The following is a 255,501-nucleotide window of genomic DNA, read 5'->3' on the forward strand; positions in this document are numbered from 1 at the left end:
GGGTTGTGCATGTTGCGGGGCTGCATACATTCATTTGTGTGTTGTGACCGTGTGTGTGGGGGGTGTGTGTCCACTTGCACCTCTAAGACCTCTCTGTCCCTGCCCCAGAGCCTTGTGCCCCCCAGAGCGCGGACAGTCAGGCACAGCCCTCCCTGGCAGTGCAGGGCAGCAGCGTGGGCAGGGGCAGCCAAGAAGGCTGTGACGTCTAGGTCTCAGTTTCCAGTGCCAGCCTGCCACTGGCTCGCTCTGCGGCCTCGGTGGGTGTAGTGCCTTCCTCCCCACACCCAGAGGGAGTGGGGGCTGGAAGCACAGTGCCCCCTGTGTGTCCAAGGAAGGGGATTCGTGGGCAAGAGTCTTCTGTCTGTGCTAGATTTGGACGGTGTGGTGGCTGAGTCCTCTCTTGAGGGGCAGCCTGCTTCTGGACTGCAGGCACCCTGGGTTGGCTCTGGTCTAGAGAACCTGGACTAGAGACATCCGTAGCCAGGCTTTCTCACTCTCTCTTCCTGGCAGGCACTTCTCTGGTCCAGCACCTGATGACCGTCCTGATCCGTAAACACTGCCAACTCTTCACTGCGAGGGCCGAGGAAGGGCTAGCCTCCCCGCGTGGGGGCCCACCGTGCACAGTGGGATGGGGCTCCGAGGAGGTCCCGAGGGATGGCCAGCCAGAACCCAGCAGCCCCAGCAGCCCTGGCCTGCCATCACACAGGACCTCGTCTCTGGATGGGGCCACTGTGGCAGCGCTGTCTAGAACCTCCCCCACGGGCCTGGGTAGCCGAGGCAGCCCTGCCACCACCAGCCCTGGGAAGAAAGTGCAGACTCTGCCCAGCTGGAAGTCTTCTTTCTGGCAGTCAGGGTCCCGTTCGGGGAGCCCGAAGGTGGGCAGCTCATCCCTGGAGGTGCCCATCATCTCCTCCGGAGGGAACTGGCTCATGAACGGGCTGTCCTCCCTGCGCGGCCACCGCCGGGCCTCCTCGGGAGAAAGGCTCAAGGACTCAGGCTCTTCGCAGAGACTCTCCACTTACGACAATGTGCCCCCGCCCAGCGGCCTCTTTGCCAGCACCCCCAGTGTGGCCAGCACAGCGTGGTCAGGGGCCTCCTCTTGCGAGGCGTCGGCCAGGGGCTCGGTCAGCAGCTGCACGGCCTGCCGGGCCAGCGACTCGTCCGCCTGCAGCTCCCTGCATACCGAGGGGGCCCTCGAGCCTTCCCCCTTCCCCAGTAGCAGTGAGGGCCGTAGATCCCCGGACCTGGGCCCTGGCCTGGACGAGGTGGGCACCTGCATCAGCAGCAGCGAGCCCAGCGACCCAGGCAGCCCCCCGCAGGACTATGCTCGCTGCTCTGAGGCTCTCCAGGGCCTGGTCACGGAGCTCAGGGCGGAGCTGTGCCGGCAGAGGACTGAGTACGAGACCAGTATAAAAAGGTAAAGGGCTGCAGCCATGGGGTGAGTGCGAGGCTGGCACCCCCAGGGCCGGGCAGAGCCCTTGTGGCCAGTGGCTCACGGGGCACCAGCTCTGGGTAGTCGGCCTCTGGCTCTGAAAGCAAGCCTCTCTGAGGCAAGGCTCAGAGCAGCCAGCTCCAGGAAGCCACTTTTCTGGGAGAATGCCCCCAGAACAGGGCTGGGAATGGAGGGCTGGGGTCCTATGTCTGGAAAAGCTCAGGAGCTACAGGGCCTCGTGTGCAGTCCGAGCTCCATAAATGCCTGCTGAATGAGTGAGTCGAGAGTCTCAGCCTGAGCTGCTCAGAGCACCTTTAAGGGAAGGGCTCAGCATAGGGGTCCCTGTGTGGCCCTCAGGGAGGAGACAGGCCCCCTGAGATGTGCATGGACCCGAGGAAGTGTCCATGTGCAATGCAGGCCCCAGGCCAACCCGGCTGGCTGACCATGGTTGGGCCTGATATGGAACGAGGACTGCTTCCAGGATTGTAATCCAGTTTCCTATGAGGCGGGAGCTGGCTGTGCTGAGCCCTGCCCTCCTTAGGAACCTTACCTGGTCACAGGAGGATGCCTTGTGCCATATTCTGAGCCTTGCAAGTTTGCTCACAGATGATCCTGGTTTGATCCTTCCAGCCTCCCTGGGAGGAGAGTGTATTCCAGCTCTGAGGCACCAGGTTCTCCAACCAAGGTCACCAGCAGAGCCTGCACTGGCCAGTGCGCCGTGCTTCTGCCAGCATCTCAGGCTTCTTAGCCCTTGGCCCCAGCTGTCTGACTTATAAATCAGGCCCTACCCACTAGCAGAAGTTGTTTGTGGGCTCTGACATCCTCCTTTCCCCATCAGAGACAGTGGAGGTGAAGGGGTTCCTGCTTCTCACTCTGGGCCTGGGATTTCTACAGGGAGCTAGAGGGGCAGCGTTTGGCCCTTTTGTTCTGCAGGAGGTCAGGGAGGGTCACAGCAGGTGATGTTTGAGCCAGGAGTTGAAGGACCAATAGAATTGGGCTGAGCAAGGAGGAGAAAGGACACAACATGAGTAAAACTGTGAGGTATACAACTGGGGGGAAACCCCCACAAAGGTGAGCACTGGGTTGGAATTTATCAGGCAGCAGGAGGGTGGAACACCATGCAGATACGGAGAAAGATGGTTACAGCTGAAGATGAGCTCACAGACAAAAACTACAGGATACGTGGCAAGTATTACCAGGCGGAGGCTGTCTTCATACAGCCTCAGAAGAGGTCAGAACCAGCTTCTCACTTCTTTAGCTCTTTGTGGAGCCAACTTCAGCTTCTCGCTCTTTCACCTCAGAAGCTTGGTTTCTCGGGAAATTGCAATGTTGTTCCGTGGAGGGCTCTAGATGAGACTGCCTAGGGTCGATTCTCTGGCCTCGGGTGACCTCACCTATTTGTCGTGAGGATTAAGTGCCACAGTGGATGGGAGTGCTCGGCACAGGGCCTGGTGCATCCAGAGTGCTCAGGGAGTTTTCACTGCTCACACTTCCTTCTGCTTGGTGGCTTGGAGGTGAGCTAAAGCTCGCAGAAGCAAAGGGATGGCGGCAGCAGCCCTTGTAGGACCCTCGCTAGCAGAGTGGTCTGTGCTGTCATCCTGGTTGGAAGGGTGGTCTAGGGAGAGAGGGGTCTGCCCGAGCACGTGAAAGAATGGAGCCCCATCCAGCGGGTCTTTGGGGAATACATCTGCACACAGGAGTCAGTCAGCACTGGGTCTGGTCTGGGGGGTTAGGGGAGGCCAGCTTTCTGCCCTGCCTCGCAGGACTCAGAACCCCTCCCCTGTGCCAATTCCTGTATTCCCAAAAGAGAATTCACTGAGTGTCTATGATGTGCAGACACTGTATGAGATGCTGGGGACACAGCCAAGACCAAAACTGATCAAAACCTCTGCCCTCATTCTTATTTGGTGGTGGTTGAGGGTTGGAGGCGGAGAGAGACCATAAACAAGATAGATTTTTAAAAATCTATGGTATGTTAGAAGGTTAGATAAAGGAGGAGTACAAAGCAGGGTGAAGGGAAGGGAGCGTGGCGGGGAGAGGGTTGGAAGGCCATGCTGGGGCAAGAGGGAAGGCCAGGTGCGGAAGCCCAGGGGCTGTGGTGGGAGAGGCAGGTGGAAGAAAGAGTGGGGATCGGGGGAATGTGAGAAAGGGGGGTGGAGGGCAGCGTGCGGGGCTCTGGCTAGATACGTGGGTAGCATGGACCTAAGGGGCAGCAGTCAGGATAGAAGAGCCAGATTCTGAACATATTTGGAGGGTTTCGCTAATTGGTCAGATGTGGGGATGAAAGAAAACTGACTTAAGGGACAACCTTTTTGTTTTGGTGGAGTAGCTGAAAGAAGGTGGTTACCGAGTGGGACACCAGGACTGCAGAAGTGGTTTGGAGAGAAGAGTCAGGAGCCGCCTGTGGGCCTGTTAAGGTGCAATGCTTAGGCAGTTTGAGTGGGGTCCAGTGAAGCTGAGGGGTGGTCAGCACGGAGATGATACTTTGGGTCTGGAGATGGGATGAGGTCACACAAAGAACCACACAGAGAGGAATACAGGAGGCTCCGGCCCGAGCTTGAGAGCACCAGGGCGGAGAGGAAGAGCGAGCGAAGAGGGGGCTGGATCCAGAGGAGAAGCAATGAGGGGTGTGTGGTCTGCCACTGACCTTGGGGGTTCCTCGGTCTCACAGCACGGCCCGTGCTCTGCAGATGGCGGGCTGGGGCGCGGGCCGCTTTCCTGCCCTCTTCATGCTTTGTGTTAGGGGACTGAGGGTGGAGGCCTGGGCCTCATCCCGGGCGGGGCGGGGGTGGATACTTACTCCAAAACACCCCGCTGCAGGTGCCGCGCTGTGCGGTCTTTGTCCACTGTAGCTGTAGCTCTTGGGGGAAGGGCTGGCCCTGCATTTTTTCAGAAGGGACCCCAGGACTCAGAGCCGTTTGTGTTGCTTCAGAAACAGCCGGCTGGGGCTCACACTCCAGTGTGTGGGTCCCCAGGGCCTGGGCTCAGCATGCCCCAAAGGCCTTACAGGAGGTAGTCATCTGGTCGAAAAGATGGGTGTGCCAGCCTTTGTAGAGTGTGGGGTCAACATCCAGAGGAGCATGTCTGTGGGGAGGATCCAAAGAAGTGTCACTGAGGGTGGGACATTTGAGCTGGGGCGTGAAGGGCAAGGAGTAGTGGAGGTGACAACCTGACCGGGGTTTCCCCTGAGTCGCGGTGTCTGGCTGGGTTCTGGGGGGCCGTGGTGGGGGGCAGCTAGACTGAGGCTGGAATATAAGGGGCCTCGCAGATGAGCAAAGGCGAGGGGACAGTTTCCTACTTCCCTCTCCATTTGGGGACCAGGTCTGCTTTCTGCCAGCCAGCAGCCCATTCCTCAGTGGACAGTTGGCTGGGCTGGAGGGTAAGTGGACTTTATATTTTAGTGAGGACTCAGGGAGGCCCCCGCCCCGGCCTTGAGCGCCGAAGGGCCAAATGCTCATGCTGGCATTTCTGGATCACGGGCTGAGGGGAGGTCCCCTGGGGGTGAGTGCCCAGGTCTTCTGAGGAGCTGACGAGGCCTGTGAGGCCTGTCCCAGAGCCAGGTCTGAGCCTGCATGTGTCCTTCCCTTCCGCGGGCCGCCTGACCAGCTCCTTTGGAAGGAGTACACGCAGGCACATGTTTGCTGAAACCCAGCCAGCCAGAGGCTAAAACAGTGTCTTTCTTCTTGATTTTAAAGACTCGAAGAAGGTAGTGCCAACCTGAGGAAACGAATGTCACGGCTAGAAGAACAACTGGACCAGGAAAAGAAAAAGTACACAATGCTGGAAATAAAGCTGAGGAACTCAGAGCGGGCGCGGGAAGACGCGGAGAAGAGGAACCAGCTGCTGCAGAAGGAAATGGAGGAGTTTTTTTCAACCCTGGGAAGCCTGACTGTAGGGGCAAGAAGTGACAAAGCCCCAAAGTGAAGGAGTAGAAAGAGCTCCCGTCCATAGGGTGCTCGCCCGCCTCTGAGCAGAGATGGCTGCCAGCCTCACAAGGAGCCACAAGGCTCTGCAGCTTGGACATGGGCTTCAGTGGTGCCAGGAGCTCTGGAGCCAGCTGGAGGGAGGAGTCCTGATGCCCCCAGGGGGGACTGTTGGGAGCCCAAACCCCACATGGGATCTGGATGCTGTTCCAACCATGCAGGGCCTGGCAGGTGTCTCGTGACCACCAAAACAGATGGCACCTGGGATCTGAGTAGCCCACTGGGCTACTTTTTTGCATTCGTTATTAAATTTGCTACCATAGCGTGATGTCTGGATGCCTGACTCCTTTATGGTCATGTAGAATGGGGGTTACCAAGTTGCTCACAGGGTTGGAAGTCCCCAAGGTGTGCCATGGGTGGAATGGCCTAGGCTTCAGAAGTGGGTTGTGAAGCTCCTCGAGGAACACCCAGTGTTGTCACAGTCACTGAAGCTGGATTTATGCAAATCTATGTTTTGCTCCATGTTCCCTGTGCCCAAGGCAAGACGATTTTCCTCAGTCAGGCCTGCCTTCCCCCTCTGAGCCACCTGGGCCTCTGCAGCTGGTATCTGGCCTGGAATTCCTCTCAAGCCTTCCACCATAACCTGCTTGCCTTTGCTTGGCCCCACATCTGCTCCAGGGCCAGAGCCCCTGAGTCAGAGCTCAGCATGGGCACTCTATACCTCACTTCTGCACCCGGGTGTGCGTGGGGGCACAGTGGGTGTTTGAAGGAAAAGAGAGCCACAGGGACGGGAAGTGCCCATTCTCTGTCCTCCAGGCGCCCCTCAGGCTGGGTGCCGTTTCCCTGCAGAGTCCCCTTCGAGCTAGTGCTAGTCCCTCTCCCTTCCATGCCCATTTTACCTTCTTTAGCTCATCCTCAGACTTCAAGCCTCCATCAGGGCAGAGCTTTCAACCAAGTGTTTACCTGGCCACCACCACACATGTGCAGGCCTGGGCCAGAGCTCCTAGGGATGGGACTTAGGGAGCAACAAAGGAGTGGCCTCTGAGCGGAGAGGACCGGCATTGCTTCACTTACTCCTGCTGACAGTGTCCTTACATATCACCTCTTGCTAACCTGAGCACCAAAGTGCCCCAATTTCTGATCACTATCTCTGGAAAAGTCCCTCAGGCCCAACCACCCATCCACCTAGAGTCGGGTATAAACTACAACACTGATGCTTTAAATGCCAGGGTCTTGGTTCTCCTGAGAAGAGCTGGCTTCATACCATGATGTACAAGCCCACAGGACCAAGACGGCTGGTAACTCCCATAGTGGTGAGGCAGGCTGACCACAGGCCTTCTGCTGAGCCACCCATGGTCTTACCAACCAGGAAGCCAGATGCCTGCCAAGGGCACCCAGCAGCACCAGCAGGCAAGAGTTCTCTTGAGGAACTTTGAGGAGGGGGGTCAGTGGAGAGCAACACCCAGATCTACTCTCAGGCAATCTGCAGCAGATGATCTGGGTGACCAGTTTCCCCAGAAGGTAAAATATTGCTCTCCCCTCTATTCAAGGAGAAAGAGAAAAGAAATTGAAGTGACTGATTTCCTCAACAAGATAGGAACTGGTCCCCATGCTCAGAGGAGAAACAGGCTGGGAGAAAATAGGTGGGAACACCAGTGTATTTTTATGGTCCTGGGTTCCCTACCATAGTCCTGGAATTCTACCAACTTTGATTTGGAGGGAAGATACCACCAGGCTATCAAAGGAGCAGGAAAGACAAAAGGGGGTTCACACGATGAAAAGGAAGTTTGTCTGCTCTTAGCCATTCATAGCGCTCAGCTTCCAGCCAAGGCCTGGCCAAAAGCAGCTCGTGGACCACATCTGCCACCTGCTGGCAAAACTGGGATCTGCAAAGGCAATTTTTCTCTGAAAATCAGTTGGCAATATTCAGTAGAAGTTCTATCCTCCGGTCTCCATTGAACCAGCATTTTCCATTCTGTCTGTAGAACAGACGGACCTCTACCTGTGAAGCACGTTCGGCACCAGGGCCAGGGGACTTTGGCCTCGTACCCTGTCCCTACCCACTTAGGTTCCCCCAACTGAGTTACATTTCAACCACCTATTCCCGAACTGTGGATTCAAGTTGTACCTATTAGTGTAATGACATTTCAAATTAAGTAAACCAATGAATTATGTGTGAAAATATAGGAAATTAATGTTTTGAAGACCTTTGCGTTTTTGGAATGCTTTAGAAAGAGCAAAGGCAAGTTGTTTAAAAAAATTGCTAAATTGTGGATAAATCAAACATGCAATAGCATAAAATTGGCAAAAATCTAGCATTCTGTTCTTAGATTACTTCAAAAGTATTTTAAAGTTTGTGTCTGGCTTTAAAGCAAAAACTGGAAGTTTTAAGTCTCATACTAAACAAAAAAGGAATTGGCTTAATAACAAATGTCCATTTTTTTAAGAGTAGTTTTTTAGGGTATGTGTGTGTGAGAGAGAGAGAATTCCTTGTTTTACCTGGCTGTTGAATAATGGGACCAGGCATGACTGCTGTATACTTCACACTGTAAAAGGGCTTTGGAATGGAGTCCATGTATAAATGTTCCCAGGCCTGTGGGCAGTAAATGGAGTCAGTAACAAGAACAACATGTTTCATGGACTCCCCCTCCTTTTAATGCAGGGCCCCAGCCCCCTGGAGAGTTCTCCTAATATCCTATGTGGTCCTATCACAAAGGGACAGTTTCTCATTTATATGAGCCCACAGCTAAGTAGATATGATAGTGCTGCTGTCTCTTACATCCTTGTCTCCACCAAGAGCCCCCACCTTTGCCAGAAACCGCTGCCCTTCCTACCAAGCCCATTGCTGCTACTTCCATGCTCCACCAAGCCCTGTGACAGGTGGACCTATGAGGTGCCAAAACTGTGTGGTGGTTGGTGAGAAAGGAGAGCTACAGCCTCAGAAAGCGTTTCAGCACAGAGCAAAGAACTTGGGCCGGGTCTGTGCAGCTGGAAGACCTTGGAGAAGTTAAGCTTTGGGGGTCTCTGCTCCCTCCTATCTAAAATGAGGATAATCTCAGAGAGTGGTTGCTGCCCCAGCAGGTCTACGTGTCTCACACGTAATTAGGTGACGTTATTTTCTGCACTTTAGAGCTGAGTACACAGAGAAGTTAAGGACCTGGACCACAACCATACACAAGTCAGTGAAGGAGTCAGGCTTCCATCCCAGGGAGTCTTAATTAAGAGCCTGTATTCTTACTTACTCGTCCAAACTGAAAAGATGCTGGCTTGATAGTTTTAAAACGTTACCCCTATCATATTTTAATGAGGTCTGTGCACAGGATGCAAAGTAAGTGCTATAAGAGACCTCTAAATCAGACAAGGGCAGAGGTCAGAGAAAGGTCCCTGACAGATGTGACACCTCAACTGTTTTGTATGCTGATGCGCATAACCAGAGCAAAAGTGGTGTGTGTAAGGGAGAGAGAGACAGGGAAAGGAGAGGGGCGGGGGGGGAGGGAGGGCTAGAGAAGGTGGCAAGGATCTGGTCACGGAGGGTGGGATATGTTCTTAACCCTTATGCTTTAGGAGAGCATTTTCCCGGGGCATATTATATCCACTATAGAAATCCACAAGGCCTTTCAATTTTTTTTTTAAAGATTTTTTATTTATTTGACAGAGAGAGACAGTGAGAGAGGGAACACAAGCAGAGGGAGAGGGAGAGGGAGAAGCAGGCTTCCCGCCGAGCAGGGAGCCCGATGCGGGGCTCGATCCCAGGACCCTGGGACCATGACCTGAGCCGAAGGCAGACGCTTAATGACTGAGCCACCCAGGCGCCCCCAAGGCCTTTCAATTTTGTGGGGCTAGAAGGAACAAGACCTAGGTTATGGCTTTCATAGAGCTTACATTCCAGTGGGGTAAGACGGAACATAAAGAAGTATTAAAAAGAAGACAACAGGTCCCAAATGGAGTCACTTATACTCAGCCACATACCACGAAACCAAGACTTAGAGTTTGGGCTCTCCCAGACTAGTTAGGTCATCTGCCGGATAGATCCCAACCATCCCCTGCAAGAAAGCAACCTTACAATAACCAACCTGCTTTTTTGTCTAGTATAATTTCCTGCTCCCTTCTGCCTGTAGAGTTTTTCATTTTTTACAACTCCTCAGAGTTCATTTCTATCTGTTAGGTTGTATACTGCCCAATATTTATGAATCATTGAATAAAGCCAGTAAGATCTAAATTTACTTAGTTGAATTGTTTTTTAACAGAAGTACACATAAACAAGATACATTCAGATTTTAATAAGTGCTCTGAAAAAGGTGATCCCAGGACCTATTTTAGACAATTTGGTCCGGAAGTCCTCTCTGAGGTGAATTTGAATGGAGACTAAAGGACAGACAGGGCAGCCATGCAACCAGACAGCTGCAGGCAGAAGAAAAAGAGCTGTAGAAGTCTGCATGGGTGCTGGCACCAGGCACTGTGGACAGGCAGGGCAGGAGCCAGGCAAGGCCAGACACTGTAGGCAGGGCCTTGTCACCCAAGGTGGAGTTATTTTAAGCGATATAGAAAAGGCATTTGAAGGCTTTAAATCAATGGACGTGAATTGGCTTGTATTCCAACAAGGCTCTTTTGGCCACTGGCAGAGAGTGGATAAATTTGGTGGGGGTGATGGGGAGTGGCTGCAGGGAAGCTAGTCCAGGAAGTGTGGTCCAGGCCAAGTGTAGGAGAGCGAGAGGTCAGCAACCGGACAGGACGACTGGGTGAGGGGCAGACAGGACGACTGGGTGAGGGGAGCGGGGAAGACGCCGTGCCCAGATCAATCTTAGAGGTCCTGATGTCGATAGGAGCAGAAAAATAGGTAGCAGAGTGAAAGGCGGTGATAGCCTTTTAAAGATGGGAATTACTAGAGCATGTTTGCTGCTAAGAATGACTCAGTAGAGAGGGAAAGATGATGAAGAAATGAGGATGGTAATGAGGAGAGCAATCCGAAAAAAAAAAAAATGCAAGGAAGTGGAAGGGTTGGCTTCTGAGATAAGAACTGGGAAGACAGAGGACACGGACATGGTTGCAGACAGGTGTGTGAAAATGCACACTCAAGTTTCTAAGAAGTCCTGAAAAATGATGAACATGCTCACCTGTACCTAGGAGCCCCATAACTTACTTGAACACAAAAGCCTTTATTCACATAGAACTTCTCAGTCCTCACTTTGTAACCCCTGTAGAGCATTGTGGTTACAAACTGAAGACTGTAGCCAGACTGCCCAGATTCAGATCCTGGCCTCACCACAGGTTGGTCAAGTAGCCTTGAGCAAGTTACTCTGCTTCTCTGTGCCTCAGTTTGATCACAAGAGAGGAGAAGAACGGTTCTTACCACATAAAGTTGGAAAACCTCTGTGAGCTCATAAGAAGCACTTAGTGCCTGGCAGAGAGTAAGCACTCCACGAATCTTGTTACTAATTCAAAACAGAGCCACCTAGAACTGGTGCTAGGTATTGAGTCATTGAAGGGTTTTAGGAAGGATAAAGGCATGATCATTACTTTGGTTGCACCATCTGCCCATCCTCCACTCCCACATCTCTGTCTTCCGTTAGTGATCTACTGGTGTCTTCCCGGTTCCCTTCTTCCACAGTAACCACTTGAGGCTTGGCATGCATCATTCTTGATGAACCCTGCACCCCATCTGTCATTGCTCTTGGTGGAGAGTTGTGTTTTTAGGTTTCTAAGGCAGCTGGTAACAGATGGGGGCGCATATCACAGTCGTTCTAATTTTGTAGGAGTCACCTTCTTTTCCCTCTAACCTCTTCTGAGAAAACAAGAGCCTCAGAGAGTTTAGGCAACTTGCTGTAGGTGAGGCAACTAGTGTGAAGCCAGGATCCTACTTTAGGTATCTGGCATTAGAGCCCATGCTCACATTACTACAGTCATTTCAGAGGAGAGAAACAGCATCGATGATAGGTCCTAGTCATTGGCTTACCCAGCCCAACATTTATTGAACGCCTACCTCTCAGGCATTATTTAGGAGTCAAGACAGGTTCTTCCATCCAAGGGCTTCCAGAGTGAAGCTCTAGCAGAGAAGCACACAGGGTGCCCTCACAGAACGTTACAAGGCCCACAGTATGTTGCTGTCTTATATCCTGTGGAAAAAGAAGTGGGGAGTGAACAAATGAATAAATGAGTTAGCAAGCATGCACCGGGTATATGAAAGAAAAAGTCATGGCAGGGAAGGTTCGTCAGAGAATTATCTGAGCTACGTCTTAAGCAATGAGGATTTAAAATAGGCAAATGCAGGAGTAAGCAACCAAACCGTGTGCACAGAGATGTAAAGTACATGTCACAGAGGAGGTTCAGCTGGAATGGGGAGAACGGCAGGAATGTTACATGAAACAGAACCAAAACAAAATGTTTAACTGTTCTAATTATAAAAAAAAAAATCAGTATTGATTTTGAGGCATTTCTCTCAATTACTCTTACCAACCACACAAAGATTGGAACTACTTGGGATGGAAAAAAAATGACTTGGAAGTTCAGAGTGTACAAAAGTTCTCAGGTGGGAGACCCTATAAAATTCCTCCTTTGCTCTTCGACATTTCTCTACATTAAACCATTTCTGTTCCTTTCCAAGGTTAAAGCAATTGCATTTGCTTAAACTGATTGTTTTTTATAAAAGTACATGAAGTCATCATTATGGTAGCCCTGTGAGACCATCGCCCATCCTCATGTGACAGATGAAGGAAGCAGCACCAGGCTCAGCAAAATTGAGACTTGTCCAAGATTGCCCAAACTCTCCATCTTGAGCTCAGGCTAACCTGGATTCACAGGATTCAGTAGGTCCCATCCTCTTTGGGACCTTGTCTTGTCAAGACACATTTGTGCTTTTAGTTCTTCCTTTTCATTCTGATCCTTCAGTCTATTTTTCTCAAGACATGTCATGATTCTATTTCCTGACTTTTCAAAAGTCCTCTTTACTGCTGCTTTACCACTCAATCATAACTATGTCCCCACCTATCCAGGTAACCTTAAGTCTTACATATGTTATACCCAACAGGAATCCCCTTTTTCCTTCTGTCCACAAAATGACACTAACGGAAATGGTTTATGAGCCATACAGCGCAGATGACACAGACCTCACAATGGAAGAGACTGGAGAGGTGTATAGGCAATAAGGGAGAAATCATTCCTTTCTTTCCACCCTGAAACATTAAGTGGCAAGCTGATGCCATACCTGACGTGTGTACCATCACGGTTTCTTCAAACTATGATGTACAAACTGGAAAATACATTACTGGATGTTACTTTCCCTGCACATCATCTTGTGTGCTACCAAATCCTTCGGGCTCAGCCCCAAATGCTAATCTTGGCCGTTTTACCTAGCTAATGGCAACCTGAGTCCTCTCTCTTCCATTCTCATTGTGCAAAAAGCTCCCTCAGCTGAGTATCTTTGGCTTTCCAGTCACCAGACCTCCAGTCTAAACAGCTTGCTCCCATAATCCGTGTCCCTCCTAAAACAAAGGTCACATTACTTCCTCACAAACCACAAGTTCCTACTGCCTTTAAAATGAAAATTTCTCCAAATGTTTCAATTCTGATCTCCAATTTCTCAGACTTCTCTCTCATTATATTCTCTTCATATACCCACATTCACGCCAGGCCATTCCACCTTCCTTGCCCATGCACACACTTTTAAAACTCCTTGCTTTCCCGACAGATGTTGGTGGGGATGTGGAGAAAGGGGAACCCTCCTACACTGTTGGTGGGAATGCAAGCTGGTGCAACCACTCTGGAAAACAGTATGGAGGTTCCTCAAACAGTTGAAAATAGAGCCACCATATGATCCAGCAATTGCAATCCTGGGTATTTACCCCAAAGATACAAATGTAGGGATCCGAAGGGGTACATGCACCCCAATGTTTATAGCAGCAATGTCCACAATAGCCAAACTGTGGAAAGAGGCAAGATGTCCACTGACAGATGAATGGATAAAGAAGATGTGGTATATATACACAATGGAATATTAGGCAGCCATAAAAAGGAATGAGATCTTGCCATTTGCAACGACATGGATGGAACTGGAGGGTGTTATGCTGAGTGAAATAAGTCAATCAGAGAAAGACATGTATCATATGACCTCGCTGATATGAGGAATTTTTAACCTCAGGAAACAAACTGAGGGTTGCTGGAGTGGTGGGGTGTGGGAGGGATGGGGTGGCTGGGTGATAGACATTGGGGAGGGTATGTGCTATGGTGAGTGCTGTAAATTGTGCAAGACTGTTGAACCACAGATCTGTACTTCTGAAACAAATAATGCAATATATATGTTAAGAAAAAAAAAAGAAAAAGATAGCAGGAGGGGAAGAATGAAGGGGAGTAAGTCGGAGGGGGAGACGAACCATGAGAGACGATGGACTCTGAAAAAACAAACTGGGGTTTCTAGAGGGGAGGGGGAGGAGGATGGGTTGGCCTGGTGATGGGTATTAAAGAGGGCACGTTCTGCGTGGAGCACTGGGTGTTATGCCCAAACAATGAATCATGGAACACTACATCAAAAACTAATGATGTAACGTATGGTGATTAACATAACAATAAAAGAATTAAAAAAAAAAAAAAAAACCAACCTCCTTGCTTTCCCCTTAACCTGGGAATACCCTTCCTTACACCAAGGCTCAAAAAATGCCTCCCCTGCAAAACCCTCATTTCCTCTGATCGGTCCCTCCCTGTGTTCCTTCAGCATGGTTCCTGTTCCTCTACACATTATTTCAATCAGGCTGACCAGACTGTCATCCATTTTTGTATCTTTCCTTACCCGCACCTTCCAACAAAGGATCTTAGGCATATATGCATTCATCAATTGACGAAATTAAATGTTAGAACTCTAACATTAACAAAGCGTATTTGAAGTATTTTAGTTTCAAAGTCCAAAGGCATTTGGTGCGTTAGCTGTAAAGCTAAAAAAAATTTTAAACCACAGAATCAGTACAAATCAATTTTTATTTACATGAAGTCAATGGACCTTTGAAGGAACAATATTAAAATAAATGGAGTACCTAGACTAACAAGGACGAACTACTGCCGTCTTTTTTAGCATCACTGCAGTATTACAACTGGATGAATACTGACTCAACACTTTGATGTCTGCTTTTGTCACCCAGTCTCTCCTTGGAGGCCTCTCCAATGACTGTGATAAGACAGACTGCGTGCATGCACCAGGTTGGCAACCACATCGGCTGATGGAGCAGCAGTGATCACGTAAAGACAAACCCCCTGTCCTGGACTTTCCTCAAAGCAGGGAAGTTTGAGTGCAGGTGAGGGTGGGGACAGCACGGATAAGCTGGTTTTCTGGAGCAAGAGTTGAGCAAGATAGAGGAGGGTCGTCCTACAGAGACATCCTGGCCAGCACAGGCAAAGAGAATATACACATATGGCAAAGGGGAAAATACACTCACAGCTGAAATCCTGAGTTTATTTTTAATTAGATCCTCTTTAAACTTATTTTTACCAAGTGGCCATGATGGCTGCTCTCCCACATGGTTACCAAGAACTAGGTTAAAGGCACTGAAGAAAATTCCTTTTAGATAAAGTTTCTCCAGAGATTTTAAACACAAGAAAACGAAGACTAGACAAACCAGGAACCCAGGGTGATATTTTAGGCTCTTCACAATCTGTATAAATCCAAATCTAAGAAACCTGCCCTAACACTACTACCCCTTTAATCCCAATCCACAGGAATCTTAAGATTGCCCAGAAAAACTTTTTACCACAAATTTAATTTTGTTTGCAATGAAAAAACTCTTAATTTCATATTTTTCATACCACTTTTTTCTTTTTTATTTAAAATATTATAACCAATTAACATACTAGGTAACAATGTTTACATTCCAGTGGTGCATGTTTAATGACTAGGGCATGAATGATTAAAAACCACAATAATTATCTCAGCATTCCCTACAAAGTGCCCCATTTTGTTTTGTCTAGAGGAGAGGAAAGGAGAGGAGAGGGAATGGAACACAGGGAAGGAACAGGAATGAAGAAGGAATGGCATCATAGAGGGAGAAAAACAAATGTCAATTATCATATGCGGTTTCCAGGTTTTAAAACCCGTTTAACAGGATAAACTGTAATGAGAAAATAGATGTCACAGTCCAGGTAGACAGCTAGTTCAGTTTAACTTCATCATTCAGCTAAAAGATTAAGAGCTTCTCAAAAATATACCAAATATCGGGCCTACAAAAGTAATTTATTTCTTCGTAAAATTTACTAAGATTTATTCCTTTTGTAAAATGTAAAGAATGGACTGGTATCACGAGCAGGTTTCTACTTATAAAAACAGACAGTAATAATGTCCAACGAACACATCTAACACAATTTTCCAAGATATACAGTGAAAGATTTTCCACGTGAGTCTCTCTTACTGATGCAAGGTATGTATTTTACACACTTACTGGTTTTGTGTCAACATTGGCTATAAAGTATTTAACACACATGTATAATTCACACTCAGTAAAGAGCTTACAATAAGGGCAATAGCTTACTTGGGAAAGCATAGAAAATTAGTGTGAGGTAGTTCAATAAAAACCTAGTTTAATTTGTAAATTATTGTGAGAATAGAACATTGTGCAAAACTAATCCACAGGTAATATTTCTCAGAAGTTTCAGGAACGAAGAGAATCTAAACTAGAAATGGCCAGAAACTGTTACTCTTACGAGACTCTCCTTAAGAGCACTTAACTAAGAGCAGTTAGTTTGAAATTAATTAGGACTTTTGTTTTCCTTGAGTTTTCTAATCGTACCCCAAACTATACATTTCTGCTTCAATGCCCTTTACCTCTTCATCTTTCTTGCTATTAAGGAAAAATTAGTTTCCTCTGATTCAGGAAAAACCTAAGAGAGATCATAGAAACACAATGTACACTAACATGTAAAGGATATGGAGGCAACATTTAAGAGGGCTGCTAATGACAGAACAGTGGTGTTTGCTTTTTCTACTGAGAAGAGTTTACTGGGGTCATGGGGCTTCATGCATTCACTCTACAGCTAATGTGTGACTAATGAACAACACTCACAAACTACAACAGTATTTTTGAAAATAGACTATGTCTTTACCTCAAAATGTTGTGCAGGCTTGTGCCTAGGCAACACTGAGTAGTTATGTCTTCATATGTATAGCACATACTGGCCGACAGTGTAAACCAAGTCTTATCTGTAACCCCAAAAGTTTCACTTGCCCGCTTCTGATCTATCAGACACTAATGTCCTCTTCACCTTCATCTTTTTAGACAAAACAGCAGGATTAACATGGAAGAGAATAATGAAAGGGCTTACAGTAAAGTTTGCTGCTTTGCATACCATCAAGATTCTCTGTACTATGAAGGGGGCTGTGTGGTAGCCTCCTCATTTAAGAGGCTGGCATTTCTCTTAGGAAGTCTGGTGTGAAGCACTGTGCCTTGAACCAACCTGGAAGAGTGCATACCAGGAACGATCAGCAGCCAAGGGTGTGTGACAAAACGAGAGAGAACTGTTCAGCAAACAGTATGAAAGAGTTGAGATGCTCTATTTATGTATATTATAATTAAGCAATCCCAACAACAATTATTTTACAAATGGTCAGTATACATTAGAGAGTAACAGAGTAGTAACCAGGAAGAACTATGTAGAAAGAATTAGTGTCTTTCCTATAAAGCTGAATAATAAAATGATAGAAAGTTGAATAAAATAATTTTCTGACAGTAAGACAATGGGTATATTAAATATATAATGTTGAAAAACCAAAGTTATAAGAGAAGCAAGGTGGCTTTACATAAGTACTGCTTGACAGAAATCTTATTTGTAATTTCTTTAAAAAAAAAACACACACAAATGTTTAAGATGTTTTAAAGGTTCAAAAAGCTTGTAAAATAAAAAGAACCAGTATATCTTTAGCTTAACAGATTTAAGAGACGAGGGAAAGCTGTATTTAGATACTGCATTTTAAAAACCCAGGGCACGCAACAATTAACAGCCTTTGTTTTCAGGATAGAATTTGTTCAGTATTTTAGTCTATGCTAACTAATAAGAGTCGCTTTTCTCTGCATCAGCTGAAGCACGCTGGTTGGCAAGGGGGAGCTGGCATTGAAGAAATGATACAGTAAGAACACCTGGTTTTCCGTGCTTAAGCAAGACCTCTAATCAACAGAGATGGCTTACTAGAATCAAACAGAAAATATGGGAAACTTCGGAAAGCATGTCAGTTGTTAAAGTGCAACAGTGAAATAATCTATCCCAGGGAAAATAAAGCTGATTAACTGCCAAATATAAACTAAGTACACACTCATGCTCAAATTTCTGCTAAAATCGTAAATCCAATTCTGTTTCTATAATTCAAGAGGTGTTATAGTTTCAAAAGTCTAATTTGCTTAATAAAATTAATGCACCATGTTGTATGAGTAGAAAAGGGATTGATAAAAAGGCTGACAACTTCAAGAGGCTAGAAATCACGACTTGAAACTGTCAAAAACAAACTTGCTATTTCAAAGCATAGAAAAAGGCTAATGTATTTTAATCCTAAATATTGCACATTAACAATAACCTAAAATACCTAACTCAAAAGGAATTTTGCACTAAATACACGAATAACATGCCAGGCGAACTTTCAGACACTGCATATTGAGATGCACCAGTTCTTGCTCCTGTTGGTCATGAATTCCCATGGACTTTCTGCCTAGAACCTTGTCACTTACTTAAGTATGCATTTCCTAGTTCATTACATGAAATCCTTCTTGTTCCAAAAATAACAAAAGGTGCCTGGGGGCAATACAGAGAATGTATTTCAGAGATAATGAGACTTCAATGACATTTACTTAAGAATAATTCAGTTGTGGAGAAAGAATCCTGCAGGTATAAAATGTAAACAGTTAACATACACTTGTCAGGAGCAGCACCATTCTTACACTACTCAACATCCACATTGCATGTTTTATTGAAAATCAGGTATAAAAAAACAAAGACTCAGACTAAATAACCACCACTTATGCCTGCTCTGCTCAATGTGAAGAAACAGTCCTTAGAAAATGATATCCTACATATGGCTGTGTGCTACTATTTTCAGATGAACGGTATATTGCTCATTTGATACATCACCTACAGAAACTGAAGTAGGCTTTGGAACCTCCCAACAGCTAGTATAAATATGATTATGCTACAGGTAGAATCAAATGGCCAGAAACACCTTGAGAACTGGTGCTCAACTGACTGACACTGTGACAGGAAACCAGAAAGGTCCAAGGGCCTGAGGCTGCAGGAAAGGGAAAGACCAGGCTCTAGACCACTGCTGGGACCTACAGCCTGAGTAGATTAACTCAGTGTATAGAAAAACAGGCTCATAGCTAGTAGAAGTGAACCATCTGTTTATTTGCATTGAAATGTATTATTCATGAAGTATCCTCTTGACTTTATGTGATCATAAGCTTTGAGCATGCCACAAATTTGCAGAAAATACCATATTCTTTTTACTTTACTTTTGTTGTGTGGGGTGGGGGAATAGGAGGGCGGTAGTAGATGCCCAGCATCTTCAAAGACATGCTCTGAGTTATTCTGCCATTTAGATGATGGGGCTTTTGCCAAAAAACAATGTAAGATACCTACCAATTGTAATTAAATTAGGATTGGCAAGTAGCAAATATTGGAGGTTTTTTAACACGTTCATCATTTACAGTAGTTATTCCTGAATACAACTGGCTACAGGTTATTTTCCCTCACTCCTCTGGGGTTATTTCATTGATAAGCACATAACCCTGAAGGATAACATCATGAACAAAACATTTGAAATAAAGTTCTAATAAAAAAAACTATAAAAATCTTAAATAATTCATGATATAGGCAAGTCACCACATAATAGTTGCTTTGATAAACAAAATCTTACAAATTCAGTAAAAAAAAAAAATCAGCAGCATAAGATAAAGCAAATATGCAAATTTTAAACCATGATAAAATAATTAGGTTTACATTATACAGTTAATTACAGCAAAAATACAATACAGTTTTGTTGCTGTTTTAAAACACAACTTAAGTTTTAAATTACATCACTTGAAATTAAAAAAAATAAACTACTTTACTACAAAATGAATTCTACATTTTTGAAAATCACTCAAAAATAAGACCACTGAAGTTTTCAAAGTAGTTCTATCAATGACTCAATGACTCCCCACCCCCCCCCACCCTACCCCCCCACCCCGAGGCCCAAGTAGTCATCTACAGCAGCCCAGAGGTCCGGCTGATGCTTCTAGACTGCTGTCTGTGTCTGAGGCCAAAGTCGGATCTGTTGACATTGAAGACACATCATTGACAGACGATGACGACGATGGATGCTGAGAGCCATTGATCACTGCTGCACCTGTGCTATGAGAAACAAAACAGCAAATCAGTTGCAGACAGAGTTGCACACCAAGCTACCTATACTGTACTGGCTACCTCTAGTGGTCAATAAGTTTTTTCCTCTTGGCTTTGAAAAGGCTCATTAGGTTGTGCGTGAATAATACTGATAATACACGGAAGACTGTCTGTACTGCATTTTGTTGGGAGAGAGGATCTCAAAGAGATATATGACCCACAAAGTTAAAAACTACTGCCCGCCCTACTAAAAATGACTTACGTTGTCTTCTCACCATAAACTCCAAACAGTATTCTGGTACATCTATTTTTTTTTTTTTTTTAAGATTTTATTCATTTATTTGAGAGAGAGAGGAAGAGAGTGCATGAGTGTGAGAAGGAGCAGAGGGAGAGGGACAAGCAGACTCCCTGCTGAGCGGGGAACCCAACTTGGGGCTCCATCCCAGTACCCTGAGGTCAAAACCTGAGCTGAAGTCAAAGTCAAGACACATATCCTACTGAGCCACCCGGTGCCCCCTGGTCATCTTGTTTTAAAGCAAAAGCCAAGACAAAGGCTAAAATCATTTTACAAGAAAGGGCCCTTAGAGGTTCAACTGTCACAGTTTGCATGAGGTTACATACATGACTTGCCAGGGTCACTAAAATGCCCTAGAGTCTTGTTATTTTTACTCTAATAAATACTTGATAAAAGCAAATATGGATTTATTAAACAGATCAAGTAGGGCAAGACTGGGGCACCTGGGTGGCTCAATTGGTTAAGCGTCTGCCTTCGGCTCGGGTCATGATCCCGGGGTCCTGGGATCGAGTCCCACGTCGGGCTCCCTGCTCAGCGGGGAGGCTGCTTCTCCCTCTCCTCTGTGCTCTCACTCTTTCTCTCCCTCAAATAAATAAGTATTTTTTTTAAAAAAGTAGGGGGAGACTGTTTCCTTTAGTGAAAGTATAGCTAACAAGCATTTCCTGGATTAAAAAAAAAAAAAAAACAGGAATATATAACCAGTAGAGAAATTCTTTCAAGGGAGTTGGGTTAGGAAATGGGAGGGAATGTCATGGGGGGTGGGAAGTATGTTAAAGGTGATTCATGTTCCAGGTTAAGTACTTTTTTATGGTATTTCTGAACTATGTGATCACTAAATAAGGGTCATTCGAAATATGAGTTTATTAAATAATGCAAGTTATACAATAGTTCTTAAGAACACATTTATGGAATAAAAGCAATGGTTTCCAAATTTTTAGCGCTGAATTTTAGGCATTCAAGGATGCTAAAAACAAAGCCAGTTGATGGACTCTGAGAAACAAACTGAGGGTTTTAGAGGGGAAGGGGTGGGGGGAGGGGGTTAGCCTGGTGATGGGTATTAAGAAGGGCATGTATTGCATGGAGCACTGGGTGTTATATGCAAACAATGAAAAATGGACCACTATGTCAAAAACTAATGATGTACTGTATGGTGACTAACAATAAAAAAACAAACAAAGCCGGTTGAAAACCACTGCTCCAGGACCCAGCATCTCAGTGTTTGAAATTATCCTACTATTCTGTCTAATGATGAACAATAAACACTTTGGAATACAAAAGGTCCTCTGGAGCTTGTCTTCAAATGCAACAAGGAAATAGCCAGGGGCATGGGAATAGGCAAATCTTGAGGGGGCTGGGAGATAAAAAAGAATGGAACCATTAGGGACAGAGCAGTTGACACAAGGTAAACTGAATAAAAAAAGCAGACTGAGTACACTTCAGGCCTGACCCTCTACTTCAAATTCCATCCCTAGGACACTAGAGAATGTGCCTGTTCTGACTGAAGAGTACACAATACCACGGCTAGCTTTGAAGACTGGTACTGAAATATTCAAATTGTAAAAGGGTTCCACCAAATATACATTTTCATGCCTCTATTTTTAATCCAAATATCATTTTATCCAAACTTCTTAATCTGATAAAAATTAACTTTTATTTATTTTATTTTTTAAATTATTTTTAGGGTAATCTCTATCCCCAACATGGGGCTTAAACTTACAACCCTCAGATCAAAAGTTGCATGCTCTACCGGACTGAGCCAGCTAGGTGCCCCAAAAACTAACTTTTAAATGCATTAAACATTAAACAGTTAACTTTTTAATCTGAAAATCAAATACCTACGAAAAGAAAAGTACTTGTTTTTTTTTCCGAACTTTAAAGCAATCTAGGAAATTCTCAAATATCTGAATGGCAATAATAGGGAAAATGGTTAATTTTGGGTAGCTGGGTCATTTCCCTCTTAAGTGAGTCTCTATACCCTCAAAGGCATGCAAACTCACTGTAATATTAGCCAAACCAAAATAAAGATAGGAAAGTGGGAAAAATATATTTCATTTTTATTTTTTATTATCTTTTAAAGATTATCTATTTGACAGTGAGAGAGAGACAGCGAGAGAGGAACACAAGCAGGGGGCGTGGGAGAGGGAGAAGCAGGCTTCCTGCTGAGCAGGGAGCCCGATGTGGGCTGGAACCTGGGATCCTGACCTGAGCCAAAGGCAGAGGCTTAATGACTGAGCCACCCAGGCGCCCCTCATTTTTAAAAATCAAGTTGAAAGGGTATTGTGATTATCTGATATTCTAATTTGTCAAAGACTTCCTTCTGTTTTTGCATATAATCAAGAACTGAATACTTTTATAACAGGTTGATTCACTAACACTTTTCTCTATAAGCTATAACTGAGAATCCAGAAAATGTCTAGAAACCTAAAAACTTACAGTCCTGTCCTTTCCACTTATTTTATAACCACAGTCAAGTGTTCTTTAAGACCCAATTTCTTTAAGAATAGATACAACTGCTCTATCTCATGAAATTAAATTTACTGAAACATTCAACACTTAAGATGTACCACTCATTAGGATAGCATTCTGAAGTATAAAAGTCTCCCAAATAACGGACGTTTCAAATCCCACTCGAATTTCCAACATGAATAATTTACTTATGCTACTACTGTACATCAATACAAAGCCAATTAAGTCCGCTATTAAATCATTTACAATATAGCTTTTGTTACAACTAAACTGTAGGTAAAAGCTGTCAAAATCAATTTATATTTTCAATAGAATCTATATTATAATTTGGAAAACTCACTCCTGATCAAGGATTTAAAAAAATAAAAAAATACAAAAACTAACAAATATAACCAAAAATGTTATAGAAAGCCACAGAAATTATTTAAACAAATGTTTATATTACAACAAAATGGGCATTTGAAACTATAGTTAAAAGTCTTACCCATAGGATATCCTTTTTTCTTTTTTCTTAAGATGTAGAAGAGTTTTAGAGGGATGATTAAAATGACACTGTTTTACTCAAATTCAAGACCTATCTGTACTTGGCCTTCAATGTTCAATTCAAATTTCATCTCTTTCCTGAAGCTGCCCTAACATCTGTAGCCAAAAGTCTCTGCTGCCAGCCAAAGGCCATATGGGATGCTGGAAAAACCATGCCATCTGAAGTTACTGGTAAACATGGCTTCTTCAAGTAGCAGCTTTTCTATGTATTTGTAATTTTATGTTCATTTACTTTTTCTGAACTTTGGTTTCCTCATCTGTAAAATGTGAATAATCCCTTCCATGAGGTCTTAGGTAAGGCTTGAATGAAATAAAGTACATAAAACCACCAGTGCCTGTCATGTAGTATGTACTTAATATATACAAGTTACCTGCCATTTAACTTTTCCCCCAATGCTTTATGCTTTTATAAGGGCTAAAATTAAATATAAGCTAGCTTATGATAAAAGAAAATGTTTAACTCCTGCAAACCAGTTTTCTTCCTAGATATGGAATGATTTCTAATGGCACTTTTAATGTTACTGCCTTAGCTTTTAGCAAATTAAAAAATACTAAAATGAGAAAGATGGTAACTTGGTATCACATGTACCAAATTTTTCAATGAAGCCTTAGTTCATCCAAAGTAAAGACTGTTAAAATCTTGGTAAGTATACTGAACTGTGAAAAAATTCTTCTTTAAAGAGAACAATGCCAACAGAAAAAGGTTTTAAATTTCTCTTCTTCAGTGGAATGTCAGTTTTATAGAAAAAGATGTAGATTTTATGAAGTCAGTTACCAATATATTAGTATGATGTATTGATACAAGAGCGTACCAGTGCTTTCAAATTTAACTACCCAAGTTGTATTCCCTATACTTCTTAAACTTTGAACAAGAACTGTGGTAAATAGGGGGAAAACTGCAGGATTCATGAAACTGAAGATTACCACAGAAGAAGTAAACTGTAACCTTAACCAAGCTTATATTGTAACCAACCTAAAGGAGAGGGCTGCCCCCTTATAACTCCATTCTTGGTTCTCTCCTCCAAGTCCATAACTTCTTTGTATATCAACTCTGAAAAAGAAGTGAACAAAAACAAACTTTTCAAAAGTCTGAGAGCCAATCTCACAGATATCTGTGTTTTAAGTAAAACATTTTTATACATGTTAACTATTTCTAATAGTGTCCTTTCAATGGCACAGAGTCCCTTAAGTGTCAGTCTGAGATTCAAAGGTGTTAGTAACAATTCCCTGATCCTGAACTATGAACTAAACTAAAAGAAAAAAAATCTCTGCTATAACTAATGTTTCTAAAGTTGGATTAAGGATAGTGCTCAGGTTAGAAGCCTTATCTTTTTTACTCCACCAGCATTTTGTACTATACCATATCATCTTACACATCATACTACAAATGCTCAGTTCTATCTCAGTGAGGGCTTGAATCACATTTGTCTTATTCACATCTATTTCCTGAGCTGTGGTATAGTACATCAGGTGCTTATCCAGATATCTGTTAAAAGATTTAAATGCAAGCATGTATGGAAGCTTCTTTAATCAGAATGGAATATAAATACATTTTTATTTTTTAAAAAAGCAGGTAGCTACCCTTCAAATCCTTATGACTTGAAGCATGACATGCTATCACAGTCAATATTTCTCCATGGAAATCTTTTTTTTTTTTTTTTTTTTTACTAGAGTTCTGTATAGGTGGACTGTTGTGAGAACTGCTCCAACTGAAGAGAGAGCAGATGCTGTCCTGAGGCCATATGTGCCTCCTGCCCTATGTCAAGTGTGATGCAGTTTGTGGGTCTGAATGTCTACTTCAGAAGAACCTTCTAGTGGATGTTACATCACCATTATTCATCTTCTTTGGGTCATGGAATCCTATGAGAAGTGCATAAGAGCAATGAACCCTCTTCTAAGAAAAATGTACAAGCAGAAAATGTTCCAAGAATTTCAAGGTATCTAATTCCTTAATTTAAGCTGATAAAGAATCTGATTATAAGGTAAAGTAAGTGGATATGTCAGGATGAAAAGGAGCTAAAGACAGCTAAGTGTGCTTGCTATGGTAATCTTTTTCATCTTAGAAGGAGGAAAAATAGGAAGTCTGGATAGAGGAAAGAATGGAAGATGCTTTTCTTGAAAGCAACACAAAGGAATGGTAAGTATTTCAAATAGGATTTTTTTAAAAAAGAGAAAACAACACCCATTTGTGAAAAGGTATTAGGGCATAGGAACCAAAGCTAATTAGGAGTACTAACTAGGGAAAGCAACCTGTAAGCTAATGGTTCTGGCAATGGATTTTTCTTTCTATTATAATGCTAAAACTCTTAAGCAGATCTTAAAAAAGGCAGTTTGTGGGTAAATGAGCTGCACTTGGACTAGGAGAAAAAGATACAGAATAAAGGTAAACATGTTTAGAGTAATCCAAAATCACAGATACATCTTTATACACAAACAAAAATACAGCTGACTCTTCAACAACACAGGTTTGAAATGGATGGGTCCACTTATACATGGATTTTTTTCAACAAATATACGTACAGTACTGTAAATGTATTTTTGTCTTATGATTTTCTTAATAACATTTTTTTCTCTAGCTTACTTTATTATAAGAATACAGTATATAATACATATAACATACAAAATATGTGTTCATCAACTATGTTATTAGTAAAGGTTCCAGAAAGCAGCAGGTTATTAGCGGTTGTTTTGGGGGAGTCCAAAGGTCTATGTGAATTTTTGACTGTGTGTGAGGGAGCAACCCAACCCCTGCACTGATGGAAGGGTCAACTGTATTATGTTTCACTAATTTTAAGATGCACTTTTTCCAGTTAATATCTATGAAATGGAGTTGCATCTTATAATCCATGATGTAGTGCAACTGGTAGTGTTTTAGTGGTATAATTATGTGTTTTACAATTAGTGGCTGATTAAGATTACAAGAAACACATAAATGTCTATTGTAAATGTAATGATATATAAAAATATCAGGTAAGATATTTTAATACATACTTTGGTCCACAATTACATTCTTGTACATTACTTATTACATATACAGATGTACTAGGTTCTACCCAATTCTATCATTCCGGTGGGCTCTAGAGAGTCTATATGTTTCCCAAAAGTTAACTCAGAGAAAACTAATCTTGGTTATTCCTAAGAAAAAAGAATCAAATTCATTCTTCCCAAATAGATTCATAGATGGATCACTTGTTCAGGTTTATACCTCCCCACTACCTTTAGCCTTTCCAACTATTTAGGTACTTAAGCTCTTAATAACATGTCTTTTGTCTCCATTTTAAGATCAGGTAAAGAAGGGACCAAGTGACTTGCCCAAAGTCACGTAGCTAAAAGTGGTCAAACTACTAAATGACAACAAATCAAATGGAAGTAAACAGGATCTAAAAATTGTCTGGCCCCAGTGATCCAGGGAATCTTTTAAAGAAAGAAATATTTTAACATTTCTATGATAGTCAGTGCATTATTAATGTTTACCCACATTCACAAAGTAGAACTACTATATCAGATTCATAAAGATTAAAAATTAACTCACTCTGTTGGTGAGGGCGGGGGTAAAAGAGACATTCCTACACAATGCTGACAGAAGTATAAACTGCTATAATTTCTTTGGAGAGTAATTTGGAAATACTTGAAAAATATCCTTTGGCCCAGCAAATCTCCTTGTAGGATTTTTCTTACAGGCATGTTATCACGTGCACAAGAAGACTGCAGAGTTGTCTGTAACAACAGACTGGACACAACTTAAAGCTCTTCAAGAGGGAATTGGAAACAGAAATTGTGACACAGCCATCAACAGAACACTAATCACCTATTAAACCAAATAAGCCAGATACGTGGAGCAAGACAGAACAATCTCAACGATAAATGACTATATCAACAAATCAAGTGTGCACAGTATACCACCATTTGTGATTAACACAGAGTGGGAGAGGAAAAGAGGGAGACACCAAACACAAGTTTGTACATCTGTACACTATGGAAGAACATAAAAATTCCGGAAATCATCGTGTCAGGGTGGGAAACCTGAGAGACTGAGATTAAGTCAGGGACAGAAGGAGACTTACTTTCTACTTCTGTAAAAATGTTAATAATGTTTTTACCAAATATCAGTTATGAATAATAGAAAATATTTTTAATTTCCTTCACATGAATAAATCAACATAAAGATCCATAAGCTCTTCCAGTTTCATCTCTAAGAATTTGGTGAATGTTACCTTTCCATTCTTCTATTGTATGTTCCCTTTCATCTAACTGCTTGTCAGGTATCTTTGGTGGTGGCTGAAAAACACAAGGCAACAATAACAGAGTCAGTTTATTGGGAGTATATAAATTCTTTATAATTATTTGAATTATTAGCCAGGCAGAGACTTTCAAACATACATCATTATTAGACCAACACTGACCAATCACCAACAGCCTTCTTCTGTAGAGACTAGTTTTGGATGACGTTTTCACGATAGGAAAAAAGATGTTTACTCTTTTTCTTTTCTTCTAGTTTTTGAAATTGTCACATTTACATCACAGAATTGTGCTATGCTTTGGACACAACAGTTTGTTTTGTAACTAGTCAGAATGTTTTCCCAAAGTGCTCAACATTCTAGTGCATCATGTACCAAGGCAAAAAGGCAAGAAATAGTGGGATGTAACTTTATTTTGTGTGGAGGGTGCTTGGATATGCTCATTAACTTAAGATACTATTCATGCAAAAACAGAAAAACACCATAATCATTTATGTATATTTTTATTTAAAATTAAAAAGTTTCCTCCAAACCTAACTTTAATTCAATATATTCTTCAAACATTAAGAAAAGAACTTACAGCTTCTGCCTCAGAAGGATCATACCAAACATTGATATACGGGTGCTGGAGAGCTTCATCTACAGAGATCCTTTTAGATGCATCAATTACCAGCATTTTGGATAACAAATCCCTTGCCTGACTGGCTGTAAAAAAAAAAAAAAAGATGTTAATTTACATGTATTTCATAAAAGTTTTTAAATTATCATAAATTTTAGAAACTTGAAACTATCATTTATCAATAAGTATATGTTTTAAAAAGAATAGATTTTACTATAAAATCAGGTCATACATATGATTAAAAAAATAGAACTACAAAAAAATATAAAATAACAAAAATTTAACTAAAACCTTTCTCTTTTTTCCCCCACCCCGAGAGAACACTGGGTTATATCCCTTAAGAACATAAACACACACACACACACACACACACACACACACACACACACACACACACATCCCAAATGGGACTAAATATACATATTTATAAAAAGTACCTTTAAGTTTGTTGTGTTCCGAGTCAGCTGGGAAAAGTACATCGGGGAAGAGTTTCTCAAAGCTATATCCAGCATATTTAGGTCTGTTTTCAACATAAGTCCTTACTGTTGGCTGTAGTTTCTTCATGAATTCAGGGCATGGTGTTCCAAGCTGTTCAATAACTTTATTCCACTGATCAATATCTAATATCAAGTAGCTAAGAAAAATACTCTGTATCTAATGTTCAACACATTAGCCATATCTATATTAAAATAACAAGAAAACGGCAATTTAAAAAATGCTAAGAAAGAATGTGGCAGTTATAAATCTTCTGTCTTATAGCCACCTTGTAAAAGGCAATGACTGTAGATAGAAAGTATCAATAAATAAGCTTTGTTAACCTTATTGTGTGTGTGTGTGTGTGTGTGTGTGTCTACTAATACTGATTTTACCATTAAAACAGAAGCTTAAACCCACAAATTCTAAATACAAATGGTAAGTGACTCAAGAAATAATGATAATTACTACCTACAGGGACTCTAAATTTAAATTATACACAATTCTATAATACAAAATCTGTCTTTTGTTCCAGCTTATCAGAAAATGTGAATACATTTCCTGGAGGATAAGAAATATTTCTTACAATCTGTCCTATATTTTTTTGTTTTCTGCACTAACAGAAAATAACCAGTAGCAATAAAAATGATGGCTTTAACAAAAGTGGCATTTTCTTTTGCCATTCTTTGTTTAGCTTATGTTAATTAAAATGTTTTTAAAGCTCTGAAACTTAAGACAATGAGTCTGTGTTTTGGTAAGTTGTGAAGTTAAGATTCCCGGTCATTTTCATCCTAGTTTTTATACTCCAAGTCCTCCCTGCAGACTAACTCAAACTTTCTTACTATAACCCAGTGAGTATGGTTTTTCCCATTCCTCCTCCCTATACCAATTCTAAGTGTTACTAACTGATAAACACATAACAGATCACTGTTAATATAAATACTGAAACTAGTCAGGTAAACAAAAAGAATGAATCCAAATCTACTCACCACAATATTAAACTACTACTGCTAAAATTCTCAGATGAAAAAATCAGTATGTTATGTTGAACAATGAGACAACAACCAAAAGACACAAAACACACAGAACATTAACAAAAGAGGAGGTGGTTGGGGGAATAAAACAAAAGGATGAACAGAAGCAACAGACAATTCTAAAATTCATATTAAGTCCTAAGTACTTCTAGACTTACTCAAGTGTATAGTTATTAGAAATTTTAATACAAGCCATGATTTTTGATTTAGGTTAAATAAATCAACTCAAAGCTGGCAAGTAATTGTGGATAATTAACTTGAGAAGTTGTCAGAATTAACATATAAAACAATAAATGAGGGAAAGGAAAGTCTATGTCAAATAGCAGGTGGTATTTTGAAAGAGTAATTTAACAATACTTCATTATTAGGGAGAGACAAAAATACATTATACCTGACCAAACTGAAGTGCTACCATACATTTTGACCTTTAGAAACTACATTTTAGGCCAAAGATAAGGATACGATCTGTACCTGGGAACAAAACACCACCTTTGATCATTTCTCCCATGATGCACCCAACTGACCAAATGTCAACTGAAAACAAAATGCAATGACATTAACATAAAGATTTTGGTTAAAATAAAAAAAAAATATTTAAACATTAAAAAAAATCACATACACCATGTATACTTTAAAATTATAGAAAGCAGTATAAAATAAAAATGAATGACAGTGAATGTGCTCTAACTACCAGCAGAGACTGTATGTCCTACTGCCAGATGCAGCCTACAAATATTTCAGCTTCTTGTCTCAACAATTTTTGAACTATAACAGCCACAAACTTTACATTTGTTTAAAGAAACCCATATATATGAATGTACCATATTTATTTTCATTAGAGAACATAAGGAAGTTCATCACCTAACTAATTTAACTGCTGCAGCAGCACAAGGATACAGTCCCTTCCTGGAAAGAGGATTTTGTGGCAAACCATTTCTCCCATAATGCACCCCACAGACCATAAATCCACTATATGTTTGCAGCACAAAAGAAGGAAAAGCAAAGCAAAAGGTCGTTAAAATCAAAGAAGCATAATATGACTGCATTATATAAAAACTGCAAAACATCACAAAAAGAAAAAAAGTGATTTTAATTTTAGCTAATGGAATAATTTAAAACACAAAATATTTTTCAAAATGCTTTGATTCACAAAAGCAAATGTGAAGTGTAGCCTTTTAACTACATATCTAATTTTAAAGTGAGAGCTATGCACAGAAATCACGTAATTGAAAAACCTATACATTCTGTCTCTAAAAACTGTTTATAAAATATGAAACAGAACCGAACACATCTTTTCAAATAAGGCTGAAAACGAACAGGAGGCAGCAAAATTTAAATAATAAAATCTTGACACTATTTTGAGGTTCAACTGTGCATTATACTCTCTCTTTAAGTCAAAAAAAAGAAAAAAGCATGAGCAGAAATAACCTAGTATATTAAAATATTTAACAGAAAGAACGTGTTTCTATGAGTCATTACAATTAAAAAGTTAATCAAAAGCTCTTCAGAAATTTTCAAACTGGATTTCAAACTGGGTAAATTTATTTGAGAAGTCCTGTTTATTCTGAACTGAGTTACTGTTTTCTTGGCAATGTCATGACACATTTACCCTATTATCCCAAAAGGAACAAGTGCATAGAAAATGAACAAATAATCAATGAAGAAAACTTCACAAAAGAAGTATATTTTATATGTTTTCCACCTATGGTTTTTTAAACCCATAAAACCAAACTGCTTTGGTTTAAGAAGTTAGTTTTAGTTGGATATGATATGAAAGCTCCCACAGATTTATTATGTACATGGAGTCTCCTTGTTGACTTATTGATCATCAACTTTTAATGGGAGCTCTCAATGCTGGAAAAGAATCTGCTAGACAAAGAAAATGGCAATTTGGAAATCTCCACCTGGTTCACTAATATACCCTGACATTTTATATCTTTGGTTTGAAAATTTGGTTAAAAAAAAAAAAAAAAAGGAGAGGAGGTAGCTAGATCCATTGTGGTGATCACTTCATAATGTATATATAAAGACTGAATCACTATGATGTACACTTGAAACTAACATAATATTGTATGCCTACTATATACTTCAATTTTAAAAAAAGGGGAGTAGGTGGTTACAGTTTAATAGAAGAGGGGAAGAATAAGCAATTTAAAAAGAAAGCCTTAGAAACTTGCATTTGCTTTTGAAGTTTCAAGGTCCTTTTTAAGAGCAAAAAAAGAAAGGGGAAGAAATAAGTGTTAGGGAGAAGTGCCCATGCTGGTGGACTTATGAAATTAGAAGTCTGTACTTTTTAATATACTCATAAAGGGACTGCAGCTCATTACAGAATCTTTGTAACAAAGGTGGGAATAAATTTTGGAAATCCTGTAGAACTGAAGTTTCTCTAATATTTCATATTAAAATTCATATGACTCTGTAGGAGCCAACTTTCAAGAATAAAATTTTAGAGGAAAAGGTAATACTCGTAAACCAGTTCAGAGAACAACTTTTTTCCAGGGTTTTCATTTTTGGAATAAATCTACCACAATAAATTTCCCTATAGATTTTAGAGAACAGCAAACTTTAAATATCCAGGACGTTATTTATGTAGGTGACCTTAAGAAAAACATATTTTTAAACAAATCTCAAAAGTTGCAAGCATGAGAAGATATTGCCTGGGTTAGTGAAGACTTCCTCAAAATATGGTGTGCCTGATTCAAACACAAAACTAGCTTTAAATGGTCTCACTGCTTAGTCTATTAGGCAGTTTAAATATATTCCATTATGTTACAGTTTGTAATAAAGCTTTACGGTAGCTTGCAATAAAAGACAAAACAAAGTTGTTAAAACAAGTGGGAGTGGGATGTTACTGAAAGAAGGAAGTTCTAATGTTTAACCTTATTGTTATCATGATTAAGCATTACATTTAACTTTGTTTCCTGAGGCAAAAATGGGCAATAAAGTGATCTATACAATTCCTATCTAAGACAGGAAAGCATGTCAATTCTTTATGATAGTTTCTCTTGGTGCTAATTTCTGGTAGGAAGCTATCACCAAGATCACATTTATAGGACACTGAGTGACACAGTATCTGTGACAATTGACAGCTTTATAGCAAATGTAAAAGTAATCTTCATGATGGTCACTGGAAGTCTCATTTCTCAAGAGTCTAATACTAAATCCAACTCACTGAATTCTAAGGTATAAAACAATTTTAGAGAGTAAGAAAAAACAGCACGTTAAAGAATAATCATAAATATTTAAATACTTGTTTTTAATTCAGAAAAGCAAAGGAAATTAAGCTAAAATCCTCAGTTCAATGTTGTCTTTTATAAAAAAATCTTGAAGATTGAAGTAAGAGAGTTTCTTGATTCAAAGTGAACTACTGTTCCAGATTCCTTACTAAAAAAAAAAAAATCTAGGTCCTATTCTAGGGAGTATTTTCGATGAAATGACCACATTTCAAAAGTTAACAGTTTAAGTCCATTATCATCCTGTGTAGATTTATTTATATCCTAAATATCAGAGATTCAACAAAACTTCTTAAATTACATGTATGTACATATATATATAACATTTTAAAAAATACGTGAACTACATGCCTGATCACTTTCTTCAACCTTGATTCTAATGCTGAAATATTTAACTGAATATACCCACATATAATAATGCCATTTCTTTAAGGTGGGACACAAGGCTATGATGAAACACTGTTTCTTCCAAAAGATCACCTTAATTATCCATCAGCTTTGCAGAATGGCCTCACTGTAGCTCTTAAAGTTTACATTAAGTGCTATAACTTTAGTTTCATAAGTTTAGAAATAGGTTCAAATATCACTAATGCAAAGTAGGATTATTACTAAAGATAAACTGTCAGTCCACCATATACTTCCTTGATCCCGTTAGAAATACTCATTTTTCAAGTTATAGGCAAGCAAATGGCATATGTTCTGTTTTAGGAGCCATTGCAACAAATCCTTTATCCAGCTGTAGTGTTGATAGTTATGTACTTATATTTAAATAAACAGGGGCCCCAAGTTTTTCCAAACATTTATGACAAAATTTATAGTTACTTTCAAACTTGTGATAAACATTTCAGTGATACATTTAACTTCTATGCACTTCAGCTTAAATATTTACATAAGAAATCTGATAAACAAAAGCAAATAACAGTATTTCAAGTAAATAGTGTTTGCTGACCGTTTTCTTTGTAGCCCATCCCTAGGATGACCTCAGGTGCTCTGTAGTAGCGAGTCACTACGTAAGGTGTCATCATAAAACTAGTTCCTGCAGTCCTGGCCAGTCCAAAGTCAAGAATCTTCAAAGTGCAGTCTGATTTTACCACTATATTACTGGGCTTTAGGTCCTTCAAAATATTAAAAACAAAAAATGACTGCTATGATATATATAAACACTTTACAGTTTACAAGTTATTAGATCACTTTTTTAAAAAAAGATTTTATTTATTTATTTGAGAGAGAGAGAGAGGAAGTTTGTGACTGAGCAGGGGGTGTGTCAGAGGAAGAGAGAGAATCCCAAGCAGACTCCCTGCTGAGCGGGGAGCCTGAAATGGGGCTCCACCCCACGACCCTGAGATCATGACCGGAGCTGAAATCAAGTCGGATGCTTAACCCACTGAGCCACCCAGGTGTGCCATTATTAGATCACTTATAAAACAATTCATGATAACTGTTGTAGTTTCTCTCATTATAATCAACATCACACTGCTCAGATTCAACGTAACAGGCAATGTTGAGAAATTAGCTTAATGGCATTTTTCACTTATGAATACCTACATACATATTAGAGAAATTTGTAATGTTTTATTTTCTAGAAATTATGATTAGCTAGAAATTTTCAATCAAGTGCAATAAAAGCAATTTGTAAGGCATTTCAAAGTTTTTATAGTAAAAGAAAGAGAATCATAAGTTAGCATTTATGCTCACTTGTATACTGAATTAGCAGAGTTTTTTAAAATCTCATTTTAGGGCTGCCCAGGTGGCTCAGCTGGTTGAGTGTCCAACTCTTGATTTTGGCTCAGGTCGTGATCTCAGAGTCATGGGTTCCAGCCCTGCACTGGGGTCCACACTCAGCGGGGAGTCTGCTTGAGATTCCCCCTCTCCCTCTGCTCCTCCCCTCCCCACTCGTTCTCTCTAAGAGGGAGAGAACACGCTAGCAGGGGGAGGGGCAGAGGGAGAGGGATAAGCAGACTCCCTGGAACCTGATGCAGGGCTTGATTCTAGGACCCTGAGATCACGACCTGAGCTGAAGGCAGATGCTTAACCGACTGAGCCATCCAGGTGCCCCCAAAAATCTCATTTTAAAGTCACAGTAAGCTTTATATAGATATTACAAGTCAACAATGGGTCACTCCATGTCAATCCAAGCAAATGTCATTTGACCTTTCAAACTGGCAGACTTTCAATTCTAAAGGACTGAAATGGTCATTATCAGTCTTTCCATCACTGGATTCCTACTTGAAATTACACAAATTTGTTCATAAAATTGTCATCTGCCCATGGAAGTCGGACATCACTGTCTTGGTGCCACTAATCCATAAAATTACTTGCTGTTGATGCTGCTAAATAATGTCCTTGTGAAGAATTTTCCACTTAACCCAACCTTAAGGAATTCTGTGCTATGATCATTAAAAGGCATTCATTACTTCAAGTCCAACACACTGCCTGTTAGCTCCGATGAATCTTATTATGAACCAAGAAACCAAAGAAAGCAAGCACAGTATATCCACACCACAAAACCATTCCATTACTGGTACTGACAAGTAGTATATAACATTCAATGCCAGTAATTAATACAAAAGAAAAAAAGCTGGAAAGACAGTTTACACTTTTGTAACGTTTACATCCAGAAAATCACATATGTTGTCTTTAGCATATTTTGACAGGAGATCATGAATGGGTTTAGAAGATATGTAATCTAAGGGATTTTTCAAATTAAAAATAGATATCAACAGGCTTAGTGAAATAGAAGGTGAAAATTTTCATTATTGCTATTCTGTAAATATAAACTGAACATTATTTACAAAATACATTATCTCAGCAAAGTAACACAGCCTGTTCAAGAATTACATATTGCAAGCTTTGATACTACTTCAGTATCTACTGTGATGGGTAAAGATTAATGGCTCTTTATACTACTGCATTCTAGCCTAGAGATAAGATTTCAACCTTAAACACTTTATTTTGGAAAGATTAAGAGCACAATACAATTTTTTTAGAAGTATTTATCAAGAAAAGTCAAAAAAATGCTTCAAAGAATATTACCTGAAATTCATCTTTGTATATCAATCTATACCTTGCTACAGATGGTAGTAACATTGCTAACTATATATGAGAAGAATAAGTGAATTTGTATAAATTTGTGGCAGAGGAAGTAGAACTAACCGAATATTCTGACTTCTCCCCCCAAATTTTTCAGCTTCCTTACATGCAAGGACTAACTGATTAGTTCTAGTCAATAGGACAGGAGCGGGAGCAAAGAATAGAAGCGCCATGCACAACATCCTGTCTTCTCTTCCTCTGCTTTGTTGATTAGTACCATTCCAGGTAGTGGATCTTCTGTCAGCCCAGGTTGTTGAGCACCTAAGTAAGGCAGAATCCTTACCCCACCGTGATCTACCCTGGACATGTAGTATGGAAAATAAACCTTAGTTGTGTTAAGCTACTACGAATTTAGGGTTTATTTGTTACCTTGGCATAGTCTAGTGGTAACGCTGTGATTTATAATAAGAAATACATATTTGGTCTTTGTCCCAATTACAGGCACACAGCTCCTAAAACCCTTAGAATTACCTAAAAGGTAAGAGCCATAAAAGTGAAAGGAGTGCCTTTTGTTATTCACAAGAAGTCCCTTTCCGGGCACCTGGGTGGCTCAGTCAGTTGAGTATGGGCCTCTTGATTTTGGCTCAGGTGTCAGAGTTGTGAAACTGAGCCCCATATGTCTGGCTCCGTGCTGGGCATGGAGCCTGCCGAAGATTCTCTCTCTCTCTCTCCCTCTACCTCTGTACCACCCTCCTCCTGCACACCTGTACTCCTGCTCCTGCTGGAGTTTATGTTAATGAGGTGACTTCTGGAAAGTTCCAAAGGATGGGGGTTGATTGCCAGGAGAAACAACAAAGTAATTAAAGGGTTGGAACTTTTCAGCATTTCCTACCTCAAACCTCCAGGGAGGGGGGAGGGCTAAAGACTGAGTTCCATCATAAAAGGCCAATGATTTAATCAATCATGCCAGGTAGTGAAGTCTCCATAAAAAACCAAAAGGACTGGTAAGGAGAACTTGCAGGTTGGTGAACATACAAAAGTGCTGGGAGACTGGTGCACCCAGAGAGGGCACCGAAGCTCTGGCCCTTTCCCATTTACCTTGCCCAATACATCTCTCCATTTGGCTGTTTCTGGTTATGTCCTTTGTAATAAACTGGTAATCTAGTAAGGAAAATGTTCTCCTGATTTCTGTGAGCCACTCTAGCAAATTAATTGAGCCTGAGGAGGGGGGTTTTGTAAACCTCTGAATTACAACCAGTAGGTCAGAATCACAGATAACAACCTGGGTTTGAGATGGCATCTGAACAGCAGGCACTTGTAGAACTGATCCCTTAACCTGTTGGATGTGATGCTATCCAGGTAGGTAACATCAGGATTAATTTAAAATACAAGATCCCCAGCTGGTGTCCAGAGAACCTGAGACTTGTTTGGTGTGGGAAAAACTACCACACATTTAGTTTTAGAAGTAATAATGTAAGAGTAAAGGAGACACCTAGAAATGTTTTTCCTTTATACCAGTCTATTCTAACATTGAACTTAGTGCCAGAAGTGGGATATTACTATTATAAACACAGGATCATAGCTTAGCAGTTTGATCAGCAGGCAGCAGGGAAACTAATACCAGAGGTTGGATAGGTGATCCAGGTTATATAATAGCAATACACTTCATGATACCACCCCTTGCAATCACTTGGAAAGCACAACTTGCATAATGAACCTGAAACTCTAGAACAAGGGTTGACAAATTAAAGCCTGCTTTTGTGAAGAAAGTTTTATTAGAACACAGTCCTGCCCATTTAATCACCTACTGTCCATTTAATCACCTACAGCTGCTTCTGTGTTACAATGGCAGAGCTGAATAGCTGTGAGACGCTGTCATCTGCAAAGCCTAAAATATTTACTATCAAGCCTTTATAGAAAAAGTTAGCTGACCCCTGCTCTAGAAGAGATTGGAAAGCAAAACTTTAGTAGTGTATTGGTGGCTACTAGCTGCATTTGAAAGAACTGGCCACTTTAAAAGCAGAAATGCACGGGAACCAGAATCTAGAATTGCAGGACCTTGCCATTCTAGAAAAGTTAAATGGTACTAAACCCTTAAAAAAAACTGGCAGATTGTCCAGTAAATCTCTCTCCCACCCAACCCAGGATATAGATGTTCCTTGACTTCATGATGGGGTTACGTCCCAATAAACCCTCATAAGTTGAAAACATCGTAAGCTGAAAATGCATTTAATACACCTAACCTACCGAACATGATAGTTTAGGCTAGCCTACCTTAAACATGCTCAGAACACTTACCTTAGCCTATGGTTGGGTAAAATCATCTGATGCAAACCCTATTTTATAATAAAGTGTTGGAGTATCTCACATAATTTATTGAGTAGTGTCCTGAAAGTGAAAATCAGGATGACTGGGCACAGAACACTTGTAAGTGTAGCGGTTCTTCACCCTGTGACTGCCTGGCTGGCTAGGAGCTGCGGCTCACTGCTGCTGCTCAGCCTCGTAAGACAGTAGTGTCCTACATACTGCTAACCCCAGCAAAGGTCAAAATTCAAAGTGTGAAATGTGTATCACTTTTTACACCACTGTAAAGTAAAAAAATTAGGTTGAACCACCGTAAGTAGGGGTCCATCTGTACTCCTCCATTTTATTAATGAGCCTTGACAGATGACTTGTTTAGGCAATGGAATGTGAGGGAATATGATGTTCACCAAATCTGAAAAAGTTTTCAATATGCTTGATTTAGCTTGGCTCTTGCTCTGGTATCTTTCACCATGAGAAAACGATGTGCCCCAGAGAGGCATTCCTTTGGCCTGAATAAGGGCAAACCCTGAATCTGACCCCATGGTCTGGAGCAGTGCCACACAACCAACCTACAGACCCCTGAGCAAGCAATAAACGTTGTGTTAGGCCACCGATACCTTGGATTTGTTTTCCGTGCATCACTTCCACTTAATAATCCTGAAAACCTCTGAGGGAAAAAGAGCTGTACATTCTTTCAGTTGATGAAAATGCCTTAGGCTTGCCAACAGAAGCCTGAAAGCTTAAAGGCAGACATTAAGTCGAAGAATATAGAGCCAGTGACTAACAAATGTGCTCTGAAAATAACTGTAATGAAAAAGCAGCAGCCTCCTAAGTTTCTGAGAGCTGTACTGTCAAAGAACTCCATTAGTCTGTGACTTTTCTAGCCTGAAAACAAGTTTTCAATTCAGGGCAATTCTGGCCTCAGAGGATAGTTGGCAGTGTTTGGAGACATTTTTGGTTGTCACAATTGGGGAGTATTGGTGGCATCTAGTGGGTAGGTGGCCAGGAATGTGCTAAACATTCTACAATACACAGGACAGCTCCTCAGAAGAAAGAATTCCTCATCTAAAACATCAACAGTGTCCAGATTGAGAAGGACTGCCTTAAAATGACACTTAGGCCCCCAATCTTTTACAGACAGTAAGCTAAGAAAGCTGAGCAGCCTCCAAGGAGAACACATTTTCCAATAACCACTTTAGATATATTCAAAAGGATAGTAGAAAAAAAAGACTCTTCACAGAACAGAGCCACAGAGAACAGTGGACACAGTAATCCTTGCAGAAATGAGATTCAGGGACTAATCAAGGAATATCTGCCCCCCCCATCCCCAAGGGAAGTGACACTGACAATGTCTGCCCAACAGAATGTCCTTCTTTTTTAAAATAATTTTAAAGATGTATTTATTTATTTGAGAGAGAGTAAGAGAGCCTTAGGCAGAGTGTGGAGCCCAACACAGGGCTTGATCCCACGATGCTGAGATCATGACCTGACCCAAAACCAAGAGTCAGATGCTTACCTGACTGTACCACCCAGGCACCTCTGCCCAACAGAATTTCAAATTACAAATTACAAATAACCAATGACTAAACTTTTCAATTTCCCAAATGGGACGGTTTACTGGATATGAAGTAGGGATTACCATGTATCACTTGGAAATAAATGCCTTGACAGACTAGGACTTTGAGTTATCTCCCCTAAGCAGGGGGTGAGTGTACTACATGTAGAATAAAGGGAGCAAAGAAATGTTTGATGACCAGAAGGGTAGACTGTGACAGAGACTAATGCTCACGCATGCTGAAGTCTGCCTCTCCATATCTCCCTGTCCCTTATAATTAGGCAGGTCCTCATGGTCTGCCAGTGGGCTCAGAGCAGAAGTGATGTGTGTCACTTCCAGGCCAAAGCATAGAAGAGACAGTACACACCACCTGGCTTTCTCTTCCTCTGACACAATGACCAGGAACTATGCAGCTGGTGGAGCCTCATTCAGCTTGGGTCTCTGAGTGACTATGTGGAACCCCATTCCCAGCCCTGACTTGTACTAAAACCCTAAGGGATGATAGTTCAGGTTATTTTACCAAGTAAATGATCTTAGACCACCAGAGGTATTAGGCTGGGGTGAAGGGTATTTAGACTTAGTAGGAGAGCAGAGAGATGAGTATCAGTTGTGGCCTCAAGACCAGTTTCAGGAGTGGGTGCTGTAGTTTATCCCATTAAACTTCTTGTAAGTGACTCAAGGAATATCAAATAAAATCCTGGAGGAAGAGTTTCCAGTACTTACTGTATGAAGGAAATAGGAATAAGTGGCACCAGAGGTGTCCTATAGTGAGTCCTGTGGTGCCTTGTTCTGATCCCTGGTTCAGGATCTCTTCCAGCTGCTAGCAGTATTGGTTGCTGAGTTTTCAGCAAACCTCTCTCCTGGAATTGCTTTCAACCACAGAGAGCCACTTTTCCAAGGTCATGCTGCTCCTCAAAGTCCAACTGAGTCACCAGCTGAGGACTCTGGAGTGATTGCATCCAATTCAATTTTTCCCTCTGTCCAGTATTCCTTTACTCCCTTAAAGATGTTGATGCTGAGAGGACTCCCAAACTTCTTACATGTATATCTCCATCCTAGAGACTGTTTCCCAGAGAGCCTGACCTAAAATAAAGGCACATTCTTCTTCATAGGTAACAGATCCTAGTATGTCTCTTCTTAGCTCAAATTTATTATGTAAGTCTTCTATAGTTATACTGTATTTTTACCACTTTATCCATCCACACTAAGGGAGTATGTTAAAAGATCCCAATACTATCGTGTTCAGATAATTCTTCTATTTTCCACAGTTTAAGCTTTGTGTATTACAACTCCACTGCATGTATAAAGTTCTTGACAGTTACTTATCCAAATAGGTGGATTACACGCTTTTTCCTCACAAGGTCACTGAAAAATGCTTTGTTCCTGGCCCCACGATATTCAGTGCATTTGATTAAATACAGTCATCCTTGTTCTCATGTTTTATTTTCCCAGTACATCTTTGCCAATACCTTTGCTTTCAGCCTTTGGAAGCTAGCTACAATTGTTTGCATTACAGAAACACATAGCTGGTGGTGGTGGTTTTGTATGTCAAAATTTGAACTTTGTTCATTAAGGGGTTAGTTAATCCCCTTTACCCATTATTTTATATATTGGTCTTCTGTAATTTAATGTTTCCTTTTTATGTTTCCTGCTATTTCGTTTGTTTCCTCTTTTATCATGTAGTCTGTGATTTGTTTTACCCACCTGCTAGCTCCATTAATCTGAAAATTTTCTATTTGGAAAATTTTACTTTACTAAAATCAAATTAACTTCCATGGTGGCAGATTACTGTCCTGGTTCACAGGGCAAAAGAAACAAAAACAAAACCCAGAAGTTTAACTCATTTGCCTCACACAATATATAACGGGATGAGGAAGATAATATACTCTCCCATGTGAAGAGATTTCTCTTATGTTGACTAAAGATGGCATTAGACATAACATGATAGCAGTTGCATATGCAACATACAAAGCAATTCAGTTAGAATGATAACTAAGAATAAGCCTAAATAACTCACATACATAATTGTCTTAAAATAGATAACTTGAGCACAAATCTCTGTATTCATTTTGAGTTAGGTTATTTGACACAAGGTAGCTCAGAGATATAATTCCACTGAATTAAATACTTTTCAAGATATTCCTCTCAAATTAGATGCTATTCTTTTCAAATAAGCTAGAATTAAAACTAAAATACAAAAACACAAGTCCACACAAAAATTTGCACATGTACACGTTCATGTCAGCATTGCTCATGATAGCCAAAAAATGGTTAACAACCCATATGTCCCTCAAGTGATGAATGGATAAACAAAATGTGGTATATATCCATAAAGTGAACTATTATTCGGCAATAAAAAGAAACGAAGTCCTGATAACATGATAAATAGAAGGATGAACCTTGAGAACACTATGCTAGGGAAAAGAAGCCAGACATAAAAGACCACATTATATATATAATTCCACTTATATGAAATATCCAGAATAGGCAACTATATGGAGATAGAAAGTAGGTTAGTAGTTGTGTAGGGCTGGGGGTGAAGGGAAGAGGGATTAACAGGATTTGAAGGCTAATAAGTACAGGATTTCTTTAAGGCTGGTGAAAACGTTCTAAAATTATATTGTGCTGATGGCTGTACAACCTTTGAATATAATATAATTACACACTTTATAAACTGTATGGTATGTGAATTACATGTCAATAAAGCAGTTAAAAACAGATTATAAAAATATAAACTATTTCTGAATATATGAGAAACAACTCCGATAAATACTCAGTTTTATATAATTGATAATGATAGGATATTTTATATACCGCTTCGTTTCAGAGCAAAACTAAGCTTATACTACTCCATATAAATCAGTGAAATTCAACTTTCCCAAAATACAATTAAAGGCAGTGATGTCAGCAAAAATGGAAGACTAGATTGCTCCACAGAAACACTAAAAATAAAAAGCAAAGCAAAATGGATCAGAATAACCTTTTTCAGCAATCTGGAAAACAGTCAAATGTTCACAACAACCAAGTAAACACAGAATCAAGAAAAAGGCAACTTAAAAACAATAGCAAAGATGTATGGTGTTTTTACGAGCCCTTGTCCCACCCATCTTCCTGGCTGGGTGGGAGGGTCTTGAAGAAAGCAGCCTGCCTTCTCACTGTGGGACTCTGGTCTTGGGCTAGATAGGGGGCATTTCTCAAAAACACTGTAAGGCAAATGAATAACCCATTCTGCCTGTGACAAAACATTAAAGTTGAAGAAAACAAGACATGACATACCATCAAGTGTACAACATATGCATAATGGAAGTCCCAAATAAGAGGAAAAAGGAAAAGGAGCAGAAAAAATATTTCAAAAAATAATGACTGAAAAATTCCAAATTTAGCGAAAGACTAAATCTATACACCCAAGTTGTTCAGTGAACTCCAAGGATAAAAGCAAAGAGATCTACACCGAGACATATTATAATCAAACTGCTGAAAACCAAAGACAAAAAGAGAATCTTAAGAATCAAGAGAAGCAACTTGTCATTTAGAAGAGATCCTCAATGATATTAACAACTGATTTCTCAAAAGAAACCATACAGGCCAAAAGGCAATGAAAAGACACATTTAAACTGCTAAAAGAGGGGCGTCTGGGTGGCTCAGTTGGTTAAGCGACTGCCTTCGGCTCAGGTCATGATCCTGGAGTCCCAGGATGGAGTCCCACATGGGGCTTCCTGCTCAGCAGGGAGTCTGCTTCTCCCTCTGACCCTCTTTCCTCTCGTGTTCTCTAGCTCTCATTCTCTCTCTCTCTCTCAAATAAATAAATAAAATCTTTAAATAAATAAATAAACTGCCAAAAGAAAAAAAAATTCCAAACAAAAATTCTGTATCTAACAAACTATCCTTCAAAAGCGAAGGAGATTAAGTAAGATACTTTGAGATAAATAAAAGCTATGGGAATTTGTTGCTAGTTACACCTGCCCTATAAAGAAGGCTACAGTAGTCCCTCAGGTAGAAATAAAAGGACATTAAACAGTAACTTGAAGCTGTAAGAAGAAATAAAAGAATAGTGGTAAAGGTAATTACACAGGTAAATACAAAGGTCAGTATTATTGTGTTTTGGGTTTCTAACTTCTATTTTTTTCCAATATGATTTAAAAGACAAATGCATTAAACAATAATTGCATTTCTATCTTACTGAGCACACAGTGTATAAATACGTAATACTTGACAACTACAACATAATGGGGGAAGAACAGACTCTATATAGGAGTAGAGTTTTTGTGAAGGTAAGGTGGTTAATAATTCAAAATAAATTCTGTTATAAGTTGAAGACATTAACTGCAATCCTAATGGTAACCTTTAAGAAATACTCCCTCCAAAAACAGGAGAATACATATTTTTCTAAGTGCACAATGAATATTCTTCAGAACAGACCACATGTTGGGTAAGTCTCAATAAATTTTAAAAGAAATCATACAATGTATCTTCTCTGACCACAGTGGAATGAAGCTAGAAATCAAGAAAAAAGGAAAACTGGAAAATTCACAAATTTGTGGAAATTAAACAGCATACTCTTAAACAACCAATGGGGCAAAGAACAATTCACAAGGAAAATGAGAAAATACTTTGAGATGAATGAAAATGAATATACAACACACAAAAATTTAGGGAATACAGAAAAAGCAAGCTCAGAGGGCAATTTCATAGCTGTGTTTAAGCTGCTGAGTCTATGTTATTTTGTTATGGCAGCCCAAGCAGACTAATGCAACGTAAGTAAACAGAAAGACATTCGTCGGGTGTCTGTGAACTGGAATACTAAGTATAGTTGAGAAGGTAAAACAACCCAAGCAATCTACAGTCAATAAATGAAATCTTTATTAAAATTCCAATGGCCTTTCTGCAGAAATGGAAAAGCTGATATTCAAATCCACATGGAGTCACAAGGGGCCTTGAACAGTCAAAACAATATTTAAAAAGAATAAAGTTGGAGGGCTCACACTTTCCCATTTTCCCAAAACTTACTAGAAGACTACAGTATCAATTTATCTTTTTTTTTCCTCTGGTTGATTGTGCTTTTTGGTACCATTTGTCAGAATTCGTTGTCAAATCATTAAGGTTTACCCTTACGTTTTCTTTCAAGAGTTTTATAGCTTTAGTCTTATGTTTAGGTCACTGACCCATTTTGAGTTAACTTTTGTGTACAATGTGAGGTCAGGATCCAAATTCATTCTTTTGCTTGTGGAAATCCAGTTGTCCCAGCCCCACTTCTTAAAGAGACTTATTTTTTCCCAGTTGAATGGTCTCTGACACCCTTGTTGAAAATCAGTTAGTTATAGATATGTGATTTTATTTCTGCACTTAGTTCTATTCCATTGGTCTATGTCTTTGACCTTACAGCAGTTCCACATAATTCTGATACTTGAATTTCATGAAAATTAAAACTTTTGTGCATCAAAGGGTATCAAGAAAGTGAAAAGACAATATACAAAATGAGAGAAAATATTTACAAATCACATACCTGATAAGGGTCTAGTATCTTTTATATATATTTATATATAATACATAAAGAACTTCTATAACTCAACTTATATATATATAATATATAAAGAACTTACATATATATAATATAGAAAGAATTTCCATAAATCAACAATGAAAAGACAAACAACCCAATTTTAAAAAATGGGCAAAGGGCTTGAACAGACACTTCTCCCAAGAAGATATACAAATGACCAACAAGCATATGAAAACATTCAACATCTTTAGTTATTAGGGAAATGCAAATCACGAGATACCACTCTGTACTCACTAGGATGGTTAGAATACAAGTCAGTAAGTACTAGCAAAGATTTGGAGAAATCAGAACCTTCACACGTTGCTACAGGGAATGTAAAATGGTATAGCCACTGTTGAGAACAGTTTGGTAGTTGTTCTAAAAGTTAAATATACAATTACCAAGGGACCCAATCCTAGGAAGATACCCAAAAGAACTGAAAATAGGAACTCAGACAAATATTTGTACATGAGTGTTCATAGCAGCACTATCCGCAAAAGCTAAAAGGCAGAAATAATGCAAATGTCTATCAGTGGATGAATGGATAAACAAAACATGGTACATACATATAGTATTATTCAGTCATAAAAAGGAATGAACTACTGGTACATGCTACAACATGAATGAGACTGACAACATTATGCTAAGTTAAAGAAACTAAACACAAAAGGTCACATATGATTCCATTTCTATGAAATATCCAGAAGAGAAAAATCCATAGACACAGAAAACAGACTGGTATGAGGCCAGGGGCTAGCGAGAGAGGGAGATGGGAACTGACTGCTTCATGGGTATAGGATTTTTGGGGCAATGAAAATACTTCAAAATTTTCTATTGGTGGTGGATGAACAATGTTGTGGATAAACAATGTTGTGAATGTACTAAATGTCAATGAATTGAACCCTTTAAAAGATGGTTAATTTTATGTTAGTTGAATTTCACCTCAGTAATTAAAAAAAGGATTATGATGATAGTTTTTTCTACTAACCCGATGAATAATTCCAGCAGAGTGAAGGTGCTTGATTCCACACAGCATCTGATAGAGAAGGTAGGACATTCTTTCATGATCTAGTTCCATCTGAATCACTTGGCAAAGATTCGCATCCATGAGCTCCATGACTATGTAACTTCATGGGTGAAAAAAGATGAAAGCTATAGTGTACAGCAACAGTCTGAGAATAATGTATGAACATAAAGTTTTAATTGTCAAACTTACACATCTTGAAATTCTTCTAGGGATTTCTGTGGTGTGAAAACATTCAAAAGGCCAATTATCTGTGGCAAAAGCAAAAAGACAGAAAAATTAGACACCACTGCTACTAATAATACTTTCATTTAGGAACTGCAAATACATGAGTTAAAAAAAAATCCACTGTCAGTATAAGAATTTTAAAATCTTATGTTCTAAGCCCAAGTAATCTCTTACTTTACATATTAAAACTTTATGGCCAGGGATTGGGGGTAGGGAGGGAACCAAAGCACGCAGGATCTTTAGGGAGGTGAAAAAACTCTGTATGATACTATAATAGTAGATATTATGTCATTACACATTTGTCCAAACCCAAAGAATGTACAACACCAAGAGTGAACCCTAATGTAAACTATGGACTTTGAGTAAAAAGGATGCATCAAGTGATTATAATGAATGTACCAGTCTGGTGGGGAATACAGATAATGAGGGAGGCTATGCATGTGTGGGGGCAGGGGTATATGAGAGATCTCTGTACCTTCCTCTCATTTTTGCTGTGAACCTAAAAATGCTCTTAAAAAAAAAAAAGCCTTAAAAAAAAACTGTTATCAACAGAAGAGCTCCACATATCCATTCCATTTATGAATACTCAATAATCAAGGACCTATATTATAATCCTCTATGTACTTTGTAGGCAAATTTTAAATACCTTCTACTAGCTCTTACCTAACTTAATATCTGTATATAATCTCAGCCCTCCCTGCAACGCCCTCAGTTTTTCATAATAATGAACTTGCCCCGTTTTCTGCATTCCCAGTCTATTCACTGGTTCATCCACAGGCATGCCCTCTTTCCCACCATTCTGTCTTTAATCCTTTTCTCTTACCTGTACCCTTTCCCTGGGCAACATATGGTTTTTTGGTTTTTGTTTTTTTGTCTAAACATTTCTATGTGGATAATTTCCAAATATACATTAAAAGTCCTTACTTAGTTTGTAAGTCTCAAATATATATTGCCTATATACTGCCACTTCAAATGAAAATCTCACAAATATAAAATTGAACTCATTATCATTCCTACCCAAACTCTTTACTTTCCCAGAGTGCCTTCTTTTTTACAAGAGAAGGCTCACAGTGATTTTTTACTTTTTCAGTATTTGCACCAAAATAAATACTGCAAATATGTGCACCATAAAAAATAAAAAATACTATCCCATTCTACTGTCAGCTGACCTTCAACCTCTTCTTCCCATTCCCTGTGCTACTATATAGATAGAGGATTCTAACATCTCATCTAGACTGTTGATGCTATAATTACTTCCAACATTAAGGTTCCCTAAACAGTGATTTCCATTTTATTGCCTATAATATGATAAAAGAAAGACCTGATCATATTACTGACCTCTTCAAAAACTTAATGCCAGAAAAAAAAATTCTAAAACTCCCTTGTAATACATTCAAAGCCTTCCTTCCATGACAGAACATCATCAACCCAGTTCATCACCTGCTAAGCTCTCTATTAAACTTGATACTTTAGCCATCTTAAATAAGTTTAAACAATGTTATCTTTAAAAAAATTTCAATGCCTTTAAACATACTCTTCCCTGTACTTGTCATATTTACCTACTGAATTCAGTTACCTTCAAAACTGATGTCTTTTGTAGAGTCTGACAACCTCTAGTCCTTGACAGGTTGCTGAATATTTTCTTAGTCCCCACAATATCTTACATATTATTATGGCACTTAACACAGTGTCGTATAGTTTCATTTTCACAACAGCCTCATCCCAATCACACCAGAATCCTTGTAAGAAAGAATTATTCACTTTTTCAGCCCTGTACCATAGGGAGATACATGACACACATTTTAAAAACATTTGTTGACAATTAGGGATGGGAAAGTTTGTCTAGACCAACTTCATGAGGGCAGAATCTATGTCATTCATCTAAGCATAAAGTTTTGCTTATAGAAGGCATCAAAATATTTGTTCAGTGAATAAACTCAGAAAAATAATTTCCAGATCAGAAAAGGTCAAACAAATTTGTTTAAGATAGGGAAGGTGATAATAAGAATGCATCTAGCTACTCTAAATGAATTAATTCCTGACTTCTAAACAGATGAACTGCACATCTAGAGACTCGGAGAAATAGTAAACTGTTCATATCTGAGAAATCCTAGAGCAGAAGAAAAGTGTTATGAAAAGCATATAAAGACAAAAGATTAGTGGTTGCTTAGAGCCAAGGGTTGTGGGAGATAGGAAAATGAGAGCTAAATAATATGGAGATTCTTTCTGAGGTGACGAAAATGTTCTAGAACTATGGAAAGTCAAATACATCTGTGAATATACTAAAAACCACTGAATTACACACATTAAATGAATAAACTGTATGGTATGTGAACTGTATCTCAATAAAGCAGTTATAAAATAAAAAATTAAGACAGCTGTCTTACTTTTCAAAAAGGAAAATAAAGGAAATTATACTAATCATAGATTGGACAGTCAAACAAAAGTCAAGAACTGATTATGTGGGTGATATATAACTACTTTGAAAGAATTAACACTTACTAGGAGCAGGTAAAAATTCACTGAGAAACTGTACTTCCTTCTGTGAATAAAACAACGACAACAAAGAATAGCAGCAGTAAATCAGAAACGTGACCAGATAAGTATATGAAGATTTCAAAAAGGCATTCTTGAAAATGTCTCCAGTCATAATATCCATGTGAATAAGATGAAGAATTCAGGGAAGATGGGTAATTTTTATAGTTACACATGTCATTTTGTGGTATGCCCAAGGGTCACTAAAGAACTAATCCAGTTATTATGAAGGCATCCTGAGCAATACTGGAATACGAAACTAGCATGTGAAAAGTCAGAACAAAGAAAAAGCAATCCCCAAGAGTCTGGGAAGAGGAACCAGATTTCATATGTGAAATTCTAGGGAGAAATAGGAAGTACTATACTTAACCTCCAAAACCAAAAGATAATAAGTAAAAGATGGGGGGGCACCTGGCTTGCTCAGTCTGTACAGCATGTGACTCTTGATTTTGGGGTTATAAATAAAATCTTTAAAAAACAAACAAAAAAAGAAAGTAAAAGATGGGAAAGATGTGATCTACTAGCAGGCCTGTGACAAAGAATAACTTGCTAAGACAATGTGAATCAAATGGTGACCTGATTTCTAAACAGGATTATAATGTCCATGGTTAAGAGGAGATGACATGCCTCATCAATTCTCTTGGAGAATTCAGTCAGACATGAAGTACTGTGTGCTAGGTGACATACCAAAGTACGTTCAGAGATAAGTGACCAAGTTGAAAAACAAATTCAAAAGCATCTATGAAAACAGTCGGAAATGCAAAACAATATGAATGTACCTAGTACCACTGAAGTGTATGCTTAAAATGGCTAAGACAGTGAGTTTTATGTTATGTGTATTTTACCACACACACACAAAAAAAGAGGTGAGAAAAAATAGAGATTTTTAGACCAATGAAGAGATGATCTGTGTGGAACATGAAACTGCTGAAAAGGCAAGACATTACAAAAACATCCATCCATTAGGAGTATAAAAATTACATTATCATTCCTGGTTTCCCTCTACAGTTGACCCTTTGAACAACATGGGTTCAAACTGTGTGGGTTCACGTATACATGGACTTTTTTTGATACAGTACAGTACTGTGTAAGAATTTTCCTTATGATTTTAGTAACATTTTTTTCTCTAGCTTACTTTAAGAATACAACACATATAGTATACAAAATATGTCTTAATCAACTATTTATGTTATCAGTAAGGCTTCCAGTCAACTGTAGGCTATCAGTCGTTAAGTTTGGGGTTGTCAAAGTTATATGCAGATTTCAACTGCACAGGGGGTTGATATCCCCCCCACATTATTGAAGGGTCAACTGTATTGAGTTTTACATTCAGTCTCTGAACAAATATGTTTTGAGCATCTACTCTATGTCAGCACTCTTGTGCCAAGGGTACTGCCTGCATAGACCTTGCCATCCCCATCAGAGGGTTAACTATGTGAAACAGGCTTTCCATGCCCTCCATCTAGTCGACGGAACCATCGTTTTTTGCAGTCACCCAGGGACAGGAAGTAGGAGTCATTGGCCATGTCCCCAATGCAAAACAAAGGCAGTATCACCACCATCATCGCCATGAAACAGACTACAAGGGGGCATGAGCAGCTAAATCTGAGGGTAGGAGGCTACCAACAAAACCCTGACAAGCAACATGGCTGGCTCCCATCTAGAACAAGAATGGCTGACACAACTTGTTCCCTGTCCTGACTTTAATCTATACCTCTTTTTATATGCTGTTCTTTCTGGGAGGCCCTTTTCCTTCAACAATCCAATTTTTACCCCATTTTTAAGAATTAGTCTAGGGCCACCTTTCCCCAAAGCTTTCCCATTTCATGAAAGCTCACGCAACCTTCTCTCCTGAAAGCTCAACACTTATTTTCCATCTACCACAATTTGACAATCAAACTTCCACTGCTTTATATCATATTTGATATTTCACTATGTATTTGTCTTCAAAATAACACTATACATTACCCCAAATAAGTAGCCTCATCCTTAACTTACATGAATTTTTCCCCCCAGTGACTAATTTACTAACTCCAGTACACAGAAGGCTTACAGTTAGCTCTCAAAATATGGTAAACTGTGTTATCTGCAATCAGAAAGCACTGAGCTTATTTTATTTTATAAACTCCTTTGTACAAATAACACAAGACATCTCCAGTCAGATGCTTTTGGTTTAGTACTTCATAAAACTGTCCCTTACACAATTCACTCCTAGTTTATTTCCTCTCGGCTGAGAGAAATTATTCCATTAAAATAATCATAAAAGTATGCTTAAGTAAGTTTAAAAAAGTGTAACTATTTCTTCTCAAAATGAGTGAAAGTTATATGTTTTAGTCATTATAACCATTAGGAAAAAGAATTAGGGATATTTTCCTAATTTCATTTAAATATTTTTTGAAGTTTCTGCTAAACTGCTTTATAAAATCACAGACTCTTCAACCTAAAGTGACCAGTGAGTATCAGTATCACTTTAAAAAGTGGGAGTAGGGTAGGGAGAAATGATTTGAATTTTATATCTAATATTAGTAAATAAAATTCCAGTGTCAAAGTAAAATGGGAACAATTTCATCTCTGTGCTAAGGCTACAGTCTTCTGAAATGTCAGCCTGAGAGAAAACAAAAAAGAAGATGAGATCAAGCCTAAAGTTCTTCTAAAACACCTACTTCTTTTAAAACTCCTTTTGCAAATTAAATGTCAGAAAATTACACAATCTAAATTTCAGAAGCTGTTTTCTTTTGATATAATTTAATAAAGTTGAGAAAAAACTTATACTGTAGATATATACCCCTTTTAAATAATGTTTCAATCCAGAAGAATTTAAAGCACGTAATATATTTTTAAAGTTTTGTTATGTATTCATGAACAAATCTTGATTTCATCTATACTTAAGACATTTTCTAAAATGTTCACTTACATTTTTGTGATTAACACATTTCATAAGAACTAGCTCTCTGTAAGCCCGTTTAGCATGAGTCTGATTCTGAAATGGCCGGCTTAGCTTCTTGATTGCAACATTTCTTTCAAGAATGGCATCATAAGCTGCACTGTAACAAGAAATTCAAAAACAACAAAAAAACTTAAAAATCTGCAAAACTGAATTTATGAAACATTCATGCAGACTCCTTTCTTTCTCCAAAGATAAAATGCAACTGTATCAATTTCCAATCTTTGATATTCAACCTGTTTATTCTATACCTATTATAGCATATTCCAACAGTGTATAGCCTTGTTCTGTTTCTTAAAATGTTAATATATTCAATGGACTGTGAAGACAGACACAGTGATTGTTCATTGGGTGTCCTCCAAGATCCACCTAGCATACAATGGGTACTCAATGCACAAATGTTTAATGAGTATTCAGATCCAATAGATAACTTTAAGAGTAATGAATCCTTCACCCTGCACCTACACCAAGGAAAGACACGATTAAAGAATACATGTGGTCGGTCGCCTGGGTGGCTTGGTTGTTGGGCATCTGCCTTCGGCTCAGGTCACGGTCCCAGGGTCCTGGGATCGAGACCCACATCGGGCTCCCTGCTCATTGGGAAGCCTGCTTCTCCCTCTCCTGCTCCCCCTGCTTGTGTTCCTGCTCTCACTGTTTCTCTCTCTCTTTCTGTGAAATAAATGAATGAAATCTTCAAAAAAAAAAAGAAGAATACATGTGGTCATAAATTCTACCCAAATACTTCCTGAAGAATTCTACATAAGTAGATCACTTACATTTCCTTGGACACAACAAAATCAATGCAGAAAGAGAAAAGAACACATATATAAAGGTATATAAAAGGTTATTTTATAATGTAGGAAGTACTTAAAATTTGGGAGGAAGAATTAAAAACTCAAGTTTACAGATATAAATGCTAGATCTCAGGACATTAGAAGCTGCTTTGTAACTGTTAAAGAAACGCCTATAATTCTGCAACATATAACATCATCCTCATTACTCTTCATATTTTCTACCATATGACACGGACTAAACAGCATGTTTTGCAAATGACAGATCAGAGAAAGTAAAGCACAAATAAGGAAAAGCATCTTAAAATTATAGAAGATTATGATTGAAAAAGACTTTAAAAATCATTTGAATTCACCACTGCCAGGAGGTTAATTCGCCCAAGTTGGTCAGACAGTTAAAAGCAAAGCTGAGACCAAAAGACTGAGACATGAGGTTATCACTTTCCATACTGGACTACCTAACATACTGTAAGACTTCAATTTATGTGATATTTGGAAAGTTAGCACACTGCTGATTGAAATTATTCTCTCATCTAACTGAAAACTCGAGTTTGTTCTCTAGCTATCTCACTATCTCAAATGTAGTGAAGAAAGATGTATTAAGATATTGGTACTCTGGCATAAATGGACACATCTACACATTATATGCCAGAACCATTTTGTATATACGTATATATACATACACATAGCAAAACAGACATAAATATTATAACCTTGAGTTAGAAAATGCCATATTTACAGATATGTTCTTCCCAATTTAAAAACAAACATTAGGGGTCATAAATAGAAGTTTTGACTGTTTCAGATCAAGTATGTTTTATTTTTAAGCATTAAATTCATTCCCAGTTTTTATCTGTGAAATCAAACTAATATTTCAAACCTCTGAAGTATCTGAGTAGGTTCCACTACTCTGTATCCAAGGAAGTTAGATATCTAATGTTGATACTTAAATGTGCACAAATCAGAGACCCCAAACCAGACCGGTATGAATCTTACTATCACTGGGCCCAAAATGATGTCTTTAAAAAAAATTTAAGTTCTTCTATTGATTCTGATGATAATATAGAGTGAGTTTAAAAAAAAAATTATTTTTTGAAGATTTACTTATTTTAGAGAGAGAGTGAGAAAGAGAGAGAGAGAGAGAGAGAGAGAGAGAAAGCACACGGGGGAGGGGCAGAGGGAGAGAGAAACTTAAGACAACTCCACATTGAGTGCAGAGCCCCATGTGGGTCTCCATCTCATGACCTGGAGATCATGACCTGATTTGAAACAAAGAGTCAGATGCTTAACCAACTGTGCCACCCAAATGCCCCCAGAAAACACATTTCTATTTTTTTTTTAATTTATTTATTTGAGAGAAAGAGAGCACATGTGTGTGCATGAGCATGGCGGGGGGAGGGTAGAAGGAGAGGGAGAAGCAGACTCCCCGCTGAGCAGGGAGCCTGACACAGGACTTGATCCTAGGACCCTGAGATCACGATCTGAGCTGAAGGCAGATGCTTAACCAACTCAGCCACCTAGGCACCCCACAAAAAACATTTTTAAACACTATTAAGAAGTTTATAAATACTATATTCCTTACAACCACCATGTAAAATTAGGTGAGAACACTGGCTTAGAAGTGTTAACTTGCCATGAATCACAAATACATCATAAAGCTAGAATCTGAACCACGAGCTGGCTTTCAGAATCCTTCCTATATTGACTGTAGCACATTATTTTCTTTAAACTTAATTTGTGGTTTATTAAATATGGTTGGTTAAAATGACAACCAGTCAGCCAATGCTTTATAAAATTACCCAAATTCTATAATTTTTGGTATTATAAATTCTTCAAGAGTACAGAAAGAGAATAAATGCTACTGTTCCCATTAGAGAAATCTGTTATTTTAGTATTTTACCATAATTGCTATTTTACTTTTTCTTTTTTAGGATTTTATTTATTCATTTGAGACACAGAGATACAGAGAGAGAGAAGAGAAAGCATGAGCAGGGAGAGAGGCAGAGGGAGAGGGAGAAGCAGGCTCCTTGTTGAGCCAGGAGCCCCATGTGGAGCTCAATCCCACGACCCTGGGATCATGACCTGAGCTGAAGGCAGACGCTTAACCATCTGAGCCACCCAGGCGCCCCTATTTTTCTTTTTTTTAAAGTAAGCTCCACACCCAGCACGGAGCCCAACACGGGACTCAAACTCAGGACCCTGAGATCAAGACCTGGGCTGAGATCAAGAGTCGGATGCTTAACTGACTGAGCCACCCAGGTGCCCCAAGGGCTGAATTTTTTTAAAAAGTAATATATTATCACAGGTAAAGTCCCCTCCCTTGTCTCTATTTTCAGAGGTAAGCATTATTCTGAGTTTGGTGTTTATTAATGGCTTTTATACTTTCCTACATATGGATGCATCCATAAATATATGGTCCTATTTTGTATATTTTAAACTGTATATAAATGGTACAATAATGCATATATATTCTGCATCTTCCTTTTAAACTCAACATTACATTTCTGAGATTGTCTTTGTTGAAACATACCTCCAGTTCATTTTAAATGTTGTATAGTATTTCACTATATGAATATATCACAATTTTTTATTCTCATGGACAGACTTGCTGCTGTTACCAATTTTTGCTATTATAAATGGTGTTGCAAAGAACAGCCCTATGCATGTCTCTTTATGTACATGTGCAAGAGTTTTTTTAGAACCTGGGAGACCCGCAGGGTCACAAACACTTATGATTTTTTTTAATATATTCTGAAATAAATCTAGTTTAAGAAGAGGTAATATATAATTATGCCCAGTGAGGCTTGGAATTAACCGAAACATTAGCTTATTATGCTAACTCAGTTATCTAAAATCATTAGCAGAACTGTCCTAAAAAGTGTTCTACCCTTCATTTTATAAAGAATTATGTTGGGGCACCTGGGTGGCTCAGTCAGTTGAATGTCCAACTCTTGGTTTCACCTCAGGTCACGATCTCAGGGTCATGAAATCAGGCTGCATTGGGCTCTGTGCTCAGTGGGAAGTCTGCTTGAGTCTATCCCTCTGCCCCTCCCCCTGTGCATGCACTCTCTAAAACAAATACATAAATCTAAAAAAAAAAAATTACGTTGATCCATAAAGCCTAGGCCTTTCATAGAAATTAGCCAGTAAATCAATTTTAAAGATACACAGGAGTTTTGAAACACATTCAATGAGATGATATTAACTCACTGCATTCCCCAATGCAAAGTAAGATTTCTGAAATTTCAGTTTCATTATAGTGTGAAAGTGATGATTAAGTCTAGCTTCTTATTAAACAACTAGCTATGGGAATAGATGTATACATGGAATTAATAAGCATGCCACTTATTCTTTCCTGATAATATTTGTCTTTACATGGCTTGTGACAAAGTATTTAATCATACTTTATACTTAAAGATGGCAGTGCTGGTCCCTGTCTCTATGTCAAATAAATAAAATTAAAAAAAAATAAATAAAAAAAAGGGGGGGGCGCCTGGGTGGCTCAGACGGTTAAGCGTCTGCCTTCAGCTCAGGTCATGATCCCAGCATCCTGGGATCAAGCCCCGCATTGGGCTCCCTGTTCAGCAGGAAGCCTGCTTCTCCCTCTCCTACTCCCCCTGCTTGTGTTCCGTCTCTCTATGTCAAATAAACTAAAAAAAAAAAAAACTTTTAAAAAGTTGACAGTGCTGATTTATAAAGTTGTGTTTAATGAATAATAAAGGCAATCAACCTGCGAACAAAACAGTCTGCTATGTTATAGCTTTAATTTAAACTTTATAGTTTTAATTTTTTGAGGCAAGTTAAATATTTACCAAGGTACATATAAGAAAAGATGGCAGTTAATGATTCTTTGCCTACTTTTTGGAAGTAAAAACTTACCATACTATTCCTTGAGCTCCTGAGCCTATAGGTTTCAAATTCTGATACCGTTTCAAGACTGTAAACGTAGAGTCTCCAATCTCTACACTATAAAAATTGCTGTCACGCTTGCTTCTGCTCATGATGGCAAACAATTAATTTAATGGCTTCATCCAAATATTCACCGAGAAGCTGCAAAATGGAACAAAATGTGATGTTAACAAAATGAATTTATTTAATCTTAAAATTCAAGTCCTCACTCTGTTCACTGATAGTAATACAGATTGCTATACCATGTTAAAAGAGCTGCTTCATTAAAACACAATTAGAAAGAAAAAAATACCAGAGTTTGGTTAGCATCTGCTATACTGAAGGAGATGATTGATCGTTAAAAACAAAACAAAACTTTTACAAGGGTTAAGAGTTTCTCCACTACAAGTCACTAGTATTAATATGCATACATGTCTTAACTTACTGGAAAACTATAAAAACGAACAAAAAAAGCAAATAATTAAATGAAACATGCTTTTAAGGTCACTTCCATAGCTTAAAATTTAAAACCAGTCCTTTTTATGTATTTCTTATAAAATATGGAAACCTTAATTTTTGTGAGAAATTGATAAACTTTCATTCAAAAATAATTCACAATCTCATTTAGTGTGACATGGAAGAAATGACCAACTGCGAGGCTAGTGAGCTGGTTAGCATGTATGATCCCTACCTAATAAACACAGAGCAGCACAGTGCTGCCACCATAACAGAGCCCCTGATCCCCAACAGCAACAACTAGGTGTAATGCGGATGTTGAGGTTATAATGGTTGAAAGGATGAGAAGCAAGGTGCTAAACACAAGATAAAAGAAGAAGATATAAAATAAAGTTAAAAATAAGAAAATATAAGAGCAAATATATAGAGAAAAGCATTTAGTATATTAGGATGTGAAATAAAACAATACTGTTCTGAATTGTGTGGGGCCTCAAAAGCATGACCTAAGTGCTGACCACAGCCCTTTACCACATGCCTGATTACAAACCAAGGAAGTCTTTTTCCACCTATTTGAATTGTATTTACTTACAAACCCATTACCCATTCTTACTAGATGAAAGTGCTCTATTCCTAAAATGCACATAAGACAGCTCCAAACTATTCTCCACATCCCACAATAAACCAAGAAACCAGTTAGGTCTAAAGAATTAGTGTGTTGTGTGTGTACGGTTTTAAGACAGTGCTAACAAAAACAAAAATAAAAACAAAATCCTGAAAGACTTACAATGCAAAGAATCAATTTAACAAATACCAAGTGACTAACCTGTGCCAGGCACTATGTTGGGCCTTAGGGCCAGACTATGTAGAAACTCATGAACTGGATTCTAACACAGTTAGAACACAAGCAATTCTTAGAGTAGGATGGAAGGCACTGGAAAGTGGAGAGCAAGAGTACCCTGACCAGCATCCTGGCTGCTACTTGGGAGATTACACTGCAAGAGGAGGGGAACAAAAGTTGGAAGAGGAAAACTAGTAAGCTATTGCACTAATCCAGATAAGAGATAAAATTAAAATTAATGAGGATTCTTAGATGTGATGAAACTAAACGAAAAGTCCAAACAGTGTAAGCTTTAAAAAAGAAGGTAAGTAAATTGAAAGCAATTGAGAAGTCAGATAAATGATCTGGATACATTAAAGAGGGGGCAGAGAAATATTTCCAAAATCAATAACTAAACTAGTTATGTAATACTCCAGAGAGAAGTGTCTGAAATGACAAAAGTCATTAATTCTGCCTAAGAAGACAGACCAGAAGTTAAAGAATAAGGTTTGGTAATGATTTAAACATTTAGATATGCTCATAGGATGATCAAATACAGGTACTGGGTACCCAGACCAATTTCCTAAAGTAACCCAAATTCCCTCTTGTCTACCAGAGTAGGGAAATAGGAAGAAAGAAAGAGAAGTGAAAAGAGGAAGAGAGGGAAGTGTTGGGTGTCAGGTCCCTCATCAAATACTCTACACACTGATCCTGGAAACCTGGTCTGCCCAGGGCCCGGAGACAATAGTAACGGTCTCTGGTAATGTGCACATATGGTCAGAGGCAGAGCACAGAGCCGCCATAATAGCAAGGAAAGGCTTCTCTCTATTCCCAGAACAGAATGGCCCGGGAGCAGGAGTGCCTATGGTACATACACAGAAGTCTAGACTAAGCTGTGGCAGCAGCTGAGCGATGATAGTTAACACAACTCCCCAGGAACAGGCACAGCAAAGTACCCAAGGTTAAGTAGGTAGGCCCAGTCAGTGGTACCCTCCACAAAAGCCACAGCTGCCACTCCCACAAACAAGAAATAAAAAACTCTACTCATTTATGCTCTCAGTTGCAAAATATTTACTGGCATACCTGAGTCAAACTCTATGCTGGATACAAGAAACACAATAGTAATCAGCATCTATCTGCCCCTTAATGGAACTTGCAGTTAAGACAAATGAAGAGACCATAATTATTATGTTGCTTAGTATCTGCCTGTGTATCAATATGGCTGTGATAAGAGTGTGAAGGGAAAGGGCAGGATGATAATAGAAGCAAGATTATGCTAGTCTGGGCTCAGGAAAAAATTCCCTTGATGCTGTGATGTTTGAGCAAGATCTGAACACTGAATATGAGTTAACCAGGCATAGAGAGAAGGGAGCTTTCTAGGCAGAACAAACAGCACATGCAAGCCAAATTCACCAACTTTAACTATCCAATTTCATGAGTTTGATGAATGTATACAATCCTATAACCACAACCCAAACCATGATACAGATTATTTCTATCATCACAAAAATGTTCCCTGTGGGCCAATCCCTGCCCTCTATTTCCCACCCACCCCTGGCAATCAATGAACTGCTTACTTGTGTCTTTCCTAGCTCTTCATATAAATGAAATCACATAGCATTACGTAATTTGTGTGTCTGGCTCTTTCACTTGCCCTAATGCTTTTTTTTTTTTTAAGATTTTATTTTATTTTTTTAAAGATTTTTATTTATTTATTCATGAGAGACAGAGAGAGAGAGAGAGGCAGAGGGAGAAGCAGGCTCCCAAGGAGCAGGGAGCCCGATGCGGGACTCGATCTCAGGACTCTGGGATCATGACCAGAGGTGAAGGCAGATGCTTAACCATCTGAGCCACCCAGGCACCCAAGATTTTATTTTTTTAAAGTTATCTCTACACCCAATGTGGAGCTCAAACTCACAACCGCAAGATCAGGAGTCTCATGCTCCACCGAATGAGCCAGCCAGGCGCCCCTGCCCTAATGCATTTACTATATATCTGTGCTGCATCCCTTTTTAGTATTGTGTGGATATACCATTTGGACATTTAGATTGTTGCCCGTCTGGAGGTTATTATAAACAATGCTAGTATAAACATTCACACTTGTTTCCGCCATTCATCTTGGGTAAATATTTAGGAGTGGGATTCTAAGTCCTAGGTTTAACTTTTATAAGAAATTGCCAAACTGTTTTCCAAAGTGGCCATACCATTTTTCATTCCCAACAGCAAAGTAAGAGTTCTAAGTGCTCCACATTCTTGTTGATTGCCATTTAACTTTATGTACACTAGTGGGTTTCACTGTAGTTTACATTTATGTTTCCTAAGAATTAATGATGTTGAGCATTTTTTTCACAGGCTTATATGCTACATCTTTTTTTGATGAAGTAGCTAATTAACACTTTTGCCCATTTAAAAATATGATTGCTTTAGTACTAATTTATATCTTCTGGATATACATCGTTTATCAGACGTTGTGGAAGTATTTTTTCTCAGTCTGTGGCTTGCCTTTCCATTTCCGTTTTAAATGTCTTTTTTTTTTTTTAACGTTTTAACTTTGAAATAATTTTAGAACCACACAGAAGTTACAAAAATAGTACAAAGATCCTGGCTATCCTTCACCCAGCTTTACTCAAATGGGAGCATCTGACATGACCATAGCACAATTATCAAAATGAGAAAATTGACACTGGTACATACTATTAAGGAAAAGAAAACTTGACACTGGTATGATACTATTAAACAAACTACAGACTTTATTTCAGATTTTACCAGTTTTTACATGTACTTTGTGTGTAAATTTATCACATATATCTATTAGTGTAATCACAATCAGAATACAGAAGTGTTTCATCTCACCAAAGAAAATCCTTCGTGCTATCCCTTTATACAATTACACCCTCTTGTGAACCCTACCCGTGGCAACTATGATCTGTTTCCACCACTATAATTTTTTTCATTTAAATACTGTTATGTAAATGAAATAACATAATATGTAATCCTTTATAGTTTCCAATATGCAGGTCTTGCAAAATTTTGTTCAACTTTTCCTTGGGTATTAATATTCTAGGTGCTACTATAAATGTTTTAATGTTAATTTATTTTTAAATTTTCAATTGTTCATTGCTAGTACATGGAAATACAATTAAGTTTTTTGTATAATAACTTTGTACTAAGCTCATTTATTAGTCTTAGTAGCCTTTTTTGTGGATTCTTTGATATTTTCCACATATACAATCAGTTTCATGTCTTCATTTCCAATTTGGATGCCTCTGAATTTCTTTTCTTTCCCCACTGTACTAACTACAATTTCCATACAATCCTGAATAGAAATGTTAAGACCAAACATCATTCCCTTGGTTCCTGATCTGAGGGGAAGGCATTCAGTCTTTCACCACTGAGTATATGATGTAAATGACAGGATTTTACTAGCTGGCCTTTAACAAGATGAGAAAGTTCCCTTTAAGTCCTATTTCACTGAGAGTTTTTAGTATTTATAAGTATTGAATTTTGTCAAATTATTTTTCTGAATCTTTTGAGACAATCGTGTAATTTTATTTTCTTAGTTGGTTCATATGAAGTACACTGATTGGATTTTCAAATGTTGAACCAACCTTGTATTCCTGTAACGAATCCCACTTGGTCAAAAGTATCCTTTTTATATTACTGATTCATTTGGCTAAAATTTTGTTGAAAGCTTTTCCATTTATTTCTATGGGGAATACTGGGTCTGTGGTTTTCTTTCATGGTAACATACTGCTGACCTCATAAAATGAGTTGGGAAGTGCTCCCTCTTCTTTTATTTTCTGAAAGACTTTGTGTAGAAGTGGTATTATTTCATCCTGAATGTTTGATAAAATGTCTCAGTGAAGCCTTCTAGGACAAGAGTCTTTTTTGAGGTAAGGTTTTCATTGCAAATTAAAATTTTATATAGATATACATAGGACTATTCAGGTTATCTATTTCATCTTAAATGAGGTTTGGTAGTTTTGTGTTTTTCAAGGAATTTGCTAATTCCATCTAAGTTGTCCAATATAATGTCTATAGGATCTGTAACTATGTATCCTCTTTCAACCCTATACTATAATCTCTGCCTTTTCTTTTCCTGATCAGCCTGGCTAGAATTTTATCACTATTTTTGATCATTTTAAAAAGTTAGAGTTTATTTCTGACTTTCTCTATTGTTTTGCATTTTTCTATTTCACTGGTTCCCGCTCTTGTCTTTATTTCCTTCTTTCTGCTTGTTTTGGGATTGCTATTCTCTAAAAGTTTCTTAAAATGGAAGCTTAGAAATACTGGTTGTAAAACTCTTTTTAATAATTCTACTCACCACTTTAGCTTCTTCCTACAATTTGTCATCATCATATCCTTATTTAACAATAAAATAAATACCAACACGTGTATAGGTTTTACTTTATGCCAGGTCTTATTTCAAGTGCTTTATAAATCTCCTTTAATCCTCCCAATAGGCCTATGAAGGTTTTCTAGTTGTTTATGGCTAACGGGTAAATTCAGTTCTTCTTACTACTACTTGGCTGGGAGCATATATCCCATGTACTTATTTTGTGTGATGTTTCCTTATATTAAGATAGGAATTACTGTTTTTCTATCTTTCAGATGATGAAATTAAGTCTTAGAAAGGTTAATTGCTTATGGTTACAAAGTTAATAAGGGGCAGAGTGAAGATTTGAGTCCTTCACCCATACACTGTATTAAGTCCAAAATTAAAAAAATCTTGGTGATGAAAAAGGGTATGAAGGGAGAGGTACAGTTATAAATATGTTGAGTCTGAGATTATCTCTAAGACACCCAAATCTAAGTATCAAGTTGGTAGCCAGATACAGAACTGGACCTCGGAGGAGAGTGTGGGTAAAAGATACAAGTTTAAGAGTTGTTACTGAACCAATGAGAATGTTACTCAAGAAGAGTGCAGTAGGAAGGAAAAGAGACCTAAGATGCAGCTTTGTGAACACCCACATTTAATGACCAATCAGAAAAAGATAAGCCAACAAAGAAGTCAGAGAAGAGACAGCCAGACACAGAAAATGAGAGAACACATTGGAGAAGCCAAAGGAAGTGTTCTAAATAACAGTGGTCAATAGCAGTGAATGCTATAAAAATATCAAAGAAACCACTCGAATAGAATAATGGGGTTTGTAGAAGCTAGATTGGAATGAGCTGAGGTATAAGTAGGATATGATTTTAGAAACAGGTTAAGTAGTATCAGTACTTCTTAAGAGAAATTTAACAAAGAAGAGAGGAAATTGATAGAGAAAAGTAAGTGGTCAAGGGAGAATAATTAGATTATATATAATACATAACATAGTATAGCACAGCTTATATAACACAAAGACACCATGAACACATTTACCTACTAATAGAAAGGATCCAATATAGAAAGGAAGGGTGAGAACAGGGGAATGAAAAAGAAAAATGAAGCTTCAGATAGCACCATATCTCTGAAAAGGCAGAATGGAATGTGATCCAGAACACATGTATGGCTATACAGATGGAGATACTGGTGTAGCTCTGCCATCAGAAAATATCATCAAGACTGAGATGGAAGGATCGATTTCTAAGACAAGGGCATGAAGGATACTGGTGACATTATGGAGGATGCATTTGTTCTCCTGTTCTCTCCACAATGATACTAGAACAGCAAGAGTGTGAGGAGGAAATGCTATTGGTCGCTGATGACTCATGCCCCTACTCAGGAAGGCCTCTTCTTGGATTTAAAACAAAGGAACTATAGTTGTAGAATTTAGATGTGACTGGTTATAGAGCTCACAACAATAAGAGGAAAGACAGGCATTATTATCCCATTCAATAGATGGCTAAACTGAGGCTCAAAAAGGCTAACATATAATCAAATGCTGTGAAAATGTTGAGGTTCAGCTCTAGCCTTCCAACTTCACCTCTTATTATTCCTCTAGCAAGAACACTAAACTCAACGTCAACATGGCTAAACTGTCATCCCCCAAAACTCTCATGCACCTGAAATCTGCTCATTTTCCTTTCCTTTTTGTGAAATATTTTCACCATTTTTTCTAACCCTATTCTATCTACCAAAGACTAGCTTAAGTATGATGCTCATGAAGTCTTTTCTACTCAAACCAACTTGAACCTAATATCTCATCTAAACTACTTTGTATATTTAAATGTACATATTTTACTACCAGACTGTGATTAAAAAAAAAAAAGATTTTATTTATTTAAGAGAGAGAACATGCAAGGAGAGGGAGGGAGAGGGAGAGAATCCCAAGCAGACTCCACACTGCGTGCAGAGACCACATGGGATTCAAGGCAGGGCTCAATCCAACAACCCTGACATCATGACCTGAGCTGCAACCAAGAGTCAGATGCTTAACCGACTGAGCCACCCAGGCGCCCCCAGCCTGTGATCTTTTTGTGGTTAAGGACTGTTTCCTTCACCTTCAGATTTCTAACATATCAACTCTCTGTAACAGTTATGATTTAATATTGCTTAAAGAAGTTAACCAAGAATATGAATTTTTTAAAGTCACAAATTACATAATAAATTGTTTCTCTTCATCTGTGTTTTCCTTCACTACCAGGGGAAAAAAAAAGACTGAATTAGGTTTTAATGACTCAAGGTTTATTTCTGTGACATCTACACAAGGAACAAAACTCTACTGCTTTTATAGGTTGGCCCACCTATAAAATGGCTGGTCTGGCAAGCCTGAATGTGGAGACAAACAAGTTAAATAGTTATATTAAAAGTATTTAGGGAAAAAAGAATGAGTTCAATGCAGTCACACCAAAAGGCCTTACAGACAACAGAAAATAATGCAGGTTGCATCACAAATATATTTAATGGCTTAGAATTTAACCAACTAACTTCAGAAGTTATCCTACAGAAAAGTGAAACTCAACAAGTTCCTATAATCCTCACAACAAATAAGCTATTAGTAAATATTAAGACTTAAGAAGCTTATTATTAAAACAGAATGAAGTAAAACCAACAGACAAGAAGAAACAGAATTCTCTACCTATCCACCATCTCTAAAACTGAATAGTGTGAACATACAGACACTTGTATACCTTTTTTTTTTTTAAAGATTTTATTTATTTATTTGAGAGACAGAGAATGAGAGACAGAGAGCACGAGAGGGAAGAGGGTCAGAGGGAGAAGCAGATTCCCTGCTGAGCAGGGAGCCCGAAGTAGGACTTGATCCCGGGACTCCAGGATCATGACCTGAGCTGAAGGCAGTCGCGTAACCAACTGAGCCACCTAGGCACCCCACTTGTATACCTTTCTTTTTCCTGGATTATCCTTTACACTCTAGTTTAGTGTTTCTCCAATTTAAATGTTCATAAAAATTAATTTTCAGGAGTGTGTGTGTACACAAAAGATTTTATATTGTCTTTTATGAATTAGGAAACTTTCAAGAGTGGTTCTGACTTTGGCTTTATATACTGACTTTAGACTCTAACTCCAGTGTACAAAAGTCCAATCTAAATAATCCCTAAAACTTGCACAGTCAAAATCACCCCTAAAAATTATTTAAATCATCATATACAATAACATTTAGTACAATAACTTTTAAGGCCACACTAAATGAGATGTTCACCCTATGGGAAACATAGGAACTAATTAAAATCGAACAGCAGATTCCTGTCTCAAGGACACAAGCAGATTCCTGTCATTTCTTTCATTTTATCCATCTGTAAGACATGCACAGCTGGATAGCTAAAAGTTAAACTCATGTAAGATGAAATGTCACTACCATAATTATTAAAATAATGAAGCTTCCAGGAAGAGGTCAGAATCATATAAGAATTAATTCACCTGATTTGGACTTTATGAAAGTAAGAAGCTAAATGAACCTAGATGAGGGCTGAAATAATGCTCCTCTAAATTTGAGACTCTTCCTTATTCTCCTTTTCTGTACTACTCACTTATAAAGAGGAGGTTAGAATCAATTCCCACAGATCCTCTGTAAAAAAGTAGAGGGCAAATCCTTTAAGCATTAGGATAATTAGTATGTTTCTTTAGTTATCCATTGAGTGCAGAAACAAAGTATTCCCGCCAAAAGATAACCTGATGCTTGCTCACTACCGATTCTTCCTACTATGTACCAATCATACCTAGTATGCCCTCTTTGCTAGGAGAATCCGACCCCCCACCACAAAGGGAGTGGAGGAAGTAAGGCCCAGTTTGTACTCCAGCAACTGGTTTTTGTAAGATCTATTTATAAAATAGATTTTTCTCTTAATTGAGCTTGAGTAGGTTTATTACATTCCAACCACAAAATAATGCTAACACACCAGTGTCCCTTCACAATTTCTGTATTTTGAGGTGGATGCCTTTAAAATAGCAGCAGCCACATGAAGTCACTAAGCTTCAGAACTAGTTTCCAAGACTTCAGACATTCAAGTTATTTATTACAGATCTCAGGACTTTACAGCAGTGTCCTAAGCAATAAGTAGCATGCTTCTGACTACTTTTTAAATAACACTAACAGCCCAATATGTGTATTCTATTACCATTCATGTTTTTCTTAGCTGGTATCCAAGATTCTAAAATTACTTTGTACTCAAAATGGCAAAAATCTCAAAATATTAGAAAGCTGGTTCTGGGCTGCTCAACCGTATCTAGATTGTTAATGTTAGTGGTTAAAATGCAATGAGAATTTTTTCAGTGACATTCAATTTAATAAAAATAAGTAGCCTAGGGACGCCTGGGTGGCTCAGCTGGTTAAGCATCTGCCTTCGGCTCAGGTCATGATCCCAGGGTCCTGGGATCAAGTCCTGCATGGGGCTCCTTGCTCAGCAGGGAGCCTGCTTCTCCCTCTGCCTCCCGCTCCCCTGCTTGTGCGCTCGCTCTCTCTCTCTCTCTGGCAAATAAATAAAATCTTTTTTTAAAAAAATAAGTAACCTAATTTGTAAGAATACACTATTTCTCAAGGTACTCAAAAGATACTTTCATTTTAAAGCTAAGAAAAATGTATACTTGTAAATTCCTATAATACCTTTTTGAGTTCTTAGGCAAGAAAGAATACCTATAGCTTTAAGGGCATCTTTGTACTCTGTGGAACCCTGGGTTAACTCTTCTGCAATTGAAAAAACTGATCATACAAAAGAACTCATTCCTTGAGAAATATTCAAATGCCTGATGTTTTCTAATTATAACTTTTGCCAAGTCTTTTAGTAATAAGATTCTCAGGCTCACAAGAGAAGAAAATGTTGATCACATTCAACTACCACCAGAGACACTTCCTAAAACCACAAATTAGGAATAGCAAATGAGAAGTGTCCCAGATGCATTTTACAGGGAATTTTATTCATAATAGTTAATTCTACATATAATTACCACTAGTTTATCTTGCCAGCAGTATAATTATGATCAGAATTTTGAAAAAAGGGCTAGGTAGGTGTCAGAAGAAAGTGATTCCATTACAAACCGCTTTCTGTAATTAAATATGCCATTCCCAGGAGAAAAAAATAATCACTGAATTTCAGAGTAAATTACACCATGTTTCAAAATCTGAAAGCTCAGCAAGATGGGAGAGAAAGGGCGCCTGGGTGGCTCAGATGGTTAAGCGTCTGCCTTCAGCTCAGGTCATGATCCCAGGGTCCTGGGATCGAGTCCCGCATCGGGCTCCCTGCTCCTTGGGAGCCTGCTTCTCCCTCTGCCTCTCTCTCTCTCTCGCTCTGTCTCTCATGAATAAATAAAATCTTTAAAAAAAAAAAAAAGATGGGAGAGAAAAACAGCATTTCCATCTGATTGTGATAACCAGATGTAACAAATCTAAGTTGAAGATTTTTGCAAGATTAATAAAAAGGTTTAATTGTCCAGTTATAAACCTATAATCAATCACTCAAAAATACCTTCAATTTTAACCTCTAACTCCTCTTCAGGTTGCTCTTCACTGAATAAGACCTGTATTTTGTATCATAAAAATCTCTTTTTTCACTACCAACACATTAACAGCCACAAAGGCTAAAGACTAAATACACAGATTTTTTTCCCTGCATAAATTTATAGCAGATACTAAGTATTTCTCCTCTAATCCTCCTCCCCTCCCACTGTGCAAGAAGATTTATGACTTGCTGTTGTAATTCAATAACCTATATATGAAAAAACCTCATGAAATCACCGAGAAGGCAATTTAAATATAACATGGGTGTCCCACATGCTAAATGGCAGAAGTGATAAAATGGCTTTTTTTCTGGTTTGGATGTTTTGATTCATGAAAGAAAACAGTGTTAACCAACTTATGTGTATTTATTTGTTCCTAAAGGGGCCCCTAACAATTTTAATCTATAAAACAATGAAGTACTTTGAAGGAAAAAGATCCTTGAATATTAATGTCAAATGATTTGATGCAATAAATGGCACACAGGAAGAAAGCCTAGAAAAACAAAGTATGCTAGACCCACTCGGTACAAGAACAAACGATCCCAAGAGGGCTGAAAAGGCCCCAGCAGGACTGCAACCCTGAATAATCATGAATAACTATGATACTCCTGAGGCATTAAGAAATTAAATGACCAGTGTACTCCATTTCAGAAAGCCAGAACCTGGTTAATAAATTTTTATAAAGAAGCCAATCAAAGTTATATTTTTTAAATGTTAGTATATTAGGGAGACAAAAATCACATATAATACACATCATAAATTGGCAGTAAACATGTTACAAAAAGTCACGGCTACTCCTCAAATCCTTACAATCACCCTTCATGCCCCACTATCTCTTGAACCCTCTGAAGAGCCACTTACAAGTTCCCAAACTCAGGGCCTGCTCAATCAACTCCTCTTGAACCACTCTGCAAACTGCTCAAACCTTGCAAACAACTTTTCTCTACCTCTACTTCTCACTCCTTAAATACCATACCTAAGAAGACCTTACCTTTCCATGTATTTCCCTTCCTTGGTAAATTCATGGCTTCACTTATGATCTCCGAGTTTTGTTTCCAGCCCAGACCTCTCTGGTATATTCAACTGTCTTTTGGTCATGTGAGTATGTTCCATAGATATTCAAACTCTAAATAGTTAAAGTCAAACCTTTTTTCCAAAACTTGTTCTTGCTTCCATATCTATTTCCTTTGTCAGCAGTACGATTCTTCTAGTAACAGAGGCTGGAAATCTCCAAAGAAACTACTGGTTCATTTTCCTTTAGTGTCACCTTTACCTTCGGATCAATCTCTTACAGTTACTCTCACTTATTCTTTGCACAAAATGAGCCCCAGGCTTTTAACAACTCTACTTTCCCATTAGTCCTCTCATGCTTTTACTTTTTTCCTTCCTCATTTTACATTCCACAGTCTATTAGTTAGACCACCACTAAGCCAACATCCCTGCTCTTTCCTTGATACACCAACCTGAAACAGCACAGTGGGGACCAAACTGGCTCCTCCTCCTCTTGAGCATATACAGAAGCTGCTGAACAAAAAACACAATGGTGCATACTGGTACTGCTTTTCAATTCAAGGCCCACAGTCTAAGCCAGACAGAAAATCCTAGATTTCCCTAGTCAGCTATCTTCTCTAATTTCTACAATACAGTTGACCAAGAAATGACACAGGTATGAACTGTGCAGGTCCATTCATAGGTGATTTTTTTTCAATAAATACAATATAGTACTGTAAATATATTTTCTCTTCCTTATGATTTTCTAAACATTTTTCTTAGTAACATTTTTTCTCTAGCTTACCTTACTGTAAGAATACAGTATATAATACATTAACATAATGTGTTAACTATATTATCAGTAAGGGTTACAATGAACAGTAAGCTATAAGTAGTTAAGTTTTGGGGGGATCAAAAGTCAGATGCAGATTTTCTACTGTGCAAGGGCTGGTGTCCCAACTCCGCATTGTTCAAGGGTCAACTGAATCTATCTGAAATAGTCACCCTGCTCCTTAAATCTTCAACCCTACCTTACTTACAGATAATAGCAATCCCTTCCTAGAGAAAACCAAAGTCAGGAAATACCTTAACTTTCTCTTGCCAAACCAATATCCATATATTTATTTTTGCTTCATTCTTCACTATTATACTGTAACAGTGCTCTGAATAACTCTCCTGTTTGCTCCTCTTTCTCCTAGCACTCAAAAATGACTAAGCCTCTGCTATTAAAAAAAAAAAAATACATACACACACTTAAAAACCCTATTTCACTGTCAACAGCAATCTCTAGCCATAGGCCCCTCACTTTCCTTCCTCTCAAATTTCTCATATGCTATCCCAAACTCTTTACGCCCCACAGAGTCCTCAATCCTCTGCTTCCATTTTTACCACCATTAAACTCATTTGCCAAGGTGATCAACAAACGCCTTGCTCTGAAAGTCAACAGAACTGTACTCCTTATGCTGATCAGCAGAATCTGGCACTGTTCACCACATTCTCCTCTTTCCTTGAATTCCTAAAAACTTTGCATGTTTTGATTTTTCTCACCTTCTGTTCTTTCTCAGTCTTCCTTTGCAGGCTCCTTTTCCTTGCCAGCCCTCAAACAGGACTGTCTCCAGGGCTGTCCTGGCTCTCTTCTCTTGTTATCTCTCCCAGGGCCATCTTATCCACTCTCATGACTTCAGTTAACATTTAAAACTAACTTTCAAACATTTATCTACTATTGAGCTTTTCCCTCTGCCCTAGATGCATACATTCAATGGTCTATTAGGCATCTCCATTTAAATGTCTCAAAGCTACCTCAAACTCTGCATGTGTAAAAATGAATTCATTCCATCTCTTCTAATCCCCACTGAATCTTCTTCTCCTATGTTCTTTCCAGCTCTGGGTACTATCATCATGAACTCAGTTATTCAAGCCAGAAACACAGACATTATCCTTGATTCTTCATCTTCCCATATACAATTCACCATACAATTCTGGAGATCCAATTTTTAATCTACCACAAATTCATTCTCTAACTCACCACTCTAACTCTGGCCAACATTATCTATTGCCTGAATTACTGTATTGTCCTAAAGAAGGCCTCTAGTCCCCCTGCCCTCAATTCTTCACTCTGATGTCAGACTGATCTTTTGAAGCTGATTAATTCTGAGAAGTCTACCCAACCCACAACTCACTGCTCCCCCTTACTCATGAAAGGGGTGGGCTACGAAGCCCTGGTTTTTGCTATATGCTCTCCTGGCCATAGCTGATTAGATTTAGGGGAGACAACTGACTTAATGAACCAATTAGATTTTCTCCAAGGGATGTGGAATTGGGAGAAAAACTAAGAGGCTGTGGGTTAGCTTTGTAGTTAAAAGAAACAGAGAAGCCAGGAGAGAAAGAACAATGAAGTAGAAGCTAGAGACAAGATACCTTGTGATGAAGGTGAAGAAGAGGGCAGACCAAGAGAGCCTGATACTAATGCAGGACCCATTTTTGGTCCCAGACCTTTGTGAAGTCTAGCTGCACTTCCTACCCTTGCATATGCTGAACTTCTCTGGATCATTTTCTTTGTGTTTTCCTTAAGTTTCTTACTTAAAACTAAAACATCCTTAACAAAAATAATCCTTCTAACATGGAAATTTGATCCTGAATCTCCCTTGCTTAAAATCATACCATGGTTCCCTCTGGCTCATTGGACAAAGCCCAGATCTTTCATTAGGGCTTCCAGGGCTATGGATAATTTGGCCCTGGCCTCCTCTCCAATCCAGGATACTACAATAACGAATTTCTTTTAGTTCCATAATGTACCACAATCTCTCTCACCTCCAAGGTGACACATAGTTTCTTTTTACCTACAATATACTTCTCCCTACTCACTTTCCCTAGTCAAGATCCACTCATCAATGAGGCTTTGAATTTAGTGGCCAGCGCAGTCACTCCCAGGGCACACTAGCTTTCTTCTATGGCAGCATATGCATTATCCTAATTGTAAATGCCTGAGTTTTCCATTAGACTAGTAAAAACTCTGTAAGGGCAAACAGCATTTGTTTTGTTCACAGTTGTGCTCATAGAAATGCACAGCAAATACCCAAATATTTATGAATGAACTAATAGAATCAGTTGCCAAACTGTGTTGATTTTACACACAAAATATCTTGATAAAATTTATTTCTATAGATACCATCCTATTCAATCTCATTTCTTCTTCCCTAAGTTATTTCAATGAATTTTTAACTAATCTCTCTGCCTAATTTCACCCCATTCAAATCCATCCTATCTCCTGTAACAGGTAGATACCAAGAGATGTTAGTTCTCTCCTCTGCTTAAAAACTGACTCTAGAACGCCCATCCAGGTGAACTACTTTTATTTCTTGAACACATCAAACTTTTCTGCCTTTATGTCTCTGTTCTCTTCTGTGAAATGCCCTTCTCCATCATTTCCAAGTGTTCGGATATAAGCCATCATCATATAAGGCCAGAAAATGGTACTTTTCATCTGAATTTTATCTATACTGTTATGACAACTTAGTATTTTTTACTGTACTAAAAGTTACCTACATACCTAACTGTAAAATATTATCTCAACCAAAAAATGTCAAGTTTCTTCATTACGCAAAAATAAAACATGTAACACAATTCAATGTAAACGATGTGACTGAGTTATTAATGTTCCTAAATGTGGTAATAATCAGGGTTACTATAAGTAATAACACTGCACTTGTCTACAACATAGACTTTTCTTATTTAAAATGTTTTCATTACCAAGGGTTGCTGCTTTGTGCTGGTTAACGACATTCCTTTAAGCAATTAACTCGGAACTTACTTGGTATTAACCAAAATGTTTTAATTATAAAGGTGAAAAAATAACCAACGTATCTCAATCAATATAAAAATTTCATTTGTGGGTTTGGTATCTCAAATGGTTCTTGGTTTAACACCTTCTAATTATTCAGTTAAATACTCAAGTCCAAAAGACAAAGTGAAATAATGTTTGTGTGTGGAAAGAGCCGAGATGTCCTTCAACAGATGAATGGATAAAGAAGACATGGTCCCTGTATACAATAGAATATTACTCAGCCATCAGAAAGGACGAATACCCAACTTTCACATCAACATGGATGGAACTGGAGGAGATTATGCTAAGTGAAATGTCAAGCAGAGAAAGTCAATTATCATGTGGTTTCACTTATTTGTGGAACATAAGGAACAGCATGGAGGACATTAGGAGAAGGAAGGGAAAAATGAAGGGGAGGGTAATCGGAGGGAGAGATGAACCATGAGAGACTACGGACTCCAAGAAACAAACTGAGGGTTCTAGAGGGGAGGGGGTGGGGGGATGGGTTAGCCTGGTGATGGGTATTAAGGAGGACACATACTTTATGGAGCACTGGGTGTTACACGAAAACAATGGATCATGGAACACTACATCAAAAACTAATGATGTACTGTATGGTGACTAACATAACATAATAAAATAAAATAAATATAAAAAACAGAAGTCTTAAGCTTCCCCCCAAAAAAATTAAAAAAAAGAAATAATGTTTGTGATTATGCAGCAGAGAGCACTCAAGAAAGCAAGATTTTTTAATTTGAACCCAGCTATTAAAGTGCAATAATAAAGCTTTCCAAATATCCAACTGCTTCAGAATAGCTGGTTGCCAATACTTAGGGTGAACAATTATCAATCCTATTCAAATTTTCAAATTATGATCCCAACCCACTGATGGATCATGAAATCAATTTAGTGTATTAGAATTTTTTTTAATAAAACAGAAGAGAATAAAGAAGATCAGAGAAAGCAGCTCATGTGTTAGTATTTGTGAAACTTTTACATTCACACACACACACACAGTGTGCACTGCAGAACAGTATTTTTGAGATATTTTTATGGACCAGATATTTCTTATGGACCGTAATCAGAAAGTCAAAATGGGGGGAGGAGCAACAGGAGTAGGAGACCCAAATTACATCTGGTCCCAGGAATCAGCCAGATGGGGATCAAACCACTCTGAACACCTAAAAACTCACAGGAGATCAAAGAAAAGAACAGCAGCAACGCTCTGAACAGAAAAGCAACCACTTTCTGGAAGGAGGACATGCGGAGAGGTGAATCCGAGGCAGTATTTGGGAAGATAGACGGGTGGAGGGGGAGTCGGCTACCGGCAAGTGATGGAGCAGCGAGAACAAAATCAGAACTTTCAGAATTCTGCTCCGCTGAGGGACGTCACTGCAGTGCCTAAGCAGGGGGTGGAACCCCCGCTGGGACAGTGTGGTCTCAGGACCCTCGGGGTCACAGAAAGACTGGGGTGCCTGAGTGTGGCAGAGCTCCCAGAGATTGGAGCAGGGAAGCCGGCTGCACATAGGGAGCCGAGGAGCGGGCTCTCAGCTCGGGGTTGCCATAAAACGTGATCCATGGCACAAGTCGGGCCACTGCTCCTCTAGCAGGGACCCAACAAGTGGCAGATCCAGAGAGATGGCCCTTACTCCCCCAGGAGGAGCGGGGCAGGAGCTCACCAAAGGAATCTGCTGGGTTTGGAGACTCCAAACGAGGTCAGGTGCCAGAGACAGACACTCGGTCATAGGCCGGGTGAGCAAAGAGTGCGGCCGGAGACCAGGGAGACGGGAGTGACTGACTGCTTTTCTCGGGGGGCGCACTGAGGAGTGGGGCCCCAAGTTCTCGGCTCCTCCAGGGTAGAGATTGGAAGGCTGCCATTTTCACTCTCGTCCTCCAAAGCTGTAGGGAAAGCTTTCAGGGAACAAAAGCTACCAAGAGCAAACCTGAGCAGATTACTTAGCCTGCCCCAACAAGGACCTGGCAATTCCGCCTCCGGCAAAGACATTTGAGAATCACGGCGACAGGCCCCTCCCCCAGAAGATAGCAAGAACAGCCAGCCCAGACCAAGTTTACCGATCAATGAGACCGGCAGAACTCCAGCACTAGGGGAATACAGTACACAAAATTCATGGCTTTTTTCCCCATGATTCTTTAGTCTTTCAAAGTTAATTTTTTAAATTTTCTTTATTTTTTCTTTTTCTAGTTTTCTTGAAATTTTTTCCCTTTTTCAACCATCTTATCAATCCCTTTTTTAAAAAATCATTTTTACTTCTCATTTTTAGAGTGATATTCTAACCCTTCATTGTAGTTAACTTTATTTTTTGTATATATATATATATATACACATAAAAGTTGTTCTCTAAAATTTTGGGATATAGTTTCTTCTAACAGACCGAAACATACCCTAAATCTCTAGTGTATGGCTTTGTTCTAGTCTCCTGCCTGATCACATTCTCTCCCCCTTTTTTTTTGGTTTTTTTGTTTTGTTGTTTTTTTTAATTTCTCTTTCTTTTTTCAACCAACTTCTTGTCTTATCAATTCCTTATAAAACCTCCTATAATTTTCATCTTTACAGTCATATTCCATCCCTTCATTGTATTTACCCTTAGTTTGGTACATATATAAGTTTTTCTTTCTTTAAAATTTAGGGAGGCAGTTTCTTCTAACAGACCAAAATACGCCCAAAATCTAGTGTGTGGCACTGATCTATTCACCAGCCTGATCATATTTTATCATATTTTTTCCCCTTTCTTTCCCTTTCTTTTCCCCCCAGTTTTGGGTCTCTTCTGATATGTTTATATATTTTTCTGGAGTTGCTGTTACGCTATTAGCATTTTGTTCACTCATTCATCTATTCTCCTCTGGACAAAATGACAAGATGGAAAAACTCATCTTGTGAGAAAGAACCAGAGGCAGTACCGACTATGAAGGACCTAATCAATACAGACATTAGTAAGATGTCGGAACTAGAGTTCAGAATGATGATTATAAAGATACTAGCTGGGCTTGAAAAAAGCATGAAAGATACTAGAGAATCCCTTCCTGGAGAAATAAAAGAACGAAAATCTAACCAAGTCGAAATCAAAAAGGCTATTAACGAGGTGCAACAAAAAAAATGGAGGCTCTAACTGCTAGGGAAAATGAAGCAGAAGAGAGAATTAGTGATATAGAACAAATAACGGAGAATAAAGAAGCTGAGAAAAAAAGAGATAAACAACTACTGGATCACCAGGGCATAATTCAAGAGATAAGTGATACTATAAGACGAAACAACATTAGAATAATTGGGATCCCAGAAGAAGAAGAAGGGGGGGGAGAAGGTATACTGGAGCAAATTATAGCAGAGAACTTCCCTAATTTGGGGAAGGAAATGAGTATCAAAATCCAGGATGCACACAGAAACCCCCCTCAAAATCAATAAAAATAGGTCAACACCCTGACATCTAATAGTAAAACTTACGAGTCTCAGAGACAAAGAGAAAATTCTGAAAGCAGCTCAGGACAAGAGGTCGGTAACCTACAGAGTAGAAACATTAGACTGGCAGCAGACGTATCCACAGAGACCTGGCTGGCCAGAAAGGACTGGCATGATATATTCAGAGCACTAAATGAGAAAAATATGCAGCCAAGAATACTATATCCACCTAGGCTGTCATTGAAAATAGAAGGAGAGATAAAAAGCTTCCAGGACAAAGAAAAACTAAAAGAATTTGCAAACACCAAACCAGCCCTACAAGAAATATTGAAAGGGGTCCTCTAAGCAAAGAGAAAGCCTAAAAGTAACAAGAGACCAGAAAGGAATAGAGACAATATACAGTAACAGTCACCTTACAGGCAATACAACAGCACTAAATTCATATCTTTCAACAGTTATCCTGAATGTAAATGGGCTAAATGCCCCAATCAAAAGACATAGGGTATCAGATTGGATAAAAAAACAAGACCCATCGATATGTTACCTGCAAGAGACTCATTTTAGATCCAAAGACACCTCCACTGAAAGTGAGGGGATGGAAAACCATTTACCATGCTAATGGACACCAAAAGAAAGCTGGGGTGGCAATCCTTGTATCAGACAAATTAGATTTTAAACCAAAGACTATAATGAGATGAGAAAGGACACTATATCCTACTTCAAGGGTCTATCGAACAAGAAGATCTAACAAATATAAACATCTATGCCCCTAACATGGGAGCAGCCAATTATATAAGCCAATTAATAACAAAAGCAAAGAGACATATTGACAACAATACAATAATAGTGGGGGACTTTAACACCCCCCTGACTGAAATGGACAGATCATCTAAGCAAAACATCAACAAGGAAATAAAGGCTTTAAATGACACACTGGACCAAGTGGACTTCACAGATATATTCTGAACTTTCCATCCCAAAGCAAAAGAATACACATTCTTCTTTAGTGCACACGGAACATTATCCAGTATAGAACACATTCTAGGTCGCAAATCAGGTCTCAAGTGGTACCAAAAGACTGGGATCATTCCCTGCATATTTTCGGACCACAATGCTTTGAAACTAGAACTCAATCACAAGAAGAAAGTCAGAAAGAACTCAAATACATGGAAGTTAAAGAGCATCCTACTAAAGAATGAATGGATCAACCAGGAAATTAAAGAAGAATTTAAAAAAATCATAGAAACAAATGAAAATGAAAACACAACTGTCCAAAATCTTTGGGATGCAGCAAAGCCGGTCCTAAGAGGAATGTATATAGAAATACAAGCCTTTCTTAAGAAACAAGAAAGGTCTCAAATACACAACCTAACCCTACACCTAAAGGAGCTGGAGAAAGAACAGCAAATAAAGCCTAACCCAGCAGAAGAGAAATAATAAAGATCAGAGCAGAAATCAATGAAATAGAAACCAAAAGAACAGCAGAACAGATTAAGGAAACTAGGAGCTGGTTCTTTGAAAGAATTAATAAGATTGATAAACCAACAAAAACTGTTGGCCAGACTTATCAAAAAGAAAAAAGACCCAAACAAATAAAATCATGAATGAAAGAGGAGAGATCACAACCGACAACAAAAAAAATACAATTATAAGAACATATTATGAGCAACTATACGCCAGCAAATTAGATAATCTGGAAGAAATGCATGCATTCCTAGAGATGTATAAATTACCAAAACTGAATCAGGAAGAAATAGAAAATCTGAACAGACCCATAACCACTAAGGAAATGGAAGCAATAATCAAAAATCTCCCAACAAACAAGAGCTCAGGGTCAGATGGCTTCCCAGGGGAATTCTACCAAATGTTTAAAGAAGAATTAATACCTATTCTTCAGAAGCTGTTTCAAAGAATAGAAATGGAAGAAAAACTTCCAAACTCATTTTATGAAGCCAGCATTACCTTGATCCCAAAAACAGACGACCCCATCAAAAAGGAGAACTACAGACCGATATCCCCGATGAACATGGATGAAAAAACACTCACAAAATACTAGCCAATAGGATCCAACAGTATATTAAAAGGATATTCACCACAACAAAGTGGGATTTATTCCTGGGCTGCAAGGTTGGTTCAACATCCACAAATCAATCAATGTGATACACTACATTAATAAAAGAAAGAACAAGAACCATATGATCCCCCAATAGATGCAGAAAAAGCATTTGACAAAGTACAGCATCCTTTCTTGATTAAAACTCTTCACAGTATAGGGATAGAGGGCACATACCTCAATATAATAAAAGCCATCTACGAAAAACCCACAGTGAATATCACCCTCAGTGAGGAAAAACTGAGAGCTTTTCCCCTAAGGTCAGGAACACGGCAGAGATGTCCACTATCACCACTGCTATTCAACGTAGTAGTAGTAGTAGTCCTAGCCTCAGCAATCAGACAACCGAAAGAAGTAAAAGGCATCCTAATCAGCAAAGAAGAAGTCAAACTCTCACTTTTTGCAGATGATGTGATACTTTATGTGGAAAACCCAAAAGACCCCACCCCGAAACTGCTAGAACTCATACAGGACTTCAGTAAAGTGGCAGGATATAAAATCAATACACAGAAATCAGTGGCATTCCTACACACCAACAACACGACAGAAGAAAGACAAATTAAGGAGTCGATCCCATTTACAATTGCACCCAAAACCATAAGATACCTAGGAATAAATCGAACCAAAGAGGAAAAGAATCTGTACTCAGAAAACTATAAAATACTCATGAAAGAAACTGAGGAAAACACAAAGAAATGGAAAAATGTTCCATGCTCATGGATTGGAAGAACAAATATTGTGAAGATGTCAATGCTACCTAGAGCAATCTATATATTTAATGCAATCCCTATCAAAATACCATAGGCTTTTTCCAAAGAAATGGAATAATCCTAAAATTTGTATGGAACCAGAAAAGACCCCAAATAGCCAGAGGAATGTTGAAAATGAAAAGCAAAGATGGTGGCATCACAATTCCGGACTTCCAGCTCTATTACAAAGCTGTCATCATCAAGACAGTATGGTACTGGCACAGAAACAGACACATAGATCAATGGAACAGAATAGAGAGCCCAGAAATGGACCCTCAATTCTATGGCCAACTAATCTTCGACAAAGCATGAAAGAACGTCCAGTGGAAAAAAGACAGTCTCTTCAATAAATGGTGTGGGGAAAATGGGACAGCCACATGCAGAAGAATGAAACTGGACCATTTCCTTACACCACACACAAAAATATACTCAAAATGGATGAAAGACCTAAATGTGAGACAGGAGTCCATCAAAATCCTAGAGGAGAACACAAGCAGCAACCTCTTCGACCCTGGCCGCAGCAACTTCTTCCTAGAAACATTGCCAAAGGCAAGGGAAGCAAGGGCAAAAATGAACTACCCCTGGGACTTCATCAAGATAAAAAGCTTTGCAGAGCAAAGGAAACATTCAACAAAACCAAAAGACAACCGACAGAATGGGAGAAGATATTTGCAAATGACATAACAGATAAAGGGCTAGTATCCAAAATCTATAAAGAACTTATCAAACTCAACACCCAAAGAACAAATGATCCAATCAAGAAATGGGCAGAAGACATGAACAGACATTTCTGCAAAGAAGACATCCCAAAACTCAACAGACACATGAAAAAGTGCTCAACATCGCTCGGCATCAGGGAAATCCAAATCAAAACCTCAATGATATACCACCTCACACCAGTCAGAATGGCTAAAATTAAGTCAGGAAACAACAGATGTTGGTGAGGATGCGCAGAAAGGGGAATCCTCCTACACTGTTGGTGGGAATGCAAGCTGGTGCAGCCACTCTGGAAAACAGTATGGAGGTTCCTCAAAAAGTTGAAAATAGAGCTACCATACGACCCAGGAATTGCACTACCAGGTATTTACCCCAAAGATACAAATGTAGTGATCCGAAGGGGTACGTGCACCCCAATGTTTATAGAAGCAATGTCCACAATAACCAAACTATGGAAAGAGCCAAGATGTCCATCGACAGATAAATGGATAAAGATGTGGTGTGTGTGTGTGTGTACACACACACAATGGAATATTATGCAGCCATCAAAAGGAATGAAATCTTGCCATTTGCAAGGACGTGGATAGAACTGGAAGGTGTTATGCTGAGCAAAATAAGTCAATCAGAGAAAGACATGTATCACATGACCTCACTGATATGAGGAATTCTTAATCTCAGGAAACAAACTGAGGGTTGCTGGAGTGGTGGGAGGTGGGAGGGATGGGGTGTCTGGGTGATAGACACCGGGGAGGGTATGTGCTATGGTGAGTGCTGTGAAGTGTCTAAGACTGTTGAATCACAGACCTATACCTCTGAAACAAATAATATATTATATGTTAAAAAGAAGAAGAAGAAGAAGATAGCAAGAGGGGAAGAATGAAGGGGGGTAAATCGGAGGGGAAGATGAACCATGAGAGACTATGGACTCTGAGAAACAAACTAAGGGTTCTGCAGGGAAGGGGGGTGGGGGGATGAGTTAGCCTGGTGATGGGTATTAAAGAGGGCACATACTGCACGGAGCATTGGGTGTTATGCGCAAACAATGAATCATGGAACACTACATCAAAAACTAATGATGTAATGTATGGTGATTAACATAACAATAATAAAAATATGGGAAAAAATTACTACCTATTGTGAGTTCTTGAATCAGGAAGTGACTAAACAATAAAATATGCAATTAAGATTTAGATTAAGCTGATTCAGCAAGACCATTGTAACTCACTGAACATGCTCATTTCTTGACAACTTAAGAGTTCTTTCCCTATGTCTAAAAAATCATTCAGATACATAGTTATCAATAACAAATGGCTAGGAACTCCACAAACTTTTTTTTTTTTAAGCAGGTTCCACACCCAGTGTGGAGCCCAACGTGGGGTCTGAGATCAAGACCTGAGCTGAGACCAAGAGTCAAATGCTCAACAAACTGAGCCACCCAGGCACACACCGCAACATACTTTTTAAAACACCTTTGCCAAAGTTTCTTTATAGACAGATAATTTTACATTTCCCTCAAAAGATGGAATAAGATTTCCCTAGTTTATCATTATCTTGGTTATCAAGAGTTGGCAAAGCTTTGGAATTTCCATAGAATGCAACATTTTATGAATCTGGTAATAATACTGTCAATGCCTAATAATACATAAAGAGGAATAAAAATCTCAGTATATCTAGGCAGTATGTAGGATAATTTACAATGACAGGAGAGGTATAAACTACTCAAGCATGGTCATGGGAAGATGACACTGTTTAACCGCAATTTGATGACACAAAATGACATCCATGTGTTCAAGTCAGCAGTTCTGATTATTTTTGTTTTCACAGTTGTGAAGGTACAATATCAGCTTTGAGATCTTTGAAGGCTATGTACCTAACGACTCTTTACTAATACAATGGAAAAGGACAAAGACTAGAGAGCCAAGAAAAATGATACCACAACCATATATATGTTATATATTTATTTTTTATTGCTTGTTTTACTTTGTATCAGTCTTATTTATTTAAGAACCTTGGATAACAACCACATTTCCGGCTTTACACAGTTTAGCTACATGATCCTTAAACAACAGTGAATACAAGGGAGTTTTATGAAAAGAAATCAATTGTTATCTAGTTACAATACTGTTAATATTTTGTATATTTTTACATCAATACTTGCCATTTTACTTTAAACCATATAATATATTGTCAAACTGATGGAAGTATTTCATGGTTATCACTATGGGTACTAAACACATATACACAATACCTAAAAAAATAAGGTTAGGTACAATTTCTCTGGGTAAATCAAGTTTTACACAAAGATTACTATCATTCTAAGGTTATGTTAAAGACAGTATGACTGACTGCTCTAGTTTCCTGAAAAAACTTCTTTATACTATCAAAGGTGTTTAAAAGGTCAATTGTCAGATGCAATCAATTCAGTTTGGAATATCTGCCTTTTCTGCCAAAATATGGACGTATTCAACCAGTTAAAATAAACATTTAAAATGGTTCTGACACTTCAGGAAATAATCATTTTATCTTGATCAAAACAATAAAAGCAACCCTTGATATCCCAGACGGCCAGTTTCCCTTTTTGGAGGCACAAGGACCATCTTCCCAGAAGACAACACTGATGTGTAGAAAGAATAAAAGCCTTGAAGCAGGTCTGACATGGATGCAAATTTTGCTTCTCCACTTACTAGCTGTTTGATCCTGGGCAATATACTTAACCCGACTGATTCCTCAGTTTCTACATCTGTAAAATGGAGATACCTTTATTTATCTTCCAGGCTATTGGAAGAATCAATTAAATACTATACAGCACTTAAGAAACTGGAAAATGATTAAGCATTCAACCAACCTTAGTTCCCTTTCCTTTCCAGTTATAAATTCAAAATTTTAACTAACCATAAACATAAAATAAAAAATACACTTTTAAAAAATCTTATTTTCATACAATACCAACAGGGATGATGTCAAAACAAGGTAAGATTCTCCTCATGATACACACATGACTGATTACAAACCTAACCTCCATCAGTCATTCCACTCTACCTATTACTTAGCTTCAAAAACTCAAGGAAAAAAATTAATGCAGTGGGCTCCTTACTGATAAACATGTCCTGCTTATTCTTCTGGTATTTCTCCCCACTGCCTAGGACAATGCCAAATACATGAACACTCAATAAATATTACTACCAAACTGAAGCAAATAGTCCTGATGTGCCTCAAAAACTCGTAAAGTACCACATTCTGCAAAATGACTCAAAGAGACTATGAGTCAGGAAGAAAAGGATGAGTTATTAACTCTGTGCCCAGTTTGAGGGAATCTATATATAGATTATTGACAACTGAACTCAGGCCCAAAATAGCTCTTAAAAGCAAAATACAAAATCTTCTAAGCATTGTAATACACTTTACCCTCTTTACTTTTACATGAAGAACACTTCAGTTACTTTTCAGATGTTTGTAAATAATCAGAAAATGTGGGGAATTTGCATTCACATACACTTAAAGCACTGGAATAACTGGTCCAGATAAGAGCTCATACAGATACCTTAAAAGCAAGCAGTACTTGGAAAACAAAAATCACATGCAGAGCTGGCCAATATCAGTATGTGCTGCCAAAGTGGTACACCTGAGCCATCTAGTGGATATGAGAAAAAAGTTAAGTTTAATTCTGTAAGAAAAAAGCCTACTGTCCAAAATCAAGATATTCTCTTCTGTGAAAAAAATAATGTGTATGTTTTGGGGAATAGTAAATTACAATCTATAAAAGATACTAGAGAATTACGAATAGGGATTGGGGAAAGATGAATAAAGTGGTGACAAATTTATCTGGATGAAATTCAGATTTTATGGATAATAAAGATAAATAATAGAGACAAACACTCGTTCTCACATTTTTCTTAAAGCCATATATAATCAGAGGGGCGCCTGGATGGCTCAGTTGGTTAGGCGTCTGCTTTTGGCTCAGGTCATGGTCTCAGGGTCCTGGATCAAGCCCCACATCGGGCTCCCTCCTCGGCGGGGAGTCTGCTTCTCCCTCTGCCTCTCCCCCCCACTTGTTCTCTCAATCTCTCACTCTCTCTCTCAAATAAATAAATAAAATCTTTTAAAAAATATATAATCAGAACACATGTAACTATATAAAACATTATAGAAAACAAGGAAGATTTCCTCTGGCTGCAAAGGTCTGAGGAAGGGCTACAGGCAGTAGAAACTATGTGGCTGCCTCTGGATAAAAAGAAGAAAAGGGAACTGGGAATAGAGTGATAGATGATGCCACTTTTCTGCCTGAGGACTCCCATGCTATTAGGGTTATGAGGACCCCAGCTCACTTAGGATCTCCTCCTACTCCCCAAAACCCCCACAACTCCCAACAGAGCAGGAGGCCTTAGGAAAATGGAGAAGACTTAAACTTCAGGCCCCAGGAAGGATGAGTACTCTTCCAAGTACTCAAATCAACAGCACTGCTTCTAAAAGTCAGAATGTGAAATTTAAAAGTTTCAGAAGCCACAAATTAATTGAACAGTGTGATATGGGCAATTTGCTTCAATTTGGGAGGCACTTTTTTCTTATCCACAGAATTATGGTCTTGGAATAAATAAGAGGCAAGATCACTTTTAACTCTAAAATTTAATGGTTTTTTTAGGTGCCCTCCCCCCAATAAAGAGGTTAACTAAAAGAAAATGTGGTTTTCTCGGTTTGAATTTTTTTTCCCATTAACTCACATTAACAATAGAAACTGTGTCTCATGCTCCATAGAGGAAATAAAGATGACTGCCTGACCCTAAGATGTAGAAACACTAGTGACTAGAAATAAGACACTAATGCAAGACAGAAAAAAAAAAGTCTAAAGACTCAAATACAGTGCCATAGAAATCTTTGAAGCTAAGAATTTAGCCTGAAAAAAGGCCAACTTTTGCTTATGTATCAGTATGTATCATTCTTATTTTTTAATTTTTTTAAAATATTTTATCTTATTTATTTATTTATTTGAGAGAGAGAATGAGAGAGAGAGAGAGAGAGCATGAGAGGGGGGAGGGTCAGAGGGAGAAGCAGACTCCCCGCTGAGCAGGGAGCCCAATGTGGGACTCGATCCCAGGACTCCGGCATCATGACCTGAGCCGAAGGCAGTCGCTCAACCAACTGAGCCACCCAGGCGCCCAGTATGTATCATTCTTTCTGAGATTCACTTAGGGAGGGAGAGGAGGCAGAAGGGATGGGTATATGTGTGAAAAGAATAAATGGTAGAAAGACACAAAAGCGCCCCCCCCCGCCAAAGGAGGCAAAACTAGCAACTGTCAAGAAAGAGTAAAAAATAGTCCATTTTGCTGGGCATATAAGCCTCATGAAGGATCTACTGCTGGAAATAAGACTAGGAAGGTGGGATGAATTTATTTTTGCACTGTAGACCATGGGGAACCACCTGAGGCCTTTAAGAAAGGCAAATGAACCTGGCCAGGTCAATGGAAATGAGGAAAGACTTGAAAGTACTAGGAAGAGAATGGGAAAGAGGAAAGGAGTAAAGGAAAAAATGACAACAGCAATCAGGGTAAGAAGGAAAACGTGGAGAAGTATAAGAGACAGCAATGTCAGTAGTGTGGAGTGGCCTGAAAACTGAAAAGGCGATAAAAAGGAAAGTTGTGATACCTATAAGACATTTCCTCTTTGAAAAGGGTAAGCATTATTCCATAAGCAACATGGAAACATTTAAGCCTAGGAAAGCTAAGCTGAAAGGATTCATGTTCAGTGGCTTCTGTTTTGGCACTGAAAACAACATAAGGTCCTGGGGAGCAATAAGGGACTGGAAGTAGACGGGGAGAGCCTGGGAACATGAAGAAAATGAAACCATTATAAAGTGCGGTGGTGATAGAAGTCACATAGGGGCGTCAACCAGAATAAATTAATGAGACTGGCAACACTAGAAAAGCAGATGAAAAAACTGGTTTTGGAAATGACAATTTTGATCTCAGTCATGTGATCAGATGGTGGTGTCTGAGAGAGTTACAGAAATACAAAAGCAGAGCTCTAAAAAGTGGGTCAGGTTCCCACTTCACACATAAAAGCAACTAGCCTGATATCATTTTCATAATATTGATCAATTCAAGTCTTTCACTTCTTTTGATTCTATTTTGGTTATTTATATGTTCTTGAAAAAAATTAACCATTTCATCAATATTATAGATTTACTGGTACATAAATGTAGAAAGAATTCATCTTGTGAAACTTTTCATATATCTAAAGTGTATTACATATATATATACATATATATATAATGTGTGTGCCATATATATATATGTATATATATATACTTAAAGAATGAAATGAACGTCAGTGAATCATCACCTATTGCCAGTCCCTTGAAATTCCTTTCCAATGCTATCTTCCTCTTTCATCCGCAACAAGTAACCATTTATCCTCAAGTTTGTGGAATCATTCCCTTGCTTTTCTTTATAGCTTCACAATCTAGGTATTTATCCCATTCATATTTTTCAGTTTTGCCCCTTACTGAATTTCATATAAAAGAAATCATAGTCGCATATATTGTGGGTTTTTTCCTTCGTCTGATCTTACATCTGTGATGTGTAAGAGAAAGTGTGTGTGTAGACTGTAGTTCATTAACTGGTCCTGTGGAATGGCATTCCACTACATAAATACACCACAATTTATCCAATTTACTACTGATGGAGATTTAGGTTGCTTTTGATTTTGAACTGTGATGAAAAGCACTGCAATGAACATTCTTGCAGATATCTCCCATACACATGTGCTTATGCTTTTCAAGGGTTTTTACCTGGGAGCTGAACCACTGGGTCACAGAATAAACACATGTTCAGCTTTATTAGCTTTATTAGCTTAAATGATAGCAAATTATCTTCCCAAGTGGTAATACCGATCCTTGGAATTGACAGAATTTTTAATGTAAACTAACAGCATCTCACATAATTTGGTTTACATTTCTTTAAATATTAATGAGATTAGGAATCTTTTCATGTTTACCTACTGACTTTCAGTTTTCCACTTTTTGAAGTCTATTTCTAATTGATTTGTTAAAGCCTGGGTAACAGTTTGCCTTTTTTTAAATGATAAAACTAAAAATATCTCCAGGAAACAGTAAAGTATAAACAGAAAACTACTAAAAGTGACAGCTGGAATTGAATTAATGAAAAAAAAAACCTTAAAACTTACGAGATAAAGTTACGCAGTATAATGATGAAAATTCATTCTTAAAAAAAGTAAAAATTAATAAGCCAAATAAATGTCAACCCAATAAAATCAGAAAAAGAATACCAAAATAAATCCAAGAAATACAGTAAAAGGAGGGAAATAATGAAAATGAGATGAGAGCACAAATTAATGAAACATAACAAACAGTACTGGGATCAGCAAAACCAAAAGTTGAATTTTTTTTAAATGATGAAGTAGGAAGATTCACACTTTCTGATTTCAAAGTTTACTACAAAATTTCAGTAATCAAAACAGTGGGTATTGGAGTAAGGACAGATAAAAAGATCACAGTCCAGAAATAAAACCACACACCAATGGTCAACTGATTTTCAACAAAATGCCAAGATAATTCAATGGATGAGTAACAGTCTCTTCAAAACTGATGCTAGACAGCTAGATAACAACATGAAAAATAATGAAACCCTTACCTATACCATATTTAAAAATTAGTTCAAAATGTATTGAAGACCTAAACATAAAAGCCAAAATTCTTAAGAGACAGGAATAAATCTTAACCCTGGATTTAGCAATGATTTTTTAGATATGACCCCAAAACCACACCAAACAAAAGAAAAAAACAGATGAATCAGACTTCACCAAATTAAAAACTTCATCAAAGGACATTATCAAGAAAGTGACGGGGGCACCTGGGTGGCTCAGTCGTTAAGCGACTGCCTTCGACTCAGGTCAGGATCCCGGGGTCCTGGGATCGAGCCCCGCAAACGGGCTCCCTGATCGGCAGAAAGCCTGCTTCTCCCTCTCCCACTCCCCCTGCTTGTGTTCCCTCTTTTACTTTGTCTCTCTGTCAAATAAATAAAACCTTAAAAAAAAAAATGTGACACATGACCCACAGAATAGGAGAAAATATTTGCAACTCAATATATTTGACAAAGGTCCAGATTTCATAATATACAAAGAACTCTTACAATTAACAAAAAGAAAACCTAATTTAAAAAAATTGGGCAAAAACATTTCTCCAAAGATTATATACAAATGGTAAGTACATGAAAAGATATTCAACATAATTAGCCATCAGGCAAATGCAAAACAAAACCATGAGATACCACTTCATATTCACTAGGATGGCTGTATCGAAAAGACAAACAATAACAAGCATTGGCAAGATGTGGAGAAATTAACCCTTGCATATGGCTAGCAGGAATATAAAATGGTGCAAATGCTGTGGAAAACAGCTTGGTGGGTGCCTCAATAAGTTAAACACAGAATTAGTTAACATATGACCCAGCAATTCCAGGCCTGGGCATAAATGCAAAAGAAATAAAAATAGGTATTTGTACCCAAATGTTCACAGCGGCACTAGTCACAATAGCCAAAGGTGGAAACAACTCAATTGTCTATCAACTGATGAATGAACAAACCAGATGTGGTACACATATATAATGGAATATTATTCTGACATAAAAAGGAAGGAAGTAGTGATACATGTTACAACATGAATGACCTGAACTGAAACCACACTCGTAAGTAAAAGAAGTCAGACACAAAAGGCCACATGTTATATGATTCTATTTATGAGAAATTCTGAGAAAAGGCAATCCATAGAGACAAAAAGTAAATATGTGGTTGCCAGGGGCTGGAGGGGGGGAAGGAGAAGTGACTACTTAATGTGTACAGGGTCTCCTTTTGGAGTGAGGAAATGTTTGGGTACTGTATAGTAGTGATGGCTGTGCAACACTGTAAATACCAATTTACTATTAGTAAATTTTCTATGTATTTTAAAAATTGAAAAATTAAAATTAAAAAAAGGCATAAAATTGATGAACTTCTGGGAAGATTAAGCAGAAGCGAAAGAAAGAAGGCACAAACCCCCGAGCCCCAGTAAGAGGACTGAAAAAAGGATATGACTACAAATGCTACAGACATGAAATAGGTAAAAGGATACTATAAACAAGTTTTATGTCAACATTTTGTCTGCTTATTTTATCAGTCAATGAGAGAATGCCGAAAACTCTCAAATTATGTTTATGTCTTTTTTCCTCATTTTTTTTCATATTTTCTTTTGGCTTTACATATTTTGGGTCACAGTATTAGGTATGTAACATTTAATATTAATTTTCCTATTAAATTGTATCTATTTTTTTTTTTTAAGATTTTATTTGACAGAGAGAGAGAGCGAGAGCAGGAACACAAGCAGGGGGAGTGGGAGAGGGAGAAGCAGGCTTCCCGCGGAGCAGGGAGCCCAACGCGGGGCTCGATCCCAGCACCCTGGGATCATGACCTGAGCCGAAGGCAGACATTTAACGACTGAGCCACCCAGGCGCCCCAAACTGTATCTTTATTAGTGTGAAACAACCAAATTTATCTCTAGTAAAGCTTTTTGACTTAAAAATCTGTACTAGTATTTACATGGTATGTCTTCTCCACCATTTTACTTTTAACTTTATTTTGTAAACTGAATAGTAAAATTTTAAAAATCCAGTCTTAACTGGGACTTAGTCCATTTTACATTTAATGTGGTTTGGTGATATAGGTGAATTTATGTCCATCATTTTATGTTTTCTTATTCTGTGAATTATGTTTTTGCCTGTTTTCGAATTTCATACTTTTCCTTATTCCTTCCCTACACTATTATTTCAAAGTTATTCCTTCTATTTTGTTTAGTTGCTATTCTTTATAACATACATGCTAATTAATTTAGACTCTGAAAAGTTATGTATCTTTACTCTCCTCACCAATAAGTACCCTGTTACTAACTCCATTCCCCCTCTTTGACTTATATGCTATTATTGACATATATATTAATTCCATTTTTAAAAGCCCATGAGACATGATTACTGTTGTATGCAAACCACTGTTTGTTTAAATTTACTAAGCTATTCACTACTTTTTGAGTCTTTCATTCCTTCTATTTCAGGCTTTTCATCCGAGAATCACTTTCCTCCTGTCTAGAATACCTCCTTCAAAATTTCCTTTAGTGAAGACTTCCTAAATGCAAACACTCACTTTTTGTCTATATGAAGTATCTGAATTTCCCCTTACTTTTTTCCGTGATGTAGAATTTTGTATTGTTTTTTCTTTTTACTTAAGATTATGTTCCAGTATCTTCTGGGTGTGACACCACTGAAAGTATCCCTCTTCCCTCTTGAGGTAATTTTAAGACCTTTTCTTTGTCTTTGGTGTTCTGCTGTTTAACTATAACAAAGCTAAGTGAGGATTTCCTTTTATTTAACCAGCTTAGGTTCCTATGATTGTTGAATGCATAGGTTAGAATTGTTCATAAGCTGTGGAGAATTCTTAACCATTATCTTTTCAACTGTAGTCTATTCCCCAGACTCTCTTCTGGAAGGCCATTTAAGTCAATGTTTAGACATCCTCAGATAGGTCTCCTAATTGCTCTTTCATAGTTTTCATCTGTTTCTCGGACGCCTGGGTGGCTCAGTTGGTTGAGCATCCCAGTATTCATTTTGGCTCGGGTCATAATCTCTGGCCCAACCATGCTGAGCATGGAGCCTGCTTGGGATTCTCTCTCTCCCTTTCCCTCTGCCCCCCCCACACCCCCACAAACATAGTTTTCATCTGTTTCTTTTGAATATACACTGGATGATTTCCTCAGATATATCTTTCAGTTCATTAGTCCTTTCTTCAAGTTTACATAACCTGTGGCAAAATCCATTAGTTGAGGATGTTTTTTACAAACTAAATTAGCATAATTTTTCCATTCTATAAATTCTAGCTGGTTCTGGAAAAAAAATCTTTTCGGATATTCTTTAAAGTATCTTAACCTTGGGATGCCTGGGTGGCTGTCGGTTAAGCACTGCCTTCGGCTCAGGTCATGATCCCAGGGTCCTGGGATTAAGTCCCACATCAGGCTCCTTGCTCAGTGGGGAGGAGCCTGCTTCTCCCTCCACCTGCTCTGCTTGCTCTGCCTGCTGCTCCCCTTGCTTGTGCTCTCTCTCTGACAAATAAAATCTTAAAAAAGAAAAAGTATCTTAACCTTGGAATATATTTTCAACATCTTTTAAACTTATTAAACAGTTATTTTATATTCTGTGTCCAACTATTCCTGTTTTCCAGCAGGTCTGCTCTTGACTCCTGTTCATGGCTTTTAGCTCCTTTATGTTTTTATTTTTGACTTTCAGTTGCTCTACTTATTTGGAATTTTATTTCTGGGAAAACTTTCACCCTGGGATAGAAATGAGTTTCTCCAATGAGAATTTGTATTTGCTTCTACCAAGAGCCTAGAAATACAGCCAGTGTATGAACACCACAATTATGGTAATAAATCCAAATCAAATTATCTTAGGGAAACTTTTTTAGACTACTTAGGTGGTGTTAAATTCAAATCATGAATCACATGAACATCAGCTGGGTTGCTCAAAATTCTCAGCAATGATCTTACCCGCCCCCACATACCTAGATTAATGGTTCTCAAAGTGTGATTTCCAACCAGCAAAGTCAGCATCACCTGGAAACATGTTAGAAATGTAAATTCTCAGGCTTTATCCCATATCTACTGAATCATAAACTCTTGGGATTTCATCTAGCAATCTGTTTGAATAAGCCCTCCAGGTGATTCTGATACATATTAAAAACTGAGAAGCACAGAGAAAATCTATTTTCCTTGCAGTCTTGAAGGATGATGGGGTTGGTGGAGGTTTCCAGTTTAGCCCACTGAGACTCAGCTTTAAGGAGAAAAGGATGAGTCACTAGACTCAACACCTCAAAAAGACCTTATTACTTCTTCAAATTCCTCAATGCTTCCTGGGGCTGAGGAAATTCAACTTTACCAAGTTTTACAAATGCCCTCTGAATGAAAGCCAGTTTTAGTGCCACATACTTAACTTCTCATAGATTCTATGCCTTCACCTAGTTTTTTTCTGAGAATTTTTTGATGCTTTAGCTAGAATTCTTCTTAACTTTTTAATCTGAAATAACTATAGATTCACAGAAAGTTGCAAAGGTAGTACAAAGAGGTCCATGTACCCTGCATCCAGTTTTCCCAAAGGTTACATCTTATTGGACTACCATATAAAATCAAAACTAGGAACAGGCATTGGTATAACGTGTGTATAGTTCTTTACCATTTTATCACCTGTGTAGATCTGTGTAACTACCGCCATCACAATCAGAATACAGAACTATTCTATCATTACAAAGCCTTTACAGTCACACACACACCAGGGTCCCTCTCTTTTCTCACCTCCCTCTCCCTAATGTCTGGCAACAACTAACCTCTTACCTCCTCTCCATTTCTATAGTTTTGTCATTTCAAGAGTGATACATAAATGGAATCATATAGCTGTTTTTTGAGATTGACGTTTTTCACTTGCATAAATGTCTTTAAGATCTACCCAAGTTGTTGCATATAGCACATTCCTTTTTTATTGCTAAACAGCATTCTACGGTATGGATGCACGACAGATAAATCATTCACATACTGTAGGACATTTTAGTTAACTGTTTCTGGCTGTTAAAACTGCTATGAAAAATCACAAACAGGTTTTTGTATAGACAATTTTCCTTTCTCTGGGATAAATGCCCAGGAGTGTGACTGTTGGGCCATATGATAAGAATATGTATAGCCGTGAAGAAACTGCCAAATTATTTTCCAGAGTAGCTGTACCATTTTACATTCTTACCAGCAGTGTATGAGGGACCCAGTTTCTCTGCCATCCTTGCTAGCGTTTGGTATTGCCACTTTTTTACTTTAATGGCTCTGATACTTGGGTAGATATATCTCATAATCTTAATTTACATTTCCCTGAAGGCTGATGATACTGAACATCTTTTTATATGTTTATTTGCCATCTATATATCTTCTTCAGTAAAATGTTTCTTCACATCTTTTTGCCCATTTTCTAACTGGATTGCTTTACTACAATTGGGTTTTAAAAATTCTTTACATATTTCAGTTATGAGTGCTCTGTCAGTTATGTGGTTTGCTAATAATTCCTCCCAGTATGTAGCTTGTCTTTTCATCCTTTTAACAGGTCTTTCATGGAACAAATATTTTCAATTTTGGTGAAGGACAATTTCTTGATTCTTTTTTTTCTTACATGAATTGTGCTTTTGGATCATGTCTAGGAACACTTCACCAAGTTCTAAATCTCAGATTTTCCCCTGTGTTTCCTTTTAAAAGTTTTATAGTTGTAGGATTTACATTCAAATCTATGATCTGTTCTGAGTTAATTTTTGTGTAATACATGAGGTTTATTTAGGTTGAAGTTCATTTGGTTGCCTATCTATATCCCATTATGCCAGCACCATCTGTTGTAAAGACTATATCCTTCCTCCATTCTCTTTTGCACCTCTACCAAAAATAAGCTGGCCTTACTTGTGTGCAGTTGTTTCTGGGTTTCTAGTCTGTCCCAGTGACCTATAGGTCTGTCTACCAGTATCACACAATCATAATTATTCTAGCTACATAATAAGTCTTGAAATCATGTAGAGTAATTCTTCCCACTTTTTCTTTCTTTTTCAAAATTGTTTCAGCGATTCTACTACTTCCTTTGCTTTTCCACATTAATTTTAGGATGATTTTTGTCTATACCTACAAAAAATACCTTGCTGAGATTCTGGGATTTTGTTAAACTTGTATATCCATTTTGGGAAAAAAGACTTCTGCACTTTGTTGAGTCTTTCAAAGTACGAACAAAGTATGTCTCTCCATTTATTTAGATCTTAGATTTCTTTCCTCAGCATCTTATTCTTTTCACTATACAAGTCCTATACATGTTTTCTAGTTTCATATCTAAGTATTTCATTTTTTTAAGCAATTACAAACAGTATTGGTATTTTTAACTACAATTTCCACATTACAAGAATATAGAAACCTGCTTTTTGTATGTTGATCTTGTATCCTGTGATCTTGCTGAACTCACTTGTTAGTTCTACAGATTTTTTTTGTAGATTATTTGTAATTTTCTATGCATACAATCACATCTTAAGAAAAAAGGAACAGTCTCATTTCTCCCTTTCCAGTCTGTATGTATGCCTTTTTTTTTCTCTTGTCTTATTATGCTGGCTGGAACTTCCAATACTATTGTGTATATGTGTAATGAAAATGGACATCCTTGACACCTTGTTCCCAATCATAAAAGTAAAGTATTCATTCTTTCATCAAGTATAACATAAACTGTATGTTTTCTGTACATGTTCTTTATCAAGCTGAAGAAGTTCCCCTCTATTCTTAGTTTTCTTAAAGTTTTAGTCATGAATGGTGTTCAACTTTGTAAAATGCTTTTTCTACAATAATTTATATGATCAGGTGATTTTTCTTCATTATCCTGTTAATATGGGTGATTACACTGGCTGATTTTCAAATATTGAGCCAACCTTGCATCCCTGGAATAATGTTCACCTGGTCACAGTATATAATTTATTATATAGTCCTGATTTATTTATATTTTGTTAAAAAAATTTTACATCTATACGATAAAACTGGTCTGTAAGCTTTCTTTTTTCATAATATCTTTGATTTTGTGGCAAGGTTAATACTAGTTTCATGAAATGAATTAGGAAGGGTTCCTTCATATTTCCTGGCAGAGATTATGTAGAAAAAGCATGAATTCTGCAAGCATTTGGTAGGATACTCCAGTGAAACCATCTGGGTTTAGTTTTCATTTTAAAACTACAAATTTTATTTTCTTAATAGAGCTATTCAAATTACGTCACATTGTGTGAGTTGTGGCAGCTTGTGCTTTCTGTGCAATCGGTTCAGTTCATCAAAGGAGCTGAGACTTATTCTTTGTTGAGAATTTCTATTTTTTCATTTATTTTAAGTATGTTTGCAATTGCCTGTTGAAACATTTTCTTGATACTGCTTTAAAATCCTGTCAATTAACTATGACATCTGTGTTATCTTGATGCTAGCTTGTATTAATTGTCTTTTCTACTTTTAGTTGAGACACTTCTGGTTCTTGATATATTTTCAAATACCCATTTGAGGTATTATGAGACTCTGGATCTTACTGAAATATTCTGTTATAGCAGGCTTCCTCTAACAAAGCTCTGGTGAGGAAAGGACACAGCCTCATTACTGCCTGGCATTGGTGGCAGTACAGATTCTTCACCAGGTTTTTGTTGACCACAAATGGGCAGGGAGGAAAGCTGGAACTCTTTGCTGTTCTTGGTGAAGGTGGGAATTCAGGATCCTCATTAATACGGCCCTGGCTGGGAAAAGTGCATAGAGACTGTTCCCCACGTCACCTCCACTGACACCATGTGGGGAAGGGTTGCCTTGTTATGCCTGAGGAGAGTGGAAGTCTAGGTCCCTACATGGCTTTTGCTAATCAAAGTGATTTTTCCTGTGTATCTGACTGGAGCAGAATGGTTATCGTGTAAAAGTTTTCTCTCCCACTAGGCTATTCCTTTCCTCTTCTTTGGCTAAAAAGAGGACAGACTTTTCTCAGAATTTTTGTCTGCGCCCAACATATCAGGGCTGTCAACTTCTCCACACCCATTCTCAAATATAGGAGGAAACAAGAAAACCCAGGATTTTTACATCATGTTATTTGAATCCTGAGGTCCCAAGCCAATCTACATTTTCTCCACTTTTCAGACTCTTATATTTGTTTTATCTGTAATGTCCAGGGTTTTTAGCTGTAGTGGAGGAATAGGGGAAAGTATATCTATTCCATCTCTCTGGAAGCCTCACTTTTAAATTTACTTTTATATTTTCTTCAGGGTTAAACTTGGTAAAGATGGGTAGGCTGTGTGTGTGTGTGTGTGTGTATGTTGGAGTGTGAGGTGTACATGTGTGTTAAAAAAAATCAGATCTTACAGGGAATATCATTCTCAATGGGGAAAACCTGAAAGCTTCACCCTAAGGTCAGGAACACGGCAGGGATGTCCACTATCACCACTGCTATTCAACATGGTACTACAACTCCTAGCCACAGCAATCAGACAACAAAAAGAAGTAAAAGGCATCCGAATTGGCAAAGAAGTCAAACTCTCACTCTTTGCAGATGATGTGATACTTTATGTGGAAAACCCAAAAGACCCCACCCCGAAACTGCTAGAACTCATACAGGACTTCAGTAAAGTGGCAGGATATAAAATCAATACACAGAAATCAGTGGCATTCCTACACACCAACAACACGACAGAAGAAAGACAAATTAAGGAGTCGATCCCATTTACAACTGCACCCAAAACCATAAGATACCTAGGAATAAATCGAACCAAAGAGGAAAAGAATCTGTACTCAGAAAACTATAAAATACTCATGAAAGAAACTGAGGAAAACACAAAGAAATGGAAAAACGTTCCATGCTCATGGATTAGAAGAACAAATATTGTGAAGATGTCAATGCTACCTACCTAGAGCAATCTACACGTTTAATGCAATCCCTATCAAAACACCATCCACTTTTTTCAAAGAAATGGAACAAATAATTCTAAAATTTGTATGGAACCAGAAAAGACCCCAAATAGCCAGAGGAATGTTGAAAATGAAAAGCAAAGATGGTGGCATCACAATTCCGGACTTCCAGCTCTATTACAAAGCTGTCATCATCAAGACAGTACGGTACTGGCACAGAAACAGACACATAGATCAATGGAACAGAATAGAGAGCCCAGAAATGGACCCTCAACTCTATGGCCAACTAATCTTCGACAAAGCATGAAAGAACGTCCAGTGGAAAAAAGACAGTCTCTTCAACAAATGGTGTGGGGAAAATGGGACAGCCACATGCAGAAGAATGAAACTGGACCATTTCCATACACCACACACAAAAATAGACTCAAAATGGATGAAAGACCTAAATGTGAGACAGGAGTCCATCCAAATTCCTAGAGGAGAACACAGGCAGCAACCTCTTCGACCTCAGCCGCAGCAACTTCTTCCTAGAAACATTGCCAAAGGCAAGGGAAGCAAGGGCAAAAATGAACTACTGGGACTTCATCAAGATAAAAAGCTTTTGCACAGCAAAGGAAACAGTCAACGAAACCAAAAGACAACCGACAGAATGGAGAAAATATTTGCAAATGACATATCAGATAAAGGGGCTAGTATCCAAAATATATAAAGAACTTATCAAACTCAACACCCAAAGAACAAATGATCCAATCAAGAAATGGGCAGAAGACATGAACAGACATTTCTGCAAAGAAGACATCCAAATGGCCAACAGACACATGATAAAGTGCTCAACATCACTTGGCGTCAGGGAAATCCAATTCAAAACCTCAATGAGATACCACCTCACACCAGTCAGATTGGCTAAAATTAACAAGTCAGGAAACAACAGATGTTGGCAAGGATGCGGAGAAAGGGGAACCCTCCCACACTGTTGGTGGGAATGCAAGCTGATGCAGCCACTCTGGAAAACAGTATGGGGGTTCCTCAAAAAGCTGAAGATAGAGCTACCATATGACCCAGGAATTGCACTACTAGGTATTTACCCCAAAGATACAAATGTAGTGATCCAAAGGGGTATGTGCACCTCAATGTTTATAGCAGCAATGTCCACAATAGCCAAACTATGGAAAGAGCCAAGATGTCCATCGACAGATGAATGGATAAAGATGTGGTGTGTACACACACACACACACACACACACACACACACACACACACACTGGAATATTATGCAGCCACCAAAAAAAAAACCAAAAACAAAATCTTGCCATTTGCAACAACATGGATGGAACTAGAGGGTATTATGCTAAGCGAAATAAGTCAATCAGAGAAAGACATGTATCATATGACCTCACTGATATGAAGAATTCTTGATATCTCAGGAAACAAACTGAGGGTTACTGGAGTGGTGGGGGTGGGAGAGATGGGGTGGCTGGGTGATAGACATTGGGGAGGGTATGTGCCATGGTGAGCACTGTGAATTGTTTAAGACTGATGAATCACAAACCTGTACCTCTGAAACAAATAATACATTATATGTTAAAAAAAATAAAGACAGTAGGAAGAGAAAAATGAAGGGGAGGGAATCAGACGGGGAGACGAACCATGAGAGACGATGGACTCTCAGAAAGAAACTGAAGGTTCTAGAAGGGAGGGGAATGGGGGGATGGGTTAGCCTGGTGATGGGTATTAAAGAGGGCACATACTGAATGGAGCACTGGGTGTTATACGCAAAAAGTGAATCATGGAACGCTACATCAAAAACTAATGATGTAATGTATGGTGATTAACATAATAAAATTTTAAAAAATGAGATTTTTGACTCAAAGACATGGTCCTATTTCATTCATACACCTCCCTGTGACACTATAAATACCTGGTAATTTTACTTATTACAAAATATTTAGGATTGGCTTTCTAGCAGGAAATAACAAATAACCCAAGGTTTGTATACTTGATGACTCAGAAGCCAAATTGGGAAGGTATCCAGCAGTGAAGAGAGTAGGTCAACCATAAGGAAATAAAGTGGGGAATTCACAGAAATATTGGATCAAGTCATGAAACTGGGAATTCCTGACAAGTTTACCTAAATCTCTAATATTTCCTATGGTCTTATTTATTCTCTGCATACTTTACTCTCAGAGATAAGTATGTTAAAATCTCCCACTATGATTTATCAATAAAAAAAGGCCCTTTCTGTTCTGTTAATGTTTTATCCCTTGAATCCCAACACATCTGATATTAATATTCTTCTTAGGTTTCCTTTATAATTTCATAATCTTTTTTAAAAAGTTCATCAATTTATTTTTAACCTTTAACCTTCCTGCATCACTTGGTTTTAAATGATTTTCTTTTAGAAAGCATCTAGCTACCTTTTGTTTTCTGATTCTACCTGGATTTCAGTAGGCAGAGAGGAAAAAAAGAATGAGAAAGATGCACAATCATATTACAATTACCTAAAATTCCTGAACTTCTACAGCATTTTAACTTTGTCTCAAAGCAATTATAACTATATGACTTGGGCATATTTACATACATGCTATCTCCCCATGGACTGTAGGCATTTGGAGGATAGAAAATTTTTTATTACTTTTTAAAAAGTTTCCCAAAGTATTTAACACATTGTCTTGTTTACAGAAGATATTTAACAGATATATTTTGAATTTATATTAAACAGGAAGATTAGTCTTACAGCATTATGACGTTAGAAAATCTATCAACAGTGGGATCCTAATAAGCAGTCTGCCGGTTTAGAAATGTATGCTGAAGATGGCCACCAACAAGATACTCAGTCACCTTCTATACAGTGGCCTGATGTGAAACTCCCCAAAGGAGGAATGAACAGAAGAACTGCTTTGGTTAAGTACATGATGAAAAACTAATGACTAGTGGGAAACAACAGCAGATGGCCAACCTGGCAACAATCTTAAATGGGGGTAGCTCTTTAAGAATGAAGATGAAGACAAGAGGAAGTTATAAATAGTACCAGAATCTGTAAACTCAAAAGTAGCTCACAAAAATCTGTGCAGTTTAAAAAATGAATATAAAGAAGCAAATCTGTTACCCTAAACTTTCATATAATTCATCTGGACCGTATTTCTTTATAATAATTTTCAAAGGTGACCATAGTTGCCTTTAAATTATCTGTGGTCACTGCGGAAACCCATAATTAGAGTCAAAATATCATCTGATTTTTGTTAACTCTGATATTGTTCTATTTTACCAACTATTTAACTGGCATTCCTTAAATGTATCCTGGCTAAACGAGACTGGAGGTATGCCAGAACATACATATGTGCTATGTTCAATGGGTAATCTGTCTAGAATTAAAATACTACAAACCCACATATCAAATAATCCAGGTTTGAACTGATAAATTTATAGCACATATTTCCATATATTTTTTTATGTATGTCACCACCTTCTTTTCTTTGTCTCCATCACTTCTGGCTCCCTGACCTCTACTGCCTTCTCTTGAAAACAGTAGAAATAGGGCACCTGGGTGGCTCAGTCTGGAAAGGGTCTGCCTTCGGCTCAGGTCATGATCTCAGGGTCCTAGGATTGAGCCCCACGTCAGGCTCCCTGCTCCGAGGGGAGTCTGCTTCTCCCTTTCCCTCTGCCCCTCCCCCAGCTTGTGTGTGAGCTCTCTCTCCCTCTCTCTTGACTAAATAAATAAAATCTTTAAAAAAAAGAAAGAAAACAAATAAAAACCTACAAAAGCTGCAGCACTTGCTTTGTGAAGCAAGTTAAGACTGTAGTCAACTGAAGCCCTCACTTCAGGTCAAGTGAAGTCAATTATTTTGAGAACTGGGCCTAGTACCCACCATCTCAAAGAAAGGGACAATAAAATTCATAATGGCTATTATTTCATTAAAAAAATTACTTTTAATGCCCAACCAAATGCCCACCATCATCCCCATGGAATTCTATACCTCTCTGACCTGTGACCAAGGCCTCCATCCACTCTTCCTCAACCTTCCCAAATCTTGCCGTAGAGCCACTAAATCTGCAGCTCCCAATTCCCCTATATTCTCAATCTTTTTTTCCAAACATTTGCTTTGCTTCTTTGCTTTGAATGCAACTTGTTGTCCCAAAACACCACTTATGCTGCCTTCTCAAATGGTGGTATAGGTATCTTGCTTACTCCCCACTACTACTATTATTCCCATACTCTCTAGTGAAACATATATACAAAAACTTGCTCCTTTAAAGCTCATGTTACTCAGCTATAACACTCATCCCCCTCTTTACTGCTATGATCTACCTGCCTCCCTGTAACCTCCCTCATTCACTAAGGACTTTCCTGCCTAAAGTCTTCTCCTTTACCCTAAGCCCTGCTATCATCCGCAGACATTATCAACATCCCTGAGATCAAACTGTCCAAAACTATAATCTTTTAGTCTTTTGACATCCTCATCTACAATAATCTACCTCTCCACCTAACCCTAGCTACCTCTTCCCATGGCCACTATCTGGGATTGAGTCATCATTTGAAACTGACCCACTTATAGAAAACATAGTTCAGGTATGCCCTTCTAACCACAATCTCTTCTTCTGGTAGCCTACTTATAAATCACCCTTACAATAAACATTCTTTGAACTCAGATGGTCTTCTAGTACCTTAACTTTCTACCTTCTCCCCATCTATCTTCCTCTTACTACATTCATTTTTTTTTTTTTTTTTGCAAATTTAAATTCCATGTTCCATCCTGTTAAAAATACTCTTAGGAATATCTTCAACTCCTTAAATTCCTGTTTTGCAAAATCCCAAGTCCAAATGAACCCAGGTATCTGCTTTCTCCCTACTCATGCCCAAGGCCAAGTAGAAAAAGTAACACAAAAGGACAGATACAACTATCACTTCATGATCAACCTCAATGAGTGCACAATAATAATAATGTCTTTTCTCTGTTAAAATTACTTTCCATTCTCTACAAAATTTATTTCAAATTTTCTCCCATCTCTTCAAACTCCCAATTCCCATCATTTCCTTCTCTTCACAGAAGAGAAGCTATAAAACAAGAAGTCTTGCAACTTCTGGCTACTAAGCAGTCTATATACACTCTTAACACCCTTTAAACTGGCTTCTACTCCCTTCAGAGGTCTCCAAGATTACCAACGAAATACTGTGTCAATCCACATTTAACTTGATCTTTCAGAAGTACCTGACATAGCTGATCAACTGAACTCTGAAGCATTCTCTTCCCTTGTGTGGTAGGTTGAAAACTACTTCCCCAAAGATAGCAGGTCCTAAGAAATGTGTATTTGATTTAGTCCCTGGGTCCTGGCACACAGCTCCTAGGATAAAATCTCTGCAATTTCTGCAGTGGTGAGAGTGTCTTTTGTATGCTAATTAGATGGCTGGTGGCTGGGGGCCATAGGTAACTTCAGGATGTGTACTGGTCCAAAGCATGATTAGAGGGTGGGCACCTTCAGGCCTAACCCCCAAACTCCAGAGAGGGGAGAATGGCTGGAAATTGATTAAATCACTAGACATTGGTGATTTACTCAATCTTTTTTTTTTTTAATTTTATTTGTTTATTTGAGAGAGAGCATGCGCGCGCACAAGCAGGGGGAGCGGGAGGCTGAGGGAGAGGGAGGAGCAGGCTCCCCCGCTGAGCAGAGAGCCAGACATGGGGCTCAATCCCAGGACTCTGGGATCATGACCTGAGCTGAAGGCAGATGCTTAACAGACTGAGCCTAACCAACGGAGCCTGACTGAGCCACCCAGGCACCCCTGAGCTTGCCTACATAGTAAAACTCCATAAAAACTCCTCAACAGTGGGGTTTGGAGAACTTCCAGGTTGGTATACACATCAAGGTGCTAGAAGAGTGGCATGCTTAGAAAGGGCATGAAACTCTTCAAACTCGTCCCCCATGCCTTGTCCTATGGATTTCTTCCATCTTGCGATTCCTGAGTTGCATCCTTTACCAGCAATAGTAGGTAAAGTGCTTCTCTGACCTCTGTGAGTCATCTCTTGCAAATTATCAAACCTGAGGTGAGGAGTTGTAGGAACCCCCACACTTTGACTTTACAGATACTCAGTCAGAATTATGAGTGACCCAGACTTACAACTGACATCTGAAGTGGGGGCAATCTTGTGGTACTAGGCCTTTAACCTGTGGGGTCTCTAATAGTGTTGACATTGAATTGTAGAACTGTAGAACACCCATTTAGTGTCCAGAAAATCGGAGAGTTGGTTACTATGAGAAAAAAACCCACACATTTGGTGTGAGAAGTGTTGTATAGCTAAATACAGCTCAGGGTAAAGCTTTGGCAGATGTGATTACATTAACAATCTTGAGATAAGATTATCCAGATGGACCCTACATGCCATCATAAATATCCTTACATGGCAGAGAATGATTAAACTGACAGAAAAGGGGGAAGCCATATAACCACAGAGGTAGTGACTGGAGTGGTGGGGCCACAATTCAAGGAATACTGGCAGCCACGAGAAGCTGGAAGAGTCTCTAGAATCTCTAGAGGGAGCTGACCATGCCAACACCTTGATTTTGACCCAATAATACTGATTTCAGACTTGTTACCTCCAGAACTCTGAAAGAATATAAATTTCTGTTGGTTCAAGCCACTAAATTTATGGTAATTTGTTAAAGAAGCCAGAGAAAATACACTGGAGCTTCTTTAATAACTCACTGTCCCTGTATGCTAAAATCAGTTGTTCTTGGGCTTTTAATAATTAATCATTCTCCACCTAGACATTTAAAAAAAGGAATTCCTCAAAGGCTATGACTTATATTCCTTTGCTCTGATTAATTTCATCCACATTCACAGCAATTACGACCAATAAAACAAACCCAAATGTGTATTTTCAACTCTGATTTCTCCTCTGATTTCAAACCCAACTATCTACATGATATTTCCATTTAGATGTTCCAAAAGCACCTCTAAATCAACAACTCTAAAAACCAAACCTGGTCCTTCTCCCGTGTTCCTTGTCTCAGCAAATGGTATTCTGTCCTCCAATCAAGGTATTAACCTTCCCTCATTCCTTGGAATATGTAAGACTCTCTCCTAATAGCTTCTGCATATGCAATCTCTCAGCCTAGAATACTCTCTCCAAGTTCTACTCAACCTACTTCCTCTCCTTACTACTGAGGAGCTCCTGCTCATCAAATCTCCGATTTCAGCTCAGCTGCCAACTTCTCAGGAGAGCTTTCCCTCACCCTGCAATCTAAATTAGGTGTCCTTACACACTTTCATGATACCAAGGTCTCCTTCGTATCATTTATCAGAGTTCTAACTGCTCACTTATTTTTGTGACTAATTCTCTTCACCACTAGACTATAAACTCCAAGATGACAGGGAATGCTTGCTTTCTTCACTCTGTATCCTGAAAGCCTAAGCATAGTGCCCGGCATATAAAAATACCAAATAATATTTGATAAACAAATGAAAACTGAAATCTATTTCTTCAGACATGAGAGTCCTGAAAGTCACCTATACTCTTTATATTTAATTACAGTTTTCTACTGCTTTTTTAAAAGTATACATTATGCCAATTCACTTTTAGGGAAGACCTATATTAGGGAAGACCTATATCAGTACTTGTTTCCTATAATCAAAAGAAATTCAAAGAAAATTTCCATTTTAAAAAAAAGGTAAAAAACAAAAATAGCAATCAGCATTTGTTTTGCAGTGAGCCATTATAAAAGCAGCACATACCCCAAGCAACAACAATGTACTGCAAAGCTCCTTCCCAGGAACTACACTCAGCATCTTAGCATCATATGGCCATAGCTTTGAACTGTGTCTGTGAGCAACTGTGCGTTATCTCAATTTATTTTGCGCATTTGTTAGCAAGCTGTGTTCTGAGGTATCAGAAAAGCCTAAGGTTATTTTGGGGTCTGGGAATGTTCAAAAACTTTTTCAAATACGTTAATGGTGATAGCTTCTTTGTTTTATGCCATTTTAGCATACAAAGGTGTCACTTTCAAATGGGGGAAGGTGGACCTGTAATATGTTTTAACCCTGATCCAGATATTTAAATTTTCCTAAAGTAAGAAAAAAAATTTCATTGTTCCTATTATCCATTATATATTAAATATGGTTCAATTCATTTAAAAGAATAGTTCTTGAAGCATCTCTAAAAACAAAAATTAATAAAGCTGATTCTGTGTCTGGCATGTTGGAAGACAAGTATCAGATTTACCCTCTTTCAGTAACTAGAAAGCAGAGAAAATACAACACTGTTATCAGACACTGGACAACAGAGAGATTAGGTCTGCAACCCCTGAAAAAAGGAAAACAAGGTAGGTAAACTCTGTAACTGCCCTGCAGTTCTGCCTGGGGGCCCTTTCCAGACCACTGTGCAGAACAGGCCACACTTAACAGCATGGCAGCTTCAATGAGTTGAGAAGTCACATCAGGAAGGCAAAGGTGTCTAGAATCTTGAGGGCAGAGTAAAGAGAAGAGAGGTACTCAGAGAAGAAAGAGCTCCAGAAATCAGGTTGGGGTCCTCTTGTATCTTTGGCTGAATACTAATCTACACATGAGTAAGGCAAAACTCGCCAAGACTGAGGGACAGGACCACTGCCAGGGAGCTATTAAGATAAACAATTTCCAGAACTCATTCAGAAACAAGGATAAAAGTTACCAGACTTCTCTGAAACTGTACAAGTCAGAGACAAGGAAACTACAACTTTAAAGAGTACTGAAAAACAAAAATGTCAATCCAGAAATACATTATCGTTTGCCTTTTTCATTCTCATTCACAAACGCACAAGAATTTTCCAGAGGCTAAGAGACCTGTTATTTCACAGCAGATATTTTTTCTTTTGGAAAAGTTATTTTTCACAAATAAAGTTGTTCATGTTAAAAAAAAAAAAAGCCACATTAACTTGTAACTGGTTTATTATTTTGTAAATAAACTGATAAACATTTCTTAAAGTTCTTAATTTTAGTTTCTAATAAGGTAAACTTCAATAGCTATAGCTCAAATAAAGAAAAACCCTATGAAATCCTCAATTATTTTTAAGAACATGAAGATATTTCAAGACCAAAAAATTTGGGAATCATAGCTTTAGAAGTAGTGTACCAATCAAATTAGTCTTCATTCCCTTGTGGTGCCAAAGAGCCTATGTGAAACTTTTTCATTACAAAATCAATTTTTCTAATACAAAGCTTTCTTCTAGTGTCAATCTGGGTAATGCATGTCTGTAAAAAGAATTTTTCCATTCCATCTAAGTTGTCTAATTATTAGTATATACTTGTTTATAATATTCCTTTCGTCTGCAGACTATGTTGTCATGTCCCTTTTTTACTCTAGATATTGGTAATTTGGGGACTCTCTTTTCTTATACTAACCAGTCTGGCTTCAAATAACAATTTTGGTAATTTTTTTCCCAGAAATTATTAACTGTATAAATCTTGGCCCTCAAGTACTTGAGACAGATGCAGTTTTTGGTGATGCCCCTGTGAGACCTCGTAAGACACTATGACAATAATGACATAATGAAATATTTCAACATTTAGAAGATCTGCAGACCTCACTGAACCACTATTTTCCAAATGATCAATGCACTGGTAAAAGATTCATTTACATGCAAGACAGACCAAGGGGTTTTAATATAATAGAATATGAAAAAATTATTTATATGGTTTCAGATGTCACATTGTTGTTAAACTGTCAAATTTTGTTGTAATTTAAGAGGAATATTCAAATAATCTGTATAATGAGATAGGAAGCTCACATTAGCACTGTTACTATATACTGAAAAATAACGGTTGTCTCAAAGGTAAGGCACCTATGCAACTATTTGAGTACTTGAAAGAATGACTGACAAACTATTAATTTGCAGTAGAGTATTTGGAAGACATTTTCTTGAAAATGAACAAAGTAAGCCTATTAGTTCAAGGAAAACAAATGACAATATTTACTGCCAAGGATAAAATTCAAACTTTCAAGTGAAAATTAAAATTCTGGAAAATTTAAACCTGTCCTTGTGAATCTTGACAGCTTCCCAAGGTATCTCTAGTAAAATAAGCAGTGATATGAACAAAGGATTTATTGATATCCTATAATGCAGCTGCTCTTAAATTTTTGGGTCTCAGGATCCCATATATTCTTTAAAATTATTGAGGATCCCAAAGAACTTTTATTTATAATTTATACTGATTATATCTATCAATATGTACTACATTACACATTAAAAACTGAACATTCAAAACTTATTTAAATATAATAACAAACCTATTACATGTTACTATAACTAGCATTTTGGTGGAAAATACTTCTTTTTAAACACTTTTGAGAAGGGTGCTACTGTTTTACATTTTTACAAATTCCTTTCCCTACTGGCTAATTTCAGACAACTGGATTCTCTCATGTGCTTCTGCACTCACTCTGTTGCCACATCACATATGGGTCAGGTCACGTGGCCTCTGGAAAACTTGAGAACAGCATGAAAAAGGCAAATAACAACTAAGTATTGTTATAAAAACAGTTTGACTTCATGGAACCCTTGAAACCCCTTCCTATATTTTCTACTGCTAAAGTTCAGCAGACTAAGGTACGGAGACCAACACTGCAAATCTCGTATTTTACAAAACTTCTTACTCCATTAAGGACACATTCCTTTTAGAGCAAAATCTATTTTTCCAGGCTTTCCCTACTCTCTTCCTCTAATAGCACTAGATAACATTCTTTTCAAAGGAAGTGTGCCGTAGCCTTAAGGAATCAGCAGCAGGTCTTAATTACAGGGAGGCAGAGAAGGAAGAGAAAATTACACCAGAAAACAGGATGCAGTGGACCCCATGTTAACAAACCAAAGAACTGAAACTCAGAATTCTAAACACTTGGATTTCCAGCAAAATGTTCTCTTAAAATAATGATCCTTCCTATACAGTACCAGCAGAACTATGTACACCAATAAACTTGTTACAAATATTCAGCTCTCTGTACCTTATAGGAAGTCTTTTCACTTACTCTCCTTTTATATCATCACAGAGTATTATACTTCAAAATTCATACTCTAAATGGATTTACTGGACTTTTTTTTTTTTAAGAAGAATGCAATCTTTTTGGAGATCATGTTTCAAGAAAATGTTTGTCTCTTGACCAAAAAGAATTGCAGCAAAGGGCCAACAGAGCAAAGTAATGAAATACAAGCCTCTGAATTCTTCCAATTAGGGATCTCAAATCTATTGCTTAAATAACTAATGCCCGCAATGCCACACCAAGGCATTACAGTAATAAAAGGGTCACCTACTGCACCATAATTAAGATGAAAAGAAGGGGAGAACTTGATGCAAAATCACAAACAACTCCTTCACTTAACCATCTCAAGAGAGACCACACATAGCACTGATCAAAGCTCAGACTCTGGAGCAGATTATCTGGATTCATATTCTGGCCCCACCACCCTGAGCAATTTACTTAACTTCACCTGCCTGAGTTTTCCCATCTATAAAATGGAGGAGAGAGTAGAATAATAAAGGTTGTTAAAAACATTAAATGTGTTAACTGTTAAGTGCTAGCAAATAGTAAATGTTTGTTCAAAAAAAACAAACAAAAAGACCTTGAAGTTAAAGTTCAAATACTTTAAATATAAATGATGAAATAATTCAGAACACTGCATACTCAATTTTCTAACTTCTTAAAAAGGTATGCAGTGTGGTATGCAATTATCTCTTAACATAGCAGGAGCCCAAACTGCTAAAGTTCAAGTCACTTTCAGGGACCTAATAGAAGTTTGACTATATGTGAAGTATCTTTATGTTTACACATACTGAACAAGAAAACATTCTGTTTCTGAAATAAGGAAGGGTGCAAAAAATACAAGCAGGACAGGATACCTCAGTTGCTCTGTAGATTACCAAAAAAAAAGCAAAAAGCCTAATCTTTTGTGGCAAATCTGTTCAAAGTTTAAATGAAAGAAATTAATAATCATGTAAAACTACGACTAAAACTAATTTCCTAAAAAAATGGAGAGTTCCAGGCTGAGGCAGGGTAAGTACAAGTTGAAACACAGACATCTTGTTCTGCCAGGAAGCACTCAATGACCAACCAGGTCAGATCAAAATGATACAGCCATCACCTCAAGCAATTCCCACTGGCCAAATGTGGGAAAATGTGAGCATCAAAGAATAAAGACACCTAAAGCAAGCAAAAGAAGAAGAAGAAAAAAGAAAAAAACCCAGCAGAAATCAACAGAACTGAGAAGAGAAAAATAAAGAAAACAAATCAACAAAAACAAAAGCTATTTTTTGAAAATATAAGTAAATCAAATTTATAAACCCCTAGCCAGACTAAGCAAGAAGAAGAAAAAGAAAGAAGACACAAATTACTAATATAAAACATGAAAAAGGGGTCATCACTACTGATCGCAAGTACATTAGGATAGTAAAAGAATATCATGAAAAATTCTATACTCACAAACGTGTTAACTGAGATGAAATAGACCAATTCTGTGAAAGATACAACCTACCAAAATTCACACAAATAGAAACAGATAATCTGAATAGGACTATATCAATTAAGTAAACTGAATCAATATTAACCTTCCCAAACTGTCAGCACCAAGTCCAACTGGTTTCACTGATGAATTCTACCAAATACTTAGGGGGAAAAAATGATATGAATTCTCTACAATCTCTTCCAGAAAACAGAAGCAAAAGAAACATTCTCTAACTCACTCTACGAGGGCAGCACTATCCTAATACCAAAATCAGATAAAGACAATACAGAAAAAGAAAATTACAGAACAATATATCTTATGAACACAGACACAAAAATCCTCAACTAAATATCAGCAACAAAATCCAAGAACATATAAAAAAATTCTACACTACAACCAAAAGGTATTTATTCCTGGTATGCAAAGCTGGTTCTAAAATCTAATGTAACCCACCACATTCACAGGCTAAAGAAAAAAAGTCATATGATCACCACTGGAGAAGGAAAAGCCATTTGACAAAATCTAACACCCATTCATACTAAAAACTCTCAGAAAACTAGGACTAGAGAGTATTTGCCTCAATTTGATAAAGAAATCTACCAAAACAAAACAAAACCCTAAAATTAACATTAAATTTAATGGTGAGAAACTGGATACTTTCCCTCTAAGTTCAGGAACAAGACAAGGATGTCCCCTCTCATCACTCCTATTCACTATCATACAAAAATTTCTGACTATTGCAGTAAAACAACAAAAGAAAATAAGAGATATGTAGATTGTAAAAGAAAAAATAAAGCTCTTCTTGTTTGTCAATGTGATTACATATGTAGTAATTCCTAAAGAATTCACACACAAAAAACTCCTAGTTGATAAACTTGTTTCCTTTTGGGTATAAATTAATAATTATGATATGCCTCTAAATGTACACATACTAGAATTAAACAAGTAAATGGATCCTGTATGGTAGGAGAGAGGTTTCTCACTGTTGGAGGAAATTTACTATCACTAAGGGGAGAATGCCAGAAAGATCCATGTGGTAATGGATTAGAGCTAAAGACAGTAAGAACTCATGTTTAGCTTAATATAGACACAGATGGTTATATAAAATATTTATAAATATCTGCAGAGACACAAATTTATGTGTTATTAATATATATACACATTGATTTCTTTGCTGTCTGCTGAGAGTGAAAGAAGCCACATCCTAGTAGCAAAAGCACACCTAGCACCTAGATTTTGGTTTCTAATTCTCTAATAACCATTCTCCAATAAAAGGAAATAGAGCTCCTTGGAGAAGTGGTTGATTCTAAAAATGGGGCAGGAAATATGTAAGATAGGCTGGAAGCACCTTGTAGTGGCAGAAAGTAAGGAAAACCTCAAGAAAAAAAAAACCCACTTTGACACAGGTATGTCAAAGGAGCACAGGGGCCAACTGGAAGACCTCTCAATGGCCAAAGCTGGAACAATTTGAGCAAGAAAATAAAGTAGGACTGGGTTATAACCTAAAGTATAAAATAATCATGCATCTATACTGATACAAATTACTAAATTAATAAATGGGAGAAGAGTCAAATCTCTCATGCAGAAGGATTCCGACTAATTTATGTACTGTACTCTCAAGGAGGCAGAGCATAATTCCTCACTCTTTAAGTGTGGCTGTACATAGTGACTTCTTCCAAACAGTACAATGTGGAGTAAAAGGGGAGTCACTTTACAGTGGAGAAATCGGACAAACACTATTTCAGCCAGGTGATCAAGGTCAACATCAGTAGCTGTAAATTATGTTAATAGTATACCCTTGATATGATGTGATGAAAATGGCACTTTAGGGGCACCTGGGTGGCTCAGTTGGTTAAGCAGCTGCCTTCAGCTCAGGTCATGATCCCAGGGTTCTGGGATCAAGCCCTGCATCGGGCTCCCTGCTTGGCAGGAAGCCTGCTTCTCGCTCTCCCACTCCTCCTGCTTGTGTTCTTTCTCTAGCTGTCTGCCTCTCTGTCAGTTAAATAAATAATAAAATCTTTATTAAAAAAGAAAAAAAATGGCACTTTACCCCTATGATCTGTCTCCCCTAAACTCATAATCCCAGTCTAAAAATCAGAAAACATCAAATTCCAACAAAGGGGAATTCTATAAAATACCTGACCAGTGCTCCTCAAAACTCTCAAAGTCATCAAAACCAATGAAAGAATGTCTGAGAACTCAATGGCAAGAAGATTCTAAGGAGACAGGCCAACTAAATGTAATGTAAGCGGGATGGAATTCGTGGAACAAAAAAAGGACACTAAGTAAAAACTATGGAAAACTGAATAAACTATGTACTTTAGTTAATAATAACATATTGGGGCACCTGGTGGATCACTCAGTTAAACCTTCAGCTCAGGTCATGATCCCGGGGTCCTGGGACCAAGCCCAGTTGTCGGGCTTCCTGCTCAGTGGGGAGACTGTTTCTCCCTTTCCCTCTGCCTCTCCCCTCCGCTCATGCACACGCTCTCTCAAATAAATAAATAAAATCTTTTAAAAAATTATGTATTGCTATTAGTCCATAATTGTCATAAATGTACCATACTGATACAGGGAGCTGTTGATAATAGGAGAATCTGGGTGAGGGTATAAAGGAAATCTCTATAATATGTTCTCATTTTTTCCGTAAATCCAAAATTTCTAAAAGATAAAGTCTACTAAAAAAAGGAATAGTAAGGGGAGGGAGGCAAGATGGTGGAAAAGTAGGGGACTTTATTTCATCTGGTTCCTTGCATTTAGCTAGGTAACTATCAAATCATTCTTAACACCTATGAATTCGGGCGCCTGGGTGGCTCAGTCGTTAAGCGTCTGCCTTCGGCTCAGGTCATGATCCCAGGGTCCTGGGATCAAGTCCCACATCGGGCTCCCTGCTCCGCGGGAAGACTGCTTCTCCCTCTCCAACTCCCCCTGCTTGTGTTCCTGCTCTCGCTCTAATAAATAAAATCTTTAAAAAAAAAAAAAACCTATGAATTCAACCTGAGATGTAAAAAAGGAACTGCTAGAATTCTACAAATAGAAAAGCGACCACTTTGTGCAAGGTAGGGGTTGCAGAGAAGTGAATCTGAGGGGATATATCGGAATATAAATGGCGGGGGGGAGAAGGGAACCTCTATAAGCTGACTACTGGAAACTGATATAGCAGCGGAAAGCCTTCAGGGAGCAAAAGCCACACAGAACAACCCCAAGCAGCTTACACTGAGCCCAGCCCCAGATAAGGGGCAGTGCAACTCTCCCCAGGCAAAGACACCAGAGAATCAGCACAGCAGGCCCCTCCCCAAGAAGACCAGGTGGAAAATTAGGAAAATATCAAGTTTACCGAGCACACAGAACTGCCAAACGCCAGCGCCAGGAGAAAACAGTATATAGAATTTGAAATTTTTTTCTCATAATTCCTTTATCTTTTGATTTCAAATTTTCCTTTTCTTTTTTCCTTTTCAACTAGTTTATTTTATCAACCTTGTTTTTGTCTTTTTTTAACTTTCACTTTTACATTTACATTTTATAGATATATTCTTCATGTTTTGCTTTTCACTATATTCACCTTTATTTTTGCATACATGTAAGTTTTGCTTTTTTTACAATTTTGGGATTTAGTGTCTTCTAATAAACAGACCAAAACAGACAGGACCAAGCGGATCACCCTGTTTTGTCCACTTGTGGAGATTATATTTGCTCCACCCCCCCCCCCACACACACTTTTTTTGGTTTCTGATCTCTTCCGATTTGTCTAGTGTATATTTTGCCTGGGGCATGGTCGGTATTTTTTATTTTGTTCTTTCATTCATCCATTCTTTTCTGGGCAAAATAACTAGAAGGAGGAATTCACAACAAAGGAAAGAACCAGAGATGATACTGTCTGCCACAGACCTAATCCATATGGATATAAGTAAAATGTCAGAGCTGAAATTCAGGATAGCGATGATAAAGTTACTAGCTGGACTTGAAAAAAAGCATAAAAGACACTAGAGAATCTCTTAGTACAGAAGTAAAATCTAATTAGGCCGAAATAAAAAATGTTTTAGCTGAGATGCAGTCTAAAACGGATGCTCTAACATCTAGGATAAATGAGGCAGAAGAGTACAAGATGATAGAAAGGAAGGAAGCTAAGGAAAAGAAAGAAAAACAACTAATGGACCATGAGAGAGGCTTCGAGATAAAAGTGATACCATAAAGCAAAACAATATTAGAATTATTAGGGTCCCAGAAGAAGAAGAAAGACAGAGACGAGCAGAAGGTATATTTGACAAATCATAACCAAGAACGTCCCTAATCTGGGGAAGGAAACAAGCATTCAAGTCCAGGAGGCAGAAAGAACCCCCCCAAAATCAATAAAAATAGATCAACACACTGACATATAATAGTGAAGCTTGCAAACTTCAGAGATAAAGAGAAAATCCTGAAAGCAGCTCAAGATAAGAGGTCCTTAACCTACAGAGGTAGGAACATTACACTGGCAAGCAGACTTATCCAGAGACCTGGCAGGCCAGAGAGGGCTAGCATAATATATTCAGAGTACTAAATGAGAAAAACATGCAGCCAGACTAATCCAGCAAGGCTGTCATTCGGAATGGATGGAGAGATAAAGGGTGTCCAGGACAAAGAGAAACTAAAAGAATTTGTGATCACTAAACCAGCCCTGCAAGAAATATTAAAGGGAATCCTGTAAGCGAAGAGAGAGCCCAAAGGTTACACAGACCAGAAAGAAACAGACAATCTACAAAAACAGGAACTTTACAGGTAATACAATTGCACTAAATTCACATCTTTCAATAGTTACTCTGAATATAAACGGGCTAAATGCTCCAATCAAAAGACACAGGGTATCAGATTGGATAAAAAAGCAAGACATATCCACATGCTGTCTACAAGTGACTCATTTTAGACCTAAAGTCACCTCTAGATTGGAAGTTCTAGAGGAGAACACAGGCAGCAACCTCTTCGACCTCAGCTGCAGCAACTTCTTGTTAGACATGTCTCCAAAGGCAAGGAAAACAAAAGCAAAAAAGGACTACTGGGACTTCATCAAGATAAAAAGCTTCTGCACAGCAAAGGCAACAGTCAACAAAACTAAAAGGCAACCTACAGAATGGGAGAAGATACCTGCAAATGGCACATCAGATAAAGGGCTAGTATCCAAGACCTATAAAGAACTTATCAAACTCAACACCCAAAAAAACAAATAATCCAGTCAAGAAATGAGCAAAAGACATGAACAGATATTTTTCCAAAGAAAACATCCAAATGACCAACAAACACATGAAAAAAATGCTTCACATCACTCGGCATCAGGGAAATACAAATCAAAACCACAGAGATACCATCTCACACCAGTAAGAATGGCTAAAATTAGTAAGACAGAAAACAAATGTTGGTGAGGATGTGGAGAAAGGGGAACCCTCTTACACTGTTGATGGGAATGCAAGCTGGTACAGCCACTCTGGAAAACAGTATGGAGGTTCCTCAAGAAGTTAAAAATAGAGCTACCCTATGATCTGGCAATTGCACTATGAGATATTTACCCCAAAGATACAAATGTAGTGATCCGATGGGGCACGTGCACCCCAATGTTCAAAGCAGCAATGTCCACAATAGACAAACGATGGAAAGAGCCCAGATGTCCACTGACAGATGAATGGATAAAAAAGATGTGGCATACACACACACACACACACACACACACACACACACACACACACACACACACAATGGAATATTACTCAGCCATCAGAAAGGATGAAATCTTACTATTTACACTGACATGGATGGAACTAGAGAGTATTATGATGAGCGAAATAAGTCAATCAGAGAAAGACAATTATCATATGGTTTCACTCATATATGGAATAGAAGAAACAGCATAGAGGATCATAGGAGAAGGAGGGAAAACTGAATGGGAAGTCATCAGAGAGGGAGAAAAACCATGAGACTCTTAATTATAGAAAACAAACAGGGTTGCGGGAGGGGAGGTGGTGGGGGGATGGGGTAATTGGGTAATGGGCATTAAGGAGGGCACGTGATGTGATGAGCACTGGTTGTTATACGCAACTGATGAATTATTGAACACTACATCTGAAACTAGTGAGGTACTAGATGTTGGCTAATTTTTTAAAAAAAGGAATAGTGCCTGAAATGATAATAAAAACGCTAAAAAAAAACCCCACAAATTTCTGTCATACTGAAAGAGAGAGAAAGAGAGAAAGTTGTTTGCCACCATTGGAGATGACTGGTAACTGATTTTCAGAGTAGACATCAAGTTTAGAGTTTGAGAGTCCGAAGAGTTTCCAGAGTTAAAAACTTGATATATCAAAGGAAAATAAGCATTTACCTCATCTTTTTAGGAAAAACTGTAGTTCAATCCTAGTTGACAAGGGAAAGGTCTTTTTAATGTGGATAGCTGGCTAATAGATCCAGAAGGATGACAGGATTAGAAAAGGCAACATTTCATGAGCCCAAGTGAAATAACTGGTTTAGACAAGGCTCGTCAATAAAGGCTAAGAAACATCAGGCAAAGGCTGCTAGGTAACAGAATATTCTCAGGAAACCAAACTATTTCCTCACTGATCAGTTGCTAATTACAAAGGAGAAGGGGAAAAAATCCATCTTTATAATGGATGGATCTAACGAATACCACCTTAACCAAATGACTACAATTTGGGGAGACAACCTGGTGTTATATGTCTTGAGTTATGAATGAATATTATGTACACAGGAGCATCTAAGCCAAAAAAACTAAATATAATCCAGCCTCTAGAGCCAACTTTCTATTTTTAGGAAACACAGTGGCTGTAGATACAAGTTAAATACCCCAAGGAAACAATCATACAAATCCAGAATGTGGAACATTCTGCAAGACAACTGGCCTTATATTTTTAAGAAGGCAATATCATGGGGGGGGAAAAGTGGAGGTAGGGACACCTGTAGCACAGTAGTCTACCCTACCTGAGGGTTTGATTTTCACGAAGCAGATGAAGCTCCTTCTTATCTACCATCAGCATGTCAATACTAGCCTAACACTATTCACAATACCTGTGTCATTCACCTCACTTCATTTCATCATATAAGCATTTTATCACCTCACATGATCACAAGAAGGGTAAGTACAGTACAATAAGATATTTAGAGAGAGACTACATTCACAAAGCTTTTATATAATCATAATTGTTTTACTTTATTATTGTTATTAATCTCTTACTGTGCCTAATTTAGAAATTAAACTTTATTATAACTATGCATATATTGAAAAAAACAGGGTTTGGTACCTGCAGTTTCAGGCATCCACTGGAGGTCTTTGGAACATATACTCCACAGATGGAGAGGCACATTAAGTGTCTAAAGCAACAAATATTACATATGAACTCTGACTGAACCCTGGTTTGAGAAAACCATCTACAAATGGACAACTGAAGAAACCTGAATACAGACTAAAACTTAAGGTTTCTTTTTAAAAGAATGGCATCTGTAGGAGAATGTGTTTAATTTTAGGAGATACACTGCAGCATTTAGGGGTCAAGTACATACACAAAAAGTCTCTATTAAGAGAAATATAAATAAATATTACAAAATTTAACAACTGTATCCAAATGGTAATCTGGGGTGCTCACTGTACTATTCTTTCAACTTGTATGTTTGAACATTTTTTTTTTAAAGATTTTATTTATTTATTTGACAGAGAGAGACACAGCGAGAGAGGGAACACAAGCAGGGGGAGTGGGAGAAGGAGAAGCTGGCTTCCCGCTGAGCAGGGAGCCCGATGCAGGGCTCAATCCCAGGACCCTGGGACCATGACCTGAGCCAAAGGCAGACGCTTAACGACTGAGCCACCCAGGCGCCCCTGAACATTCTTAAAGTAGTTTGGGGATGGTGTGGGGAAAAGAAATTTAAAAAAAAGAAAAAAAGCCTGGCCAAATGAGGAACTGTAAAGCTCCAAAATACAGTAATAGATTTTATAGACAAATGTAACAAACTTTCAGATTTTAAACCAATGTCCTGTAACACACACACTGCATAAACATTAGGAAGGTGGAGCACAAAGGAGAGAATCAGTTTAAGAAACACTTCCCATCTTCCAAAAGTTTAAAATATCAACCAAGGGCGCCTAGGTGGCTCAGTTGGTTAAGTGACTGCCTTCAGCTCAGGTCATGATCCCGGAGTCCCAGGATCTAAGCCCACATCGGGCTCCCTGCTCAGCAGGGAGTCTGCTTCTCCCTCTGACCCTCCCCCCTTCTCATGCTCTCTCTCAAATAAATAAATAAAATCTTTAAAAAAAATAAAATAAAAAATAAAATAACCAAAACCCTGCTGATAAAATCACCTGAGACAGGACTCCTCCAGTATCTCTCATTTTCTCAGAAGAAAGGGGACTACAAAAAAAATATCATTGTCACTCTTCAATTACAATAACTGAAGAGTAACAGAAATTTTTATAACTCAAAATTTCAGAAATACAGAAAATGAATTGGAGGATCAAGAACATAAATGAACTCATGAAACGTGTAAGTTAATTAATATGCATATATTAAGTAGCATATTAAATCAAAATCCATACGATTTCATATATCTTATATTAATAATGGATTTCACGGAATTAAGTTCTGTTTTTAATCCTGTGCTGTAGAGTCATACTGCTACAAGGTATGACCATAAACCCCAGTCAAACCCTCCTTAATGACTTAGAAGACAATCCTGGGGCTTTTCTTTGTGGAACAAATTTAAAAATTTTACTTAACATAACTGAGTAGATACTTCCCTATGCCTGCTCCGCTATATCTGAGATTCTACAGCCACATAACTATGACAATCTCATGCTGGTAAATGTCAGCTCCTTTTATACATAGCTGTCCTATGATACTCCTAACAGACATGAAAATGTTACCCTAGCTTTACCTCTCCCAAACTTTGCAAAAATATCATTCTCTCTGCCATTTGTTTCCTTCCTTTTCTACTCCGAAGTCTGTTTTCCCTCTCTCTAATAACTGCTATAACATATATAATATGGCTACATAATGTATATATAATAACACTGGTACCCAAAATCTCACCTTGGAAAAAACTAAAACTACATATACTGGAAATCTTATGAGATAGGCCTTCATCAAGCTAACAAATTACTTTGGTCAACTAGGTAATTCAGACCAATCTCTTACTGAGAACAAGAAAAACTGCACCCCCTTCCCCCAGGCAAAATCAGAAAAACAAAAACCCTACACCTCTTTGAAGGCATCAGAATGCTAACAAGGCAGTAAAAAAGGTAAGGAGGCTAAGACTGAGACAGTAAGGAAATTCTCAGAGGTGGGCCAGGCATCTAGGGTCATTTTTCCCAGGTTGCATCTGTCAATTCCATACAGGTAACTGAGAAGCTTAGCTGAACTTTTCACAGATCTACAAGGCTGAAAGAGTTAAATGTTGGAGGTAAGGGCCCAATGCAGTATGGGAGTAGAGAAATGGGGGCAGAGAGAAGGGCTTATAACAGCCCCGGTTTTATGTTAGGATCCCAAAGAATCATATCTTAGGAGTAAAGAAAACATAAAACAGACCAGCCTTTGAGAGTCTGGAGCCTGGCTGTGAAACATTTTAGTCTCTGACTGGATTAAGATGATTCAGGTTGGCTAGTTCCACTAGCTAGCCTCCTACTGAAAACAAACAGAAGTCCTTTACGGAAAGAGATCACATCATCCCTAAAACTCAAATTATCCCTAGATTTTTGCATATGTAATGTCTTAATAAGAAATATCCAAGTATAGGGGCGCCTGGGTGGCTCAGCTGGTTAAGCGACTGCCTTCAGCTCAGGTCATGATCCTGGAGTCCCGGGATCGAGTCCCACATTGGGCTCCCTGCTCAGCAGGGAGTCTGCTTCTCCCTCTGACCCTCTTCCCTCTCGTGCTATCTCTCATTCTCTCTCTCTCAAATAAATAAATCTTTAAAAAAAAAGAAATATCCAAGTATAAAAGACGAAGACAACATGATGAAAAATTGAGCGACACAAAAGCCTATAGGAAAATACCTACAAAGGATGAATATAATGAAGTTACCCAATACAGACATGCTTAACATTTTCAAAGATTTCAAAGAGTTGGGCACCCTGCTCAGTGGGGAGTCTGCTTTCCCTCTCCCTCTGCACCTGCCGCCATCCCCCTGCCCCCCACCACCTGGCTCGTGCTCACTCTCTTTCTCTCTCTCAAATAAATAAAGTATTTAAAAAGACAAAAAATAAAAACAGTCATTAAAAACCAGCCCAGGGCAAAACGCTGCTAACTTTGAAATTTCAAATCACACCTCATTTCCTATTCCTTAGATTCATCTCTGATTAAAAATTCCTACAACTGTTCTAAACCTTATTCCTTTCTCCCCTTCGGTCCACACACACCCAAAAAGAACATCTACTAAAAGAAGGAAAAATGTGTCATTCAATAAAAGGAATTCTATACCCAGAGACAGGCCCTTTAACCTGCCTTATTGGTACATTCCCTGAGAGGGATTATAGCCCTTTAATTTGCTGTAAGAGCATGGACTGTTACAGAGAACCACCAGAGCTCAGAGATTTCAAAGCATTTTACATCTTAACCTATTACAGACAACCTCCGGGTGTATCTATATATAAGCACACTTAACTGAAAAACAAATTTCAAAAAACCATTCTTAGCTAGAATAATCAAGACAGGGTGGCTGATATAACAACAGACCTATAGATTAATGGAAATTGACAGTCCAGGAAAAAAACATGTATTTTTTTTAAAACAAGGATGACAAGACAGTTTGATAAGAAAGCACAGTATTTGCAACAAATAGTGCTAGGACAATTGCATGTCCATATGCAAAAGAATGGGATCAGATCCCTTCTGCACACCATACACAAAAAAATTAACTCAAAATGGTTCACAGAACTAAATGTAAGAGCCCAAACTATAAAACTTTTAGAAGAAAACACAAGTGATCTTCATAACCTTGAGTTAGGTGATGGTTTCTTACATAAAACACGAAAAGCACAAGCAACAACAAAAGAAATAGAAACTGGATTTCATTAAAATTAAAATCTTTTGTGCTGGAAACAATACTACCAAGAAACTGAAAACTCCAAAAACAGGAGAAAATATCTGCAAATCACATGTCTGATGAGGGATTTGGACCTACACTACATAAAGAACACAATTTAATAATAAAAAGGTAACACAATCTAATAATAAAAAGGTAACACAATCTAATAATAAAAAGGTAACCCAATTTAAAAACAGGCAAAGAATCTGAATAAACACTTCTCCCAAGATATATAAATGGCCAATAAGCACATGTAAGGATGATCAACATCATTAGCTATCAGAGAAGTGCAAATCGAAACCACAATGAAATACCACTTCCCACCCATTAGGAAGGCTGTATCAAAAGACAAACAGTCACAGGCATTGACAGGACACAGAGAAACTGGAACCTTTGTACCTTGCCGGTGGTAATGTAAAATGGTGCAGCCACTTTGAGGAAAAGCCAGTATGCAGTTCCTCAAAATGTTAAATATGGAATTATCCATACAACCAGCAATTCCAATCCAATGTGGTTACATACCCAAAGGAAATGAAAACCTGTCACACAGAAACTTGTACATGAATGTTCATGACAGCATGACTTACAGCCAGCCAAATGCCCACCAACTGAAGAGTGGATAAATAAAATGTGGTACACCTGTAGAATAGAATATTACTAAGCCATAAAAAGGAATGAAGTACTGATACATGCTACAAGATGAATGAACCTTGAAAACATTATGCTAATAAGTAAAATAAACCAGTCACAAAAGACTATATACTACATAATTATATTTACATAAAATGCCTAAAATAAGCAAATCTACAGAGACAAAAAGTAAAAGATAAGTGGTTGCTTGGGGTTGGAGTAAAAGTGGGGGATTGCACGGGAATGGGGGGGTGACTGCTAATAGGTATGGAGTTTTTGAAGTGACAAATATGTTCTAAAATTAAGCTGTGGTGATGGTAGCACTATTCCATGAGTACACACAAAAAAATAACTTGTATACTTCAAATAGGTGAACTGTAACGGTATGTGAATTAAATCTCAACAAAATTGTTAAAAAATTCTTAGCCCCTTATTACTTTTGATATTTTACTGTGATATATACTTGTGAATTACACTGATATTTTCTATTTCATTTCATTTAAAAATACATTAGTTGTAATCTTCTAAATTCGTAACTGGCAATTTGAAAAACACTGCCAGAACTGATGCCCACTGTATAATCAGGACTAATCCCATCACACCTCAGATCCCAGAAAAAGTCCAACTCTTCCTGGTCATCTTCCCCAAGTTCTTAAAGCCACAGTAATGAGTACATCCTCCATTTTACCCAATCTTTCAATCCTCCTAAGCCCTTCACTGGCCTTCTGAAATTCCTGATTTCTGAGAGCCAAATTCAGCTGATTATACTACCTTTACCATTCCTTATTATCATCTACCCTCCTTCCAATCCTTCCCCACTGATTGAGGATGCTGGCAACTCACAGTAAGTATCCTTACTTCCTCACCACTTGCTTGTCTTCACCGTTTCTGGAGACTGACTGACCCCTTTAATAGCTCAGCCTCTTTTATTCAGTGGCCTCATTCCCACAGACTTTTCATTCAATTCCACCTTAGCAGCCCACTCCCAAAGCCCATCCTGGGTATTATCATTGCTAAAAACTACCATACCTGTTAAGTCTCTATTTCAAGTATCCCACCCTGAGCAAAACACTCAATCCTTCTAGATCATTACTTTATCCCATCCCACTCACCTCCAACAATTCTAATTGAAATTTCCAATACATTGATGCCACCACTTCCTTACTACCCATCCTGACTTCAACTCGTGCTTATCCAGTTAAAATTTTATGATTCATCACCACTCCTGTAAGTACTCCCTTTAAAAAAAGCCCTTATTTCCCTTGTCCCTTTCCTTTTCCTTATTTTATACTGACCTAGTTTTACGTGTCACTTTGGAGGGGTGATGGTCCTGTTATTCAGTCAAATACAAATTTAAGTATTGCTGTGAATATATTTTGCAGGTGTTGCTAACATCCACAGTCAGCTGACTTTAAGTAAAGGAGATAATCCTCAATAATGTGGGTGCTTCTCATCCAATCAGTTGAAATGTCTTAAGAGCAAAACTCAGGTTTCCCTGAGGAAGAGGAAATTCTGCTTCAAGTCTGCAGCAACAGCTCCTGCCCAAAAGCTTCCTGATGGCCTGCCCTACAGATTTCCAACTTGCCAGCCCCCATAACTGTATAAGCAAATTCCTTGAACTCTCCTTGTATATACGTACATACACGTCTGTTACTGATGCTGTTCTCTGAAAACTCTGATACACCTAGCAAAACCTCACCCCAGAAGTTATCTGCCTGTGTTTGTAGCTAACCAGTTAAAAAATGCTTGGGGGGGGTGGGGGGTGGGGGTCACAAAACCAGGCCAATATCACTTTAAATTCAAGATTTCAAACCTTAAAAGAATAATCAATCAATACTTCTTGGCAAACTGCTTAAAACTTTCCACACTCCCCCCACCCCCACCCTCCCGCCGCCCATGCCCATACCAATCTCCTACTTCACTGAGAAAACAGAAACTAGGACAAAAAAAATGAATGCCAGAAAGATAAGCCTTCATCTTCCAACCACCAAACTTCCTTGCAAGGAAGAGCACACAATTTTTCTACATTCCCTCCTGTTTGATAGACAACCTCTCTCTAACAAAGGCCAATCTCTCTACCCAAGCCCTCCATTCCCTTCTCTGCGTATTCTCTTTTTCATCGCTAAACCCTACATTCTCCTTTACCCCTCACTTCTCTGTTTCACTTCATGGCTAATCTTTAAAAAGTTGTCTACATATACTGTATCTGCATTTGCTCATTTCTCATTCACTCTTTAAAAAATCTTGATTGTCTTTTAACTGACTTCAATTTGCTTTCTTTCTCTTTATTTTAATAAAACTCATCAACATCACCAACAATTTCCCACGTAATCTCTCTGTGCCTGCTTCCTCATCCATAAAACAGGAATAACAGTAAACAGAGACTACCTCATAGAACTGCTGTGTAATGTTTAAATACTTTAACAAAGGTAAAGCCTTAGAACAGTGCATGATAAATGATAAGAACCGAGTAACTGTCAGCTATTAAATTATTAGAATATTCTGGATTCTTGTTTTCCCTTGGTTTTGATTTTTTATTCCTAGCTTATTCAACAGTGTGTGAGTCCTGGAGGAGTAAACCACCTCAGATTTTTGTGGGGAGAAATGGTAAGATACAAAATAAACTATGAAATATCCATTGAACAATTAGATCTCTACTGAATTTCAGCCAAGAATCTTCACCCACAACATAGCTACCCCAAACCCAACAGTCAAATCAAACTCACTCCCTCCACTCCCTCCCCTACCTCCATGCTTTCTAGACTTGCAGATTTTTGCCAATATCATTTTTCTAAGCCTAAGTCCTTCTTGTCCACATTCATTTGCTGCTCACTTCTACATAGCTTACCTCTCTACCTTGATTATATGCTTCCAGACAGCAGACTAAGTTACATTTCTGGAAATTGCCTCTGGGTGCTAAGCACATAAAAAACAATCTATTTGTACTATCAATATCAAATAAGAGACAAAAAAGTTATTAACTCTGCATTCACTGTCAAACGATCACTAACTTGTCTATTAGACATTTTTAAAACCATAATTCAAGTTTATTTACTGCTGAAAAACTTCACATTGCTCTAATTACTCTCATAATCCCTCAATTTCAATTACTATTCATATCCTTTAAATATTCAGCAAGTATAGATATTTTGATCCTTATTTCATACATTGTGGAAGAAAACTATGTTTTAAAAATTGTTACTACCAATGCAATAAAAGAAAAACTAGGGGTGTAAAAGTTAGGAGAGGGGAGGTAAAAATCAGAGGAAGTAAAGGATATATGATTTATACTTAAAAATTAAAAATTCGGGGTGCCTGGGTGGCTCAGTTGGTTCAGCATCTGCCTTTGGCTCAGGTCATGATCCCAGGGTCCTGGGATGGAGCCCCATGTCAGGCTTCCTGCTCAGCGGGGAGCCTGCTTCTACCTCTCCTCTCCACCTGTGCTCTCTCACCATCTCTGTCTCTCTCACATAAATAAAATCTTTAAAAAAAAAAAAAGAAAAAGAAAAATTCAACTACAGAATTATTACAAACAGTAACAATTTCTAAAAGGGAGTTTACTTAATATACAAGTATTAATCAGCAAAATAAACAGCTTTCTTATATACAACTAGGTAGAAGATGAAATGGAAGAAAAAATGCCATTTCTAACAGCAAAAGAAAGAAAGAAGGAATAATACAAAACCTAAAAATGCTATTAGGAACCCAAAAAGGGACTTGAAGAAATGAAAAGATTAAGTTTTCCCATCTTCTTGGATAGAAAGAACACCAAAAAGCTGCCAATAAATACAAAAAAATCTTAAAACACAAACTGAATCTATGTGATAAAAGTTAATCAAGGTGGGACGGGTGGTGGAAAGGACACATTAACTTGAAAAGGGCATGAGAAAATTTTCTGGGTGATGGTATGTTCAGTATCTTGACCTGGGTATTGCACTATAGGCAAAATTCATTAGGCTGTAAATTTAAGGTTTGTGCATCTTACTATATGCAAATTTTACCTCCATAAAATAAGTAATTAAGTCATCCCAACAGAAATGGCAACTAGATAAATTGGATTGATCGTAAAATTTATATAAAATAAACAAGATGCGGGGTGCCTGGGTGGCTCAGTTGGTTAAGCATCTGCCTTCGGCTCAAGTCATGATCTCAGGGTCCTGTGATCAAGTCCCATGTCAGGCCACTTGCTTAGCAGGGAGTCTGTTTCTCCCTGTCCCTCTGCCCCTCCTCCCTGCTTATGCTTGAGCGTGCATGCTCTCTCTCTAATAAATTCTTTAAAAAATAAAAATAAAAAATGAAATAAACAAGATGAAAGCCAGAAGAGATTCTGGAAAAGAAATGAAAGGGAATTAGTCCTAACAGAAAACACAATATAATATGCAATAATTAAAACATGATAGTTTGGTTCCCAAGTGGGCAGACAGATCAGTGGACCAGAAATGATCCCAAATACACATGGAAATCAGTAAATTATAAAGGTAGCATTTCAAATCTGTTAAGACAAAAATGGATTATTTAATAAGTGATGTTGGGTGGGACAACTGGATGATCATATGGTGACAAAAATAGGTTGAACCTATACATCATACCTTATGCCAGAATAAATTCCAAATAAGTAAAAAAATTAAAAATACAAAAAGATAGAGATGAACAAAAAAAATCCATAAAAGTACTAGAAAAATAACATTGAGAATTCTTGTATAATCTTGAGTCAGAGAAAGACTTTCTAATGATGACATATAATTTAGAAGTCAGTAAAGATTGGTAAGCATTTTAACTACTGGGGGAAAAAATTCAGCATGATAAAACCACCATAAACAACCTAAAAAGTAAAGAGCAAATTAGGAAAAATACTTCCAAAAAATAGTATAGAGCTATTTTCCCTAATATAAAAATAAATTCTACAAATCTAAGAAGTAACAAAGTGACATAAAAATAGGCAAGGATAGAGACAGTTCACAATAGAGAAAATACAAATAGCCCTTAGAAGACAAAAGATGTTTAATGTTATTCATAACAGCAGGGCTGATGGAATGTAAGTTGGAACTATTTCTACAAATGTTATTTTGGCAATATCTATCAAATTTAGAAAGTACATACATTCTGATCTAGCAATTCCACTTCTGGATGTGTTCTATACAAGTTGTTTCAAAAAATGTATATGTAAGGAATCCATTGTACCACAGCTTTTGATAGCAGAAAACTGAAAATCACCTAAATGTACATCAAAAAGGGGGCTACTTAAATCAATGTTATACATGTATAATGGTGTTATAGACTGAATTTTTGTGTCCCCTTTGGGACTTTGGGAGGTAATTAGGACTACAAGAACTCATGAAGATGGGTCCCCCATGACGGGATTAATGTCATAAAAAGAGGAAGAGAGAGCAGACACTCCCTCTCTCCATGTGAGGACACACTGAGGTGACATTTGCAAGCCAGGATGAGCCCTCACAGGAACCAAATCTCTGAGCACCTTGATCTTGCACTTCCCAGCCTCTAGAACTGGAATGTCTATTGTTTAAGCCACCCAGTCTATGGTATTTTGCTATAGCAGCCCAAGCTGATTAAGACAAATGATACACTGTGAAGGTTTAAAAAAAAAAAAAAGAATAAGCATGGTATTTATGTCCTGATATGACTAATAGGAAACCATCCTAAGCTATATTGTTAAGTTAAAAATGAAAGGTAAAGGATACTGTCCGTAGTATGCAACAACTTAAATGAAAAAGGAGGTGAAAACAGAGGACATACATTATATATGTAAGATGTACAGTCCATCACTGGCAATTCTAAAATCTGTAAAGCTCAGAAAAAATATTTTTTTCTAAGTTTAGTACAAACCTATTTGGTGTCAAAATCTGACAATAATTTCCATAAGACTTTATAATCTTTATTGTTATTGTACTATTTATGCTTTTGATGCAGAAATATTAATGTATTTAATTACAAGACGCTACACATTCCCCTCCGACTAGGGATTTTGAATAATACAGTAGATGCACTATATTACCTTCCCATAGCACCCCCCCCCTCAAAAAACAAAACAAAATGCCTTAATTCTGATATACATCTGGATCAAGGGTTTTGGACAAGGAATTATATATCTCTACTTACCTGCACATACATAAACTATCTTTGAAGGGATGCACAGGAAACTTAACAGTGTTTCCACGTGGAGGAACTGGGTGGCTCCACAGAATGGGAAGGAAACTATACTGTACATCTTTTTAAATCTTTGAAATTCTGAATCAAAGTGAATACGTTACTTAAAACGTAAATAAAATTACTAAAACTTTTCAATTCTCAGCTATATGCTTTGGTTTTTGCTTGTTGTGACTAAAAAGTAACCCCTTCTTAAGTCACAAAGAAATCTATATAATGATGGCTTTCCTTTATTTCACTTTTGGTTTCCCCATATGGCAGCTTAGAGTCAGACAGTCATCCTCTAAGGAGCAAGTCCAGGAAGGGTGCGTATCCATCCCTATTAACAGCTTCTAGCTGATGTTTTGATGCTTCATGCCAAGCAAAGAAGGTTTTTCTTTTCTAGTGACCCCAAAAATATGGTGGGGCTTGGGCCCCTCAGCAACAGGAATTAGTGAAGCCCATACTTCTCAATATTAGAAAAACTTAAGAAAAGCTCCTAGCATAAATCTAGCTGTAAGTCTTCAGAGCTTCAAAACAGAAGAGTTTGAGGACTCTGATTAGTATTTGAGTAGCATCTTTTCTATCTGCTTTTCATATACTTCTTTTAATACCTTATTGTGTTCCAAAATCGTTTTGAGGTTATAATATTTATCTTTTCTTATGATTTAGATTTTGACTTATCTGTACCACACTCTCAACTTTAATCAGAAATTAGGAAAGAAGACATCTTGCTTTTTGTGGTTTATCTAGTGAGTATACTTTAAAAAGGCAAAGTGAGAGATGTATGGTTTGGAAGTCCCCAAATGCCCCAACATCCAACACTCAGGCATCCCAATGAAATGCCTATCAATATCTGGTTCCTTGCATTAGGACATAAATGCACTGATGTTTGTCCTTATTTCCCATCGGGTTATACTCATGGAAAGTAGAGACTAATTTCTACTTCCTGTTGCCCCCACATCACTTAATACCTGGACTGGTATAGATGGCTTCTCAATGAATACTGCCTATGTAAAACCAGTATCATTTCATAGTTGCTGTCCTCAAGAAGGAGTGATGTACCAATATAACCACAGAAACACTACACAGAAAACTTAGAAAAACACAGGAAAAATATTTCCAGATGTTACTGATAAATAACTTCCCTCATTTTTCTGGAGACCTCTAGAAAATGCTTAATGAACTGTTGTGGTTACCCAGTCTCTGACAAATTTGCAATCTTGACAGAGTCAAAAATTCCAGTAAGCCTAAAGATGCAACAGAATTCCATTTTCTTCAAATACAGAAACAGGATACAGCTATTCCCAGCTCCTAGATTACCATTCTTTTTAGAAATCTGTCCAAATCAACCTAGGAAAGCTTAGACAACTCTCTGCAGTGGGAAAAGTAAACACAGCAAAATACCTTGGTATCAGAGAATGTGGCAAATGATTTTCCTTTAATATGTGCTTTTGGAATGTTTCCAAATTTAAAAGCAGAGAGGATAACTGGTCCAAATGTTAAATCATTTCAGTCAATTCAGATTAGATGAGACAACCCAATTTTAAATAAACCCCCAAAGATGCAGAGGGGAACCAACTGGCAGAAATTTTCTGGAGAATTCAGATGTATACATGAAATTAGTTTTTAATTTACTTGGCATTTTGCATTTGTTCCAAGTTAAAAATAATAAGTGATAATAATAGCTAAAATTTCCTGAATACTTACATCTAGAGTTCTATGTACTGTATTAGAGCCAAGCACTTTATATGCAATGCCTTACTTAAACCTTATAGCCCTATGAGATTATGTGCTATTATTATTCTCACTTGACAAATAATAAAACAGGCCCAAAGATGTTATATAATCTGAACTAACCTGGCCATATAGTGAGTTAGATTTGGATCATGAATTTGAACTCAGAGCTACCTTAAAACTCATGTTAACAAGGACTGTTAAGTTTGGGCTCCTTAATCTCCTAAAGAACTGGCAGATTTTAACCAAACCTGACATACTACCAAAGGATAACAGGCAAACATATATTTGTACTTTATTAGCTATATTTCTGATAAAACCCACCACCCTGAAAAAGAATGGCAGCTAATAAGTTTTCTAAAAGATCTTATTCACATACATACTCACATGTAATTTAAAAAACGGATTTCAGTGAAATTTAGCCTGCCCAGATATTTGGGGCAGGCTTTTGTTTAGATTTTTATAAATCTTATAAAAGAATATAAATTCACTGTTTGGATATGCCTTTATTCCCATCCCTGATCATAAGCTTCTTAAGGCAAATATTCATTTGCACATCTTCCACTAACTCTCTGAGAGTAAGGAGTCTCATTAGTAAGCATGGTGCTGTGGAATGAATAAAATCTATCATTCAAAAAACTCAAGCTTACAGTGAAATTTTTATGTTTTGTAAGAATGGATTACAGAAAATATGTGACTTAAATTTTTCTGCTTCTGAAAATTACAAAAGTCTGTTACATTGCTGTTCTTGACACAGGATTCTGATTATCACCCAAAGACTCTTTTTGTCCCAGTATGTTTCCTGAAGAAAAACCTATCTGAGGAACAACATTTCTATAAAAAAAGAGTTCCAACAGCCTCAGTTTACAGTTCTAAATCCAAAAAGGTTAAGCAACTTTTCTACGGCTCAGGAACTTGTTGATGACAAAGTCTAGAAGACAGAACTGAGAAGTGAACCTAAGTCTGATTCCCTACCAGTCTAGTTTCACCTATCGCCCCGAATGATAGGACAGCTCTTATTTCACTACTCCTGTCTCCTTTTAGGTAGTAAAGTCTGGTGACTCAAAACTCATTTCTGAAATCAAAGTTCAAGTTAATCTGCATTAAAGTAAGAAAACTAATTTTCTAAATGTTCATGTAAAGAGCTCATGACTAAGACAATAAGCATCACAGCTCTGAAATAGGCAGATGATTCATATCTAGAACTATGCGGCTATAATGACTTCCTTGCACTACATGAATCAGAAAGGCTACTACCCATACCACTGATTTGACCAGAGACCTCTAGAGAGCTGGCATCTTAATGTCAGACATTATTTTATACTTCTACTTGTGCAACACAACATCTGAACTATCTAGATGATTCGAATGTGTCCAAACTTAATTCATAGACAAAACAGACTAACATGAATCAGACTTCTATTCAACCACTTCGACTGTCGCTAGGATTGTTTGTGACTGGTCACTTAAATTATTTCAAGTTGTTTCACTGAGCACTGAGTATCTTTACAAGGTCATTTCCATAACTTTAGGCACTAAGTTAAGATTCTAACCTCATTAATTTGGGTAGAATTTATTCTTAAACTAATTTCCTTTCCAAGTGGCCTTTCTCCCAGGATCTAAAGGAGTGTAAGGATATAGTTTCCTACTCTGCCAGGACACAAAGACAATCCCTTTCAAACTAATTAATGGAATATACTCACCAAAAGAATCAGTGTTATCTCTTCCTTTAAACATAGGGCATAACTGCTAATGGGTACAGAGTTTTTCTTGGGGTGACGAAAATGTTCTAGAATTAGATAGTAGTGATCAATGTAGAACTTTGTGAATATATTAGAAACCACTGATGCACACTCTAAAAGGGTAAATTTTATTGTATGTGAATGATATCTCCATAAAGCTGTTATTTATTAAAGAAACAAAAGAAATTTGAAAACAAAACAAAAAAACTGGTTTAACATGTAGCCTGACAGTGAGCTACTGCCAAAGGATTTCTACCAGTAACCCTTCCTGATATGTGACATACTGTAACTAGGCAAAGCAATAAAAGTTTGGTATCTCAAGATTTTCATTCCTTATCTTAGTAAAGTATCACTTCCTTTTTACTTTTACTCTACATCCGGCAATAAACTCACCTAAAATTCTCTCATATCCAAAACAAATGCTATGTATTAAGTAGTGAGTGGAAAAAAGATATAACTTGGATAAGTAAGTATTATTTGGAGTTTTAGGCCCATATGCTTCACCAATAGAATTTTTAAGATTTTATTTTTTTATTTGAGAGAGAGAGAATGAGAGATAGAGAGCACGAGAGGGAAGAGGGTCAGAGGGAGAAGCAGACTCCCCGCTGAGCAGGGAGCCCGATGTGGGACTGGATCCCGGGACTCCAGGATCATGACCTGAGCTGAAGGCAGTCGCTTAACCAACTGAGCCACCCAGGCGCCCTCACCAATAGAATTTTAAATTGTTAGGCCCAAATGCTTCACCAAGGTAGAACTTTAAATTAAACATTTCTAAAAATGCAATTAGAAATTAAACATCTCTAATAAAACTTTTATGTAGCTTATTTCCCATAGTCTAGCTTTTCTGCTTATAGGCATCATCAGAAACTTCTCAAGCAATATTTGCAAAAAACCAATCATTTTAGACCCCTATTGTATTATCACTATGTGTGTGATACGCATACTAAAAAAAGACATTTTAGACAAGGTTTTGTTGTAGGATAACGAATTAGAAGTGATAGGAAAAAAAAACTGATACTAAAATATTCAGGGGCGCCTGAGTGGCTCAGTCGGTTAAGTGTCTGCCTTGCCCTCAGGTCATGATCCCAGGAGCCCCACATCGGTTCCCTGTTCAGTGGAGAGCCTGCTTCTCCCTCTCCCCTCCACAGCCCCCCAACCCCGCGCCGCTTGTGCTCTCTCTCTCAAATAAATCTTTAAAAATAAATAAATAAATAAAATATTCAAAAGCCCCTACTGTGGTGACAGATAATACGTATGAACCAATCATTTAGCCATCTGAAAGTGACAGCTTGCAAGAGGCTTACAAAACTTTACAGAGAACAGTAAAGACTGGATTTTAAACATTATTCATTGTAAAGAGTTTTTCACCAATCTCTTATTGAACACTTACTGTATTTCAGGCTAGGTGTTGGAGACAGATGCAAGACAGACCTGTCCTCAACCAAGTCCCATTTTGATTCCTTGCTTTTGTCAGGCACAGCACTAAATATGTTCACGTACGGCATATGACCTCCTAGTGTTTAACCCACAGCAGGGAAATCGAGATAAACATTACCAATGACTGTAAGACTGTAAGGCTGTTAAAACTGAAAAGTTAAATTTGTAAATAAAAAAGCCATTGTACATTTAGACCAATCTCCTAACTCTACTTCCCAATACAACACTGTAAGTTCCAGATGGTACTAAAACAAAAACAAAACAGTAAAATGACCCAGAGTATAACTATACCTTTTCTTAACACACACCACTTACATAATTGTCTCATTTAAAGGGACATCTATTTTATTTCCATCAAAGCATCCTCTTCCATTAAAAGATATTTCTCTTTACCTTCAAACTCTCCATCTGAGTACAGTACTGAACAGTTGCTGAGTGAATGAATGAAATAAACAGATGTTCTAATTGCCAAAAAGATAACTTGCTGGATGCTTATCTCAAAACACAATGGACTGACAGACCAAAATTCTATTGAAAAGACTACGGAATTTCAGAGGTAAAAACAGTAACCACTGAACATTGATACCATGCAGTCAACATGCTATTAAGTTCACAGTAAACATCTGATGCGAACTCTCAGAAATTAAAAAAAGGAAAGTGTTCACCACAATACTCTAAAATGGACTTGGTTCCACCACGTAAGGATTGGGAACACAAGTGCAAGACAAAGAGAGGAGAGGGTGGGGTAAAAAAGTCAAAAGGTCATCACCGAGTGACCCTCAAGAGAAAAGCCCGCTGGCCACTGAAGCTCGCTCACAGCTTGATGGATACCTTCCGCGCAAGTCGAGGGCCCGGGCTCCCCCTCGCCGCTCAGAGCCGAAGGCCACCCCAGCCTTTTTCGGCGCCGCTGCTTGCGTCTGCCCAGAACCTTAGCACAAAGAAACCACCGAGAAACAAAACACGGACCCTGTGGGCGCCAGTTAGGCGTCGGGACCCGGCGACCGGAGGAGCGCTCTCGGCTCCCCATCGCCGGGAGAGGCAGCCAGGGCGCGGCGGGCCGCCCAGGCGCCTCCGTCCGGACCTTCCCCGAAGTGTTTCAGAACTTGCCACCCACCCCCCGCTCCATTTTCCCCTCCCGACGCGGACGCGGGACCCGCGCGAGGAGAGCGCGCGAGGACGGACGGGTGGAGCTGGGGCGGGCCGGGGGCTGACGGCCGGGGCGCACCGAGGTTCCCGCAGCCCCACGCCCCCTGGCCGGCCCCCGCCTCCCCGGCCGCTATTGTTCCAGCGCCGCCCCCGCCCGCCGCGCGCCCCCCGCCGCCGCGCGCTCCCGCCCCCACTCCCGGGAGGGGGTCACGGCTGAGAAGAAGGCGGCGGCGGTGGCGGCGGCACAATAACATAAACACGGCGGGGCCGCCGGCCACCCCGGCCCTGCGGCACCCGCCGCACTCACCCGGCAACGCAGCGAACGGCGACAGGAAAGCCCGCCGGCGGGACTGGCGCCGTCCGGGCGATCGCCACGGCCGTTACCCAGGGCTGCTCGCGGCTCCGCACTCCTGGCCGCGTCGTCCGGCCTCGGCCGCTCCGCTGAGTAACAGGGACGCGGGCCGTCACCGCGCACGCCCGCCCACGTCATCGCGCAGGGCCCCGCCCCCGCGCCTCGGAAACGGTCCGCGGGGCGGGGCAGCCCCGGGGCCCGGATTGCGGGGGCGGGGCCGGCAGTCCGGGGGCGGGGCTACTCTAGGGGCAGAGAGGACTTGCGGAGGTCTCCTGGAGGCGGAGCTGCGGGGAGGGCTTCTGAGAGCCAAGTGTGAGGGGCGTGTCGGGAAGCCGGTGGGGGCGGGGCCCTGCTCCTGGCACGTGGCGGCGTGTGGCCAGAACTCCCAGCTTCTGGCCGGGGGCGTTCCACTAGTGGGAGCCAAAGCCTCAGGGGCTCCTCGCCTCAGCGTTTGAAAAGTGAGGGAGCAGGCACCCCGGTCTGAGCACACACCCGACAAAATGCTCCTTACTTTGACCGACAACACGTTACGTTCTGAGGACACCTGTCCAGAGCCCAGCAACCTACAGTTAATTGTTCTTTTCAGCCACCTGGAAAAAGCTGCCTCCTGTTTTCCCAAAATCCACCGTGCCAGATTCAGTGTATTACCTTATTTATCTCTGAGCCCCACAAAGCGTGTGTTTGTTAGTTATAACAGTGACAAATTGGCAAGCCCTTACATACCCAACAATGGATGTCTAAATTGCATACATCCATGCAATAGAACATATCTTAGCAATTTTTTTTTAATTTTTTATTGTTATGTTAATCACCATATATTACATCATTAGTTTTTGATGCAGTGTTCCATGATTCATTGTTTGTTCATAACACCCAGTGCACCATGCAAAACGTGCCCTCCTCAATACCCATCACCAGGCTAACCCATCCCCCCACCCCCCTACCCTCTAGAACCCTCAGTTTGTTTTTCAGAGTCCATCATCTCTCATGGTTCGTCTCCCCCTCTGACATACTCCCCTTTTCTTCCTCTCCTGTTATCTTCTTCTTTTCCTTTTTTCTTAAAATATGTTGCGTTATTTGTTTCAGAAGTACAGATCTGTGATTCAACAGTCTTACACGATTCACAGCGCTCACCGTAGCACATACCCTCCCCAATGTCTATCACCCAGCCATCCCATCCCTCCCACCCCCAACCACTCCAGTAACACTCAGTTTGTTTCCTGAGATTAAGAATTCCTCATATCAGTGAGGTCATGTGATACATGTCTTTCTCTGATTGACTTATTTCACTCAGCATAACACCCTCCAGTTCCATCCACGTCGTTGCAAATGGCAAGATCTCATTCCTTTAGATGGCTGCATAATATTCCATTGTGTATATATACCACATCTTCTTTATCGATTCATCTGTCGATGGACATCTTGGCTCTTTCCACAGTTTGGCTCTTGTGGACATTGCTGCTATAAACACTGGGGTGCACGTACCCCTTCGGATCCCTACATTTGTATCTTTGGGGTAAATAACAGGGAGTGCTTCTAAGTTTGCATTAGCCTACCAGGGTCAGCTTCCAATTATCTCTATCTGCAGAGGATATCCTGCATGTTTATATATGTATATGTTCAACTGTGTGACTTCAGAGAGCATTTCACTGCTTGTGATTGAATGTCATCATCTCTGATATTCTGCAAATTCAGAATGCTTTTTGTATCCAGATGTGGCTCTGGGCCTCCTTCCTTCTCCTGGTTTTTGTTCTTTGTTAACCTATTCGGGGCTAACTTAGAAAATGAGGAAGAGCTAAGGAATTCAGGCTTTTTGACTTTTGTCCCAGGAGAGTTGTCTTGGGGACATCTGGTTCTTGGCTCTCTCTGAGGCTAGGATGGGGGAAGAAAAGGAGGAGAGGCTATAGGCCCCTTAAATCCAGTCTCTGCTGGAGCCCTGAGGGGTAGATAGGAAAAGGTCACCCTCTGTCCAGAGTACCTCTTCCCTTGTCATTCTCCCTAGACCACACACATACACTAGACTGCGTTAGAGCTGGGCCTTTGGCTAATGTGTGAGGTGGATCTCACGAAGCTGTTCAAGGGTATAGAAACCAAAAGTTGAGACTTTATCTTACTTCCTAGTTCCCTGATTTCAATTCAGGGGTGGGGAATCAGGGAGAGGGAATTTACTGACTAAGGTCTGTGGAAAGGGCACCCCAAGACAGGGCTCGATCCCAAACCCCTAAGATCATGACCTGAGCCCAAATCAAGAGTCCGACGCTCAACCAACCAAGCCACCCAGGCAGCCCCCGGTCTGGTTTTCTAACCATGCCCCTGGTCACGTCTACTTCCTCCGTAAGAGGAAGAGGTTTAGCCCTGGTCAGTCACCCCTGCCTCTGGGATGTTCTTTAAGGCTCTTTGAAGGTAGATCCTGTTGGCTCCAGAGGGGGGAGTTTAGGCCCTGGCTGTGTGAGAGGAAAGATGAGTGTTCATCTGGCAAACTGATATCTGCAACTTTGAGAACTATGGCTTATTTCCTCAGGAGTAAAACAGGACCAAAAATGAACAGAGCTCCTCAGCCACAACTCAAACAAAACACAGTGGAGATAGAAATGGTCAGTTCTCTGATTTGAACTTACAAAAGTCTCCCCCTTCACTTGGGCTTCCCTTTTCCCTTCACCACCATATGAGCACATGGTTTCCAGGTGCACACAAGAGACAACCCAGCTATTCAAACCTATAGATCAAGTATACACACATGTTCTCAGAGAAAAAATGGTGAGCATTTATTCCTCCAAGATACTGGTTCTCAAATTGTGGTCTCCAGCCAGCAACATCAGCGTCACCTGGAGGTTTGTTGGAAATGCAGATTCTCAGACTTAAGCTGAATTAGAAGCCTTAAGGGAGGGCCCATCTGTGTTTTGTTTCTTTTTTTAATAAGATTTTATTTATTTATTTGACAGAGAGAGACACAGTGAGAGAGGGAACACAAGCAGGGAGAGTGGGAGAGGGAGAAGCAGGCTTCCCGTGGAGCAGGGAGCCCGATGCGGGGCTCGATCCCAGGACCCCGGACCAGTGACCTGTGCCGAAGGCAGACGCTTAATGACTGAGCCACCCAGGCACCCCCATCTGTGTTTTAATGAGCCTTCCAAGTGTTTCTGGTGCCCACCCAAGTTTGAGAAGCTCGGCTCTAGGATACTAGCTCTCAAGTCAGCCAGCTCGTTCAAATCAGCTTGGGAATTTTTAAAACTACCCATGCCTAGACTCCACTTCTGGAGAATCTTTTTCAGAGATCTACCAGGCTTTTGTAGTTTTTCAAAACCCCTCAGGTAATTTTGATGTAAGCCAAGATTGAGAGCCAGTGCTTTAATTCAACATATTTTCTGTTCTTTAAAATCTCAGAGCAGGGGTGCCTGCGTGGCTCGGTCAGTTGGATCTCTGCCTTCGTCTCGGGTCATCGTCCCAGGGTCCTGGGTCCAGGGTCCCTGCTCAGTGGGGAGCCTGTCTCTCCCTCTGCCTCTGCTCCCCCTGCCTGTGCTCTCTGTCAAATAAATAAATAAAAATCTTAAAAAAAAACAAAGTCTTAGAGCAAACCTGACAGGACAACCTGCCCTCTACTAGCTTTTGTGTTTCAATTTCTCTCTTAATCCTTACTTTCATTATTGGCTTTTTTCTAATGTTCTGCCCCCACTTCCCACAACTTAGATGTACCTCTGCTATATTTTCCTCTTTCCAACCACATCCAGATATTGAAGGTATTCAGTACTTATTCCCTGGAGAAAAAGAGAAAAGGAACTGAATGGGAGGGAAAGAAGACATTGTTGAAGTCTTGTAACTGACAACAAGCTTGTTGTTATTTTAAATAAGCATATATTTAGGAAGAAGGCTTTCCACCAGACCGCTCAGCGAGGACTCTCTGCCTCATTTAAATTATTTAGCTTGGATTTCTTCCAGGGCGGTGGAATTTTGCCATTTGTAACTCTTATATTGCATAAAATTTGTCCAGGCCCCATGGTGGAGAGAAGGCAGCACCTTATTACTGGCCTTGTGCCCTTGGCATCCTCAGGGAGGACCCATCTCCCCCTCCCCCTCCCCCTCCATGGTCCTTCCCTCACCTTTCAGATAGAAAACTGGAACTCAATCTAGACTGGCATTCCATAAACGACCGTTTGTCAGAGAGACCCTGTGAATTCCCACTCCTTATCAGTTGGAACTTAAAGGCTCTCTGTGGTGTTACTGGGTAGCAGAGATTCTAGCATCCCTGGAGGGTTAAGAGTCATTGCCCCCAAGCGGCAGAATTTTGAGCCCCTCAGAAAGCAAACGTGATGCTAAGAGAGGGGTTACCTTGCTACTGACCGGACAGGATTTGTCTCATTTCCCTGACTCCAGAGGTGATCTGAGGCCCTCCCATCGTCCTGAGAAGGTGTTCTTGCTTCTAGAGAGCAGAGGTTAAAAGACAATCTGATACAGGAATTTCAACACCCCTTTATCCTGTTCCTGAAGCAGATTTCCATACAAGGCAGCTTTGTTTCTGAGGGTAGGTTTCAGTGCCCCTCGTGTCAAAACCAGCAGGAATAATTTCTCAGCTGCAGGTTGGCATAGCTGTTTCAGGCTGGCCAGCTCAGAGCTTGCCGTGGGACTAAGAAGGCAGAGGAGAGGAGAGGTTCTATACTTGGGAAAAGGCAGGGGGAGGGGCTGTAACCCTTCAAGGTATGACGTTTGAAATGAAGGACTACTATATAGAGGAGAAAGAGAGCATTTCTTCCTAAATCCAAGGCAGTCTACACTCCAACTAATGCCTGAGGGATAAGCAATCCAGGGTAAATAGAGGAAAAATTTATTTCTGGGGGCGCTAAGTCATGATGACTGGGTAAGGTCTCAAACCCAGACCCCAGCTTACTTCTCCCCCCAACCCCACCCCACAGTATTCTATTTCCTTGTAGAGTCAAGGTGCTGCTGGTAACTGTCAGCCTATGCCGAGCAGAGAGCAGGACTTACCTTGGAATCAGCAGGAAAAATGAGGATGTCACTAATATCTTCTTCTCAAAGGTATGGTCATCCATGTGGTTCTGTCTACCTCCAAGCAATCAAGTAAGGTCTACCAAGGGAAGGAGTGTCTGTGTAGAGACAGGGACCATGCTGTTTGGATTACCTTATGAGGGCACGTACCCATGTACTTAGAGAAGATGAAATCACATGAAAGGACATCAGATTCAAATACTTGGCTCAGTCTGCCCTCACAGCAGGTTGGGACATCAGGAGGCAGAATTTCCCCACTGTTTCAGAGGTCAACAGCCCCAGGAGGGAGATCAGACAGGGCTGAAAGGCAAGCCAAAGAGAAAACCAAATACAGAGAACTGGCCCCAGGGGCAAGATAGTAATCATAAAACAAAACAAAACTATGCAGACACACAGAAATGAAATCCCCCCAAAAAGGCTAGCCAAAGCACTAGATTTCCTCCTACTCCAGAAAGTCCTACAGCTTATAGATCAGAGAGAAGATACTTGAGAATGCTGAGTAAATCATAAAATCAAGGAGTTTTGAGTGGTACTCAGTAGGGATTGAAAGCCAGGGATTCAAAATTATATAACTGTAGACACATTTCTCTAGAACTGTAGTCAACCTGGGTGGAGAAAGAGTGACAGCACTTGAAGGGGCATATCCAGCAGGTGGCGGGGGGTTCCTGGGCTTGTTGAATGGAAAGAGGAAGGGCAAGGAGGTCCAAATAAGGGCCCCAGGATCCAGGCTGAGCAGGGGGAAGAGTGAGGCCAGTGAGGACACATAGATTGGGGCCAAACTCACACAGGGAGCAAGTGGCTTCTGTTCTACTTTAGGACCGAGGCTGGTTGTCAATGCACATAAGGGAGTTCAAGAGGGAAGTAGATAGGACTTGGATGAGATACTGCAGTTTAAGTTTTCAACATGGAGCATCCCCTAGGTATGTTTATAACTGTGAATGGTTGGTCTGAAGCAGAAGTACAGATCTTGCAAACTGAGTAATAGAGAAACTGTGAGCCTTTTTTGTCTGGCAGGTAGTTTGACCAGATGTCCCAGCTTGTCAAGGATGGGCCCACATTGGATCTGTTGCCCCAGTGTAATGATTAATAGTGTTCTCCAGGCTTTCAAAGGTACCCAGGTTTGAATGATTACATTTACCAGCAGTAGCAGTAACAGAAACCTGCAGCAGCGGCCACAGCCCAGGACAGGGGAGGGGAGCTGTGTGAGGACAGTGCTGGAGCTCAGCAGGAGGTATCTTCCCATTGGTCTCCAGAGACCCTCCCTTGGGCATCTCCACAAATATGAACTCTTTGGCCTGAACTCAAGGACAGAAGCTATCCACACTCCAGCTTCTAATGTCATGGTTCTGGGTAGAGGACTTTCATGCTAACTACTCAGCTTTGGGGTTAGCTAACCCTTCTCTTCTCCAGGCTTGTCACAGGGTCAAGAGATGGATAAAGAGTGAGAAAGGTATCCTAGGAAAGTGGAGTGAGAGATAATTTGGGTGAGTGGCCCACCCAGTCACTTCCATTTTCCCCTTGATGGACTGAATTAGTCTCCAGCAGCTAGACACGGTCGGTTTTCCACACCTGTCCAAGGTGTCTAGGAGGTACTGCTTTCCTTTCTTCCAGGCTGGGGATCCTTCGGATCTTAGGAGCACGGATCAGAAAGGGAACACTGGAATAAAGTCAGCAGGTCTGTGGAGGTATACTACCTCTGTCCACATCTGAGAAAGGTTTTTGCCCCGGTTTGGGCATGTTGGTACCAATGACGCATACCTTAATTGTCCTGGAACCACTGACACTGTGCCCTTGGATCTTGACATTGTGCTGGGAGAAGATGATCTGGCAGAGGCCAAAGTTCCCCTTGGAGGTGAGTTGAAGTCCAGAATTTCATATTGTCCTCATATGACTCTGTGAGAAGTAATATTAAGACTGTTGTTCAGATGAGGAAATCAGTTTAGAGAGGCGAGGTCATTTGCCTAATGTCGCCAAGGTCCTCACCAGCAGCATCTGGAGTTGAAACTCAGGGCTGGCTCTAGTCACTGCCACTGCTGCCTCCCAAGGAATGTGTTGTTTTCTCTTTAATTTCTAAGAAATGGTCACCTTAATTAGGCAGGGTTGCTTATCCGGTGATCCTCGAAGTCATCCTGACAAAGAACCATGGCTTTTCCTGTCCAGGAGATTGGCTGTGGTTCCAGGGGTGGCCAGCAGGTGTCGCAGTCACTGGTCAGTTGCAGTGTGCTGAGTCCGCATTGTTGGACAGGGGACTGCCCTGTCATTGTTCTTCGAAAGCCTTTCTTCTCAGCAACTTGACAAGAGCAAAGAAAAACATCCCGGACAATGCACACCACTCCTTCTTTCTTTATGAACTCCTGCCAACGTTTGGATGAACGCTTCAGTCCATGGGAAGAAATCATACTGACATTGAGCGCAAGACCCAAGAGAATATAAAGAATTCCTAGGTTTCTAAAAGAAATGCTTTATTTAAAAGTATTTTTTTGGGGCGCCTGGGTGGCTCAGTTGGTTAAGCGACTGCCTTCGGCTCAGGTCATGATCCTGGAGTCCCGGGATCAAGTCCCACATCGGGCTTCCTGCTCAGCAGGGAGTCTGCTTCTCCCTCTGACCCTCTTCCCTCTCGTGCTTTCTGTCTTTCTCTCTCTAAGAAATAAATAAAATCTTTAAAAAAAATAGGAGTTTTGAAAGAAAACTAAAAAAAATAAAAGAATTTTTTTCTACAGATAATGGACTACAGAGGTAGATACGGAGGGGCAGTGTTGCAGCCCTCCCGGGTACTGAGCCGTTTATACACAGACCTCATTTACCATTCTCCTTTGCAGGCTGTGAAGTGTGCCTGCCACGGGGTGGATTCCAGTGAATGATGATGACTAACTCGGGGTTGATTTCAGTAAAATGATGATGATTAAATTGTATCTGTGTCTGTTCTCATTTAATTCTCACAATCATTCCATTTAACAGAGAGGTAAAGTAATTCCTCCAAATTCCCATGGCCATCGAGTGGTGGGATTGATGAATGAGTGAGCGATGGAAGGATGGGAAAGCTTCAGGCCAGGCCTCTGGAGCTGGGGGCTGCTGCGGGAAGACCTGGAGAGGCTGACGTCTCTTCCCCAGACCGGCGGACTGCTGAGGGTGTGGGAAGGAGCATCGGGCCGGGTGTGTAGCTGTGACTATGACTGAGAGTGGGGGCAGCAGGGCAAAGCTGTAAAGCACTACCTTCTCGTCTCTGGGGGTCCGACAGCAGCACTTCCATCATGAGTGAGTGGGAGCCAAAGCCAGTGTGGGCCATTTATGGATGAAGCCTGTCTCATTCATCAAGGAAAACATTTGGGCAAAAAGTGGTGGGAACGTAGTGTGCCTGGCCCCTTTATTACCAAGCAAATCCAAGGAGTCTACTGCTGCCTGTGATGCGGAAGGAGCAATGAAAAAGGATCTGCCCCGGCCAAGCTCATCTTCTCAGTGGTAGACACACCATCAAAGAATGGGCCCCTTTCCTGAATCTTGTGCTTCCTTTTTCTGTTGGGCATAGAAGAGGTTATTTGTCTTTTCCTAGCACCTTGCCAGAAGCCAGAATACGTTGCCATGAGAAGAAAGGAACACAGGAGCTTGGTGTCTTCAAGCTTCACCTTGGTGGCCTTGACCTGTATTTGTCTCCACCTGCTCTGCATCTCAGGGGCCTTTGTCTGTTCCTCTTCTGTCTGTAGAGCTGGCTTCAGTGGATTCTGGCCCCAGGGCACTGCTGCTTTGTCTCTTAGGTGTAGACTTGCCTTCTTGTCTCCCTGGGCCAGAACATTCCATTGAGATCATTGCTCCTGAAAGGAGAGCCATACAAGGTGACATGAGCAGGGAAAACGTGTCTGCATGCACAGTGTCTGACCCTGAGGTGCATTACTCTGCTCAGGCTGTGAGGACCCTCCCTTTGCATTCTCCTCATGACTTATAGAGTTGGACCACAGAACCTTGCCATGTGAGTCTTATGAAAGTATGTGCCTTCTCTTCAGTTATGGTTCATAGAAAAACAATGCCCAAATTTTATCTCAGTAGGTAACAGCAATACTAACTAAGGTCAGTCATTCCAAATCACACACATTGGTCAGATGCCCCTGCACCTGACTGGGTAAGCTTAGCAGAAGTTGAAAGTTAAGCCCCGAGGCAGGTAGGTAAAGCAGCAGGTCCCAGGCCCTGCCCCAACATTCCTGGCTCGTCTGCCAGTCTCAGTTGGCTCTGTCCCCCTCCCCCACCTCCCTACCTTCCCTGTCCTTTCTGATCACATACAGATGCCACATAGCCCAGCCCTGTCCTGCTCAGCACTACCTGGCCCTGGGACAGCCCTTCTGTGATATTTACCAGGATCCTCCTTCCTTTGTATTCAAAGCTCCCTTCTTGCCAGTCTTCTTCAAGTTACCTGTCCAGGGGCCATCTGCTCCAGGTTTGGAATCTGGGTGTCTGGTCTTTAGAAATCCCTGCCCTCCCCCACTGGGAGGACATGCAATGTCAGGGGCTGAGCCAGTCTTTGGCACTTGTCCATGCCTTGTCCCAGTCATTTTCTCCCTTCCTTGGGCCTCCCTCTGGCCTTCCTGATTCTCTGACCCTCTCACAGCTCCCACCCCCAGGGGCCCACCTGCTGCTCATCTTCTTAGCCACCCCCTCAAATGGATCAGCTGCTCAGTCTTCCCGGCGCCCACCGTACATTGTTTCCATTTTTAAACCTGAACTTTGACTGACTTTGTGAGCTACTTTCCTGAAAAGATTGAGGCCATCTGACATGAAATTTCAAATTCTCCTCCATCAGCCTCAAAATTTCTGTGTTCTTTCACTCAGCTTTTCCCCTTTCTTCCACCCCAAAAAAAGAGCTACATTTCCACCTCTCCGAGGCTTTCCTTTGCATTGGTTCTTCTGGTGGAAGGAATACCGGGTTTGAAGTTTGACTATTTGGATTTCAAATCCTAACTTTACCGTCTGTTATAGCTATGTGGCCTTGGGAAAATTATTTGACTTCTGTGAACTTCAGTTTCCTCATCTGTAAAATGGAGATAATACTCCCTACTTTCTAGTATGTGTGCATATGGAAGCATACACTATATGTCAAAAGCCTTGACAGACAGTAGACCCTCATTTAAGCAAGTGATTCCTGGTCCTGCTCTTGTGAGACCACTCATCGTCCACCATTCCATTGTTCTGGAGTGCAGTTTCTGCCATTTTTGAAACTTCTCCATGGGTTTGAGCACTTTATCCACTTTCTGGCTGGGTGCCCTTGACTAATTCAGTCAACCTGTTCAAGCTCTAATCTTCTTCTTTGAAAAAGAGTGAACAGACATTGACTTCATAGGGCTGCTATGGGAGATGATCAAGACTGGACCAAAGAAAGGAAATTTCTACAGTGTCATTGTAGGTGCCGTCCGGGTCACTTTTAGTCTATCAAGGCACAAATATTCCATCATCCCATCAGCATGTCTTTATTGAGCATCTGTTCTGACTTGGGCCCCATTCTAGGTATATGGGGGTGGCAGATATTCTTGGTTTCTCACCCAGTAATCACAACCCACACCCATCTGCCTTGGTGTCAGGCCCTCAGTTTGTGCAGATATCAGGGAGCAGGTGCTCTGGAAAGATGGGTTTGTCCTCCTCTCCAGGGAGAAACCGTGATTGATCTGCGCCATGGGCAGGCCCATGACCTCATATGGACAACACTATAAAAGAGAAAGTTTGCTAGAATTCTGAGAAAGATTCTAAGGAAATGCAAGGAGATGAAGTCCTTTCTCTCCCTTATAACATGGTTGGGTCAGGACGTGAAAGCTGAAGCTGCAGCAGCCATTCTTCACTGTGAGAAGAACAGAAATGTCAACCCAGTGCTCTGAGGCTGTTGAATTGCCGCATACACATTTATGTGAGAACACAGATATCCTTGATTGTCTGAGTCACTTTCCATTGTTTCACTTGCCACACACAGCTGAAAACATCCTGCAAGCAGTAAGCGAATAGATAAAGTCCCTGCCCTCATATGGCTTGTATCTTTCAGTGGGGAGATAGAAAATAAACAAGTCAACATATAAATACACACTATTAGGGTAAAAGTGATAATTAGTGTAAAGAGAAGTGAAGAAAGCAAGGGGATCCAGAATGATGAAGGCATGCTACTTAAGGGACAGCCTTTCTACGAAGGCTACACTTGAACAGAGACCTGAATGAAGTAATGAAGGAAGTATATGAAGACCTGAGGGAAGAACATTCCAGGCGGGGGAAACAGCAGTGGAAATCCTTGGATCAGGAACAAACTTGGCCTGTTTGAAAAGTGGCCAAAATACCACTGTGACTGGAGCGCAGGAAGTCAAGAGGAGAGTGAGGTAGCTGGGTTAGCTTGCACGTCGTGAGCCATGGTAAGACGTTCAGCTTTTATGCCCTCAGTGTGATGGGCATTCATGGGAAGGTGTTGAACAAGGTGATGACATGATCTGCCTTTGGTTGGAAAAGGACCACTGTGACTATCGGGTGGAGAAGATTCTGGGAAGGGCCAATGGTTAAAGCAGGACCAGCAAGGAAGCTACTTTGCTGTTTCAGTTTAGAGAGGATGGTGGTTCCGACGGAAGGTAGGGGGTGGTGCTGATAAGGAGCCGTTAGATCCAACATATGTTTTAAGCAGCTTGCCAATCGATCAGACATCAGATGTGAAAAAGACCTAGGGGAATCAAAAGTGACTGTTGAGTTTTTTTGGCCTGGGCCAACGGATGGAGGGCGGTGGCATTTATTGAGATCATCAGACTGAGGAAGGAGAAAGGGTTTATTTTGGGGGGAAAGGGATTTTAGAAATCACCAATCCTCTTGTAGATAAACCTAAATTTGAGTTTCTTATTTGACCTCAAAATGAAGATATGTGGGTAGTTGTATAAGAGAATCCAGTTTATTAGAGGGGTAAGGGTTTTTCATAAATATGAATTTGGGATTCATCAGCAGATAGGTGGCAGGTAAAGGCATGGGAGTAGAGATTTTATGTGGTGAGTAAGAGTAGAAAGAGAAGAGAGGCTGTGGAAGAAATCACCAGGCATTCCAGCATTTAGAGGTCAGCAGAAGGAGGGAAGTAGGCACAGGGATTGAAGAAGTGGCTGGCAAGGTATGAGGCAAGTCAGAGGAATTCATTCTGGAATCCAAGGGAGTAAAGCATTCCAAGGAAGGGGGAATAATCCAATGCTGTTGCAGGTCAAGCAAAATGAGCACTGAGACCTGACCCTTGGACTGAGCAGCCTGAAAAACAGCCTCTCCGTGGTTTTTGTGGGGAGAACCTGGCTTGAGAAGATTGAGGAGAAGAAACAAGAGTGGAGAGAGCAAGAGGCAGTAGACTCGATGCTAGGACCCTGAAGGGGCTCCTTTTGGACAGATTCTCCCTCTTCAGTGCAGCTTGAGGTCATCTGCTGAGCTTGGGGAAAGAGGAGACGGCATGACTGTGGCCTGGGATTGTTGAGGGCAACGGGGCTAGGGACATGTGGTGAGGTTATTGGGCATCGTGGGTGAGATGTGCGGTCACGGGTGCACAGTGAGACCAGTCAGCACAGGCTTGTGCTGTTCTTCAACCTGGTTCGGCTGCATGGACGTAAGGGTGTGGTTGGTAGAGCAGCAGACACATGTGCTCACTGTGTCTGGCACTGGTCTCATCGCTTTACGCTCTTGATGTGTATTCACCTCCTCCCAGCCCTCACTTCACAGATGAGGAAGAGAGCACAGACAAGAGTCAGTAGCTTGCTCAGGCACCCAAGTCAGTAGGTGGCAGAGCCAGGATTTGAACCCAGGTAGTCTTAGTTCAACAATCCTGCTCTTAATCATCATACCATGTTGTAGCTCATGCTCACACTTACCTGCAGGTGGATGATTTTAGTGACAGGCTATACTAATGTAACTGATGGGACAAAACTCAATGGCTTAGACAACATATTTTTTTATTTCTTAACACTCCAGGGAAAATCTTCTAGGTGGGTGGAAGTTGAGGTCCCAGGCTGAAGGGGACTCTGCTATCTATAATCTGTGACTTCCAAGGTCCCTGAGGTTATCTTCACTGCCATTCCAGCACCCCCTGCTGTGGGGGGGGGCACATACTGTCCACTCACTCTCCATGGCTGGGACTCTGTCACAAGGCTCCACCTAGCCACAAAGGCTGGGAAGTGTAGTCTGGATGTATGTCCAGGAGGAAGGGGAGAACAAATTTTGATGGATGGCTAGCAGGAATTTCTGCCACATGGACCATGGACTTGAAACTGGATAATGAGGGAAGAAAGTACAGCAGGTAAGTGATGATCAGTGAAAAGATGGTAGGGCCCATGGATGGCAGGTCTCCATGGGCACAGAAACTTATCAGAGTGGAGGTAACTTGAAATAAATAAGCTGGAAAAATAATTGTCAGTGAGTTATCCAAGCCTAGGATATTGGAAATGTAAGTTTTGGAGGTCACGCAGTTACTTGTCATGACAAAGGCTACGCGTGAACACAGGAGTGCATGGCTGAGGTGGGGTGAGGAAGGTGAAGTGACATGGTCAAGGACTTGTTGAGGTCATAAAGAAGATGGTAGGAGAGACCACGGAAAGCCCAGAGCGGACATGTCAGTGAATAGGGGCAGCCCCTCCCTAACTGTTGCAGGGCCCAGGGAAAGTATTAAATGGAGGCCCACACACCTTAGGTCTAAATATTTAAAAGTTATAGGTCAAGCCACCAGACTTTAAATAAGATATGTCTGTCCTGTTACCCTGACAAATATACCTTTATAATTCCCTGCAAGACTACATTTGAAATAAAGTTCTGAGCCTCTGGGTTTTATGAGAACAGCTGCCTTGGACTTCTAGTGCCAGGCTCTGCCACACATCGTGAGGGGATTTTTGGTCTTCACATCCATGCTACAGCCCTACCTACACCAGGAGAGACCTGCCCAAGCCCTGAAAGCAAACTCAGTGCTAGTTGGGCAGGGCACTTCAAACAAAGCCCAGGAGATGGACACAGGATCTGGGTCAACCCTTGGCCCATGGACTTCTCACCCACTGGGAAGGGGTGCCTTCAGATGAGGACCAAGCAGGACTTCTTGCCATGGTCTCAGTGGCGGACTTCTTAGGAGTCAGTAGATGATGGCAGAAGGAATAGCAGGGCGTCTTGTCATGTATCTCAGAGAAGAGATAGGATGTCAGAGAAGTGGTTAGAGGAGCAAGGAAGACACCTGGACCCTACAGAGGTAGCCAGGTGAGCCCAGGCTACAGGACATAAGAGTCAGGCAAGGAGCTCAGGGATGGACAGAGCTGTATATACCCTTTGCATCACCACCACCTCAAGCAAGACACAGAACTCTCCCATCACCCCAGAAGCTGCCCTGTGCTAGCCCTTTATAATCACCCCTCCCTCCACCATCTCTAACCTCTGGCAACCACTAATCTGTTCTCTACAGTTTTGTCATTGAAAGGATGTCATATAAATGGAGTCATGCTGTATGTGACATTTTGAAATTGGCTTTTCCACTCACTCAGCTTAATGCCCTTGAGATTCACCTAAGTGTTGCATGTATCAATGGTTCATTCATTTTTATTGCTGAGTAGGATTCTATGGTATGAATGTTCCCCAGTTTGTTTAACCATTCACCTACATTTTGATTGTTAATGGTTTTTGACTGTTGTAAAAAAGCCGACAAACAATCATGTACAAATTTTTGGGTGGACAGAAGCTTTCTTTCATTTAGGAAAAATGCCAGGGGTTCAATTACTGGTAAAAATATGTTTCATTTTTTAAGGAACTGCCAAACTATTTTCTAGGATAGCTGCATCATTTTTATATTCTCACCAGCAATATATGACAGGTCTTGGATTCCGTTTAGAATAATAAACTTTATTATCTTAAATGTAACTGATGTGCAATATATGACAGTATAGACATTGGACATATCCCTGGTAGCGAACATAAAATAAGGGGCATAACTGGGAACTGGCTTTAGTATTAAATTCTACTTGATTCTATATCCTACTTTAAAGAACTGTATTTAAATATGAATAAACATGGTTCTTGAAAGTGAAGCAGTTGGATTTTCTAAAAATATGCAAATCCAAAAATCTCAGTACTGAATTAGGATTTTTCCTTGCTTTAATTTGAATGAATGAAATCTTAGCCAAGATAAGTACAGAAGGAAATTGCTGCTGAGTGCTAATATTTGTAACAAAAAAGGTGAAGGCAGTGGTGACTTCAAGCAGACCAGCATGTACGTCCCTGGGTGTCAATGATTTAGATGTTGCTCTCTGTTCTCCTAGGAGCCAGCCCCATGCTTGGAAGTGTTCGCTTTCTCCCTCTGGGACTCAGTTTCTTCAATTGTACATGGTTGGCCTGAACAAATTACTAAATAAAAACTACCTGGGCACTTATTAAAATGCAGATCCCCCTGCTCTCTCCCAGAGAGTCAGGTTCAGCAGTACTAGTGTGCTGCTGGGAATTTACATTCTACCAAGGTCCATTCTGAATCTGATGAATAGACAAATCTGGGAGAAACAGCACAAGACGGTTGCAATTATTGTCAAATCCTTTACTAGCTAGTGTGGAAAGCAAGTAGCTTTAAGCAGGAAAAAATAAATTTTGTAAGATATTGTGTAATGTTTTTTGCTTTTAAAAAAACTATATAACACAAGGCTACAGGGGAAAAGCCCAAAAATGGACAATAATTTTTCTAATTAAATAATAACTATGACTAATTCACAACATTTAAAACTCTCTCCACAAAAAAATCACTATTAAGTTTCTAGTCAAAAAAAAAAAAAGAAAAAAGAAGAAGAAGAAGATAGTAGGAAGGGAAAAATGAAGGGGGGAACTCGGAGGGGAAGATGAACCATGAGAGACTATGGACTCTGAGGAACAAACTGAGGGTTCTAGAGGGGAGGGGGGTGGGGGGATGGGTTAGCCTGGTGATGGGTATTAAAGAGGGCACGTACTGCATGGAGCACTGGGTGTTATGCACAAACAATGAATCATGGAACACTACATCAAAAACTAATGATGTAATGTATGGTGGTTAACATAACATAATAAAATTTAAAAAAAGTTTCTAGTGATTCCTGCTAGATAAAGAATATATATGAATATCTAATACATATAATTTAATATATAATATAATTTAGATTATATATAAAAAACATTATATATATATTTATATATTTGTTCACACTAAGAGGAATCATACAGGGTGAATCCACACTTCTGGTTTTTTAAAAGATTTTCTGGGCAGGTGTTGAATGCCAGCATACGCAGGTCTACCCTCCTTCTTTGCACAGCTGTGGAGTTGGATTTTCACAATTTACTTTTCTGTCCACTACTGATGGACATTTTGGTGGTTTCCAGTTTTTCACCATAACAACAAAAAAATACCGCAATAAGTGTGCTTTTTTATATGTTTGAGCGAACATTTGCAAGAACGTTCATGGGGTCAGGTCCCCACAATTAGGTTTGCAAATGATCTGTACATTTACAGTTTTAATGAATATTACCACATGCCCCACCAAGAGCGTGCGCTAATCTACATTCCCACTACTGACATGGGACTGCTGGTCCACCAGGTCCTCAAGGAGTGGGTTTCATCAAATGTCATTATTTTATTTTTTGGTCAATATATGAAGTAAAGTGCATATTTTCTTTTGAAAGTCAGTTTTGAAATTGCTGTTGATTTAGAAGGCTCCAAAGACCTGTTCTTTCACCCCTACCTCCGCAGAACCGGGGTCTAATCATGGCTGTTCTCCTCCTCTGCTGGTTCCATTCTGAATCCAAGTACCAGAGAGTGTGAGAAATTCTTTTCCTCCTTCTCTGACCACATTTTAAAAACAAAACAAAACATCTTATTGAGGTATGATTGACGTACAAAGAGCTGTGTATATTTAATGTATTTATTTAACGTGATGAGTTTGGAGGTAAGTATCCACCTGTGAAAGCATCACCACGATCTATTCCATAAACATATCCATCACCTCCAAAAGTTTCCTCCTGCCCCCTTTGTTTATTTGAGTTATTTATATTATTGTGATTATTAATTTTGTGTGTGTATAATAATCACAACCACATTCCTCTTGCCTTCCCACTGGCAGCTCCAGGTCATTGTTTCTCACCATGACCTTGCATGTTATTCTACCCTGTTGGGTGCAGGTCCAAAGTCTGACTCTGATGAAGGGCACGGAGGGCTGTTGAATAAATGAAACTAAGACTCGGCTCTTGGTGGGCCCCCTGGTTCCTCGCAGGGCTCTTTCTTTTGATTGGGCCAGGAAACAAAGTGACATCCTTGTAAAACCCCCACTGAGCCACAATCCTATTGTCTTCAGTGGCACCTAATCCACTTGAGCTCTTACAAGCTCTCTCTCGGGTCACCGGCCTCGGGGACGCGGTTAGAGTGGGGTGGCTCTGTCTGCAAACGGGCCAGAGACTGCCGAGGGCTCAGGGCAAGAAAGCAAGTGGCAGGAAAAGGAAGGCCCTTTGTTGACTCCCTTGCTGGGCAGCCAAGTCCTTAGTAACAAACAGTAAACAGAGGCAGCAGCTCCAGTGGCCATGGCAGCTCAGCAGAGAGACGAGCAAGAGATCCCTGCTCTTAGTTGGAAAATTGTCTCTGATGAAGGCCTGGATCTGATTGAGACCGCAGAAACTTTTGGATGCAGCCTCTGACTCAGGACACAGGTATTCTTGGTGTTGTTCACTTTTTTCCCGTAAATCTGGGTCAGGGGAAAGGCAAATCTATTCACTCGCTTTGGGTATCAGGAATAAGGATAACACAACTGGTCTAAACCCTGTGTGAGTGACTCTGCTGTATTATTTCGAGTATTATTTGTTCTAGGCTACTAGTGGGGCCTGATTCAAATGGTGAATTTGCTTTAAAGCAGTAAAGAATGGGCTCAGCAGAGAAAATGCGGGGTTTAGAGGCAGACCAACCCTTGTGTAAATCATTGCTTTGCGACTCAGCCTCTGTTAGCAAATTCAAACTCAAAGCAAATGTTTTAATTTTCCCGAGACTCAGTTTCCTCATCTGTAAAATGGGGATAATAGTACCTACATTGTAGGGTTACTGAGGATACATGAGGTGACATATTTCAGATACTCAGCACATGCTTGAAGCAGAGGAGTAGCCCAGTAAATGATAACTGTCACGATCTTTCAGAAATGGGTTATTTTGGTTATGTTTAAAGAGGGTCATTGCTTCAGAGTAGTCTCAGGCTTTCTCTAATTGACTTCCGGAAAGCAATGGGAAAAAAAAAGTGTCGATTCATCTGACTTTTGTTTTTTAAGTAACAATTGAATTCAGAGATGAGGTGTGCATATATCTCCTGGTTACAGCCTATTATTTGCTGTAGGTTATAGCTGAAGCTGATGAATTAATCAATTCAGCAAGGTATCTCCTGGCTGCCAAGCCAAGTGCTAGGTGCCGGGGACACCTGTCTTTGCTCAGGGGATCTTCCAGGTGAGTGTGGGAGCCCACAAGCTGAGCCTGCATGATAAAGTGTGGCAGTAGCAAGTGCCGAAGTGGTGCAGGCTCCTGGAAGAGATGGTGTGTGGGCAGGATTTAAATGCCAGGCAGGAACTAGCAGGAGGTGGGAGGAGAGGATTTGGGGCAAGCTATCCCGGGCAGAGGAAGGCATGTGCAAGAGCCCAGTGGTATGAATGAGTAAAGCGTACTCTGGGAATAGCAGGCAGTGTGGTGGAACTGTAGTGAAGCCGTGAGTGTGAGCATCTGAGAAGAAAGGAGGCTGCAGAGGTGAATAGGGCAGAGCAAGGAAAGCCTTCTATGGCTTGCATTCCATTCAGAAAGTTCTGGAAAGCCATTGGTCATTTTAATGAGGGGATGTCATAATTGCCTTTAAATATTAGAACGATTATTCTGGTAGTAATATACCTGTGGGGTTGGAAGGGATGAAGCCCGGGATGACGACAGACAGACTAACCTAAGGAAACAGCAGTGGGGATGCATAGACCCTCCAAGCAGGGACTGCCAGCACTGGGAAAAGAAAGATAACAAACATGCATACATATACACACAATTTATAATGTAAGTTTATTATAAATTTTATTTATATGAAGGATGTGCATATTGCACAATTGACAAGTACTAAAATATATGATTATTGCAAATTCCATACAGCCAGTCCATTCACACAGACCGCATACATTGATTTTGCTGAACTCTTACATCCTCAGTTAGCCTATGGTTGCAATCGACCAATGAGTAGAATTGCAACATGAATCTTGGCTGCTATTTTGTTTACATTGACAAATAAGAAGAAAGTTAAGCAATGAAAGGTGAATGTTTTAACTTCACCATTTGTCAATGACATGAGTGACCGCTGAATTAGATAATAGTTTTTGAATTCTGGAAGAACATTTCTTCAATTTTTGTGCTATTCACAATATAACAGACATGACACACTTTTAGGTTTAATCTGAATTATTAACATTTTCTCCATCACTTTATTAAGTCTCGATGATCAGCAAAACAACAAACCAAGCCCTGAGCTCTAGGTTTTGCCAATTTCTGTGGTGCAAATTCTCCCTCTGTGGTCAATTCCAAGCTCCCAAGGTGCAGTCACTGAACACAAAGTTTGAAGAGATAAGTACTAGCACGTCACTATATAGTATTTCTGCCACGCAAGTGCAATTGATTTAAAGGAGCTGAAGAGCATAGACAATAATAAAATGTAGTAAAATAAATAGGAAATTGTGGGTTTGGGAATACATTATGAATATAATTTATTTAATTGGAAGTGTATGTAACTTATTTTTTTATGGCGGCTATGTTTAACAACCAGCTTGCAAATTCCTGGAGGTTTAATTATTGACTCTCACCGGTCAGTAGGAGCCTTCTTCAGCACAGCATGGGATCCAAGAGAGTTTTAAAGAGACAGAATCCATGGGGATGGGAATATGATTATCAGTAATGGGAGAAGCAGGGACCAAGAAAGGGATTAAGAAGAATATGTGCTTCTCTCTATGGACAAACATACCACTCACCAAAATAAGAAATACAAGAGTGGATTCAAGGGTACAAAGCAATGTTAAGAGTCTTTGAAAAGACCAACATAGAAAGATAACCTTGGATTTAAATAGAGAGAGGAGAGGGTTGAGGGCTATTTGCAGTCTTTTTTTTTTTTTTTTAAGATTTTATTCATTTATTTGAGAGAGAGAAAGAGAGCAGGAGTTGGGGGGGAGCGGCAGAGGGAGAGGGAGAAGCAGACTCCCCACTGAGCAGGGAGCCCGATGGGGAGCTCGATCCCAGGACCCTGAGGTCATGACCTGAGCTGAAGGCAGAACCTCAACCGGCCGAGCGCCTCACTATTTGCAGTCTTAAAGAGAAGTCACTGGATTTTTTCAGATGCCTGCTGAATCTGTGCTCATGCCCCTGCCAGCAAGCCCCTATGGGGGAAGAGTGGGCCCTGTACTTTGAATTCCCAGCATCTAAATCCCCAGGTCTGGCATATCAGTGCTCGATGGAATTTATTTTGACTAAGTTGGTCTGCATTAATCCTTTTATTCTGAAGACAATGTTTACTTTGCCTTTCCCGAAAGTGAATGTAATGCTCCTCTCTTCAAACGGTGTTTTAAGCTTTCAGGAATATCTGGAAAGTGATGCAAATCTTCTTGGGTGCTGCCCCTTGCCCATGCTGCCTCTCCATCAGTCATGCTTCATGGACTTGAGGTTATAGAGGGAGGACAGGCCATGCTCAGAGGGTCTGGCTGGACCAAGGGAGTGCTCTTGGTGGGGCAGGGGAGTGTGGGGCGGGCACACAGCCTGTAAAGGAGCACATGTAAGGAACAGTCCTGTTGACCATCTCGCCCACTCTCAATCTCCCTAGTCTCTGGCCCTGGTAGTCACCCCACTCTCACATATCGTCCCCTTGTACAGATCCCCTCCACTCACTGCTTCCGTGTTCAGGCCACATAAGCCCACCTGATACTGTGTAGCTGGCTCAGGTTTATGGCCTCGAGTTCATAAGTCCGCCACCAAATTCCTCCCCTTCAATCTAAGGGAGTTGTTACCCCAGTACCCTGGAGCACTGACAAGCCCTAGGTAGGGGTCTTCCTGGTTACCTAACACAGTAATTCTACCTCCAAATCTTAGCTGACTGCAGCCATTGCCCATCTGTACCTGGGTCTGCCAAATAAGCAACGGGACCCAGGGCAATGCTATCTGTAACTTAGAGTGGGCAGATGGCCCATCCGGTGATCTTGCCAAAACGTAGGTTCTGACTAAGAGGACCCAGGGAAGGCCTGAGTCTGCATTTCTAACAAGTTCCTAGGTGATGCCCTTATGGCTGCTCTGAGGGATCACACTGGGACTGGGGTCAGTGCCACCCGCAGCCCCAGGGGTGGAGCCATTTCTGCTCTCAGAAGCCCTAGTTCTGTGGATTTGTCCCCACCCTATCCCCTGCCCTCGCTTTATATTCAACATTATCATATGAATAGTTTATAGTTTATTGAGAAGCTACCATGTGTCAGATGCAATAACTCTTGTTATGGATGAGTAAAGAGGGAAAAAATAAGTTACCCAAGGTAGACAGGAGTCAGGCCAACTCTGACCTGGGAACCTGCCCTCGCAGCCACTATGCTTTGCAATTTCCATTTTCCTCTATTTACTGGCCCTAAGGTCAGTGTTTTTAGCTGTTTTCCTCCCTGACCTCTCTTGCCTGGGACTATCTGGCTAACTCCCCGTCCCCAGACTTGGTCTTCATCTTATTCTTGGTCACTGGCAGCTCTATTTCTAATTGCTCTTTTTTTTTCCTTGCCTTAGTTCTACTGCTCTACTTCCTTTTCCCCATAATTCCTTGAGTTAAAATGGTCATAATAGCCCAACATCATTGGAAATAGAGTAGGTAGTGAAGGAAAGCAGGAAGGAGATCTACAGGATGGTGGAAAAAGATCAGTTTGGGGTGCACTGGTGCCAGTCAAGTGGTAGATTTTGAGACTAAGCTGTCAGAACTTCTCCACAGGTGCCTGGATGGCTCAGTCAGTTAAGTGTCTGCTTTCAGCTCAGGTCATGGTCTTGGGGTCCTGGGATCGGGGAGTCTGCTTCTCCCTTTCCCTCTGCCCCTCCTCCTGCTCATGCGCTCTTGCTCTCTCTCTCTCTCTCAAATAAATAAATAAAATCTTTAAAAAACAAAAAGAACGAACTTACTTTCCATAGGTTAAAGGGGTGTGGCAAAGTGTCTGGCAAGGCAGGAAATGTGTTAGACCTGTAAAGAAAGTGTCATCTAAGTACCTCATTTATTCCTTGTATCAGTGTCTTTTCTGTATGTTGCTGGTCCACAGAGTACAGGCAGCTCCCTACTTATTCACTGATTTTCTCAGTCATTCAGCCTACGGGGAAGAAGGGACTCCAGGCAGGAGTGTCCCCACACGGCCGTGGGAAGGACAGGAGATAGGAAGGCTCTGGTCCATCTGGAGCTAGAGAGACTGTGAAGGCAGGGGGAAGTGGCTGGAGCTCAGTCTGGAGAGGTGGGCTGGAGGTCCCGTAAGCCTCATTCAGGAGGTTGGAAATGGAAATGTTTCCATGGGAAATAGCCAGTGAAGGATTTAATGTGGAGGAGTAACATGGGCAAATGTTCTTTAGGAAGAGAGCCCTGTAGGATGGAGACTGGACTGGGGCAGTGGTAAGACTCGTGCTATAAAGGTGTTTGATAGATGGGATTAACATCTATAATCAGTTGACATTAAATTAAGGACTATATCCTTGATAATGTGGGTGGGCCTCAGCCAATGAGTTGAAAAACCTTAAAAGCAAAGCTGAAGTTCCCCCAAAGGAGAATAAATTCTGCCTCAAGACTATAGCATCCACTTCTTCCCAAGTTTCTAGCCTGCTAGTCTGTCTTATGGATTTTAGACTCTCCAGCCCCACCGTCATGTAAGGCAATTTAAAGAAACAAATACATAAATAAATATATTCAAATTAATAAAAATAAATAAAACTGGTTCCTTGCAGAACTGGGGGCACAGTTATATTATGAATTAGTGGAACATTAATCAAATATGTGAAGTAGTTCTTTTTAAATATAAATCTCAGTTGAATGGATTTTTTTTCTAGAGAGAGAGCGTGCCCACGAGTGTGTGAGCAGGAGGAGGGGCAGAGGGAGAGAGGGAGAATATTAAGCAGACTCTGTGCTCAGTGAGGAGCCTGACGTGGGGCTTGATCTCATGACCCTCAGATCATGACCTGAGCTGAAATCAAGAGTCAGGCGCCTGGGTGGCTCAGTCGTTAAGCGTCTGCCTTTGGCTCAGGTCATGATCCCAGGGTCCTGGGATCGAACCCTGCATCAGGCTCCCTCCTCGGTGGGGAGCCTGCTTCTCTCCCTCTGCTGTTCCCCCTGCTTGTGCTCTCTCTCTCTGTCAAATAAATAAATAAATTCTTAAAAAAATAATTTAAAGCTGAATTTAAAGCCTCAAGACAAGACAGTAGTTATTAAAATTCACAAATTTATTTTATTATCTTTATTGTTATTTTTCCATCCTGTTTAGAGTCCAAAATCACCTACTCTGAAATGCCAGACCATTCTCATTGACCTAACAAGATTGATTCTCGTCTAAAATACACAACTTTAATAAATTGAACAATAATTTAAACATATGTAGCTTTAATTAGTCTTGTTAGCTTACAACCCCACACTCCTGTACTTTAGAAACTTAAATCGTACTTACTAGCCAGAATTTTGGGATCTTAAGTCAGTTAACATCTCGGTTTCTTCATCTGGATATGGTGATCATTTTGCCTTGCCTTTGAAGGAATCCTGTGAAGGATTTTTGTGGGAATCACAAAACTGTCTGCAAACTCTATGAGCTGCATAGGGCCATTCTCCTTAGAAGGCATTACCTTAAAGTAAAATTGGTGAAGACTCAATCAATCCTCTCTGAGTACAGATAACATTAAAACCGGTGCTGAGACCTTACAAAAAGGATGACACAGGGCTTCCCAAGGGACAGGCAGGACCACAGAACACAGGTGGAACACAAACTGCGTTAATCTCATTGAGTTATGTTTCTGACATTTTACTTAAATTCTTCAGATTATGTCAAGAAGAAAGTCTGTCCAGAGCCATAGGCCTTCCCATTTCTCAAACTAATTGCTCCTTTCACAGTGAAAGACCAGGCTTTGGGCTCACTGGAAGGCAATATTATCTGGCAAGAACGATTTTAAAAAATGTTTTAATTACCTGCTATTTATACCCAATAATACTAATTTTCCATCTCCTATGACAACATACAGTTTCCCTTTAAAATAAATGCACTTAAATAAAAAAGCTTGACTTATGAGCACGGGTAATACAGCAAATATTGGGAAAATGTTGTGTAAAAGATGGATGGTGGGAGAAACACTACTCTAAAACACTCTGAATGGGCGCCTGGGTGGCTCAGTCATTAAGCGTCTGCCTTCGGCTCGGGTGATGGTTCCAGGGTCCTGGGATGGAGTCCCACATCAGGCTCCCTGCTCGGCGGGAAGCCTGCTTCTCCCTCTCCCACTCCCCCTTGCTGTGTTCCCTCTCTCGCTGTGTCTCTCTCCGTCAAATAAATAAATAAAATCTTTAAAAAAATAATAACAAAATAAAATAAAATACTCTGAATGTTTTTCTGCACTTCAGTATCCATTCTCTTATCTAGAAATGCAAGGTTCCATCTTGGAAGACTGAAGAAAGCTAAGACATCTGCTAGTCGCCATTTTTTCATTAGCTTGTTCTGTTTCTCACAACCACCTTGTAAGATAGGAAGTATCATCTCCATTTTATAGTGGAGAAAAGAGATTTTGACAGGTTACTTGTTCAAGGTCATACCATGTTGGTGCAACAGCCAGCATTTATATCGGGAAGTAGGGCAGGGTCTGCGTGAAGAATACAGCAGTGACACGATTTCATCTGTTACCTACTTGAGATCAAGTTTCAAGGAGCTCACTATAGGAGAGTTCTGGAAGTTAAGAGCCCTGACACCTTTAGTTAGCACTTTCAGCAGAGCCTAGATGAGGCAGAAGCTGTCTTTTCCTCTTGGGGGGAGGATGGCATTTGCCTTCTGGAGTTTTGCTCAGATTTTGGTCTGAGTGCATGCAGAGGGTTTTTTTTTTTTTTTAAAGATTTTATTTATTTTTTCATGAGAGACGGGGGGGGGGGGAGAGAGAGAGAGAGAGAGAAGCGGAGGGAGAAGCAGGCTTCCCGCTGAGCAGGGAGCCCGATGCGGGACTCGATCCCAGGACCCTGAGATCATGACCTGAGCCGAAGGCAGACGCTTAACCATCTGAGCCACCCAGGCGCCCCTGCAGAGGGTTTTTAATGAATGCCCAAAGGGAGAAGGAATGAAGGGAAACACAAGGACCAAAACGAGGAGGGAAAAAGGGTCATTCTGAGAGCTTTGATTCCTTGGGAGTCCCACATCCTTTCCTGGTTCCTCCCTGGGGTGTCTATTTTGGGAACATTGAGATATTTTAGGCATTTCGCTAAGGTTTAAAATGGGATGTTTATAGCACCTCAATCCTGGCAGACAGATGGAAACAATTAGCACCATATCTTGAGAATCTCATACTTGGAAACTTCTCAGCAGCTCTGATGCTTAAAATCCTTCTCTGGGTGGTTGGAGCAGAGACAGAAAGAGAAGGGAAATAAAATGCATTCACCACCTTTTACATACTAAGCCCTTTAATATAATCTCCTAACAGTTACATGAGGTAGCTGCTGTCATTTACCCGATTTCCCAGAAGACAAGACTGAGGCTCAGAGAGGTTAAGTATATATATGCTCTGTGCCCAAGCTCATACAGCCAGGGAGTTAGGGAGCTGGAGATGCAACCTATTAATTCCCTCTCTGCTCTAGTCAATAGTCAGCAGCATGATGGCTCAGAAAGGCTTCTGCTGGGTCTTGCACTTCTGCAGGTTAGCGGGCAGGCCGAGTTTCCTACTGCTCCTAGACAAATGCGCAAAACTCCTTCCCTTAGCGTGAGAGGTGAGGCGGAGGGGCACCTGGCCAGCTCTGCGACTCCCCCTCACACTTCTGTGCTTCCTTGCTCACCTCCCTCACCACGCTCCTGCCCAGCTGCTTCGCTCTGTTCTTAGACTCTGCCGAGCCCTGACGTTCTGTGCCCGTTGTTCTCTCTGCCTGGGAAGTTTTTCCTGCAGCCGGCACCTTCTCAGGCTTCAGGCCTCAGCCCATTGGCCATGTTCCCCGACCGCTGCAGCTCAAGTGTGTCCCCATCCCCTTGTCTACTTGTTCTTCATAGTCTATCTCTCTGTGGACATATTTTGTTTCTCTGTTTCCCCATTCAGCATCTGTCCCCCTCTGCCCATCCCCACTAGAATGTAAGACCTGCAAGGGTGGCTGTTATATTTTTACTTTTCTGTTTGTAGCTTAAAACATACTAATGTTATCCTTGGCAAGTATTTGTTAGATAAAGGGATGGCTGAGGCAAGTGCATGGGCGGAGCTTCTGGGCTGAGCCAGAGCAGACAGGATGGGCTGCTGGGAGCCGGAGGCCACTGGAGGAGAGTCCCCGGAGACAGGATGCACCATAGCATGGGAATGTACGGAAGGGAGCCCGAGGAGACTCCTGAATGGCAACGAGGCTTCAAATGGAGAAGACTTCGGGGTTAGCAGATGACCGCAGGAGCCTTCAGAGAATCTTGTCAATATGGAGGACTTGGCCCATGGAGGGGAGCCTAGGAAGGGAATGAGACAGGAGGGTGTGACCACAGAGCTGCCTCCCAAAAGCACGCCCGTGGGCTGGACACTTTCCCTGAGCTTCCTCACTGGCAGGGAGACAGCGTTTATCTGTGCGGTGGGATCTCTCCGTCCTTTAGACAGTTAGTGGTCCCCCTTTAGTTCATGGTGCAGCAGAGTGTGTAGAAACACTTGGAGGCAAGCCCAGAGGCACCCCAGCATGTGGGGACAAAGCTGATGGCGGCTGTCGCAGAGGCCGGGACTGAGGCGCACCAAGCCCTGGAAACAGTGCCTGGTGTACAGTGAGCACCATGGACTGTGTCCTCGTATTGTCAGTATCAGCTGGCTCTGAAATGAAATTTGCAACATTACAGAGATTTCAGTGTTAATATAAATTTGGGTTGCTCCCTGAGGGCTGGCAGACTGGAATGGAGTCCCTGAAGTGTCCCCAAACAGGTTGCTCCCTATCAGAGTGGGGAAGTGTGGTCGGGGCTGCCAGGGAAATCCAGAGCCGCCAGTGCTTCCCAAATGTTTGCACTCTGTCCAGGCATCCCCTTACCCCTGTGGACAGAATGTAAAGTTCACCTGTGACCCTGGGGTCAGATAGAGTTGGTAGAGAGAAGTGGAATGCAGACATTTCCTTCTGCAGTGGGATCTCGCAAGAGCACTGGACCAAGGGGGACACTTGTCTTTTGTTTTGTTTTGTTTTAATGGAGAGGATGATGACTAGTTTGCCAGCATTACCTCCTGTGTTTGGGGTTGCCCTTGATATGGAAACTGTAATCCCTGACACTTCCAGCAATGAGAATAGCAACTTCAAGCCTCAAGGAACTCTTATCTCTAACAACCGAGAGGGGTGTTTGACGGGCCAACCTGATCAGTTATGTGCTCTTCTCGATGTTGGATGTTCCCTTTAATGGAAAGAATGATTGGGCCTTTTAGCTGTTTAGCATTTGTTGTCAGGATTTCAGGATAATTCTCTGCAGACAAGTTTAACATAACTGATGAACGTTGTTGGCTTTCTATTTCAAGAAAGCAGGTGGAAAGGGAGTGCTTTTTGGGGGGTTTGCCTAAAAATATTTTCAGCAGGGCAATGCTTGAAATTGTTTTAAACTTTTATTGTAGAAGAACAGACACAGAGAACCATTACAACAAGTATGTAGCTTAATGGGTCATTCTAAGGCGAACACCGTTGTAACCATCACCAAGGCTAAGAAATAGAACTTTGCCACCCAATCCAGAAACCCCTCAATATTCTCCAGCTCGGTCATAGTCCCTTTACTCCCGCAAAGGTAACCATTATCCAGGCTTCTACAGTCACCACGTCCTTTAGTTTCTTTATAGTTTTATCCCTCCCACATGTACTCCTAGAGCCTATGTTTAGTTTTACTCATTTAAATCAATTTGATATATCTTTTAATTGTAGGTTCCTCTCCAACCCTTTCTTTTCTCTTAAAAAGTTATTGAGCTACAATTCACGTACCATAAAATTCACCTTTTTAATGTGAACAATTCAGAAGTTTTTGGTATAGTCACAAAATCGTGTAACAAACACAACGAATTCCAGAATATTGTCATCGCGTCCTTAAGAAATCTATACCCATTTGCAGTTACTCCCCACTTCCTCCTCCCCCAAACTCCTGCCAACCACTAATCTCCTTCCTCTTTTCTCTTTCTATGCCCATTCTGGGCATTTCATATGAAAGAAATCATATGATATGTGACCTTTAGTGACTGGCTTCCTTAGTGTATTGCTTTCAAGATTCATCAATCTTGTACAGCATAGATTGTAGTGACAGTTCCATGGATATATACTTATCTCCAAGCTCATCAAGTTATATACATTAAATATGTACAGCTTTTTGTATGTCAATTACACCTTAATACAGGAGTTTAAGAAAAACGATTCCCCCATCTTGTAGCATGTAGCAGTACTTTGTTCCTTTCTAATGGAAATAGTATTCCATTGTATGCATATACCATTTTGTATGTTCATTCATTAGTTAAACGTTTGGGTTGTTTCCACTTTTTGGATATTACCAAAGATGCAGCTATGAATATTCGTGCACAAGTTTTGGTGTGACATGTTTTCATTTGTCTTGGGTATATACCTAGGAGTGGAATCACTGAGTCCTATGGTAACTTTATGATTAACTCTTTGAAGAATTGCTGAACTGTTTTCCAGAGTGGCTACATTATTTACTATTCCCACCAGCAATATATGACGGTTCCAACTTCTCCACATTTTTGTCAACATTTACTATTGCTCATCTCTTTGGTTATAGCCATTCTTATAGATCTGAAATGGTATCACATTGTGCTCTTGATTTGCATTTACCTAATGACTATGTTGAGCATCTTTTCATGTGCTTATTGGTTATTCATTGGAAAAATGTCTATTCGTAGTCTTTGCCCATTTAAAAAAAGTTGGGTGACCATACTTTCCAGATTGCCTATGACACTCTCAGTTTTGCCTATTGTAATTGTTTTTTTTTTTTTATTGTACTTTTAACTTATTTACTATTGAGGTATAGTCAACATCTTCAGCCATTTTAAAGTTGGGTTGTATTTTTACATTGAATTGTGGGAGTTCTTTGTATAGAGATGATCCCTGACTTGTAATGGTTTGAGTTACAGTTTTTTGACTTTATGATGGGGCAAAAGCCACACATATTCAGTAGAAACCATGCTTCAAACTTTGAATTCTGATCTTTTTCTGAGCTAGTGCTATGCACTACATTCCTCTCTCATGACAAGGGCAGTGGAAGTGAGCCTCAGCTCCCAGTCAGGCACAGGGTCACGAGGGTAAACAACTGATACATTTACAACCATTCTGTTTATTGCTTTCAGTACACTACCCAATAAATTACATGAGCTAGACAACACTTTATTATAAAGTAGGCTTTGTGTTAGATGATTTTGTCCAACTATTGGATAATCTAAGTGTTCTGAGCACATGTAAGGTAGGTGAGGCTAAGCTATGATGTTGATGGCGGATCTAAGAATTCTTTGCCTAGTCCTAGATCCTGAATATTTCCTCTGATGTGTTATTTTCTAAAAAACTTACAGTTTTATGTTCTATATTAGATCTACGATTCATTTTGGGTTAATTTTTATAAAAGATTTGAGTTTTTTTTCATGATGGGTCCAGTACCATTTTATTGAGTTACTATATTGAAATGATGGTCTTTGCTCGCCATACCACACCAGCCTAAAATACTTTTAATGCAATTTTTTCCTAGTCATGAAATGATTGGGAAAAAAAAAGAAAACACATTCAGTATTTCATGAGATATTTTGAGATTCAGAGATTTCCTATTTGAAAATCATAATCTTGTCTGTTTTTTCTCCAATAAGCAGCCTTTCATTGTGGCTTCAGAGAGCTAGAAACACATGGTGGAATGGGAGTGTTTAGTCCTTACGTCTCAAGCAAAGTTTAGGTAAAGAAATAGGAGGGAGAAAAAAGAAAGACAAGAGAGGGCCTGCCCTTTAGCTTGGAATCTATTACTTTTTACCTGGGTGACCTTGGACTGCCTTCCTGCCTGTCAGTGGGAACCACAGACTTTCTTGGCAGACTCCTTGTTGCAAACAAACTCTCCCACATAAAGCTCCCAGGTCTGGCTACAGCACACTTCTGGCCCCCAGGGGAGAGAAGGAAGAGCAAGGCTTTTTCTCCCAGGAATCCAAGCGGGACTTCCAGGTGTACACAGGGAACTGAGCGGCTGGCTAGTGGAGAGCTTGGATTAGCCATGTTCGATGGAGGGATGAGGGCGCCATAATGTGCTCTCCACCCTGCTCCCCACACAGCCCTCCCTGAGGCTGTAGAAAAGATCAGTGACGTCAGTGGATTAGGAAAAGCCTGCCTGGCCTCTTCCTGCTGCCACCCCACCTGGGACTGGAGATTAGTGGGTGGCAGCTTTGTCGGGCGGGGGGGGGGGGGGGGGGGTACGGACAGACATGTAAATGTCAGCTTTGGTTTAAAGGAGCCCTTCTAAGAAGAGAGGAAGGAGAGGACCAGCCTTCTTTATCCCTGCTCCAGCAAAGCAGTCCCGTGCTTTCTTGTGAGTCTGCACCTTTTCAAAACACAGGGCTCGCTAGTCCATCTAGTGATTTTCACTCTTCATGCAGGTATTGGGGATCATTACAGACAGGGCTGCTGTCGGCACCAAATCCAACTCTCCATATGGCAGAGGAAAAGACACGAATCATGCATTGGAGATTAAAAAAAAAAAAACAATGTTGCTAACCTACTTTCCCAGACCGAGGGGAGCGCAGGCAAAGGATGCTACCTGGGCATGGCTAGCTGGCTCTCTTTAACAGCACAGGCCCCGTTCAGAGGGAGGTGCCATTCTCGGGGCTCATTTGCTCATTCATTTATTCCCTTAAGCCTTCATCTGGGAGTTTATTTGCTCATTCACTGAATCAGCCGGCCAGCCTAGCCAGCACCCCCATAAGCATTTCCATAGCTTCTCCTGTGTGCCCAGCCCCAGAGACGCAGAAGATGCAAACAAGGTGCCTCATGCTGCCCAGAGGCCTGGACTGCGCCCAGGCTGGAGTGGTAAGTGCGGGCCCTGATGTGCTGGGGACATCGCAGAGACTCTGCCACATATGTGTCTTTGCAGGCATGAGCTCGGTCTCTGTGACCCTGGCCAGTGCCCTGCTGGTCAGGGGTGAAGCTCTGTCGGAGGAGGAAATCTGGTCCCTCTTGTCCTTAGCTGCTGAGCGGCTTCTGGAAGACGTCCGTGAAGGTAAGAGAAAGTGTTCGGGGCAGCTGAATCACAGGGTGAGCAGTGCAAAGCTTCCCGAGCACATTTCTGGCTGCTCCTTCTCAGATGAGTTATCAGGAGGGCAAATGACCCCTACCTTTGGAGCTGCACCGGGAAGGCAGGCCTGGCTCTTGGACTGGCATGCATAGGAGTTGAAAGAAAGGCCTTGCTTCTAGGGAGACAGTGGCTGCAGCTCTCTGGGCCTCTCCCCACACCTGGACAGTCGGAGCCTAATGACACAGGAGGCGGGGGCCAGCTACCGGGACAGCCGACACCCCCAGACTGTCCCCTGCCTGGTGGTGCATCACCTTGTGTCCCATCAGGGGATAGAACCCACGCACTAGGTGGTCCAAAGAGGGGGAGGGAGGTTAATACAAACAATTATTAAATTCCCACCGAAGGCTAATTGTAAGATGCAAGAAAATTCTACATGGTCCCCAGGGCTGAGGGCGGTACCAGTGAGGCACAAACTTTGAAGGGAAGCCCCTTGTCCAGCTTGGGGTTCAGATCTGCTGGAGTGGCTGTGCTTGGAGCCCACGATGACAGCGAACTCCGCGGCTCTGCGGGGCTAGAAGGGGCCAGCAGTCACGGGACGAACGAGGCACAGGAATCGCCAAGAGGGGCGAGGGTCAGTGACCCTCTGGGTGGAGGCGGGCACTGGGGAGCCACAGCTTCGGGAGCCAGTGCGGGCAGGCGGCCTGGAGCCCGCGGGATCTGTGCAGACGGAGGGATCACTTGGCCAGGCCGGGCCAGGAGGTGGCCCCGGACCGCGGGTCCTGCGCGTGGTGTCTCAGAGCTGAGCGTCACGGGGCGTTCTCTGCGCGCGCTCCGCGACCCGGGAACAGCAGGAGGGATCCCCGCCTCCCGCAGTGTCTCTCCAGCGCCCTCTACTGAGAAAGCTGCAGGTCGCACCCGCCGTAAAGGACAGATGCTCAAGGGAAGGTATTGAGAGATGAATTTGAAGCTGCGAGACATCTCGCTGGTAACTGGAACAAACACTGACTACCCACACTCAGATATCAGCTCTGAAGTCACCCACCTGTACTCTGACTCCTCTCCTCAGGCTCCCCGCGGGTGCGATCACTTGAGTAGCAGGTCCCAGTGTGGGGAGATAAAGGAGGCTGTGCACCTGCACCTTCAGTATCATCTTCCCTGTGATTCTTCACTCCCTGTTCCCTGTCCCGGGGGAGACTGATGAACAGCTAGGTACAGTACACCCATAAGACCAGCTGCCTCGGTCCCAGGCTTGGCTCCAAAGACCTCAGGCTTGGGCTTATTTCCAACTGGACCTGACTTCTTTTTACCTCTTACCTTGAGACTCTTGAGGCGCTGAGGGATTGGGAGGCAGATGCTAGTTTTCCTGGCCACCACTGCAGCCACCCCTGGTAACACACGCTCCTGTGCACGCATGTTATCAGGCTTGAGTTTATTTCGCTTTATGTTTACCTGGGTCTTGCTCTTAGTCCATCCCAGGGGCATCTGCTGGTCACAGTCTCACACTTGGCCCTCTGGACAGTGGTCCCATCTCTATACTCTCATCATGGCCTTGGTTTCAGATTCCTCGGACTATGTGGTCTGTCCCTGGTCAGCCCTCCTGTCTGCAGCCGGAAGTCTTTCTTTCCAGGACCATATTTCTCACATAGAGGCTGCTCCTTTCAAGGCCCCTGAACTGCTACAGGGACAGAGTGACGATGAGCAGCCTGATGCATCTCAGGTAAGGTGTTTGGCATCTCTGCAGCACCTCTGGGCCTGTCCCGGGGAAAGGCGTCCCCAGCTCCCAGCTTAGCCCCAAGGAACACTGAGGCAGAATGGGTTTAAAGAATTTTATTTCCAGACTTTTTTTTTTTTTTTTTGCCTGCAATCTATTAGCTCTTAGATGATGACAGGTCAACGTCTCTGAGCTCTAATTTCTACATATGTAAAATGGGGTTCATTTGCCATAATCCATCAGCTTATTATAAATATTCAAAAAGAAGTGTTAGAAAAGTCATGGGTAAATGGTCTGGGACATTGGTACCCTTGGCAGCGTGTAGCAAAACCCTAAAAAGTCCTCAACTAGGAATTTATCCTAATGCATGAGTAAGGATTGAGTTAGCTGCAGCAATGTTTACTGTTGTATTGTTGACGTTAATGATAAATTGGAAATAAACTAAATGTCCAGTAAGTAAGACAGCGTTACGGTAACACTGTGGGGGCTTATGGAATGGCTTGAAAAGAACTTAAATATGTGTATGTACAATGTGACCTTACGTGAATAAACACACACAGACACGCACGCGCACGCGGAGATAGAGACAGCGACGAGAGAGAGTTCTAAAATATATAATATATACTAGGGTGTCTGCAGTGATTATTTCTGGATGGCAACATCAGTGATGCTTTTAGTTTTTCCATGGGCATGTTTTGCTTCTGAATTGCACAAGGTCTAGTAAACATTATTTTCAATTTTCAAAAGAAGAAATCCTAAGGAGAGAGCGGTGTAAGGCAGGCAAACGGCGCTCAGGGCACAGCTGGCCCTTCATCAGCCAGTTCGGTTTCTTCTTCCCGTCCTTTCCCGAGAAGAGTGTGGACCGGAAGTCCCGCCCCTCTCAGGAGGCATCCCGGAACTGGGGCTGCTTTTCCTTTGGGCTCGGAGAACAGGGCCTCGGTGTCCTCCGGGGTTGGTTTGCCTGGGCCCACGTGTCTTCAAGTCAGATCCCAGCAGTGAACGCAGCAGTGGCCCTGACTCTGTCGCCCCAGAGGCAGTCACCTGGCACTCCAGGCCCCGACACCCTTTTCCTACACTGACAGAATCCCAGGGGTGAATCCCCGGACTCCCGTGTGAGACACAGACGTGGGTGCCTCTCAGTCCCTCTGTTTGGATCTGTCTGGTGGTGCCTCCTCCACTCTGAACTCGGCTGAGATGCCACAGCTGGAGCCATGGGATCTGACTTTCTGAGCAACCACTAGAAGGGCTTGTGCTAATGCACCCCGAAGGTGCAGGGGACTTAGCTTCCTGGGGGGGGGGTGAACCTCAGCCAATGGCAGACTGGTGCTTAGTAGGCCAGGAGACAGAGTCCCCTGGCCACTGTCTCCCTTACTACTTCCCTCCACTCAGTTCTATTAATTGCTCTTCTCTACCATCCCCCAGAGGCTCCTCTCTGCATCGGACAAGGCTTGGGTGCTGTGGGAGGTGAGGCGAGCAATCAAGAAAGTGCTCTTAGCAGAGGCTGTGATCACAATCCTCCCCCAGCTCTGGGCTCCATCCTGAGCTTTGGAGGATGTACTCTGACTCCTCTCCTTAGGCCAACATCCAGCTTTCCCCAGCACACAGACACATTTACTCCACTGTTTGGACTGTTAATTCCAGTGCAGGTAGAAGGGGTGGGCAGGTCTCTAACTACAAGTCACTCATGCCATCACACCCCATCCTGTGCTCATGGCAGACATCACCAATTGATCACAGTGTTCTTTCCCATTGAGCCAGGAGTTGCCTTCCAAACTGTCACCACCCTTCTCCAGGCAGTATCTACTAATGGGCTGAATTTGGGATTTGGGATGAAGCCTATTGCCATTTTGGCCTTGGGCCTCACCCTAGGATACTTAGAGCCCTTGGAAGCCAGGTCAGTTCCCGAGTGTGGTTGGTGCCTCTGGCAGTGCTCAGGACCCTGCTCCAGCGTCTGCTCTCAGGGGTGATTCTCCGGAGATGAGGATGCAGCTTATGAACTTTTCTGCAGGTGTCTAGTCACATTCATTACTGGCTTAGGGGTACAATTTCAGAGAGAAAGTTGGCACATGTGATACTTGGACATATACCCTTGACCTAAAGATGCAAAAAAAAAAAAAAAAAAGCCCCAAAACAAACTAAAATTACTCAAATTTAACTGAGTGGATTTCTCAAGTGACCATGCCTTTTTACGCATCATGTTTTGTTAATTCAGCGCTTCCCTTCTGAAGTTCCAAAAGTCATTTCCTGCAAAGAGAGATCTTAAGGGGAATGTGCCTTGTCAGTTACTGCAGAAGCCCCACAACAATAATAAATAGACATTGAGAACTTTGTATGATCCAGAGGCAACATAGCCAAGGCCCCGGGCAGGGGCTCTGGCTCAAGTTTAGGCTTTAGGTCTTCTTTGGGAAAGTTCCCTAAGTTGCCTTTGCTTTGCCTCTCCTGTAGAATGGAGGCAATTAAAATACTGACCTCCTAGGACTGGGGTGAGGACTAAATGAGTTAATATAAGTAAAAGGCTTAGAGCTCAGCTTGCCATGTAAATGCTCTGCATCTGATAATCATAATAATTATCATTACCATTTCTAGGTGCTTTTTACTCAATGCTCATGAGTATTCAAGCAGAACACTCACTTTAAAGATGAGCAAAGTGAGGCTCAGAGAAGTCAGACAATGCTCTTCCATTTCACCATGTTGCTTTCTGACAACACGCGATGCTTTTAAATCAGGCCGCCCCCGAGTGTGTCACCAATAGAGGGTTTTGGCTACAGGGACCAGAAAGCCTAAAATACAGAGGCTGGAACCACAGATACAGTTACAATTTGCTTCACAGGGAGTCTCGGGTTGGCAGCTCAGTAAATGTCATCAAGGATCTGGGCTGTGCCTTTCCATTCCACTCTTCTTAGCTGCTGGATTTTTGCTCTCGTGCCTGTTGCCTCGTGGTCTCAAGATGGCAGCAGTGGATCCATCTATCCCATCAGTGGGCAAGGCAAAAAGGAGGAAAGATGGGGCCAGCTACCTGCGTTCTTATTGTTAGTAAAGCAAAGGCTTTCTCAAACGCCACGTAACAGACTTCTCCTGCATCTTTTGCCAAAGTGGGGTGTCAATGGTCACTGAGGCTTTAAGCTGCCAGAGTAGGAGGGAGATGGGAAAGTTTATGGGAGTTGCAGATGGACGGTAGTCGGGCTAGCCAGCCAACAGGGTTTGCCGTGTGTGGAACTGGAATGGTGTTTTATTTGCAGGACTATGGCATAATGGAGGTGATTGCAATTTAACCTGGTGGGTTTTTTTGTCTTGGGCAGATGCACGTGTATTCTTTGGGCATGACCCTCTACTGGTCAGCAGGCTTTCGTGTCCCACAAAATCAGGTCTGTAAGCAAGAGACGCCAAGTCTCACCAGGTCATGTCTTTGGATTTCATTAGTGGTTTTCTTCAGGACGGGGATCACATCTCTTGGGCCGTGTGTCACCACTCTGTCCTAGGTTCTGGGAAGGCACTGTCAACGCATCACAGAGGTGCTCCTGCTAAGTTCAGAAAGCACCTGAGAATGCTGCTCAGCGTGGCAATGCAGCCAGCCACGGTCTAGGACTGGCAAGACTTACCTGTTCAGAGGAAGTAGCAAACTAGAGGGTTTTACAGATAGCGAAGATACAGATGTAGAAAACGGCCCTTCCTGAAGTGATGTGCTTCCCTGAGAAACGGTTCTGTGCTCAATGAATTTGGAAGTGTTTGCTACAATATCTTCCTCTCAAAGATTTGGCAGAGTAATTTATTAAAGACTCTGAGAAAGCCTGAAGCAAAGGAAATTTTAAACTTTATCACAGCATTGTATAAACTTTTTGACCACAGAATGTGTGTGTGTGTGTGTGTGTGTGTGTGTGTAAATTTTCATCTGACACTATAAGAATTCCTTAGAAACCAGTGTAACAAAAGCTGGAGAACCCTGCCCTGTCTGGCTCTCCCCCCTTCCTTTCCTTCCTTCCTTTCCCTTCCTTCCTTCCTTCCTTTCTTCCTTCCTTCCTTCCTTCCTTCCTTCCTTTCTTCCTTCCTTCCTTCCTTCCTTTCCCTTCCTTCCTTCCTTCCTTCCTTCCTTCCTTTCCCTTCCTTCCTTCCTTCCTTCCTTCCTTTCTTCCTTCCTTCCTTCCTTCCTTCCTTCCTTCCTTTCTTCCTTCCTTCCTTCCTTCCTTCCTTCCTTCCTTCCTTCCTTCCTTCCTCTCTCCTTTGCCCTCTCTAATTCAACATCCCAGTGTTTCCTGGTGCTTTTTGTTCTTGTCCCTCTCCATGTGAAATATTTCTCAGCTTCCCACTACCCCTGGGGTTAAGTTCCACTTCTCAGCAGGGCATACCTGGAGCCCCAAATTGGGTTCTTACCTGTGGCTCTGGTTCCTCTCTGGAGCTCTGCCGTCATCTGGGCCAGCTTCCTGAGTGTGTGGCCTATGTAATTATAGAGTGCCCTGCACTTACAAGGGCCCATGCTTGATTTAATGCTCTGATTTAATGACCTCGACTTAATGTCTTGATTTAATGGCCTGATTTAATGTCTTGAAATTCTTAAAAGTTTTGAACAAGGGGCCCCGCATTGTTGTGTTTCCCGGGGCTCCGTCCTGCCCATAGCCCCCTTCTCAAGACACGACCCCCCTTAGCATATACTGCTCCCTCTATCATGGTTCACTCCCCCATTTTTCTCCTGGTTTCTGAGATTTAGTTCATGTTCTTTCCTCCAGCTCCCCACTCCCTCCCCAGGCTGAATTAGATCTTTTCCTCTGTGTTATTACCATGTCTTGTGCTTCCCAAGACCAAAGTCCTTGTCCCTTGAGTTGACCATCTTTCTCATCAGACTGTGAAGTCCTTGAAAGCAAGGAGTGTCTGCCACCTTGTAACTCCAGTAGCCATGGGGTCCCAGGCACATCAGAGGTGCTCAGATTGGCTGCATGAGCCCGGGACAGGGTATCCCTCTCACACATGGGGATGGGGATCATACGGCTTTCCATGGCCAGAAATGGTAGTGAAGCCTTTGTCTCGAAAATGACTCGTGGTACGGGGGAGCATGAGAAAAAACCTGAGGTTGAGTCTGAATTTGAGGACTTCTCCGTATAAACAGTGGCCATTTAAATGTGTGAGGGAAGTGCTTAATAAAATGTTTTTTCTTTTGCTTGATGGGTACATGTGACATAAGGTTCAGCCAATGATTATTGACCTTGTGCTGACCACTGGAGATTCCAAAGTAAAAAAAGGCACAGTCCTTATGTTCCCGGAGCTCACATTCTAGGGGAAAGGCCTGGTGAGACCCACATAAATACTCTGAGAAGTAATTTGGCAGAAAGTAATTGAGGAAGTAATTCGAGAAGTAATTACATCGGAGAAGTAATCGAGAAATGATTTGACAGGTTGCCCAGGTGGGTGTGAGTTGAAGGCTGATCCCTGGTTTGAGCTGAGTGCTTGGCATAGGTGGAAATCCATTCTGTCAAGCACCTATTTTTCATAAGTATTCCAAGCACATGTCTGTGCTCTCTGTGCACCAAAGAACATTCCAGACTAGAAAGTAGCCAACTTCACACAACTGGTGCAGAGATAATTGCTCTGCATTTTGTGGTCCCAGGGATAGAGCTTGTGTCTGTCCCTAAACTCTCCAGAAGGGGCAAGCATCTGTTCAGTGGTGTTGAGATCATGTGTCCCTGAGTCCCCACTGCACACCAGACAAAGCGCTGGGCTCAGTGGCAGCAGCTCTTCGGACTTCTCACGCAGCCCCTCTTCCCTCCAGCCCCTGCGGCTCCGTGAGCCCTTGCACTCCATTCTGCTGACCATGTGCGAAGACCAGCCTCGCAGGCGGCTGCCCCTGCTGTCAGTTCTGGAAGCGTGTCAGGTTCATCAGGAAGAAGTGGCTGTATACCCAGCCTCTGCCAGTCTCCACGTCCGACAGCTGGCCGGCTTGGTTCTGGGCACCATCTCCGAGGTCAGTGTAGATCTGGGCTTCCCAACCCAGAGGGCACCAGCTACAGGTAGCAGTTGACATGTAAGTTAGCTAACTTATAGTTCATTGAAATGAAAGAAAATGAAATATTCAATTCCTCCATCACATCGACCACATTTCAAGCGCTCAGTAGCCTCATGGAGCTGGTGATGAGCATACTGGACAGGGCAGACACAGAACAATCTCATCATTGCAGTTCTGTTGGGCAGCGTTGGTGACTGAGACCAAGACTAACGCAGGGGCCATGTGGATGGAGAGGAGGGGACAGCTGGGGCGGATGCTGCCCCTGGTCATTTAGAAAAGGCCTCTCCCGTCTTGTCTTCCTTGGATCCCTCTGTCTTGGCATCTGAATATGTTGCTCCTACTCCTGGAGCCAGAGGAGCTACAATGAAGCACAAATCACACAGTGAGGTCGGGGAGATGGACAAACAAGAAAACCTGATATAATGTCGTATCGTAGAGGGAGATGTGAGTAAGGTGATGAGGGAAGGTGACAAAAGGGACACTTCCCCTGCCTTGGGGACAGAAGGGGAGAGGTCTGGAAGTAGAGAGAACATAGCTCTGGGTCTTAGAGGCAGCTAAGAGGAGCTTAGCAGGGAGACCCTGGCAGTAGGGGGAGTGCATGAGCAAAGGCACAGTGGTGCAGGAGTCCACTGGTAGTGGGGGAGGGGAGCGGATTACCTCCAGGGTGTGTGTGGGTGGTGGAGTCTGGAGCCTGTTCTGGTTGCCAGAGTGCCTTGTTAGGTTCTTTCTGTGTACAACAGACACTTCTGAACTGACTTAATCTGACAGCCAGTCTGTCTGTGTCTATACAAATGTTCCCTCTTGACTTTGGGACGTGGATGTGTGACTCACTTGACCTTCAGGTGGAGAGGAGAGTTGTGGAAGGAAGCTCCTCTATGCCGCAGGACAGAAGCTGCCTGCTCAGGAATAGGCTGCATCAGGCCAGCTGTGAGAACCCAGCAACGTGGGCCCTGGAGCGTCTGCACCCCTGCAGAGGTGGGCACATCACCCTGAGCATCCCCATTCTATTGTTTCCTGCCCTGAGTGGGCCAGATGTCCACCCGGACAATCTCCCCTCTTCCAGGGAGCCCCCAAAGAAAAGGGGCTGTGTCCTCAGGAAAGCTTCATCTGGAAATATCATTTATATCAAACATAAACTCATTTTTTTAAAATTAAGTTTGAACTGTCCAAGTTGATAAAACAAATTTCAACACACGACATAAGAGCAAATTTTTTTTTTTAATTAGTGTCTAGGTGGAGCAAAAAGAAAAGCAATCTTTAAAAGATTGTTTTTGTTGTTGCTCTAGCTGTGTTAAGGGCATGGCTTTTAGAATAATCTTCAAATCTCCTACTGTTCTCTACTCTTCAACTGAATCTGAGGGGTAACTGGGTGACAGACAGTAAGGAGGGCACCTGATGGAATGAGCACTGGCTGTTACATGCAACCGATGAATCACTGAACTCTATCTCTGAAACTCTTAATACAGTATATGTTAACCAAATTGAATTTAAATAAAGGATTTAAAAGAATTAATGTTATTGTTTGTTGTCCCTAAAACAAGGCACTCTTTGCCACTAGGTCTTAACTCTCCCCCTCAAAAAAACCGAAAATACAAAAAAACAACAGAAAAAAACCAACTCCCCTGACTCTCTGTAACTGTCATTTCCATTTCTCACATGAGCAAATAGACTCGGAGAGGGTAAGTAATTTTGCCAAAGTCACACTGCCGGTAAGTTACGATGACGATATCCACACTCCAGGCTGCTTGATTTGAGAGAGTCATGCCCTTTGTGTCTTCCCGAGTCCTCCACCATGCTGTTTGCTTAGTTTCAGGGAGAAGCGCAGAGACCCAGAGCTCACTGGAGCCCGGTCTGAGCACCTCAGTACACAGTTCCCACAGCCTCTCGGTTAGCAGGTAAGCAGCAAGGTGTAGAGGTGTGGGCCATCCGTGTGGGGACTGCCGTACCTTGCTTCTTGACTGATACTGATGCAAAACCTTTTGCTGCTTCAGAAAAAGCTGATCCTATTCCATCGGCAGGTGAAAAACAAACCCACATTTAGGCAGATGTGCAGCCAAGGTGATGAGGGACCGGCCGGTAGCTGTGCTGTCAGGCATTCTGTCGTCTCTGGGAATCGAGTTCAGGCTCAGTTCTAGAAGTAATAACAACATGCTCCCAGGTTGTGATTATCTGTTGCCCCAAGAGGCAGCATAACAAACGACCACAGAACACAATGTTTAAAAATAATAGTTTAGAGGCACCTGGGTGGCTCAGTCTGTTAGGCGTCTGCCTTTGGCTCAGGTCATGATCCCAGGGTCCTGGGATCAAGTCCCGCATTGGGCTCCCTGCTCAGCGGGGAGCCTGCTTCCCCCTCTTCCTCTGCCCCACCGACCCCTGCTCCTGCTCTCAATCTCTCTCTCTCTCAAATAAATAAATACAATCTTAAAAAAAAATAATGGTTTATTTAGCTCTTGATTGTGTGAGTTGGGAAATTCAGGCTGTGCTCAGCTGGATGCCCCTGTGCCTCTGTGATCAGCTGCAGCCTGGCCAGGCAGCTTCACTTCTGGGGGTGGCTGGCTATTATCTGGGGGAGCCCTGGATCTTCACCAGCAGGTTAGCCCTGGATTGTCCTTATGACAACGGCAGGGCTGAGAGAGAGGGAGGGAGGGGGGAAAGGACGGAGGGAGGGAGATGCAAAGGGCGCTGGTCGGATGCTTACATCTGCTCAAAACCCACATGGGACCATATCGTCCCACATCTGGAACATTAGGAATTCTGAAGCTTGGGTATTGATTTCTTTACATATTGATTTGTTGTCCTTCCACAGTTCAGCCAAGGGCTGTGGTGATACTTGATGTCACATACACAGCTGGGGCCTTGACTGGATGCTGTAGGGTTCACCTCACAGTGATTTTTCCTGCTATTTAAAACTCTGTGCTCTGCTTTCCCCCCCCAAAATAGCTTTTTTTTTTTCCTGATTCCATAAACAATGTATTTTTTTTTTTTTACCAAAACATTTTAAGCAATATATAAAATTCTAAGCCGGAAAGTCAGAACCCCCTGTGACTCCATCACCGGCTTCAAGGTGTTCAGGAGCTGGGGTCATAGGACCTGCCTGTCCGGAGCGCAGTGAGCTGAAGCCGGGTTGTGGGGCGGGGAAGACACGGACTGGGGCCTTGCACCTCATACCCCGCCCCATTCCTGTGGCTCTGCAGCCTCAGCGGCCTCCTTGGAAAAGTGCATATGGTAGCGCCCCCCACCCCCGTAGGCGTGGTGCAAAGGGAAAGTAGCGGACACAGCCTGTCCAGTTGAACATCTGCGCGCCGGGGGCTTTCACTGCTGGAGGCCCTTTCCATTGTGCATTATCTCTCCCCTCCTTGACTGCGGGCCAGTGCTCTTCCAATGGAAGCTCCCCAAGAGCTTCAGGACGGACAGCGGCTCAGCTCCAGTGCCCCTCCCTCTGTGGCAGCTGAAACCTTGCTGCCGGCAGCTCCTTCTCAAAGGGCTTTTCTGCGAAGAAGAGGAAAGGTGAGCCAAAGCGGACCGAAGGACATTCTCCAAAGAGGTCTGAGTGGGGAGTTGTGTGTGGCTGACACAGCTGTTGAAAACGGGCAGGCTCCCTGGGCTGAGATTTCCAGAATTAAACTACAACAAACTTGACATTTGCAAGCCAGGGCAATAGGTGTTTATCGGGCGGGCTTGAGGTGGTAGACGTTGTGTAGGCTAGAAGGTTGACGGTGTCAGATCACACCGTTCAGGAAGCTGAGAGCCACCAATGTGGGGTGGTGGCAAAACAAGGTATGTGATGAGAGGGCCCAGTGTACTTGGAAGGTGCCTTCTGAGCAGGCACAAGGCAGGAGCGAAGGTCTGGGTGGGGCAGAGGAAGAGAGATTCTCCATTCTGCCTGGTACAGAGGGTAATAGGGTTTGGGCAAGTGTGGGGAATAGAGGCTGCAGGGTCGCCAGGCCAGTCTTCCTTGGCCTTGATGTCCAGGCTGACAGGAGGCACAGATGTCTGGTGGCCCCTGCAGTGTGCTCATGCCTCCAGGGGACGCTGTCTCCTCGCGGGCGTCTCTATTGAGGGTCCAGCTTGCTAAACCTGTGCCGGAGGGTGAGGTCAGGGCTGGTGCCAGGGTGCACCTTCTGCCAGAAACAGCCCTGGCATCAGCCAGCAGAGCCACTTCCACTGTTCACAAGAAAAGAACCCCTTTTCACACTACCATTAGCTGAAAATTGTTTCAATAACCACATAAGCCCTCAGTGAAAATGAAGGGATAATGGTCCACTGGAGCAGGGACAAGCCCCTGCTGGGCTATTCACTGAGAAGACTGCCTTTGCTGGGCGTTCTCCTGTGCATCTGCATCCCTTTGGGAACATCAGGCCCGGATAGCCCCAGAAAGCCTTCATCTGTCTGCCTCTCTGCTGCCGAGAGATTTGCTTAAAGATCCTTAGCCAATTTGAGATGAGTTGAGCCTAGAGTAGCCTCAGGATGTCCTCTCCCTTGTGCCTCTGGGCTCCCATACTCCCCACTGGCCCCTGCTGCCCTCATAGGTCACTCTCACGTTCTCATGAGCTATGGGGCGCGTAGACAGGGTCAGGGAGGCCTTTTCCCCCTTCTTTGGTTTTTCATCATGCTCACTCACTAAGGACGCTTCTACTGGTGATTCTCTCAGGACACACATCATGCCCTGGCTGGTCTTTCGACCTCTTGAAACGGGAGTCTTGTTGGCTATCTTGGGGGGCACATTAGTAGGCCCACCCAATCCTATCACTCTCAGGTGTTAGATTTGGGTGAATTTCTTAACCTCTTGGAGCCTCAATTTCCTGCCAAATGAGTTGAGAATATTCATCCCACAGGATGATGGCTGAGTCTAAACAATGATAGGTGTGAAAGTATTTCCCCATCACAAGTGTGGTACAAACAATGTGACATTGGAAATAGCGGCCCTTGTACATTATCGATTCAACATACAGAGATAGAAATATGTTTCATCCCTTCGAAATCTAAAGGTATTTTTGCTTTAGAAAATCTCTGGCATATAATATATATTTGTATTATATAACCCGTTTTATAATTTTGATGCACACAAAAGATTATGTAACAATATGTGAATTATGAAACATACAACGAAGCGGACACCCAACTTAAGAGCTAGGACATCGCCAAGAGCACTGTACCCACCGTTAAGACATCAGTTTTGAGATGCCCAGCCTCACTGGAGCCTCAGCCCAGTTGAGCCCCATTTTCTGTATCCTGCTGGTTCTGGGGAAGGGAGTGCTGGTAGAGGATGAGGGGAGGTGAGCGCATGGGGGGAGCCCAGTCCCAGAGCTGGGGGGCCAGACCCCCTGGAATGTGACTTCTCTTCTTTACCATGACTGACCTGAGTGTTTTCCCCAGGTCTCTAGGCCGGAGTTTGTCTTGCTGGCTGGAGAGGCCCCGGTGACTTTGTATCTGCCCGGCTCAATTGTGGTAACTGCTGGGTTAACTGGGCAGGGGTGGGGGGTAGTGAGGGAACCACCCTGCTGGGCAGGCCTGGAGGCTGACTGATCTCTGACTGGGGTCTCAGGCTGGGAGGGCCCTGGGGGATGCTCACTGTCTCCTCCAGACTCCTGCCAGAGCCCTCCGCCAAGTCACACTCCTGCTTCCTGGAAGTCCTTCACCACTTCCTCTTCTCCTTGAACAGGAGCCCAGGGCCACTTCTGGCTCAGCCTTCCTTGTCTTTCCAGACTCAGCTCAACTTTGTCACCTTAACGAGTCAGGAAATATTGTTTAAGCATCTAGCGGGTGCCAGGCACTACTCCAGACCCCTGATCATTAATGTGAACAAAATAGAGTCCTTTCTACGTGGAGCTTACATTCTAGCATATTTGCACTTGTCTAGTTTCTGAGGTGGAAAAGTCAGTCTCCCTTCCCTGAGCCCTGTTGTCCCAACCTTGGGAAGACTGTGGACCCCCAAGAGGTTCAACCTCCATATGGAGAGACCCACTCGGTACCTGGATTGGGGGTGGGTGAGAGGTTTGTCTCTGCTAAGAGCTATTGAATGAGCTTTGGTGAGACCAGCCCAGAGTGGGGACAGTCACTGCCATGCCCTGCTCTGAGATATCTTGGGTGCGTGTGTGCTTTACTGGGACCATTCCTGAGCCAGCCCCCTGCAGAGGAAGGGAGTGACAGGCCGCCCTGGTGGAGAGTAGAAAGGGTGGAGTGGGAGGGACAGGTTGAGGTGGGCTGGAGCACCAGTCAGCAAGAGTTAGCCGCCAGAACCATTCTGGCAGGTGGGGACATGGAAGCTCTATGTGCAGCTCCATCGTCCCATTGGTCCTCACTTAGAAAACGCACGTTCATGGACACAGTTATTAAGAATTCCAAGAGGGCACTTGTAGAGCATTAAACCCCAGCAGAGGGCCCTTCCGAGCACTCCTCTCTCTCAGCCCTTGTGCCAGGGGGGCTCAGAGTATACTGTGTGATCAGCCCTGCCCAGAATCATATGGGAACCCTCTCCCACTGGCCCCTGGAGTGTGGGGGCTGCCCATGCATGCCTCGAGGGATAGGGTGTGGCCATAAAGTCACACATGCCAGGGTCCGTCCATGACTGTCCTGTAATGAGGACTTTCTGGGCCCCGGCTGGGCTGTGGGACACAGGGGATACTCAGCCTATGTCCTTCGGGAGACCAGGGCTCTGAGCACAAGGTGCCATGGGAGAGAGAAGGGAGTGGGCAGCTCTACCGTCCAGGCCACAGCAAGGGTTTGGAGTCAGACCTAAAAGACTGATAGGAACTTGCCACATGGGGAAGGAAAGGAGGAGTATTCTAGGCAGAGAGCGTTGTGTGCAAAGCCACGGGCCGACAAGCCCACATAGTGGCAGAATGATGGGGCATTGTGGGTGGCTGAGCAGTGGTGACTGTGGTCAGCCTGGGGTGTGGTGGCAGATGAATCTGGAATTAATCTGAGCGGGGTGAAGCGAGAACGCAGACTACTGCTCATCTTTGGATGCGGCTCTGCTGACCAATGTCTGGATTCAGAGCAATCCCCTTAGCCTCTGCCTCTCCACTAGATCTGTACCTACCACTATTCTCTCTACTGGGCTGTCCCTCGAGGGACAGTTTCAGGATGATCGACGTTTGACCCTGGGACATCTGATCCATGGATGAGGGCCCTGAGCAGCCTAAGCCCTCCCAGGAAGTGGAGCCCAGGGGGCAACTGGGATTTCAGCAAAGGAGAGGCATCTGGACCTGCCTCCCAGCCTTCATGGGCCCTGCAGAGCTTTGCAGAGTGTGGATTTGAGTCTAGTTCTGCCTCTTACTTAACTCTGGCACTGTCCCTTGCTATCCTTACTGTCCCTTGCCACTAAGCAAGTCCCTTACTATCTCTGAAACTCATCTCTGCTGAATAGGAACCCTAACGTACTTAACTCCTAGGTTTGTTTGTCATTACAAACAATGCATATAAAGTGCTTAGCACAGTAGCCAGCCCACAGCAAAGACTCCACGTCTTGTAGTTATTGTTACAATTGATACTATTTATTGTTTTCAGACCAAAAAAGGGAAATCCTATTTGGCTCTCAGGGACCTCTGTGTGGTGCTGTTGAGTGGGCAGCGTCTGGAGGTGAAATGTGACATTATGTCAACAGTGGGGGCCGTCTTCAGTGCTGTCATGTCCTTTGTCAACCTTGGGGAGCTCACCTACTTTGGCTTGGCTCACATGAAAGGTAAGTGGCTCCTGGGCAGCCCACAGCTGACCTGGCGCCTCACGTAACCCAGATATCTGGGGACCTGAGTACTATTCCTTTGAAAAAAATTTCTTGAGGCTAGGATGCTTCACCTTGCACGTCTAGACATCTGTTAGCACGGGGCAGGCTTCAAGGGCTCACTGCACAGTGTCAAGAAGTGCAGAAGATTATAATGAAATAGTGCGTGAAAGACAGTGTGGGTTTCTGTGAGGTGCTGGGTCTGGTTGATCAATCTCAAAGCATTGATGCCGGATAAGTGAATGTTGAAAGCATTTCCACGTAGGTGGAAATATGAAATGGCACAGCCACTGTGGGAAAAAGTATGGTGGTTCCTCAAAAAATTCAGAATAGATTTACCACGTGATTCGGCAATTCCACTTTTGTGCACGTGCCCCGAATAATTGAAAGCAGGGTCTTCAAGAGAGATTTTTATACCCATGTTTGTAGGAACATTGTTCACAGTAGCTAAAATGTGGAAGCAACCCATGTGTCCTTTGACAGATGAATGTGTAAGCAAAATGTAGTCTATACATATAATGGAATGTTATCCCACCTTGAAAAGGATGGAAATTCTGACATATGCTACAATATGGATGAACCTGGAGGATGTCGTGCCAAGTGAAATAAAACAGTTGCAAAAAGACAAATATTGTGTGACTCCACCTGTGTGAGTACCTAGAATAGTCAAAATCCTAGAGACAAAAAGTTGAATGGTGGTTGCCAGGGGCTGAGTGGAGGGGGACTGGGAGATATGGTTTGATGGGTTTAGAGTTGCAGTTCCACATGCTGAAGAATGCTGGAGCTGGATGGTGGTGAGGGCTGCGCAACAGTGTGCATATACTTAACAGTACTGAGCTGCACATTTGACTATGGCTAAGATGGTAAATTTGTTCTTATGTGTATTTGACCACAATGAAAAATTAAAAAAAAAAATCCACCCGATCATACAGGACTGATGGGAAATCAGCAGGAGCCCAAGTTAGGAATCCGTTATGAAGATCCTGAAGGAGAGCCTACTCCCCATCTCTGTCCTTCCATTATGGGACTCCTGGTTCAATCTACAGAAATATACCTTTGCTGTTATTGAAGCTCTTTAACCACTGTGAGGGATAATGGGAAGGAGGCGGGGTTGGGATCATTTGGGCTTTCAGGTTCAACTCTGGCTCTGCCAGCCCATCTTGCTTAGGAGTCATCATCTCGGTGTTCTTCTATTCTCCCATCCCCGATGGGAGGAACTCCGGAGCTTGTTGTGGGGGGTTATTCAGTGTGCCATGGGGGAGGGTCCTCTCCCCATAGCTCTCCACAGACCTCCAAAAGAGCCCTCTCCTAAATAAAATTGAACAACTGCTATATGCTTTGATGTGATGGACTGACCTTTGCTTGATCTTTTGTAGAGTGTGAATAGAAGAATCTTTAGGAAACATTGTATTTTTATTGATCAGTAACATGCAACTGACAGAAACCCAGTGTGTTTGCTCTGAGCCCAACCTTGCGCTTATCCTGGATTGCTTCCTCCCAGTCCGGTGCCTGTCCCGGACCCTTCCTGTGGACATTCTAGAGCTGCTTAACTGGGGTGTCCTGGGTAAATCATTCAAAAGTCACCAGTCTGGAGTTTGGAAATAAACCCCCTTGGGAGGGTTTGCTAGCCAAACTGTAATGGAGACCTGCCTATGGCTTGGAGAGAGGTAGCCCTAAGGGAAGGCTGAGTTGGTGCGGGGAATCAGATTCAGCACCAAGGGCTGAGGGCAGAGGGGACAGAGGTCTGGGTGCTGCATGGTGAATACTATTTGAACTTCTCTGGACACCTCCCTCCCTTTCCCCAGCATGCAGGGCTTTTGAGAGTAAAGGTTGGTTATCCACTTAATGGGTTCTCTTTCTAAAACTTGGCACAACTTCTGTGCCCAGGCAACCTGCAGTCGTGTGCCTCTGGGCTGAGAGAGTGAAGCATGGAGAAAGGTGTGTGGCAGGGTAGGCCTGGGGCAGACCTACAGGGGTCCCAGAGGGAGTGGGGAGGGGGGGTCAGGCTTCACCTCGAAGAGAGCAGAGGGGCAGATGCAGGGCATGTAGTGGCTGGGGCTGATTCAACCTCCCTTGCAGAGGTGCTGGAGGACAGACCAGTTCAGAGCTGAAGTCCTGAGCTTGGATTGGAGTTTCCAAGCTGGCCACATTCAGGTCGGGAGGCAAAGGTGACTCCACTCTTGCCCCCTTTTAGTTTGCTGGGGCTGCTAAAACACAATACCGCAGACTAGGAGGCTTGAACAACACGTCGTTCTATCTCACAGTTCTGGAGGCTGGGAAGTCTAAGCTCAGGGTTGGAGCATGGTCAAGTTTGAGGTTCTGACTACTTTCTCATGGTGTCCTTATTTGGAGAGAGAGTCCTGGTCTCTTCCTCTTACTACACTAATCCTCTCATGGGGGCCCCACAATAAACCTAATTACCTTCCAGAGGTTCCATCTTACCCTTGGGGGTAAGAATTTTGGGGAGATACAAACATTCAGTCCATATCATGCCCATGGCTGGGGGAGCTTGGGCTTGGTCCAGTTGAGACAGAGGGCCTGGCCCACGGCAGGAATGGAATGAATACTCATTCCTTTGTTTTTCACTTTATCTGCATACGGGGGTAGCTGGAAGGCAGCTGTTAAGTGGTATCCTCTCTGAGATAAATAATCACATTTCTCCTGTGGGTGCTGAGTTCCTCTTCCTTGACTCTCCTCTTTGTCTCTGACTCCTGCCCCTCATGGACCCAGCAAAGGTGCAGAGAACTTGCTTCCTGCTCTCTCCTGCTCTCAGATGTCTCCTGTCTGACCCTTCTGGGCAGAGCTCAGGGTTGTGGGTCTGTAGGGGTGGTGCCTGCCTGACTGCTTTTCCCTCTCTACTTTTATTTCAGGGAAAGAGTTCTTTTTCTTGGACCACGAAACCAGGTTGTGCAAAATAGCCCCTGAAGGCTGGAGTGAGCAGCCCCAGAAGAAGACCTCCTCGAATACCTTCACACTCTTTCTGAGGATAAAGTTCTTTGTCAACTGCTGTGCGCAACTCCAGTGAGTGCTCCAATATTCTTCATTTGTTCCTTACAGGACCTGTGTATCTGCTGGGTGATGTCAGATTTAGAGATAATAGGTAGCAAGTGCTTGGCGAGTTGTAAACTACGTATAAATAACAACAGTGATTGTGGTTGATCTTGTTGATTAGTTTCCAATATGACAGAAAAGGGAGAAGTCAGTGTTTGGGCCCTGGTCAAAATGAGAACTTGCCCTTTTTTTTCAAACATGGCCCATTCAAAGTCAAAGTTCTCCCTTGTCCCCAACATGACCCTCCCTCAACAGCCCAGTGATCAGGGTTGAAGGAAAGGGTAATATACGACTATGGAGTTGGGTCATTGCCTCTTTATTCCTTTGCTTACTAAAAACATCATCTGAGTATCAGTTTTCTCACTTGAGCCACAGCAACAAACATCTCTGCGGGCGTTGTGTCAAGTGCCTGGCACAGAGTAGCCCTCAACTCGTGGCTGGAGGCATGATGAGGATAAAGGAGACCACACTCGTCTTACTAACATGGCCCTCTGGGTTCTGTTGGCTTGTACCTCACCTTTTGTCCTTTCCCTGCTTCCCAGACTGAGAGAACCCTCTGGTTTTAGTGTTCTCTTTCCCCTTCAACATAGTGTTCTCTTTCCTGCTCAGCATTCCAGTGACCCTTACTCCTCATCTCTTCCCCAGGCACAGCCAGACAAGGCATCAATTCTACCTGCAGGTTCGGAAAGACATCCTGGAGGAGAAGCTCTACTGCAATGATGAGACACTGCAGCAACTGGCAGTCCTTGCCTTGCAGGCTGAGTTTGGCAATTACCCTGAGGAGGTAGGGGTGGAAACCTGGGGCCTGTGGTGGGGTCATTGGAGAAGCAGTTATGGGAAAAGGGGGAACTATTAGAAATATGGAGACCGAGACTTTGAGAAGTGTTTTCAGTATCTAGTTATCTGAAGTAAATGGTACCCATTCATCCATCCACCCACCCATCCATCCATCCATCTGTCCATCCATCTATCCATCCATCCATCCATCCATCCATCCATCCATCCATCCATCCATTCATCCACCCATCCACCCACCCATCCACTCATTCATCCACCCATCCATCTATATGTCCATCCACCCATCCACCTGTCCATCCATCCACCCATCCACCTGTCCATCCATCCATCCATCCATCCATCCATCCATCCATCCATCCAACCATCCATCCATCCACCCATCCACCCACCCATCCACCCATTCATCCACCCGTTCATCCACCCATCCACTTATATGTCCATCCACCCATCCACCTGTCCATCCATCCATCCATCCACCCATCCATCCAACCAACCATCCATCCATCCATCTATCCATCCATCCATCCATCCAAAAAGCTTTCATTGAGTGTTCTTTGCTAGGCTCTGGGGGATACAAAGATGAACAAGTCAAGTGTATACACTGTAATGTAGTTCTAATCTAAGGGTTCTCCTAAAAATAATAATTTACTAATTTATTGAGTTCCCATCATCATCATTGTTAACAACGGACAACCTTTATTAAGAAATCACTCCATACTTACCATTGACCTAGACATTTTCCACCGTTGTTAACTCACTCAATTCTCACAGCAGCATTGCTATTACTCACATGTTGTGGAAGAACAATCTGAGACTCGTGTGGCTAGAAAATGGTCAAGTCTAAATTTGAGCCTAGGTGTATCTGACTCTAAGGCCGATGCCGATTCTGCTGGACACACTGCCTCTCAAAGTCTCTAATCGTTTTGGCCAAGGCTTTGTCCCTGCAGCAGAATTGCATATACGTTTCTTTGATTGAATTTGCCTGTGATGGTCCTGTGTTAGAGTCCCCAGGGACTTAGTGGAGGCTACTGGTTATTTAATTTGCAGATACATCAAAATTGGGAGGGATGATCTTAATATATTCACTTACTTATTTAAGATTCAAAATGGGGGGGATGGACCAGGCAGGAAAGAGGGACCAGCCAGGTAAGCTGTGACAGAGAACAGGGCAACTTTGCTCTGGGTTCCCAAAGCCCCCCCACATGTCCCACATGAGGGGAAAGAGGCTTGGCAATAGACCTCCACTGAGACTGAGTTATGTGACCCAACAGTGTGACATGCCGTCCAAATGTGGAGTCTGCCTCAGTAAAAATGGAGAGGGAAAAGCAAAGAATGTGGGCTTCCTACCAGCCCACTGGGCTTTATCTTGGTGGATATTGCCATTGTCATGTGACAAAAGCTGGGGGCCTCTAGGAAGTGCTTGACTTGGAGAAGATATACTCAAGAGAGGACCTGAGGACTGTGAGAAGGAGGAATCCATCGTTCAAGAGGAAAAAAGTACAAGGTTTAATCCCTATGCCCCTGGGCCTTTGCATGCTTTCCCAGCAGCATCTGCACAGCCATCCCCACCTTATCCAACCTCCATGGCCAACCCCAACCCCACAACTTTGCTGGCCTCTCTACAAGTAGAAGGAATGCCCCCCTCCACCCTTGGGTGCTTTTTGACATCCTCACACCTCTTGGCCAGGAGAAGTGATGATTCAGTGCTATCTTGATAACAAGTGACAGAAAATCAAGCTCAGATAGGCTTGAATACAACGTGTGATTTATGGTCTTACAAGACTGAAGTGTCCAGGTCCTCCCTACCCTGACAGGCTTCTAATCTTTTACTGCTTACCTGGTAGCTTCTTCCTCTCTCTTTTTAGCCTCCAGGGCTGGGGTCCTAACCATACCTAGGGCTTGCTGGGTGTAGGGACTCAAAGGACATCAGCAGGCCTTGGGCTTCCCACAACTCTGGGCTGTGCTCCCTCCACATGCTTGCGTTCAGTGACTTCTGGATTCTACCCTCCTTGGACTAAAGAGAGGAACTTCCTCTGTCTCCCTCTCTTTCGCCCTCTCTTTCTCTCTCTCCCCCTCTCAGTAATACCATGGAAATCCTGCCGTTCTGTCTCATTGGTTCTGATAGGGTCATGTGTCTACTCAAGCCAATCACTGTGGTGGGAGACGCCATGCTCTGATTAGTTATACTTGAGTTACATGCCACCCTGAGAACCAGGGTAGAGTTCACATTATGCAAAGGCATGGACTGAGAGGGAGGAGCAATGGCTTCCATTTCCAGAAAGAGAGGGAATGGTTGCACATGGCTAAAAATATATGTCTACCACCAGTGAGCACTTAGTGGTCAGCCATGCTACACCCTTGGTGAACAAAAGAGCTGTGTTTGGCTGAAGTTCTGAGTCTGCTGGAGTCATGTGGACCTGGCCTCGTGTTATGGGCTGAAGTATGTTCCTTCAAAATTGAAGCTCTAGCTCCTAGTACTCAGAACGTGACTGTATTTGGAGATGGGGTCTTTAAAGAGGTGGTTATGTCAAAATGAGGCCTTCTGGTTGGGTCTTACTCCAATCTGACTGGAGTCCTTGTAAGAAGAGATTAGGACACACAAAGAGACACCACGAGGCGGGAGCACAGGGGAGAGACCGTGTGGAAACACAGGGAGAAGACAGCCATCTGCAAGCCAAGGGGAGAGGCTTCAGAAGAAACCAACCCTGCCGCCACCTGGATCTTGGATTTCTAGCTTCTGGAACTGTGAGAGAATGAATTTCTGTCATTTAAGACACCCAGCCTGTGGTATTTGTTATGGCGACCCTGCAAACGAATACACCTGGAGTCTGAGAAGGAGAAGCTACAGCCACCCCGAGTGGGGACGCTGTGCAGAGATCTGTGGTCTTAGTTCTCACGCAGTGTGGGGTGGAGAGGGCAGGGGTGTGTGACCTTCATCACAGCTTGCGTGCTTCGCCTCAGTAACTGGGTTTCAGAGCAAGGACAAGCTCAAATGTTAAAATGGTTCTTGAGAACAGTGGCTTTCAAATGTTCTGTGCCATGACCCATGATAAAAAAAAAAAAAGATAATAACCAATATAACCCAACCCCCACACATGTACATAGAACAGAATTGAAGCAAAAGTTTAAGAAATAAGATGCACCCTTTCTATATGTGCTACACATTGGGATTTCCTATTCTATTGTGGTTCAATTTATAAATGCTGGTTATGAACCATTAATCAGTAGCTCACTAGTGTGTTACAAGCTGCAGTTTGAAAACCCTTTTTAGACTATACTAGAACCATTTGGCTTTCCTCCCAGTACATCTTCAGAAGGTCCTGCCACGTCCAGAGTCTCCCAAGGCCCTCCTTATGCCCTCACTCTGCTGCGTTTTTCTTCATAGCATGTGCCACCGCCTGGCATGGTATATGGGTCTATGTACTTATTGATCAGCCATCTTCCACCTCCAGCTCCTTCCCCAGATCCTGTGGAGCCTCGACCTCTCTTACTGATGTGGACCAGAGCAGTTCCAAGACACTCTCTGCTGTCCCCATGTGGCCCCCAAAGGCAGATCTTGTCCTTTTCCTTTGTATGTGTAAAGTCAACAGATGACACAAACCCGCTCATTTGGGCCCCCCTCTCTTGGACCTCATGCTCGGTGTCATCTAAGCCCTCTGTCAATCCTGCAAAGCCCGTGTTATTTCCACCCGTGGTTGAGAAAGATTGCGCCCCTGTGAGGCTGGCGAAGCTAGTGAGAGCCCAGCCAGGACGCACTTCCGGGGCCTTGCTTTGCTGTGTGCCAGGCACTGGGGTGGGCACATCAAAGGCCGTCGGGGACTCAGACTCTCCTTGTGTCTGTGTCATTGAGGAGGCAGGTGGGGAGGGCTCCCGTTATGTCACTGCAGCCCTAGGTGATGCGGCCAGGACACTCGGCGGCACCGCCAGCCAGATCCCGGGCGAACCTCCTGTGCTCTCTGAAGGGACTTATATTTTGTTTGATACAGAGTTCTGGTGCTGGGGGAAAAATTAATTTGGAAACCACTGCAAAGAAAGCCTGGGAGCCCCTGAAGAATTCTAAACAGGGAAGTGACATGATTACATTTGCATTTTAAAAAGGCAGACAGAGACATTTTGGTATAAAAATAAATCTCGTTAGGGGTGCCTGGGTGGCTCAGTTGGTTGAGTGTCTGCCTTCAGCTCGGGTCATGATCCTGGGGTCCTGGGATCGAGCCCCACATCGGGCTCCCTGCTTGGCAGAGAGCCTGCTTCTCCCTCTCCCTCTGTCTGTCGCTCCCCCTGCTTGTGCTCTCTGTCTGACAAATAAATAAATAAAAATCTTTAAAAAAATTAAATAAATCTCCTTAATCACATCATTGTGGCTCAACAGCTTTCCTTGGGGGGCATTCCCTTCCAGCCTTTGATAACCTGTGGGGACCTCATACAGGTGCAAACAGTGCCAAGTCTGAGTTACATTCAGTTTTCCCACTTGATGGCAGATGTCTTCCCGTGGCCTTCCTAGTGACCTAATGACCCTTGGGATGGTTATGCGGTACACCTCCCTGGGATGGACCTTTGTTCACCTTTCTGTCCTCTCACTGTTGGGCAGCACCTGGAAGGACCATGTAAGGGGTAATTCTGTGATTATTGTTCCCATTGCTTCTGATCTTCCTTTTTTATGTGACATAGAAATCAATGTTTGCATTAGGGTTTTTTTTTTTTAGTTCCATATTGACTTCTTCTCTTGGACATAGTCCTAGCTGGGTCAAAGGTCCTCAGTACTTTTAGGTTTGCAGTGAAATTGAGTGGAAGATGTGGAAATATCTCATGTACTCCTTTGCCCCCACACATGCACAGCCTGACCCATTATCTACACCCGCCACCAAAATGGTACATGCTGATGAGCCTACATTGACACATCACTGTCCCCCAGAATCCATCATTTACATTCATGTTCCCTTTTGGTGTTGTACATTCTATGGGTTTGGACAAATTTATAATGACATATATTCATTAGTGGAGTTTCATACAGTAGTTTCACTGCCCTAAAAATCCTATATGCTCCATATATGTGTCCCTCCTTCTCCACCCCCCCAACCATCCCCTGGCAATTACTGATCTTTTTACCTTCTCCCTAGTTTTGCCTTTTCTAGACTGTCATATGGTTGGAATCATACAGTACATGGTCTTTTCAGATTGACTTCTTTCACTTAATATGCACTTAAGTTTCCCCCATGTCGTTTGTCTTTTCATGGCTTGGTAGCTCATTTTCTTTTAGTACTGATTAATATTCTGTTGTCAGGATATACTACAGTTTCTTTATCCAGTCACCTACTGAAGGACATCTTTTGCTTCCAAGTTTTGGCAATTATGAGTAAAGTTGCTATAAACATCCACGTGCAGGCTTCTGTGTGGACATAAGTTTCAACTCCTTTGGGTAAATACCAAGAAGAATGATTGCTGGATCATACGGTAAGACTAGGTTTGGAAGACACATTGTCTTCCAGTTTGCATTCCCACTGGCTGCAGAGGAGAGTTCCCGTGGCTCCGCATCCACGCTAGCACTTGCTGTTGTCAGTGTTCCAGATCTGGCCCACGTTGATAGCATTCCAAAGTCTTTTTTAGGCAGCAGATTGGTGGTCAGTTTCTTTCCGTTTGTTTATCTGAGCTGAGCCCAGAACTGGTGTGGGCTAGCTCTCAGCTGAGGATTCTTAGTCCATGGCACAGGACTGAGATGGTGCATCTCTGAGACTTCAACACACAAATGCTAAGTGAATAAAAGAAACAAAGTTTTAGGGCCAGGGTTTTGCTGTGCCTTTCAGGAAGTGATGTGGCATCATGGAATGTGTGAGGACTTTGGGTGATGGAATCTTGTTTCTGTCACTAAGTGGTGTGATCTTGGCCCTGTTGAATGACTTCCTTCCTTGTTCATTTTGTTCATCTTGCCAGTGGCACTAATAATATCATCCTCATAGGATTACTGAGGGATCGAAGGAGCTAACATGTTCTGAGGACCACCTGGCATACAGAAGGGTCTCAAAGACAGGTGGCCCCTTTCTTCTCTCCCTTCTATTCATGTCACATGGGTTAGGCCAACCTCTAATACAGTAGAAAATGCTACCCTAGGTGGGCATTTCAAGGGGGCATCCTTGGCCTGAGGACCTACCTGGGGTTTGGATCGCAGACAGGTTTCTATTGTGCTCAGCATCCCATAGAAGGCATCTTGTTATGCTGCTTTTCTTCTGCCTCTTTCCAGCAGACAGAGAGTAAAGCCTATTTTCGGGTTGAAGACTATGTCCCAGCAAGTCTGATTGAGAGGATGACTGCTCTCCGGGTCCACGTTGAAGTCTCAGAGATGCACCGTCTCAGTCCTGTGCTCTGGAGAGAGGATGCCGAGCTGGAGTTCTTGAGGGTGAGGCCTCTGAACCTCTGGAGGGGGTGCTGGTGTTCAAGGGCATGCAACCAGCCCTTCCCTGTGGAGCTTTCTCTGGGGGGCCAGATGTGCTCAGACCCACATGGAGGTATGAGCAAGGGACGTGAGACTTTGGGAGGGAGAATGCTCTAACATCCTGCAGGGCAAGGAGAGGCTTCTGGAGGCAGGTGGCATTGGGAATGATCCCCCCAAATGGGTAGGATTTACTGGGCTAGGCAGATAGGGCAGGGCCCTTCTTAAACCATAGAGCTCACAGTCACTTTTCTCTGAATGAGGAGATCACATCTCTCACAGAGACACATGGGGCAACTGAAGTGCAGAATTGGGGTATAAGCCCAAAGCAAAGCCATTGGAAGACCTCAAATTTCCAGCCTTCCAGGCAACTGTCCTCAGCATAGCACAGATGGTGTGGTCCATGCAGATGGGTACAGCTCTGGTCTGCACTCTCTTCAGCCCTCAAGCAAAAGCAGTGGCATTTGAGCCCCCCATATCTGTGGGTACACATGGAGCCTAGGATGAAGAACCTTTGCACACTCCATGACTTACCTGCTCTGGGCCAGGCGCCATGTGGAATGGAGACAGAAAGGATATGCTCCTTTCCGCCAGGGAATCCCGAGTCTCATGGGGAGGACAGGCAGGTACCCAGGGGCAGGCACAGGGTGCTGTGTGATGAGAAATGATAATGATAAGTCAGGGAGTGGCTACTCTGCCTGCATAGATGGAGCTGGGGGGACATGTGGGAGGACCCCCCTCCCCCTACCCCCCCCCCCCCCAGCTTGGCTTCCCCAGGGCAGGATACCTGGCTGGCCTTTAGAGCTAAGGAGGAGTTTCAAAAGAAGCTCCGGATTTGTACATTTCTCTGTAGAAAAGTCTCCCAAGATGGATAGGAAGAGTGTCCATGTTGTTTGTCTTTAATAGAGATGGGCGTTTGAAAGCAGAACTGCCCAGGCAAGATCTGGCCTTTTCTTTTTGGTCTGTCACTGAGCAGACTGTCTGCAAGACCTCACACATGTCGACCTATAAGCACTTCGTGTGAGAAGCCCTGGTGGAAAGGCACTCCTCACTGCTTTCTATCATCCAGCCTTCGGGCATGTTCGTTGTCAAGAGGAAGCAGGCTTCCTTTGATGAGGGACAAGGGGGCACCTCAAAGCCATCAGCAGGCATCCGATGGAGGGTGGAGGCAGAACCACAGAACCAGTGGGCGGGCCGAGGACTTGGGCCTGCAGAGGCCTCTGTAGGACCAAGAATGCCCACCTGCTCACCCCTCCCCAGTCTCTAGCTTTGTTTGTCCTGCTCTCTGTGTCTCTCCGTCTCCTGGCTGAATGATGAAAACTGATTATGAAGGAAGCCACCATCTCTTAAGCAGAAATACAGGAAGACTTTATTTCAGTCGTTGATGGAAAACGGCGAATGGATTTGACTTCACTTGCATGCCATATTATCAGTTTCAAAGATCGCTGGGTTTTAGGTCCCCATGCTGGCTGGTTGGGCATGCGAGGGCTGTGTACCGCCCCTGTTGTGTGAGACCCCAGGGGGCTTTGTGACCCCCATAGCGCATCGGGACCCTCCTCGTTCGGGTGAGTGTTAGTTAAGCCAAATCTTTCCCCCCATAATTATAAAAGTAACAATTTGCTCATGATTCTGCCCTCTGGAGACAGCACAATTATATTTTGTTGTATTCATTCTTCTCTCTCTGTTCTGTGCATTTTCATGTGTATACACATTTAAAATTGGGTTTACATTGTACATGCAGATTTGTGTATTTTTATAATCCCACCTCACCAACATTTTGAAACTATTTTAAGCCAACACATGGTGTACCCTAAATTTTTTCTCAATACTCTGTTGTTTGGCACATACATTGTTTTAAATATGGGACTATTTTAAACAATACCGAGATTACCACTTTTGCTACATAAGTCTTTAGCTGAGTTTGTGCTTAATTCCTTAGGGATAGAATCTCATGAGTGGAATTAGAGGGTCTCAGGTTATGAACATTTGAAACATTGTTGATATATATTGCTAAGACATTCTGCATTGCAGTCTTTTCTGTACATTTCTTGTCTTCCCTACTAGGTTGTAGATTCAGGGCCCTGAATCCTCAGAGCTCAGTCACTCCATAAACAGCCACTGGATTATTTAATTACAGCTCCTCGGGGTTCCTCTCTTCCATTATCAGATGGTGCCTCTTGGCCTCTGGTTCACTGATGACTAATTCTGCTAGTTCATCATCTCACACTGGAAGAAGATTTGGCGGAAATCCAGTGTGGGTAACACTGAATAACATACTCTGGAAGATTCACAACTACATTAGCATATTAATCCCAGAACAACCTGTTCGAAGTTAACTCAATGTTTTCCAAACTTCTTCAACCAGGGAACCATTTTTTTTCCCACATAAAGGAGGGGTTTCTATATACTATTAAAACATTTTCTTTTTAATTTTTTTTCAGCTGTTGAAATCATACTGGTTATATCCTGTGTCTTACCCCACTTAGCATATAACATATGCACGCCCCAGATAGTTACAAATGCTTTGTAAATATCCTTTCTACAGGCTACCCAATGATCCCTTTTAAGGCAGTACTTTAGGAAATATTTATCTCTGGGAGCTTGTCCCCCACCCCAAGCCTGCTAGTTTGCACCCTGGGTCACTATGAGAAGGGTTTGTCTGGATTATTCAGTGCATTTTCTTAGGACAGAGTCCCGGGAATGGAATTATAGGGTCAAAGGATTTGAGTTGTTACGACTCTCTTGATGAAACAGTCCCATCTGTTCCAACAGTTTTCTTTCTTTCTTTTTTTTTTTTTAAGATTTTATTTATTTATTTGACAGAGAGAGACATAGCGAGAGAGGGAACACAAACAGGGGGAGTGGAAGAGGGAGAAGCAGGCCTCCTGCCGAGCAGGGAGCCCGATGCGGGGCTCGATTCCAGGACCCTGGGATCATGACCTGAGCCGAAGGCAGACGCTGAACGACAGAGCCACCCAGGAGCCTCTGTTCCAACAGTTTTCAATACAGCAGGGATGCTGCATAGGCTGGGAGCCAGGAGAGCCCGGGTCCAGTCTAAACCTGGCTTCCGCTGGAGGGAGAAGGAGAAAATAGTGAGATGCCCCTAAGCACATGGAGATAAAGTGACCCTCTCAGAGGACAATTAGCAACCGCAACACAGAATGACCAGGAGAGGTGTTCCAGAAGATTCCCTAGTAGAGCACGGAGAGAGAGATAATACTATTTATTTTTTTACAGATTAAAAATGCCCCTGAGGATCTTATGTGTATTCACCCATGTTTCCAAATGTTATGGGAACTCTGTATTTTAGTTGCTAAGAGTGAGGACTCAGAAACAGACAGACTTGGGGCACCTGGGTGGCTCAGATGGTTAAGCGTTTGCCTTCAGCTCAGGTCATGATCCCAGGGTCCTGGAATCGAGCCCTGCATCAGGCTCCCTGTTCAAGTGGACAGCCTGCTTCTTCCTCTCCCTCTGCCATTCTCTCCACTTGTGCTCTCTGGCTCTATCTCTCTGTCAAATAAATAAATGAAATCTTTAAGGAAAAAAAAAAACCAGACAGACTTATACTTCTGTTTCTGGCTCCTAAGTGTGCCTCTGCTTTGTCATTTGAAAAGAGATAGCTACACCTCTCTGTTGTGACGGCTGTGAAGATTAAACAGCATAATGCATGGGAAATGTTTACAATGGTGTTTTGCGATTTTATTTTATTTTTTTTTGAAGAGAGGTGGGGTGTGGGCAGAGACTCTTAAGCAGTGCAGAGCTCGATGTGGGGCTTGATCTCATGACCCTGATATCATAACCTGAGCGGAAATCAAGAGTCAGGCACTTAACCAACTGAGCCCCCCAGGCGTTCTGACGCTTTGCCATTTAAAAATTTTGTCACTCCAGGGCGCCTGGGTGGCTCAGTTGGTTAAGCGACTGCCTTCGGCTCAGGTCATGATCCTGGAGTCCGGGATCGAGTCCCACATCGGGCTCCCTGCTCAGCAGGGAGCCTGCTTCTCCCTCTGACCTTTCTCTCTCTCTCATTCTCTCTCTCAAATAAATAAATAAAATCTTTAAAAAAAAAAATAAAAAAATAAAAATTTTGTCACTCCAAGTACGTCAGGATCACACGCTTCTTTATATACTTAAAAAATAAAATAAAAACTAAAATTAAATACTGAACAGTTAAAACATGTAGACAAATCTAGCAAAGGCATCTTTAGTCCAGCAAAGACTATTTTAAGGCTTTAATTTTTTTTTTGAAATATCACATCCAATTATTTAAAAGAATTTACCTTATTGTTTTGGGTTTTGGGATGGCCCTAATTAATACCTTAAGCACAGGCCTAGTCTGGCCATTGGATATCTCAGCACTGAGTGCTCAATAAATAGTATTTTAGATGCTACTGCTGATGACAAGGATGGTGATGAACAGTGTTTCCAGAGTCAAAACAAGCAGGCTCAAGGCCCAGAAACTTAATCGACATCATGTGAAGAGCAGCATAACCTGTCTGCAGAGATTATTAACAGAAGAAAAAAAGTACAGCAAGGATCCTGAGAAAGGAGCTCTCAGAAGTCCTAATTTGTCCCTATTGTTATACCCTGTCTGGGGGTGGGAGAAATTGGCCTGGACAGAGTGCTCTGTGTTGATGGGTAGAGATGGGTTACAGATCTCACCAACGGAACCCTTCCAAGAGGGTTTCCATTTTCTGGAGCAAGAAGTCACTGCTGTGAGTCCAGGTACATCAGCTTTCTGATGAGGCCTGGAATCTTGCAGGTGAAGATGCAGATGGTAGACACCAGGACAGAGATGTGATTACCATTCAGACATAAAAACATTTGCATCTGGTTTATACTCCAATCTCTTAAGAATTTAATGGGCCTGATGCAGTCCCCATCCCTGATTGACCCTCAGGGCTCTGACAAAATTCAGTCTTCTGACCTGGTAAACTGAGGACCGACCTTGGGCTGTAGGGACCCCACCAATGCACTGTGACATGGTGACAGAGGCCAGTGATTGCTTTTTTGCCCTGCAGGATGTTCATGGTTTATCTTGCTTTCACAGTGATGCTGACCATCTGGAAGATTGCTTTCTATACCTGGGCCTCAGTTTTTTCATTTGTAAAATGAAGGAGTTGTAGCAGATAATATTGCAATAGACCTTGATAGATGGAATTGGGAAAAGGAATCCCTTACCTTGAGGTGACCCAGAAGAGTCTGAATTCTAAAAACTCATTCAGAATATTCTTACTCTCTTGTACCATTTTCATAGTATCTGCTTTCCAGGTGTTGCTTTAGGTACTCCATGAAAAAGGAACCCCAGGGTTAATAAAATAGGAAATGCTATCATATTAGAGATGAGGAGAAATCCTATAACAAGGAGATTGGATTAGCTCAGTGTTTTCCTAAACTTATTTGGCAGAGTCCCACTCTTTTTGTTTTCAGAACATCTGTTAAAATTCTTCTCATGAACTGGTTTGAAGCCAATTATTTTAGATGAGTGGGACTGTCCCTCCTAAATTGGCATTTTTCTTGCTGCAGGTCACCCAGCAGCTCCCGGAATATGGTGTGCTGGTCCATCAAGTTCTCCCAGAGAAGACCAGGGGGGAAGGAGAGATGGCCTTGGGGATCTGTGCCAAGGGCGTCATAGTATATGAAGTGAAAAACAACAGCAGAATTGCAACTTTGCGGTTTCAGTGGAGAGAAATCAGGAAGATTTCAACTTGTGTGAGTGTACCTCAGTGGATAACTTCTTCATTTCCCTTTGATCTCTTGCCCCTTGAAAGGAGCAGTGGGGTTGCTTGATCTTCTCCTGAGCAGATAAGCTCATACCAGTCACAGATAAGCACTGTGGCATATTTGGAAGAAGCCTACCCGGGGATTGGAGAGTCCCCAGGAGGCTGTTTCCTCCCCACAGTCTCTTGTCTGGTCGCTCTGCACCCCCATGAATAGCCATCAGCCGAAAAGGCTACACCTTCCTGTGGGTAGAGTTCTCTTAATTTGGGGAATCCACAGATGCTGAGAGCAAGGTTGGTGTTGGGAGATGGGAGAGGAGAGCCTACTGTGGGTGGAGTGATATCTGCCAGGTTTTGAAACATTTCCCTTGTGTTTTAAATTTTCCCTGTGCACACAGTGTACTGAGGCATCCATCCTGTCTCCCAGGAACTAGAGGTGTGCTACAGGATGCTGGGGACTGCAGACCTTTGATGCCCACTGAACATTTAAAAGCTGTTTTTTAGAAACAAAAAATCCCTATTAAATGTATCACATTTGAAATTGTATTTCAACGCCATTTGCATGAGTATTTATATACTTCCTGATTTTAGTTACAATAGATTTGCCACCAAAAGCATTATGCGTGTCCCCACAGCAGATTGCTCCAGTACCTAATCTTCCTGTTCGTCCCGTGGATCACCCCGGCCAGTACGCCTTTTCCTTTAGTGATGATTTCCTTATCAATTGTGAAGGTCTTCGTCTTTTGGCCCATAAAAAAAAATTAGCTTTTTCTCTCTATTTAATTTTCTCTTAGGGTTTTAAGAATTTTCCTCCTGGCTAGATTCCTGTTTTTATGATCATTATCTGATGTTAGAATTTCCTAAGTAGAGCATAATTGGTTTAATTCATTTTCTTAATGTTTCCTTTGTTTTTTCCATCTTGGCTGTTGAGGTTGACATATTCAAGCATGATTCTTGATAGTGTTTCTCTTTCTTTTCTTTAAAGATTTTATTTATTTATTTGAGAGAGAGAGCGTGCACGAGAGCACAAAGGGGGGAGGGGCAGAAGGAGAGGGACAAGCTGGCTCTGCACTGAGCACAGAGCCCAACGTGGGATTCCATCCAAGGACCCCAAGATCATGATCTGAGCCGAAGGCAGACATTTAAACAACTGAGCCACCCAGGCGCCACCTTCATAGTGTTTCACGATAGATTGTTGTTTGTCTTTGGAAAAAAAGCTTATATCTAAAAGAAAACAACTGAACAGAATTTAATTGAGTTCATTAAAGTGGCTTGTACTACACTATCGGGAAACTTTTCCCAAATGTTTTTCACCATCTCTAAAAGTAAACAATATTTATATTTGTAAGTTTTTTATAATTTTAATGACTCAACTTACTTTAATTCAACTGAAAGATTATTTGAGGAATTTTAATTACTGAATTAATTCAATACTATTGCATTGCTTCCTATTTTATTTACGTCATGGTTAACTGTTTAAATTTTTCAATGTAATTTGTTTTAGGACATTTGTAAAAATGCAGATAACCTAAAATGTAATTTTGAAAAATAGAATTTTTGAAGTTATCAAGTTTAACAATCCCCTTAAGTAAATGCTTTATATTTAAGTTGGTTTAATGTTTATAGGTATTTATTTTCCCATGCCCAGGGACAATTTCTTGACTAAAGCTGGAAAGTCATCAGGTTCACAAGACAACTTAGTAGCTTAAAATAACAACAACAACAAAAAAAAACAACCTTTCCACTAATTAGGATTTCCATGCCTTGATGACTGTCTTCCTCAGCATGAATACATATATATTTTTTTTTTATGGAAAAGTCATCCCATGAAATGATGTCACCAATTGCTTGCCAGAAATCAGGCATCTTGCACAGAAAATGACTGTCACTCTTCATGCTTCTGCAAGCACAAAATGCAGAACTCTGAACAATGCAAGAATGAGTTCGGGAAGTTGGTTTGAAATTTGCCTAATTAATAGCAGACACCAAGACTCTTCAGACAACTGCAGACCATTCATCTTGCTAGCCTGCAGGGAAATAGCAATACAGTTAGAAGACAATGCCATTTTGGAAGCTGATGATTTGTAGGCGCATTGGCAGCCTGTCTGTGACAGAGACAATGTTAGTTCAGAAGATTATCCAGTCGAGAAAGGCTTCGTTGTGGAACAACGACCCTACCCATGTTGGTAACCATTCTCAGTTATTCAAAGTTGTTTGAAAGCCTGAAGAGGAGCACAGAGAGCAGGGGAGGATACAGGCTTGGTAAGGCTCCCTTTAAGAAAAAAAAATACAAAGTTTTGAACGCAAACTACGAAATGAAAGTGAATATTCCTTCAGAATGAGAAAAGAAATTGCCACAACTTGCAATTTAAAAATGTGAACAACTGGGTGCCTGGGTGGCTCAGTTGGTTAGGTGACTGCCTTCGGCTCAGGTCATGATCCTGGAGTCCCGGGATCGAGTCCCACATCGGGCTCCCTGCTCAGCGAGGAGTCTGCTTCTCCCTCTGACCCTCTTCCCTCTCGTGCTCTCTGTCTCTCATTCTCTCTCAAATACATAAATAAAATCTTAAAAAAATAAAAATGGGAACAACTGGTGCAAAACCATCAAGTCCAAAACAATTACTGTTACTAATTCCCTCCCCGATAAACTGGAATTCCTTTTTTTCTTTCAAATGTTGGTGGTGTGCGCTCTGATGATGTTTCTATATCATAGCACTTTTGTAAAATTTTCTGTAGAGGCAATAGAAGTATAATTTAAACTTTCTTCCAGCTTGGCTGACTGGAAGTTATTTTTCTTATTGCGAAGATGCATAAAGCCTGTAGCTCTGCACAGAGTCACACTTACTGTTTGCGTGCCTCCGCAGATTTCTGGACTACAAGTGCCGGGAATTGAATACAGTCTATTTCGTGTGATTCTCCATCAGAAAAGGAAAAAACACTGTGTGATGTGTTGAGAACGCAGTATCTAGTATATTTCTGATAGGACAGAACTGCCACTTGATCGGGGTGTTTTTGAGCATTAGGTCAGTTTTTCATTTCCAACAACTGAAAGAGATTTCTGTCAGACTGGCCTCTAGCTCTGAACATTTCAAAGCTTGCTTTCTGCACTTTACAAGAACAGGTGAAGACTTGGCCAGAGCCCCTCCCGGCCCCCTCAGCTTCCTTAGCTCCATGGCAGATCTGCCTCCATCTGGAAAAGCATCATTGTTCTGCAAAGAGATACCAGACCAGACACACAAACTAGCGGGTGAACAAACAGCAATAGCAATAAAACTACAGGGGATGAAATATTCGAAATGGTAAAACAATGCTTTGAAACAAGGGTGATGTTATGGAAGCACCAAGTGTGTTTGTATTGCAACAACAGAGGCGTAAATAAGTTTTTTTGCTTGTACTGGAAACTCTGAGATTCAAGTTTGACATCATCTTGGGGCACCTGGGTGGCTCAGTTGGTTAAGCGACTGCCTTCGGCTCAGGTCATGATCCCAGGGTCGTGGGATCGAGCCCCGCATCGGGCTCCCTGCTCGGCGGGAAGCCTGCTTCTCCCTCTCCCACTCCCCCTGCTTGTGTTCCCTCTCTCGCTGTCTCTCTCCCTCTCTGTCAATTAAATGAATAAATAAAATCTTTAAAAAAAAAGTTTGACATCATCTTGTTCACAGAGCTCGTCTCTGTGAAAGTTTGCTTGCAGATATGGATTTCTCATCAAATGATGTTATCAAAATGGAGAAGAAATCCAAACTAACACAGTTGAAACTGTTTTCAGCTTTATGCCTGGAAATTGCACTTATTGTGGTGCTTAATACCTTAAAGCATTAGCGTCTAAAAGGAGAGTTTTGCCAAGAGTTTATGAGTTGAAAGAAATATTGGGGGGTGTGTGTGTGTGCATATGTGTGAATGATTCTCTTTTCTCAGATTTGTTAAAGAATAGTTACTAGTTTTTAAAAAAATGACATACTCATCTAAAATTTTTTAATACCTGAGTGCACTTAATATAAAATTGTCAAGACTATATGAGAGCATATCAACGGGTACTGACAAAGGGGATGGATTCCAAGCAAATATTTAAGTTTGGAAAAGCAAATATTCAACTGCTGGAGTTCAGGTGTCATTACAATTTGAATACTAAGAAAAAATTATTAAGGCTAGCAGGGCAGCATCTATGAGTGTTTGAGAAAATACATTATTTTTAAAAGTACTAGATATAGTATAGTTCAATTGGACTCCAAATCCACTCACATTAGTAGAAGGAGGTTCAACATTACACTTGTCAATAAAGTGAATGAACATTTAGAAAATGCTCAAGTTATTTAAAATTAGGTTATGGGTAAAAAAAAATTCTCAGAGGAAAAGTGATGAATAATTATCTGCCTTTTGTTAATATTTGACCCTGTGGATGGAGCTTCTGGGAAACGGTGACTATTATGAATTAAAAGGGATTAGCATTAACAAGGATCAGGAGTTCCAGGGAACCCTTTCAAGCATAAGCCCTATATTTATAAAAGTTATCTTTCTAAGAGCAAGCTCAAGGCTTTTATTGAAATACCTAGAATATCTAGAGATTTTATTTAGAAGTTATATATAAATTCGTATTTAATATCATCTCTATTACTTTGCATTTTGTTGTTTTTATTAACATTGTGTATTGAAAATAGTCACGGATTTTTTTCCCCCAAAGCTCCATATAGACAGTTCCATATAGATAATCCTCTCTAGTTTATCCCACTGAGCTGTACAATATTATCACTTTGTATGTGGGCCCTGAAGGTGTAAATGTGGGGAAGCATTTCTTGGTGATGTGACCTGAATTCTGCTGCATTCTGAGGACTCTTGGTGTATCTCCTCATCTGTAGGATAAGGACAATTGTATGACCTCCCTCATTCTGTAGCTTTGAGGATGAAATGAATTAATATCAAGAAAGCACTTAGAACAGAGCCTTGCCCATAACAGCAAAAAATATGAGGATGCATACAGCAATCTTATCTTTTCTATAACCCCGCTAGCTGAAATTTTGTCTGCAACTTCTGGGAGTTTGTGTAATGAAAATTATAGGTATATTTTATGGCCTTTTGAAATGCACACTGAGGATTGTGTTCACTCCTTGCTGAAGGCCAAGTGTGTACCTGACTCATTTCATACGCTTTTCACCTAGCGCACTTCTTGGCAGTTAGCAATTGCCCGATAAACAAACATTTGCTTTGTGAATGAAGAAAAAAATAAAAAGAGGAGTCTTCTTTAATCTAAGAAACAATACTGGGTCACGATCAGACATTTGTCATACACTTCTGGATGCCTAGTACATTGGTCCCGAACTGAGGGCTCCAGGATTTGATAACTCTGGATAGTTGTGCTTCAACGGATGGTAAACATAACCAACATATGAAAACCTGTGTTTGCTTCCTTCAGCGAAAGAAGTTCACCATCACAAGCAGCATCACTGGGAAAAAGCACACGTTTGTCACTGATTCAGCCAAGACCTGTAAATATTTACTGGGACTCTGTTCTGCCCAGCATGGGTTTAATGCTCAGACGAGCTTCCTGCCTGTTGCAGCAGGTGAGTAGACATTATATTCTCAACCTCCAGTTCGGAAAGTTTATTATTCCATAAAACAATTTTTATAAATATCGACAGTTGACCCAGAAGCCTCTAAAAAGTTTTAGATCTCTCTAATGACTCAAGAAATACCATTAAGGTGACATACATTTTTTTCTTCAACTGGTAAATGCTAAAATAAATAACATGGGGGGGTGGGGTAAATGGATACCATCTTTCCGAAGTACAGTTGGGAGAATATATCAAAAGCCTTTAAAAAGCCTATGTCCGTTAGCCCTGCAATTTCGCTTGTAGACAGATGTTTATCCAAAGGTGATTAAATATAGAAGTACACAGAAGTTTATGCTCATGGGTGTTCACTAGAACGTTATTTATAACAGGGACCATTTGGAAGCAAACTAAGTCTCCAAAGAGAGAAGACTAGTGAAATAAATCACAACACAGCTCTATAATTTAGCCATTAAAGTCAGTTTTTAGAGAACGATGACACGTGAAAATGTGCATGATATGGCGCTAAGTGAGGAAACGCAAAATACGAAGCTGTACCTCGTGCCGATAGAACTTTCTGCAATGATGGAACAGTGCACACTGTTCGTTCTGGGGTCCCACTACGGGTGTGTATACGGTTACTCCCAGTGTGTACCTACTGAGCGCTCGAAAGGTGGCAGATAGAACTGAGGAACTACATTTTTAATTTAATTTAATTTTAACTGACATATTTAAATGTGAATGGCCACCTGTGCCTGCTGCCCTGGAAAGCACTGGCCTCAACACCAGGATAGTAACTGGGTTGGTTTTAACATGTTACAAAACAAGAAAGGAAGAATCTGGAAATGAACTGCCCCAGAGTACCTTCGTGGGTTTATTATTACCTTTGTGGGTCAGGAACACAGGCAGTGTTGTTTTCTCTTTTGTGTATTTTTCAGGATTTACCATGCTTTCAACAATGTGCATGTAGAATGGCTTTAATTAGGAAAGAGACTATTAGGTGAAATGAGGCCACACCTCACAGAAGACTAGTTAATACTTATTGAGTATTTAGGAAGTGCCAAGGAAATATTTATTATTGTACTTTCCCAGGCAGTATGCTAAACCCTTCCATGAAATATCTCATGTATGCTCATAACACACTGTTTCCTAAAACTGCACTTGTCAGGCAGCCTAACGAGGCACGAGCATTACTGACGGAAGCGGACTGGAGCTCGCAGAAGTGAAGTAACGGCCCAGCTGGGTGGCACTCCCTGAGGCCTGGTGCCTATGCCCTTCACTCGGCCAGTACAGCCTTTTGTATCCTCCCAGAACAGGGACTTTAGGACTAGGGAGGTTTGGCGTTGAGCTTTGGGTGGATCACATTTGCTGTTGATCTCTAAGCACGATTTCTTCTTTAGTTAGAAAAGAGAACCATCTAATATAGTGGTTTTAGCCTTCATAGTCATACAGTGGTCTCTGCGTGTGCATCACCCCGGAGCTTGCTAGGGCTGCGGAATCTCAGGCCCCATACAGACCTACTGAATACAGCTGCATCTGAAAAGGAACCCAGGGGTTTGGATGCACATAAGAGTTTGAGAACCCCTCATTTGGAATGTGGCCCCTGGAGCCCAGTGGACTCGGGGCAGTGACACTTACTAGCCGTGTGACTTGAGGCAACTCACTTCCCTTCTCTGAGCCTTAGTGTCCTTGGGTGAGCACACCGGTGTCTGGTAGGCTTTAGAGGGACAGTATGTGTGACGTTTCTAGCTCCGTGTCCCGTGTTCATTGCTCCGTGTGAGTAGTAATAGCAGCTCCTGCTCGCGGGCGTTTGGTTACGTGCTAGCTAGTTCACGGGGGGGACAGTGAACACTGGGTTCTGGGGGTCTGGGATATGGGATCAATCAGGAAACAAAATCACTGAGCATTTGGATGCAGAACCAAACATAGAACATAAAGGGGACCTATGATTAGCAGCAAACTCAAATAAATTGTAAATATTTCACTGAAATCACAGAGTGGCAGTTTTAGGGTGTTTGCAGGGAAGTGGAGATAATGAATGTAAATTAATTGTCTTGCTATTGCTGAGATACAGTGTGAAATGTCATCAATATTGCTTTTATTGCCTGATACCAGTGAATATAAAATATTTATAAAGGTCTCTACAGGCTCACTTGTGAAACTAGTCCTTCTAAGCTTACTTTGCTCATAATATAGTGTTCTCTTAACTCCAAATTCTACCGTCATAAGAATTTTCAGGAATCCAGCATTTGCATTAAAAGGGTTATTTCAGACAATTTTTCTTTTTTGGGAGCTGAGTCAATGTGATGCTATTTTCTTCTATTTTTTCTACCTTTATTGAATTATTAGTGACATAAATAAGTTTAAGGTGTACAATGAGATGGTTTGATATGCCTATCTGTTGCAAAATGATTACCACAATAAGATAGTTATCACCTCCATTCCCTCCCATAATTACAATTTTTTTTGTGTGGTGGTAATATTTAAGAGCTACTCCCTTAACAACTTTCAAGGATATAATACAATATTGTTAACTATACTCACCATGCTGTATATCAGATCTCCAGAACTTATTCATGTTATAGCTTGGAGTTTGTACTCTGGCCAACATCTCCCCATTTCCCTCACCACCCCCCTCAGCTTGGGGCAACTACCATTCTCCTCTCTGCTTTTATGAGTTCAGCTTTTTAGATTCTGCATATAGTGAGAATATACAATATTTGTTTTTCTGACTTATTTCACTTAAAAGAATACCCTCAGAGTCCATCCAAGTTGTCTCAAATGGCAGGATTTCTTTCTTTTTTGCGGCTGAAAAATATCATATATATGTTTTAAATTATATGTGTGTGTGTGTGTGTGTGTGTGTGTGTGTATGTTATATCCATGTATACATTTCTTTTTCCACTCATGTGTTGATGGACACTTAGGTTGTTTTCATGTCTTGGTTATTGTAAATAGTGCTTCAGTTGAACATGGGGGTGCAGAGATCTCTTCACTGTAGTGTTGTGATTTCCTTCAGGTATATACCCAGAAGTAGGGTTGCTGGATCATATGGTCGTTCTAGTTTTAACTTTTTGAGGAACCTCCATACTGTTTTCCAGAGTGGTTGCACCAGTTTACATTCCCACTAAGAGTGCACAAGGGGTCCCTTTTCTCCACATCCTCGCCAACATTCGTTGTCTCTTGTCTTCTTGATGGTAACCATTTGGACAGGTGTGACGTCTTCTTGTGCTTTTGATTTGCATTTCTCTGATGATTAGTGATATTGAGCACATTTTCATTGGCCTGTTGGCCATTTGTATGTCTTCTTTGGAACAATCAGATAATTTTTCTTTGCCTTTAAAAAAATGTCTTTGTATTAGAAACTCTTTCTGCAGACCCCGTTTTCAGTGATTGCATCCAGCTAAGAACTGACCATGTCCATCTGATGGCCCCATATGGTCCTCAAACTCAGCTTGTCTACAATTGATCTCATCCTCCCATATAACTCTCACCACCATGATCTTTGTCTTGTTCAACTGAGACCACCCACCCACTCTGCAAGAAACTGGGCAGGGGGCAGGGGGTTCCCAACCTGCATCCTTTTGTCACATCCCACCTCTCACCGAGTGCTCTCAAAGGGACTTGCCAATGGCAGTCATGTCCCTTAATTGTCTTGCTCTCAGCCTTCAAAGTGACCTTTTAAAAGCACTGATATGATCGTGTTCTTCCACACTGCAAATTTGCAGGGGATTTCTGCTGTCTGCAGGGACAATCCCATTGTCCTTGTGAGAGGCATGTCAGACTCTCCCCAATCTGGCCTGAACCTTGACTTATGTCTTGCCCTGAGTCCTCCACTTTACTCTCCAGCTACACTGTGTGCTGTCTTGCAGGCTGCAGAGCACGTGAAGATGGCTCAGGTCCATAGTTAAGCCTGAGATGACTGTCCCTTTGGGCCCCAGTGATCAGAAGGCTAGGCATGTCTCGGATGAATCTCCTACACTGCTGTTTTTGGCTCTGTGTCCTGGGCTCTTCCATTTCTAGTGTGGACTGTGGAGTCAGCCGACTCCAGGGTAGGTCCTGCTCTACCACTTGCAAGCCCTGGGACCTTGAGCAAATTATTAGCTCTCTTAGCCTCCAGTTCCTCCTCTGTGAAATGGGTATAATAATATCTACCCCACCAGGGTTATTGTGAGGCTTAAAGGAGACTGTATAGATAACGTGCTGACCACTGTACCAGGCACGTAATAAGCATTCAGCATACATGATGAGTCATTGGTGTTGATGTTACCGTTGTTGCCTTGTGTCTGAATGGGCCCAAGCTCTAGTGTGAGATACTATACAACTCATGCAAAAGCTGCAGGTCATATTCAAATTGCTTACCATGCTTTGTTCTCTTTTGCCCACTGTGTATGAATGGTAGTACCAAATGCCTCACAGACACAGAAAGTTCTGAAGAAGTATTTTTGAAAGACTACCTTTTTCAGGGGACACAGCCCTGGCCATGGACCAGACACCATCATAGATAAGGGGGGGTTTCTGCTTGAGAAAATACATGCTCACAGACCCCCGGACATGGAAGCATTTCACCGTGCTTTGCACACGTGTACACACACACACACACACACAAAACCAGAGCCACAGAGGCGCCATGTGCCTGAACGTTTTTTCCTTCTGTTTTAGCAGGGAACAGATGGCCAGAATTTAGTCATCATTTTCCTTTTTCACAATACAAACTGGGCTTTATAAAGCCTAGTTAATTTAAGGACTCTATCCATCAAATCTCAATTTCTTATGAATGATATGAATAGTGGTGAGAGTCACTTACATGCGTGGTCTGAAGTTAGGGACTTCATTAGAGCCATTTATTACATCTTTCTGCATGAAGAAGAAAGGGAAACTCAAGGCTGGGAGACTTAATACATCTGATATATATTCATATTTCAGAATATTGGATCTTAAATATTATTACCAGGAAAACTAAACTGTGTAGAGGTTAAAGATTATATTCCATGGGCCAGAGCCTAATCTTGGAGCCCAGGTAATTCGAAGGTCCATTTGTTACAACGTTTGTGGGGACGGTTTTGTAAAGGCAGAGAGCAGAATGGATGGTGGCAGTAAATCTTATACCAGGCTCTTTCTACAAGTTTTATTGCGACATTGCCATGAATGTTAACACCCATCAGAACCTTGGCTGGGGGCCATCAGCTACAGGGGGAGGGAGAATATCTCCTTTCCCTTCCTATGTTCTGAGGTTGCTTTCACTAGTGAGTGCTCATTAGGAAGGCTTGGCATCCTTGGGACTAATTGCAAGAATCCTGAGTCAGCCTGAGGACAGATTGTGCAGAAAGAAAAGCAACAATAGAACCTGGGATCTGTGATGCATTGTTGCCCCAAGAGTGAAAGATCCAGCATCATGCTTTTTGTATTTATGTTGCTCATGTTTTTCTCCCATATTTCAGGCCATGATAAATGTGTACAGATGCCCAATATGAGTCTTGCACACCTGCCCCAGTCCAAGAGTCTCACTTGGATTCAGAGATTGTCGAGCTCAGAAAACGCGCTGTTCACACCCACGCCCAGGCTGGAGGCCACCGCAGGGGGCCTGCTGCCCACGTCGCTGGATAACTTCACTGTGGAAACCAGCAAGGGGACTGCGGCACAGGGAAACCGAGGCAGGTGGGTTTGACACATCTGTTCTCTGAACCCAAACCATTTTGTAGTCGGCACTCTGGAGCATTCCGTCCCTGAAGGAATTGTTTAAAGGAGGTTAGATGTCAAAGGGAAGTATCAATTCCATAGAAATTTCGTGAAGGAAGGCCCTGGGCAAAGACTCTGCTGAAGTCTGCAGGGCACACATCCCATCCCCCATGCGGTTGCTCTATGTTTTGGTGGAGAACGAACTAGGTGATGAGACAAAACCAAGGAGGACGAACTAAATGGGTCATAATAAGCCTGTTCGGTGTCACCATGAGCCAGGGCCTGTTGCAAGTACTTGCACACATCAACTGATTTTACCCTCAGCTGCCCTGCCCTACGGAGTGGTTTCTATCATTCTCCCGGTTGTACCGGGGAAGAAATGGAGAGTTCGGGGTTCGAGCACATGCCGCTGGCCCTGGAGGGCAGACTCCTAACCCCTACGCTATGCTGCTTTCTCTACGGATGGATGACTTGTCATTTAATTTGTAAGTGAAAATAATGAGCTCCGAAACACAACTTTCCATTATAACACATGGATCCATAAACTTAAAAATAGCCTAGAAGTTGGATTACACTTACACTGCAAATTCTAGAAATAGCAGAGATGCACACAGGCAGCACGTGACCACTGAAGGTTGCCGGAGGAGCTGCTTTTTGGAACGAGTTACACATTTCCTTCAGCAAGAGGGCATGGATGATTCGTCTGAACTGTGATGTCTGTCTGTCTGGAGCTACCTACCTAGAAGTCTTTTATATGTATAAATATTATATATCCCAAAGTAATTCTTAGAAGGTTATTGCCCCAAATTCTACTGATGCAAATGTGCGTCACCATGCAGTGCAAATGAAATCAGTAATGATGGAGCCAGACTGCTGGTGGACGAATTGTTGTGTAACAGAGGACACTCTAAAGCACGGTGGCTTAGTTAGAACACCAGTCATTTTGTTATTCTCTTTCACAGTTTTGTGGGATAGAAGTTCAGGCAGGCCTTCGCTGGGTGACTCTTCTTCTTCGTGCGGCATGGCCTGGGGTCACTGATGGTGCTCAGCAGGACTGGTCTGGAGGCTCCGAGATGGCTTTACTTACACGTGCGGCCCCTTGGTAGGGATGGCTGGGACAGTGTCACTCCCTCTGTGGCCTCGGGCCCTCCCCACATGGTGCCTCCAGCCAGGCAGTCAGGCTCCTACCTGGCAGCTCAGGGCTCCATGGGCCCAAGGTGAGGCTTCTAGTCTTCTTAAAGGCTCGGCCTAGTGCTGACATGGTGTCGCTTCTGCCAGCCTCTTTCGGTCAAAGTACTCCCAGCTCAGCACAAATTCAAGGGTAGCAGAAAGAGGCTCCACCTCTTGATGTGGGAGTGTCAAAGAGTGTGTGGCCGTTTTTCATCTGTCATTCGGGTTGATAGTACTTGACAACATGTTCTCGATGAAAAGCCTGAAGAAACTGTGACTGACTCAAGGCCACCTTGAGGATGTGTTGACTGCAAAGGATCCTCCCCAAGGGTGGTGGGCTTGCAGGGATCTGCCAGTGGGCTCACACAGTAGGGCCTCCACAGCACTGCGTGGCAGCCAGCCTTCTCAATAGAAAGCTGAATCAGAGGCCTCAGTAAACCCTGCCACCACTCTAATTTTAGTTTACGAACACCACATTTTCAGGTCCCTTAATAACTCACCCCAGAGGTTACTGGTAACCCTTACGTGAAAAGGGAAATTGGGTCCTTGGCCAGCTGGAAGGTCCCCAGAAGCACAGCTTGAGACCGTGACTGGGTGCAGCTGGCTTTGTGGAGGTGGTGCCAGGAAGCAGGAGTGAGTAGGGAGAGCGAGACAGGGAGGGAAAATGCGAAAAAAGAGGGCAGGGGGACGCTTGGGTGGCTCAGTCGGTTAGGCATCCGACTCTTGGTTTCGGCTCAGGTTGTGATCTCAGGGTCGTGGGATCGAGCCCCGCGTTGGGCTCTGTTCTCAGCCTGGAGTCCGCTTGTCCCTCTCCCTCCCCCTCTGACCCTGAGGGCAGTGTCATCAAAGTAGCTGGTGTGGGCATCCAGGCCTGCCTTCCAAAGACAAGTGTACAGAAGGCTTCCCAGAACTGTCCGTCTGAGGGACAGGCACGTGGACACTTCCGTACTGGCTCCCACCCCCTCTGCTGGAACGCTCTCTGCGGGAGGCATGAGCTCTCTCACACTTTTAGGCAAGGTGGGGAGAGTGGGGGAGGAGGGCGCCAGGACTCTTTTCAGCTTGCATATGCTGGAACTATATGCATTAAACGATAATCCCCGTCCTCCCCCCTGAGTCCCTGGAACCACCATTCTACCTTCTGCCCCCGTGACTCTGATCCCTCTCACTGCTGCAGTTTGCCCTTCTGTGGCTGGCAGTAAGCACCACGGCCTTCTTAAGCAGAAGGGGCACTTGTGGCCAGATCAGGTGGGCCATGGAAACCTGGGGCAAAACAGTCCTTTCCTTCCTGCAAAAGCCCTCCCAAATGTCCTCATAGCCGATCTTGGCCCCTCCAGGACTTCGGATGTCGCCTTCCTCTAAAGCCCGTGCCTTGTCCTGGGCAGGTTGCTTGGCTCTGCCTGGTATGAAAGGCCCCCACCGCACATCCTGCAGTGGGCTGGGGACTCCCAGAAGGCAGGGCCCACGTCAGATCCACCTTTAGTCTCAGTGGCTTACCACCCAGGGCCTGACACCTGGCAGGTGCTCAGTCAGCTAGGGTTGAACTTGCTGAAATGCACAGTATCAACAGGAGTCAAGGCAGACTGAGGCCTCATCTCTAATCTCTGAAGAATGGCTCTGTGCCTGCCCCTCGCCCTTGCACCTGCCTTCTCTCCCGCTTCACTACTGTTCTTCCCTCTGGAGCTCTGGCCCCTCTGGACAGTGTCAGGCTCCATGCCAAGAGCCCTCGGAGTCACAGATCCAAGGGGCCAGGGAGAGGCTCAGTGGGAGGTTGCCCACGCTTACATCCCTGCCTTCGTCTGGCTGCCTGAAGCAGTGGGGCGGGTGTGAGCTAACTAGCTTGGGGCCAGTCTGGGTGAGGAAGGGCCAGATCTGTCCGATGGTGGCTTTCCTGGCCTTCCTTTTTTTAGAGGAGGCCCAGCGCTGTTTTTTTCCCAGGGCTCTGAGCCCTGGCAGCTGTGCATCTACTCTTCCTTCTCACTCTCTACTTTGCTCATCCCTCCGTGTAGCTTATCTTGTGCACAGCTGACCCTGCGGGACGGGGCAGTGTCACCCCTGAATTCATTATTCTCCTAGTGCATAGTGTACCCTTTGTTTACTAGAATACTGGCTCAGCCAGGGCCAGCTGCGTGCCTGCATGAAAGGGTCTTGTTTTAAGCTTGGTATGATGAGGGGGTGGTCAACCCCCTGCCTGCAGGGATCAAGCAGGTAAGTTACTGTGCGGAGACTGCAGGGCATCACTGAGGGGGTGCTGGAGTGTGTCCAGCCCGACTCAAAACAGAAGCAAACAACAAAAACTCAGGACCCACTAAGCTCCATACTTACTACCTTATTTTGGAGCCAAACATGTACTATCATTTCACAAGCATGGGAAATAATATTATTCCTATTTTCTGGTTAAGGAAAAGGAGGTTTTGAAGGGCACATATCCAACTGGAAGGAGAGACAGGAGGAGTCTCATAGGAGGCTTGGGGGACTCTAGGGTCCCCTCTGAGACAGAAAGACCCCAAAGCTATTCTTCCCAGTACACTCCTGACAACCAGGTCAGCCCATGATGGGGTCTGTCGATGGGTCTCCTGGCTGATGGGGCTGCCTTCCCCAGGCCACCATGCAGACTCAGAAATGCCAGGAAGGTGCCTCTTAGAGTCACTGTTTCTCATCTTGTGGCCTTTCCCTGCAGCCCTGGTGCGGGTCGGGAGCAGCTGGAGACCATCTGTTTGATCCAGAAGCCAACGACTTGTGACCCTGTCTCCGGGCTGCCTGTCGAGAGCGTGCACAGGGGTATGGGCTGGGGCGTGGGCCGGGTTTGGGAAAAAGGAAACCTGACATGTGACGCTTGCTTGAAAACTTTTGCCTCGACTTCATTTTGCCTACCCAGTAATAGTCACAAACTTTTTGTTTTTTTTAAATTAATTTCAAAACTACTTATGGTCAGGATGAGCCCTTGCAGTCCACCTTTGGCTTGGGCTGGGCAGGTGGATCTGAAATGTGTTAGTGCGGGTGAAGGTCCTCAGCGCTCTGGTCCAGCACGAGGACAACCTGCTGTGGAGTGGTGTGGTTAGAAACACACTGGCCACTTCAGTTCCAATCTTCACGGACCCAGAATATCAGCTCTCACTCTTTACCAGGAAACATAGACAGTGTAGGCAACGTTCTCCTCTGTCATACATCCTCTGGGGAAGACCCCAGGGAAAGTAAAGACAGAAAGATTCCAGAACTAGGGAAAATTAGACTTGGCTAGCCTTCACTCTGGGGACTGACTCTGGAACACCACTGGGCAGCTCTTTACCATGAACTGTCATCAGGCTCTGCTATGGTCCCTGGGTGGGGGGTGGGGGGAGAGATGTGGAGAGAGCGTGGAGTGGTGGGTCAGATTTGGGGGATTTGCCCAGTGCTCTGTGGGGTCAGCATTGGAGCGCTCCACCCCAGGACTCCAGCTTGCCCAGAACAACCTCAGGGCCATGCTTTGGGTCCCCTCCAAGACCCAAGCTCTGGGGGGAAACCCTGCAGGGTGCCCTTGCTGATCCGTGGGGCCATGTTGCCTCTGATTATTAGAGACCCAGGAGGGGAAGGCTTTGCTAACCCATCTCTGTCCTCTAGCCTTAGTGTTATTTTTCACTGCCCCCAAGTACATCTCTGCTAAACTCTGTCTTGTCCCGAGACCGATGCAGGAAAAAGTAGCTATAGTAAGTTGTAGAGAAAACAAACCCCGGGTCCGTTGCCCCCACTCTTGCCTCTGTTCTTGATGAGCCAGTGCTGACCCAGTGAGGGTATTGTGCTGCCGAAGCAAGCACACCCACCCAGTGAGGGGAATCAGAAGTGCGTGTTCTGTGATCCATTCCTGGCATTGTGTGTGTGTGAGCACATGTGCGTGTGTAAAATACTGTTTACCCCTTTTGTATGAGGTCTCAGACAATTTGGGGAAAAAGCACAACGTGGGGCTTTGTTTCCCTGTCTAGGGCCACAAAAGAACAGGAGAAAGGGCTTTATAGCTGAGCCGGAACGGGAAATCGTGCACGTGACTCTGACCCGCGATCCACATGGTGGTTTCGGTAAGAGGGCTTCTGGCAGGTGAGACCCGGTCTCTCCCTCCACACAGAAGGGAGGCGTGTGCCATTTCCCCTTTTGACTTTTCTACTCCCCTCTCCTGCCTCTCTCCCTGCCTTTTTCAGTGATCACTCCCTTTTCTTCCCTTTAAGTGTCCCTAACAAATAATGGGAATTTTGGGGCAAAGTTCTCCTTTTAAGCCTGATAAAATTTGGGGGTTCATATCTTGAGAATTTAAGTACATGACAGATAGAGATTTTTAGGGGTGCCTGGGTGGCTTAGTCACTTAAGCTTCTGACTCTTGATTTTAGCTGAGGTGATGAGCTCGGGGTCATGAGATGGAACTCTGCATCTGGCTCTGTGCTGGGCGTGGAGCCTGCTTAGGATTCTTCCTTTCTCCCGCCCTCTGCCCCTCCCCCACTCTCTCTCTTTCTCTCTCTAAAAAAAAGAAAGAGACTTTTTATCCTAATACCATGTAACCTTTCTCTAGCATACTTAGATTCTTAGTGACGGGACGGAATAGTCAGTCCTTTTCACATCTATTGTTTATTACATTTAAAGGCCCTGAAAAACCACACAAGAAACGAAACACTGAGACCAGATACTCTTAAAAATCGTCTCTTTCTGGATAAGATCTTGCCATTTGAGACAATGTGTGTGGACCTAAAGGGTATTATGCTAAGTGAAATAAGTCAGACAGAGAAACACAAACACCATATCATTTCACTTCCATGTGGAATCTAAAAAAAAAAAAAATGAATAAACAAAAAGCAGAATCAGACTGATAAATACAGAGAAGAAACTGATGGTCCCAGAGGGGAGGGGGGTGGGGAGTTGGGCAAAATGGGTGAAGAGGAGTGGGAGATCAGGTCTCCAGTTATGGCATGAGTAAGTCAGGAGAATGAGAGGCACAGCATAAGGAATACAGTTAACGATACTCTAACAGGGATGTATGGGGACAGACGGCAGCTACACTTGTGGGGAGCACAGCGTCATGTATGAACTTGTTGAATCACTGGGTTGCCCACCTGAAACTAATGTAACATTGTGTGTCAACTATACTAAAAGAAAAAAAATATCTCTTTCCTATTTCTGATTATCTACTGGGGCAAAATCCAGTGCACATTGATGGGTGGTGTTCCTAGCTTTAGCTGTGTTTACTAATGGGGGGCAGTCAACTTTCCTCCATGTGCCTTGCAGAGTGGAAAGAGCTGTTTGAGACTCAGAGGACTTAGCTAGAAATAGCAGTAGCCCCACTTGGCAGCTGTGCGATCTCAAGCAAATAACCTAACCTCTCTGGGCTGCAAAATCATTAAGTATTGTCTTATTAAATATCATTGGATTACAGGCTTTGTCATTAACGAGGGAGAAGGTGTTGGCAAAGCTGACCCTGGCATCTTTATATCTTCTATTATACCTGGGGGACCAGCTGAAAAAGCTAAAAAGATCAAACCAGGTACATCTTTTTGAAATTGTCAGAGACTTTGCCTTCAGGAACTCCTCTTTCTTTCCTTGATGGGGTGACTGAGATGTTTTATTTTTCCAGGAGGGCAGATACTAGCCTTGAATCACATCAGTCTGGAGGGCTTCACGTTCGACATGGCTGTTAGAATGATTCAGAATTCTCCTGACAGCATAGAATTAATCATTTCTCAGTCAAAAGGTACGTCTTCACTTGTGTTCAGAAGCTGGAGAACCTCTTCTATCTTCAGCAGTTTGTTATTACCATGAGGTGCCAGACCTTTAAGTTTACTTGGGCTTGACGTTGCTTTTCTCCTGGTGGTGGCTTGCAAAGGAGCACCGTTGTGACACAAATCCATAAAAAGCCTGGCAGCCTTACGGGCAGACTGGGCTCTGCTGTTGCTTGCTCTGCCCGATGGGAGCGGCCTACCCCACTTCTTTATTGGATATGGCCCGTCCAACTGTTGCGTGGTTTTCTGCCCGCTTTGCTTGCGTGACAGGGAGGACAGTCATTTTCTCACCCAAGTCCTTATGGAAAGTGGCTGCTCCAGAGTTTCTACGTAGTTGGGGCTTGGGTGTGGCAATCAGCTGGGGAGGAGACCGGAGAGCTGTTCTTGACGGTGAGCTCACACAGCTGGCTTGCTGGTCTTAACTGGTTAAGATTTGGCCTGTTGGAGATTATCCAGAACAGTAAAGTCTTTTAAAAGATGCTTTTATTTATCCTTTAGGTAAGTACGAGAGAGCAATAATTGCCCATATCAAACAATAATCTTATTATGTTTATTTGGAGCAGGTTTGGGAAGGTGGGTAGAAGTAACGGGGGATGCGGGGCACCTGGATGGCAGTTGGTTGAGCATCTGACTCTTCATTTCCGCTCAAGTCATGATTTCAGGGTCGTGAGATCGAGCCCCAAGTTGGGCTCCACGCTCAGGGTGGAGTCTGCTTGGGATTCTCTCTCTCCATCTCCCTCTGCAGCACCACCCCTTCTCAAATAAATAAATCTTAAAAAAAAAAAAAGAAGTAATAGAGATGTTAACGTTTCTTTCCCTCCTGGTTACCTGGAATCACCACTGAGTTTTGGTTGAATGATCCTGAAATTTAATCACAGACTGCCTGTGAATTCAGGCTCCTAGATTTCTTTCTCACACTCCAGGGTATCTGGACAATTTCCCCTTATGTCCAGAAATGATTCACATCACACCAACCAACATTTTCTACGTCTTCAATGTAGGCACCCCATTTGCCTTGCCCTCTGAAAACCACATGCATCCTCGCCCTCTTGCACACGTTTACACCGTGGCCAGATGGTTTTCCCAGGTGTTGCAGCTGCTCCAAGCACAGGGCTTGGGAGGTGGCAAAGCTGGAACCTCAGCACGTGCCTTCCATCCTGTGGTTGGAGCTGACCCAGGGGCTTGGCCCCAGCTCTTGAGAAACACCAGCCCCAGTTCACAGTCTCTGTTGCATTTCCCAACACTGTCACTGTTCTTACCATAATATTTTAGCCTTCCTTGCATTTCCCTCCACATGCACAGGACCAGGATGGAAAGGAGGCATCAAATCATCCTTTTTGTCAGGAAACAATGCAGCTGAGTTGGGAATGATTCAGTGTCGTTCAAGGCTGGCCGTTGTGATGGAAGGTGTCACAAGTGAGCCCCCAAAGTCTGTGAGGCTCAAACCAGTTTCACACTAGAATTTTGGACAATGGCTTTCCCATAATGCCTGTGAATTACATGTCTTTCCACCCTAGGGCCCCAGTCCCCTGTTGGTAACTCTGCTTCACCACAGTTGGGGTTCATTACACAGCTGCGGAGGCTTGACCGCCGTGAATTCCTAGCCGGTTAGCTTGCTGTTGGGGCAGGTGCTCTACACTGGAGGTCAGGGACGAGAAGATAACATTCCCATCACGGGGAGCCATCACTCTCTACAGCAGATTGAGTTTTCATTCCCCACAGAAGGTCTCCTAGCTTGTATTTCCGTGAGGCGGGCTCACATTGTACAGCTTCACTTTTTAATTCAATCATAAGTTCCATCCTCATCTCTCATGGAGGGTATGGGAGAAAATGAGCAGATGCTTCCAACATTGCCAGAAGGACAAGGACAGTAGACTCTGTGAATGAGATAGTTAGGAATAAGGCGTGACAGAACGGTCGCCCCACCATTCCCTCCTGAATACCTTTAGGTTTGAGTAACTTCCAATCTAATTCATTAAATTACAGTTCCTTCAGTGTGTGATTTTGGGTACTTCCCTGAGTGCTAATGGGTCTGTATCAAAAGTAAACCTACTTGTATGTTTCTATATCCACATCTAAAGAAAATTGGACTATCCTGCCTTTCGCCCACATATATTTGTTGAACAGCTGATATTAACATATTAATAGTAAATACCTTTATTGAGGCTCTACCATGTGCTAAACTGATTTCTCTTCATCTCTCTCTGTACATATGCAAAATCTCTCTCCATATATAACTTCTAAGCCTTACCAACCCAAAAAGGTAGTTGATATTATCTCTATTTTAATTAGAAGGAAATCGAGGTCCAGAAATTTAAGTACCTTGCCTAAGATTTTACCTATTGATTCCTGACCTCACGTTTGTTTCCCTGTTCTGTGCCAGGTCAAGGGTCAGACATGGGGTAAATAGGAGTCAGTGGCCCAGTCTTTGCCCACAAGGAGTCCACTATCTTGTTATGACCAAGTCCTCCCTCAAAGACCTAACATGTTGTTCTTTGGATCACATGTTGATTACAGGTGTGCTCAGTGGGATTTCTGGAAGAGGCCGAGTTTAAGGGCACCACCACATGCTAGCTATGGGATGCTGGGCAAGCTACTTAATCCTCTTGACTCTGCTTTCTCATATTTGAAGTGGGATAACACCTTCCTGGTAGATGTGTTTAAAAGATGGAAAGATATATACATATAAAATATGTGTGTATGTGTGTGTGTGTGTGTGTGTGTGTGTGTGTGTGTATTGCCCATCACATGGCAAGACATTAGTAAGACGGAGCTGGCATTATTAACGCTCCAGTTGCTCCTATATTTTCATAGTTGAGTCACAAACCTCTACATAGGTTTTTAAATCACACCCAGAATCTTCCCTTTCTCTATTCCAAATGCATCCTCCTTCCCAAGGTGCTAAACTCACATCGGTCCCAGCAGCTGTCAAAGGTCTGTCTGTCATTGGAGGAAGATCCTGTACCCATGTAGCATGATTCCATTGAGAAGTCAGCCTTTCCAAGCTGCTGACTTCATGGCTTGTTTTTATAGGTATCTGTGGAAATACCCCAAGTGAGGAAAACAATAGCACGTCCAATTCTGGGGTCTTCTCTACAGACAGCCCGAACAACGGGCACCAGGGAAGTCTTTCGTCCCACATGCAAGACCAGGAGAAAAATACTGAAGAACTCGAAGCGGCTCAGACTCAGAGCTTACTGCCCAGGGTGAGGCCTCAGCTTTCCCCTCTGCCATTGAAGGTAATCATCCCGTTGGTTCCCTCTCTAGAATTTGGAGGAAAGAGAACAGGCTGTGTGGAGCCCAACAGTTCTGGCTTCAAAGTCCCTCTTTGCTTTATTTTTTGCCGTGCCAACTGGATAGAATTTACTTAATCCGATGACCTTCAGCTTTCTCATCTGCAAGATGGAAATAAATGCCTAAACTGCATGGTTGTCGAGAAGAACATAAAGGGAAAAAGGCAAAGCTCCTGGTGCAGTGCCTGGGCCATGGGGCCCAGTGTTTGATCCTCCAGTGTCCTCACTCACTGATTATACTTGTTACTGGTAATAATATTGGCTGCCACTGAGGGCAACGTATGGACAGACATTCTTGGCCTCTAGTTGGTCCTCAATGGCTTTGCTCTTGACAATGCCAGGGAGGAAGAGGAGAAGGCCAGCTTTGGGATACAGAGGCCTATGTACTTCAGTCCCAGGGCGGCCGCCTCAAGCTGTGTCTCCTTGGACACTGGGTGGAAAGGTCTCCTTTTGCCCTCTAGAACTTTCTCCCTTCTGCTCTGGGCCCCAGGAAGCTGATGTTCACAGACCCTGTCGGCCTGCTGTCTTCTGGATGGTTCTGTCCAAGAGAGGCCCCTCTCCACTTTCCTTACTCTCACACTAGGATCCCACTAGGACAACGCTTCTGACACTGTTGTGGTTTTTCACCCCAGAAACAATTCTGACAGTAACTGAGTGGAGTTAGCACCAGATCCCACAGGTTTTGTGGGACTGGACTCAGTACCACAAGACTGCCTCCATCTGATACGCCAATCACAAATAATAGGTCTCCAAGTTCCCCACACTTGTCTGAAGTTGGCTACAAATTGGAGGTTCCCATGTCCCCTCCTTGGGCTTGATAATTTCCTAGAGCAGCTCAAAGAACCCAGGACAACAGTTTTCTTGTTACTGCCAATTTATTACAAAGGGTGTTTTAAGGGGTACAAGTGAACAGCCAGTGAAGAGATGCACAGGGCAAGGTCTGGAACATCCCGAGTATAGGAACTTCTGTCTCTGTGGACTTGAGGTGTGCCATCCTCCCAGCACATATATGTGTCCACCAACCCAGAAGCTCTCTGGACCCCATGCTTTTGGTATTTTTGTGGAGACTTTCTCACTTAGGCATGATGGATCATGAGCTCAATCTCCAGTTCCTCTCTCCTCCCCAGTGGATGGGGCGTGGGGTGAGGTGGCAAGTTCCAAGCTTTGAATCATGGCTTGGTCTTTCTGGTAACTAGCCCCTATCCTGAAGCTATCCAGAAACCCACCAAGTGCTGCCTTTTTAGAACAAAAGACTATCACCCAAGAAATTCCAAGGGCTTTGAGAGCTCTGTGTAAAAAACTAGAGCCAAAGACCAGCTATTAGAACAACAGATGCTCCTAGTCTCTTAAGACTTAGGAAATTACAAGGGTGGAGGGAGCTCTGTGCCAGGAAGTGAGGAGAGGCCAATATATATATTTGCTATTATTTCACACCGTGGTGGTAGCCAGCCTTTGGGGGTGAACAAGGACAGTATTGTCACTCTCTGTCTGTGATCAGGTGGGCTATGTCCCTCTCCTGAAAGCACAGCTCCTATCATGTGCTCCTCGCTGTAGAACTATTCTCTAGTTTCCATCGGCCATGCCCTCCTTTTGCTCCTCAGGCTTAGAGAAGGGAACGGCTCCTACTGTTTCTAGCCCCAGGGTGTCTGGCCCTCCTTATTGGTTCCTTTAAGTGGCAACATCTCTGAAAGCAGCCCTCTTGGTCCTAGCTCTCCTCCGTGGCCCGGGTTGAGCCTGTAAACCTTTGCTTTCTTGCTGGGACTCTGACTGAAATAGGCAAGTTACCCCACCTCTCTCCTTCTCATTTTATCCTTTGTGAGTAGACGTAATGTTGTCCACGGAGCTGTGGCTGCAGAAGTGTCTCGCTGTAGGGCTCCAGGAATGTTAGCTCCTTCCTACTTGGCCATGGAGCTCAGCTGGATGGTGCACCCCATGAAGAGCTGGATGAGGGGTCAGCAAGAGAATACTCCTAAGAGTGGACATTTATTGAGGGAGGAACCATGTGTCAGGCAGCACCCCGAGCACCTACATGTGTTATATCACATAAGCTTCATTATAGGCCTATGAGATAATTATCATCAGCGACCATTTTTATAGGTGGGGTACCTGAGGCACAGAGGGGAAAGGAATGTGCCCAAGGTCTCTCAGGGAGCAGGAGGCAGAGCTGGGATTTGAATCCGGAAGTGGGACTCCAGAGCAGAAGCCTTCACCCCGGGGCTGTATTTCAGAGGGCCCTCCTTGTCAGGAAGCAGGGCCAAAAGGGATTCAAGTTGGGACCTCTGAGGCTGCAAACCTGTGGGCTGGTTTTTATGAGCTGTTGAAGGGAGCAGTGGTGTTCCAGGGCCACAGCTGCTCATGGCACAGGCTGTAGACGCTGCGCAAGCCAGGTTCTTCTGGGTCACGGGGCCAGCTGTGGGCAGGTAACTTTCTGTGGTGTGGTTGAGTTCACACTCTTGCTTTGGACTTCAACCTCAGCGGTTGCTTTACTCTTTGAATTTTAAAGTTTGGACAAAACACCTTGCCAGACTACACAGTCTGGAGTGTCTCTGGAACAACTGGAGTTTTGTCTGTTCTATATCGATCACTTTGGAAACTCTTCTGTTGGATGGATAATTTTCTAGCTTACTTCAGCCTGTTTATTTTCCTATTGTATTAATGGTATTTTCCAATATGGCAAACCACTAAGCAGAGGGCGCAGATGAGACAAAAGGCTGGGAGCACCCGTGGCTCCATCTTCTGGGCACAGTTCATTAAAAGCTTAGGGGCAGGTCTGTCCTACCAATGCTGTCCCCTCAACTTGCACAACGCCTGACATGTAACAGGTCCTCAATTAATGTTGTTGCATGATTGGATGAATGAATAAACAAACCACCCGTGGTTCTTGTCATAGTACTGAGCTAAATTTCTGCCACGTGGTAGATAATTCTTGTCTTCTGTCCTTCCTTCCAGCATTCAACCCCTGTTAAGTAGAGCCCCAGTGCAGCTACTCTTGCTAGGGATGATTGAAGTTCCTCCTGAGGTTGTCTTCTAATCAAGAAGCTGCCATGTATCTGGGATCCAACATCACTTAGCTGGTGTCATGTGTGAAGCTACCAGGAAGTGCCTGGATGGCTTTAGTTCTCCACATGATATTTGCATCTTGAGTGGAAGCAGGAGGGAACTTACATTTATTGAGGCCTGCTATGTGCTGTGTATGATTCACAGTCCCGTTGAGAAGGGGAATCTCTCATTCCACTTCTCTGGATTGGGAAACCAAGGCTGGAGAGACCAAGGGACTGGCCCAAGGTAACATAAGGAGGAGCTGATAAAGCTGATAATGATCCCTGTTGAGCCTTAAATTCCTGCCCCTTTTGGTGTGCAATGCTGGTGAGAGCTAAGAGGTGCTATCTGCTTACGTAGGGCAAGTGTTTTCATGCCTTCTTTGTTTTCATTTGTTTTTTGGGGACAGGGTGCTGGTTCTTCTTGTTCTCCACCACCTTCAGAAGTCAATGCCAGTGAAATCTACTTTGTGGAACTGGTTAAAGAAGATGGGACGCTTGGATTCAGCGTGACTGTAAGAATTTTAGGCAAGCTTGGAAAGTACACAGTTGAAAAGATGTACCTGGAGCCTTGGTGGGCATTCCATTCATATGGCAACCTCTGATAATGTGCTCCTTGTGTGCAAGCAGCACATGGGAAGCGGTGAGCCAAGAAAGTCAGTGGGGCCTCTGTGAGAGGTGGGTGGGAGGACTGAAAGGCAAACCGGGAGATGCAGGGCAGATTTGGGATGATCAGGCACTCCAAGCAGCGTGGGTGGGACTAGGTGATGGGTCCCCACGCTATGGTTATGCCATACAACAAAGAAAGGGCAGCGGAGTGGGACTGTAGGGACATAAGCCAAAGGGGAGTTAGGTGATCCACGGTCATCCAGAGGAGGGTCACAGTGTAACCTAGTGTTCCCGCTTCCAAGGGCAGAACAGAGTCACCTTGGCCAGACCAGAGTTCAGGAGGGCCACTTTGCATTTGTTTCTGAGCTCTAGCTGCAGACCCTGGAGGAGGGAGGAGAAAACTGTACAAGAATGATACAATCGCACTGATGGAAAAACCCATACATGTGCGCAGCTACGTGCATGAAGAAGTCAGAAGAAAAGATAAAGTTAGATCTTCCTCTAGTAAACTGAGGGCTGCTCACAATCTAGTGTTAAGTTAGAGAATAAAAGTCAGTTATAGAGCATTGTGTAGTGAATTCTGGGTTTGGATTTCCGAGCACCTGCTACAGGAGTGGGCTGGGCGGGCCGCAGCACAGCTCCCTCCTGCAGCTGTGTTGTTATACTCCTTATGGGCATCTAACCTTGCGGCACAGTGGACAGTGTAGTCTGAACAAACAAGTGAATATCTAAGATGTTGTCACGTGGAGATGAGGTAATGGGATAGAGTGGCAGCCAGAGGGGTACCGCTTTGGGAGGCTGAGGAGGCCCTGTCCGGAGGGGGCAGATGGGTGGTGAATCTTTCATTGTATTTTCCAGGGTGGCATTAACACAACTGTGCTCTATGGCGGTATCTACGTGAAATCCATCATTCCTGGAGGGCCAGCTGCCAAGGAAGGGCAGATCCTGCGGGGTGAGGGATGGAGTCATGTTGGGAACTGCATTCTGTGGTATGATCCTGGTCTGGGAGCTACAGCCTCCAGGCCTTGCCCCAGTCTCATCCTAGACTTCATGCAAATGATTGCCTCTCCAGGTCTTGGTTTCCTCACCTGGGAAAGGGGCTGATTCAACCTGGCCTACCTCCATGATAAGTTAACAAGGCGATGAAATGTTTGTAGTGGTGCATTGGGAAGTATAAGGTGATTTTAAAATAGGAGACTTTAAATAAGCTTGTTGCTGTTTGGCCTTCATGGGAGAAAGTAATTCTTCCCATAGAGGACAGAGTGTGCATTGGTGACCCCCACTTCAGTATCCAAGGAGGACAGTGGCAAGCCTTCTCTCCACCCTTCCTCATGTCCAGTGCTCTGAAGCGAGGGGGTGATTTTTATTGCTCTCCAAAATGGCAGGTTGAGCCAGAAAGGGCACCCAGGATCTTAGCTATCTCCATTTTCCCAAGAATTCTGCTGTCCTTGGCATCAACCAGGTCTTTTTGACCTGTTTTGAAATAAAAGAAGAACATCCTGGAGATATAAATATTACCCCTAAGTGACTTGAAAGTACTTTCAGAAATGGTTTCACAAGAAAACAGGAGAAAGGATACGGTTATACAGAGTTGGCTCAACCCCTCTGTGAGCCAATAATAGAAAGATTTCTGTATCATTGATCTATAACGGTGTTCAGAGAGGTGGCTGGCAGCCAAGCCCTGTCGGGGCTTCTCACAGCTTGGCTTCCTGACCCTCCTTGAGGCTGCGTGAAGGGTGCTGGGCGGGGGCCTCCAGCAACAGTCATTCCCGCAGCCTCAGGAGCTCGAAGACATGACCTTTGTCCCCCTCCCAGGCGACCGGCTCCTGCAGGTGGATGGAGTGAGTCTGTGCGGCCTCACCCACAAGCAGGCTGTGCAGTGCCTCAAGGGTTCTGGGCAGGTGAGTGCCCCATTAGCAGGGAGTTGTCTTTCTGCCCTCCAGAGCTTTCTTGGACAACATCAGAAGCTGCGGTTGCCTCTGGGTGGGAGGCGGACAGGCAGGAAACAAAATAAGACTTTCTTCTTTGTCTTCTTTCTCTTTCACTTTTCTATGGTGATGTGAAGGCCAGGAGGAAGCAGACAGATTTCCCAAGCAGAATACCTCACCCCCTGCAAAGAACCTTGAAAAGCTGCCTTTCACTTGCCTCGATTCTGGAATCAGACAGCTACACAGGGCTGATGTGGTGGATGACTTCTCCCCATTGGCTCTGGCTCTGGTTGCCCCCTCACACCTTCTGCTCCAGCCCAGACTGGCCAATGCTTCCATCTGCCCTCTGGCCCTGTCACCAGCTGGCCTTTGCACTTGCTGACACCCTCTCCCCAGTTCATGCTATTCCCATCAACCTGGGTAAATTCAGGCCCCACTGTCCTGGGATTCTGATCACAGGGAAGTAGAAATTCCAGACACCCGGAGCCAAAAGCACTGACCCGTTAGGGACTCCTTATTCTCTGTAGTGCCCAAGCAGCATCTGGATGTTACCATGCTGTGTTCAGTCCTCTGCCTGAGGGTGGGAGCCTTTTCGTGCCTCAGTGTCCCAAGCCTCAGAGCTGGCATTGCCCTCTGGGTAACTGGGGAGTTGGCAGAGACGGAAAGGACTCCTGTGGGCCCTTCTGGCAAACTGAGGGAGCAGAAGGGCCCCTGTTTGCTTCCTTTCCCGAAGCAGTCTTCCGGTTTGCAGTGAAATTTACTTTTGCTGGCTACCTTGGTTGACCTATCTTAAGAACAGAGTCGTAATTTATTAGCACTCTCTGCTCTTCAGACTTTTGCTAATGAACGTGGTCAGAGAAGGTACTTCTTGCTTGCTGCTGGCGGCAGTGATGACAGGTAGGAATTGTCACTCTGGGATCATGGGCATGGTGCTAAATGACAATGGCAGCAGAAGGATGTTAGCAGGCCCAAGTCCCCTGAATGGAAGCTCGACATTTCTAAAAAGCTTCCAGGTGATGTCTAGCCACTTGTCCCTGAACGTTGCTTTGTGTAACAAGAGTATAGCGTGTGTAGGGAAGAAGAATGGAAAATCAAACCAAAAGAAAGGGGGAGGCCAGAATGGCAGAGGTCTGGGATACCCTGCTAGGTGATGGGAAACGTTAGAGACTTTTGATCAAGAGTGCTGCATGATCAGTCTGTGTCTTAGATCAACCCATGGGTAGCCATGGTGGGGAGTGACCTGAGGAGGAGAAGATAGGGTCCAGGAAGCCAAGTTAGCTGGAGTTTGCCACAGACCAGTTGGGCACTGGCAGCAGGAGAAGAAATGGAGAAGGGGGAGCCCTGGGGGAGATGTTTCTGATGGTGAACAGATAAGTCTTAGGAATCAGATGGGCATTTGGGGGGCAGAAGGGGGTAAGCTGGATCCCTGCAGGTGTGGCCCCTAGGAGGTTAGTAGAGGGATGGTTCCATGTTCGGAGAGAGCAGATGCAAGGGGAGGAATGTTTTAGGCAGAACCAGGAGGGGGTAGTAAAGATGAGAGAGAGGAAGAAGATGAATTTGACCTTGAATGCACTGAAATGGAGGTACATGTGTTATCTCCAGAAACATTTGTCCGACAGGCAGTTGAAAATATGGCTCTGGATCCCAACAAGTGGGCTAGATTGGAGATTTTAATTTGAGATTCAAATGAAGCAGCTATTGGAAGTATCAGAAAATTAAGAAGCATTTGCAGGGTGAAGGGAGAGCCTGCTGGTTACCATATGAAGTGCAAATGGAGTTTGTCCAACCATCTTCTAGGTTGCAAGACTGGTCTTAGAGAGAAGAGGCCCCAGGACCGCCCAGCAGTGTCCTTCTGCTAAGGACAGGACGGGAGATGAATGCAGGGCTGTTTCCTTGGCAACAGCCTTGCCTGGCAGGCCCTCGGGCTGTGTCTCAGCGACAGATGGTGAGAGGAGAGAGAATTGAGTGTTACTATTGTCATGTCATCCTGTGCTCCTTTTGAATTCTCAACTCAAAAGGGAAGGTACGAAGGCCTCCTCTGGCTTCACAAAAGATTGTGAGCATGATGCGGCTGGTGTTCGGATGCAGTGGAAGCCAATATAATGGAATATGTTTCTGGAAAAAAAAATGCATTGTTCCAAAATGATTGCCAGGCATAATTCTCCCCTGTGCCTTCTGAGGTTTCTCGATCAGGTGCCTGAATACTTGTGTATAAATCTTTAGGAATGAAATTGGAATGAAAGGGTCAGGCATTTTCTGACCAAATCTCTACCTTCTAGCCAAGACATTCATAGCAAAAGATCTGGGGCGTGCTGAGGCAGGCTGGGAGGGGAAGGTGCTCAGAAATCTAGCCTTGTTATCAGCATCATGTGAAACAGTAAATGTCCATCAGTTTGCAGGGACATCATGGCATATCTTCCAATGGGCTGCCTCTCTGCACTGCCCCGTGATTTTGTTTTTCCTGCTAGGAAAACATGTACTCCTTTAGCATTTCATGATTTGGAGCTTAGCCACTTTTCAATCCGTTTTTAGAGATTTTCCTGAAGGTGTGAGTCAGGTTGGATGCAAGGTAACCGTAGTGAGCAATGGGGTTGGGAGGAAGGGAACACGCATGCCTAAGACGAGTCTGTTTCCTCTTTGATTGCTCCTCTGCTCACTCCAGGGAGGCCCTTCGACAGACTCGCTATCAAATGAGGTGAGGGGGTCTCATGGCAGTGTGGTGAAATTGGTCATATGATACACTGGCAACTAAAAGCCTCGGGTGCTTTCATTCTTGTCCCAAATTAAGGTTTATGAGTCAGGGCTCTGTTCTATTGATTCATTGCCAACTGAGTCGAAGGCAGACTAGGAGAGACCCAAAGGCCTCTGGCTGTTAGACTAACGAGGTTCCCAGAGCTGTGTCCATCTTTGCTGCCCAGAGGCAGCTGTTTCGTCTTATGGTCCGTCCACATGGCTAAAGAAAACATTTCCATAGAATTTACCAGCATTTTCTCCAGAGTCTAATTATGCAAAATTTTGTTTCAAATATACTAAAATGATTGAGGTTCTCAAGGAGTAATAGGAATATATATGAAATAAGTTTTATTAAGTGATAGAGGCATATTGTGTATGTCTATAAACTATATCTTTACATATAAACCTTGTGGATTATCTATAATTGTTTTGTCCAGTATGGTAGCTACTAGCCACATGTGGCTGTTGAGTACTTGAAATATAGCCAATCCAAGTTGATAAAATACATATTTGGTTTTTGAAGACTTAGTACATAAGAAGGATGCAAAATATCTCATTAACACTTTTTTTATATTGACTACATGTTGAAATGGTCATATTGTAGATATATTGGGTTATATGCACTGTATGATTAAGTTTATTTTAGCTGTTTCCTGTTACTTTTTAAAATGTAGCTATTTGAGAACTGAAATTACACAAGTGGTTCACATTTGCAGCTCACCTTATATTTCCACTGGGCAGCACTGATCTATGATAAGTATAATGGACTCTCATAAAAATTAGCAAAATGAAATCTTTTCGTGTAAAACAGAAATAATTCATCTACCTGACAGTTTACGTTTTAAGGCCAATTTCATGCAGAATCTACTAAGGGATTTATCTTGTCCACATCCCACCATACAGGTCCTAAGTTTGAAGTCACTCTGAAAAAAAATGCCAGTGGTTTGGGATTCAGCTTCGTGCAGATGGAGAAAGAAAGCTGCAGCCATCTAAAGAATGATCTTGTGAGAATTAAGAGACTCTTCCCAGGGCAGCCAGCTGAGGAGAATGGGGCCATTGCAGCGGGTGACATTATCCTGGCCGTGAACGGAAGGCCCACAGAAGGCCTCGTCTTCCAGGTAGGAGACCATGCAACCCTGTGTGCACACTGACACCAGCCATGTTTCTTTCAGGCCCACCCACCATAAGGAATACTCTGGGTTCCTGAAAGTCACACCTGGAACCTGGATCATACAAAGAGAGCAATTGGTGGAACATTTTCACATTTAATTTTCTGTCTCAGTTCTTGCATATCTGACCTTGAATAAGCCTTGCTTCTAATTAGGTTTATAATGAAACCGAAGATAAAACCCTGGCTCTGTGCTGGCTAAAGCTCTCCTAACATTCTAGGAGGTGGGTATGTGGGCTGAAGAGACTGCAGTGGGTCCCTTTCTGCCCTTCTTCCCATTTCTCTATTAAATTTACAGATGTTGACCTGCAGTGTTGCATCAGTTGTCCTGTATATATTCAAAAATGAAATTTAAAAAAAGAGTAAAAAGTGGACACTTCTCCCAGCGCCTGGGTGGCTCATTTGGTTAAGCATCTGACTCTTGATCTCAGCTCAGGTCTTGATCTCAGGGTTGTGAGTTGATGCCCTGCACTCGGCTCCACACTGGGTGTGGAACCAACTTAAAAAAAACGTGGACACTTCTCAACGCTTATACCATAATCTCATTGGAATACTGTGCATATCAGTCAGGGTCCTGGTTGGAAATTGAGTCATTTGAGGAGAGTTTAATAAAGGTGTGAGCTGGTTGTTGGGAAGCTCAAGAGAGATGTGGAGCCCTGGAGCCGGGAAGAGTGGGTGCAATTATCCATCCACCCCTCCCAAGTCCAAAGACATATGGGAAGGAGCAATTATACGACCCGGGAAACTGAGAGAGCTGGTGAAATGGACCTGATGACATGAACTGTGACATTTGCTGAGGGACCCGGCCATTCTGCGACAACCCCATGGGGAGGAAAGTGGGGAAAACAGACACCCACCTCTCTCTCCTCCCAGCTCTGATCCCTACCTATGCTTCCATTGGCTGAGTCCAAGAGGAAGCACCGCCCTCTCCTGTCTCTGATCCCACCCATGTTCCCATTGGTGGAGCCCAACAGGAAGCCAGTCTGCGCAGGCCCACCTCCTGAACACAGAGCACGGTGGGGAGTGGCTCTGGACTGAGTGGCGAGGGCTGGAGATTCCCCAGGACAGCCTATGCTGGGGTGGCAATACTTTCATCTATCTAGTTTGTGAGCCAAGAACTGTTTCCTGAGAACCAGTGCTGGGTCAGCAGCTCTTTGAGGAGCTAACGACGCAGAGGCAGGCAGTTCATATGTTCTCAGTGTTTGTAGTGGGGTGGGACAAACAAGGAAACAGAACTGACTGTGGAAAACAAGTGTTACGGGAAACAACAATGCTTGCCCCAGGGAACTGGGGAAAAAGAAAGTGCTTGCCGCAGGGAACTGAGGAAGGAAGCACGTTCCGTGAAAGTCCATTGCTGCTAAAGGGGGGTATTAAGTGGCGTCTGGATCAGCGGTTCTTGAGTTAGAATGATATTGCCTTTCAGGGGATGTTTGGCAAAGTTCATATACGTTTATGGTTGTCACAACTAGCAGGTGCCACTGGCATCAAGTGGGCAAAGACCAGAGATGCCGCTCAACATTCTACAACGAACAGGACAGCCCCCACAGCAGAGAGTTATCTGGCCTAAAATGTCAGTACTAAGGAGACATTGAGAAATTCTGGCTTAGATAGGAAATAGGAACTCTCAAGGCACCTTGAAGCCCTGGGATCTGAGACAGTGGGTTGGAGGAAGAGGCTCAGCATAGTTGGGGCTCAGGTTGTGGGAGCAGCGGAAGCAGGTGGGAGAGAGAGAGTGGGCTAAGCAAGGCAGTGGCAGGTAAGAACAGATCCTGCATGCTGCCCTGCAGAGCTTGTTGAATGTGAGATGACCTGGTCATATCTGCATTGTGGAAAGAGCGCTCTGGATCACGATGGAGGTGGGGAGGTGGGTGACACTGGAGGAGGAAGGGAGCAGAGGAGGGCACTGCAGTGACACAGGTGAGAGGTTCCGAGTGCCCGAGCTGAGCAGTGGAGGAAAGCTCAGGGCCAAAGGTCAAGCTGTAGAGACTGGGGTGGTGGAACGTACATGACCGATGGCCCCTGAGATGGGGGGCTGCTGAGAGGAGAGGGAGGTTGAGATGATGAAGACATTCTCTGAGTGAAGAACACATATGTGTATTGGCAAGTGCTGCCATGAAAAGACCCTGGGCAGACCAGGGCCCCTAACAGCCCAGCATGGTGGCATTGCCTTCATGGGGACCCCAGGCTGGTGACTTTAGTGTCTCTCACTTTAGGAAATCAGGCCCATAGCAGTGTTCTCCAGAGTTCTCTGGAGCCGAGAAACAGATCAAGGGAACAGTGCCAGAGAGATAGTGGGGAGCACATAGGAGGAGATGCCACAGCCATGCCACGCCCACATCCAACCACAGATTCTGGTTTCTCATAGGAGGTGCTCCATTTACTGCGAGGGGCCTCACCGGAAGTCACGCTCCTACTTTGCCGACCCCCTCCAGGTGCACTGCCTGAGGTAGACCAGGGATGGCAGGTAAGCTGCGGTGCCCTCTGGTGCCTTCAAGCACCCCTTTTCTTTTTTTTTAATTTTTTAATTGTTATGTTAATCACCATATATTACATCATTAGTTTTTGATGTAGTGTTCCATGATTCATTCTTTGTGCATAACACCCAGTGCTCCACGCAGAACGTGCCCTCTTTAATACCCATCACCAGGCTAACCCATCCCCCCACCCCCCTCCCCTCTAGAACCCTCAGTTTGTTTTTCAGAGTCCATCATCTCTCATGGTTCGTCTCCCCCTCTGACTTACTCGCCTTCATTCTTCCTCTCCTGTTATCTTCTTTTTTTTCTTTTTTCTTAAAATATGTTGCGTTATTTGTTTCAGAAGTACAGATCTGTGGTTCAACAGTCTTGCACAATTCACAGCGCTCACCGTAGCACACACCCTCCCCAATGTCTATCACCCAGCCACCCCATCCCTCCCACCCCCAACCACTCCAGTAACACTCAGTTTGTTTCCTGAGATTAAGAATTCCTCATATCAGTGAGGTCATAGGATACATGTCTTTCTCTGATTGACTTATTTCACTCAGCATAACACCCTCCAGTTCCATCCACGTCGTTGCAAATGGCAAGCTCTCATTCCCTTTGATGGCTGCATAATATTCCATTGTGTATATATACCACCTCTTCTTTATCCATTCGTCTGTCGATGGGCATCTTGGCTCTTTCCACAGTTTGGCTATTGTGGACATTCAAGCACCCCTTTTCTTGTCTGGTGGGTCCTGAGAAACCTAACTTTGTTTTAGGTAGGGTTCAATGCCATCTTCTTCCACCGGGGCAGGGAAATAGCTGGCCTCCAAACCTCAATTAGTCTGTGACAAGTTCATGAGATCCCATGTCTGTCGTCTCCTCGCCCTCCCTACTCTGCCTCTACAATGTTTGAATCTTCCTGTAGATAGTTATATGTTTAGATCTCGTCGGTGAAACTTCTAGACTCAGGCCTTCTGGTGGCCCAAGCATCAGAGAGGGGAAGTCAGGAGCAAGAATAATAATACAAAATCAGACTGAGGAAAGGTAAGAATTTCCATTCTGAGGAATGAAATGGAGAACAGGGTATGTATCCACTTTCCTAAAGTATGAATTAGACATGTATGGTTTAGTCCAAAGGAGAGGCAATGAGATCGGGAAAATTAAAAATTTTTGCCTTGATAATTATATTAGTGTGTCCAGTGAGATAGAATCAATAGGGCGTGTATGTGTAGGGGTATGTAGTTGGGAGGGGAGGTTAGGATATGGGCTCACATGATTGTGGGGGCTGGCCAGTCTAAATTCTGCAGAGTAGGCTGGCAGGCTGGAAACGTAGGGAGGGGTCCATGGTGCAGCTGTGTCCCAAGGCAGACTGGAGGCAGAATTCCTTCTTCCTTGGGGATCTCAGTCTTTTTCTCCTAAGGCACTCAACTGATTGAATGTGGCCCACCCATATCACGGAGGGTCATCTGCTTTACTCAAAGTCTGCTGATTTCAGCGCAAATCTCATCTGAAAAATGCCTTCACAGAAACATCTAGACTAGTGTTTGACCACACATCTGGGTACTGTGGCCTAGCCAAGTTGACAGATAAAATTAATTGTCATAATGCCACTGGTTGGGTCCCGGGACACAGACGCTGTAGCAGAGATTTGAGTGCCAGAGATTTATGGGGCCTGCTCTTGGGAACAACCCCTGTGAGGGTGAGGGAGGCAGGGCTGGGTGGAAGGAGAAGTTAACGTGGTGCAGCTGCAGCAGGGGCCTCTGCTTATGCCACATAGAGCTTTGGAGCTGGGATGACAAGAGAGCCTGTGCCTTTGCACTTACTATCAACCAGCACTGTGGTGTGGGCTGCCCCAAGAAAGGGGGCCGGGCTTTGCCTGAGACAGCTCCCTTGAGCTGAGCTGAGCAGGATTCTTGGGGAAGGGCTAGCTGTGAGCTGTCAGTAACCAGCATTCCAGGCAGCTGGGGGATGGGCCTTCATCCTGGGGAAGCATCTGTGTGGGCATCCTGTAGTCACCTGCACCTGCTCTGCCATGCACCAGCTGTGTGGACCTTGGGCAATTGCCTAACTTCTCTAGGCCTTGTGATTTCTCATTTATAAGATGTGGATAGAGTTGATCGCTCATCCCTGAGGTGACAATCACTAGAGACATCACAGAAGATTTTGTGATCCAGATCCTTCTGATTCTTGGACTCCAAGAGGTCATTTGATACAGACTTTGTGAGAAAATTGCCAGGGAAAGGAAATCAGAAAGCTGCCAGTTTGGAAAAGAAGGTAGACATGGCAGTTGTGTTGGGCAACTGACTGGGATGTGAGAAGGTCAAGCTTCACATGCATAGAGATCAGGCCGTGGGGCTTGTGCCCTGTGCTTTTGTTGAGATATCTAGGAAATGCCAGGAAAAAGTGGTCCTTCTGTTCTGGAGAATGGCTCTACCTAGGAGGGCCCAGAAAAGTCCAGTGGGAGGGCTTGGAATGAGGCATGGTGGGCATGCTTTCTCTCTGTTTAGACTTGAGGGCCAAGTGGAAGAGAAATTTTCATTCATTCATGTGGCTTCAGAGGTCAGATAGAAGACCAAGGAAGGGAGCCTTTAATTCCTAACTAGAATAAAGTAGTCATGGAGAGGAGGCAGCCGTACAAACATCTGGAGTAGGAAGATCATTCCAGGCAGAAGCGATAGCAAGTGTGAAGGCTCTGAGACAGGAATGAACCCGGATGTTCGAGGGACAAGAGTATAACAGGTGTGGAAGGGGAGAAGCTGTAGAGGGAAGCAGGGGCCACGTCATGTAGCACCTTGTAGATGTTGGCAATGTGCTGATTCCATCTTGGTGGCAATGGGAAGCCACTGGGCTGGAAGTGGTGGGAGAGTGAAGGGTTAGGCAGGAGTGTACCCTCATCTGGTCTATACTTTAGAAAGACCACTGAGCTGCAGATGGACTGGAGCAGATAAGCCAGCAGTCATTCAAAGAAGCCACTGTGGCTTGGACTCAGGCTGTAGCCGAATAGTTGGTAAGAAGTAGTCAGATGTAGGAGGTAGAGCCCAAAGGATTAGTTTTGGCTTAGATATGGTCACATGGAAAGAGAGCAAAGTTTGGCTTGAACAACTGGTTGAATGGTGATACTACTCGCCAAGGTAGGGAGTGCTGGGAGAGTGCAGTTTAAAGTACGTGTAAGAGAAGCAATAGTTCTTGGGAGTAAGCAAAACTGAAATGTCTATGGAATAGCCAGTGGAGATGTCAATTAGGCAGGTGTTTGTGGAGAGTTGGCATGATATCAGGGCTGGAAAAGGTGGATTTGGGAACTGTCAGCAAATAACATTATTTAAAGCTATGAAATGGATGAGATCACCTTGGGAAAGAGTGCAGGGAAGTAAGCCGTGGGACCCCCCCAACATTGAAAGGTCCGGTTCAAAGAAATGACACAGCAGTAGGGGCCTGGGAGATGGTGGGAAAACAAGGGAGGGCTGAGTTCAGAGTGAACACATTCAAGTAGAGTAAGTGAGTAAAGGATGCTCTCAAGAAGGAGGAAGAAACCAACTATGATGCATGCTACTGAGAGGTAGAATGAGCCGAGGAGAGACAATTGTCCTTGGCTTAGAACGATGTAGGTCACTGGAGACCCTGAGCAGAACTCCTTCCGTTGAATGATGGAGACAGAAGCTGGGTGGAGTGTGTGCAGGGAGAAGCGGGGAGACAAAACAGAAATAATGAGGATAAGCATGCATTTGAGGAGCTGAGAAAGGAGTGGCTGGTCTTTGGAGGAGGTTGGGAGAGGGATGCGGGCTTGTTGGTAGACTTTGCTGTGAGGAGATGAAGGATTCTCATCTGAATGTGCCCATTTTCACTGTGAAGTAAGAGGCAAGGTCAGGGGAGTGGCTGAGGAGAGAGAGGAGAAATAATGGAGAGGGTAGAAAGAATGGGAAACTGACTTCACTAAGAAAGTAAAGAAAGATTATCTGGAAGTCTTGAATGCCTGTTTGACACCTGTGCCCATACACGTGGCATTAGTGTCTAGAAGCAGCTACAGAGTCCACATAGGGTGTCCCTAGGGATTGGAGTTCACATACGGCCCCTGCGTGTCACACAGAACGGAGGCAAATAGAGGCACATAATGCAGAATGGGAGCGCGGAGTCTTCTTTATTTTTAAGTGTGTGTTTGTGGGGCAGAAGCATGGACTCTTAGCAGAGGAAGAGGGTGGGGGTGGGGGATGGGGTGGTGACAAGGTACCATTGACTGGAAGCCTTGAAGAGGGTGAAGGATCGCTGTAGAGTGAGCACTGGGGGTGATGAGGTGGAGGGAGGGGAATGGTTGAACATGAGATTGTGGAGGTCTCCCTAGGGGTAGTACAAGAGAAAATATAACTGCTCTTACTATTTATTTTTTATCTCATCCACTTCAAATTATAATGTTTGGTATGTCCTTTATAATTTGCATTGTATATCAGCAGAGTCATAAGAGTTTATGACTTATAATTAAATAAAAGTGCATATTTGCGCGGACACCTGGGTGGCTCAGTCGGCTGAGTGCCTGCCTTTGGCTCGGGTCATAATCCCAGAGTCCTGGGATCGAGCCCCATGTCAGGCTCCTTGCTCAGCAGTGAGTCTGTTTCTCCTTCTCCCTCTGCCCCTCCACCTGCTCACTCTCTCTCTCTTAAAAAAAAATGCATATTTGGAAGCATATCCTCCCTCATTTTGAGGAATGGGCAATCAGCAAGGTGAGGAGCCTGCCGGGGCAAGTGGCCGAGCAGCAATTTCTTTTCTGCTTTGGTGAGGATAGGGATGGGGGGCCAGCCCTGTCTGGCTCTCAAGTCCATGTGTTTTTACAACGTCAGGCATGTAGGTCATGGGATGGAAGTGCTAAAAGATAATTTTCAGGAAAAAGTAAACTCATGACTCTCACATAGATGTAAAAATGAATATATGTTAAAGATTTTATCTAACCCATTCAATAAGGGAACTGGACAGATGTTAAAATTGGTTCAAAAGAGATTTCAAAGAACAACATATTTGTTTATAGAGATTTATGAAATAGCTCAAAACAAAGAATACATAGAATCAGATAACCCGGAAGGTTGTGCTGTAAACAAAGCATAGTTTCTACTGAAGTATAGATTTTTTTTTTTTCCTACAGAAAGGTTGTTCCTACAGCATTAGTGTGCCACATTGTGTCATCAAAATTAGAACCTACTAGGCCCAACAGGGATATAAGCAGTTGTGGTGAATCAAGTAATATTTGGATAAGTGAGGAGGAGACCCAGGGCAGGGAATCAGGATGGGAAGGGGGCTGGGGCTGTGAGAATGAGCCATCATGAATGAGGACAGATGAAGACAAGAATTTACAAAACTCATTTCTTACTGGAAAGTGAGACAAAGCGTCATTGTTACTTTTGTTTCCATATTTTTTAAGTTTCTTTTTAAATTTTTATATTTGGGCGCCTGGGTGGCTCAGTCGGTTAAGCGGCTGCCTTCGGCTCAGGTCATAATCCCAGGGTCCTGGGATCGAGCCCCGCATCGGGCTCTCCGCTCGGCGGGGAGCCTGCTTCTCCCTCTCCCTCTGCCTGCCTCTCTGCCTACTTGTTCTCTCTCTGTATCTCTCTGCCAAATAAATACATAAAATCTTTAAAAAAATAAATAAATTTTTATTTATTTATTATTTTTTTAAATTTAAGTCGTCGGTAGTTAACATACAGTGCGATATTGGTTTCAGGAGTAGAATTCAGTGATTCATCACTTACATACAACACCCAGTGCTCATCACAGCAAGGGCCCTCCTTAATACCCATCACCCATCTAGCCCATCCCCCACCCACCTCCCTCCACCAATCCTCAGTTTGTTCTCTGTCATTAAAAATCTCTTATGACTTGTTCCCTCTTTTCTTTTTTTCTTTCCCCCCTTCCCATATGTTCATCTGTGTTCTTCCTTAAATTCCACATGAGTGAAATCACGTGGTATTTGTCTTTCTCCCAGTGACTTATTTCACTCAGCATAATATACGCTAGCTCCATCCATGGCATTGCAAATGGCAAGAGTCCATTCTTTTTGATGGCTGAATAATATTCCATTGTTTATATATACCACATCATTATCCATTCATCAGTTGATGGACATTTGAGCTCTCTACATAATTTGACTATTGTTGATAATGCTGCTATTAACATCGGGGTGCATGTATCCCTTCGGACTAGTAGTTTTGTATCCTTTGGGTAAATACCTAGCAGTGCCATTGCTGAGTTGTAGGGTAGCTCTGTTTTTAACATTTTGAGGACCTTCCATACTCTTCTCCACAGTGGCTGCACCAGATTGCATTTCCACCAATAGTGCAAAAGGGTTTCCCTTTCTCCACATCCTTGCCAACACCTGTTGTTTCTTGTGTTGTTAATTTTAGCCAGCCTGACAGGTGTGAGGTGGTATCTCCTTGTGGTTTTGATTTGTAGTTCCCTGATGATGAGTGATGTGGAGCATCTTTTCACGTGTCTGTTAGCCATCTGGATGTCTTTTTTTGGAAAAGTGTCTATTCTTGTCTTCAGCCCATTTCTTGACTGGATTATTTGTTTTTTGGCTGTTGAGTTTGATTTTTTTAAGTTTTTAAAAATATTAAAAAATAATGCTTACATTATTTTTCCAATGCCCCAAGCTAAGGGGTTCAGAGATGGTTACTTGTGTCACCTAGGGCCCAGTGGGAGCTGGGGTCCTGACAAAGGGAGACTGACCCAAGAGCCCATCTCTTAACTGCTTTGGCTCACAATCACATGAAAAAAAATGATATTTTTTAAAGAAGCACATTTTAGATTTTGCTTAGTGTGCACCATGGATCTAATAACCCTGAGCATTTCTTTTAATAGACACCCGTGCTTTCATCAGACAAAGAGTTCACCAGGGCAACTTGCACAGACTCAGAGCAGAGCGCCAGTCTGGAGCTAGAGGATAGCCGGAGGGACAGTGCCTCCGCAGACGGAGGGGAAAGCCTGGGTCTCAGGCCAGAATCTTTCCAAAAAGCCACCAGGGAGGCACAATGGGACCAAGACCTAGAGAGACCCTGGGCCACTTCCTTGATGCATCCTCAGGATTCCCACCCTCATTTATGCAGACTTCAGCAAGAAATGGATGCATCAACATTGGCCACCTCTTTGGAAAAGGATATGAGGCAAAACTGCTATTCAGTTTGTGATATCAGGAGACTTGAAAGGTAAGAATCACCACATTTGCAGATACTTGGTATGTATTTCATTGCTAGAAATTACAGTCAAGCAGTTCATAACTGTGTTCAGGTGCTTACTGGGTCCAGCACTATTCTAGGCATTCGACAGTGGTGTGTGGGGGGGGAGCGGGTGTGGCAGAAGAAACAAGCATAAGGTCTGGAGCTGCTGCAACCACAGTTCATGAGCTTTTGGGAAAGCTAACCCCACCCAGTGGTCCTCCTGTACCCTTGGTGCCTACAGATGGCAGGCCTCAGGTGTTTCTCCCAGCATACGAACCTTTATGCTACATCCTGCATGGCTTTTTTTTTTTTTTTTTAAGATTTGTGTATTTGACAGAGAGAGAGAGAGAGAGAGCTGGGGAGGGAGGGGCAGAGGCAGAGGGAGAGAGAGAATCCTCAAGCAGACTCCCGCTGAGCACAGAGCCCCACACGGGGCTCAATCCCATGATCTTGAGATCATGACCTGAGCCCAAATCAAGAGTTGGAAGCTTAATCGACCTAGCCACCCAGGTGCCTTCCCGCCCCCCCCGGGGGGCCTTTTAAAGTATTGTGGTAAGAAAGAAGTTCCCTTGTATGTATCACCATTTTTATTGCTAATATAATACTTGACAATCGACACCAGCTTAAAAAAAAATCTATGTCTTTAAAAACCAGACTGAAACGTTCATTTTAATAGCCATTTTTAACTTAGCTGTCATTTTGTTCTCGTCCCCCACAAGTCTTTCCAGTCTCCCAGCCTATTCTGATGGGAAACATTCTCTTTGATTCAGTTTGACAGTACTCATCGCATAGACTCAGGGTGCACGGGAGCCTGTTGAGAACAGAGAAACGGGCGCAAGTACTGAGAAGGAGTGGGGTGCTGCTTTGAGACGTGTGCTAGCTAGATTCACGGGCACAAAGCAGGCAGGTAATGAGGAGCGACGGCTTGTGTGTGACGCCGGATAAACTCACTGCTGTGAAATGACTCTTCTCTGTTGCTCATCCTAGAAGGCTGAGCAGGGCAGATCTATAGGGCCTGGCAGGGGACATGAAGTATGAAGCAGCTGTGTAATGCAATTAGGCAAGGGGAGATCTGTGACCAACAGGAGCCAGGTGTACATTCCCTAAAAGCATTCAGGGGGCGCCTGGGGGGGCTCAGTTGGTTAAGCATCTGACTATAGATTTTGGCTCAGATCATGACGTTAGGGTCGTGAGCCCCATGTCTGGCTCTGAGTTCAGCGGAGAGTCTGCTTGAGATCGTCTCTCCCTCTCCCTCTGCCCCTCCCCCTGCTCTCTCTCTCTCAAAATAAATAAATGAATAAATGAAAGCATTCAGATACAATCTTTATAAGAATACCATTCCAGCCAAACAAAAACGAACTAGTGTACAAAGTGGAACAGAATGGGTAAGCACATTCGTCAGTGGTATTTATTTTCATTGTCTGAAAATGCATAAATAAAAGTGTATTTATAGTTTCTTACAATTGCATTCTAGGCAGTAATTGATATACTTGGTCACGTGATAAAGGAAAGAACCTCCAGAGTTTAATACAAGGACAACTGTTAGTGTGATCTTATAGGAAATATAAAAGGAACTGTACTTCCTTATAGATTTTCCAAAGGTTTTTGGATTTTTAAAGGTTTTACTGCCAGATAGTTCAGGATGATGGACAGAAATCCTGAGGGTTGGATTATTGGATTATAAAGTGACTCTGGATTTAGCTTCAAGCCTGCAGTTTGACTTGCCATGTGCCTTTAATCTAATATAGTTATCAGTTATTAACAATAGTTCTTTTTTTTTTTACTAATTATTAGTTTAGTTGCTGTTTTATTCATGGGGTCACAGAATCTCAAGGTTGTTCAATATAAAAATGATCTAATTCAATCTCATACCCCATGCTGAAATCTGTTCTATAACATCCCCAGGGTACAGGGCCTGCTTTTGACTGAATACCTCCAGGGATGCAAAACTTGCTACCTCTTAAAGTGGCCCATCTTATCACCATGTAGTTGTTGATCAGAAAGTGTTTTCTTATATTAAGGTGAAATCTGTTTTAACGCCTATTTCTTCCTATCTTTTTGTCGTTATTTTTGCAAGAAACACCACATTATTTTATTTTTCTGAATCAAATTAAATTTGGCTTAGTGTTCCTACTTGAAAGGGTATACCCGATGTCCCAAATATGCCATTTTTGGAGGGGGTTGCCTCTTCTAGAGTTACATAAGAATCCTGAGGGCTTTCCAGAACATTCCAGTGGAGCTTCTGATAATCAGTTGGTCATGGTTGCTGCCCCATGCTTGTTACCTAGGCCAGTGTGGTCCATGGAGCCATAGGCGGGCAGCCTTACTATTTCTCTGTCCTGGCTCCATGGCCAACACCTCCCCCTTGTGCTTGGCCTCCCTGTGGTGGTCCTGGTAATGACAGTGCTCTGCCTCCTCACATTCCCTGCCTTCATTTTTGCTATGTTTTCTTCCCCCCACTCAGGAACCCTTCTTTCTCTCTGAAGGAAGGACTCAAACCATATTAGCTTCTCCTCTAACGAGACATTAGCTTGTTCTGCTGCATACATAGTGACTGTCCCCTATAGGAAGAAAAGCATGGCACGTGCCCAACAGTTCCCGAACACTTTCCCCCAGCTCCTCATGGGATTGTGGCTCTTTGCAGACTCCTCCTAGAAGTAGCTGCGCCTCAGTTGTGGGGTGGCTGTCCCAGGCAACTACCTCTTTGTTTCTGGCATCTGTGAGTCAAGCTCTCTTTCTGCAGTTTGGAACCAAAAGAGCACGGACTTCTTGAGCATATAGCCTTGGTTTCAGCTTTACCATGTACTAAGTGTGCCTGGAGTGTTGACTTCTCTGAGCTCGAGGCTTCTCAAATGTCAACAAAGAGCAGACACTGTGCAGGTCAAAAGAAAGCATACCTCCTGAGTCCTCGCATGATCCCTGGTGCGCCATGGGAACTTAACACAAGTCACTTTCTTTCGCTTTCTTGCCCGCTAAAGAACAGGTCCCTTCAACTAAAATACCCAGCAGATTGCCAGAATTTGCCAGCTGCCAGGTGGCTACTTCCTAAAGCCAGGTAGCTGCCAGCACCCCAGCAAGCCCAGAGTGTTCGTGGAGAAGATGACATTTTACTTTTCCTTCCTTGTTTTTCTCTTTTACAAAGGTACATCTGGAGACTCCGCTGTGTCACGGGAGATGCTTATAAAGCAGGCTCATAAAGCAGTACCGTACATTTTCATAGAGGAGGGTTAGAATTGCGTGCCTGCCAGATTGGAGGCTTAGCACTTGGCTGGTGTCGCATCTTAGGCAAGGTTCGTTTCTAAAGTTAGGGCCTAAAGCGAAAATCCCATCAAGTCACGTTACCCTTGAACATCACTTTGGAAGGCATGATGTTCTTTGCTCCCCTGGTGTGGGAGCAGATAGCTTTTTCTTTGGTTGAGCCTCGGGGGGAGGGCCTTGCTGTCTGCCAAATGCTTATCTTTATGTGCTGGACTCATAGGAATGAATGGGGATGGCAGATTCAAGGCCTCCATGTGTGTTCATTCCTGGGCTTATGCTCATGGAGTGGAAAGCTGGTTATAGCAGGATGGTATAAGCTTATTTCTCTCTCTTTCTTGCCTAGCACATAGAGTTAAATTCAGATAATTAAAATGCAGGTAGTGTCAGCAATTATCATTTAGTGAAAGTGATGTTGTAAGTCTTCATGGTCATCAAGAATACAAAATGAAGCCAGAGTCCTTGAGACGAACCCAAAGTTACTGTATACCTTCTGGGGCGGACGCTGTTCCTGGAATAGCAAAGGGTGAGTAGGAGGCTACAGGTCTAACCCAACAGCAGCTGCCATGCCAGCTGTGACATCAGCATGGCTGGCCGAGGCCAGAAGCTGCCCGATGAGTGGGCTGTTGTTCAGAGAGGAGGGCACAGGGAACCCCTGTGAGATTGGAGCGTGGCTGGGGGAAGCGAGTGAGGCAGGTGCCTGGCCAAGAATGGCGGAAGTCTGAGAGCAGAGCTAGGGCAGGACTGGAGCCTGGGCTGCTTCAGTTGGCTTCTCTCTGTACACTTACAGGCTCCCAAGCCCCAGATGTGCCCCAGCCCCCTCCCCAACCACACATGGCCAGGCACATCACTCCAGTAACTCCTAAACACTGATCTTCAGCTCAGGATTGTCATGCGAGCTTCAAACTCAGCAGTCCACTGGACTTGCCTCCTTGATGTCTTAGACACACTGCAAGCTCACCCTTGGGGCCACCAAACCCCCTCAGACACTCTGACACCTCGCCTCGTGCAGGGAGCTTATTAGAGAGGTTGGAGGAGGATGGTGGCGGGAGGTCAGGTGTGAACAGTCAGGCACTGCGGTGCCCAGGGCATGTGCTTCTCCTCTACCTGTGCGGGGGGGGGGGGGCGGTAGCGGGCTGCTGCGGGGGGGGGGGGGGGGGGGGGGGGGGGCACAGCGTGGGCCTGGGCAAGAGGCTGGATTTCCTGTTCTTTGACAAAACTTCCACAGTATTCCCTTCCATTTTTATAAGAAAATGCATTTTCTACGCAATTTGGTCAAGTGCTTTAAGGTTTTAAACTGATTTTCCCTCAAAGTGCTTGGCGATTTTAAAATATTACTTTCTTAAAGTGAGTGTTCCTCTTCAGTCCCAGTAGCACACAGTCTCCTTTTTTATGCACGTGAGTGCGCATCTGTTTACATGAAACACACACTTACGTATACCCTGTAGGTCTCATGAGCAGAAATAACGTCTTTTTGACAGTGAGACTCAGGTGGGGACAGACACTCCAGTTCCACTGGGGAGGAGGACCGACCCTCTGGGCGCCTGGGGCTTGGAGCTCTTGAGAGGCACCAGAGCTGAGTTTAAAAGGGGCATTTCGGGAAAGGGAAGAGAGGGGAGGGCAGGCGGCACGTCATAAAGCCAAGCTGTTGCTTCGGGTGTGGGGAAGGAGGCTGATAAATGCGGATTTGTGCATTTGATGAAAAGCTAAACCTGCATGCATTTCTTTTAGATTTTCCTCCTCATCTTCTCTAACCGGACTTTCAACAGATATTTTCTGAGCCCGTTCTCTGCATGCTTGAAGCGCTGTACAAAGTGCTCTACCATCTCTCTGCACTGCTTTTTCTAATCAGAAAGCATGTGGGGTGACCTTTGGGCAGCCCCCGAAAAGCGTGTTCTTCCACTGTTGTCTCTGCATCTTCACCACCGGACAGTGCACCTCACTCACCAGTCTGCTGCCTCCTGTGTCACACAGGGACTAAATGTCACTCCAGCTGGCTGCCTTTACAAATAGGATCTCTCTCAGCACTCCAAAAAGGACTTGATACTTGCACAAAGTGCTTTGAAGGTCACCTGCTTGAGTTGCTTCCAGCCTCCTGGGGCTTTGGCCCTTTCCCTCTAACCCCTCTGTAGAAATCACAATCCTAAATCCTCTCGATGATAGCCCCTCCCATTTACTGAGGACTCACCCTGTGCCAGGAGCCATGGACGGAAGCATCAGAATTACATAATCTAAGCATCCCAGCAATCTTATAAATTTCTCAACCTTCCCATTTTTCAAATGAGAAAACTGAGGTCCCAGAGAAGTTAATAAGCTTGCCCGAGGTCTCCCTGACTCCCCATATGAAGAGTCAGCCCTAGAACAGAGTCATAGCTCTGTTTTCAATACCATGTCCTCTGGCAAGTCCTCCGTGGCCTCCTGACTCAGTCAGGAGCTCCCCCTGCTCCCATAATGCTCTGTGCTGCCTCTACCATAGCACCCTCTCCCTGGATTGTAACATTTGCTCTTCCCATTAAATCGGGATCCTTAAGGATGGGAGCCTCGCCTTATTCACTGTTCAGAACAGTCTCTGGCGGGAGCTGTTTGGACCCTGGCTGGCTCTCCTGTGCTGTGTCATGATGAACATCCTGAAAGAAAGAAAGGCGGGGAGAGGAATTTCTTATCAATGCTGGAAGATGCATGGGTTTTTGTTTTCTAGTCCTGAATTGGACACAGATGATGAGGAAGGAGACACAGGTCATGTACTTGAAGCCCCTTCTCCCACTGTGGAAAATGAAGCATATCCTACCATCAGCTCTACATGGAAAAGCCAGCTACTCTGTGAAGAATGTTTGGAGGCAGATTCGGGGACCATTCCCTTACCTCACTTCTGTTCTTGGCGTGCTCTCTCAGAGTCTTTGTCTGCAGAAGAGGCGTGTGATAGTGAGAGTGAATGGGAAGACCTAGAGGAGGCTGTGGACCCGGATGATGGCACCCTCAGGTGGGTATCACTCTGGGTAGACTGAGGCTGGGCTGAGTTCTTCTAGTGGGGCTCAGTGTTCCAGTCCACTTTGGCTGGGTGATGGCCCATGGGCGCCACCTCTTCCCCCTTATGTCCTCTCAGTGGGTCACACCTCATCATGGCACTTACCATAGCCTGTGTTCCATGACAACAACCCTATAAGATAGGGTTATTGTCATTCCTATTTTACAGATGACACATTTGGGACTTTCCCTGGGTCACGCAGTGGGTAAGTGACAGAGTCAGAATTCATCCCCGGCTCTCCCACTCCTCAGACCACATGTTCGGCGCTCTCCTCTGCTGCCACCAGCACGTGGCTGGGTGTACCGTCTCTCTTGGTGGGCTGCTTGTGAAGTGCTGACTCCTATTTTGCGTGCTCATGCCTGCCCTCGGGCTCAGTGTATTTCAGAGAAGAGCCTTGGTGTCATGTAATGTGGCCCTTCTCAACAGCCACTGTGTCTCAACACAGTGAGCTTTTTCTTGGTCAAGAAAGTCAATCTGTTAACAGAAGATGCCACCAGAAGTCAGGACTGGGGTCAGATGGCACCTATGAAGACAAGGGAAGAGTAAGTATAACAAAAACTGTCAGACTGGGAGCAGAGCGGATTAAACTCTTGACAGGTTGGTAAACCACGCAACATTCTGTTAAAGTGCCTATAGCATATGTTGTTCCAGTATTTTTAAAATGCTAAATGTTCAAGAAACATTCACATAAACACATTTTCAAGGCACATTGAAACTTACTGAGGCCTTGGCTCGTGAAGATTTGGGTGTGACTGAAACAGTCTTCTTCACTTCCATCCCACTGTGTCCTAGCTACATTTACACCACCAGTGATTGACCTGGATTCTTAGAGGACAGTGGCAGGCAAGCTGGGAAGGTGGGTGGATATTTGAAACTCAAATATGACAAAAGGACCGGTTCTGATCTGAAAGAGGAAGCAACAGGTTAATAGAGGGGAGGGCATGGAGGCTTTGAAGACCATGCCTGCCGTTCATGGGGCAGTTGGACACTGACAGCTTTGGGAATGATACATGATGGATTCACAGAAGCGTGGTATAGGCAGAGAGTGGCTTCTATGTGGAGGGCAATCTTTCTAGAGTGCGCTCCTCAGGGCTGGGGAGCTAAAAGAAGATGAGGTAAGCATACTTTGGGGACCCACAGGGAAGCAGGTAAGGACCCCCAAGTTTCATGAAATGTCCCAGGAAAGCTGCAGTTCCCCTGGGAATGGGAGCAGGGAGCAGAGTAGTGACAACAGGGCTTTTCGGTTGGAGAGGCTCAGACTCCAAGCCTGCCTCTGCCACTTACTGGGTGACCTGCAGCAGATGACTTTTAAACCATCAAAGACTCAGCTGAATACCAAATGAGGATAGCAGAAGCCACCTCATACTGTTACTCTAAGAGATGACAGTGCATGTCAAGGGTTTAGCACACTGCCTGATGAGTAGTAAGGACTTAGTTCATTTTAGTCAGAAATCATAAAGGAGGACATTACTTCAGTGAGATGATGCAACCTTATGAATGCATTCAATCCTGTTGATTTTTTTCCATGTAGACAAAGGAACTGGGTAACTTTGTCAGACTTGGGCTCTAATGTGAGGGGTGGGGTGAGGAGGAATACTGGTTCATGGCAGGAGTGTCCGGATGTGGGTAGACTGAATAGCCCTCGGCTATGGACAGTGGTTTGGGATGTAATTAGGTCTAGACCTGCTGTAGTCAATTCTTCTACTGTGCTGATAGAAGGCAGGCCAGCAGGTTAGTGCTCAAGGTGTGAGTTCATAGCCTGGGCTCTGTGGAGCAGCCCACAGATGGGCTTCAAGGCATTCACGTACTTCTACAGTTAGAATATTGACTTCCATGCTTCTTTTGGAAAAAGAACCCCCCCTTTTTTTTTAAAAAGAAACTCTTAGTATACTTTAAATTCTCTAAGTAGTCCATAATCCCCAAAAGATTAAGGATATCTGTTGTATATATTCTCTCTTTTATCCTGAAAGTGGGGAGAAGTTTTGAAGTGTATAAAGAGGACTTTACTTATGGACGGAGTCATGCATCCTCTAAAACCATATAACATATTATTTTCTTTGGTCCTTTTAGACATTGAAATAATAATGTTATATAGGCAATTTCCATAAATAATTTCATTTAGTGCTCATATCAACTTTGAATGGTATTCTTATTCCTCTCTTATAAATGGGACTTAGAAGGTTTATTTAATTTGTCCAAGATCATAAAGTTAGGAGGGGCAGAGTCACAGTGCATCTGTCTGATTCAACTTTTGGTGTGTTTTTGCATATCCCCTAGAATGTGTTTTCCACGTGGACTTGTGTGACACATATGTCTTTCCATCACATGTCATAAGTCCTACTATTTCTCTCACAAAATATTTCTTTCTTAGGAGGCTAAAACAATCCCTGTTGTCTGGTGGGATTGAGAAGGCAATTGAACTGTTCTCTTTAGTGAAGGCTCCTGCTGGCCAAAGGGCTAGGCAAGCCAGTGAAAGCTGCCTGTCGTTTTAGGTGAACCCAGAAAGTCTGAGAGTCACCTGAGGCAGAACCCTGAGGTTTCTGCATGGACGTCCTTTTGATGGTGATCACGTGGAAGAGCCCTCAGATGTCCTTGGTCCAGAGAATGTACATAGGAGTTCTACAACTAGGAAAGAAGTCTGTGGGTCCCTGAGGAAGCAACAGGGAATGGAGGGTCTGGCCTAGTTAAGAACTAACTTTCAAATGATCATGTCTGTCACTTCTGAGACTCATTTTGAATGGCAGTCATGACCTCTCTCCCATTCTCGGGTTTATGTTGAATAAAACCGTGCATGTGTGTGCTTGTGCTCACAGGGTGCTTTCCCCTCGTGAAAGGATTTGAGAACCAACCATCTACATCAAGATAAGCCAGCCCAGGATGAGGTCCCACTGTTGCACTGGTACATACTTTCTGGGAGAGATGCGATATTCCAGTTTGCACGTTTTAGTTCTCCATTGGTTGAAGGAGTTTCCATGGATTTCAAAGTGCTGTCAGTTCCCTTGAGGGACTCTGCTGAGAGACTTGGCTCAAGGCCATAGGAGTAATGTGTTTTGACATCTTTCTGTGTTCTTCCTATGCAACTCCATATGGTTATAAATTCTTTTAAAAGCATTTTCCTTTTAGAACTCAGCAACCTGATCCTAAAGATGATATGAAGGAAAAATAAGATGGGAACATCTAATAAAAAAGAAAGAGAGAAGTTGTAGATCCAGCATTACTCAGAAGTTATAATATAGCCTCCACCATAACAAGAAACTAAAATCATGTGGGATTAGCAAATGCACACAAAAAAAATAGAGCTGGGGTGCCTGGGTGGCTCAGTTGGTTAAGCGACTGCCTTCGGCTCAGGTCATGATCCTGGAGTCCCAGGATCGAGTCCTGCATCGGGCTCCCTGCTCAGCAGGGGGTCTGCTTCTCCCTCTGACCCTCTTCCCTCTCGTGCTCTCTGTCTCTCATTCTCTCTCTCTCTCTCAAATAAATAAATAAAATCTTTAAAAAAAATAGAGCTGGTGGACCACAGTGTGAGCCAAGGAACACACTTGGCATGATATGATAAGGGATACATGGCAGTGAGCATTTCAACATGGGGGAAGGAAGCCACCTTCACAAACAGAACTGGGGTAGTTGGAAAAGAGGGTTTAGATTAAAAGCTCACTTCATCTATTAAAATTACAGATGGGTTGACTTAGGAAAAAAACAAACAGAGAAAAGCTGTAGAAAGCACACTCTAGTTTTATCAGATCTACAGAGGAATAATATACTTCTGGCTTATAGCAATAATAAGGCATAACAAAGAGGAACTACAAAGTTGACAATATTGAAAGAGCTAAAACTTCTGTACAGTAAAAATGCCAAAATTAATGTAAAAATAGGAGCAATGGATTGGGAAGCATTTACATAATTGTGAATAAAGATAAATATCTCTAATATTTAGAAAGCCCATCACGGTTTATAATAGATTAATAAAGGATTTCAATAGACAACGTATGCGATAAAAATGCAAATGGTGGAAAAATACATATTCTAATCAAAATAATGTCAATGGATTAATTTGTGTTCACTACATTTGCAAAGTTAAAAAAATACTCTCCAATTTTGGCAAAATTTGAGTGAAATTGGTACACTCAGAAATATCAAAGGCCATAGAAATGCATATGGCCGTACCTAACAATGCCAGTCCTGAGAATTTATCCCACAGGAGTAATTCAGAATAAGAAAAATATCCGTTTAAGATGTTCATTGCAGTGTTCTTGATAAAAACAACTTGCAAATGGTGAAATGCTTTAGAATATAGTAATATTGAAGACAATTATATCAGCATGGTGAAAAAAATGAATAGCATAGATATGGCAACAGAATAAAATATGGTAATATTAAAGAGAGGATGGTAAAAGAAAAAGGGCAATTATGGTATAGTAGCTTCATGGGATATTATGTAGCTAAGACGACAACAAAACAAATACAAAAGGTCACAACTTAGAAAAGTGTTTGATAATATGGGGCACCTGGGTGGTTCATTTGGGCGTCTGACTCTTGATTTTGGCTCACGTCATGATCTCATGGGTGGTGAGATGGAGCCCGACGTTGGGCTCTGCGCTCAGCAGAGTCTGCTTGAGATTCTCTCTCCCCCTCTGCCCCCCCCACTCTCTCTCTAATAAATAAATCTTTTTAAAAAATTGTTTGATATAATAACTCCAAAATGCATTTGGAATGGCACACTGGTGAGACATCCACAGAAGAGCATCTATGAGTACACACAGAGAAGTATAGTGATGGAAGAGAAATCACCCAGCGTTTGGGTAACAGATTAAGAGAATATATTTTGTTAAAACTCCCTTTACTCTTCTATATTTATTAATTGTACCATGAATTTTAAGTTGAAAATAAAGAGACCAAAATAGAAAAAAAAAAAGACAACAGAAGAGACAAAGAGAGAGGTTTAAAAACCTGTGCTCTAAAACTTAATTTATGAACTCTTCTCTGTGTGTTTTTATTTCTAATTTCTTGTTCTCTTTATGAGAGAAGTCTTATAGGTCATTTGGCTTGTTTTGCTCTTAATGAAAAAGAAATATCCAGGCATCTGAACAGTCTTGTTTCAAATGTGCTCAGGACTGGAGCCAGCTCCCTAGGTGCACTATTACACAGTTTCATAGGCCTCAAGTTTAGGAAATTAATCAAGTATGCAACAAAGTGAATAAATAACAGTATAATTTTGGAACTGCTCACATTCTGCTGAACCCTGGTTTCTTATATCCTCTTTGGAAAAGAAACGGATGCCTACAGGTTCAAAATGAATCTAGTCCTCCTGCTTATAGGAAAGGAACTCCCCACCCCCGGCCAGACTCATTTGGAGCCATATCTCATGAAGAACATGTTAATTTGCCTTAGGCGAGCTTGACTGAAGCTGCAACTTGCTGTGTTTCAGGGCAAAAGTCAGAAAGGACAGTGCAGTCCTAAGGGACTCAGCCCATTGCCTGCGAACGGCTTCCAAGTCTGGCTTGTGCATTATACATCCTCAAACCTGGCTATACCTTAGAATCAACTCTAGAGGGTGTTAAAAATACAGCATCTCTGGCTTCAGCCCTGGAGACTCTGAATCAGCAAGGCTGGGGTAAAACTCAGAAATCTGTCCCTCTTTCAAGCTCAGCAGAGGATTGCATGTATGGCCAGACTTGGGAACCACTGATGCAAACTCTTCAGTAAATACTGAAGCTTTTATTATGTGCCAGCACACCATTTGTATAAGGTTGCTCAAACATATACACGTTCACCACTCAATTGTAGAGCTAATGTGGGCTTCCCAACTCAGCATAGTGAAGATGTGAATGCTCCTTCACAAAGTTTAATTTAGAGGTATAATGTGATTCCTATCAAATGTCCGCCAAGGTATTTTGTAGATACAGATATGCTTATTCTAAACTTTATACATTTTATTTTATATTTTAAATATAATTTATATTATATAAATAAAAAATATGTTCTGGAAAGGCACAGGCCCTAGAATAACTAAAAGAATCTTGAAAAAGTAGAATAAAGTGGAAGGAATTGCTGTGTCCAACATTAAGTCTTACTATATAGCTGCCATAATTGAGACGGTGCGGTATGGCAGAGCGGTAGACCTACAGATCAATGGAATAGAATAAAGAACCCAGAAATAAACCCACACCAATATTTCCAACTGATTTTTGACAAAGGTGCAGAAGAAATTTAATGGAGAAATAATAGCCTTTCAATAAATGGTGCTGAAACAATTGGCCATCCACAGACCGAGAGAGGGAGAGAGAGAGACAGAGAGAGAACTGACCTTAACCTTCACACCTCATACAAAAATGAACTCAAAATGGATCACAGACTTACCTGTAAATGTAAAACTATGGGACTTTTAGGGGAAAAAAAAAAAACAACAACCAACAACCCAGGAAAGCACTGGGATGCAGGACTAGGCAAAGCATTCTCAGACTTTACATCAAAAGCATGACACATCAAAGGAAAAATGGATAAATTGGTCTTCTGCTCTGTGAAAAATTCTATTACGAGGATAAAAAGACAAACTGCAAAGTGGGAGGAAGTATTTGCAAACCACATATCCAACAAAGACTAGTATGTAGAATATATAAAGAACTCTCAGGGGCGCCTGGGTGGTCAGTTGGTTAAGCGTCTGCCTTCAGCTCAGGTCATGGATCCTGGGATCGAGCCCTGCATTGGGCTCCCAGCTCAGCGGGGAGCCTGCTTCTCCCTCTCCCTATGCTGCTTCCCCTGCTTGTGCTCTCTCTCTTTCTGTGTCAAATAAATAAATAAATAAACAAATAAATAAATATTTTAAAAGAACTCTCAAAACTCAACAGTAAAAAGCCAAAAATGCAATTAGGAAATAGGCAAAAGACACGAACAGGTATTTCCCTGAGGATTATATCCAGATGACAAGTAAGCACATGGAAAGGTGTTCAACCTCCTTAGCTATTAGGGAGATGGAAAAATCAAACCACAATAAGATACCTCCATACCCATATCAGAATGGTAAATAAAAAAGAGTGACAATACCAAATGCTGGCGAAGATGTAGATAAGGGTTACTCACACATTGCCAGTGGGACTGTAAAATGCTGTAGTCACTCTGGAAAACAGTGTGGCAGTTTCTTATAAAAAAGTAAATATGCAGCTACCATAAGACTTGGCAGCTGCCTATTAAGCATTTATCTCAGAGAAATGGAAAATTTCACAAAATTTTCACACAAAAATCTGTATATGAATGTTCATAACAGCTTTATTTGTAATAGCTCCGAACTGGAAACAATCCAGATGCCCTTCAGCCACATGAATGGTTTCACAAACCGTGCTACATGAATACCAAAAAGAGTGAATTATGTATGTTTGGATGGATCCCTGGAGAATTATGCCAAGAAGAAACCAGTCACAAAAGGGTGTGCAGTATGATTCCATTTATATAACATTCTTGAAGTGACAAAGTTCTAGAAATGGAGAACAGATTCACGGTTACCTTAGGTTAAGGAGGGAGGAGGGGAAGAGGGGGAGGTATGTGAGTGTGAGCATAAAAGGCACCAGGAGGGACGCTGAGGGTAATGGAACTGCTTTATGTCTTGACTGTGGTGTTGGATACATGAACCTACTCATATGATAAAACTGTATAGAACTTAACACACACACACACACAAAGTACAAGTAAAATGAAAGAAATCTAAACAAGAGAGATGGATGAATATCAATATCCTGGCTAGTTTTGTGACAAGTTACCCTTAGGGCAACCTGAGTAAAGGGTACAAGGGATCATCTGTATTCTACCTTATAACTTCATGTGAATCTATAATTATCTCAAAATGAAAAAAGTTTAATTAAAAAAAATGGCCTTCCCCACTCTGCTTTAACCATGTCATGGCTGCTCTGTGTACGGGCAGGGCATTCCACAGAAAGTTGCAGACCCACTGACCCAGAGGGCGGGCTCTCCACGTCCAGCTGCATCTGTAGAGCGCGCAACTCTCTCCCAGCACATCTACGTACTGCTATCACTGTGGCACTTGCACTATATATTGTTTTCATAAATTACAGTCCCATCCTTCAGCTACACAAATCTCTGCTGCAGAATAAGGGACTCAGCTTCAGAGTCAAGGGATCCTAGAGGAAAAGAAACAGGAAGCATATTGGAACAGCTCCACATGTTTCTGCCCCATCTTCAGTTGACAGACATTCAGAGTACCTACTATATAGCAGGCTCTGGACAAGGCTGAGGGCATAGAGATGACTATGGATGCTGATGACTCCCTGGGAACTTCTGTCTTGTGGAGATAGAATACAAACACATTACTATAGTCAATGGGAATAATGCTAGAATGAGGGTATAGAGAAAAGGAATTTTTCCCAGAAGGGAGTATCAGTCCTGCCCAAGGGGAGGGTCTAGGATGGGGTAGCAAGATGTTCTTCTAGGAGGAGAGGTATAAGCCTTGAAGGGCATAGGGATGCAGCATACAGAGAGTGAAGAGGGGGCTGAAAGGTAGGAGCGGAGCCAGGAGGCGGGGTGTGGACAGATTATGAACTAAGGTTGGCTTTTCAGCAGTGTTTGTTATAATCAGAACTCTAATCAGAAAAATTAGTCTGGTTTGTGGGATGGAGGAAGGATTGGTGTGGGAGAGACAAACAGTAATCAGATCACTTTGGAAATCACTCCTGGTTCCAGAGCAGAAGGAATGGTGGGCCCATCAACTGAGATGGAGGATGATCAAGGAATATTGTATTTGGCAATCAGTTTGGCTTAATACATTCTGAGTTTGAGATATCTCTGGATATGAGGTACACCAGAGGGATAGTTTCACTAAGATGGGATCAACATGAATTTCATTGCAAGAGGTACTGAGGGCTCAAGGCAATGCTATGACATGGTTTTATCTGCAAGAAATTCTCTAGAACAGACCCCAAAGATAACCACTCTAATATTTAAGGGAGCAACAGAAGGAGGGACACGCTCATGAGTACACGCTCCCTTCTTCATTCAATTAACAACTCAAAAGTCACTTCACCTGGCAAGCCAGCAGCACTGGTGATCACCCAGCCAGAGCCCGTAAGGGTTAAAAGGGTAAGGAGGCCAGAAATGGACAATTCCTCTGAAAACAGATGTTGGAATGCTATGACATATCCGCTTCCATACCCATGAAGGGGAGCGGTGCTTCACCCGGCAGAAGAGAATAATTTAGAAGGCTCGATATGGGTTTCCTGCAATTGGTGGTTGTGGTGGGGGGACACAAGAGTGTGTAGCTATAGTCCAGCAGACTCTAAGCCAAGTGGGGGTGATGGTTTGATGAGGCCAAAGAAAGGAGTTGGACACAGAGGTCAAGACATGGGGTGACTGGTGCAACGTATGTACGGGGAGTCCAGAGTGATTGACTGGAGAAAGCAACCACTACTGGCATCTACACGTAGCAAACCTAGCAACTATCTGTAGCCTCTTCCTCCTTGCATGGCCAGCATTCGAAGGAGAGGAAGGCCTGCCATCTGGACGTTCTTCATTACAAGGTAGATGCTCTGGGTTGGCTATCCCCAGAGCCCCTGACCTTGAGTGCTGAAGAACATGTTCTTCTACATATTCTGCCTGATGGGACTATAGAAGGAGGATGGGATCTCTACATTCTCAAGATAATGATTACCAGGGATGTTCAGGGTGTGCTTGCACAAGCCAGCTCTCCAGCATGTACCATACAAAGGGGCTGGTGTCTCATCCACGCCTGCAGAATCTAAAGATGAGAGGTGATGGCAGAAAAAGCAAGCCTGGTGGAAGAGCAAAGAGAAAAAGGACTGCCTGGGAATAAATTGTCATACCCTTTGTAGGGTAAGGACACCTTTCTTACAGCCACACGGCCCTACAGGTGGGGCACAGCGTAGAGCCCTGGTAAAATAAGTAGGCATGACGTGGGCCTAACCAGAGGGTCAGAGCCTCAACTCACAGGGGGTGTATTAGTGAGAAGCATAAAAAGGCATCCTTCTGTGGCTGATAAATGATACAAAAGTGGCCTTTTCTCCCTTTGAGAAGTCCCTCCTTGGGGCACAAAACCAAGTCTGCATTTTGGCCTCCACTCACCCATTTGTCTGGCGCCTTTGCTCACAGCACAGACTACATAAACTCATTGGTACTCTGGAGCGGGCAGGAGCAAGTGAGGGCATTGTCCACAGTGGGCCAGAGAGACATCACCCAGACAGTGGAGGAGACACCCTGCAGAGAAATTCTTAGGGAAACCACAAGGTTCTCTCTCAGGACAAATAGTCGGCTCAAAATACCTGCGGAGCCCGGAGGCCTGGTGCTGGATTCCAGTTGTAGAGGTCTCAGATGCTGAGTCTGGAGAGGAGGGGGTGGGTGCGCAGCCTAGTGAGGAAGGAGAAATGGATGCGCCCATTTTCCCATACCTGTTTGCAGCCCAAAGCAGTCCTGACCTCAAGGGCAGAGAGAGCCTTACAGGTAGGAAGGTAGAGGGAATCTTACACTGAACTGGGACTCTTCTGGGTGCTCAAAGTTAGGGACCTGCCCAAAATTTTATATGCCAGGGCCCAGGAAAAAAATGTACCTGGACATTGAGCTTGAATGGCATTGGAGAGAAAGAAGTTGCCTTCTGTGTGCACCCTATTCTATCTAGCTAATAAGATGCAATAAGATAATGGCATCTGTATTCCTGCTGGAAAGCCCAGGGCTTGGCACAGACCAAGGGGTAAATCGTGAGGTTTGAAAGGCACATATCCACCTCCTCTGTTAGAATTTGGCAGTGTTTGCAGTTCACTTTCTGCCACATCATTATTTTACTGTGAATAAGTAGAGTTGGAAGTGGAAGGCAGGGCATTTATGTATGAATTTGTGGCAGGCGAGCCTGCCAACTTAGCAGCTCTCCTGTCAAAGCCTAAGGATTCTCTCTCCTTGCAGGGTATGCATGCAGAGCGGTGGGCTGCTTGAAGCTCTGCAAACAGATGAGCAGCCAACTAATAGGTCAATCAATTAGTATTATTGGGCACCCACCATGTGCCCCCAGGTTCAGGGACTAGGCACCTGGGAATTCACAACGAGGTAAGTGCATGTCCTTCTGCTCCTTAAATAAAAGAGTTTTTGGCTTCCACGGGGATTTTTATTGGCATTGTACATTTCACAATTTATTTTTATAGAGCCTTTTATGTGAAGTGTCTCAAAGCTAAGCAGAGGGAAGGAAAGAAACACACAGGAAGGCCCCATGGCTTCTTCCAAGCTCTCGATCCCCATCGACTCACACTTGGTGGTGTTGGGTGTGAAGAACATCATCTAAAAATAAATCAGGCTGCAAAGCAGAAGCCTGTACCATGATGGATCCCAAGGAAGGGTAGTGTTGCTGAGATGATTCTTTTTTTATGCCAGTGTTTCTTATTCTTTGTTATGTGTTCTTCCCTGGTTCAAGCCAGGTTTAGAAAATTCTGAACTTGAGCACTGACCTCGTGGACTGAAAGAATGACTTCGGGTTGTGAGGTCGTGAGCGGGAGCTGTTCACTGGGGTCTGGAAGCCCCTCGTGGGTCCTCTCTGATGGTGTCCGGTGACCCATGGCTTGAGATGAGGGGCCATTTTGGCAGTCAGTTCTTGCACTTGAAAGAAGCAGATGGGCCCCACCTCAGCAGAGAGCATGTATTTGCCTGGCCCTCAGGTCCATCCAAGAGGGAGTCGGGATGCCCAGACCAGGGGCAGGGAGGCAGACTGAGAATTGCAGAATCAGTGTTACGTCTCTGGGCCGGTCACTGCTGCTCCCCCCATATGAGCTTTCCCAGAGAGCTGCAGTGAGCCTAGGGCAAAGGAGGACATTAGAAGGTGGTGTCTGTGGGGCAACAGGGGTGGGGGGATAAACAGGAGACTCCTCAGCTATGCTAGAAAGGGGACCTGGAGGGATGGACTAGGAGAGGCCGACTGAGGTCTGGGCTGGAGGACCAGGCCTGCAATAAGGAGCAAAGGGCCTGGGGTTGCATGGTAGAGAGTCCTGTGAGGTTGAGTCCTGGGGCCCAGAGGAAAGGGAATATTAGCAACCTGGTCTTCTAGACCTGTAGTTTGAATGACTGGTGTGTGCATATGTCTGGTCTAATTCATGAAGGATATCCAGCCTTACCTACAACAGGGCAGAGGCCACAGCTGCCGTGAGTCCTTCGCTTAGAGAGAAACAGACAATAAGAGATGGAAACAATGAGTGCAGCAACTCTTGAAGAGCCACAGTCCTAGCAAAATGTGTGAAACCATTCTCCTGGGAAAGGGAAGCAGCATTTAGTGCCAGACACAGTGCTGGGTGCTTTTGTACTTTGTCTCATTAAGCACTTACAACCCTATGGCCTCTTTTGTTAAAAAAAGAAACCGAGGCAGAAGTTGGGAAGTAACTTGCTCGAGGTCACCAGCTCTTCTGTAGCAGAGCAGAGACTGAAGTCCAGGCCTGTGAGACTCCTTGCACTACTGATAACTGATTAGACACAAGGGTTTGAAAAGGCCTCCAAAGAGTGGTAGAAAGTTTGATAAGACACTCTACAGTTCTTTGAATTTTTCACAGAAGCCAAGAAAAGCCTTCTGGGTCAGTGGCCTCTGAGAGTATTGTGTGGTTTAGAAGAAAGTTGGGGGATAGAGACCTCAGGGTCACTTTGACCAAGTGTTCATTTAGTCTCCATTCAGGGATTTCCTGATGTTGTGGGTGGGACTTCTTCCTTCTGTGTGTCCCAGGACAGCCATCCATGTAGGGACATTCCAATATTCATAACATTTCAATTCATTCATGCTGCTCCTATTTGTGAAATGGTGACCATGTGTAGAGTTCTGATATTAGAAACTCTTTTTTTTTTTTTAAAGATTTTACTTATTTATTTGAGAGACAGAATGAGAGAGAAAGCACATGAGATGGGGGGAGGGTCAGAGGGAGAAGCAGACTCCCTGCTGAGCAGGGAGCCCGATGCGGGACTCGATCCAGGGACTCCAGGATCATGACCTGAGCCGAAGGCAGTCGCTTAACCAACTGAGCCACCCAGGCGCCCTGATATTAGAAACTCTTAAAAACAAAAGACACATCAGACATGGGGTCCATCTTTAAGAAGAATCACCCTGGCACTGGTTTAGCTCGCCTGGAGGGCGCCTTGGCTGCTGAGGAAAAACCAGGCTTCTGATGGAGAGAAGGCATCGACCTATTGTCAGTGACTCACAGAGCAGAAAGCTGACCCCTCCATGCATGGACAGAGGGTGGCCCTTTTTTGCTCAGCCCTCTGCCCGC

The 255,501-nt window shown here is 42.3% G+C and overlaps 3 protein-coding genes and 1 long non-coding RNA gene across 15 annotated transcripts in view; 2 read left to right on the forward strand and 2 right to left on the reverse strand.

Moving 5' to 3' along the window:
* ARHGAP22 (Rho GTPase activating protein 22) overlaps positions 1-5,683 on the forward strand; it is a 165,806-nt gene extending 160,123 nt beyond the window's left edge. For all 9 annotated transcript variants that reach the window (XM_025880520.2, XM_025880521.2, XM_025880522.2 and 6 more), the window contains 2 exons: positions 511-1,417; positions 5,128-5,683. In XM_025880520.2, coding sequence (XP_025736305.1) covers positions 511-1,417; positions 5,128-5,356 — 1,136 coding nt within the window. In that variant the 3' untranslated portion in view covers positions 5,357-5,683. The remainder of the gene's footprint in view (positions 1-510; positions 1,418-5,127) is intronic.
* A 13,851-nt stretch (positions 5,684-19,534) lies between these two features.
* Positions 19,535-132,697, reverse strand: MAPK8 (mitogen-activated protein kinase 8). Of its 4 annotated transcripts, none has more exons than XM_025880977.2 (12): positions 132,550-132,697; positions 56,424-56,594; positions 51,724-51,853; positions 46,239-46,297; positions 46,011-46,149; positions 33,544-33,709; positions 29,824-29,895; positions 28,291-28,473; positions 27,815-27,939; positions 27,211-27,274; positions 23,970-24,047; positions 19,535-19,696 (listed from the first exon to the last, which is right to left on the reverse strand). In XM_025880977.2, exons 2-12 carry the CDS (start codon positions 56,543-56,545, stop codon positions 19,551-19,553), a joined length of 1,284 nt encoding a protein of 427 aa, XP_025736762.1. In that variant the 5' UTR covers positions 56,546-56,594; positions 132,550-132,697; the 3' UTR covers positions 19,535-19,550. The 4 variants fall into 4 exon arrangements, with proteins under 4 accessions (XP_025736762.1, XP_025736763.1, XP_073760621.1 ...); XM_025880978.2 differs by lacking the exon at positions 29,824-29,895 and adding an exon at positions 30,259-30,330; XM_073904520.1 differs by lacking the exon at positions 132,550-132,697 and adding an exon at positions 131,050-131,175.
* Positions 132,698-134,875: 2,178 nt separating this feature from the next.
* LOC141374701 (uncharacterized) lies at positions 134,876-137,695 on the reverse strand. Its single transcript, XR_012381785.1, has 4 exons — positions 137,572-137,695; positions 136,930-137,008; positions 136,285-136,346; positions 134,876-135,419 (listed from the first exon to the last, which is right to left on the reverse strand). It is a non-coding gene; the product is annotated as an uncharacterized lncRNA (long non-coding RNA).
* Positions 137,696-150,124: 12,429 nt separating this feature from the next.
* FRMPD2 (FERM and PDZ domain containing 2) lies at positions 150,125-241,889 on the forward strand. Its single transcript, XM_025880923.2, has 29 exons — positions 150,125-150,249; positions 163,864-163,989; positions 165,564-165,721; positions 169,015-169,080; positions 171,474-171,665; positions 172,550-172,682; positions 173,515-173,602; positions 175,079-175,214; positions 177,084-177,155; positions 179,217-179,391; positions 182,301-182,451; positions 183,127-183,265; positions 189,515-189,670; positions 195,227-195,412; positions 200,825-200,972; positions 206,402-206,618; positions 210,487-210,587; positions 211,766-211,858; positions 213,202-213,309; positions 213,400-213,516; positions 216,578-216,783; positions 220,286-220,390; positions 221,343-221,436; positions 222,300-222,385; positions 224,210-224,357; positions 226,049-226,263; positions 228,679-228,777; positions 235,619-235,962; positions 240,961-241,889. The coding sequence occupies exons 1-29, from the start codon at positions 150,225-150,227 to the stop codon at positions 241,007-241,009; spliced, it is 3,933 nt and encodes a 1,310-aa protein (XP_025736708.2). The 5' UTR covers positions 150,125-150,224; the 3' UTR covers positions 241,010-241,889.
* Positions 241,890-255,501: the final 13,612 nt, after the last annotated feature.

The sequence above is a fragment of the Callorhinus ursinus genome, unplaced genomic scaffold (assembly GCF_003265705.2).
Source record: "Callorhinus ursinus isolate GAN/ISIS: 27379988/994484 unplaced genomic scaffold, GSC_fseal_2.0 scaffold20, whole genome shotgun sequence".
NCBI classification, from domain to species: Eukaryota; Metazoa; Chordata; class Mammalia; order Carnivora; family Otariidae; genus Callorhinus; species Callorhinus ursinus.

Coding starts and splice junctions, on each gene's coding strand:
- MAPK8 (XM_025880977.2), bottom strand. CDS start 56,545: ATGAGCAGAAGCAAGCGTGACAGCAATTTTTATAGTGTAGAGATTGGA. Junction 51,854..56,423: donor GGAGCTCAAGGAATAGTATG/GTAAGTTTTTAC, acceptor TTCTTGTTACAG/TGCAGCTTATGATGCCATTC. Junction 33,710..46,010: donor CTGCTGGAATTATTCATCGG/GTTAGTAGAAAA, acceptor AATATTTTGAAG/GACCTAAAGCCCAGTAATAT.
- FRMPD2 (XM_025880923.2), top strand. CDS start 150,225: ATGCAGCCTCTGACTCAGGACACAG. Junction 200,973..206,401: donor CTTCCTGCCTGTTGCAGCAG/GTGAGTAGACAT, acceptor CCCATATTTCAG/GCCATGATAAATGTGTACAG. Junction 210,588..211,765: donor TGTCGAGAGCGTGCACAGGG/GTATGGGCTGGG, acceptor TTCCCTGTCTAG/GGCCACAAAAGAACAGGAGA.